Genomic DNA, 242,987 nt, shown 5'->3' with positions numbered 1-242,987 from the left:
TTCTGACCCTAGTGTCTGAATATCGCTGCAGAGATTGAGATTAATCAGCTCAGGCAACAGTTTTTCAGTCTTATATTGCTGATTTTTGATGAGCCTGTAAGAATTTTAGCCTCAGTTTTTAGTTCTAGTTTTGACATTCTGTGCATTCAGAGGTGCTCTTCTGGATACCTTGGTTTTACAAGTGGTTGTTTGAGATACTGCTGTCCTCCTATCAGCTAAGACCAGTCTGACCATTTTCCTAAGGCCTTTTTACCCAGAAAACTGCTGCTCACTGGATATTTTCTCTTTTGAACCATTCTCTGTAAACTCTTCAGAGGTTGTGTGGGGAAAATCCAAGTAGATCAGCAGTTTCTGAAATACTCAGACCAGCTTGTTTGGCACCAATATCCACGACCTTCAAAATCAACTTTCTTTGCAATTCTGGTGCTCCGTTTGAACTACAGGAGGTCTTCTTCACCAATGTACACATGCATAGAAAATGCTTAAAAAGTGCAATTTGTGTTAGATTTCATTGTGCATGTAACCATGTAGGATAAAAAACTAATGACAGCATATGAAAGGAAATACAGTGTGCAATACGCTGGAATTGTAAGGATGTTGAAAAAAATCTTCAGGATATAAAAGTGTTTCATCAATATGACTCCATTACAAAATGATTTTGACAGAGAAAGATTCCCGGTTAGAAGATTAGCCTGGTATAAAAATGTAAAAAGAAGAGAAAAAAAGGAGATATAAAAACCCCTTTCACAGTTACAGTTGTTGTACAAAGAAAACTATCTGATTCTGAGGGCGTCTGGTGGGAGGCACTGATTGATTTTTCAGACACATACACTGTTCAGAAAGGCTCTTTTCTAAAGCAGTTTGTTCAGCATCATCATTAGTCTACCTTTTCATTTTGGCTTCTCACAGTCACAATCAAAAGAGCACATAGACACAATTACCATGGCTTGCTGTCCCACTGAATCTGTAGCAGGCCACAGAAACGAGATTGCCTAAATGGACTGCAAAATATGTGTCTCAAAAAAAGAATTTTTAATTGAAAAAACACACAAGAAAAAGAGCAGGCACTGTCTAATATTTTCCACCTCCCTTACAAAGGTGTCGAGCAATCAGCAACAGATTGATCCACAAATTCATATCAGCTGGAGCGCACACATGCACACAGGTGCTGTACAGCTTCTCCCTGCTTAGTCCTTCATCTCCACTCCCTCCAGCTGTGCTTGTTAGACTTAGACTCTGCCTATCCTTTCTTTTTCCTTCTCTTTTTTTTTTGCCTTGTGTATAAGCAAGCAACTGTGGGAGAGTGTATCCTTGTGTGAGAGAGTGTGCGTGGTCGTGTCAGGAGCTCAAGGCTGCATTTTTCTTCCTGCTTTGGAATAAATTACAAGGAGCTCTTTTCCTCGACCACATCAAGTTCCCACAGTCCACACAAGCACACACACGTGCGCCTGTATGCACACACACACACACAAAAATGTATAAATGCAAAAGATGACCTGAATGGAGAGCAAAAGCCAAACATTAAAAAGAAGAAAATGTCAAAGGGAAAAAACTGTATGGTATTTTAAAAAAATTAACTCTGTGTGTGTGTGTGTGTGTGTGTGTGTGTGTGTGTGTGTGTGTGTGTGTGTGTGTGTGTGTGTGTGTGTGTACCTGAATCCTGAATGCAGAGTGTCCTTGCAAGCTGGCTGCATGTCCTGCTGACGTGTGAGGAGAGCGTGGTAGAAAAGAATATTATGTCCACTATTATCGAAGTGTGCTCATCATTTAACACAAATATGAGACAAGAGACAAAACAGCTTTACACCTGGTGCCTGTTCTAATTTTTACTGTTAGTTTTCTGGCACGACTTGATGCTTAAATGCTTTAAAAAAAAAAAGATATGTACATGTACTCCCTAAGGTCTAAAACAGTTCCTTACTTGGATGTGAAACTAAAGTCAAAAACAAAAAATAAAGGCATATGTAGATATCTAGATACCACAGAGAGAAAGGAATATGAAGGTTTTAGCTTAACCTCCAAGCATCAGCTACAAGCTTTATCTTTGCCGCATATCAGCTGACTGTCCTGCTTTGTTTTTGATTTTTATGTGTATCTATCTTTTGGTGTTGGCACCTGCCAGTACGGAGGAGATGAAGAAGACCATGGAGAAGATTCATTCATGTAGTGAGGGAAGAATTGCAGAGTTGGTGTGACAGAGGAGGATGCTAGGAATAGGATGAGATGGAGGCAGATGACCTGCTGTGGCAACCCCTAAAGGGAGCAGCTGAAATAAGAAGAAGAAGAACGACCAAGAGGACTGTGCAGCTCAAACCAACTAAAGAAGCTTTTAAGCCTACTTGTAACTAGTAATGATATTCATACACTAACAGACACTTTATTAGATACAACTGGCTGGTACTGCCTGAGAAGGGATATTTTACTGTTATTTTATCATTGCATCAGAATCATATAATAAGCATTGCATTAAAGCATTTATTGAAGCTATTGACATTACATTAACGTTTGTATTACAGTGATTGTTATGACCTCATGTTAATCTTCTATTTACAGGTGTTGGTATAATCATATAATCTTTCATTACAGGTGTAACCATGATCATCTTTATACATATTGCCGCTTGGTGCTTATTATGGAGTTGTGCTCATGTCAGTAAGGGTTAAAAGCTACAGTCAGCGGGATGTCTGGCTGATCTATTGAGGGAAGTGACGCAGAGCGTAGAAGGCCGCACATGCTTACAAGACACTTACATCATGTTATTTTATGATCCTTTATTTAGATATATCTTTTGTTAACCTTTAAGTAGTGTGTATTGGCAATAATTACTCATTAGTTCATTTATGTATCATCATTAATTGTTACTTCATTAGAGAATTTCTTTAGGCTGTCGGCCTTATGTTACAACTTGTATTACAGGTATTGTCATGATTCCATATTAACATTTTCTATTACAGGTGCAGTGATAATTCTTTTGTATACACATGCATTGTATTTTTTGTGCTTGCCAATGAGGGGGGGCTCGGTCAACTAGTGGAGGGTCGGAAACTTTGTTCGGTGCAAGGACTGAACAATCTATTGTGTTAAGGATCTTGAGCTATAGAAAGAACACGCTTACAAAACACATATATCATGTTATTCATCATTATCCTTTAGTCATTTATATTCTTTTATTAAGCTTTGAGTAGTGGCATTTGATTAGAACATTTATTCAACATATTACATGTATGGTTTCAGTTAGGTTATTGCACACATGCAGAGTTGGCCTCTGTCCTTATAGACAGAGTGAAGGCTGAGGTCGAGGCACACACGCACACACACAAGCAGTAGTTAAACTCATGTGTAGGGTAGAGTTCAAATATTTAAATAATAGTTTGCAAGGCCTTGTAGCTGTTCGATTATGCTTGCAGGAGAGACTGTTTGTTCCAGGGGATAAGCAGAGTTAGAAGATTACTGGGAAGGATCTGGCCACGGGAAGAAGAAGATGTTCTTTTAATGTGTTAAAAGTTGTCAACATTGATTGTATTGTACCTACTTTACGCATGAGGGGGCGTTCTAATACCCTGATTTTCATAAAAACTATTGTTGTGTGGTTTTCGGTTAGAGATCTGGTGCTGTCTGCGTACAGTGTCTCATCTCCCACACGTGTGCATTAAAATCATCGTTTGACTTGACCCGGCCGGACCAGTGTTGTTATTTTGGTTTTCCTCCTGTATCCATCCCCAATATTTTGAACTCGTGACATGCCTCAGTTCTTTGTTGCATAGATTCAACAATGAGTTGCTTCTATGTGATTGCATGATTACATATCTGCTTTACACAAACCTTCAAGCAGGTATACATAATAAAGTAGCCACTAATGATCAAATGCCGAAAGGCAAAATCAAGCAACCTGAGATTAGACTCCAACCGAAGGCTCTTTGCTGCATGTCTTTCACCACTCTTTCTATTTCTCACTACTTTACTGTCTCTTCTTTACTGCACTATATAACAACAAGTGAGTGTCTGACGAGTGTATAAGGTACTGCATATTTGGCAGCAACAGTGCTTTTAAGAAAAGCTGTCATAACGTGCACTGAAGTTTTTTAGGCAGGACCAGTCTAGTCAAAAGAAGACTGATATTTCCATCTGCAGTCATTAATATTTGTAGCACTCTTCTGTTCAGGAACCTGAACGCTTTTCCATGCGCATACATGAAAAGCCAGGAGCAGCAAGCGGCAATAGCTCAACAAGGTTGAGCGCAGGCACACAGGGAAACAGGGATAATAAGGAGACTGATTAAGTCAGATGTAGAAAATATACAATGAAGTGGTGTGGAGTTGGGTTGCACAGAGGCTTGCAGATGCACGACAGCCAACAGTGAGGTTAAATATTATTTTGTGATCTTAATAAAGGGTTCTTTACCTACATTTGATATAATAGGATAGGAAAAAGAAAATACACATTCACAAAAGGAAGAGGACTGCACAGTTTTTCACAGTGCATCACTACACTTTTATTCTTCTCTTGCATTAAAGTCTCAGCTCATAGAACACCAGTCATTTATATCTTATCAAGACGTACACAGTAGAAAAACACGCATAACTCCACCCAGCAGAGACCTCCTACATCCTCATACTCCCTTGAGCTTTTCACACGCCCCCAGCATTCACTACTGCATGACAGAAAACACCAAAACACCTCACATTTCTCTCTAGCTGACCTGGCGCCGAACCCTCGAGCGGACAGATGGGCAAAAGCGTTCATATCAAATGTGGAGTGTGGACCAGAGACAATATCAGAGTAAAATACACAAAAGAAGACAAACTAGAAAAGTGAAACCACTCTGTGGACCCAGGCAGACTGAAATGATGCTGGTAATGACACTAATGATGCTGCTGATCGTTACGATAAAGATGGCAGCAGCCTCGGCGCGCGGCTCTGAAATGGACATTAGACCTGGATTTCATCCCAGTTTGGCTAAACAAACCTCGTGCCTGTCTTACCAGGTGATGTTTGGAGTCACGGCGTTTCCCTCCAACATCTCCAACGCCCAATGCCTGTGAGTACACACAAACACGCAAGCGCACACAGACTCACAAACAAAAAGGACGTACTGGTTGCGTTGCAGATGTTTACTTTTTTGCCATCAGTGTTAGATTATATTAAACTACCACGCCTAATCGTCATCATTGTAACATTTTAATACAGCGCTGTGGGGAATGAAACTTTAATGTATGATACTGTCAGCTGTTTGTTTGCTGTTATTTTTCTTTGTATTTTCAAGAAGCAGACTATTCATTAAAATGCATTCAATTAATGTGATGAAATCTTTAAAGTGTAACACCGCTGGAGTGGTGAAAAATAAGATTGTTCAGACCATAGAAAGCCTTCAATCCAGTGTCACTCACGTTGATAGATTTGTAAATTTTTGTCGGTCTAAATTAAATTCAACTTTTCTGACAATTATGTAACTCAAATCGGATTTTATTGAAATAAAAAAATTGTTTGGTTTTTTCAGTGTAAGATTGGACCATAATCTAAGGAGCTTTAACTTGTAGTCAATATTTTGTTCCTCGGGGAGCATCTGTGTATACAGGACTGGCAGTACCTGGAAACAACTATGCAGGAATTTGAAGGAAGGGAAGCCAGTGATGCTTCTGCTAATGTCCTAATTATTTCGTATTCTGTTTTCTGTCAAGAAAAGTTTATAAGAAGATGTTTGTACCAGTTTTCCTCGGATTACATTATTCCCCTTCCCCTCTAAATGAAGTCTACCTGTCACCGTTCCATCACCATTCTTTTCTGGTAATTGTTTGAAGGCAGTATTTGATAGCATGCTTACACTTTTCTTTCTTTGAGACTCACAAGAGCTAGAAAAACTAAGGAATGATCAAGTCCAAAGCAACAGAGCCAAAAAGAAACCTTTTTGCCTTCATCATGGACCAAGCTTTACAAAATACATGATCCCAGATATTCAATAATGCAGCTTAACAGTTTTTCATTCCTTTTTGAATACCCACATCTCTCACACTCCACACATTAAGTTTAAAATAGACCCAGTGATGTAATTCAACTTTTTTCTTTCTGTAGCTTGAAAGTTTGCTTTCAAGAAAGCCTGAAACTTTAAACCTGAACATCCACAAAGTACATAAATTATAGCTTCTGCTGTCTTGTAGTCTGAGCAGATTTCTTTATGTGGAGCAACTTTAATTTGTATAATTGGCGACATCCCTCAAACTGACATGCGAGTGGAGCAGCAAATGTGTCTACAAATCCCACCACCCATTCACCATATTAAAGCTATACAGTAGCTTTGAAATGTTTACATATTTGAATCCCATCCGTGAACGTGCATAATCATCCGGACGTTCCTGTCTAATCCTCGCTCATCTGCCTGGACGAGTGGTTCAGTTTTGCTCTCAACTTGACTCGGTTGGTTTCATTAAACATTTACTGATTCGGGGAAATGCATGCAAAGCTTTTCTGCTCATCCTCGGCACCTTGCAGCGCAGCAGCAGCTACTTACTATTGTTGGCCACTGAGCAGGTAGCCACAGGTTAAAGACCCCCTGTGGGGTTTTCTTGTAAACAAACAAAATGAAGGGTTTAAAGTCAGAGTTTCCCACCAGGACAGTCTGGGTTATTAGCTTGTGAGGTGAAGATTAGAATCACCCTAAGCATTTAGGCAAACTTCTATCTAAACGTACACACGAGCAGTTTCGCCTTACACAATCTAACTTACCAAAAAACAGAACAAAAAAACATAGCCTATGAGTAAATACAGCTGACACACACTCAAGACAAGGACACACTTGTGGCAGAAGAAGCAAACATCCCTAGAGATGCGCCGCGATCTCCCAGGTGGCGATGTGTGTGTTCTCTTCTGCTCTATATTTTGCTCGAAGGTCAAGGCTCGGGAACAGTGGGGATATTTACAAGTATGCAGTAAGTATGCTGCAAGGACGCAAGACCACATGCACAGAGCTTGGAAACTCGTGTAGACTTTCGTCACGTATATTTTGTTTCACGCATGAAAAGGAAAAAAATCTCATCGTGACTGAGTAACTGACCTTCAGTGGTCAGTGTGCACACAAAGCCCCTGTGAGCCTTGTGATCAGTGTGAAGTGCTGAAACCTAATGTGAGTGACTATTTCTGCATCAACAGGGAAGTTAAGCAGATGCAGATCAGAGAGATTCAGCAGGGCGCCCTCTCCAGCCTCCAGCATCTAATGGAACTGTAAGTGTGCGCCTGTCGATTATGTTTGTTCTTTGATGCGGAGCATAATGTGCTGAGGAGGTCAAAACACACGAGATATGGATCATCCAAACAGACAGGGAATAATTCAGTGGCATTCCTGGTAACACAGCCAGGAATGCCACTGTATTCATTCAATAAAACAATTGATCCCCATATTGGGGGATCAATTTTTTTATTGAATGAATACAATCATCTTGGTCTACATTCATATTTAACAAGAGCTCGAGTTATAGATATTGATTTTGTACTCATGTGCCAATTTGTACACGGGGCCAATTAGGTTATCGCCTTGGTTTCTACATAAATATATTTCTACAGTAAACTTTTATAATTAGCAAACAATGATGTCAAATTAAATTGGTCTTTTTTCTGCTGCTATGAATCATTTTAATTAGTAGTGATTAAAATATTGATCAAGCAAGGATCAGTTGTTCAGCTTCAAAAGTGAAAATAGTTGCAGGTGCTGACTCTTACATGTTTAAGTGTAAAAGGAAGCAATCACAGGCTAAAAATAAACAAATCTTTGATAATAGATTGAACTTTTTAGTTGCTTTTGTGGTGATTCTCATTATTCATCTGCAGTGTTTGTTTAAGAGACTTATTGATTTTTAATAGAGATGGCACGATACCACTTTTTTATGTCCGATACCGATACCGATATCAGAAATTTGGATATCTGCCGATACCGATATGAATCCGATATAGTGTGTTTTAATCAATAAAACTGTTTTTTAATATCTTGCTGCATTTTGTATAAGTTCATACTCAAGTTTAAATAAACAACAACACTAAAGCTATTCTGTTATACCTGTATGTAAAAAATACACTGCGCCCAAAATATTTCATAGTTCAGCAACACTGATCAATCTAATAAACTTAAACCTACTCCATCCTTTCTATTCTGGTATTTTAAAGAGTACTTAGCAGAAATATTAAGCAACCTAACTAATAGGGTTGCAAACTCCCAGCAAAAGAAAATAGGGAACCACCCCCCACCCTCCACCTCATGATGCTTAATCGATGTAATCAACTTTAATTTGATGCAGGGTGAAAAAAAAATGCACAGAAATAAATTATTTTTCAAGAATAATTAAATAGATTCAACATCTTTCTTCAACAGAATTGCAGACTGCACAGATGGTACCTTCCCAAAGGAAAAAGTACTATAGCTTACTAGGGTATATTAGACTTAACAGTTATTATATACAGTAATGGACTTCTATACATTTTACATCAGATTAAAACTTTGGGTGTAAGATTCAGATAATTATTTATTAAAAGCTATATATTTTAAATGAGAATATGAAAGAAAAGTATGTCTTTGTGCCCCCTTTTCCCTGTTAATGCCCTATCGGCCCCCCTGGCTAAACTTTGCTAGATCCGCCCTTGCACAGTTACCAGCCGTCAGCTGCGTAGAAAAGGATCCTGGTCTAGAAAGTAATATTAAATAAATTCTAACAACAGCTTATCAAGGTTAAACGTGCTGCTGTTGTTCAGCCGCTGGTTTCCTCTTTCTGGTGCAAAGTGGGCCAAAAACAAAGAAGAGAGACGGACTCGCGCGACAGAAAAGCCGATCAGCTGATCATTAATCAGTTTCACGATTGAAGTAGCGCAGGAGAGGGAGGGAGAGAGAGGCAGTTGCTCCATATATCGGTTGTTAAGCTTAACGTGGTAATGCTTTACAAACATTCAGAGATGAACTTACACACTTGCTTTACTTCTCTCTGGGATAACTTCCTCGGAGATGAAATGCTGGTTTGCTAGCGAGGCTACAAATACACACAGCCGCTCTATCACGTGAGCACACTGCTCCTACGTGCTACGGTTATGAGCCGAGTTTTGTGAGGTGCTTTTTTGATATTTAATGGATCGGATTACATTTTTTATTTCTCGCCGATATCCGATCCAGTAATTTAGGTCAGTATCGGACTGATACCGATACGTAATATCAGATCGGTCCATCTCTAATTTTTAAACCATTGGAATTGCAAATAGAAACTGTGTTTTACACATATATTTAACCAGGGTGTGTCCTTGGTGTTCATCTGAACAACAAACTGGACTGGACTCATAACTCAGACGCCCTCTACAGGAAAAGGCAGAGCAGGCTGTACCTGCTGCGGAGACTCAGGTCGTTTGGAGTGGAGGGCCCACTCCTGAAGACCTTCTATGACTCTGTGGTGGCCTCAGCCATCTTTTATGGTGTGGTCTGCTGGGGCGGCAGCATCTCTGCTGGGGACAGGAAGAGACTGAACAGGCTGATCAGAAGGGCCAGCTCTGTTCTAGGATGCCCTCTGGACCCAGTGGAGGTGGTGAGTGACAGGAGAATGGCGGTTAAGCTTTCATCCCTGTTGGACAACATCTCCCACCCCATGCAGGACACTCTGACAGCACTGAGCAGCTCCTTCAGTGGCAGGCTGCGGCACCCACGGTGTGGGACGGAGAGATTTCGCAGGTCTTTCCTCCCCACTGCTGTCAGACTCCACAACAAAGACTTTAACTGATCAAACACACACATCCACAAATGTGCAATAACACTAAGTGCAATAATCTTTTCTGGCATCGTTGTATTTTTACTCAGTTGTATATAGCATTTGTATTCTATTTTTATCTTATTGTATATTTTATTCTACTGTATATAGTATTTTATTTTATTCTATTCTGTACAGTTGTGTACTGTATTTATTCTTATTGTATTCTAATTTTTGCTTCATAACTTTTGCACTGTCCACTTCCTGCTGTGACAAAACAAATTTCCCACGTGTGGGACTAATGAAGGTTATCTTATCTTATCTTATCCTACACCCAAAGTTTGTTTTTATTTTTTAATAACTTTACAGGAAAAATCAGAGGATTCTGTCTGATTTTAGACATCGATTACATAAAACCCTCCTATAATAATTTTTATAATCTTTACTTTTTCTTTTACTCGTCATTACTGCCAACTATAGGACCATTTCTGAGAACGACCTGCTGGAGAGTATCGGCGCTTTTGCCTTTTCTGGCCTCCCTCACCTCACCAAAATGTGAGTATGCTGATTTCTAAAAGCCACTGACTGCATAAAGCAGTTTTTATCCAACATGGTTGTGTGTTTAGTCTTTGTAATGGAACATGAAGAGCTCCGGCCTCTGAGGAAGATCACCCAAATAGTTGAGAAGTTAAGCATCCGAGGGTGGCGGAGACTAAAAAAGACTCCAAAGAATGAACGTGAATGAATAATAGGCCGCATGATTTTTTTAAAATATATTTAATATTCTTGTGTTTCCTTCAGCTTAATATCTAAAAATGCTGCTCTGAGGAATATCGGGGCTTTTGTTTTCTCCAACCTCCCTGAACTCAGTGAGATGTAAGTATAACTGGCAGGATAATGGCACCTGTGAAACCCCGTAATTACAAACCAGTCATTTATATTAATGAGAATCTGACTAAACGTGTTTCTTTCAGAATCATAACAAAGTCAAAACACCTGAGTTTCATCCACCCCGATGCATTCAGGAACATGGCAAGACTACGGTTCTTGTGAGTACTCAGTGAGAGTTCAGATTTCTACCACAGTTTGTCTCTCAAACTGATTGTGAGTCCAAAATAGGTCACGGGTGACAGCCCTACTTCTGATGGCCCGCACGATCAAAGACATTATTTTTTAATGAGCTTGGCTCCCCGGTGTCACCCTTCATCCCCCAAATGGAAAAAAATGTCTTTTTTCCACAAAATGACTTAAAGGCCATTTCATGCATGCTACTTTAATTTGTTGCAAACAAAAAAAGTATTATTTTATGTCTTTTGAAACAATCTCAGAGTAGCAGTTTATAAAGAACACTGCAGCGCTCAAATCCCTTACAGACATTCTTAACTGTTACTGTTTGTCCCAATTTGTGAAAACTGGGACACATAAACAAAAATCTGTGATGGAAAAAAATAAAGCGATTACTTTTTTAAAGAGGGGCACCTTAGCGCAAGTTTAGTTTGTTTTCAAAAAGTTTACTTGGGGGTCATGGAGGTGGGGTGGGGGCAGTTATTATGCTCTTTTCCAGCTCCATATTGTTATTCCAGCTTTGCAAAATTTGTAGTTCAAAATACTCCTTATTCATCTTATGCTGGGCCTTTATGCAGCCCCTGGAAATAAGCCATTTCATCTTCTATCAGCAGGTGGGTGAGGCTTTAGACTTAGAGCCAGACCTGTGTATGAGGATCATAATAGGAATTCCGGCCCTCTTTAACATCACACAGAGCCAAAAGTAGAAAAAAAACTGTCTGAGCAGCCTGAGGCCTGAGCTTTTGGCTCACAGGTATTAGTTGACCATATGAAAGTAATTCTTGCCTCACAGTGAGAAGGTCCTGGGACTGAAATTGTACACCGGTTAATGGGTGAATTTAAAACATTTTAAATAGGCTGTATTGGCACCTACACCTGATTTAGAATCTTTTAAACGGCTGATCCTGTTTCCTGATCCACTAAAGGAAACACGAGAAATCAAATGTGATCTTACTGGCAATCAAAGTCCGGAGGAAACTCAAGACTACATATATACACAGACAGGGGTAACAGCTGGTTTCCGGTTGGTTATGAAACACAGTTGAAAACAATCAGGCAGTCTGATGATGGAATGGGAAACAATCACAATAAGGAGGAAAAGTAGGAAGTAAAACCAAACATAAAACAGGATGTAACCAAGAGACAATTAGACATGAGGGCTACGACTAAACGTGATAACAGTAACAGGAGAACACGGAAAGCAGGGGAAACTACACGCACAAAGAAACATAATAAAACCCAAAAATATAGCAGGGACCGAAACACAACAAATGGGCTACATTACAAAAACACGTTGGACCTCATTCGTAAACGAAGCCTATGCACCAATCTGTGCATAAACCATGAATATAAATATTTCATGCACAAATCTGTGATTCATCGTAGCCCGAACCCTAACCTTTAATCCAGGAGTTCTCAAACTTTTAAGGGCCTTCATAATGTTGACATCCAATTAGCTGCTTCAGACTTAAAATCACTAATCAACATAGAGTGAATCAAAAGATATATTTAGTATAATTAGCTACCTGGCTGGCTAATAAGCCAAGCTACTCAGCAGTAGTAGCTCAGCACACCCTGATAGATGCAAATGTTTTCATGACAGACTGATATGAAGTGAGTTTCTGCAGACTGAGTGAAAATGTGGGAGGAAGCAATGGATACATTACACTTTTGTTATTAGTAGAAAGTTTCTCCGTTAGTATACATGTTGCTTTCAAGGAGCCAGACTTTATTGTAATTCTTTAAAGTTGTCTTGAGCAATAGTTCTCCAGGCTTTCTGAAGTTTTTCTTTAGACACTGTTTGCATTTTTTAGTTTTTTTATTCCAACTGACCATTTTCAGAAGAATGGGGGTTCTTTTGTTTGTTTGTTTTGTAAGTCACTTGATGCTAAACTATGAATGATGAGCATTACAAATTCACCTAACTCGGGGGATAAACTAGAGTTCTATTCTTAGGCAGTTTGTTACTAGCTGCCTGTCACAACAACACATAATTTGTCCCCATTTTTATAACTCAATCTAAAAAAAAATGCCAAAGATAGCGCACAGAGCAATGAACATAAAATGGCATTTTTGCACCAACAATGTGATTCCCAAGAAGCGTCTTTAAGTTATGTTAGGATGGCAGACGCCTACTGAACATCAGCATGTGTTTGTTATTTTTGTAATCTAATTTATTACAATGAATGAGACAGTGTATGTGATTTTATCACTGCTACTCCCTGCTTAGTGTCTGCTTTTCAGAGGTTACAATTTAGCAACATGTTGTGGTTAAACCTTTACTTTTACATCACAGGACTATCTCCAACACCGGGCTGAGGATTTTTCCAGACTTCTCCAAGATCCATTCCACCGCCTGCTTTCTGCTGTAGGTCTCAGTACAATTACAAAAAACAATCTCATATACACGCCTCCACACGTGAATTTATAGGCTATTATATGCATACAGAATTAAATACTCCCATAAGAAATCACACCACTAATCATATAATACTGCAGTCAGAATTCAGCAGTTCTTACCAAACAGACTATCAGGAACACACACCATCTGTCCCTAGCCGTCATCCTTTAAAAATCCATATTCAAACTGTCTCCCATCTGACATCCGTCATCTTCAAAAAGAGAGTGGATTAGACAGGCACTGCTGAAGGCTTCCTAATGTTTTACACCTTCTGCTGTTTTGGGGGTTTTTCCACTCAAAAATGTATTTCTACCACTTACTTAGCAATAGTGGTCATTTATCTTAAAGTTTTTGGTCTTTGCACTGCTTAGGGATCTTCAGGACAACAGCCACATAAAGAGAGTCCCTGCCAATGCCTTCAGAGGCCTCTGCACTCAAACCTTCGCAGAGATGTAAGCGATTCATCTTTCTTTTTTAGAAACACATCACCCTCACAGATCCGAGTGGGCATTATATGCACAGTGATGAATGTTCCACGAAATGCTCTTTGCCCTCTTCACTGAGTTTCTCCTTTTTTCTATGTTTCATACTCATACTTTTATGTATTGCCTTTTATACATTTTTTGTGCTTTCCTTTTCAGCTGCAGATCATTAATCTAACAAAAAATTAAAATTGTTTTGCATATGTCACAGATTGTTTTCTTTGAAAAAAAAATGAAAGCATAAGTGTAATTTTGAGGTAGCGGTACCTAACTACCTCTATTTTAGGCTTCTTGATGCTTTCACTCAATCATTTTCATCTGTAAAAAAAACTGCTGCTAGTTTAAAAAAGATTTTAAATCAAACCACATACTTCCCTACTAGATGTAAAAACATGTCTTATTACAAACTAAACATGCAGTTTCAAGCCAAATGGCCTCTGAACACTTACAATGAAAGCTTTGTCTGATTAATATAAATAGGTACCAAAACATGTTTTGTCTTGTCTCTCCACTATCAATGATTGACTACTCAGAGTTATTTTATGACACTTTGCAGGGAATCAATCCTTATGATGGGAAACACCAGACAAAGTAAATGCATTAAAGGAGTTCAAACCCTACTTCAGTAAAACAATTTAATAATGTATTTATATAACAACACAGGGGTCCTCCTATGTTTTAGCTAAGTAAGACTTACCTCAACTTTTGTGTGTTTTAACATTGTGTTATTGAGACAACAAAGTGTGAGCAAAAATTAGATATTGGTAATGTTTCTGTAAAAAATTAATGACAGTAACTGCAGCTGATACTACCGGTACTGTCCATCTTCTCATTATTTACCTCTACTTCATTTGTACCAAATAGCAATAGTGCTGAATACACAGACGTGATGTTTAGGTGGTGGTGTTCAGGACTCTTAGCCAAAATGCACAGCGCTGTGTTTGGTAAAACCAAAAAAGAACATTTTGGTTTTTGGTTTTTGGTAAAACCAAACACAGCATAAAAGCACAAAAACCTCAATGTAGCTATCAGACAATTTTGTTTAGAGGTGATGATTTGAGCTTGTTAGAACCTGAGCACCTTGTAATCACTGAGACATCCATGAATTCTACTATATACCAAAGTATTCTAGAGTCAAACGTGAGGCCATCTGTCCTGCCGCTAATGCTTGGCACAGCAGCAAATCTGCAACCGACTGGATGAAAAAGGAAAAGAATCAAGGTACTGCGACAGCCCAGTCAAAGTCCAGACGTCATCCTGATTGAAATGCGGTGGTGGTGCCTTACAAGAGCTGGGCATAACAAAATGCCCACAAACCTCAATGAAATAGAGCAATGTTGTGCAGAAGAGTGAGCCAAAAGTTCTCCACAATGATGTAAGAGACCGATAAAGTCATACAGAAACAAGTAACGAAAGTTATTGCTACTCAAGGTGATTCTACAAGCCATTAAATTCTGGGATGTTTAGTTTTAGTGTTTAGTTTTTAACGGGACTTCAGAGGGCTACGAAAACTTTGTTAGCAGTCATTTGGTAGGTAGAGATGGAAAATTGGAGTTAGCATTAGTTCAACCATGACAGGTTCCAGTAGTGAAGATGCAGCTTAACTGCTAATGAATTATTGATATCAATCCCATATTACTAAAGCCAATGTGACCTTTTTGATTTTGAAAACTTTTGTTGACAGCACTACTTTACTCGTAGCAGTAGTTTAGCTGTTTGTTTAATGTGCCTAGATAACCAGGAGCTTTAGCCAGCAATAGGTTAGCTTAAAAGTTAGCTTAACATAGGAGCCAGCAGTAGAGCCACATTTCTGTATAATTTACTGTATAACTTAATTTATAATTTATCTACTAATAAAAATTGTATTTGTTCAGCTCTTGTGGTTTTACAGGGATGATATGTCTGACTATTTCTTGGCTTTAAGTTGCTTATCAGGCAGTCAGGAAGTTACTGCACCTATCCAACAAATAGTCTGGCACATAACCTCGTGTAAAACTGTTTTGATTTGTTTTTTTGGTTTTACACTTTCAAAAAAACAATATAATGTGTTAACTAATGAGTTTTACAGGAGGGAGTAGGTGGATTTTTTAAACCTTTGAATTGTGCCAGGCTAGTTTTCATTATTATTACTATTTCCTTCCAGGCTTTGTACTAAGCTAATTCAGAAGGGGTGGTACCAGTTGAAGGAAATAAATGTCAAATTTGCTTTTACACGTAAAATATGTAAGTATGTATCACTAAATGCCACTCACTCATCATTCCTGCAGCAAGAAATGCACTCTGCAGTCCCAATTACCTCTTATGAACTCTGATAACTGGGAATCAAACTGCATAGCCTTCAGCTTATGAAGAGCAAAAAGTCTACTTTAAATTCTGTGTCTGATAAATAAATATTCGTTCAAATTCAAAGCTTCAGGGCCATCATTGGTAGACTGTGACTCTCTGCACCCAGACTTCAAAGCGAGTTTATTATTCTGTGACTGCGTGGTAAAAAATCGAACAAAACCGTCTTTGTTTGTGCAGCTTTTATCTACAGAACTCGATGTTCTCCAGTTCAGTCAGCAGTGCCGGGCTAGTTGTTATTATTATCTTTTTTTTCCTACCAGACTTTGTGCTATAGTAATCCAGAAGGCTGCTGGCTGTAAATTAATAGAGATGGATAAAAGGATGCAATCAACACTCAGCAAGAAGAAGCTGGATGTTTTTTCCATAAATACAGGATCCTTCCAACAAAACATTTTGATGGCAGCGTCTGAGATCCATACTGTTAAACAGCAGAAAAGTAGGAAGCAGAAGAGGCAGTAGAAGGCGACACAATCAAATCAACGTTTTACTCAGTGTTGCAGTAAAACCCTTTGTATTTGTACAGCTTTAGTCAGTGAGAACAAAAGAAGTGCAAACACTAAAATTGGCATTGATAGTTAAGTAAGTTTACTGTTGGAAATGTTCTGTGTTGGAGCCACATGACTGTAATTTGGCTTCCCTTTCTAATGACAGACGGCTCACCAGAAATGGCATCAAGGAGGTGGCAAGTGACGCCTTCAACGGAACAAAGATGCACAGATTGTGAGTCACAGGCAGAGACACAATTACAAACAGAAGATTTAAAAAAAAACATACATATTTAACTCCACTCTCTCTTTCTCCCTTGCTCTCAGGTTCCTAAGAGGCAACCGACAGCTTACTCACATCAGTCCCAATGCCTTTGTGGGTTCCAGTGAGTTGGTGGTACTGTAAGCATGACATCCAACAGTAACTCATGCCTAAATGATTCACCCTGCTTATCATTGCTTATTAAAGTCAGAATGTTGGAGAAAACAGGGGGTGGGGGATGATATCTGCACGGACTTGGAAAAACTTTACAGATCTAAGGTTAAAAATAGTTTAGGGTCAGGTGAACCTGATGGACTCTACCTGGAAATAGAGATTTCGGTTTATTCCCCTAACAAAGGGACACCGATGTCTACTGAAGTAAGAATCAGACAAATTATTTGTTTTTCTTTTGGACTGTCATCACTGTGATGTTTTTTTTTCCTTCACTCCCTGGCAGTCACTTGGCAATCAAACAGTAGCTTCTCTTCAGCTTCTTTCTTTTTTTTTATTCAGCTGGCACTTCTCTTAAATCCAAGTGCATTTCATGAAAATTTATATTTTATGAACTGATCAAATCTCTATTACAGACAGCACACTAAGGGGAGGAGAAGAATCTGTTAAAAAGGCAGTTCACCCCGAAATTAAATTAATGCATTTTTCCTCTGGGCTGTGGTGACATTTATCCATCTAGATTGTTTTGGTGTGAGTTTCCCAGCTTTGGAGATATTAGCTGTATTGCCTTTGCTTACATATGACAGAACTGAAAGACACTTGCCTTGAGGTGCTTAAACAATAAAAAAATATTATAGTACTGTGCAGAAATCTTATATTTTAGAGTGAAAATTGTAAATGGATGCAGCAATTCTTTAAAACAGTGTAGAAAGCAAGAGAGAGAGAGTCGATTTGCACCAGAAATTTCACCTTTAGATTCATCACTCCATAAGACCCATCCACACTGATTTTCAGTCCAGTTCTTGTGTAATTTGGCATACCTCAGCCTTTTCTTCAGGTTTCCCTTCCTTAAGAATGGCTTCTTGACAGCCATCCTTTCACTGAGAACATTTCTCATGAGCCTTCAGTGAACAGCAGATGGATCAGCTGAAGGGCCTGATGCGTCTCTCAGGCCCTGTGTCACATCTTTGCTAGATTTTTTTCCTCCCATTTCTTATGGACAGGCCGTTCAAATGTTGTTGTTCATCTGCTGTAGATAGTTTTTAGGGCTGCTACTTCTTCTTTTCTCCTCCACTTATCCAGTTTCCCTCCTTTTTCAACACATTGAACACAATAACATGATTTGCCAGGTTTTCGGCTAGGGAATCACCTTGGCTAAAAAATGGTATTTTATGCCTGTCAAACTGTGGTATCAATTTAATATTTCTGGTATATTCAGTTGAAGAAATTGGAACAAATGATGTGTTTCTGTGACAGGCTGCTCGTAACAAAGTGCCTAAAGATACAATTTAGAATTGGTTCTTTGCCAAGATGTTTGTTATGTATAGACACAGCACTGGTTCATCGCTTGAGTTAGGTGCCATTTTTATGCTTGAATGATTCATCGCTGAGTGTTCAGTAGTTAAACAAAGAAAAACAACTTTCCTGTGAAAATGGTAACTTTTAGGGATGGAGGATTGGAAACTGAGTGAAAAAGCAGCCAAGGTCCAAAGAAAGTCCTTCTGAAAGCCTGGAAACTCATTGCTGATGACCACTTTTTAAAAATTATAAAGCAGGGCACCAGGAATGAAATTGTAAATGCAGCAGCACGAGTTCAAATCCAACTCAAGGCCCTTTGTTGCATGTTTTCTCCTACTCTCTCTCCTAGCTTTGGTGTCCAATAAAGGCAAAAAAGCTTAAAAAAATACCAAGGAAAAATGTCTCTTTCCCAAAACGTGGCCAGGTTACTGAACAACAAAAAAATATTGACAAAGCTTCCTGTGAGCAGGAGGAACTGTTTTCTTTCTGCTGCTTCCATTACAGCTCAATTGTGAATGGAGGCCATTAAGGTTTATCATTATGTCTTATAATGAGAACATGCCCCTCATTACAGGGAAATCCCATCTTCCACCAGGTGATAAGGCCTTTATGTAAGTTCCCAAAAGAAGGCCCACTCTCTTATGTTATCTGTCTTATTTCTTCTTGGTTATTTGTGCCAGTACCTAGTCTTTAATGTCCTTGTGATATGTTAGTTTCCCTTTCAGGCCATGTCAACCTTGTGTAGGTTATCTAGGGAGCTCCATCTCATCCACCACCAACCTTTGAACTCTTGGGGAGGAGGGGGTCACTATTTTCTATGTTCCTCTTGGTTTGGATTCTGTTTCTCACTCCACTCTCACCATGAAAAATATCTCATTTTAAGATTTTCATAGTAAAATATTGCCCTTTTCTTTCAGTTGAGCTCTGGTTTTTGAGATGTGGTCGATGAGTAAAGTTGAGTAGAAAGAAAACAAGGTTTGTTGAGTTTTTTTAAATTTTGTTTTTAGACACTATCTCAAAGAAAGACTTTATTACTTTCGAAAAATGACAGAAATTTTGACCAGAAATGTCCTCAAAACCGAACAGCGCTCACCAAAAGAATTACATCAATAAATGCCACTAGAACCCAGAGGAAAAGTATGTCTGTTTGCTTCGTGGAGGTGAACTCTCCGTTTAAGCATAATATTGATTCTGAAATAAAAATTTAAACTCACTTTTTTTTCTCCGCTTGCTTCTGCAGAGACGTCTCCGAAACAGCCCTCACCTCTTTGCCAGACTCGATCCTTGATGGCCTCAAGAGGCTGATCGCCGAGTCAGCCTTCAACCTGAAAGAACTTCCTCCTATTCAGCTCTTTACCAAACTGCACCAGGCAAAGCTGACATACCCATCACACTGCTGCGCTTTCCTGAACATGCACAGAAACAGGTACACGGGCTCTACCAGTCGAAAGACACCTGAAGACGTTTTTTTGGAAATTGTATGAGATTTGGGGGAAGGTGCTTCTTCACTTTGTTGCAAAGAGTCACCTGGTAGGATTGAAACCACTCTTACTGTTTATTAAATGTGGCACTACAATGTGAACTGTCTGTGAAGCTTATATTCAGTCACTTCAATCCAGTGGCTCTCTCACTGTGGGGTATAAAGACTCTGCAAAAAGGCTTGGAGAAAACTATGGAGTGAAACTAAATTGAATGAATTTGATTTTCTTTTGTAAGCGAAAATATAACAAACAAGATTTTTGATGCTGTTTTGGATCCTAAATAATAATGTGGGCTGTTAGGCATGAAGTATTTTTCCCTTTTGAAGTGAGGCATGCCAGGAAAATGTTGGGAGACACTGGGATGAACCCTTACATGGATGTACACAAATGTGGAGGTTGATTTGTTTTATGGTCTTTTTAATATCCTATCTGTCCATTGCTGGTTAAATGCCACTGAGTCAACAGTTGCTGAAACAAAACTCATTTACTTTGTTCACCCCCTGTGTTGTCCACTTTGTGTGTATTGTTGTGTACTAGATCGAGATGGCACCCACTATGTGACAACCCCGAGGCTAAAAATAACCTGCACTTCTTCAGGGAACACTGCTCCAATTCCACCAACATCACCTGCAGCCCGGCCCCTGATGACTTTAACCCCTGTGAAGATATCATGTCTGCTACCCCCTTACGCATCCTCATCTGGATCATCTCTGTCCTCGCCCTGCTGGGCAACGCAGTAGTTCTCCTTGTATTGTTAGGTATGTTATGTAATTTTAAAAAGTATTTGGATACTTATATCTGGAACAGATCACTGGAACTGACAGATCTTTAGGCCTTTCTGGTTTAAAGTAAACCCAGTAAAACTTTTTAACACATTGTTTACATTGTCAGTTAATCTATTTTATCAGAGACCATTTCCCGAAACCTGACCGAGGACTTTTCCCCCTAAACTTAACCAAAATGTATAAAAGCTTGTTTCTGCCACTAAAAAACAACTTTTTTTGGCTATAATTTACCATTTTTGGTTATTAACTCAATTTTTTGAGTTAGGTATCTCAAAAGTTCAACTTACTCAGAAGTTTTAGTTAGTAAGTCAAAACCTTGAGATGCCTACTTTAAATATTTGAGACAATAACCTTACATTTTGAGATATTTTGAATTTGGGTACTGTCAGCAGAGAAGGCAGGTGGAACCCAAGCTGTGGCTCTGCTGCTCTGATCAGTCTGCAGTTACACATATCTGTGTGAAATAAGCTTGGATGCCCTGTGGGTTCTGAAACCTTTTCTTTCATGTGCAGCACATAGGTTTTGGGGAAACTGTAGCCATTCTGAGGGATTAGACACATGGAATAACCATCCTTTGCCATGGGCTTCGAAAAGCCTCAGGCGCACCTCACAAGACATGCAGTTTCAGAAATGCTCTAACCCAGCTGTTTAGCCATCACCGTTTACTCCAAATTGTCTGGAAACTTCCTTTCACTTGCCCACATTTCACATTTCCAAAGCAGCGAAATAAAGAAGTGACTGCCCATTTGCTGCTTAACATATCCTACAACCCCGTTAGAGGTGCTAATGCCATTGCTACCATGTTATTCACCCATTTAATATTTATTGTTATGGCTCATTGGTACTTTGGATCTGCTAAGTGGATTTTATTGCTCATATTTATTTATTTGTTTTCTTTATCTGTGATCAGGCAGCCGCTATAAGCTGACTGTTCCTCGATTCCTCATGTGCCACCTGGCCTTTGCTGACCTCTGCATGGGCATCTACCTGGTAGTCATAGCAACCGTGGATATGCTCACACGTGGACGGTACTACAACTATGCTATAGACTGGCAGATGGGCTTGGGCTGCAATGCTGCAGGCTTCTTCACGGTGTGTATTCATCACATCACATCACATAGTGACAACGGTCATTCAAGCATGTGTTTGAATTATAAAGTAGTGTGTCTGTGTGACATTTACAGGTGTTCGCCAGTGAGCTGTCAGTGTTTACCTTAACAGCAATCACCGTGGAGCGCTGGCACACCATCACGCATGCTCTGCGACTTGACCGCAAACTTCGCCTGAGACACGCCTGCATCATCATGACAATAGGCTGGATCTTCTCCTTGCTGGCTGCACTGCTGCCCACAGTTGGGATCAGCAGCTATGGCAAAGTGAGTGCTAAATTTAGCCACTACACGCTGATACAATTACTACAGGGGGGTACTTCACTCCTTGTTAGGAATCCCTTTCTTAAGCCAACCATCACTCTACTTTTATTGCTCTACTACTTTTACTACTTTTACTACTACTCCTAATACTGTAGGTGTCTGCTAATTTAGCCTGCCAGTCCATAGTTTATATTGTTGATGTGTCAAGACCCCTGAATACTGTTTTTTTTTTAATTTCTTCATGCAGGTGAGCATCTGCCTCCCCATGGATGTTGAGTCCCTAGTCTCCCAGTTCTACGTGGTCTGTCTTCTCCTCCTCAACATCTTGGCGTTCTTCTGTGTGTGCGGCTGCTACCTCAGCATCTACCTCACCTTTCGCAAGCCTTCATCAGCGGCAGCCCACGCCGACACCCGTGTGGCTCAACGCATGGCCGTCCTCATCTTCACAGACTTCATCTGCATGGCTCCGATCTCCTTCTTCGCCATCTCAGCTGCCCTCAAGCTCCCTCTCATCACCGTCTCAGACTCCAAGCTACTGTTGGTGCTATTCTACCCCATCAACTCGTGCTCCAACCCCTTCTTATATGCCTTTTTCACCCGTAACTTCAGAAGGGATTTCTTTCTCCTCGCAGCTCGCTTCGGGCTGTTTAAGACTCGAGCACAGATTTACCGGACAGAGAGTTCCTCGTGTCAGCAGCCAACATGGACCTCTCCAAAGAACAGCCGTGTTATCTTGTATTCCTTGGTCAATACGTTAAGTCTAGATGGAAAACAAGAGTGCTGACTTTTACGCACATTTACAGGTACGGACTTTTTGCCTTGATTGCATATTATATCCATACAAACAGGCTGCTAATTCCTTAAAATGATGCCTCAGATCATGTCTTTTGATCACTACCTGGGAAAATTTTTCTATCTACTTAGACTGGAAAGAAAAAAAACACAAAAGGCAACCAAGTGAAAGGCAAAAGAGCTGAGAACTCTTTTTTGACAATTCGACCCAGGAGTCTGCAAAACACAGTGATTGTTAAAATAAACAATGCTCTTGCTCTTGCTTCTGTTTGTGCTCCTAATCTGATGCTGTGTTTTTTGGGCTTGAGCCAGTGAAGGCTTCCACTGAAGACTGCTCTTCAGTCAATAAATAGCATCCAGAGACCCAGCTCTCAACAGAGGTGATGATCCTCTATATAAAGATGTTGGTCAGTTCAACAAAGAAGTTGATGCTTGTCTCTGTGCAAGTCTGAGATCTCTGTTAGGGATGTACATGTACAAGTGGTCAAGATTGGACTTCCAGGCCATGAGACCAGAGGTCTGCAAGTCACAAAACCTTTTAAAGCTTTTTATAAAATTATATATATCTATGTCGCCACAATCTGAGCAGTTCAGACACTGATGATTCCAGACTGATCACTGACCCAAGAGAAAGCATGCATACATGTTCCCACCTGTCTTTTAAGGTTACACATAAATCAACATGTTTCAATCACAATAGTATCAGTTGACTATTCAGCACAAAGTACACACAGCGTTCAGTGGCGTGTCTAAACCTGGTTACCTGAGCTATGCTCTGCAGCAATCCATGCAAACATGACCACAAAAGAACTAATTATACACTCACTGGCCACTTTATTAGGTATACTTGTTTGGCTGCTTGGTAATGCAAATAGTTAATGAGCCAATCGCATGGTAGCAGCTCAGTGCATTTAGACATGTAATCTGGGGCATTTTTAAGATTTTTTAAATGTGGTGGCACGGCAGAGACCAAGAACACAGTATAGGGGGATATTTGATTAGCGACCTGCCAGGTGTGTGTTAAATGTCTGCAGCTGGGCAAGGACAGTGATTCCTTTTTCTTTTTTTTCCAATCTATTAAATGGCATGACTTAATGTTCTTGTAGTGAAGCGATTCTCATAAATCTTACCTTATGATTGCATGTGTGTGTGTGTGTGTGTGTGTGTGTGTGTGTGTGTGTGTGTGTGTGTGTGTGTGTGTGTGTGTGTGTGTGTGTGTGTGTGTTCTGTATATTTTTAGCAGCACCAGCAGAGCAATATCTGCAGCAGAAGCTTCCAGATGAGGTCGTTTTGAAGATTTTCTCCTACTTACTGGAACAGGACCTTTGTCAGGCAGCTTGCGTCTGCAAACGATTCAGCCAGCTAGCAAACGATTAAATATTAAATATTTGATTAGCAAAAAGATCAGAAAACTGACAGAAATTATTGGGTATGATTTTTGGTGTGCAACCTTATGTTTTATTACAAGTTTATTGTGTGAAAAGTGGTGCTGCAGAATGCTCTACATAGAATTTTGTGTTGGACAATTGTTTTGCAACGTGGAAAAAAAGTATTTAGACTTAACCTAAGTAAAAGTTGTAACTGCACTTAAATAGCTTAATAGTTCACAAGTTATATAATCAAAATGTATTCAAAGTGCCTAAAGTAAACACACTCTTTATATAGAATGGCCCTTTTTTTCTCGTCTCTTTAATGAGGCAGCTGTTGATGAGTTTGATTCCTGATATATTGTTCAATGGGTTCATTTATTAAAAAAAACAATTAATGTACAAAATAAGAAGAAGCTAAAATAATTTTGGGTGGGCTAATGCCACTCCAAGCTCCTCCCCCTCCAAACATGCCTCTATGTAGACATAATCAAGACAACTTGCTAAAGTTCAAAATGAGCATCAGAATGGGAAAAAGGTGACTGAAGTGACTTTGAAAGTTTAATTGTTGTTGGTGCCAGATGGTCCCACATGTTGCCACAATCTGCTGGCCGGACTGCAAACTGATAGGAAAGCAACAGTAACTTAAATAACTTCTATACAATCAAGGTGTACAAGTTACATAAGAAAACTGGGCATCACTTAGTCTGATAACTCTTGATTTCTATTCTGACATTCTTATAGTAGGTTCAGAGTTTGATTTAACTGAGCAAACTGAGTCACAAAGCTCAGATCATCTAAAACTGATTTCTTGAAAATGAAAAGGAGTTCACCACGGTCACCACATTTCAATCCAGCAGAGCACATTTGGGATTTAGTCAAATGGGAGATTGCCATCACAGATGTGCAGCTGACAAACTTGCAGCACCTGTGTGATGCTATCACATCAATATGGACCACAATCTCTGAGGAATGTTTCCTCCACTCAATTCCAGTTGAATATATTTTAAAAATTAAGACAGTGTGAAGACAAAGGGGTGTTTAACCTAGCAAAATGTACCCAATAAAGTAGCTAGTGAGTGTAGTTTGACTAAATCTGGGTCAGACAGCTCTTTTAGATACCCATGGGTTTCTTTTAACTCAATGAAGTGCCAGATGGGTGGAGTTCTCGGCAACATAATTTAGAGGTAAAAGAAGAAAAGAATGGAGGGGGGAGAAAACTAATGACTTCATCTACTATGTAACAAACACCATCCGTCTGGCATCCCAAGATAATCTAACAAACTAAAATGCCTCAGAATGGTTTTTAAGCAGGTTGGATGCTTGGGATTTCAGCATATGCACACTGCAAAAGAAACATGTTCATTCAACATTCAGTGCTGTGATTGAATGATATTCATTAAGAAGAACACTGCAGGGACCTGCTGATTAACAATCTCCTCATACACCCAGTCTGCTGAACCTCTCAATGTCTACAATTTGCCACCAACTCCGTCTATTTTGTAAGCCACAGACCTGTAATTATCTTTGAAATGTAATTATGTTTACGTTTTCAAACAAACATCCCATTAAGTGTCACTTTTGAATCTGTTTTTCTGAAGAATATTTCGATGTGCTGTTTTTTACACTATTTTATAAAGTGTTTTATTATATCCTCTCAGCTTGAATAGATTTTGTATGATGAATGTGAGCGTTTGAAGAGGCGTGACAAACAGAAAAACTCTCTCACACACACACATACGCAATAATTGAGCTGTCTTTATCTAGCAATGCTGTCCTTCAGAGCATCCAAAGCTTTCAAGGACAAAGTGACCCTCCCAACCTCTGCTCTGTGCAGCAAAGTGGGTGGGTGGGCGTAGGAGGAGAGGTACGCAGCTGCTCTTTCTGCTTATTACGGGGGGATGGATATGGCAGCTAGATAAGCTGTGTGTGCGCGCGCACACACACACACACACACACAATAGCAACCCACACTCTCAAGGCTGCAGCTGCAAGAAGGAATCCAAGACCATCTCATTGATATGGATACACTGCCTCCTACATGCCAACATTCAAAGTTAGGGTGCAATTATACACTTTCACCACCAGGTGATACTACTGGGGCTAGATTTCTGGTGAGTTTACCTCCATCTGTGTGCACAAAAGTCCAAACAAATTCACCAGTCTCAGTAGATCCTACAAATTTTGCTCAATGTTGTCTTATGAGAAAAATAAATAAATAAATATTTTTTTCCTAAATTTGCTTTTTTTTTAAATAACTTTTTATTTCTACATAATTTTCATAAAAGATTATATCAATTCCTGCATGAGGATTAATGCTCATCAGACAGTTACCTGTCCCCTACATACACTGTATTTCTTCTTCATTTTTATATCATATCATATAGTTTTCCAAGTAAAAGATAAATCACTCTAATGCATTTGCACTCAAATTTATGTGCACAAAAAAAAGTGAGTGTTGCAATACAGAAAGACATGCCGTTATGCTCTCTGACATCTTCTCTAGACAGCACTGGAGATGGTATAACAAAACACCCTCAGTATAAAGCCTTCAAGTTCATGACTAATCGTTGGCAGCTAAACAATGCCCTCTGGTGGTCGTCGTGCATAATAAATATACAAGTTAAAGTGTTAAAGTTGTATTCCACTCAAAATCTGTAATTTGGTTTGGGGTCAGTGTCCATTCACTCAATTCCAGTGGGCTTAGAAATGTGGCTGCAATGTAAATTGACTGTAACTGTACTTGAATTTATGGATGCAAAAGAAAAAAGTGCAGTCAATCAGTCTGCCTTTAAATTTACACCATAAGAATGCGCCAATAAATAAGTAAATAAAACTAATGACGCATTGGTTTAAAACTTTTAATTCATAACCATTTTTTCAAAAAAGCTAATTTACTAATGGGTTTTTTGTGTGTAGTGACATTAAAAAAATAATGAATTCCTAAAGTTCGACTTTTATTTAGAAAAACTCCTAATTGATCATAATTTCCATGTAAATACAAACACATCTCTCAGCTGACTCATATTTTCCACCAGAACACCAGCCCTTATCAGATATTGTTACACAAATTCCTTTTTAATAGCTTTTCTTTTTGTATTGTGTGTTTGGTTTACAATTAACCCGTAAAATACACTTACGCGACGCTTGTACAGCCCCCTTGATGTGTCCTGCAATGATCAAATCGCCGCTTGACCGACTCCGAACCCCAACAGAAAGGTTTTGGCAAGTCGTTTGATATGGTGCTTCTGATTGGTCGCTGCAGGGTGAGATTATGAGATGGCAAATATTATTGGTCCACCGGACCTTGTGTTCTTTTTTTTTTTCTCGCGATTGTTTCCCGTGTGGGTTAATGGCTCCTCCTGCTACAGACTGAGACGGAGCTGGCACCGAGCGGTGAAACGGGGGGAGCTGTGACACCGACGGAGGAAGAGAAAAACGCGATTACACCCCAAATACTAGCGGGTTTTTGATCGCAGTTGTTTGGGTGTAACCGGGAATAACTGCTGTCCGGGTGGCTGTTTGGGTTGCGGGCTAAATTTGGTAGCGGGCGGTCGAGGATAGCAGTGTATTTTTTCCAACAACCAACTCCCCAGATGAACTCCGTCAGAGCCACCAACAGGAGACCCAGGCGAGTGTCGAGGCCGCGCCCGGTGCAGCCCGAGCGGAACAACGGGGACAGAGGTACGCTACTCCACGGTCAAGCTAAAGGTTTCACACGAAGTAATGTCAGGCGTAACAGCCTTTACATAACCCCTCCTTTTTTGGCTAATGGTACGTTTAGCGCTCCTACAGGCGTCGGATTCGGCAGGAAACACCGAGGCTTCTCGCTCTATGGCTCAGGCCAGGCCTCGCTTTGTTTGGCTTGAGTGATTGGGGCTAGCTAACGCCGCTAGCTAGCTCACCAGGTTAGGTGGTGGTTGAGGGGGTTGTCTTCGCTTAACGTAATGCGTATGTAGCTACAACATTAATAGCTCAGATTCAGGTAACCTCAGCGGGAGGCAAAGGGATCGACTCCAGTCGCTCACACCACAGTCTCCGCGTCTGCTCGAGCGGTGCATTCCCAGCTGTCACTACCGTTTCTGACGGTGTAAATCTGCGGCGTCTTTGGACTGCCATTTTTGGGGTGTAACGTTAACAAAAACATTAGCAGCGAATGAGGGCAAAGCTAACTAGCTGCCCCCCCTCCCCTCCCCTGCAGCTTGAAGAGGCCACACAGATCAGCTGTGATAGATGATACGGTGGAAATTGGATAAATTCACCGAGTCCATTTTGTGCTCTTTGCGCTGCAGTTTGAAGCTAATGCAGGCAGCAGATTTAAGCACTATTCCTCTTCCCTACTCTCGGTGACTGCTAGCCGTGGTATGATTTGTTTACACGGCGGATTTACCAGCTACGCAGTTCAGTTTTTAGCCATTAGCCGCACGTCTGATCGACATCATAGGCGGCCCTTAATTTGACAGCACCATAAAAGATGTGTCTGATTCTGCACGCATAGGACCGCCTTACAGACCAATGCACGCCGACTGATATCTGTTGGGAATAACTAAACATATAAGACTGGTAATGTGGCTGCAGCGGGTGCATCTGTCATTATCAATCACCAACCTTTGTCTGCCTTGCCAGCTATTACCCAGCCTGTTAGCCTGCGCAGTTGGCATACAGTATGGGATTTAAATGTGCACCATTGTGTCAATAATGATCTGGATAATAAAAGTGTTGCCATTTCTGGAAATATTATAGGTGTGTAAAATTGGTAAAAAGAGATGAGACTTCTTTAGAAAATGTTGATTTTTTTTTTTTGTCTTCCTTTTTTTTTTTTCTAATGTAATTTTTTTTTTTTTTAAATACATGACTCACCCTGCTTTATAAACCAGCTTTGTTCACCGAGGTGCCTTTCTTGAAAGTGGTGTGTATATGAAGAATATGTTTCTGCTTTTCTACTTAGATGAGGAGGCGCCTGCAGCAGCTGCAGCAGAAATGGCTATTGAGGAGTCCGGTCCAGGTGCCCAGAACAGTCCCTACCAGCTTCGACGCAAGACCCTGCTTCCCAAGAGAACCGCCGCCGCCGCTGCCACCGCCTCAGCCTGCCCTAGCAAGGGCCCAATGGAGGTTAGACAGAAGCACTTTTTGAGTAATTCACTGCAATGTTGTGTATGACTGAGTGGGAGAGAATGGCTGATTAGTTGTCCTCCACTAAAGAAGCAATAATTTTGTGACACAGCAGTAAATTTCCCCCGTTGATTGCTCAGTACTTGGATCTTGGCATTGAAGTTTATATCCTACTCATCCCCTTTTACAGGGAGCTTCAACTTCATCAACAGAGGCCTTTGGCCATCGAGCCAAGCGGGCACGTGTGTCCGGTAAGAGCCACGACCTGCCAGGTGTGTGTTAAATGTCTGCAGCTGGGCAAGGACAGTGATTCCTTTTTTTTTTTTTTTCCAATCTATTAAATGGCATGACTTAATGTTCTTGTAGTGAAGCGATTCTCATAAATCTTACCTTATGATTGTGTGTGTGTGTGTGTGTGTGTGTGTGTGTGTGTGTGTGTGTGTGTGTGTGTGTTCTGTATATTTTTAGCAGCACCAGCAGAGCAATATCTGCAGCAGAAGCTTCCAGATGAGGTCGTTTTGAAGATTTTCTCCTACTTACTGGAACAGGACCTTTGTCAGGCAGCTTGCGTCTGCAAACGATTCAGCCAGCTAGCAAACGATCCAATCTTATGGTCAGTGTGTTCCCATTTTGCATATTGTAGTCATTAAACAAACAGACATCCAAAGTATGTTTTGAATGTGGAATTTAATTATCTAGGAAGCGCCTGTACATGGAGGTGTTTGAGTACACGCGTCCAATGATGCATCCTGAGCCAGGAAGGTTCTATCAAGTTAGCCCAGAAGAGCATGAACACCCAAACCCCTGGAAGGAGAGCTTCCAGCAGCTGGTGAGTTATTCATCATCATCACTGTGATCAGTAGTAGTAGTGACTGTTGTCCTTCTTTGTTTTTCTTTTTACACATCAAAGTAAACACTGTAGAGTTTTGTACATTGTGTATGGATTTGCAGTACAATTTTGCGACTCGGTGTAGTTAAAAACTGTGTCACTCTGTGAGAATAGTGCAGCTTCATGTTGCACATATAGTAAAACACATTTAAGAATCAAATCAATATCTCTGTATTTTAGAAGTGTTATAATTTGTATATGAAGCTATAGAAGCATAAATATCATTTGACTCATAACAACAATGAGCAGTGACAAATGTTCCTTGCAAGCACAGAAATGGGTCGTAGATAATTAATCAGATTTTTGTCATATGTGGTGGTCTGCCCTGTGACCACTGAATCCCTTTTGTGCAGTATCTTTACTTTTAAAGTCAAGTAAGATTGAGTTGTTAAAGGTTTAATCTGGTGTCATTACTTTCTGGAAACAAGCTGCACTGTCAGAATTTCACAGAAGTGATTGCCTAGTGCCTTTTATCAACAGGAAACTGGTCAAACTTAATGATAGATAGCTTTTTCGCTGCTTATACACGGCCTGTCAGAACTTCTGTGCAGTGAATTCTTGCAGTTTACCTGTAAAAAGAAATGCCTGTCAAATGTATGATTTGGTTTTTAAGTTGCGTTGAATTTAGTTTGCTTTATATAGTCACTCAGGTTTTTGCAAATGCCTTAGTCCTTGCAGTGAGCTGCTTGTTATAACATTAACCACTACAGTATCTTGTTGTTGCATCTATTGCAAATAACTCTTTGTTTTGACACCGCCTATGTTGTCATTCTCTTGTGGTTGGTTTTTTGGTTGCATGGGGTATTCAGATTAATTTGAGTACATGATGATTTACAGAACAGGGATCAAGAAATAAAAGCATCCCCTCTCACTTTTTCTCGTTATTAATAAGATGATTATGCCTCTTACAATTAAACAAGGATTGCTAACCAAAAACGTCAGGAAAACACTGAGTAGCGCCGTTATTGTTTGACACCTAGAAAGTTTGGTTTTTTGCTCTGCCGTTTGATGCTGAGGTCCAAGGATCAAGAGCAATATGTACTGACCTTGTTCTTATTCTGTGCTACAGTACAAAGGTGCACATGTAAAACCAGGCTTTGCTGAACATTTCTACAGTAACCCTGGCAGATACAAAGGCAGAGAGAATATGTTGGTAAGTTAAAAGTGTAGATGGAGTGTACAGCACAAATATTTCTGAGTTGCACAGCTAATTTAAACATCTGCATGTGTTCCAAACTGACCTGTAATGAATGAATTCTTTGTGTCTTTCTCCTGCAGTATTATGACACCATTGAGGATGCACTGGGTGGGGTACAAGAGGCCCATTTCGATGGTCTCATCTTTGTTCACTCTGGAATCTATACCGATGAGTGGATTTACATCGAGTCCCCGATCACCATGATTGGTGCAGGTGAGCAAGTTGCCCTCACTGAAAGATAGTTAAAACATTATCTTGATGCCTCTGCTGCATGCACTCAGTAACTCTCTGAAGAAGATGATACACTTCAGTTGTGTAAACTGTCTACATTGCTTCTGTAATTTTGCATCTACAAGAGGAGTCGAAGCACTTAGAATTTACAACATTTTTCATTTTTACACAGAACCTAATTTTTTTTTGCATGCTGAAAAAATAAAAATGGACAGTGGACTGATATTTGAGTGATACTTTTGTGGGCAGATGTAGCCTGTTTGTTTGTTTTTTTTTTTATTATGTTGCTTGATGCATTTTGTAGCAGTATGCATTTCAAAGTGGTGTCAGTAAAAGTAAAGGAGGCCATCATTAGGCTGCTGTGAGGGAGAGAAAGAAGACTACAGAGCTCATTATACCCACTACTGTCACCCTCTGAAACAGCATCTCACACTAAAAGTGACATTACATCCACTGGTGCGAGCCACTCTTTGGTGTTGTTTCGGCTGGTCGGGTTATCTTTCTATTTTTGTAACCGGGCTTAGCTGGCCAGTCGAAGACACAAATGTACGATCATGTCAGTTTTTACCGCCATTTCAATATCAGCACAGAAACTCAGATTTCCAGATTAAACAGGGAGAGATGTTGCAACTGCTTGAAAGGATGAGACTTTCTGAAGAAGACTTTTAAAAGAGGAGGAGAAAAACCCTTCCCCAATCACTTTGGTTTTTATTTGGACTTCTACTTGTATCCCAGCACTGATGGGGAGGTTCTGTCTGAGGGGTCAGTATAAATGGCAACAGGCTTTGGTGACATCACTGTTTGGGCCACACAACCAGGGTGGTTTTTAGTTAAAAAGAAACAATGTACATTAATTAACATTAGCACTCAGATGCACCATGTGAAATGTGCCAGACTTTGCTGTATAGGTGCTTTTTTTTTTTTTTTTTTTTTTGTTAAATCTGCAATTCCTAGCAGCTTCATTTCTATAGACTAAATTAAAAAAAACAAAAACAAACACATGCATCTATGCACTGATCATAGCCAGATGCATCTGAGTGATAAGACAAAGAAACCATGTGACATTAAACAAAGATTAGAAAGCTCTCACCTAAAGATGAAAGTACATTAGTCCAATTGCAAAGATCTAGATGGCTAATAACTCATTTGATTATCGAGTAACTGCTGACTTGTTGGGGTTTTGTATTTTGATTTGTTTTTTAAGTACCTTCATACAAATAAGAATTACACTGCTGACCTCAGCAATACAACAGGGGCCAAAAAAACCACTTAAGTGGATGATAGAAACATGAAACAGAATTGTCTCAGTCAGGTTTCAGAATTCATTATAGTAAAGAAACGGTGCTAGTGAAAGCTAAGTATGTTGTGGTCTCTGACAGTGGATGGGTCTCCGTGCATGTCTTGTTAGACCTCAAATACCACTGATAAGTATATTTTGCTACAAAGACTATGCACTATATTGTTATTAAAGGAATAGAACGATTTGAATCGCATCCGAGAGTTTTTGTTGTTGTTTTTGTTTTTTTATAGATGGGGAGTGTTTCTCACACATTACAGTTAAATATGGAGTTCCTGGTTCACAGAACCCTTATGCAGTAATATTAGAATGCAGAGCATTCATTTTCATTGCTGTGCAAACAATACACAGCTTCATCTATCCATAAAGCCAGAAGACACACATCATAGTCTGTTTTGTCCCATCTTGTTTCTCTTCTCTTATCCTCAAACCTCCAACTGAGTGTAGCAGATGGTTGCCCTTCTCTGAAGCTGGTTCTGCTGGAGGTTTCTTCTCGTTAAAAGGGAGTTTTTCCAACGCACAATCAGAGGGTGCTTGCTCATCAGCAGTTGTTTGATTGTTGCCATTTTCTTCAAAATACTGTAGCGTCTTTTAACTTGCAATTTTAAGAGCCTTGAGATGACTATTGTTGAGTTTTGGCGCTATATCAGTAACACTATTGAGGAAGTAGTTTGCTTTTAATCAAGCAACATCTTCCTGTGAATGGAAAACCACAAGATTTAACTGAAGATGTAAATATTTTGCTGCTTTAAAGCAGTGTTCAGACTAAAATGCCAGAGCAAAGCTTTGCCTTGTTACCTGTGTGAATACGGCTGCTTGGAGTGCTAGTCGGAGGAGTACAGCCGCTAACTCGAGCAAAAATTAGATATTTTCAGAACCTATACATGCTATGTTTTCACTCAGTCTTCCCTAACCCATCTTTTTCTTTTTATTGGTTCTGTTTCTATAGAAGAGTTGTTGAATCAAATCATTCTTTGAACCAAAATTACTTGCCAAAAATTTGAGATGGGATGGAGAAGGAATTGCTAATGCTCCAAAGCAAATGTCATTTAATCTTTTAAACATAAAGAAGGCAATGTTACAGCATTGATCTGTGTGACTTCCTATAGAACCAGGTCACTGGTGTTTATTATGTTACTGCTGACAGAAATAGCAGAATGCATGCTGATGTGTGCAGAGTAGTATTTTCTGCTCATGTTCACTCAGTGCTGTAAAACTGATAAGGTGAGCCAACAATACTGTGAAAGCAATCCGTGATCGGCATAAAGCAAAGAAATGTAATGTTCTTAAATGTCAGTCAGTCACATGACCTCAGCTCAACTGAGCATGCTTTTCACCTGTTAATGGCAGAAGGATCCTCACGGTGCTATCATTTAAAGGTGGCTGCAGGAAAGGAGTGGCAAAATATTTCAACATTTGGTGACGTTTGGTTTACAGACTTTAGGAAGCCATTGATTTCACTTCCAAGTATTAAAAATAATGCATGTATTTGTAGTAGTTACAGTTGCTTTTGAGGCTGTGGGGAGAAAAACAAAATGTAATTGCTTAAATGAACTTCAAAATCTACGCTTCAATTGTAAACGACTTGCTGTGCATGAACTGGACCTGGCTGAATGAGGGTGTTAATCATTGTTCTATGCTTTCCCCTCAGCTCCTAATAAAGTAGCGGACAAGGTGATAATAGAGAACACAAGAGACTCAACGTTCGTCTTCATGGAGGGCTCAGAGGATGCGTATGTGGGATACATGACCATCAAGGTAACTGTATGTCTCAGCTTTTACACTTAAAGAGTGATTGGGTATCCAAGACTGTCCTTTAGTGCCATCACAATGCTCTGTTGTTAGGTTATGTAGTCTCAGTGCTTGAGAGTCCTGCTTAGTCTCTGATCTGTTCATTCATACTTAAGGACAAAATTACGTCCTTAGTTGAAACTCTTGGGAGTCTCTGTGACTCAGATAGAACATGTACTTGAGCAAAAATCACATTAGTTTAATAACAAACAACATGGACCTTGTAATGATAATTATGAGAGCCTCACAGTCATCTACAGCTTGGTGAATTGGGAAAGAGATCATGAGAAATGCTTTACAATGTGGAAAGTTATGGCCTTGTGTGTGACTGATGTCTTTTCGTTGATTAGCTAATTAACTGATGTTTTTTAGAAAGATGGTGGGAGAACAATATGATTTCCTGAGGCCCTCTCTACTTCTCTAGTTTCTATAACCCTGACTTATGCACCTGAGATGGTGGAAGTGTGTAATTTGAGGCACAGCATCTTTGTGTATTTGGTGATTTTAGTATTAAAGGTTAAATTGACTACAAGAAATTGTAAATCTTGAGAAAAATATGGGAGATGTATTTTGTCATTTTACGTTAAAAGAGCGCAAATATTGTGTTATAACAGGATGTTTTAAGGTGGCTTGAAATATCCTGTTATGAGCTTCAAGTATTACTTGCACTAATGCCTCCAGTAGGAGGAGTCCAGTGTCGATGTTGTGGGAGGACAGAAGCTCAATGTGTTGTCAGTAATCGTGGCTTCGTTCTAAATTCCGCTGCTTTTCTCTCCTCAGTTTAATCCTGATGACAAGTCAGCGCAGCACCATAACGCCCACCACTGTCTGGAGATCACGGTGAACTGCAGCCCCAACATCGACCACTGCGTTATCCGCTCCACGTGTACAGGTATTTCACACAATTAAACCTCCTTGTTACAGGTTATAGGGACGTCCTCCTGACCCTGGACAACCTAGTGAAAGCAGGACTCAGCAGGCACCTTGTTGGCATGTGAATATTCAGCTTCACAAATGTAGTGTTTGCTGCAGGACTGAACTATTTTTACATGATGTTGTAGAACCTGTTGTTTTTGTGTGCGTTTTGGTCTGAGCCGAGATTTTCTTTGATTTGAAACCACAGATGTATCCCTAAAAAATTTTTTTTTTTTGTGTGTTTTGTTTTTTGTTTTTTTTTCTGTATTTCACTTAACTGATCAGTCCCCGGGTTAGCCTAGATTTGGCATTGGAGGGCTTGGAGATAAGAGAGTGAAATTATCAGGCTTCACAGAAATCTCTGAAAATGTTTCTCTTACTTGATTCCAGTTTCTGTTGTACTTCTTTCTCTAGTTGACTATTGGGGGCAAATATTTGTGGGTTTCCAAAGACACTACAGCTACTGTGTTTGTGAGAGTAACGTGAGGTGTGATACTTCAGTCTGTGTTGATGTGAATGCAAAGACTTTTTTTTTCCTGGCACAAACTGCATTCTCAATTAAAGGAGCTGTCTACCAGTCAGTTCAAAGCAGAGTCAGGAATTTGAAAGTAACACTACAGCATTAAAATCCTGGTTAAAATTGCATTTGTTCCATTTACTGGTTCATAGACACTAGTTGTGCATATGAACTCCATATGAAATGGTTCTGCATAGTTGTATTTTAGTTGCATGTGTTATTGCCTTTCAAGGTACTGGTGTGCTGTAAACACTTGTGTAGTTCCAAAGATCAAGTCTTTTCTGGATTTCTTATAAATAAAATTGAATTGATTACTGTCAGTCTATTTTAAAACTGATCATTCTTTAAAGAATAACGGTCATGTGACCTTTCTCTTTTCCTCTTGTGTTTAGTGGGTTCAGCTGTGTGTGTGAGTGGACAGGGAGCGTGTCCAACCATCAAACACTGCAACATCAGTGACTGTGAGAATGTAGGCCTGTATATTACAGACCATGCACAGGTAAAACAAAAATAAATCTCTCTATATATACACAAAAATACACACACGTGCGTACAAATGTTTGACAAGATTATGCTTCTGACTTACATGTACTATTTTTTTTTTTTTGTTCCAGGGCATTTATGAAGACAATGAAATCAGTAACAATGCGCTAGCAGGAATTTGGGTGAAAAACCACGGTAATCCCATCATTAGACGTAACCACATCCACCACGGAAGAGATGTTGGGGTGTTCACTTTTGACCATGGCATGGTAACTACTGTGAATTACGTTTTCTTACATTTTTCTGTGGAAACATCACAGATGAACTCACTTGTCGTCTTTTCTGGCTTTCAGGGCTACTTTGAGAACTGTAACATCCATAGAAATCGCATAGCAGGCTTTGAGGTGAAAGCTTATGCCAACCCCACAGTGGTCCGTTGTGAGATCCACCACGGCCAGACGGGAGGCATCTATGTCCACGAGAAGGGGCGGGGCCAGTTTATAGAGAACAAAATCTATGCGAATAACTTTGCCGGTGTGTGGATCACGTCCAACAGTGACCCGACGATACGGTAAGATAACAAACTTCAAAAAAGGCAGTGGAAGATACTGAATCTGTTTAGTTCAAGACTGTTTAATATAATTTGATTTATTCATTTCAGGGGAAATGCTATATTCAATGGTAACCAAGGAGGGGTGTACATATTTGGAGATGGGCGGGGTTTGATAGAAAGTAACGACATCTACGGTAACGCCTTGGCGGGGATCCAGATTCGAACCAACAGCTGCCCCATTGTACGGCATAACAAGATCCATGATGGACAGCATGGAGGCATTTACGTGGTAGATATGATATCTGATATCTGGTTGATTGAGATCATTTCCCCAGCGTTTAGCCACAGCCACAAGTTTGTAACAACCTGTTTTTGTTTTAGCATGAGAAAGGCCAGGGGGTGATTGAGGAGAACGAGGTCTATAGCAACACACTTGCAGGAGTGTGGGTGACGACAGGCAGCACTCCGGTCCTCCGCAAGAACCGCATTCACAGTGGCAAACAGGTAAAACTGAGAGCTGACCTTAATTATCTGATTCTCTCTCGGCTTATTTGTTTTAATATCAGCTAAGCATCAGCATGTTAAAACCAAACGTGTTAATTTAAATGTTAGCAATACATTTAATATTAAAATGCTGCATTGTAAAAGTTCAACTAAAGTGGGTCTTATTTAAGCTTGCAGTATCTGAGTATTTATGAGTCTGTACATTTCATTTTTGTATTAAACTGTTCAGGGAAAAGTCGTTGACATTTTCTGCTTTCCTACCTATATGTAGACGTCCAAAGCAATGATGTCTTATTCTTCTCAACTGAGAATATAAACATTTGTTTGTAAACCTGTAAAACAAAGAAAGGGATCACATTGGAGAAGATAAAACAATGTATTTTTGGTCTTTGTTTTATTGTCAATGATTTGATGCATGATATTTTGAAGAAATTCTTCTGAGGAGTTTTGTGTGAACAGGAATATTCTTGTTAAAGGACTTATTTTGGGGAACTGAGACTAGATGGTGATTATCATTAACTTCTAGGCCTTGCACTATGAATCGAGTTCAGCTTACCCAGGATATCTTTTCTGTATTTGCCTTCTCTTACCCTAACATCAGCAATCAAGCTAAGTAGGCACACAGAGGTGGTTATCAACTAGATATGTCAACTCAGTTTCCCAAATTTAGCTACAAGCATGTTAAATGGAAGAGGTTACACTGTTACCATCTGACCAATCACAGGCATTAAAATGTGTACAGGCAGCAGAGCAGATAATTTTATAAAAGAACAAACGATAAAGGTACGAGTGAGGAAAAATCTGAAGAAGCTGTCGCTTTATCAGTTAAAAGCTCAGTCATTATGACATGGGAGGATTTGATGGAATATAATTGATGTGCATAGTTTCAGTTTTTATTCTTTCAGCCGCAGTCCGAATCTCAAACATGACCTCTGCTAGGAAGTGAACTACCTTCGTATTACAGAAAATCCAAGTTTAACCCTAAAGCTACCAGGATAAGGCCACTGCTCCTTAGTTTCTAGAGTGTTTGTGTTTCACGTTTGTTTTCAAATGACTGCAGTGTTGTTGCCAGTAATCCGAAACGACACTTTTTGGTGTGTTCTGCTCCTGTATCCAGTCTATAATCTAGGTTATTTTTACCTGTAACTTATTTTTTTATTTATTTTTTCATCCTTTTGCTTCAGGTTGGTGTGTATTTCTATGACAATGGGCACGGTGTGTTGGAAGATAACGACATCTACAATCACATGTACTCTGGTGTCCAAATACGGTAAAGCATATCCCCCTTTTTTCTAAATTAATGTATATTTTCTTTTTATTTGACTGAAAAGTTTTCTAATCAGGAGCAGAAATACTCATTAATACTTATCTTTCACCAACATTAGAACATCATTTCCCAATAAAGGAGCAATGTTTGACCAAACACATCTATATGAAGCCGCAAAATGTATTTGAGGCGTTAAGATGCGACTTCACTGCAGTGGGTGTTGCATAGTATTCTTAGTACTAAGTACTTTTGCATTCTCATTCACAGTAACACCACATTTTTGTTACATTTGAAATTATAGATGGAGGTTCCAGTGTAATTTTGGCAGGTTAAGACATTGTTGGTGAAAGGGAACAAATTTGTCTCACTGTTAAATTTGTTACTTAAAACGGAAGTTATATAGTTCATAACTAGGGAGACTTGGAACTAATCTGTACTAGCCACTGCAAAATTAAGCGGATGATGTGGCAGGTGACTGATGTAGCAGGAGAAAAGAAAAAGCTGTGCAGGCTACACATTTTTCTAATTGGAGGAAGTAAAGAATTACTTAAAAAAATGGTGGCTAAAAACTTGAATGTTTAATCAGTTGCCAGGAACATTTCCTGTATTCACCAAACACTGAATATAAGACACTTTGTTTATATTAATAGTTTGATATTTACAGCTTTGTTGATATGGTAAATGAGTTACAATCATTATTACATCTTTAAAGGACGGGGAGCAACCCAAAGATCAGGCGCAACAAAATCTGGGGAGGCCAGAATGGAGGGATTTTAGTCTACAACTCAGGTCTGTATGTCACTCATTCATTGCACTAGGTCTGCCAAATAATGTGCAAATACTTTTTACTGTAATCGTGCTGTTAAATTCAACAGGTCTGGGCTTCATTGAGGACAACGAGATCTTTGATAATGCCATGGCAGGAGTGTGGATCAAGACAGACAGCAACCCCACACTGAGAAGAAATAAGATCCACGATGGCAGAGATGGAGGCATCTGCATCTTTAACGGAGGCAGAGGTAATACAGCATGATGCGGGTGGCCACAGGGTAGCTTCTGACATGTTTTTCCTGTTTTCTTATTTAGCTGCTATTTATGTTTCAGAGCCTCCCAGAACAAATCCATCGCCTCTGTTACTATGTGATTTTTGCTCCTGTGTATATTTAGCTTATTGTGAAATCTAACCACCTTTAGGTCTGCTGGAAGAGAACGACATCTTCAGGAACGCTCAGGCCGGTGTGTTGATCAGCACAAACAGTCATCCAGTACTACGCAAGAACCGCATTTTTGATGGCTTCGCAGCAGGTTAGATTTATGGGCGCAGATATCATCTTTATTTGTACCCTTCCTTTAGCTCATGGAAGATTTCTCATTTCCAGGTATTGAAATCACCAACCATGCCACCGCGACACTGGAGGGCAACCAGATTTTCAACAATCGTTTTGGAGGCCTCTTTCTGGCCTCAGGGGTCAATGTCACCATGAAAGGTAACGGGCTGCTCTATGTGCATTAAAGAGTACCTCGGTCAGGTCATGACCTGGTCAGTAACCACCTTTTCCTCCTCCAGATAATAAAATTCTGAATAATCAGGATGCCATTGAGAAGGCAGTAAGCAGAGGACAGTGTCTCTACAAGATTTCCAGCTACACCAGTTACCCCATGCACGATTTCTACAGGTAAAGCACGTCAGAGACACGCCAGTATGTTTTCTGTCATGTGTATATACACAAACCCATACAATGAGGATGCTCAAATAATGGGACCCAACAACTTTGCATCCTTTAGTGAAGGCTTAAGGACCATCCACACACAAAACGGTTGACTCCAAGAAAATGGCTTTTTAGCTGGTAGCTGAATGCTAGTTGACATTCCAGACCCTGGTTACTTGGGCAACCCTCTAATGTGTAATACTCTGCAGAAGTTTTGAGCTGCTTCTCATTTATTCTTCTTCCAAGGAGCCAAACTTTCTGTTAATGTTTGCCTTATGTATACTTGTCCATCTATAGTCTTTTTTTGCTAAGACACTTAACACTGACTTGTGACTCATTCAATCATAAAAGGGCACTTAGCTAAAGGGATGAACCAGTGTTCTCTAAATGTAACCGATAACTTGGCAAAGAACCACTTTTAAATTGTATTTTAGGCACAAAAATACATTTGTCCACCTTTCTTTAGCTATGTCAGTGCTTTAATGAATCACTGCACTCATTTTCCTAACAGTGGCAAGAAATGAGTGGCTCAAGGCTTTTGAACAGTACTGTGTTTGGCATCCTGTCATGCCCATTTGAAGGCACTTTGTTATTTCATGCTCTCTGGTCGCTGATGGTCTTTGCCGGTGTGGATACCTTTAATTCCTCCCCAGACCTTTCATTGACCCTCTCATTACCCTGCTTGTCATTTTCTGTAGTTACTACTTGCGTACATGTGTGAGTAACCTACTAAGCCAAACGCTCAGGCTTCAGATTGAACTACTCCTTTTTTTTTTTTTCCTTTCAATTTTTGAATCTGTGTGATGCCAATAAAGTGCCATTAAGGCATAGAGATGTAGCCGTGAGCACACTAGCCCCACCCACCTGCTGCTGTGGTAGGGACAGCCAATTAGAAGAAAGTTGGCTTAAAAGGAGAGGAGCTAAAATGCCTTATTTTAAGCAGAGAGAAAGTGCTTTGAGCATGTGAATCATGCAAAGAATAAATGAGTATAATAGGCCTGCTTTATTTAGAGCTGAAATGATTGGGCACTTGATTGAAAGCTGATTAGTCCATTTAATTTGACTATAGACGGATTCCTCTTGAGCTGCTGTTCTAGTCCCCAGATTTCTCCTTAAAGCACGCTCCTGTATTTGACTGATATGTTTGCCAATTTTGTTACTGACTGATTTTTATGCCTGGTGCAAAGATGGAATTGTACAGTGAAGCTGAGGCAGAAATGATCCTCCAGCTGTGAGGATTGCCAGAAGTGTCTTGAATTTAAAGATCAAATGGTTGAGCTAGAAATTAATAAGCAGGTCGCTAAACAATAATAATAATAATAATAATTAGTGCAGGGGTTTGAGATTACTTTATTTGACCTTACTGTTATGAAAAGGAATCTGATTTGAGTTTTTCCCCTTTGTCTCTCCAGATGTCACACCTGTAATACAACAGATAGGAATGCCATCTGTGTTAACTGTATCAAAAAATGCCACCAAGGACATGATGTAGAGTTTATACGGCACGATCGGTGAGGATTTAGTTTTTTCTTTTTTCACTGTTTTAATATTTAATAACTTTTATTAAATATTGACAAAAAATGCATCTGTTTCAGGCAAAGCAAGTAGTTCTTGTACCTGAATGTCTCTGAGGTTTATGCTTAAATCCCTGGTTATGTTGTCTTCAGGTTTTTCTGTGACTGTGGAGCGGGGACGTTGTCCAACCCGTGCACGCTGGCGGGAGAGCCAACACACGACACGGACACTCTGTATGACTCGGCACCGCCCATCGAGTCCAACACGCTGCAACATAACTGAAAGCCTCTGGTCGAGTTATTTTCTCCCATAAGCGTACAGACACATGACATTACACACGGCCATACACACATAAACGCACACAGTTACACACACGCATCCACTCGCAGCCATAAGGACCCAGAGAGACTCTGATTGCGGCGCTCTCGGACGGGATCGAGGTAAAAGAGGCTGCAGAGGAAGCGGCTTTCTGCTGCCTGCAGGGAGATGAGCTGCAGTGGAGGCAGACTTCACTAGAGGGAGCTGTGGAGCTGAGGGAAGACTCCGAAAGGCCACAAGAGATTCCTTATTGGAGCGTTTCCTATTGCAGTCTATAAACAAACACGGGAGGAAGAGAAAAGTTATGCAGAGAGGTTCGAGTATTGACGATCTCACAGTTCTTTAACCTCAGCTCCTACCCCTCTTCACCAACACCACCATCATCACCATCGTCGTCATCATAAGAACTGCTGTCAAAGACTTCCTGCTTCCTCGTAGCTGCCATCTCTATTGGCTGCCCAGGCAGTTGTACCTAGGCAACGGATGGGTGGATGTTGCTCTGTTGTGTGCGTGTGTGTGGGTAAAAGCAAGATGGTGCGTGTGTGTGTGCGCGCGTGTGATGGAGCACTTAAGCTTTTTTTTCTTTTTTCTTTTTTTAATATATGTTCAGATCAGTGGATTTTATTTCAATGCTTTCTCATGTAGTTTTGTATTTTTGAGCAAAAAGCTGACTGTATTTGAATGTCTTTTATTTTATTATATATTATTATAATTATTATTTTTCTTTGGTTAGCGTCCCTTCTCCCGCCCAAACAGCCTGTCAGGCTGCAGAAACTCAGACGTTCCAGTTGTGAAGTTCTTTCTGTGAAAGAGAAACTTGTTTAAACACTAAAAAAAAAGGAAATAGGAAAAAAAGAAACCCCTCTCTAGTATATTAGACTCAATGGCATGTGGAGCAGCTCCACAGTTGTATAAAAAGTATGAGTGTAAATGTGTGTCGTGTACAGTGAAAGTTGTGTGCGCGTGATTATATGTTTATAAATTGATGCAGTCAGTGTTTTTTGTGGAGAGGGTTTCAATAGGAGGTGTCAAGACTCCTCTAAAACTGGAACTAAAGAGACAATCTGCAGTCACACCCCACCCCACCCCCCAAAAAAATCCTCCCGTCTCACCCCCACCCCTGTGTATCGTGGTGACTGTGGCTCCTCATGCAGCCTGAATCGTATGCATGTACCATAACATCTAGACTTAATATATTGTGAAGTATTCAATAACCATTATGTAGATGCTAGTTGGAATCCAAAAAGGGTATACTTTCTTAGAAAGACAAAAAAAGAAAACAGGAAACTGGCCATTTCTAAGAAAATAAAACTTTATTAGATCAGAGGTGTCTGTCTTTAAATTCACTTGCAATAAATGTCCGTTTTTATAAAAACAAAATGCAACTCGAGAACCCGAGGAGATTGTGTTATGATGGTGAAAAACTGCCCTGATATAATTTGACTGCTCGCAGCTGCTCTGAGTCTTCTGTTGCCCGTCAGGGGTTTCGGATTGTCATGGAACAACTGCGTCAATCATCAGAAACGGCTGCTGATATTTCAGATTGATGTTTGCTATGTGTAATTCATGTAAATGGAAGATTTATGGCTGGATTGTTTCCAGTGGCCGTTTGGAGACGTGGTGCACTTGCCTACAATGACTGATGGACTTAATATTGCAGCTGTACGCAGATCAAAGCCTGAAAGCCAGAAGGAAGAAAGAGACGAGTTTCTGTGAACGACTGAATCAGGTTTTCTGTCTAAAGGCTGTGTGCGTTCAAAGATTGAGGATTGCACAATTTTGTTATCAAAATTATGGCTATATTAATCATTTGGTGTACAAAATAGCTGTGGGTTCCCTCTAGGCTGAGGTGGTACTTGTGCTATGATGCTTTTGCAGCGTGGGTGCATTGGTATTCACATTACGAGCTTAAGATATTTAAAGAATTTGGGGTTTCTCACAATTTAACAGCATTTTCAGCATTTACTATAAACGTAATTGGAGCAGAGAAGGATTACTTACTTTAGCTTACAGGCTTCCAAATTTAAGGAGCATGACTGAATTCTGGTGAAATGTATAAGATGATAAATATCTAGCAGAACATTTCAAAGGAGACTCAATGTGGCAGTATGAGAAAGATTATAAAAATACATAGTATTCAGTTTTGGCTTTACTTATGTATTACTCCTTTTCTACTGACACAATGTCTGGGCCCAGTGTAGAAACAGTTCCATCATCAATGAGGATAAAGTCCTTTTTTCACAAGGTGGCACCACAGCAGGTAGTTCCACATGTTTATTTGCTAGATTTTTTTTTTTGCACCAGATTCACTTCCTGTCACAACCCCAAAGGGATATGTGCATCCTCCTGGGATCAAACCAGGTAGCTGTCACTTGTTTGGAAAATGTGTAAACCAATAGATTGACAAAGTCTGCAATCAGTTGGGACTGAATGGGGTTAAGTAGTCAACTGCATGATATCTGTTTGCGATATGCTTATTCAATGTGATAAACTAGTGAAAATTGCTGCTACCGCTTACATACAAATACATATTTACTCAGAACCTCAGATCTGAAACAAACTCCACAAATAGTGATGTATTTGCTGCAGGATAGACAATTTAACTAAGATGAGATACTTGGTAACAATGCTTTTATGTAGGAATATAACAAGACTACAACCAGTTTGCTACCAGCTGAGACCATTTCTCTTTGGCACAGATGTGTCATAGGTGAGTAGTACTCATTGGCAGCCTGACTGTTTGCAGTATGTTGGCGATCTGAAGAGCAATTATTTCCAAACCTGGAATTACACCAGGATTAGTTTGAAGGAAAAGAGGTGTATAAGTTCAGGTACACGGGTCTTAAAGGACTGTCCCACATATGGAAAGGTGTACACTCAGTCGGGACAAGTTAATATAAGTGCAAAGGAGTCCACTGTCCACAATAAGGTTGTTAAATAAGGTGAGAACTACTTTTCAGCTACTTCCTTGCCACAGCATTAGTGCTACATTTGACAGTTTTATGCCAGATGCCCTTCCTGACCAGTGACCTTTCACTTGCTAAGTGAATAACAAATGAAATTATTTTTTTTCAGTGCCCTCAAAATTGAAAGAAGATTTTGGCACTACTAGGACTCCTGAAGTTGTGCGTCCAGCCAAGTTCAGCAATTTTAAATTATTCCAACAAGAAAAAAAAGACGTAATTGTAGTTTTGTTTTTTTAAAGAAATCTGATCCAAAATAAAGGAGATGTGATACTATACAAGTTTTACATTGATGTGCCAAGACTTGGACAAATCATCAGTATCAATCCTACAACTCTAACCTGGATAAGCAGATAAGGAAATTGACGAGTACTGTTAGTCAGCTATCATATGGTAATGTATTTAGACCTCAATGTGATTTACCAGCAGAACTAACTTCATTATCCATACTGCATCGAGTCATCAGAGCTCTTTAAGCAATTAGTCTCAATTATACACACAGTATTACCCGAGGTGAGCTTTCTAACCTCCTGACCAACAGTAGAAACACTGTAGAAATTACTGGTGTCACCGATCTGCATTAAGGCCAATAACATGAACTTAGAGGCTAAGCGACAGAGCAATCTCGTGAAATAACTGGGACAAAAACGTGTCTGCATATTGGCAAAAATTCTTTATTGGAAAACTACAGTATAAGCGGTCTAGTGTTCTTCGCTACAGTGATGAACTTTAACTTTGCAGAGCAGACAGCGGGTAGGGGTTTAAAAATCAAGCAGTTTTAACAGGAACGCAGTGTGCAAGGATCTCGCTGATGTACGTGTTATTTTTGGCGACCAGCTTCCGCTTCATTTTCCTGAGCTCTGCCTTCACTTCCTCCTCAGCCATGGTGGCAAGAGGAAGAGACTTCACCTTCTGCAGAAATTTCTGGATCAGGTTTTCCCCCACCTGAAAAATAAGCAGGGCATGGGGTGTTACAAGATATTCAAACTCCCACATCTGGTTGCTTGAAGCAACTTAAAGAAGACGCTTTTCTTTCCATGCTCCTTAGACTACGATGACCTGGATGACTGAGAACCTTCACAGACATACTCCCTCATCTGGTTTCTGAATGGACCTCAGCTCTACTCTCTTAAACCAGGCGCTTTTGCTGCCTTTAAGTCAGCTTTCATCTGATTGGCTGCCGCAATGAGCTCATCTATAAGAACACAGCAACAAGTGTATTTTTTTACTCTTCTTTATACTGCAATGCTTGTTACATTCCTTTACCGTGGAGAATAAAATACTCATCTTTTTACAGTGTTAAAATATCAAAAGAGAAAAAGGGCTCAAAGCGACAGTTCTGTTATCCTTCACGGTCAGTAATTACTAACACTGGGAACTATCAGAGCGGTTTGTAGCAGCGAGGAGTCTTTTGGGGTGGTGACTTTTCCTAGAAAAGGATTTCTAGTTCTGAGATTCTTGCCTCAAGTTAACTTATATGTCTAACCGCAGACTTTCAACAGAAGTTTTATTTACTGAAGGACTGAGCACCTGAGCTCGCACCTTCTGAGGAAGTCCGATGTGGATCTTGACTTGTGTTGTTCATTATCCTGCTGTGGACACCATCCTGTTTTCGTCTTCAGCTTTTTAAAAGATCCAGAGCTTCTGCTCCTCCAAAATTCAACTAATATTTCCCCTGTTACGGGGGAATTCAAGTTTGTGCTACTGGATCTTGCTTAGGAAAATTTCTTATCACATCTGGCTCTGCAGTGAAACAGCTGAGATAAAACTGAACTGCACATAAAGTCTTTTGAGTAACTAAATTGTCAGAAATTACGGTTGTTTCAGTGCCACTGAGCAATCATTTTGCTTGCAATCAGGCAAACTGGTGCAAAAAAAGAATTAATAAATGTAGGAATCAATAGGCTGAAGTCTGATGACTTCTCCTCTGGAGGAGGGGGCCAGTATTTCAGACTTTCAGAGCCAGTGGATATCTAGGTCAAGACTTCTTTAATGCATCCAGAGACTAAGCTCAACAGAAATGGGGCAACATGGTGGTGCTGTGATTATTCTCACAGCAAGAAGGTCATGGGTTCAACTCCACCATCTGGCCAGGGCCTTTCATTGTGGAGTTTACCCCTTGTCCTCAGGGGTTCTCTCTGGGGTCTCCAGCTTCCTCCCACAGTCCAAAGACATGCAGTTAGTGGTGTGAGTGCAAATGCTTGTCGACTGCCTCTGTATTAGCCCTACAACAGACTCTCACTCCCTTAACGGCTTCAAGTGTGTTCTTATTTTTGCCCCCTGCCCTGACTTTTGTCGCTACACTTCTTTTTATAAAAATCAGCTATTATCAGGAAGACCAGTAGTTTCTGTTTGCAGCACAAACGCACACTTATGCCTCCTTTCCATTAGTACCAACTCAGCTCGGCTCAACTGTGTTTTTATGGTTTTTCCATTAGGCGGCAGACCCTGTTACCAGGTACTTTTTTTAAGCGAATGCTCGGCAGGGGTATCAACCGACATCAACAGACTCCACCAATTGGCCGGTCAGCTGCGTCACTCAACCAGCCATGAGAGTATCTCCTTCACAAAATTCAAAATCACCATTTATGGTTCAGTGAAAAAACATCCCTATATTGCCTAGCATCGCATCTAAATCACGAATGCCTGCTTCTGGTCCAGTGGCAAAGAAGACGATTTGTTGACAAATACATCAATTGTAACAACAATGTAGCGTGTTTATTAAATGCTAAATAAATGTCACTATGGACACCGACCTATCTAGATTATGGTGATGGTATATTAGTGGAAATCTGAGCCTTACCTGCTTGTCTGTCCTTCGCCTCTTAGCCTCGGGCTCCTCCTCCTGTTCCGACATATCTCCTGCAGGTTCTTGGAATTCCTCCAGCTCCTCCGCCTTCTCCTTTGCAGCGGCCAGCACTGACGGCGGGAAGCAAGCCAACTCGGCCACGTGGATTCCAAAACTCTGGTCACACACGCCTGAAGACAGAGACGGATCACTCTGAAGCCGCTATGGCTGATTTTTATCATTTGTTGAGATTAATATTTTTAAAAGCACAAAGCTGCGTTAACCCCGAGCGAAACCACGTGCTGCGTGCTGACCTGGCTTGACTCTGTACAGCATTGTGAGCGTGTTGTGCGACGTCAGGGCTGTGACGTGCAGGTTGTGGACGGTGGGCTGCTGAGCTGCCAACGCCGTCAGCTCGTGGAAGTGGGTGGCGAACAGGCAGAAGCAGCCGATTTTGGAGGAGATGTGCTCGCTGATGGCCCAGGCCAGACCAAAGCCGTCGTAGGTGGACGTGCCTCTGCCGAGCTCGTCGATTATGATGAGCGACTTCTCTGTGGCCGAACTGTAACGACAACACAGACGATCAGAAAATCCGCTCATCAGTTATTTGTATAACTATTAACAAAGATCGTCTGTTCTTACCGCAGAATGGCGGCCGTCTCTAGCATCTCGGACATAAAGGTGGAAACCCCTTTCACCTGGCTGTCTCCTGCACCCACCCTTGCCAGGATGCTGTCAATCACGCTAAGCTCCGCCTTCTCACATGGCACAAAGCAACCAATCTGAGCCATCAGGGCGATCACACCCACCTGCCGGATAAAGGTGGACTTGCCACCCATATTTGGTCCTGCAAAGGTTTGGAAAATGTATAATGATTATCGAGGTACTTCCAACACTTAATAAAAGCTGCATTTATTACAACATAGGGCTGATTTTTACAGTGATGGGTCTCATCATCAATGAGAGCCAGATAGCCCACATGGGAGAATTTGCCTTTAATTCCACCCTTGACTTAATCTGTGCTTATTTTTTTTACCTGTTATGATATAGAAGCTCTTTTCTCCCTGGACAAAGCTGATGTCATTAGGTATGAATGCAGTGTCTGCATCCATCTCCATGCAGGGATGTCTGGCCTGCAGCAGCTCCATGCGCCTACAGCCATGGTCTAAGAGCCGGAATCGAGGCCGAACGAACGGCACAGGAGCAGACACCGATGCGACGGCAAAACTCGCCACGGCGTCCAGCTGCGCTATCACATCACTGAGCGTCTGGAGGGGATCCACGTAACCTGACGGTTTAAAACATTTAGAGCCTTGAATGAACAGTCGCAGGCAGGAGACCGCATCATGTGCAGTCTCCAAAATGATTTTGTATTTGATAAAAGAAAGACCGCAACATCACCAGTTCTTCAACATCTATGCAAAAATTCAAAGCGCTGTAGATTTTACTGACCTTTACAGAAAATGTGAACGAAATCAATTAAACGGAAGGTCTCACAAAGCAACTTTCATGCAATAAAGAAATTTCCAGTTTTCACGTAACCCGGATACAATCGTTTCCTCTGCTGTTCAAATCGATGCCATGCTGAGAAGACAGTGAGCAGCATGTGATGAGATTCCTCACCTGAGGCAATGTTGATGATCTCTTTGACGATGGCGTTCTGGGCTTCCTCATACTCCTCCCTGCTTTTGGTGTACTCCACGTTCAGAGAGCTCAGCTTACTGCAAGCGAACATTCATCGGCGTGAATCATCAGATGGCAACAAAAAAAAAAGAGCAGCGTTATGTGATGTGGGTCTGCTGACATTAGAGGCGCGGTGAGGCACACCTGTTGGTAAAGCGCACGCCGTTCTTCTGCACATCCAGCGTGGTGAAATTCTTGTTGTTCCTCAGACTCTTTTCCTCCTTGCATGTGACTCTCAGGTAAAATCCCAGCACGGCGTTTGACTCCAGCTTCACGGTTTTACCCGCCTCCAGACCTGAAACACAAAGTTTCGCCGATCTGTTCAAGCATAAAAGCCAAAGTGGAAACCTTCCTTTAGATGGCCGTCATCTGCCTTTCACATGGATTGCTGCGGCACCAGGTTAGTTAGGACACACAGTCATTAGCCACTATATTAGGTACACCTGTTCAAGAGCTCATTAACATTAATTACCAGAGAACCTATTTAGTAAACTACCTGTTTTTGTTTTCTTGTAGGCCAACACACAGTTTAAATTACAATTAAAAGAAAAAAATTATTAAGTTATTTATCACTATATTCATGCGATACTTTCATTGCAGCGATCCACATAGTGAAGAATTATATTATAATCTGTCACAAGTTATTCCTCTAAGAACAGATTCTTTGTATATACTAATTAATAATGTCCAGGTTATTGTTTCATGTTATGTATATACTGTTTATACTGTAATCACCTAGTTGTCTTGCTGCACTGTTCAGCACGGCCTGCATGCTTTTTTCCAGCACATCCATCTTTTCTCTCAGCTCACTCAGCACCGGATCAAATGACGCCTTCACCAGGTACTCGTGGTGGTCAATCTACACGAATCAAGAAATAAGTCAAATGCACAACAGACTGTGTGCAAACTGAGGACAAAATACTTTGAAGCAAATGAAAAGACCTGGTTCATGTCCAGTGTGGTTTCAATCATCTCTTGGTACTTGGTGAAGTCAGTCTGCAGGTCTCTGAGAGGCGAGAGGAACACTGCATTCAGCAGAACCTTGTAGCTACCTGCAACAAAAACAAAGTATTAGCCTAAATTTTAGCTAAAAATGATTTGAAGCAGACCACATCTCAGTTTTGAATTCATCTGATTCAATACATAAATAGTTCCATGAAAAACAGCATCCTTTGTTTACACACAGTCAGCACGACAAAGCAACAACGATCTTTGGACTCCAAATAACAACAATTAAGAAACTGTCAAATCAGCCGTATGAAGCAAACAAGACAGCATTCCTGCAGCCTGCAAAACAGATTGTAGAGTGAGGTAAACAGTGTATCAGCTGCAGCTTACCTGAGTATCTCTCCAGAGCAGTGATAAGAGTCGGTATTTGGCTCACAGCCTGATAGACGCGATAACAGTCCTGCAGCGTTGCCGTGTGACGGTGAAACTTCTTGGCCAGTCGATGAAGATCGGGAAACCGCCTCAGCAAATCGTCCTGACAGGTCTGCCTCAGCACAGAGTCGCACACAAAGCTTTCCACCAGGTCAAGCCTGCACAAAAATGTCAAGATCCTCAGTAATTGTAAGTCCTGTAGACTGGCCTCCCCCAGAGCCCGGACCTCAGCATTATTGAAGCAGTATGAGATCATCTTTGACTGAGAACAGAACAAAAGGCAGCCAACATCCAAAGAAAACCTCTGAATGTCCTCGAGGAGGTCTGGAGAAATATTCCTGAAGACTACTCAAAGAAATTACAAGAAAACTTGCCTAAAAAAAGTTCACTACAGAATTTCCATGTATGTGGACATATCAGTAAATTTCTGCATCCATTTCGACTTTTCCTGTCAAATTATAAAAACACGAGGGCTGATTCATAATACCATACTTCTATTCCCTTAAATGCCTCCTTTAAATGTATAATGACTGTTATGCTGAACTGGGACTAGGAGGTCTTATCGCCTACAGATCTGGCATATTGCTAAGTTTGATTTGTTGAAGGTACAGAAACCCTCCATCCCTCATCACTGTATTACCTCTCCTCTATTTTAGTTTTGTCCATGAGGGGCTGTTTGATCCACTGGTTGACCAACCGCTGACCCTGCGGCGTACGGCACTTGTTCAACAAACCGGCCAACGAGTGAGCTCCGGTGGTGTCGTCAGGTGAACCCTGAAGTATACAATTTGCATGTTAGTCCTGAGAATAACAGTGATGCACGGACATATTGGGAATATTTTTATCATAGTCATACGTATTTTCTACATAACAGAAAAAAAACAGGCTCAGTCAATAAAATTCAACATGTCGCAGCTACTAGAACTCTAAAGGGTTGCTGGTTTTCTAAATTTCTTGCTGGTTATTCCCAAATGTGTGCTTTTGAATTCTCCAAATCACATCTTTTTGTTTTTCTAGCACAACAAGAAACATCTGAAAATCTCAAGAACCACAGTTCCTACAGAGCCTGCAACCACAAAGAGCCAAGAAAAGAACACTTCTGTTATTCTGGTGCTTTTATCAAGGTGAAAACTTTGAGGTGTTGACACGGGTCACTTACCTGGAAGAGATTAAGAGCCCTGACGGCGGCGTTGTCCAGCCTCATGTACTGACCCAGGTCCAGAGTGGTCAGGCTGAAGGAGTTGAAGTTCGACTCATCAGAGAGCAGTTCAAGGAAACGCACCACTGCAGCCAGACATGACATTGCCACCTGAAAGTGACACCACACAAGGGACGCTATGGTCAAACTTCCCACATAATGACCTCTTCATATACACGGCCTTCAGCCTGAGTGTGTTGTTTAGTTAGGAGGAGCTGTTATGACTGGGATTTTATCAATACATAAATTATCCCAATAATGCTTAATTCAAAATGTTGTTGTAAAATAAAGACAAAAGTTTTTTCAAACCACCACCTTTTATCAAAATGTTTGTTTTTTCCTGTTGTTCACCTGTTTGTCCAGCTCAGGTAGGGTGTTGCTCGCCACAGTCTCCCCTCTCTTTGCTCTCAGCAGCCGGTTGAGATCCTGGACCATGTTCTTGCTGTTGAACTCCGCTCTCTTCCTATCAGAGACTAGCATGCCGCCACGCTGCACCACCTACACAGACATACAGAAACAACAACATACTCGCATCAAAATCTCTGCTTATGCTGCCAGATTATTAAAAAAAAAAAAAAAAGTCCAGCCTGGTTTAAAGAACAGAAAGACTCGTTTAAAGATTTCCCATTAGGCAAGACTGATGTTTATACTGATTTATTTAACATAAGTTTAGTAATTACCGTGCCCACATACCTCACGCAGTTTACTTCCATCAGCGTTGGCTTCCCCCTGGGCTAAGAGACACTCTTTGGGACTGATTTGGACAAGCAGGGATTCCAAGTTGGAGAATATCTCATTGTCTGGAAACTCGCACACTCCCATCGTCCTCTGGGCTGCATCCACATACCCGACCCCGACAACACGCTGTCCATCAGCTCCAGTTGCAAGCCGCACGGCTACGACACCTGCACAGCCCTCTGCGCCGCTTCCCCCACCAAAAAGGATCTCCTCAAACTGAGTCAAGTTTCCTGGAGAGGCCTGCATTTAGACACAGTAGGTAAGATCCAGAGTCGTTTTTTTAAACAAGCAAAAACCACCCTGATATGTCTCAATAGCCAGCACAGTACCTTGTACTCAATCTTCCAGTCGTGCTCCTTGCTGCTCTTGCTGTGGTTCCTGTACACCTCCACTCTGTACTGCCTCACCAACAGCAAATCTTTTGCAAAGGCCTCAAAGTTCAGCTTGCTCAGGACCACACTCTCCAGCTTGCGACTCCCTGTTGACCAACAAGAACATGTCAAATTCTTTGTAATGTCTCCTTCTGATGGCACAGAGTGCTGGTGGTTTCAGTGCACAAGTATCTCATGTGACCAGGTGGCATTTTTTATTTAGCAGATCATCTGTCTCCATCTCAGCCTGTCCCCAGCATCCTGCTTTGTATGTCCTCCTTCACTATGTCCATAAACCTCCTGTGTGGGCTTCCTCTTTTCCTTCTCCCTGGCAGTTCCAATTAGGGATCTTCTGTCTAATACATCCACTATTCCTCCTCTGTAGATGTCCAAATCCTTGCCCCTCCAACTTTGTATCCAAAATGCTCAACCTGAGCTGTCGCTCTAATATAACCATTTCTAATCCTGTCCATCCTCCTTCATCTTCAGTTCTCCCTCTTGCCTTTTTCTCAATGCCACTGTCTCTAAACCATACATCACAACAGGTTTCACCTTCCCTTTCACTCTTGCTGCTACCCTCCTGTCACAAATTACCCCTGAAACTCATCCCCACCTGCTCCACCCTCCCGGTACTCTCTTCTTCACTTCTGTTGTGCACTATCCACTGCTCTCCATGGTTGACCCAAGGTATTTAAACTCCATCAATTGTCCTAGTGTTAAATTTAGAGTCAACACAAAGTTGCAAGTCATGCAGGTTTTTGTGTTGTGTGCTGAAAACTACCACAGAAGAAAGGAAATGCAGCTAGCTATAGAGACTAAAACATCTAATATCTGGGTGAAGCAGTTTTTGTTCTCCATGTTTTTCTGTCAGTGACCTCACAGGAAATTTGTAGCTCATGGAGTTATCTCAATTAAAACAAATAAAAAGAAGCAGTTAACAGCTTAAAAGTCCCTGAGACAATAAATGAAAACACTCAACTGTAAGAGGACCCCTCACAAAAACATACTCTGTCCAACATTGAATTAGCCATGGCAATGCTTCTGAACGTACAGGACCTGCTAGGGCTGCAGCTAATAGTAGCCACCTTAGCTACAACCTGTGAAACCCTACCTCTGACTACACGTTGTTCACACAAACTAGGTTAGCTTAATAGTAAAGGCACCGACAGACCCCTCGTCCCCTTACTTGTTTAAAAGCGCTAGCTGAAGTTAGCTCAGTGCACAGCTAAGCTAGTTACCTGAACCCAAATACTTGATGACCCCGTTCGTCTTGAAAACCTCCTTCGCCGCGAATATGGCGTCCTTCCCGTGAACCGTATAGTAATCGTTACGGTCAAATATCCGGAATGTGGTGTCCGGCTTCTCCGGCATGGAGAAAATGAAGTTAAGAAAGCCGTGCTCGGCTGCGCTGTCCATGGACAGGTTCTGTTTCGGCTGCACCGCCATGCTGGAATCTCCCGCCACTCAGCAGGACCAAACAGGAAGTTACGTTGACGAGATGTTCCCATATAAACAAGAACGCAACCGGGGCCGCCGCTTACTGGGAACATTTTTTATTCACAAATGCAGACATTTCAAAGCTAAACCATGTATAAACAGATGGTTGAATGATCTTAAACTCTTGAGTAAGTCGCTGAAACATGTAAATGACAAGAACCCCGCTCGCTTCTTCTTCTACTTCTACAGTAGCTCGGAACACTAATGTTATGTAAACATTTTCTAACCTGACTTAAAACTTCAATAATCACCGGAACATAACCAGTGTTGGGGAGTAACGGAATACATGTACCGCCGTTACGTATTTAGAATACAAAATATGAGTAACTGTATTCCGTTACAGTTACCGTTTAAAAAGGTGGTATTCAGAATACAGTTACTTTGTTGAAATAAATGGATTACACTGCGGTACTTTCCTGTTTCATATTGTCGCGGGTCAGGATTGTTTGGGTTTGTTTGACAGCTACGTTCTGTTGTTCCAGGCGGCAGCGTTACGGTTGCCATGGTTACAGGGTGACGCGCGCTCTCTCTCTGCGTGTTTCCTGGGTGAGAGAGCGCTTTTTTGTTGTTGTTGTTGTGCTAAGCTAAAAGGCAGAATGCTACAGGCATGGCCCTAAAGAATGTAGCCTCCTGGGCAGTGTAGTCCGTGCTGCAGGGAGAATGGACTACCATACACGTTATGTGTCTGTGAGCGAGGGAGGGAGAGAAAGGAAAAGTCCGAGCTGTCACGGAGCAAAAACGGGAGCTGGAAGCATGTAAATATAATAATAACCACTGCAGCCAAGAAGAGTGCCTGACGAGCCCATTTGTAAGTAAGCTATTAAGACTCAACTGTACACTGTGTTCGTGTTTTCCTCCGGAAAAAATAAGTTCCGTTGGAGCAGCCTTTCAACGCCTCTCTCTGTCTCTGGCAAGCAAAGTTGACCCAGACAACAAAGTAAAGCTAGTTTTCGGCTACCAGCCCGACACGGAACCCACCGTATTAGCCAGAGGTCCCTTTACTACGGTTCGGAGCCGCGGACCTTCAGTATCAGTAATAAATCACAGCAATAGTACATTCACGTAGTTGTAAACAGCATGATAATATATTAAGTAATCCAAAGTATTCAGAATACGTTACTCTCATTGAGTAACGTAACGGAATACGTTACAGAATACATTTTGGGGCATGTATTCGGTATTTTGTAGTGGAATACATTTTAAAAGTAACCTTCCCAACACTGAACATAACAAATATCGACTTTCTAACTCACATTTCTCAGTAAATAACTCAAAACTGATGAAATCGTTTAAAATGTATTAAAATTAAAAGTTATTAGTCGAAATTTTGAAATGATAACCCAAATTTTCGACTTCCATCCATCCATTCTCTTCCGCTTATCCTTATCAGGGTCGCCTGGGTGGTGCTGGGGCCTATCCCAGCTAGCATAGAGCGAGAGGCAAGGTACACCCTGTAAATATATATATATATAATTATAATTAACCTCTTATAGATCAGAGTTGACAGATTTTCATCAAACAAACTCAACATGGAGTTTATAGATCAGTAGATGCTTTTCAGTTACTGGAAACAAATTTCAGGAGAAACCGCCTCATGACCACATCCATGGGTTCTATACTTCAGGCAGTCATTAAATGCAAAGGATTTCATTCAAGAAAATGAAGCAATCCTTTCATTTAAACTTATGCTAGTTTGTCTAATTGATTTTGAGCATCTGAAGCTTCTTTCAGCTGCTACCTTACAAGGGGTCAACACAGCAGATAGCTCTGCACAGTTGATTTGATAGATTTGTATGGATTTTGGTCTTGAGCCAGGGATCTGTCACGTAGTAGGCAAATGTGTAAAACACAACACTATGGAGCCCTGTGTAAACCCAGAAACAGTTAATGCAATTAAAACAAAAACAAAAAATAGCCCCATTGAATTAAAACCTTATCGACCTAACAGCACATGCTCTCTATACTTTATATTAGACCCTGAAGTGTAGACTGAACTTACTGAACTTACTAGCGTGAACTTAACTGGAACTAACATTTTTAAACTTATCTAAAATAATTTTAGAAGTTAAAGAAAGTTATACTGATGTTTGTAACTTTTGAACCTTGTATAAATGGAATACACATCTACCAAACAAAAAATGAAATGTATGGATATCTGAATGTTTGCATGCCAATATCATTATTTAGTAGCTGCAGTGAATGAGTTTTGTGAATGACTGCAGCTGAGACGAAACAGTAAGCAGAAACAAGCAACGCCTTTTCTTAAAACGATAAGCCCATCTGGATGGATGGCTACGTCGCTTTAATACTTTATATATCAAGTGGTGCCTTCACACATGTACAAGTTACCCATGGCATGTGCCCTTTTGCACATCCATGTAATCACAGAGGCATAACAAGCCAGATGCTCTTTAGCCTGAAGCATGTGTATTTCCATGAAAAATGTCTAAATGTAATTGATCAGATAAAAGAAGTTTTCCACTTTTCCTCAGTCCTTTGGAAATGAGCTTGACAAACCAGAAATATTTATGAATTATATATTAATTCCATGCTTAACTTGCTTTAGGGAACATGGCAGCAATTTTTTTTCTGTGATATGTGCTGTCGATGAATAAATACCCAATACTTACCTAATGTGTCGCTGTTTCTTGCTGTCATATTGCTTATAGTGAACAGAACAATTCAGTGATAAATAAACCAATTTGCACTGCTGATTGTTCCATTCTTTCTGTCTCACACCCAAACTATACAAACTTATCACAATCTGCACACTGACCTAAAGTGACCTTTGACCTACAGCAAGAAAAAGTAAATAAATGTAATAACTGTTATCTGATGATTATCTCACATGTCTTAATTCTATGCCTTTTAGTTTTTAAATTCTTACTGTTTTTAACTTTTATTGTGTTTTTACTTGTACTGCTATTTATCGCTTTTATTTATTCTTTTTTTTAGTTTCAAATAGCTGTACAGCACTTTGAAAGTGCTTTAAAAATAAAGTTATTATTGTTATTGTTAAGAGATTTTTACATTTACTTACTTTGATAACTTTTATTTTGCTTAAGTATAATTTCTTGTGAGAATATGATGTGCCTGCAACCTACAGATTAAGGAACAGAAGCATGCGTGAGGAAGTTACAAAGTAACACACTCTCAGGCAGAGACAGTTCCAACCTGAAGCTGATATGACAAAAGATACTAGTTCCTCTTGTCTTATGGATAACAGCCACTCATGCAATAACCATATCTAGAGATGTTTTTCTATTACGTATGCTCCACCTAGAGATGCTGTGTAATCTATTCTCTGCTATAAAATAAAGAACGGACTGAGGCTCTGCGCGACTTGCCTGTGTCTTGCCACGCAGTAAGCCTCGCCCATGTACATGCCATAAATTGAGTTTGTGTTTCTTGCTTCTCTAAGGTTTTTTCCTTTGACATATTTCTTGGTCCTTCGAGCTGGATGGGAAATAACAGCTGATTGGCTGTGACTCCTAACCAGAGACCCTCAGTGCATCCTGACGCCGTGAGAAGCCGACCCTGAAGTCTGTCGACAGCCCTCTCTAGGTAGAGGTGAGAGCCCTAGAACGTGAATTCGGGTCTAGGCCAGGGTGATTTAGAACGGTCCACGGCGCTGGGGTGCAGTGAGGAGATCTCCGTCCTAACTACAGATCCTTTGGAGAGGTGAGAAACAAACTCTTTGTTTTAAAAAAAAGCGCATAGGTCTTATCCGCCGCAAGGATTAATAGCGCATTAGGCTGACCCACTGCACGGGTGCACAAAGAGAGTAATCCGCTGTAAGGATTTAAGACGTCTAAAACTTAACTTGAAAAAGTTAAAACTGGCCTGGTCCTCCGCAAGGACCCGCGCGCATAAAGAAACAAGAGTGAATATATGTGTTTTGTGTATGTCATTTTTCTGTCTGTTGGAAGTAAACTAATTTTACAGCACAATACGCTGCTGAGTTGCTTCCAGTTGTTAGTGTTATTTTATTTGCTGTAAGACGCTGAAGTACTGGTGACAAAGGAGAAGTAGGTTGGGCTCCGTCCCATAAAACTGACACCGCTCCGCGAGTAGCTCGGAGTTGGAGGCCGTGTCAGCAACCACTCCTGAGTCTCATACCAGAGAAAGCTCTGCAGTTGTGTTGTAACAATGGGTAATCAGCCCACCAAAACTCACTGCTGACGAGCAGTGGTTAGAAAAAAAATGTCCAGGCGCCGGACAAATTAGTGCTTGTAGATGGAGAAAGCCTAAGAAAACAAAACGTCCCACTATACATTCACCCATATCAGGAAGAACATAGTAATCCCTCATCAAGTAAAAGATTAGAGATCAAAGTTTAAAAAGGGCTGGATACAGACCCAACTGAATACACATAAATACAAGAGGAATGCATAGTGGAATAAACAAAGGGTTAAATTAAATTAGAGCTTATGTATTCAAACTAATAATAGGAAAGATAACAACCTGTAAATTGGTACTAACAAATGAAACAAAATTGGGAAGACAACCAAGCTGAACGAATAGAATAAATGAAAGCAGATAATTCACACAAAACATATGAAATAAAATCGAGAAATGCATAAGGTATATTAAGGCTGTGTCATTGTTCAGCCAGGGAAAGAGTGTGGAAAAGCAAATGTCTCCAGCTTGGGAAGGTGTGAAGCTGCAGGTCACATCAGCCTTTGATGGATACATAATGAAATATAAAATAATAAACTATTGTATATTAGTAGTAAAGTAGTGTATTGTGATATACTATTGCTGTTATAAAAAAGGAAAAACAAAACAATAATAACATTAATAGTGACATAATATTAATAAGAAGAGGCACCTCAGTCAGTTATGATGTGAGGTGGATAATTGTTAAAAGTACTCTGATTCAAGCTTAAGGTTTGCTCAAACTCAGTATAATAATAATATATGAGATGAAGAAAATAAGGAAAATACCTAAACTAATCAAGTGCATAGAGACACTTGACCTGGTTGTAAACCTGTCATCCTAGATGAGACTTTGTTGAGATGAAGAGCAAACCTATACTAACAACTAATAAGCCAAACCCTGTATACAACAGCTAAAGCTACAGGTTTGAGAAGCTGAATAAAATGAATTAAATATGTGGACACTACCAAGCTGATGAGCAAGTTACACATTTTTTATTTTTATTTGTTTTTTAGAGCAGAAGCTGCATATTAAAGGTCACACATGCAGCTGTTTGTGAGCTCAGTTTTTTTTTCCCCTCACACTTCTGCTTTGTTTCTGGCAGCAGCTTTTTCTTTTTGTGTCCTGACTCGTGTGTAAAGCCTTCATGCCATCGGCAATTTGTTTTTTGTTTGTTTGTTCTGTTGGTTTGAAAAACAAATTTGTGATCATACTTGTGGATCACAGTGACACATAATGATTAGGCATATGATTTATTAATGCTTAGTTTTAGAGCTGTGAGCTATGAGCTGTAAGCAATGCAAAGTTTTTTCCTAACTTAAAAGTTTGAAATATGTAAGATGTGTGAGTTCTTTGAAAAAAGGAATTGTGTCACGGCGAGTGAGATGAGCCGTGTGGGAATTAGAGGATCCAAACGCAGGCACTTGTAAAGGTGTGAGGGTGGTTTATTAAACACAACAAAAGAGATGGACAAAATGGTAAACGGAGAACTAAACTATACTGGGATAACTAAACTACTGAGCCTGAACAAGAACAAACCTGAACACGAATAACAGCGAGCAGAAAACAGATGACGGTTGGCAGCAGGGAAACACACAGATGAGACATGGTGGATACACAGATGGACCAGCAACTACAATGACTAAAGACGCGACTTAAATACACACAGAGAAACACAGGGAGATTACACACAGGTGGGGAACACAGCTGGGAATAATCAACAAGACGAGACGGGTAAAACTGAACACACTCACATGAGACGCGGACCTTCACAATAAAACAGGAAACGAGAACACTACACCAAGACGCAGACCTGACACAGAGACAGACAGAAAATGACACATGGAACTAAACCCACACAAAACATGAGAACGCAAATCCTAAATACCAATAAACAGAAACATGGAACTCAATAACAATAATCATCATCACCATCACCACAAAATGAGAAAATCCAAAACACCAAGATAACTGAAACACAAAGTGCCAGAGAACATAAGGAACAATCCATAATGCAAAAGTAAACCAAAATATAATAAACTCAAAATACTGGGTCCAAACTGACCCAGAACCGTGACAAATTGCCTAAAATGCCCTAAGTCAAAATATAGTGTTGCATCTACAAAGAAGAAAGCAGAAGAAGCATTCAGTAACTTGAAACTGGCATTACAGACAAATACAGTTTTGGCTTTGCCTGATTATGATAAGCCTTTCTACTCGCATGTAGATGGAGGTGCAGGTTATATGAAGGCTGTTCTAACACAGGCCTTTGGGGAAAAACAACGCCCACTTGCATTTTATTCGTGTAAATTAGACTCCGTTGCATTGGGTCTGCCTACGTGCGTGAAGGCTTGTGCAGCCGCAGCAGAGGCAGTTAAAAAGTCCGCTGATATTGTTTTAGGACACACATTGATCATTAAAGTCCCACATGCTGTGACCTCCATCTTACTGCAAGCAAATCTATCATACCTCACACATGCACGACAACTTTCCTATGTAGACATTTTACTCTCACAGTCACACATCAGAATTCCGAAGTGTGGACAGCTAAACCCTAGCACACTTCTTCCCACTCTGGAAGATGGCGACGCACATTGCTGCATAAGAAAGCTAGATGAAGAAACCAAACCACGAGTTGACATTTACAGTACACCATTTTGCAAAAATCTGGCAAAATAGAGGCATGGTTACCTCCACAGGACATCCAGTACAACACAGAAATCTTCTAAAAACACTTTTAGAAGTAATAACTGCCAAGACAGCTAGCAATATGTAAATGTGCAGCACACCAAAGAAACAACTCAAGCATAACAAAAGGCAATAACTTCGCAGATCAAGCTGCAAAATCAGCGGCACAACAAACTGTAGACACACTAATGTCAACATCACCCTCACAAATACCACTTGATGTTTTAAAGGATGAACAAAAAGCAGCTCCCACAGCTGAGCAAAGGAAATGGCTGAAATGCGGAGCGCAACTAAAAGATGACTTGATGGTTTGTGAAGGAAAACCAATACTTCCAAAATCTCTACACAAAACAGCAGCCTTAGTGACACATGGAGTTACTCTCCATGTGTCAGTAGATATAATCTCCAAAACACTTACACTCTAAATTTCGAAACTTCAGCAAAAGAATTTGTCAGAACATGCATGATTTGCCAAAAAAACACAATGCACAAGGGAATCTCAGACCAAAAAGAGGTCATTTTCCCACACCACCTCATCCTTTCCACACAATCCACATGGATTTTATTGAACTAAATGAATGCCAAGGCTCAAAATACGCTCTAGTGATCATAGACGTGATCTCAAAATGGCCAGAAATCTACCCAGTAAAGAAAGCAGATGCCATTTCAGTAGCAAAATGCTTATGTAACCATTTTATTCCAACATATGGCATCCCCACTCTGATAAGATCAGATAATGGGACACACTTTGTCAATGAGGTAATCAGCAAAGTCTCTGAAGCACTAGGATTCAGCATCAAAAATCACTGTGCTTATCACCCGCAAAGTGCAGGATTAGCGGAAAGAACTAACGGCACAATAAAACAGAGACTTAGAAAATGTATGGAAGAAACAGGGAGACCATGGCCTGAGTGTATAGGCCTAGTAAAAATGTGGATGAGACTAACACAGGGTTCTCAGAAACTCACACCTTTTGAAATCATTCATGACAGACCATTTCCACTGCCAATCACAAGTGAACCTTTAGATAAATCAATCAGAGAGACCACACTAGCAGAATGGATGTCGAAGCTACTAGAAAACAAAGATATTGTTTTGAACAATAAACTGCCTTCTGAATCTTCTCCAGTATCTTGCAGGTTGAAGCCAGGTGATTGGGTCCTGATTCGAGTTCTCCATAGAAAGAATTGGAGCTCGCCCCGCTGGGAAGGTCCCTACCAAGTGCTCATCACCACACCAACCGCCTGTAAGATAGCAGAGAGACCATCTTGGATTCACCAAAGCCACTGCAAGAAAGTGAGTGACAGCCCAGACTCATAGACTCCAGCACCCCTACCTTCTGGTGATCTACCTGGTGAAGAGAGGGCTGATTGGGTATATCCCGCCCTCTACTTCTCGCCAGTAGTCTACTCACCCGAGGATCTAGGTGTGTTTGGCTGTCATGAAGACACTCGCCGTCCTAGCGGCTGTCCTCCTGCTCCTAGCAGGACTCCTCGCACTTTTCGAGGACAATAAAGAACAAAACACAAGCCAAACGTGCCGCCAGCTTTTCGGGCGTTGGCTATCAGCATAATAAAATCATCATCAACGAGACAAGTTCATCTACCATCTACTCGCTTAACTTCCTTAGTATCTTTCAGGGACCACCCCAACACGAGATAATCACCATTGAAGACGCTGGACTTGACAATGGAACGTGTGACCAACTTTTCTGGATCAACTTCAACGTGACAAACCGGAACACATCCATTCACTTCCCAGTGTTCTTGGACCAAACCCCAGGGAAGAACCACTCCATGTGCTACCAGCAAAACAACGGTAACAGACCGCTTGGAAACACCACTAACTGTAATCAGACCGCTGGAAGTGGAGAAGGTGCCCCTGTGAACATGACCGGCCCCTCAAATGGCACTTACTGGGTCCAAGGAATGGCCTGGCTATGTGGACAACGTGCTTATTTCATACTACCCCCAGGCTGGACCGGAGTTTGTGCCCCCATCTTCATATCAGACCACACCTTCAGGATGACCGCTGTAAACACCACCCCAACCACACGACGGAAAGGAAGATCAACATCTCCAGGTATCCAACCACACGACCCGTGTGCACGGCAGTGATGTGCCCGAGGAATTCAAACTATGGACCACTGGACTGAAGGTCCTCCACTCACTGTTTCCGTGGGTTGGAACCGGAAAAAAACATGTTAAGGATTGAAACATTGGATTATCGATTTGGACTCTTTCTGAACGCATCATGTAAAATCAACGATTTAACAAAACCAAGAAATCGACGCTCTGCGCATTGCAGTAATGCAACACAGAGTAGCATTGGATATGATTCTCGCCGAGAAAGGAGGACTATGTGTCCTCTTCGACAACACCTGCTGTACCTACATCCCGGACAATGTGCATTCCTCAAACATGACTGATGCTCTGAATGCCTTGAGGCAACTGAAGGAAGCCCAAAGTCAGGACTATGTGAAAAACACCACTGATTGGTTCACCTGGCTTTTCAACGGCTCATGGCTACAAGTACTGAAGAGACTACTCATTGGAGTTGGAGTGTTTTTAATTTTGTTCTGCTTCTTTGACACATGTGTTATCCCATGTCTAAAAGCCATAATCAAACGAATGATTAACACCTCACTTGCAGCATACGTCAGTATTCCACTTGATTTAGAACCTAATGATGAGAGTGAAGATGAAAATGATGAAAATGCCACTGTTTAAAATTATAATGTGAATATAACCATGTTTGATTAAAATCACATACACAATGACGAGCTACTTGAAAATGCAGACAGCAAGAAAGTAGACTTTGATGTTTTAAGCATGTCTTATGAAGAAATTAAATCAGCAAAAACAGGAGGGAATGTTAAGAGATTTTTACATTTACTTACTTTGATAACTTTTATTTTGCTTAAGTATAATTTCTTGTGAGAACATGATGTGCCTGCAACCTACAGATTAAGGAACAGAAGCATGTGTGAGGAAGTTACAAAGTAACACACTCTCAGGCAGAGACAGTTCCAACCTGAAGCTGATATGACAAAAGATACTAGTTCCTCTTGTCTTATGGATAACAGCCACTCATGCGATAACCATATCTAGAGATGTTTTTCTATTATGTATGCTCCACCTAGAGATGCTGTGTAATCTATTCTCTGCTATAAAATAAAGAACGGACTGAGGCTCTGCGCGACTTGCCTGTGTCTTGCCACGCAGTAAGCCTCGCCCATGTACATGCTATAAATTGAGTTTGTGTTTCTTGCTTCTCTAAGGTTTTTTCCTTTGACAGTTATCATTATGATTAAAATACTATATCACCATGCAAACAACATTTAATCAGATGTCGGATCCCACATGGCTTGTTTGTATGAAAAATTGTATTCATGAAAATAATATTACAAAATTAATGTCAAACCATGCACATTTTTCATAATTAAGACATAAAGTTAAACAGACTGGTTGTATGAATCTTTAATGCAGATATGCACCTTTGAAGCCCTCTGACATTTTGGGCTGTGTATTCCCAGCAGAAAAAAAAAATTGTGCTTTTGATTGTGGCTTATCAAGACAGTTCACTTGATTACACAATTTCTTGAGCAATTTGATTTCCATAAACTTAAAAAAAAAAAGCATGTGAAGTCATGAGCCTCACGAGCTTACTAAGCTTTTTTGTATCAGAGCAACATAACTGGAACAAATTAACTCAGATGATTTAAAAATTAGCTTAAAAAGGTCTCAAGTGATGTAAGATATCTTGCGTAGGGTTTTTTTTTTTTTCTTCTTTGCAGGGGGGCGAGGGTGGTCAGTGTTTAACCCCTCTGACGATGCTTCCTTTTTTGACGTACGCACGACTCCGACGAATAGAAGCCTGATGCGCATCCCAGGCAGGCTCTATAAACAGGATAACTACCGGCACCCGAATCAGCCAGCCAGACCCGCAGGGCAACGGAACTTCATCCTCGTTTAATTCTCGGTCCTCAGCAGAGTCCAAGCGCGCCTTCACCATGAGCACAAAAGTCGGCGACATCGTGGAGGACTTTCACAGCAACAACGGCGACCGCATCACAGACAAGATGTCCACGGTCCACCGCCACCACGAGACATCCCGCAAAGAGTCCGAGGACGAGTCCCGGTTACCGGCGCTGGAAGCCGCCTACACCGACATCCTGAGGCATCTTGGGGAGGACACCGACCGGGAGGGACTGTTGCGCACCCCGTTACGCGCAGCCAAAGCCATCCAGTTCCTCACCAAGGGCTACCACGAGACCATCGATGGTGAGTCACCTGGGAAAAAGTTGAGAGAGGATGAGAGACTGAGTTAGCAAAATGACTTAACTCAGGATTCAGCTTCTTTTTACTTATGGACGTTTGGTTGGTCAAATCATGATATTTCAAATCTTCATAGACGTTAAAATTAAAAGATCAAGGCACAAAATAACGGGTAGATCAAGTATTATTAGTATTAAGCATTATTATTATGATTCCAGGATATTGAAAAGATTTCAGATGAATGTTTCCTTAACTGAAGTGAAGTAAAGATAATGGAATAATTTAAATGCATATGTTTGCCTTTGTATCACCAGACATCTTAAACAATGCCATATTTGATGAAGACCACGATGAGATGGTGATTGTGAAAGACATAGACATGTTTTCACTATGTGAACACCACATGGTGCCCTTTTTTGGCAAGGTAGGTCTATGTGGGTCTATGTGTGTGTGGACTGAAAGAAATGTTACATTTAAAAAAGCTTTTTTACCCATTAAGCATTGTTCAGTAAATTAATTTCAGCATTCAACCGCTAATATTGACCTCCTGTATTTCTCTGATTATGTGCTCTCGCTGGCTGTCGTCCCTCTCCAGGTTCACATCGGGTATATTCCCAACAAAAAAGTGGTGGGACTGAGCAAGCTGGCAAGGTAACAGAGTACGCATGCGCCCACACACACACACACATGCGCTGTACCCTCCAGCTGCCACTGTGTCTGTATGTTTCTCGTGTTAGTGTCAGCTGACTGCGTTCTTCTGTTATTCCAGTGCATTGACCTGGAGGCTTAGAGCCTAAACACACTGGCCATCATCTAGGCCTCTCATCAGACACAAGTCTAAACTCTGCTCGCTCTCGAGCCATGAGAAAATCCTTTTGGACCTGTGGGAATCCCAGATTATTATCACAGCCTCTCTGCCTGTCTCCTTCTCCTCCTGTCCTAAAATATACCTTTAAATCTGAATATAGTGATGCAGAGTTACAGTAGCTGCAGATGAACTTGAGACAGTGTCACTAACGTTGAACTGTGAATGACAAATTCACAGAACGTGACTGATTCCCAGATGACAAGTTATACAGTCTGCTGGCCGGAGAAGAGGCCGGCAGTCAGGGACTGATGCCAGGCTGTGTTTATCAAAAATGGAATCATTATTAATGAATCTCCTTTGCTTTGCTTGTGTTCTGATTTCTGCAGGATCGTGGAGATCTTCAGCCGTAGGCTTCAAGGTAAGCAACCGGGAAACGTGTGCACACAGTAACAGCATGGAACTGGCATCATCTAGTGTACCGTATAAGCTGAATTTCTTTGTTTTGTTTTTTTTCAGTTCAAGAGCGACTGACTAAGCAGATTGCCACTGGAATATCTGAGGCTCTGCAGCCAAAAGGTGTAGCTGTGGTTATTGAAGCGGCGTAAGTACAAACATACACACACAAGCTACCTTCAGCATTATTATCTGTACAGCTTAAAGCTGCTGTTATATTGCACAGATAAACATATAGCTTTATATGACACAAAATACTGGCCTTAAGCAGAGCTTAGGAGCCGGTAAGCTTAGGAGCTGCAGAGGTTTGATAAGCTCACTTGTGTGTTTTGCAGGCACATGTGCATGGTGATGCGTGGTGTCCAGAAGATGAACAGCCGCACAGTGACAAGTGCCATGCTGGGAGTCTACCTCGAGGACCCCAAAACCCGGGAGGAGTTCCTGTATCTTTCACGGCGCACTTAACAGACATCACGTGCCATCCACTCCCGAGCCTCTGTCTACAGTTGCACGTGGAAAGCTCTAGAGTTACAGGGGATCTGCATCTGACTGCTGCAGATCCAAGACCTTCACCTCTCAATCTAACCTCAATACACTGAAGCCGTGAAGATTTCAGTCTTACTGCTGATCATCTATTGTTGGAATCACTGTGAACACAACATACTTACTTTCATGGTGCCTTTAGAAGATATTGTACAGTCTTTAATGGCAGTATAGTATATTATTATTGCCAAGTATACAACTTCAGTGCAATATTGTAATGTGACAATACTTAAGATTTTAATCTTTTTTTTTCTGATGGGACATTCACAGGTGCTCTTGCAAAGTTATTGCATTTGTTATTCACTGGTTTTACTAATTTAACAAAACTTGTGTCCTTTATAAATACATTTATAAAGTCTTTGCATTATGTGGTATTTTAAGATGCAAATCCAACGGTTATAGCTATAAAATGATTCAAATGAGTAGAGCTGATAGCAGTACTGAGTAGATGTTTGTTTGATCAGTGGCCACTGTGAGGGTCAAAAGCAGCATTCTGAAAGTTTTCAGTCCAATTTTGTTCATGTCGAAAGAAATAAAACCTCAAGGGCAACTACTGTTGTGTGTTTGAACTATTTTATTTACGTTATATAGGATTGTAAGTATGTAGAGTGTTCATACTATGGAACAAATAAGATATGATATGAAATAATACCCACAAATCACAAGATGTTTCAAGAATCTTCAGAAGAAAACACCCAACACACTAGACAAATGGGAAAATGAAGCCAAATGAGTTATATCTGCTAGAGAATGGAAAAATATTTGCAGGTCCTTGCAAAAAGTCCTTTATAAGACTGTGGGGGAATTTTTGACCACTCTTCTTTGTGAATTGCTTTAATTCAGCCACACTGGAAGGCTTTCCAGCATCAACAGCAACATATTTTATGAAACCTGAACTCAGCACTGAGTACAAACACCACAACCCAACGCACGTTTATGGAGGGCTGATAATTTGGGCTTCTTTTGCAGTCAAGAGGATCTGGGCATCTTGGAGTCACTGAATCAGCCATGAACTCTACATACCAAAGTATTCTAGTGTCTGACAGCCAAAGCTTGGCTGAAACTGGACAATTATCTTAAGCACAACTGTGAAGTGCTGAAATATGAAAGAAATATGAATATGAAAGCTGTTGCAATGGCCCAGTCAAAGTCCAGACCTCAACTTGATTGAAATGTTGAGGTAGGACATTAAAACAAGAGTTCATAAATAGGCAAACCTCAATGAACTAAGTAACAATTCATTCATTCATTAGAGCAATGGAGCTAAACAACTTTGTGGCTAAAGAACTTTACTCTATCTGTAGTTCTGTTTCTACAATTTATTTCCATCACAGATTTGACCCTTACACCAAGTTCTGTGCTATCTGCAGGATCTGCAAGCACTCAGTTCATCAGGCCGGATCACACTACATCCAAGGCTGTGCATACATTGTACATAAATTCTACTGGGGGTCCAAAACTTTTGTCTGAATGCAGATCTTCACAAAAATGTGTTTCTACACAAGATTCTACACAGATTTTCTTTGCAAGCATTATAGTTGTAGCCTTGCAGTCTTTCAGCAATGCTGCGAGCTCGCTTTGTGCTGCAGAGCTTTTAAAAACAGTTAAGCACCCGAGTCTGTGACAGCTACTTATTTTAATGGTCAAGCCTGTTTTATGTCTCTAAATTGAGGCAAAAAACTAAAAAGTCACACAGAAAAAACAATTATTTCAAGTTAATGTTACTTGTGGGTTTACTTAAGTTTTTCACAGGGCTGCACACTGTCCGGTGAATAACTTTCTATTTTGACTGACTGTATGAATGCAGACTCATTCTAAATCATTATAAAGAGCACTGTAACAGAGACTTTGATATGCCAAGGCAGTGAGTAAATTGATCCACTTCCTATATCTGGGCAATTTACACAATTCAAATAATACACAATGTATTTTTTTTACACAAACATTTTACTAGTCACAGTGCAAAGGTTTCAACTGATACCTGACATCCTGAAGTTGTGTTGTATGCTTCAAACAATAGCTCATTTTTCCCCCATTCCCTGCAACCCAACCGGAAAATGAAAAGTAACCATCAAAGTAGAACTTTAACCTCAAGATATCCAATATAAAATAAGAGATGAAACAGCCATAACAATTGTAGCATTCTCAAGTGAAAACTCTGGGGACCATGGCTCTAACCCACATATGGCAAAATACATCCCAAAGACCATTTCAATCCAGCCACCTACATCATATAAGGAAAACTAAAAGCCCCTCAATAATGCAACAAACCCCATTATAATATGAATAAATAACTTATATAGTATCTGCAAACACATTTCTTTTGACTCTATCAGGTTTGACTCTAATTAGAGGCTAGTTGCTGCATGTGCGCATGTCTTCCCCCACTCTCCTCTCAAATCCACCACCACTTTGCCTCTGCCCAAAAAATACACAGTAAGATCCCGTCTGTGTGGCTTTCAACACAGCCCTTACTTACCTAGACAAACACAACATTTATGTCAGGATGCTCTTTGTTGACTACAGCTCAGCATCCAGTGCTATCATTCCAAATAAGCTGGTGGTCAAACTTCTCACACTACAGCTGATCCCCTACATATGTCACTGGATATTAGATTTTGTTAACAACCACCTAACAACAGCCTGTCAGGCCGGGCAAGCACACATCCTCCACCCTCACTCTAAGTACTCAAGTCCTCTAAAGCTCTCTGTTGAGCCCTTTTCTCCGTGCTCTGTTCACACAACTGTAAACCCATCCACAACTCAGACCATTGTTTGACACTGATTGGATTCATAACTGACAATGTATATATGTCTGATGTATACAGGAGGTTCACAACTTGACATCAATAACCAGTTCTTAAATATCACAAATACCAAAGAGATCATTATTGACTTCAGGACCACAAAGAAAAACCACACACTCTAATACACATTAATAAAGAGATTATAGAAAGAGTCTCTAGCTTCTGGTTCCTCAGACTCAGCATTACAGAGCATCCTTCCTGGGATGATAACACTTGAGCAGCTGTGGGTAAGGAACAACAGCACCTTTACTTCCTAAAGAGGATAAAGAGAGCCAAACTCCCCAAATGCTGCTCATCACCTTCTACAGATACATAACAGAGAGCATCTTCACAACCTGCATGACTGGTTATGTGTGCACATATCATTCTGAATCTGTCTAATAAAAGCAAAAAGTAAAAAATTAGCCTGTATAGCTAGAGTCAGAGATATTATATTTAGGGGTTTTTTTTACTAATTCATTTTTATTTTTATTTAGTTTGGCTTTTTTTTAAGTGCAGAGCAGGTTTTTTGTTCCAATTTAGTTTTTATTGTTTGAAAATATTAACTTTTAGTTTCACATTTTGTTTGATTAGTCTCTTTTGATTTAATCTTTTGAAATTATTACTATATGGAGGGTGCAAGTCAGAAATAGGATTTATTAAAATACTGGTTTTTCAATAAAAACACACTTTTTTGAAAGCAGTTGTCACACAGTTTTGTAGATATTCAGATTCTCAATAAACATATCCCTCAAAACTTCATCAGGGAAGTTGTGGTAAAATTTTACCAAACTAACAAATTCTAAAACTTTGTCTACATTTTTTTTTACTATATTTTATTTTTCCAAGTTCACAAAACTGTTTCAGTTATTTTTATTATTTTCAAGGGTCTAGTTTTACTGCAGATATTTTTATATACAGTCATATTCACCCAAAAAGCTACAAGCTATGCAACAAGCTTGTGTATTGTAAGGAAAACTAAAAGAACTAAAAGAAAATAGCAGTGCAGTAAAGATAGAGAAACTCCTACTAAATGGGTAAAACTTTGGGAAGACAGTTTTCCTTTATTCATCAGCTTGTGAGTGGTATAAGAAACCTGTGGATCAGAACGAGTTGCACCAGCTAACAGATGTATCCTCAAATATTCTTAAAGTTACTGTGGATAAAATAATAACTTATAGGACTGAGGAGATGATTGTACAGAGCTAAAATGTAGCCATTTTAGCGTTGCATTCACTGTTTTTGTTTAGGGAGAGGGCTAAGAATGTCAGATTATAAAAAAATTAATTTATCGTTCACATGCTAAATGCATGTGAACACTTTGCTGCACTGTCCCACACATATAATGCTCCCTACATTTCATTCGTTTAGATATATCACTCCATGTGTAATCCTTCATGCACTATATCTATATCTTTACAAATATCTATCAAATTAAAATAAAAAATTTGGGGTTACTCTGTTCTCGATTGCACGTTTGGAGGGACTCTTCATGGGTACTGTGGTGGGAATTTTCAGCATTGGCGGCAGCCTTGGCATTATGGGCGGGCCTCGTGGCTTCAGACACATCTGTAATGGTCACTGTGCGACTTTAGCTGGATTCTCCTCACATTCTTTCACAGTTAGAAGTAAAATTAAGTCAAGTGATTTAGTAATGAAAGATTTAAATAGCTACATCAGCAGTAAGTCTTTGCAGTAACAGCCAAGCAGAAGCTAAAGGTTCGCTAACAGTAGCAGGAACAGAGTTTAACAGCTGACCGTGGAAGACTCGGACCCACAGGGGGCAAAGCGCACCTCTAACAGGGCTACTTGGAGCAGATGGGACAAAGAAAAAAATTTCTGTAGAACTAAAAGATGTAACTAAGAAGTGGTGCACAGCTAGCTTTAGCACTGGCTCTCACTGGAAAACTACAAAAACACAAAGAACCCTGGCAAGGAGATTCTGTGCTCACAATCTACACCATCCCAGTGCGCAGAGTTGTTAATCCACCGTTTGTCCTCTACTTTTTATTGTAGGTTTGCCATCTCTAAGCTACCACTGCTAACACTAACACTACTTTATGCTGGGGAAATAAATCTCAGGGACAAAATAGAAGCTAGTACTTATTTAGTCTTAACAATAGCCTTGACCCTGTTTCTGCACCAACACAGGTCTAAACACCAGAGAAAGAAAAAGAAAGTTTTAAGTGCCCAGAAATCTGTCTATAAGAAGAAGTACAGGTAGACTCACCAGTGAATCCGGCCTTCAACAGGAGCCCAAGTCGTGTCCGTTGCTTCCAGCTGCTCGCCCATATTAAATAGCTGCAGCTTCAGGATCAATAGTGCGAGTCTCCAACAGGAAAAGGGTGCGTAATTACGCACAAGGTAGAACATTGGCTGCTTCATTAATATGTAGAGAGGATTGGTCAGGGCCTATATCTCAGTTTTATTTGCTTTTTTCTAACCTTAGATAGGTGGCTTGTCAGAATTTGATCCTGTTGCTAAGCTAAAGCTAACGCTGAATTTAAAGTCAGCACATTTATTGTATTTTTTATCAATATTATTGTAGATGGATGTTAATTATCATGGCCTATGTCATCATTAGTAGTTAAAGTTAAAGTTTTTTATTAGCATGAAACAATATTGCCAGGATAACATAGGCGGCTTTAAGGTTGGTATATATTAAATGCAGTATTTGCAGCATATACCAAATTTATTTGCATGTTCCCAAGTAAAGAAATGGCAATAAGTAGCCGAGAAACACTGAAAATATTTTTAGTTGTGCTATAAGTTGCCAAAGTTAAATAAATTATCATCTAGTATGAACATATTTTCTCATTAATATATGAATGAGATATATTTGTGAGCAACTCAGCTGATTTGGACTTACAAACAATAATCAATTATTACTGTGTTATGAAGCTTTTTTCCCTTTCTTAAATACACAGTAGCACCTGTGGAAGAGAGTTCATTAGCCATGGTCTTAACCACAGTCTGCCTCAAACTCATAGCTCATAGGCTTGTCTGTGATCATTGCCATTCCCCACGCTGGTTCCTGATGTAGTTTAAAGCAGGCTTTTTGGCTTCGATTGTATTGTATAGACTCTAAACTTGGGCCTGTTTATAGGTATGGCTGATATATATTATATAGTTTAACAGGTTTCTGACTGCGGATCCTAGTTCATAATCTCTGTTTTGTGGACATCATATGTACTAGTGTAAGTGAATCGGTGCACATAAGTGACTTTGTGATTGTGCTACTCTCCCTGAGACAGTAAAGTGAGGTGAACCAGATGTCCTCGGTTCTGCTGTGACGGTGACCCACTGACTGATGCTCTGCCACTACAGCCATGCTGCTAAAGTCCCTAACAGTTGGTATGTTTCCATATTCTCTCTTGTTTTCTCTTTGAATATCAACATACGATAAGTGATAATGAGCCACATCCAGCAAGGCCTCGAACACAATAAAACAAGGGAAATCTTCTCTTTTTAAAGTGTAATTGGCAGTTCCAGTTTGTTCATATATTTTAAAAATATGTGCATGGACAGGACACTGTTTTTTCATTTTGGAGTAGTAAATAGCATGTACTGTATGTGGGTCCTGTGTGTAGTGGTTAATGGATTCATCTTACACATTGAAAGCTCCCTGGTTTGAGAGTAGGATTGGATACAAATCCACCCTCAGGGTGTCACAAGCCCAGATAAATGGGAACGTTGTGCCAGGAGGAGCAGCAGTCTTGCTCATTCACATATTCTCCTTTTTAGCATTTTTTTTTTTTCTGGTAATCACCTCTGGGTTACAATACGAATGCATCCAGACTTTTTAAAGCTAGAGCCACTTTATGTCTCAGTATGGAGACATAAAGTGGCACACGAAATCACTTAGGTACGAGTATGTGACTCAGATTTCCTGTTAGTGGGAATAATGGGAACAGAGATAATATAGTTTTGTAGTTTTAATTAGTTTGTATTTTATTTCATGACTGATTGTTTTTCAGCTCAATTTAGTTTAGGGTCATTTTATTTCAGTTTTCAATATTTAGGTTTAGTTATTAGGTTCAGTTTTCCATTTTTAAATATTTCTTTTGTCATGGGCATGATTTACTAATATTAATGTCTTATTTAACTTACATCTTATTAACATATACATTTAGCCTGGGTTTAGTTCAATGAATAACATGGATTTGTTAGAACATTTCCCTTGTCCAGAATTATATAACTGTCTCTTGATAATGTTTTTTGTATTTTAAAGCTCTGCTAAACAGAGCCATGAACAGCTGACTCATTTACATCAGTCATATCTAAGAGTTACCTGCTGTAGATTACCCAGAAACTAAGGCCGTTTGTATCTTTTTGACCGGCAGTATAAATCAATAAGGACACGTTAAAAAAAGTGCGCACATGTTGCTGAAGGCCTGGGGGAGAGCGAGCCCTTTAAATATCAACTGAGGAGCTTGTGAACTCTAACCTCTTTTTCTGAAAGCAATTGAGGGGATGGGGGGGTGGCAGAGGGGTCACACCTGACCGTTTCCAAATATGATTATGTCAGAATAAACTGATTATTTCAGGCATATGAGACAAATGTGCGTCACAGGCTAAATTTAAACTCTGTATGTCTGAAGGCAAGGAGACAAAACGACCCGGTCAGATGTCCTCATAGTGGAAGCTTTATTTCACATAACAAAAGCAGCACGCCATAAATTACATACAGAAATTAACATTTTGAAAAGGAAACGACTGAATTTAAAATACAGGAAAGGTCTGAGAGTGTTGACCGCAGAAACAGGCGATAACAGGTGGTGTATTTAGAGATGGCCTGCGCATGGCCACTGTAACAGCTCCAGCAAACAAAGCCATCTTTTTTTCGGTCCGTTTTTCACGTGTGGAGCCTCTCTCTGATCAGCATGCAGTTACACAGATGTCTGTTTGTAGTTCTTGGTGTCCAAAACCTTCTTTCCACACATTGCACAGATTCCTGGACACAACAGAGAGAGAAAAGAACAACGCAAAAATGGTGTAAGCAAGCATCATTATTTTATCAGAGTTTTTTGGCTTCTTTGGGGCAGCAGAACTGAACTGTGAACAGAAAACAGCAGCATCAGCTCTGTCTATCAAACTAATGAGTGTAAGTTAAATATTAACTCTCCTGTAACTGTGCTTTTTGATCACATCAATTCCTGAGGAAGACCAGAGGTCCTTTTATCTGCAATATGCCCCAGCTCAGGGTTCCAGACTCCAAAAACAATCTGGTGGAAAATCTGGGGACATTATTGTTTCTCCAGGGAGTTCTTACTGTCCTGCTGAAAGCATGTTTTTCTCTCATTTTCCCTGTTCAATGACAGAAAAAGCACAAAGGGCAGGCAAATAAGAAATGACAGTAGAGACCTAAAATTTTGCATAATTCTGATGAAGAAGTGCATATTTCCTTAAAGTTTTTTCCCCAGGAAAATGTGAGGCATCTGATGAAATGACCGATAGTCAAAACAGAAGGTCAAAAGCACAACTTCTCCAAGGCATTATAATGAGCCTATTCAAATGGCGGCCCGCGGGCCACATGCGGCCCAGAAGCAACGTGCGAGTGGCCCTGCCTGTACGTCCTGGCGGAAACACAGAGAAAACGCAAAAAATTAATTAATTAATTAATTTAAAAAAAATAGGAAAAATTAAAAATTCCTACAGCGTAGTGTAGACTGTGAATGCAACACTCGTAGTAGCCTAGCAATGTTTAACCCACAATGCACCGTGATGTAAACATATTAAACTATCATCGTAATATCTGATGCGACAACAGCATGTCTTTCTCAGTCCACAAGCGTAAAATTGACAATGAAAACCGTCGGTTTAACCCTGCCTGGCCTGACAAATACTTATTCATTTTACCGCCAAATCCAAATGCCAAACCTATGTGTTTAATTTGCAGTGAGTGTGTTGCGGTACTTACGAAGGCACCACAATGACAAACACCAGACTTTCTACACAAACTTTCCAGAGCAATCTCATGAGAGGGCTGCAAAAGTACAGTTTAATTGCGAGTTTAATAATCTTACAACCGGAGTTGTACTACCATGGTGAGGGTCCTGTACAGCCCAAGAGAGAGCTGCAGCAGCTTCCCTTTGTGTTTGCTTCTTGGAAAAGAAGAAAAGGTCTTTCACAGATTCTGAAACAGTGAAATACTGCATGCTGGCCGTGGTGGATGCGGTGATAAGTGACGAAAAAATTAAAGTGTGACATCTGCTATTAAAAACGTACCCCTGTCAGACAGTTCAAATATTCGTAGAGTTGAAGTTCTGGCGTCAGACAAGTTTGAAATGCTGTTAGATGACCTGAAGAAAACTGATGTAATGTCTATAGCAGGAGATGGGTTCACAGACAGAACTGATAATGCACAGTTGGGCATATATGTCCGTTTTTTGGATGCAAAATTGCTCGGCTTACTACCGTTAGAGGGCCACACAGCTGGCGAAATAATGTTTGAGAAGATTTCAGCTCTTTTTGAGGAAAATGGTCTGGATATGAAGCGTGTCTGTATACTTGTGATGGATAGGGCTCTATCCATGGCAGGAAAAGTGAGTGGTCAGTAAAATATTTATTTTAATTTGAAAGGGAATTATCAAAATGGTTTTTTTTATTATTTCAAATGTGCAAAAAAATAGTTTAGTTATAGCTCCCTTTTTTTTTTTAAATGGACCTTTTGGTGTGCATTTGTGAGAGGTCACCAGATTTACAGGGGAAAAAGGAATAAAAAATTACTTGTTTTTCAATACAGTTGTGTAGGTTTGAAACTGATCATGATCTGCTGCTTACTGGCTGCAAAAAAATATCTGACCCAGATAAATTCCTCGGTTTGAAAATCTGGCCCAACTAACTTCTTAGTTAAATAACCATGCATTATAAGAATACATAGCTGATTTGACCTCACTTTCATGTTAAAGTTTCCAAAAACATCCAAGCCTCAAGCAGGCTGTTCTTTTGTAACCCTGTTGTTGAATTCGTATTTGCCGAACCACGTGGGAATGAGGCTGTCATCCACTGTACTTTGCCCTACTCATCCTTTGTATTTGTTATTATATTTGCTCCTTGCTTCTTTATCTGGCCTGATAACCTGTAGCCACACAGGACCATGTAAGTAACATGAAGATCGACATATCTATACCTTTTGAGACGTTATGTCTTTTGTATTATCTACTGTAAACAGCTAGCACTGTCAGCCATGCTACCTTTAACTAATCTTCTTGAAAGATAAAATCTTAGACCACTCAGTGTAATGGCAAATGCTGACTTCAGCACTACGGAAGAGGGACAGTTCATGGATCTGACTGACTCAACAACAAAGATCTAGTCTAAGACCTTTAGTAGATATAAAATAGATTAAAGAGGGGGAAAAGCCCACCGGCAGGTCAGAGTCCTCTAACATTCCCAGCTTTTGCCACATCCTAATCTGAGTTGCTTAATGGTTTTCACAGCTTAAAGCTGTGAAGAAAAGCAGGACTACAAGTATAATGTTTACAAAGAAGATCTGTGTATTGATCTGTGTATCATGCAGAGAGGCAGTTTTGTTAGAATCTGCTGAAAGCAATAAATGCATCCCAACAATCAAAGTTTTGGACCCGCAGTAGGATTCCTGCATGATAAGCAGTGCGACTTTGTACCTTTCTTGTATGCACAGCCCTGGCAGTAGTGTGATCCAGCCTGATGAACTGAGCTCTTGCAGATCCTGCAGATAGCAAAGCCGGACTTGCTGTAAGGGTCGAACCTGTGATGGGAAAGAATTATAGACGCATAACTACAGATGCAGTAAAGTTGATTAGCCATGTTAGTGGCATGGCTGTAATGAATAAGCAAGTTAAAATTGTGATTTTCATGCAAGAAAGTATGTAGCTCTTGTATGTGAAAATAGAGACCCTGATGGCGCTCACCTGGCTTTCTTAGAAGTCAACATCTTATTCTCATTTAGTTTGCGCCCACCACTCTCTGATTGGAAAAAGCAGAAAGGATCCAATTAAGCATCATCATTAAAGTAACATCACATTAAAACCACAAAGCTTCTGTGCAGGCCGGTGGTCCTGTATCACCACTCAGCCTACACTTGTGAAAAGAAAGTGCCCCTTCTGTCAGTTCTAAGCTTTTTCAGATCAGGACATCAATAAAAACTTCAAACACAACATTAGATGAACAACAACACATCTTACACCGTGTGATTGTTTCCTTGAACAAAAACTAAGCAAAAATGCATAAATGGTGTGTAAAAACAACATGATTCAGGCATGCGTTTATGCATAGTGACATTCCCATTAGGTAGAGGTCTGGACTTTGACTGGGCCATTGCAAAACCTTGATTGTTTTACTTTTCAGACATTCAGCTGTAGATTCACTGCTGCACTTGGGATCATTGTCCTGTTGCATCAGCCAGATTTTAGCTGTTGGACAGAGGGCCTCACAGATAAGTCTATGATCAACTCAATGACTGCAAGGTGACCAGGCCCTGTGGCTGCAAAACAACCCCAGATCATCACTCCTTCCCCATCGTGTTTGTGCTGATATGTTGTGTTTGGTTTTCTCCATGCACAGTGTTATGCATTATGGCTATTCTTTTTCTTTTTCTTTTTTTTTTTTGTCTGTCCCATTTGGTTCTTTAGCCGTCAGAATTGTTGTCTGAAGACCAACAAGGATACCAAATGGATTTATTTTGCCAAATGGATCATCATGGCATTGCCGTATTGGTCCATTTGATCAAACTTTGTTGTTATTATTTACTTTATTTTCAGTTGTTACAGATGGGACAGACATGACTGGGGGATAGGAAAGGGAGAAAGAAAGAGAGGAAGGAAAAGAAAAACAGAAGGGAAAAGGGACAGTGAGAAAGGGCACTTACAAAGACAAAGAGAAAAAAAAAATCTCCTGGATCACCTGTTGAGAGAAAAAGAAGAGAAAACAAGCAAAAAAAACAAAAAACAAAGCAACATACTAAACACAACACCATCACGTTAATCTAGCTAAGTGTGAACAGCAGTAAATACTAAATATTGAAAGTTGTTGTGCAGCACGCCTTAGGACAGACAGCGCACAATGTGCTTTGAAGTAGCAGCTAAGAAAGGTGTAGTTTATGTCTACGAACAGTGAACACCCGTGTGCACACCTGTGTGGATCAGCGCGCTTGTATACAAAAGGTTTCCCCATGTAACGGTCTGCTAGAGGGTGTGGAGGGCCATAGCCCCGTCCCCCAGGGCATGAAGCAGGCATGGAGGAGATCCAGGCTCCAGACATCCAGAGGCCCCAGAGTGCGAGAGCCCAAGGAGGACCACCGGAGGGGCATCCGTGCCACCCTCCTGGGAAGGGCTGAGGAGATCCCCAGACGAGGGGTCACCCAGTAGCCACGGAGCAGAAGCCAGAGGGGGCTGCACCAGCGTGCCCGCAGGCTCTGCCGGCAGCCAGCTGTGCCAGAGTGAACCCAGTTGCAGGCCCGAGGCCGAGGCCGAGGCCCCTTTGCCCCGGAAGAGGCCTGACCGAGCGACAGGCACCAGGCCCCGCCAAGTAGCCACCGGGAGTGAGCTGGTGCATACCTGAGCGCCCAGCCCCGGACACCAAGAACCACCAACGCACCAACCCCTGAGGGCATCAGTTACCGGCAGGGAGTGTGGTGAGGGAGATAGCCTCCACACTTTGGAGGGCCTGGGAGTTCCCAGGAGGTGGAGTCTAAGACCCGACCTGACATATAGACACAGACAAACAGGCAAACACAGACACAAACATGCTTTCCCACCCTCATGCACACATATACAAACACTCAGCACTCACCCAACGTAGGGATAGACATACATGGACATGTACACACAATCATACTCCCCAAACATACTCTATACCCCGGGTCCAGGTACCCTCGCCCCCAGAGAGGCAAACGGCACCCAGACCCTTTATGGCTATTCTGATCTCTTCTATGCAAAGGACCTTGCTCCAGAAGTCTTTTGGTTTGTTCAGATGCAACTTGGCAAACCTAAGCTGTGCTGCCATGTTTGTGTTAGAGAAAAGAGGCTTTCTTCTGGTCTTGTGTGAATTTGCAGGCACATTCATTCCTGGGAAGATTGAATGTTTTCCACTTTATAATAATTTTTAATCACTGTAGAATGATCAAACCATAAACAGACTGATGAACAGCAACAAATGCTTCTCTAAGGTCATTGCTGACGTCTTTCTTCCTTGGCATCATGTTAAAATACACCTGAATGCTCCAGACAGGCAAACTGCTAAAACCTATGCTTTTATAGAGATGCTCACACTTGTTGATGATCAAACCAAAACTAAATGGATTTGATTATCAGTCCCTGAATGCTACCTACCCTCTTAATTCCTTAATTTTTTACAGGATTGCAGGATTGTAGTAAAGGAATAAATTATGCAGAACTGACATTTTTCTTTGTGCTTCTGTGCTTTTGCACAGGAAAGATGAGCGAGGTTATTGGTAATGTCAGCCATGTGCTAACTGTCTAATTTTACTTATACAGCACGGTGTTTGGCCAAAAAAAGTTGTTTAGCCCATGCAACAGGGACAGTGATTGATTAATGTACTGTGATCCACTCTCAGATACTGTTTAGATAGCTGTTTGGGGAGTTTATTTCCCACTTCCAATATGAAGAGAAAGGTTATACAAGCCAGGAAGCACTGGATCTCAGTTAACCGTTCTCATAGAGCAATGATTGATATCAGCTAAGTGGGTAAAAATCTTTATTCTTTCCTTTCATGTTTTTTTCTGTAATTACTAGTAATGGATGCTAATAAGATGCTTTCTTGAGAGTAGCTTTACATTAAAAGTTATAGCCTTATAGTTATAGCCTTCATCAAGTCCTCAGTGCTTAGGCTCAGTGGAGTTCACCTTACAATAACAACACATTTGCTCTGTGTGATTAGCACATCATAGCTGCAGATCTCAGGCCATCTAGCAGTGTTTTCCTAACCACTTATCCAACTGTCATAGCGTGAGAGACACGGTACAGCAAACACAGCCAACACAGAGAGACAACTTTTCACTCTCAAATCCACATCTACAACTGATTTATAGTCAACCTAACAAGCATGTTATCATACTGTGGAAGACACATCAACTCCCAGAAGAAGTTTGAACCCAGAACCTTCTTGTAGTGTGGTGACAGTGCTAACCACTGTACCACACTAATCTCAGGGCAAACCCGGTATTTCCTTGTTTCTCACTTCAGCAGCACTTATATAAACAATTAATGGTTAAAGAGTGTCATCTAGTGGTAAGAATTTAGTTGAAGTTTACTTTAAGAGTTAAATTCTAAAAATTGGACTAAAATGAGAACTTTTAAAGTTCATAGAGTCACATTATAACATGTATAAATGTTTAAAACATATTCAACCATTTAAAAAAGTTTACTTGCTAATCTCATGATACATCAGTGCAGTTCTTTATATGTCTGCTATGCCCTCCGATTGTTTGGCCACTTCATGAAAGACAGCTGCTCTCGCCTGTCTTTGTTGCAGTTCTCCCACACCTGACTGCCAGAGCCGTATGGGATTATGCTTGTTTATAAAATCCATGTAATTAGCTCCAGCAGCAAGTGCCCCTTTGCATTTAGTCACCAAGCTAAGAGATGCATGTTGATTCAGGATTACTTATAGTGATTTTGGGAGTTGAACTGTGGCAAACCTGTGGGACCTGCTCTGTTCTGTTGTGTTTGGTTAAACTTGTCTGTATGTTAGCAGAAGCTTTTGTGGCCAGGCAGGGAGCGTAGGCTTTGTATTTGTGCTTTGACATGTAACTTGGTGCTTCTTTTCTTTTTTAGCAATAAAAATAAGTAGTTTTTTTTCTGTTTACTTTATTATTGTAAATTGATTGTAAATAAATGCCTTGTTTGTTCGACAATCTTGTATGAATGTTTGTGATTTGGTCTGCTGGTATGTTATGTTGTACTCCATGCCCTCCATAAACTGCAGATAAAAGCCCTTTAGATATGCAAGTCAGAGATGATTGTAGGCTTATATTCTTGAGTTACTATCACTGGTTTTAAAGAAAAGAAAAGAAAAGAAAAGAAAATTGGATATCAGGTCATCTCCAAAGTACATGTATGTACATTGTGAATAATAGTAATAGTAATTTTGGACTTTAAATTATTTCTTTCAACTGTTCCTTTTCCAAGGGAATAATTGTACAGAACACATCTTGAATGACTTTAAAAAAACAAACAAACAAAAAAACAAGAACTGGGTGCACAGGTTTGGATTTTCTATAATCCACACAGGGTCAAAAGTATACATACAGGATCAAAAATATACACACACTATCATAAGTTTTTCATTAAATGTTGCTGAATGTTCTACAATGTATTTTAACCTGACAAGGCCAAAACTTCTTAACTCCTCCTCAGTGATCATGATTGACTACAACTGGTAGTTTCGCTTTGCTAACACAAAAATAATTTGTTTTACAACACTCATTGGAGTCATCAATACTCAGAACAATAGGAAAGTCAAAAGAACTCGGTGAAGATCTAAAAAGCAGAACTGTAGATTTACAAAATTAGGTACTTTTCTTGGAGCAATTTTAAACAACTGTGGACTCCAAAATCGTCAGTTCAAACAACTGTAGGTAAATACAAACTACTTACATGTGCTACCACTTTGCCAAGGTTTGAATGAGGACGGAAACGAGGAATCACCAAGGCACAAGATTGGTCATGAACTAGAAACTTTTCGAACACCATCGTTCATTTGAAGTGACTTTTATACTGCAAAGGACTGGTGGTAGCATAATGCTGCCAGTGATACTGGTAGACTGCATAAGGTGGATGGAATCAAATAAGGAGCCAGAACTATGCCACAAACCATATTCTTATTTTTCTTTTGTTTGTTTTAAGTCATTCAAGATATGTGCTGTACTATTATTCCACCCTATAAAAGCAACAAGGTTAAAGAAATCATTAAAAGCCCCAACTTCATGTTCATGAACGTATTTAAACTACTTTCCTTGAGTCACTTAGTATATAATGATTTATTTTTAATATTTTAAGTCAATGCTCCTAAGAATGTACATAAAGCCAAGAGAAATCACACACTAACTGAACGCTATTTCAGGTTTTGGTTTAAAAGCTTAATCCCCCCCCCCCGTTGTATTATCTGTATCTTTTCTGTTGTTTTTAATTGTGATCTTTCTATTTAATCTTCCAAAACTTCCAGCAGCCCTTGCACACTGGTGACATTATGCCATTGAACTGAAAGAAATCCAGATTTTACTCTGTTCACCTGTTGTATTCCGGGCTCCATCCTTCCAGGTGTCAGGAGTGATGACCTTACCGAGCTTCTTCTCACCTGGAGATAAAAAGCAACGCAGCATATGTAACAAAAGCAACGCAGTGGATTTAAAGGAAATAAGCCTAGAAGGTGAAGGTATGTTTTCCTGAACCAAAACAACAGTGAGGACAGTAATAACAACAGTTAGCATCACATAGCGTTAGCCAGCTTTCTAAGGATCATCGAGCTTCTCTTAACGGGAAAAAAGACATTAGAATTGAAGATCTAAAATAAATTAAGTGATAGGAGAATGGCGAGATACCTACACTTTTCACAAACCATTGTCCTTCTTTGTTTGTTAAAATAGAAGCAGAAGCGTTAGCTGCGTTTAGCTTTCTCTGTTAATGTAAACTTCCGGTCGTTACTTCCGTTTCCTTGCAGCTCGCAAGCGATTGATTGGTTAAAGCCTAGATTTCAAATCTCAGATGCCATTGGTTAGCTTTACTGCGCTTCGGCGAGGGTCCAAGTAACCCGTTCTGTGATTGGTTGCAGTTTCCCCTGTAAAGTGTAAAGTGGAGGAAAACCTGTAAGTTTTCTTTAAAAATTAAAAGTTTGCAGCTGCATTATTTCACACGTGTGAATATAACGTGTGAAATATAACGTATGAAATACGTGTGAAATAATTAAATCCAATAAATAATAATAAAAAACGTTTAAAGCTTACAAACAGTAGGCGACTATAGCAGTCAGGCAGAGATAGTTTAAAGAACACTGAAGAATCTCATTTTTCTATTTCCCGTCAGAATAACGTTATAGCAGTGAAAGTAGAAAAAGAATGGCCCTCACTGATAAATAGTGGTTCACATCTAGCTACATGTGACAGTGTTCACATGTTCTGATTAAATAGGGAAACTGATTAAATAAAGGATTATGTTCAAACAAGTATACCACAAACATACAATTTGTTTTCAACAAAAAAAATCTGTGGTAAAAGGGGCTTAAAACAAAATCCACAATAATAATAAAATGAACGATGGTTTATGGATGTAGTAAAGGAGGACAGGGTGGAGAGGGTTGGTGTGACAGATGAGCAGGGTAGTGGTAGGATGAGATGGAGGCAGATGATCCACAGACCCATAAAGGGAGCAGCTGAGAGATCTGAAAATGGATTAGAAAATGTTCTACACAAATATAAAAACACAAAAGTCTCAATGACTACTTTGTCACTTTGGATTGAATTACACTGGACCGATTGCTTTGGCCCAGGTCTCACATGTGAAAGATGAGAAAAGTCCATCTCCCACCAACCATTCTCACCACCTACTACAGAGGGAGTATCAAGAGCATCCTGAGCAGCTGCATGACTGTCTGGTATGGAAACTGCACCGTGTTAGATCGCAAGACCATACAGCGTAAAGTGAGAACAGCTGAGAAGATCACTGGAGCCTGTCTTCCCTCCAACACAGACACTTATTGAATCAACTGCATCCACAAACCCACCAGCATTGTGGAGGACCCCACACACCCCTCACACACACTCTTCACCCTCCTGCTTTCTGGTAAGACATACCGAAGCACTCACGCCCTCAGTGCCAGACTACAAAACAGTTTCTTCCTCCAAGCTGTCAGACTCCTGAATACTCAGAGACAAGACTGTCACACCCACACACCTTTATACATTCCATTACCTCAAGTACTTATTGCACAATGCTAAAGTCTTTTTGTAAAACACAATGTCATTATTGCACCATCTTGTGTCTGTATGGTTCTGCTCTATCTGGTGTCGCACTGTTTTTTTGCCATTTTTGCACACTTGCACTTTAATTAGTCCTGTGTTGATTTACTGTTATATGTAGCACCATGGTCTTGGATGAAAGCTTTTTCGTTTCACTGTGGCAGCAACAAATGTATACTAAATGCATGGCTGTCTGTAATATATTTAAAGTTGTTAAAACTATAACGTACTTTTATTGAACTTTGTCTTGCCTCATCTACAAGGAGTAAGTATTGTACTTTTATTTTGAAGTGAAAGCGGAAGTGAGCATGGTTCCATGTTTACGGAAACAAGGTCAAGCGATTCATCTATGGATGCTACCTGTGCTACAAATCCAGCGTTACGTTGAGGTTTAAAGTGTTTTGTGTTCAATTTGTCGGCGTCCTGTTGTAGTTCGCTACAGCCTTCACAATGTGGGACCATGAAATCAGAGCCATGGCGTCCACTCACGCTATAATCGCCGCTTCGGTGTTCATGGCGACGGTGCTACCTGCTGTGCTCGTACCGGGCTTCTCGGTGTACGGCGCACACCTGCTGTGGCTCTACTCGGTGTCCGCTGCGGTCACCGCGGTCAGCGTGGCCGTGTTCTGGCTGCTCGGGATCACACCGCCCGCCAAGAAGCACACGCTGGGATACAAGGTGCTGATAACACTTTAATAATGATGGAGTGGTGTGTGCAGTGCCACATGGGCTGTTTAATTTTTTTTTTTAAAGTACAATCAATGCAGTTTTTAAAAGATGGTTTCATTTGTTAAGGGGGAAAAGCGATCCAAACCGACCTGGCCCTATGTGAAACACTAATTGCCCCATTCAGATTTTGTCTTGCTAGTCCACAGAATATTTTCCCAAAATTCTAAGGGGATCAATAAGATGCTGTTTGGCAAATATGAGACAAGCCTTTGTTTTAAATTTGGTCAGCAGTGGTTTTGTCCTTGGATCTCGTCCATGGATGCCATTTTTGCCCAGTCTTTGTGTGTGGTTTGTGGATTGTGGTGTAATGTGTTGCTCTTAGACTACTCCACTTTGTCAGACAGACTCTGTTCAAGTGATATTTTAATTCAACACGTCTGGCAGTAATCAGGCCAGGGTATGGCAAGTAAAATTAAAGTTGCCTTTCCAAAAAAAGAAAAACATCTTGACTTATTTGTATATAAATTAATGTGAGTACTTGACTCTTGCATGTTCATCAAACCAAGATCTTTTTTTTCCCAGGAAGTGATCTTTTTATATCTGGATCTTAAAGGTTTGACTGTTTTCTCGCTGTTTTTTTTCTGCAGCTGTCGAGGTTGCTTCGCTCCTGCCTGTACTTCTTCCTGTCGTGCCTGTTCTTCCACACTGTTGTTGTCTTATACGGAGCTCCACTGATCGAGTGAGTTGTTGTTTTGGCTCGTGTTTACATGTATGTGTTTAACAGAGGTTGATAAAGAGAGACGCAGAGAGCAGAGATCGCCACAGTAATACACAATAAACTAAGGATCCATGGAAGGATCACACATAAAAGAATGAAAACAGCAGGCAACTACAGAAATCTTCAAACCCTGAAATGATTCTGTCACTTATAAAAAGTCAAGTGAACTGAATTTCCCAGAGGAACCCACCCGAGGGATTAATAAAGTTTCATCTAATCTAATCTAAAGTGTTTTACTTTGTCTCTGCTTGCTTTTTTATGTGCTTTTTTTTTAAAACAAAAAACAAAACTGTCAATAACGCTCTTATTGTAGTTGTCGTTGATACCGTGAACCTATCATTTCTTACAGATCTGCCTTAGAAACATTCTCCCTTGCTGTGCTGCTGACTTCGTTAACCACGCTGAGGTGTCTCTGTGTCCTCGGCCCCAACGTCCAGGCCTGGATACGAGTCTTCAGTCGCCACGGGTAAGGCTGAAATCATTTTCCTTCTTTTTTTTTCCTCCTGGCTTTTCACATGACTCTGTGTTGAAGATAGTAACTGTTCTTGCTTTTTCTTTGTCTCTGGCTCCAGAGCTATGTCTGTGTGGGACACCTGTCTGCAGATCACTGTGGCCTGCACACTTGTTGGAGCCTGGGTCGGAGCATTCCCCATACCTCTGGACTGGGATAGGCCCTGGCAGGTAATTCTATGCATGGACAAAGCGTATACTCTTGGATTTGTATCCTCACATTAGGTCTTATACAATCTGTGACCTAACCCAGCAAACATTTTGACTTTGAGTAATGGATCGGCTTACAGTCCACGTTTAAACCTGGTTCAAAAATTCTTCAGCAATTCAAAGTTGTGCTGACATCGCCTTCTGATGGACGTGTAGTTCTTGAACACTGCTTGAACAACCTCTTTCGATTTTATAGCAAAGGCACGTTTGTGTACTTTTAAAACTTTTATGAAAGATACTCCGAAGAGTATTTTATATCTCACTGGTCTAACTAATCAATAACGAATTCCTTTGTCAGTTTGTGTGTTCTTGTCTCTCCAACCAGAGATATAATTGTAGGAAACAAAGAAGAGGCACTAAGAGAAAGGAGTCAAGGCATTTTGCCATTTTGCCATAATCAGACATCATTGCTTGGACGCCTCAGTCAGCACCCATATCAATTCAATATGACATGTAGCATGTGACTTTTTTATGTTTAGGCTCCTTTTTCATTAAATTACATGCTACAGTTTAATAAACGGGTTCCTGATATTTCCTCTACACACATTCATTTCATTTAGATAAAAATAACCCAAGAACTGGCTCAGTCAGTAGTCTGGCTGTGGCACTTTGTAAGCAAATTAGCTGGCAATGAAGGTACATTCAGTACTTTTTCTTTCCCCAAGTGTCGACGCAGCAGATGGATCTACGTGTTTAATTTGGCACAGATTTTGTGCCAGATGCCCTTCCTGACACAACCTTCACATTTATCTGAGCTTGTGACCCCGAGGCTGGGTTTGTGTCTTCTGGTCTGAAACCAGGGATCTTTTCCATCCCTGGTTTCATTTGTTAACCACTAAAGCACGGAGAATCAAATATCAATTTTAAATTTTTTTGCAAATAAAATGAATATTTCTTGCTTTGGAAGAGAGAGTCTGACTAAATCTCTAATCCACTGTATGTAGAAATGTTCTCTATCCACAGTGGAGTTTTTGCTCTTAAGACAGGGAACTAACACGACCATTTAAACCATATTACCCGCGAAGCCTCTCTTAGATTTTTCTGAGGTTTTCTCAAATGACTGCTGGATTCACAAAGGCCTCTTAACTGCATGGACTTGTAAATTACTGGTTTCATTTTGATGAATGGAGGAGGTGGATGTCCTTGTGTTTTCATTATTCCATTAAAAATACCTTTAAAGTGACCTTAAATGGGTACTTATCTGCTTTGTTAGTTGGTGAGTAGCAAAAGTGTTGTAGAAGGGAAAAAAGGAAGAGAAAACAACAGTAAAAAAATTGGAATACACATGTATTAATAGCAGCAACATCAGGCTGATGCTCTGTAGTGACAGAAGTAAAGATTGTCTTTCAAAAGCAGGAATGAAATGATAGGTTGCTATGGTGATATATAACACAAGTGTGCCAGAGGATGATACTGGGCACTAACCTGCATGAAGCCGGTGTGGTAGCTGTCAGAGTGAAAAAGCTGGTGTAAATTACACATTTTTTTTTTTTTTTTTTTTTTTGTAGCTGATTTAAGTTGTTAACTTCCAAATTCTCCATCACGATGATTTTTTTTTTTAAGCACTGGACAGAATAATCAGCCAATGAATAATGAATTAGATTGTTTTTTTTAATGGAAAATGGAACACATTAAAGTTATAATTGCACAGGGAATTCTGTGTAAAATGACTGAAGGAAAATGCAGAGGTAATTGGGGTGTAACTCAAATTGACAGGGAGTTCAGCTTCTCTTTGATGTATCGGACCAGTGTCAGGCTTTTAGTGAACAATCATGCTCACTTTTCTACTACTTCTGTTTTTGTAGGTCTGGCCTGTTTCCTGCAGTTTTGGCTCTTTGTTCGGCTACTTGACCGGGCTTGTTGCCGCTCCAGCGTGGATCCATTATAACCGCAAACAGCTCACATACAAGTGCAAGTGATAGTCAGACACACGTGTATTATGCCTGTGCTTGTGCGAATGTATCCACGATGGTGTGACTCCTCATCCTGCTGAATTTCTCTCACTTTTTATTATTTATTTGGGAGCATTCACCCCCTTTGCAGCCTGTAGGGTTGTGAGGCAGTTTTGTAACAGCTCAGAGGTATTATTTTGTACACGTGATGGCTGAAACTGAATATTTTTAAACGTAATAAAATATTTTCTTCGGTAACAATGTGTATTTACTTGTGAAATTGGGCGATTAAAGCTATTCGACGTCAGTGATGTGTCGCTGAAAAACCTGCAGGTGGTGCTGTTGGTTCGCCACCTGTGTGTGTTTATGTGAAGGTGAGTAGAGTTTTAATGAAAACAAGAGACTGAGGCTCATTTGCAGTGAAATACAAAGTAATCAGTATTGTGGTTGGGCGGCCATTTATTGAGTCATGAGAGGAAGTTAGAAAATTAAAGAGAAAATGTAAACCTGCTGCAGAGTTGGCTTCCATTCTCACTCACACACACTGACGCTATTCTGCACCTGAAGCCGACTGCTGATGAATACTGTTCCTTTTTAAACGACCATTAATCTCGCTCCAACTCTATTTCAACACCCTCCCCGCCGCCCCAGCTCCCATTCCACCTTTTTCACATCCTTGGGCAACCATATTGATTCACTTTCATTTCGAGGACATTAATTTTCCTCCTTTCACGCCGCACCACATCTCTTAGTCCTCCCTTGCACCCAGTCACCGCAATGAAACTCACATTTTCCAGACCGGAATGTCAAATTGAAAAGTAAATGAGTGATGTTGCTTGCAGATTGTCTGAACGCTTGGTATACATAAATAATCATGGCTATGATTTAAAAAAAAAAAAAAAGAGGAAGAAATTGTCGGTTATCTTTGCTGTTTGAGCATTTTGTGCTGGAAAGTTTCAGTACAAAATCAGAGGCAAAGCTGCCCAATCGCCCTGTGCTTGAACTCCTTCCTTGTTGCCAGGGAAAAAACAGCCTGAAGGAAACAGATGAAAGATGGAGCAGAGGAAAGTCTTTGAAAGTCTACATATGCTTGCAGCATCAATCAATGGCCTAATCTTTCCCTTCCTCTCTTTGATGAAACCCAATCCGACCTCATGCTGTTAACTCTATTACCCTTGTGCTCCATGCTTTTCTTTTTCTTGTCTTTTTTTTTTTTTTAATTTTACACTTCACTTCTGATGCGTCATTACATGTGGAGAGCAGGGGAGCTGGAGAGGAGGGCTCGGGAAGAGCATAAGGTATGATCAAACAGGTATTACACTGACCTTGTGCTTTGTATTAAAAAGCTAAGTCTTAAAAAAAGCTAAGATTAGATATGTTTTTGAGTCCTTTGAGGGTTCTTTTGCAGGTGTAGTCTATTTACTCTGATGACTGAAATCTGGTTGAAGTTGCTTTGCTTGTGTGCTCAGTCACCTGTGGTTTTTTCAATCTGTGAGACAAGCACAAGGCCCTTCATTCACGCGCGCACACACAAAAGCTGCTGCTTCACAAATTGTTCCCCACATTCGATCTCAGAGAACTTTATTTATTCATTATTTGTTCTCAGGCAGCTCTATTGTAGTGGGGCATTGTGAGGAGAGGTAATTTGTCACTCCCTGCCCGTCCTCTCTCCTCAGCCTTTTTCTGCAGGGCAGCTGTGGTATGCATGTATTTGCAGAACTGTTATGTTTCTGCTTTGTTGAAAGAGAGTAGCAGACTGAAACAAGCCGGGTCCTCTGCTCTCTCTCTGGTGGATAGTGCTACCCCAAATCCAGCCTGCCAGAATGAGTATTTTTAAGATTCCTCATGCTGCTGACAGCACACTGAATTAAAACACATCTCTACATGCCGTTCTGTGCAGCCTTTGTGTCTCATAACTCTTGCTTCTCTGCCAAGCTAGGAGCTGAGATGACTCTTGCAGAGGTAGAGCACAGGCTAAGGAAGAATACATTAAATTTGGGTGCTGATCTGGATCACCGTGTTTAAAATTGTGAAGTAAGCCATTGGCCTTTAAAGAGGAGATTGCTCTTAAAGTGCCCCTCAATTTGTCTCTTTTTCACCTGCTTCAGCAAGAAAGTCAAACATCTTATTAATGAAAGGGAGATTTTTCTCTGGAGATGGTGGATACCACTCAAACACCAGTATTCACAGCTGAGTGAATATTGGATTCATAAATTATACCAAATTTATGAATTTGTATTAACTTCTCATTATTACAAATATTTAATAAACTGGTCGCATGACAGAAACTCACTGCATTTAGGCATTTAGACAAGACGTGATTTAAGTGTTTGAATGTAGTATGGTTGTTAGTGACATGTTACTGGCTGTTTACCAGGATTTTCCCACACAACCATCTCTCGATTTTACAGAAAATAGTCCAAAAAGAGCAAATATCCAGCGAGTGGCAGGTATCTGGGTAAAATGCCTTGTTGAGAGATCAGAGGAGAATGCCCAGACTACTTCAACCTGACAGGAAGGCCACAGTAACTCAAATAACAACCACTTGTTACAAAATAAGGTACACAGAAGAGCATCTCTGAATGCATAACACATTGAAACTAGAAGCAGATTTACTAACACGTTAGTAAGACAAGTAATGCAATTTAATAAAAAGGCTAGTGTTTTCTTTCTCATGCGGTAGAAATTATTTACCTTTATTTAAAAGAAAATGGATTTTATCCATCCTGGCTATGCAGCTCTTGAGAGATAATAAAGGATCAATTCTAGACTGGATTGGCCGCAGGGATGCTGTGCTGTGATTGATGGCTTGGTTTAGAGTAGGCTGGCGGATTGATGTTTTGAAATATACCCAATCAGAAGAAAAAAAGGCTTAATAATCACAGAGAATTTTATGCCTACTTAACTCCTGATAAAAACAAAAAGATAGCATGACATGATAGTCAAGTTCCACATGTAAACAGCTCCTTCAAAGGCGGATTCAGATTTCAATTTTCTCCCGATGAGTCACATCCACCCATCATTTAACACCCTTCTTCTTACACTCAGCCTCCTGCTCCTCACGTCCCACTTTCTTCCTGCGTTTTGTCTCTCGTTTTGCCCCAATTTCCTCTATTCACACTCCCTCCGGTGTGCTCTTCATTAACAGTTAGAGCGGTGTGTCGCACATATGTTACTGCAGAGCTCTTGTGTCTCTTCTATCTGCTCCATGAGCGACAACAAAGGGTCTGTTGTTACTGAGGAGAGTTCAAGTGGGCTATCGTGATGCAAGAGGGATGGGTGAGGCAGCATTGAAGGGGATGCTGAAGGGTTCCTTGATAAAAAGCAGGTACAAATCAAAACAAGACGTTAGATGACTCCCTTAAAAAGAGCTCCACATGATGAATATGCTTTTAGAGAAACAAGGGGATGATAGTGACTAAAAGAAAGTGCCCGGAAAGAGGATGCCTGAGCAGGAGATTTATTTTTATTAGATTTGTTAGCCATGCTGGGCTCTCTGCTGACTTAATGGTTAGTCCACTGTTTCAGTTTAGATTTGATCTCAACAGCTATTCGATGCGTTTCCATGAAATTTAGTTTGAGATACTTTTTGGTACCCCGAGGATGTATCCTAATGACCTCATCTAATTTTCATCTAATTTCAGTGTTTAAATTTGGCATTTATAACCAGTGAAAAACTTTTTTTCTCATTTGTTTTTATTGGGACTCTCACTCATACACCCACTTCAGGTCTCTAATTGCTTTAAATGGTGGCAAGCCAAAAAAATAGGCAGCGTCGTTTTTGGAGAGACTTCCTGTGAAAGATCACCCAGTCTGAAGCCAGCCATCCAGAAGATTGCGTAGTATAATTAAATGGGGGATAAATCATCCTTTTCCTTATTTTCTAACATGCAGGGTGCTTAACAAACTTATTTGACCACCTGTTAACAGAAATATTTTAGAAATCTGCCAAAAACTACTTTAGAACTAAAAATTATATCCATCCATCCATCTTCTTCCACTAATCCGGGGCTGGGTCGCAGGGGTAGCAGCCTAAGCAAAGCAGCCCAGACCTCCCGCTCCCCAGTCACCTCTTCCAGCTTGTTTGGAGGAACACCAAGGGGTTCCCAGGCCAACCGAGAGATATAATCTCTCCAGCGTGTCCTGGGTCTGCCCCGGGGCCTCCTCCTGGTGGTGCATGCCCTGAACATCTCACACAGGAGAATAAAAATTATACTGTTATTGGTATTTTTGAGAATTTACCTTTTTGCTTTTCAATAGTCTCCTTTGTTAAAATTGTTGAAATGCCAAATCTATTGAATAGGATTCAAGTCTGGACTTTGACTTGGCCGCTCCATTAGTTCCAGTACTCCAGAATCCTTTTTCTTGGTCAGAGTCTCTGCACAGCTCTGAAGGATGTTCGGCATCATTGTCAACTGGTTCGGAACTGGTTTTATCATCTAAGAAACATTTCTAAACTCAGACTACTGGTTTTAAAAGTAGAACTTGAGATGATTATTCAAGCTTTTATTTCTTCTCGTTTGGATGATTGTAATGGTCTTTTTACTTGTTTCAACAAATCAGCTTTGGATTGCCTTCAGACTGAATGCTGCGGCAAGACTTTTAACTGGCACTAACAAGACGTCACTTATTACTCCAGTTTTGGCTTGTCTTCATTGGTTTCATTTTAAAATTTTAGTTTTAACTTTTAGAGCTCTACATGGTGAAGCTTCCAGTATAACTCTGACCTGTTGAAACCTCAGGCTTCTTCCCGAGCACTTAGGTCTTCAGGTCAGGAGTTACTGTTGGCCCCATGTACTATGTTCAAAACACGTGGGGATCGGGCTTCTCAGGCACTGGCACCAAGGCTGTGGAATTCTTTTCCATCATCTTCACGCTGTGTAGACTACATTGACTCTTTTAAAAAGCAGCTGAAGACATTTCTATACAAATGACCTTTTAATACATGTTTTCATTGTTTTATATTATTATTTTATTTACATTTCTGGTTTTATTGTGAAGCACTTTGTGATTTTTATCTATGAAAAATGATATATAAATAAATTTACTTATTGTTTTATGAGCACATAACCAGTCAGTGTCAGTCCTGATTGTTCTGGTACGCCTTCCTGTTCATCATACTGTTGATTTTCACTTGCCCACACCATCTCCACAAATGGAACTCCATGCCATAATGGGATCTCCACTTTGTTGCGTTGTGGGTGTAATGGATGTAGCATCAAATCGGTCTCCAGCTTTTCTGCTGACATAAGCGCAACAATGCTGAGTGAAGAGTTCAATCTTGGACTCATTTGACCTTTTTCCAGTTCAGTGTTTGCACTCCCTGGATTTTTGCAGTCCTCGATAAGGGCTTTTTAGCAGCTTGTTTCCCTTTAAGTCTTGCTCGTTCGATCGTCTCCTTGTTTTCATTCTGGATAACTTCTCAGACAGATCCAGAAGCATGTTATCTCTGCATGACAGTCATCAGCAGCCTTCTGTTTCTAGTATCTAAAATCTTGAGATGCCTCACATCTGTTACGGTCAGCTTTTATTTTCTGCCTCTTCTTCGGCACATTTTGTAACTACCCGTCTCGGCGGATGACTACAAGGCATACTTGATCACACTGTGAGAACACTTTGTGTCTTAGGGATTCTTTCCTTTTTAGCGAGTTCCATTTTGAACAGGAGTGAGGAATTTTTAAATTGAATTCACATTTTTATACACAAATTTGAGCCAGCACACTGGACTTCCATGAGAAGCCAGAAATTAATCAAGCATAACATTCAACCGCTATAACAATTTTTCTGTCCAGGATTGCAAGTAAATAACTGTAATTTGGCATCTTAATCACTAAAATAATAACATGCTTTACAATTTTATTTCTACTTTTTTGCCAAACAGTGAATTTGAAAACTCATGGAAAACAACAATAACTATATTTGACATTAAAACTATCATTCTGATTAAAGAGCTTGTGCATTATGGTAACTTGAACCTCAAAGAAACATAAAAATGTTTAATTTACTCTTAAATTAATGCTCCTGTGTACATGATGATGACGTATTTACACAATATTAGACTACTACACAACCTTACATTGAGTGCTGGTCTAATAAATTTGTCAAGCACTGTATATAAACTGCTACAATACTGGGTGCTCGTATTAAACATGTGTGAGGTATAAAGAAAAACAAAAAAGAGCTCATGTACAAGTGCATGGGAGCTAACAAGTCAGACTATCAATGGCTATAAATGCTGTTTCAGAATGTTTTTTTAAGTCCTTGGCTCTTGATGAGGTCAGTGAGAACTGTTAAAACCTTCGGTTTGTGAGGAGCTGCCTGCCAGAAGAAATTTGGCTTAAAGTGAAGGTGGCATTAAAAGGAAGAGAGCAGAGCATGAACTGAGGACCTTCACTAAAGCACGTTTAATGCTGTAAATTATGCAAAGCTGCTGGGTCCAAAAATTAAAAATTTGAAGCTGGAAATGAGCCAATTAAGTCGACTTTAATCACTAGTTGCAATCAGACATTAGCTTACACTTGGTATCTCGTTATCTTCGACGATGGTCTGGATATCAGATATATTCACTTCAATCTGATTCTGCTTTTCTCTTCGGCAGTGACAAACCACAAAAACTGAACAGACTGAGGTCAGGTGCCCTTGATCACTCAGCTCGTTGATGTCTGGTGAGGACCTGGTTGTCCTGCTGCTCTGGGCTGAAATAGCCACGTTTTCTTTAAAAGCACAGGGAAAAAAAATCTGGAGGAGGCTACAAGTTGTGGGAGTTCAGCCTCACAAGCATAATGTGAACCCCAACTCTTGCTACACCATCAGAGGAAAAAGGCTCTTGGTACATCAAGTCATAACAGCTTACTGCACTGTAGCGGATGATAATGGCTTGTGGTTTTTAAACACTTTTACTGCACTTACATTCTTGGAAGAGAAAGACCTCCTCTGATATCTCAGGGATTACATCATTGAGACTGGAAAGGAATACAATTCTGATGGAAATTTTCGTTTGGTATAAAATATATAAAAACAGACAGGCTAATAATGCCAAATGATATTGGTTTTCAGAAACAAGACACAAAAGTCTGCTGGAATCAAAAAGGATGGAGGATTTTTTTCCCAAATTTTTGGCTTGATTTTATTTCTTGATCTTATTCACAATGACAAAGACTGCTAGAGAAATAAGCTTCGATAAACTTTAAATTGCTTTTGCCTGCCAGTGGGAAAAGCCATCACATGGAAATGGCTGCAGACAAGCCCTCCTAAAAACTACTGAACTGCAACTTCAATTATAAAAAAAATATAATGGACAAACTGTATTCATCTCAAGAGCAAAACAGGATCCGTATATAAAATCTTATATGCACAGTAACTGAGCACCTTATTAGGAACATACCATGCCTTCCATTGCATTTCGAGCTGCTTCACTTCTTGGTGGCATGGATTAAGATGAGATATTGCTTCACTTTACCACATCATTTCTCTGAGGTGTCTAATGCTTTGGTTACCACACTTCAAGCAGCCATTAGAAAAATTTTAGCCATAAAAAGGGGTGCAGACGGTAAGGAGGAATAGTCAGTTCGATTCATATTAGGAGGCTTAATCCGTGCCAAGAAAACTATCCCCACCCCACAGCTAGTTTAAACCGTTGACATGAGGCAGGTTGGGTCTGTGGATTCATACAGCCAGTGCCAAATTCTGGCCTCACCATCTGCGTGCCTCAGCAGAAGTTGAGCTTCATCGGACCAGACTACATTTTCCCAGTCTTCAGCTGGCCAGTTTTGGTGAGCCTGTGCCCACTGCAGCCTCACATTTGTCTTTGTGGCCGACAGGAGGGGAGCCCAGCACGGCCTTCTGCCGCTGAACACATTTTTTATTCTGGGATGCTTTTCTGCTCACCAAAGTTAGCATTGACTTTCTGTCAGCTCCAATTGGTCATCAAGGGACAGCATTTAACAAAAAAAAGAAGTAAAACCAATGCCAGAAAATCCTGGGAGATTGGTAGTTTCAGAGAAACTCAAACCATCTGGCACTACCAGCACATTCACCGTCAGTGACAACTCATTTCCTCTCATTCTGGTGTTTGGGATAATTAACCAGCTTGTGCACACACAAGCGTACGAGCTTGTGTGTGCACACCTGTACAGAAATCCAATACATTTATTGAAGCACTGTAGTAGACACAATTTTGATTGTTTAAAAGGAAACAAATTTGCAGACTCTGGTAGAATAGCTTTTCATGAGTTACAATACAAAATAATCCTCATTTTTCTTATACTTGATGCAGCCCTTCAGTTCATCCTGTCTGAGACAAACCCTCTCTCTCTGTTTAAGGCAGCTTTCTTCTGATTGGCTGTCCTTTGTAAACACAAAGTTTGAATAACAGATGGGTGGGGCTTCTATGCTGGCATCCAGAGAGGCATCCATGGCCTGAAATGACCATGCTAGTTCTGTTTTTTTCCACATTTAAAAAAAAAAAAAAAAAAAAAAAAAAATCACCAATATTTTTAAAATACAGTACTGTGCAAAAGTCCTGAGCCACCCGTTGTTTTATTCAAGTTTTTGCTAGGAAAATGGGAAATAGTTGCTGTTTTAACTTTTCTGGCCTCCTCTATTCATACTGATAATTTGAACCAAAAATGTCAAGTGGATTTATCACTCCATAAGAGCTGCTTCCACTGAGTTTCAGTTCAGTTCTTGTGTAATTTAGCATGCCTCAGCCCTTTCTCCCCATTTCTCATCCTTAAGACCATTTCAGACAAGGACTCAGTGAACAGTAGATGGATAAACTGAAGGGCCAGATACATTTCTCAGGTCCTGTGTCACCTCTTTGCAGGATTTTTTGTTCTTCAATTTTTTTAAGGTCTTCACCTCCACTTGTTCAGCTTCTTCAGTTTTTTTTTTTTTTAATGACACATTGCACACCAGGCTCATACCGCTTTTAACTCATTGATGCAAGCATACCATTTTATGCTGGATTCAACTAAAAACATGGGAATAAATGTGTTTTTGCAAGAGGATGCTAATAAAGTATCTAAGGACAATTTAAAATTGGTTATTTGCCAAACAAAACATGTTTCATTCCTTGAGTCAGGTGACTTTTCTTTTTAAAATTCTTTAACAATTCTTAGGTCAGTGTTTAGGCTGGTAATGTGAGATATACTAAGAAAATAACTTCAGTACCCAAGCAGCAAATAGTTTTTTTGTCAGATCAACATATGATAACCAGAGTCAAGAAAGAAAGCGCGATAAAACGGAGGTGGGCCCTAAGATGCCATGTCACATTGCTGTCAAAAATCAGACCTTTTCCTCTCTTTGATTCTGAAAACTTGAATAAAAGTATCTGTAAAAGAAACCAGACATACGCTACACATCAAGACAAGAGAGAAAAGGCAGACACTGAGATGATTGTCAGATGAGCTGGCGAGGAGCATCTGACATCACACCAGGGCCCACACATACAAATTCTGTATGAGACAGAACTTAAGCCAAGTGAGCAGCAGCTATGCTCCACACGGGGTGTCTCCATCATGCTCACTCGCTCTCGCACATACATCGCCGCACTACGGCAAGCCATTTGAAAGCTGTGAGAAAGATCTTTGCTTTTTCTCTGAAAGAGAAGACAGACCTTTTAGCCTATAGATGGCTTTATGTTCCAGTGAGACAGCAGCTGATATATGATTAATGAAAACAAAGACTTCAAGTAAGGCATCTTTTAACTTCTTTCTTCCTGAAATTTTATTAAATCAGACATCTTTTTTTCCTTTCAAAGAAGAAAGACATTAAAATAGTTTTCAGTGGCTTGATAAAGATCATCTAAAAAGAGTCCCAAGAGGTGGTATAGCGAGGGCCGATAAATGAATGCTGTGAATGGTAGTTAAATGGAGCAGCAGCAGGAAGATGGCAGTTGTGTTGGTCACTTTCTGTTGGGCTGGGCTGCGATGTAGAGTGCCACCAGACAGTAGGCAACACCTCCTATAGTGAGAGCCATAGTGGTGCGGTACAGTAGCCTGTCGGGATAACCGCGCTTCAAATGAACGGGGATACCGTCTGACGTCTGAAATAAGAGGAAACAGGGGAGGGGCAAGAAAAGAAGAAAATCAAAATTAATATTTATGATATTAATCTCAGCAAATACAGAGCATTGACAGCATCTTCACAGTCACATGACTCAATTACATCAGAGTAAAAGTAGTACATAACCTCCCTATGACTTGGGTAGTTCGGGGGTGGGGGGGTTATTGGTGCACAAGGTACAGGTCACCTGGGCAGAGGCAACCTGTCTCCAAATAATTGCAGTCAGACTGCAATTACTCACAGACAGATTTGGGGTTTTTTTTGCAAACCTTTGCCAAACTGCTATTTAATTTATATAGACTGCCAACGAGCTGCCAACGCGTCAGAATCAGCCTGCTCTGATGAACACAGCTTGTCTAATGTGTCTCTTAGCGATAGGGGACTTAACTCTTGACACCACTTGTGAAGGAAATTTCTGTTTAAGTCTATAAGAGTCGGTCTGGACTCCAAATGTAAATACTTAACGTGAATGTCTGTGCATGTAAACAGCAGAAGATTGAAAATTGATTGCAGTTCATCACTGCAGTATCACAAACAGATTGCATGTAACTGCAAGCACATCACCTCAATCACGGTCCAGCCCAGACTAGAGATGGCACGATACCACTTTTTTATGTCCGATACCGATATCATAAATTTGGATATCTGCCGATACCGATATGAAAGTGGGCCAAAAACAAAGAAGAGAGACGGACTCGCGACAGAAAAGCCGATCAGCTGATCATTGATTGAAGTAGCAGCAGGAGAGGAAGGGGGAGAGAGAGAGGCAGTCGCTCCATATATCGGTTGTTAAGCTTAACATGGGAACGCTTTACAAACATTCAGAGATGAACTTACACACTTGCTTTACTTCTCTCTGGGATAACTTCCTCGGAGATGAAATGCTGGTTTGCTAGCGAGGCTACAAATACACACAGCCGCTCTATCACGTGATGCGTACTGCTCCAACGTGCTACAGTTATGAGCCGAGTTAAGCCGCGCCGCAAGTTTTGTGAGGTGCTTTTTTGATATTTAATGGATCGATTACATTTTTTATTTCTCGCCGATATCCGATCCAATAATTTAGGTCAGTATCGGACAGATACCGATACGTAATATCGGATCGGTCCATCTCTAGCCCAGACAATGCAGTGCATCGGGTTTGGGTGCTTTGGGTTGGGAACAGAAATGAATGGTGAACTGCAAATGGACTGGTATTTAAATAGCACTTTTCTATGCTTGTTGAGCACTCAAAGCGCTTTACACTATAAGCCGCTTTAAACCAATCATCCATACAGCAGTTTATTCTATGCATTACTGTAACACAGTTGCAATCTGGGATTTGAGGACACTTTGGACAGAGGAGATGTATATCAAATATCAATCGACCTGCTCTTCCTCCTGAGCTACAGCCACCATCGCAGCCTGACATTTGATTTGATCATGCGTGCCATTGATGAAAAATGGAGCTGCATCTGAAAGATGAGCCTGTTAGACTTGGATTTAATGCCTCTGTGAGCTTGATGAAAATGAGCCCAGCTATTTTAGCCATGTACGATTGTAAAGAAGGCCTGATGCTGATGGTGTAGTTAGGTGGAGCTTATAAACTAAGTAACAAGACAGCCATTGTGATCCGTTGCTTCCTTTGCCATTAGCCGTTTACAGCCTTTTCCTGAAGACTATGGGAGTTTACATCCCAATAACATTTTTCATGTTTGATTGTTGTGAAACGGGTTCTTTTGAGACTCTAATATGACATACAAACAAATATATATTATATATACACGCTGTGCAGTCTGAACCTAGCTTAGAATATCAAGTTAACTGAATGTATTTTTGTATAAACTTTGAAAATTCACCCCGAAGACTTTTGACTGCAAAAGTAATGTTTTTAAAGCTTAAATTAAAATGCTTGTTTTAGTTCCAATCAATCTTTAATCAGCTTCCTTTGAAAGGTGATTTATTTTTTTATTCTTCTCTTTTGTACTAGTGCCTCTCTTAAACAATTTCGCTAATTAATTTAAAAGACAAAACATGTTCAGCAGCTGATACTGTGATTTCCACTTATTTGCGTGATTGCTCTGTTCAGAGTTCGCCTCTCTTATTCCTATTAATGAAACTTGTGTGGTTGCTACTGGTGGTGGTGGGGTTGGAAGTGGCAGAGGGCCATTAAGAACTGTGAAATAAATATCACTTATCAACTTCTACTAATCAGCCTTCACTGCTTCGACTGATGAAGCTAGCAGGTTGTGAACCCTCACTGCTTCTTGGCGCCTTATTCAGTCTGAGCTCTGCATTACCTGGAATACTTTCTGGAGGTCGGGAACCTTGTTTGCTCCCATGTACTCTGCTGTGGCCCCTGCTTCTGACACCACCTTTGTGGGTGTAGCAAAGATCATGGTTGGAGACTCAGCTGGCAAACCGGATCTCAGTCCCTGAAAAGATGAAGAGAAACAACACGCTGGTCACAATAATGCCCGAAATAAAAATCTAATGACAGTGTCAGAATGAATGTAACATCCTCTCTCCTGCCTCCGATTTTGCAAACCCACACTTGTATTCACAGCCGATATATATATATGTATATATACACACACACCAACTAAGATTTTAAACAGAAACTTCATTTTTAACATTTACCGTTTACATAACCCTCTCTACTTCCCCGCCCACCCAATCCAGTCCTGTGGGTACGAGACCTTGACAGACTTCAACAAAAAACACAAAAACAAGAACGGAATGTAAAAAAATAAATAAAAAAATATACAAATAAATAAATTAAAAGGGAAATCACCAGGGAGAGAAAGGGATGAGAGGCAATCAGCCAACCTCAGCATCATCAGGCACCAGAGGCAATTTTATTTTTTATGTGAGAGAACAATCTTGTTTCCTCCAGTTTGATGCAGTCCAGCACTCTTCGATCCAATTTCTGAACTTACAGTCTCAAGACATTAGTGTCTTTGCATCCTGCAAAAGCTTATTTATTGTTATTTTTTACATGTGCATACGCACATACACACATACACATATTTTATTTTATACGTTTGGCCCAGGTAGCATGAATGTTAAATGGCATTTGAACACTGCTTAATGTAGAAGAAACTAACTTGGTATAAATCAGAAGGTTTTCTGAACTGTGTTCAAATATTAGGGGACTGGATAGCTACAAGACTGTAATGACACACTGGGATGTCTTTTAATATTAACAACAATAAACAAGGACACCTCTTCATATCGATCTTCTGTATATTAAGTAAAAATAGTCCACAGTCTTTTGTAGACACTTGACTGAGCAGAGTGTTCCTGCATAAATACAGCAGATTAAATGAGTGCATGATTGATTTCATCCTGCAAATTGTATCTCCTCATGTGAGACGCTTTAAGTGCCCGTTTAGATTAATACAGATCATCTCCAGCAGCAGTTCAGCTTTATAAACAAAAGACATTTAAGCTCATTTCTGTATAAAACAGTTCATTGTTACAGCTTCAAATAATAACAGCCTTATCATTTATGGACATTTTGTAACTAGAGATAATAAACTGTCTCATAAAAGAAAATGAAAAGAACAAGACCGTACTTTCTTATACATATTTTTTCCAAGTCTTCAACTATACTCAAGTAGCTTTGGATCATTCAGAGTTCAAAACCATCCTTGATCTAAACCCCGAGTTTAAAAAACAAAAAACAAAAAACAAAACAAACAAACAAAAAAACAAAAAACAAACAAACAAACAAACAAACAACGGGAAGCTACAGCAATGCATAAAAACTTTTGATTAGCCAAGATTTTAAAAACACTGAACCTGGAAGCTCAGATGAAACACACCTTTTACCTCATTATTATAAACAAAGTGTCAATATTCAATTATCTTTCTTATTTAAAGAGCAATCAATATGCAAAAAAAGAATATGAATAACCTGAGATGTCCCTCAATTATCATTGCATGTTTGCTATAATTAACAGATCACAGTGGAAAGAAAACAAAACCTAGAAATATGGTGCGTGTCATCAATTTCCAGCTATTCTGGGGGTCAAAGGGGACACTTTGGACTTTGGTGGTCCAGCTCTGACCCCCAGCCCACATGTTTATCTGCCCTGAACTAAAATAATCTGTTTGACTCTTTTCTCCTTATCTTTAAGTCAGCTACCCTCTGAAATAATCAGAGCCGTTTACCTCAGATGACCATATTTTGTTATCAACTGTCACACCGACCTAGAGCAGGAAAAAAAACCTGCTATAAACAGCATGTTTAGAGCAGTTTAAAGGTCGAGCGTTTCACAGCTAGAGAACCAGTCGCACTTACATTTCAAAACAAATCTTAAAATTCTTAGTCTCAAACCTCACGCTGTCCCATTTTTCCAGACAGTACACACTGTAAATAAATAAACCACAGGAACATTGCTGTGCACATCTATATTTTAAAATACACCTCAGTATCCTCTCATTTGGAAGAAGCTCCGCTTGGTTGTTCAAAGTTAGTGGGACACCCATTAGCTTGTTAAGAGTGTGTGGAGGCAGATGGTGTGGGAGTGGGTAAATTAAATCTGACATATAAAAATGCAGAGGCAGTGAAAGATGATTATTTTTACTTTAACTTTTAGACAGAGGTCATTACTAAATGTGTTCACAGCAGGAAGTCATGTTTATGGATTAGACCAGAAATACAGAGTCTTCATATGCTGGTAATATCACAATGCTTTACTACAACACTTAAGGGACTTACAGGAGTACAAATACTTGTCATCAGTTTTGTTTTAGTAAAAGTACATATTACTAAACATTTGTGTAAGACACATGAATTTAAAATTTTAAATGTTAACATTTGCTAACCAACATAAGAGGCTGGGAAATTAAGACTCGGTAAACATAAAAAGCAGGGAAACGCAGTGGAGCCAAATGTTCTTGAACACTTATTGCTGTGTTTAAACACGATTTAGTTTACTTACGATTTGTGTGAAGGAAAAACTTTTATACTGCTGTCAACCGAACTCTACAACACAACACATCTCTAACAGAGGGATCTGTACTCCACAATTTACGTTTTTATGCTGTCGACTAACCTTTACACTGCTATGCTGAAGGACTTTAATGTTATATGACCTCTTTTTAGGGCTTGTTTATTACAACATTAAGTAGTCTAAACCTTTTTCTGTTTGAGTTATTCTAGTTTAGAGTTTTCTCATTAGTAAAGGCTAAGATTTGACTAGAAAAAGGACATTGTATAGTATTGTGGCACCTTTTTTTTTTTTTTTTTTTTTTTAAAAACACCATTTTTCTTGTGATTTTTCTAATAGATCTCCAGTTTACTTCTGCTTCCTGTGCTGCTGTAAATTCTCCAGTGTACAATTAAAGAAAGTATATAAAACGCCTGGATTTAGTAAGAAACAACCAATAAGCTCCTTAGAAAATCGTTAAATAATCTCCAACTATTTTGTATTCACCAATCTTTTGACACTACAGGTATCTGGATAAAGAAGAAAAAAAAAAATATGATGATGCTAGCAACACCATTAATGAGACAAACAGAATGAACATAGAAGAACACCTTCAATTAAATGTGTGGATTCGCTTCATCGGGTCGAACAACACACTGACAAAGGCTTGATAAGGGATTAGAAAGGCTTTCTATCTGATAAAACGATAATCAACCCTATGCTCACTATGGTTTGCAGTCGTTTGAGGGAAACAAAATGGATGAGACTGAAAGCGAAACTGACTCGTTGCCTTTTAAAATTTTAATCATCACTGCTAAACTAATTCGAAGCACATCCAGGAGATATTGACGTGTTCCCAGGTTAGCCAAGAGAAACAGAGATATAGAGAATATGAGATGGATTTTTGTTGTTCTGTGAAGAGCTGTTTGAGCTTTAAGTGGATTGTTATTGTTGTAACCACCTCTTTCATTTGTAATTGAAAACAGAAATCAATTTGGCTCAAATTAGCTAATAAAAAACATTTTGATTTGATTTTAACAGTGAAAGAGGGAGCTAAGCTTTTGCTAGAAGTCAAGACAATTTACTTTTGGTCCAGATTTGAAGAACAAGCCAGTGTATGCTGCTGTATGTGGCTTTTTTTGGATTTAAAAAAAAAGAAAACTTGTGCAATATTCTCTGACATTCTGGATATGTGCAGAAGAGGGTTAATGAATATGTTGGACAATTCTAAATGCACTTTTCTTAACATATAAAAATACACTTATGGTACACTAAGAGTGAAGCTAAACTAACTCTTCAGTGAGAAGTAATAAAAATTAATTATAGAAACACTTTCCTTTAGGAAAAATAAAACCAGATCTTCATGCGCCCGTTTTCCTTGAGTGTAATTTATGATCCTGCAAATGTATCAGACTGTGTACACACAGGGGAGGGGCGTTTCAACGCACCACAGACCTGCTTATTTGCAGCTTTTCCAAAATCAGAACAGGAGAACCACTAAAAAGAAAATTTCTAAGATTCAAATTATACAGAATAACGAGCACAGACAATGGCTGCTGTGGACATTTGATTGTTTTTAACAGCGTTTCACTTCAGCTCTTTGTAGGTTTTAACTTTGCTTCTCTCTGTGGCTGGTTGACTAATAACAACAGTGGCTCACACACACTATTTGTGCCACACACTTTGTACACCGTCTCCATCTGACAACAGAGTCTGCTGCAGGCAGACAGACTGCGAACGTGCCACCCCCGCTGAACCATAAATTGCGTTTCAGGTGCACCCCAGACACTCCTTTTCTTAGAAAGGAAAAACTCCTGAGATTAACCTAGAACGAAAATGACTGTTAGTTGTAAGTGTGCATTTGATCCATATGAACAAAGCAGAAGTAATTTATTACAGAAGTGATTTAAGGTATTCAAGAAATGTACAGGCTTATTAATACTGATGCAATAAAAAGTGACAGCACTTTTATGAGCACACTCCATACTGAAGGCTGTAATACTCTGTGCTTGAAAGGTGTTGATTCAGCTGTAATGTCATTTTTGGACGTAGGATACGATGTGCATTATTTAACAGATGTGTTTTTATTATTTAGCCTCACAAATCGGTGGGACATAATAGAAACACCCATCAGCAGCACAACTGTGCCTGCGTGTGAATACTGGGTGTAAAAACAACACTGGCAAACATATTTTTTTTAATATCACATTTGGCTGTATGAAAATGGAAAACCCACTGTAATATTTGGTGTCTGCAAATACAATTAAGCTGTAAAAAGATGAAATTAAAGTTCATCAGAAAATCTCTACCACCTGCTGCTGTTGATTATCAGCTCATGGAAAGCGAGTGTTGTATCTGACGCCTCGTATGCTCCCTGCGCTCTGCAGGGTTCGGTGCCCTTGCTGGCACATAATAGGTGGCATGCTGGGATGGCCAAATGGAGCTTTGCGTGAATGTACTTTCTTGTTGTAATGTAGCGAACTCGGTGTGGCATTTGTTTTGAAACTAACTATTTCCTATATTGCTGGGTTATTTTTAAGCATCATCTAAATTAAAATTCATTTGAATGGTCACTGGGATGCAAAAACTGAATTTATAGGGAGGACGTGTGTGCGTGATAAGAGGGAGGTAAGTGTAACCCCGATTTAGACTTCTGCTTTGTAAAACATAGCCCACACGAGTGGTCAGTGTCACTGCCAGCATTTAAGCTTGTGCCGGTTAATTATGTGTTAATTACCAAGTGGTCCTGTACCAGTGTTTTATATCAGATCCCAGCCTCTTTGTTATTTCCCACCAGGAATTTGCTGAAATTTGTGGGTCCTTATATTGATGCTATAATTATTACTCCCTATAATGAGATAATGATTGCTATTGTCTTGATAAATTAAAAAACTGAAGCCAAAAAAAAAAAAGAAGTAGCAAACGTGCACATTGGAGTATGACGTAGGTTAGGGCTTAAACTTCCCACTAAAGCATAAATCCCCAGTAATAGTAAACATGTAAGCAGAGGAGGTGGTGGTAGATGAGTTTAAACACATGGGGTCAACCATTCAAAGAAACAGACCGCGCACAAGAGAGCTAAATAAGAGGCTGCAGGCAGGGAAGAGTGGGTGGAGAGGAGTATCGGGACAGAAAGACAGGCAGCAAGAGTGAAAAGGGAAGGTCTACGAGATTGTAACGTGACCTTCTGTGATGTAGGGGTTGGAGACTGTGGCACTGACAAAAAGACAGGGGGCACTGCTGGAAATACTAAGATATTCACTGGTTGTGACCAGCACGGACGGGATTAGAAATGCTCAGGTTTGAAGAAAGTTGGAGAGGCAAGGCTGAAGTGGTTTGGAGATGTGTAGAGACAATATAGAGCCAATATATTGGACCAAGGATGTTGAAGGTGGAGCTGTCAGGCTATCAGAGGGGAAGACCACAAATGATTCATGGATATAGTGAAGGTGGTAAAATAAGATTTTAAGCTCTTTTTGGAACATATAAAACTACACCAAGTTTTACAAGCACCTGTGATGGTGACAGTGATAATAACACACTGGTGGACTGGAGGTAAACAAGCTTTTCAGTAAGTACATATTTAAATTAAAGCTCAATTTTCTCCTAACAAATGCAAACGAACACATGACTTTTAAACAGAGACACAAAGGAGCTTCGAGGTAATTTAACCCCCTATCAGAGCACCACAACCGTGTAAGGGACCCACGGGGGAGCCATAATAAAGGTCACATCAAGCACACCTGCCACCCAGGCCATTCAATTTCGAAATTGCCTGTAGAGTCACACCAAGGCCAGATCCACAGATTGGAAATGACCGTTCAGGCTAAAGGTTAAATAAAGGTTCCGTGATAAGGACGTGATGAGAGGGGAAAGCGAATTACATTGTGCAAAGAAATGAAAAAGAAAGGCCACAACCTTTTTAATGTCTGTCTAAAGCGCTTCCAAGACCTTTAAAATAAAATCCAGATCAAGACTACGTGTCCAACTATCGTGTGATCAAACGAAACCGGTGTTTAGGCTTTAAAGCGGGCATATGTTTGACTTCACTGACTCTAAACCTCTCCAGCTGAGCTTTAAGCCCTCGTTACTACAGTCCGGTGCTACATCAAGGTCAACCCCGGCGGTTATCCACGCGCTCTCTCACAGCCACCCCGCTTCCGGCACTCACCTGAGGGTTGTAGGCGGTTGCGGGAGCAGAGCCCGTTAGTTTCTGGGTGAAACCACTGAACTTGTAGTACATTTTTCTTCTGAAAGAGGACCGGGACGAGGTGTTATGCACTAAAGAAATCAACCGGTAAGGACCTTCCTGTTGGGACCTTCGAGGAAAAGTGACGCAACAGTTAGCTGACCCAACGCTGCCTGTTTAAAAGTCGAACGGAGGGCGACCGGAAGCGTACGCGGACAGTTAAATACAAAGAGTGGACAACAAATGTCACAGGAAGTTCACGCAAAACAACTGAGAAAAAAAAAAAAAAGAATAAAAATGAAAATGGGAAAATAGTACACGAAAGGAGAGGGGGGAGCCAATCTCAATTTCTATTTCGACTTACTGATTCAAACTTCACATGAAATAACAAAATTATGAAGTTAAGTACCTTTTCTGATAATAACCTCTTTAAACTTCTGTCATGCTTTTCAAAGTAAACTAAAATAATATGACAGAATAAAAATCAGCTGAATCAGATTTACACAGACTCACACATAAATAAACGTACATTTAAAGAGTTTGTTGAAAAGCTAATCTGAGTTGCGTAAAGTATTTACTCAAACAGTGAACTTCTTTGGAGTTAATTTGTTTTGTGAGACATCTTATTTAATAGAGACAAATATCACAATAATACAATGAACAGTGTTAAATGGGAATGGCAATACATAAACATTGCTAACGTCACGGATTTGGCTATATATACCCTATATTTAGGTTCAAATTATTCAGTGTGGAAAGTGAAAAACGGGACGGGTTTGAGATTAACTGACTGAACACGGGTGTGACTGATTAAAGAAATGTAATGAGGGCGGGTAAATAATTACAAACACTGAAAACTAACAAGAAAAGGAAGTCAAAATGGTAAAGAGCCTGGGAATTACAAAATAAAAAATTACAAACAGCCAAAAACCATAGAAGCTACATTTAAGTAATGCAACTTCTCCAAAGTATATAGGGCTTTGTCCCTTGGGTTTTTAGGACATAGCAGTCAAATAAAAATTGTGTGTGTGTGTGTGTGTGTGTGTGTGTGTGTGTGTGTGTGTGTGAGAGAGAGAGAGAGAGAGAGAGAGAAATTGAAAAATCTGTGACTAAAGTAAACTGGATAACCAGCAGTGCCTGAGAACAAGAGTAGGAACAAAAGACTCCTTTCAGTGGTGCCTTTATTTAGTGATAATTCTTCTTTGCCATTAAAAGTTTTAAAGTCATAATTTTTTTGTTTTTAATTTCTGTTGGCAGGGTGTCTCTGATCTGTGGACTTGGCTGGCTGCTCGATATGTGATGTATTTTAAAATGTCTAACTATGAGAACCACACATTGATAAGTCTGCTGGGTCCTCCCTTGTATCAAAAGGCTCCTTCAGTCACACAGTTAGGGTAGCCTTGGCAATATACTTTGGATAGTTACACTTGTGATTCATTCAAGTTTTCGATTAATTCGAGTTTGAAATAGCTGAGAATCATTGTTCTCGTAAAAAAAAACCCCTACATGTTTTACAAATCTACAATTTCTGAATGTTCAAGTAGCAAAAATGTGTTAAAACAAAGAAACAAACAAATTAAAAATGTAAAGTGACATGCATAGTCCCCAGAGAATGAATCCTATGAGTCCCAAAATATTTCTTCTGTGCCACCAGCAGGTCAAAGTTTCACAAAATTTTTGTGGTTTTGAGTGAAATAACTCAAAAATGTCTGATCATTTTATACTTATTAAGCACTCACACTGCCATAATAATAAAGTTCAGTAACTTTGGTGATTTGAGAATCTTTCCTCTGGTGTCATCAAGGTCTAAAGGGCTTTTTTTTGTATTGTTTGTGGGCATGGCATAAAGCTGTTGGAAATAACTCTAAAATAGAACATTTTCTGATTGCTCACACATTATTCAAATGGACTGCTATAAAGAAATACTCCATGAGGATGCATTTATAACAAGCCTTCTTACGTAATTGTTAAAAAATGTCTTGAATATTTTTTAATTGTTGATAATTCTTTTAAGAGAATTGCAGTTCTTATGGGTGGTTGTGCAATTGTTCAGCACAAAACTATTGTAGAAAAGTAGTACTAGTTGTAACATTATGTGTATGTAACCCCAAAAGCCCTGCAGTTACATAATATGTTCACCCCACCGGCTTCATATGTGTGTGCTTTGTCTTCTGTGTCATGTGTTTTAATTCCTTCTTCCAGGAGCTGTTTTTGTAGCTTAAAACACAGAAAGGCCCATTATAACAAAGTGACACATGGGGCCTCTTTAATGGTTTCCAGAGGTGTATAGAGCACCTGCATGCATGAAGGTCACATAACATTATGGTTTTTGTTTGCAAGTCGACATTAGTAATAAAAGAAACACGAGCCTTTCATGATTTGTGCCAGTTTCTCCTGAGATTGCAATTAAAATTGTCCCTGAAGAAGATTTCTGAGTTTGCCGTCTTACTTTGACTGAAAGCAGAATTTCTCTTTTTACTCTTCAAAGTTTCTTTTTTTTTTTTTCAGTGTAAGCAGCCAAACGCTGCTGAGTGCGGCTTGGTTCCCAGGTTCTGCCTGCTTGCATTTTGACCTTTTGTCTGTTTATTGGACATTGGATGCCTGCCTGTGAATTTCCATTTTAGTTTGTCTGGTTGGATTGCCCTTTCTGGTTTTGGACCCTAGCCTGCTTCAACCTTTATTTCTGCTATATTAGCTCTGCCTCAGGTGTCTGTATGTGGGTCTTATTCTCTGTGGACCTTTAACCCTGTTAGCACCAGTTGTGACTTATCATTGTAAGTCCACCTTTTGCCTTCACAACTACCTTAATTTTTTTGTGGCATAGATTCAATACAGTGTTGGAAACATTCTTTAGAGATTTTGGTCTGTATAGACATGATAGCATCACACGGTTCCTACAGATTTATCAGGTAATAATAAGCAGTTATCTGAGCTGCTGTTTCCTTCCAGTCAACTCAAAGAAGTCTAGCCATTCTCCCCTGACCTCTGGCATCAACAAGAAATTTACACCCAGAGAACCGAGCTCACTGGACATTTTCCCTTTTTTTTTTCTTTTTTTTTAAGACAATTCTCTGTAAACCCTAGAGATGGCTGTAAATCCCAGTAGATCAATGGTCTTCTGCAACACTCAGACCAGCCTATCTGGCATCAACAACCGTGTCACATTCAAACTCACTTAAATCACCTTTCCTCTAAATTCTGATGCTCGGTTTAAACCCCAGCAGGTCATCTTGACCATATCTACATGCCTAAATGCACTGGGTTGCTGCCATGTGATTGGCTGATTAGATATTTGTGTTAACAAGCAGTTGAACAGGTGTGCCTACTAAACATCAGCAGCACTCTTGTGAGCTTCTCGGAGTGTGCCAATTAGAATTTAGCAAAATGAACAGCTGTGCTTTAATACAGCACCACAGAGCTGCTTGCTTCACCGATCTCGGTAGTTAATGGCAAGAATAAGGGGTTATAAAAACAAAATGAGGAGAAACAAAATTTTGGGTACAATTAAATTAATAAACACTAACTCTATCAGTAAAAACAGGCAGCGTGATGGTGCATTAGTTAGCACTTTCACCTCAGGGCAAGAAATTTCAGGGATTCAAGATTCTCTGGTCTACTGGGGCATTGATTTTGAGTTTGCATGTTCTCCCTGTTCTTCCAAGTCCTCTGGCTTCCTCCCACGTGCGTGTTAGGTTAATTGTCGGTTCTAAATTGGCTGCAGGTGTGACATAAATAAAGCACTGTATGAACATGTGAATGTTGTTTTTTTATAGCACCCTGAATTTTTAGAAAAAACAACAGTTTGGACAATTTATTGGAAGAAAAAATGTCCAAACAATTTATCACACTGAATAATGGATACTTGTTTTTTTGAGCCCACATGTATTTTGTTCTATTTTTTTTAACCTCAGGTGCTTATGACACTAGAATAGTTGAGTGAGTAAACACACAACTATCAGAGCTCATTGACAGATGTGCAACATGTTGAAAAGGCTTGAGAGCAGAGAACAGTGCGTCAGCACGGCTTTTTTTGGTTTAGTGTCAATTTACCCTCATGGCAGTACTTTGTGAACCAGACTGCAGTGCAATGCTCGCTCCAGTGCGAATCCAATGAGTGCACTAAATGACCTTGCCAACAGGCTCAGGTGTTCCTCGGGTTAAATGTTACATTCCCACTGCCTCCACAAAGTAATGGGAGAAGGGTTTAAATGGTATTGCGGTCATTGCATGAATATTTGTAAATCGCACCTTCACTGATCACATCCTGAGGTCATTTAGTGCAATTTTTAGTTCTGCTAATTTAATTAAGAATATCATGAGTTTGAATATTGTCAGAGCTGATGATTGAGCCTGATAATTTTCAGAACATGACACTGAGATCAGACTATTTTTCTGGCTCAACCTGATTTGTAATATATGGAGGACCACAAGAGCCACGCGCATCGAAATAAAAATTTCTGTGCTTTAATAATGAATTGTAGAATAAATTCTGCAATTGTAAATTCATTTTTGAATTCCAATTTAATAAACTGCATTTCAAAATCCTTTTTCCAATTGCATTTCAAAATCCTTTTTCCAATTGCACTTTAATAAACTGCATTTTAAAATCCTTTTTTCAGTTGCAATTTAATAAACTGCAGTTCAAAATCCTTTTTCCACTTGCAATTTAATAAACTGCAGTTCAAAATCCTTTTTCCACCTGCAATTTAATAAACTGCAGTTCTAAATCCTTTTTCCACTTGCAATTTAATAAACTGCAGTTCAAAATCCTTTTTCCACCTGCAATTTAATAAACTGCAGTTCAAAATCCTTTTTCCACTTGCACTTTAATAAACTGCAGTTCAAAATCCTTTTTCCACCTGCAATTTAATAAACTGCAGTTCAAAATCCTTTTTCCACTTGCAATTTAATAAACTGCAGTTCAAAATCCCTTTTCCACCTGCAATTTAATAAACTGCAGTTCAAAATCCATTTCCCTTTCCTGTTCGCTCCGGGATTAGCTGCTGGATTAGCTCCTGGATTAGCTGCTGGATTAGCTCTTCGATTAACAACTTGCTGGAGGCTATTCAAATTAGCCACACCGTGGGATGTAAGGAGCTCTCTGATTGGTTGGTCAGACACAGGCTGTCTGCCAGCCTGGATTTTTCTAGCTCATAGCTTCTCCCTGCTAAGAAGCCTGTGTGCTTGTACAAAGGCCGTTCAGCCTCGGGATTTACACTCGGCTCGACACGGATATGTGAAGAATGAAGGGACCCTGCAGCGAAACGGAGAGCCAACCTCTGGCTGAGTACTTGTTTACGCAGTCTGACCACCTGTTGAAGGTAAGGTGCTAACGTGGCTAACGCTAGCATCACCGCACGTAGCCCCATTATTTTAAGGTCATCTTAGCTAATGAAAGTTTTACGTCGCAGCTGTACGAGCTCGCTACGTGTTTTGTAAGCTGCTGTGCTCTTCACAAATAAAGCTGGAAGCAGCTCAGACTGTTAGAACCAGCACTGAGGCCTGTTACATTTATACAGTGTTAGAGCAATGGCTGCAACCTACAGCCTTTAAACTAGCGATTACAATGCTGACAGTAAACTCGTCAGTCCAGATGTTACCACATTACTTTGTGATACTTGGAGTTAAAACAACTGAGACAGGCTGATTAAAATAACAGCTGTCAGTTCTCTCATTCCTTATATCAAGACTGGAGATCACACTACTGATTTCAGTTCATTTAATATGTGAGTGCACAGATTCATTCTCAACTGGACATAAATGATGATCAAAGGTTGTATATATGATGAATTCATCCAATCCCAGCCTCTAACACAGTGCGCTGAATCTTAGCTTTGAATGTCCAGTATATTCTAATCAGTGCAATGTAAGCATTCACTGAACCTACAGTATCTACACCTGTGTGGCAAATGTGTGGTAAAGATACAGATAATGAAATTTTATTATTAATACAATATACATCATGAAAAATGAAAGCTGAAATTGATTCAGTTTAGTACTTTTCTCTGTATGCTCTGTGATTATAAAGGCCTTAAATTCTGTGATATATACTGTAAATGATTTTCACAGAGGTCTTAAAGTAGTTAAATCACTGCTGATAGTCTGGTTGTTTGTATTTTCACGTTTTTGTGTCTATAGGGCTATTTGATGACGATATGAACTCCTCTGGGAGATGAGGACACACCCACATCTGTTCCATACTGCAGCCATTGATGGTGTTACAGCTCTGAGGCAGCTTTGGGCCATCAGACGCACACACTGGAAAACCAGCACCTGGACTTCATGCAGGAGAGACGGCCTCAGTGATGATGGACTCTGCATCCTCTACTTTACCTCTAATCTCTTTCTTCTTTAACACACCATTAAAATCACTCCAAAAGAGTGTAAACTTACTGAGGAAGTCTCTAACTTGTACACATTTGTACTTTTACTTGTTTTATGAGTTATTTTTAAGAAGAGTAAAGTTATTCACATAAAGTTGTTATTCTTCTGTATTTATTCTTTTGTATCATGTACCACAGTCATACTGAACTTTACAGACCTGGTGAATTGGAGAAAACAAAGCTCTCTCTCGCTCTCTCTCTCTCTCTCTCTCTCGCTCTCTCTCTCTCTCACACACACACACACACACACACACACACACACACACACACACACACACACACACACACACACACACACACACACACATCATCATTCAGCTTCAGCAGTATTTCTATTCATCTTATGAATTCCAGTCTAATGTCATTTCACTGAGTTCAGTTTTGGTCTTAAACTCCAGAGAATACCACCTGGTTCAACAATCTTTTTATCTGATTATTGGCAAAATGTTTTCTTCTGAGAGATGCTCCTAGAGCTGAAATTGAGCCCAGAGAAACAACAAAGTTTAGTTCCTCTGGATTTTCCATGGGAAATTGTTTTATCACTCATCCAGGTGACTTCTCCAGTGTCACGGATGAGTGATGAATGTATCTCCCACTGGAAACCATTGTGTCCAGTTAAAGTCATTCGTTTTCTTTTAAGGAGAGTTGTTAGATGCTGTGCTCATGAGGACAATAGGTTTTAACTTGCAGCACAATACAAAGCTGCCATACTGGATCAACGATCAAAACACTTAATTGAGCAGAATTAAGGCAAAATGTAATATCCTCATATGATGACACATCACACATGACCCAGCATTGTTCTAAGAATGCAAACTTTCTTATTGGAAGTTTCCACAGCTGCCAGAAAGGGACAGATTTCTGGCTGGTCTTAATGAGTGGTCGTTGCTCTCTCGTTTTCTCTGGAATCGCGGCACAGAGGATGTAACACCCATGATAAGCGCTGAGGTGTGTGTCCCTGTCAGAAATCAGCCATCCTCAGCTTCCAGGTTAGGAAAAGTGGAACCAGAAGGTATTCAAATGCATCTCTCCACAGCTGCTGATTAATTCTACAAAAAACAAAGTTTGTTAAAAACATTTGCAGGTGAATCACCACTGATTTATCAGTGACATCCATTTACTCAAAAATTACTGACAAGTGGACAACTAGAATATATAGTTTATAATTTCAAAAATGTCCTGTACAAAATGAACTATATATGACAAATGTGGTGCTTGTGGAATTTTTAACAAGGACCCTACAAAACTTTACTCATGCTGCCAAACTTTTGACAGCTAGGTGTGCAGTTCCTGCTTTAAATGCATTCACTTTTGAGATTAAAAAACCTAAGTGATAAGAGGCCAGAAATGTTTGAACTTGCTTATGAACCTAAATCACTGAGGCCGTCTCTCCTGCATGAAGTCCAGGTGCTGGTTTTCCAGTGTGTGCGTCTGATGGCCCAAAGCTGCCTCAGAGCTGTAACACCATCAATGGCTGCAGTATGGAACAGATGTGGGTGTGTCCTCATCTCCCAGAGGAGTTCATATCGTCATCAAATAGCCCTATAGACACAAAAACGTGAAAATACAAACAACCAGACTATCAGCAGTGATTTAACTACTTTAAGACCTCTGTGAAAATCATTTACAGTATATATCACAGAATTTAAGGCCTTTATAATCACAGAGCATACAGAGAAAAGTACTAAACTGAATCAATTTCAGCTTTCATTTTTCATGATGTATATTGTATTAATAATAAAATTTCATTATCTGTATCTTTACCACACATTTGCCACACAGGTGTAGATACTGTAGGTTCAGTGAATGCTTACATTGCACTGATTAGAATATACTGGACATTCAAAGCTAAGATTCAGCGCACTGTGTTAGAGGCTGGGATTTGATGAATTCATCATATATACAACCTTTGATCATCATTTATGTCCAGTTGAGAATGAATCTGTGCACTCACATATTAAATGAACTGAAATCAGTAGTGTGATCTCCAGTCTTGATATAAGGAATGAGAGAACTGACAGCTGTTATTTTAATCAGCCTGTCTCAGTTGTTTTAACTCCAAGTATCACAAAGTAATGTGGTAACATCTGGACTGACGAGTTTACTGTCAGCATTGTAATCGCTAGTTTAAAGGCTGTAGGTTGCAGCCATTGCTCTAACACTGTATAAATGTAACAGGCCTCAGTGCTGGTTCTAACAGTCTGAGCTGCTTCCAGCTTTATTTGTGAAGAGCACAGCAGCTTACAAAACACGTAGCGAGCTCGTACAGCTGCGACGTAAAACTTTCATTAGCTAAGATGACCTTAAAATAATGGGGCTACGTGCGGTGATGCTAGCGTTAGCCACGTTAGCACCTTACCTTCAACAGGTGGTCAGACTGCGTAAACAAGTACTCAGTCAGAGGTTGGGCTCTCCGTTTCGCTGCAGGGTCCCTTCATTCTTCACATATCCGTGTCGAGCCGAGTGTAAATCCCGAGGCTGAACGGCCTTTGTACAAGCACACACGCTTCTTAGCAGGGAGAAGCTATGAGCCAAAAAAATCCAGGCTGGCAGACAGCCTGTGTCTGACCAACCAATCAGAGAGCTCCTTACATCCCACGGTGTGGCTAATTTGAATAGCCTCCAGCAAGTTGCTAATCGAAGAGCTAATCCAGCAGCTAATCCAGGAGCTAATCCAGCAGCTAATCCCGGAGCGAACAGGAAAGGGAAATGGATTTTGAACTGCAGTTTATTAAATTGCAGGTGGAAAAGGGATTTTGAACTGCAGTTTATTAAATTGCAAGTGGAAAAAGGATTTTGAACTGCAGTTTATTAAATTGCAGGTGGAAAAAGGATTTTGAACTGCAGTTTATTAAAGTGCAAGTGGAAAAAGGATTTTGAACTGCAGTTTATTAAATTGCAGGTGGAAAAGGATTTTGAACTGCAGTTTATTAAATTGCAAGTGGAAAAAGGATTTAGAACTGCAGTTTATTAAATTGCAGGTGGAAAAAGGATTTTGAACTGCAGTTTATTAAATTGCAAGTGGAAAAAGGATTTTGAACTGCAGTTTATTAAATTGCAACTGAAAAAAGGATTTTAAAATGCAGTTTATTAAAGTGCAATTGGAAAAAGGATTTTGAAATGCAATTGGAAAAAGGATTTTGAAATGCAGTTTATTAAATTGGAATTCAAAAATGAATTTACAATTGCAGAATTTATTCTACAATTCATTATTAAAGCACAGAAATTTTTATTTCGATGCGCGTGGCTCTTGTGGTCCTCCATAGTAATACGCTATTAGACATTCAGAGGCATTTTGCAAAGAGTAATTTTATTATAAAAGCTCGTACATTGATCACATTAATTACAACTCCAGAGTGTACTGATGAAAATGTTTTGATTGATGGTTTCAATCAGGCCTGGCCAAACTTCACTGGTAAAAAGCTATGCTACATGAATAATGCATTGTAAGGTAGGTAATAAAATATTGATTGTGTTTAATTCAATTGTGCGACTACTTAAAAAGCACATCAATAGCAGCTACGAGGATACGGAGGTGTCTACAGTATACATTAAATACATACAGGGCTGCACAGATTATGAGGATTTAACATATGTAGACTACTATCAGTACAAAGACACAGTGAACAGACTCATTGTTTAAATTTCCTTTGCAAGAAGAAGAGCAGGATTTTGATGTGTGTGTGTAAAAAGAGGATTGTTGATGGCAACAGGAGGAAGAGGAGAGGAGATGCAGAGAAAGACTGTTGTGTGGGAGAGGTGTTGACTTGTTTGTTTGGATCATGTGTCTCTTCAACAAATCGTATCATCTTGGCAAACCGTGCAAACATGTCTGAATCATGAGTGTCAGAACCATGACATTGACAGCCTCTATTGTTCTTTTTATTTTTTTCCCTCTACACTTGATTTTTTTTCCCCTGTACGTTTGTTTTTGGTAATTTTAAATAATCGCTCTGATGCTGTGATATTCCAGATAATCGTAGGACAAAAAAGCTGCGTGCCAGCCAGGAGGTGTGCGTGGATGTAGCCTATTTGTGTGCACACAAATCAACCACAATTATGATTGACATGCTGGAGGATGATGTTGCCTTGGAGACGCAGAAATACAAAATGCCTTACATTCACTGGGAAACAGAGAAGCGATGCACGCTGCATCTATTCATTCTTTGTGCTCGGGCTTGAACCACATTCCAACATTTTTGCCCATAATCTTTTATGCTCACTTTCACACTCCATCTGCCCTGTCATATCTATCTCAGTGTTATTGTCTGCCACCTTGCAGTCCTCGGTGACCTGTCTCCATATTTCATTATCATCGGCTTAACCCCCTCCCCACAGTCCCCCAAACTAAGCCCTCTGTGTAACTCCTCCATCCCCACTTTGCAGTCCCATGTTCACTCCTTCTCTTTATTTCACAGGTTTAACAGGATGCATCTAGGTCACACATCAATCTTGTGTAACTTGTACCATCTGTGTGCAAAGCTTAGACAAAGTGAAAGGCTGATGGCCAGACAAACAAACACAAACATACACACACGTTGCACTTGACGCAGCCGTCTCTGCCAGCGTTGTAACCAGGGGAATATGAGTAAACAGCAGCCGCTGTCAGATCTGGATTGACTGCACCTGTCTGCGTTTAATAAATAAATAAATATCTGTGTATTCCTATTGTTACGTTTAAATTGTGCAGTTAAGAAGAGAGTCGCACAGCATGTTGGTTCAAGACAATGAAAACAAAAGCTTCTATTCTACACATACAAAAGGCTCTGCGATCAGACTTTAATAACCTACAAACTTGGCTGTCAGATAACAAATTACTGCTCAATAAAAACCTGCTTTATGCTCTTTGGCCTGAGACAGAACATCAACTTAAATCTAATTTGCTGCCTTTAACCCATAATGATGCCGGAGCTCTTCAGAAAATAGGAAAAAAAAATGAAATATTTATGTGTGTGGGTTGACTCTGAAGTTACCTTCCAACCACACATCGATCATTTCGTGAAGGTAAGCTTTGGTGCTGGTGCTCTGCATTGTTCCACATGAGAGACTTTTTTTTTACAACCTATTCTACCAATGTTTATTGAAGTGCTTTAACCCTGATCTTCTTCATCTCAATGGTACATACTATGACTTACAATTGGCTGCTCTTTCTTTTTCTTTTTTTTTTTTTTTAACATAATGTGACTTAGTAAATACATGCTATAATTTTCATTTGTAGCATTTTTAATTTGATTAAAAAAAAAAATCAAATTCTTTGTGATTATAGTCCGTGTCCAAAACACTTTTTTAATCTAAACCTGTTTTAAAATAGATTTTATTCTTTTACTTATGTTCTGTCATATATAATGTTGCACTGGTGATATCTCATATTAAACAAGGCAAAAGTTTAAAAAATAATGATATGTATGTATATATGTACAAGTAGCCTTGTCTGAAATCTGAGCCTTCAGTCTGCTCTGATGCTCACACTTAGACCTGTGTGATATCAAAAACAGCAGATATACTTAACATGATCATCTCAACCACACAGGTTTGTCTATGAGTGCAAAATCCCCAGCCATCAGCCTTTTAGAGCTTCTGTCTGCAAGGGACAGCGAATCAGAAGAAAGTTGGATTAAAGGGAGGGTGCCTTTAAAGGGAGAAAGCTATAACAGCTTATTTCAGACAGTGGGTGAACTGAGGGGTTGCACAAGGCCCTATTGAACAATAATTCATGCAAAGCTACTCTAATAGTGTTAAGGAAGTAAAACAACAGCATTTATGTTTCATTTTGTGTTTGACTAAAATAAGCTTAGTACCTTTAAATATCAACTCTGTGTAATTTTTTCACTGACTTGAAAATATCTTGTTTTGTCATCTCAGAATAGAATAAATTATTGAAAACATAAGCAAACATATTAATTTATTGTTTTACTATTAAGCTAATATATTTGTATAGTCCAGCTTTGTATGTCTGGTTTATGTTATTTTCTACTTTTTTTTTTTGTAGGTATACTCCAACATATCTGCCTGCTGTCTGTATCAGCCTTGTTGACTGATGTTGTTATACTGGTAAACAAGATGCCATTTACCAATGTCATTCACTGACATTTATATATTTTGCACTAACTAAATTTTCACAGACAGTTGTTTTTATAATGATAATTTGTTTTCCTGATGCAAAGGGGAAATAAAAAAAAATCAAAACAAAATAAAGTGAAACACATGACGATACTGCAGAATTTCACAATTGTTAAATGTTATGTTTTCTTGTTCTATGTTTTCTGCTTGATATATGAATGTTTAAAGGGTTTTTCTAGGAAATTTATTGTACCTGGATCTAGACAGGACAAATAAACTCTGGAAGGAAAAAGGGGCACATCAAACATTTGATGGTCTTCTTGTGATTACAGTTTCTTTTTGTTGTAGGCAGGATGGCAGGCAGGATAGGACATGTTCACCGCAGCATTTCTGCCGACAGGTTGCGTGCATATCTGGCAGAGCGCAGTTTGAGTTCATGGTAGCACTGAACAAAACTGTGGTAGATGAATGTGATGGGCAGTGCCAGGAGCACAATGCCGCTCACTACACACATTCCCCCAAGCACCCGTCCTCCGATTGTCACCGGGTACACATCCCCGTAACCCACTGTTGTCATTGAAATAATAACCCACCAGGCAGCAGCAGGGATGCTGGCATAATCACTGTTCTGGGTCTCCAGATCCAAGCCGTGTTCCAGTAGCTGGGCCAGGGCACTGTATATAGCCATGGCAACGCAGACAAACACCATCAACATGACCATCTCTCGGTAGCAGCGCCTGAGAGTCAGCCCCAGAGTCTGCAGTCCCAGGAAGTGTCTGGCCAGCTTCATGAGCCAGAACACTCTCATCATCCTCAGGACCCGCAGTATGACTCCAGCAACCCCGAGCCCAGCACCTGGCATCCCTGCCCGGGCCATCGCCATAGTGACATAGTAGGGGGTGATGGCAATCACGTCGATGATGTTGAGTGGCCTGCGGAGGAAGTCCCACTTGTCTTTGGCCACCAGAAAGCGCACTATGCACTCTGCCGTGAACCAGCCAATACACACTGCCTCCACTATCCTACAGAGAAGATAGAAGAAAAATTAGTTGCACACACTGTAAACAGGAAATGACAGAGGAGGTACAGTGAGATATGGATGGCATGAAATATGAAATACTGCCTGGCAGTCAGTAAATGTGAGGAAGAAGGAAGCAAAGCAAGGGGAGTTAAATGATGGGAAATAAGGAACAAAGCTGTCGCAGTTCAGGCCTGGCACAAGTAAACAAAGACAGCAGGACAGATACACGGGCTAGTAAATTGCCGGGAAACTGCACAGAGGGAGGGTTTAAACCCTTCAAAGAAAGACTGTGTCAAAGACGGTCACGCAATTACCCCATTGACAAGCAGAGCAAGGCCAGTCAAAATGAATTAGAGAATGATGATTCTTGCATTAGATATAAATGCAGCGAAGCCCAGAAATTACTAAAATACCTGCAAAGCAACTATCAGAATAGTTACACCAACCCAAATTATGTAGCAACTGAGAGAACTGCATCATCTAATGACATGAAACTACATTGGAATCCTTTTGACCTCAGAGTATACAAGCCACTTGTAGTTGATTACTTAACCACTGTAGCTGATCCAAAACTCAAAACTATGTCCAGCCTGAGGGAGCATAACCTAACCTTATATAGAGAATGGCCAGCTCAGGCTTCCAGGAAAGTACAGGGCAAAATCACACAGACATAGAGATACACGTTTTCACCTTGCGCCTACATGCTTAAGTTAAAAAAACAAAACAAAACTCTGACTTATGATGATTCCTGTAAGTGGCCTAATTTCTTTGTTTGCCTGCACTATTATATAATCCCCTCAGTACACATTCTACTTTTATCTCATTGCCCACTCAAATATTATGAATCTATGATTACCTGATGTTTGCCCTTCATGTGCGCAATGCAGTGTAAACTAAGCAGGGCAGTAAACATATTCAGACTAACTGTGAAGAGGGTGGGAGAAATAAGAGGGGAAAGCTATGGATTGGTTATTGATTTGCTTCCTTGGGGGCCTGTCCGGCACAGGTGTAATGTGTCCGGCTAAGGTGTAATGTGCTGCCTGAAACTTGTCAGCGGGCATACTGACTTCAGGGGCATCAATTCACGAAAGCACAAGAACAAATCCCCAGCAGCCAATGTAATACATGGATGTTTTAAATATCTTGCTTTTACGTTATTATAGCAAACATCCTAGAAAACACTCAAAAAGCTGAGGTAGAAAACATCTCAATGCATCCACCTCCTGATTAATATTAGTGCGCAATGACTTTGGCCGTTGCCTTGAACGCATGCATGATCAAATGTTAAGAGGTATATTTATTTATTTATGCTACTTATGATGACAGAATCAAATATTTGACACGATTCCATCTGTTCAGTTCACTTTTACGCAAGACAGTCTCAGTTGTAGGATATCCGCACACATTGCGCCTAAACATTTGGCAGCATTTTCATGAGGGGGCTTCTATTCCTTCAAGTTAACTGACCCTTGACTATCGCCTACCTGTGCTCCTCCACAGTAGTTCTCTTGGCTGTATCCCAATCCGGCAGGGTGCTAGCGCACAGCATAATCATAGAAACGATAACAAAGATCACGGACACTGAAGCCAAAAGCTGCGCTACAAGGGAAGAGTTGGGCTCCTCAAAAGCCTTGCGCATTTTCTCGAGCCACCTAGCGCGACATGTGAGCTCAGCCTCTTGCACTGACTCCCCTGGGCTCTGGGGCTCATCCTCGATGTCCCCCTCAGAGAGTGTGTCCAGTCCGATGTCGGACATCCTATCGTCCAGGCGTTTCTGGCAGCAGGAGTCCAAGTGCGCGCTCTCCAGTCCCCAGTAGAGCATCTCTGTGTAGAAGGACAGCTCACACACTCCGGGAACAAATCGGAGTTTGCCGGAGCGCACGTACAACATAATAAACACGAAAGCCTGAGCGTGGCGGTCGAAGAAAAACTCATTCCGGTCCCGATCGTAGTCATCGCAGAGTTCGAGGACCTCTTTCTCGGTTGCGCAGGCAATCAGGCGGCTGACGCGTCGAAGAGGGAAATCCCTGATCACCTCACGGGTGAAGGCGTACCGGGTTCCCCCGACGTTAAGCACGCAGATGCTCTTCCCGAACTTCATTTTGACAACTTAAATCCTCAAAGCCTAAGAGAACTCCTCTTCACAGTCCATTTTTCCTTCCATCGCAGGAGTTTGGGCACTTGGGGAACTCGTCTCCCCTGCCCCGGGGCGTGGTTCGCTTTGAGTGAAGGTGGCCCTGCGTTGAGGTCCGTGCTTGCTAAGTGGAAACTCTTCCCTCTGTCCCTGACTCTATTCTCCGTCTCCCTCTGTAGCCTGAAGAAGAGACTCATCCCCCCCAGTCAGCTCCAGCCAATCCCATCAGTGATGTCACAAGCGCGCGCGCGCGGACGCACGCAGAGAAAAATCCATAAGCAACAGGAGTATAGAGCGTAATATGTGATTTAAGTCCACAGTGGAGACTGCTTCTTCCTATAAAATACTGTTTAGATTATTCTGGAAGCAGATTGATGAGAAATTATCGTCAAACTTGATGAAAACCGGGGAGGAAAAGTCTTGTTTAAGAAAGCTTAATTACGTCTCACTGTAATATTCCCTGTTACACTGACAAAAAATAGATGTGAAGCTTGTGATTAATATGCCCGCACCATTATTAAAATGTAGACCATTTTATATCATTTAATTAAGATAGATAGAGATACCTATATACACCAGCTCTGACTTGTGCAACAAAAGGTACATTATGTTAAGATAAGTATAATGGAAAAAAAAATAAATAGCAAGAGAAATATATGCACACACGTATAATTTATTAATGTTATTATTGTTAGTATTATCATTATACAAATAAAGCTTTTTTAGTATTATTTTTATTTTTTGTGCAGCTTTATTTATTTATCTATTTGTTTCGAACAAACATAAAGAACATAGTAATTATTTTAACTTAGCAATGCAAATATTCTATACCAGCTCATTTGATAGCAATATATATATATATATATATATATATATATATATATATATATATATATATATATATAAAATATCTACATCAATGTGTTAGCCGTGCGACAGACTGACGAACCAGGGTGTACCCTGCCTCTGCCTGCCTGATAAGGATAAGCGAAAGGGAATGGACGGATGGATGGATGGATGGATGTCTACATCAAGTATACAAAACATAATCATATACTGAATCTTCTTCTTCTTTCGGATATCGCCACAGCATTATCTGCCATCATCTCACTATGTCACTATTACACCAACCCTCTGCATATCTTTCTTCACTACAGCCATAAATCTTCTCTGAACTCTTTTTCTTTTACTACTGCCTGCCAGGTACATCTTTAACATCCTTTTCCTAATATATCACAGTATATCCCTCCAAGCTATCTAAGCCTTGCTTCTCTTACTTTAAAGTTATTAGAATTAGAAATGACGCCTTCTGTCCACTCTGGTCAAGGTGGATCATGTAACGATGCATAAAAGAAAATAATAATAACACTGAGACTTCTTCATGTTCCTTTTAAGTTTTAGAGCCCTTTCTGATTTGTTAGGAATTTTAGAGAGACTCAGTTTCAATGATTAGATTAAAGTTTAAACTTTTGGCTTTACAGATATAAAAATTTCAAAAAAAAAAAAAAAAAATTTACAAACTGCTTTCTTGGGTGTTTTCTGAGGTGGGCTGTAAGTGTCTGCGCGTGTGGGCCGCGTGTGGCTGTGCTGCGCGTGCGCGGGCCCCCTCCAGCGTCAGCAGTGGTTTTTCGGGTTGATCCGACTTCTTTTGGCTGCCGTGAGTTAACTGTATCATAAAGGGTGCTGTGACTCGAAGGAGGAGGGGGGGGGTTGAATTGCCACAATTCTCCCGATAGGTTACACATCCGGAGTCCCGACGATCTTAATTTGTCGCTCCTTTTCCCTTCAAAGAGAGTGACTTTTATTGTTTTTATTAATTTATTCCATTTCTCTTAGTTTATGGTTTGCACACTGGGAGGGCAGAAATGGCGGCCAACATGTACCGGGTCGGAGGTATGTATGTCAATGTGGATCTTTTTATCAAAGAGAAACCGTTACAGTTTTGCAGCTCCTGGGCGTTATTTTGTGGTATTTTGAGACGTTTGCATTTAATGGTGGAGATGCGGATGTGATACAGCAACGTGGACGCGTTAAGTTGAAGCAGGAAGGTGAGAGTTGGTGTATATTTGAGATTCAAAATGGGTCAGGCCTCGCGTCTGTCGTGGCCACAGCAGCTAGCAGACAGCTTGCTAAATGGTTAGCTGGCAATGTAAACATTTTTCACTTGTTTGCTGCTCTCCGGGTTTCTGAATTCTTAGACCAGGGGATACAGGGGGCTTCTACACGGATAGACCTCACGACTAGACGTGTGTTTCAAAGGTTGTTAACATGCTACCACGGGCAGTCTGAGGCTGCCTTTGTATTTGCCACTCCTGGCATGCAGCCATTAGTACGAGACCTTATTTAGCTAACGTTAGCACCAGCGATGGCTTCACTGATTACCATTAATGCCGTCTCAGCGTTCGTTTGCTGCATTTAAGGATCGTATTTAACCGTCTCGGTAACATCAGGTGCCAAAGTGTTTTGCCAAAGTGACCACCTACAGTAACCACAAGTGCAATTAATTATCAAATAGGGATGCAGGCTGGCTGATTTGCTAGCTAGCTCGTTAGCAGTCTACTGGAATTCAACATCAAATTATTGTCTCCGCGCATGGCGTCGCTGCGTCTGCTTTTACACCTTTATTCACGCATACTTGAGCTTTAAATCCATACACAGACGGCCATGTAGCCTAATTGCATTAATGCTTGACATGCCACGCAAACTATAGGCGTCTAATGACATGTCTTGCAACACTTTATAACCGGTATTTTCGAGGTGCATCAGCTTATTGTCCCCTCACGTCACCTTTAGTGCAACTTCTCCTGCCGCTTTCAGGTGCTCATTGTAAACTCCATGAACTTGTAGGACACACACACTTCCAGGTGCATTCAAGTACAGTTTTCTCCCGCGATGGAACAATTCTTGTTTTGCTGCTACATTGCAAACAAAATAGATGGGATATGTAGTTTATTAATTAATTTATTTTTCTTAAAAATTGATATATTTATTTTATAACAGCATTGCAAGACTGAGGTGCAGCACATTCCCGTCCCAGAGGCTAAGGGCTGTCATACACATTAGCATGATGATACATAGACTCTAATGACATGCATGAAGTCATATATATTTTGACAACCCTGACAAATATGCTGCTGCACCGTTTAAAAGTCTGGAACATGTGAATTGAAATATTACAGACTCTGTGTGAATGCAGCATTTGCCATGGACTGAAGTTGTGCAAAGTTGGTGGGCAAGCTTCTAATTTAAAAAAAAAAATTAGGGATATTGTTACATTTATTTTATTTGTCCCATTTGTTGGAACCTTGCAGTGTCGAGAAGACGCATAAGCTGGAGGAGAGACAGGGGGATTCAAACCAGTGCTTCTGCATTAGCCTTACGGCATATAGGTCATCTGCTCAAACCCAGAAAGCTATACTGGCATCTGGTGATGTTATTTATATGCATGGGGAATCTTTCTTTTAGAAAATGCTATATTGAAGTTTTTATTGTCTTTAATTTATTTTTTCATACAAACTGAAACAGTATGGTAACATATGGCTACAGTTTGAAAGACTATAATAATTTTGCACTTTTATTCGTCTATAACTTGGTTGTTGTTGACTAGAGATTTTTCCTTTTAACTTTTCTTGTGCAACACTTTCTGAAAGTCACAAGTTTCCACATTTATTGATTACAGGATATGCATATGTATTGATTTGACCTACTGTAGTGCCAATGTATTAGTTCATGCGGTGTATATATTTAAATATAAGATGTGCGTGTTTCCTGTTGCAGATTATGTATTCTTTGAGAACTCCTCCAGTAACCCTTACCTGATCCGTCGGATAGAAGAACTCAATAAGGTACTGATGTGTGCGTTTTTCATTTTCATGTGTGGTTATGTTAGAGAATTCCTTGAATTCCTCTCTGCTCCTGTCCCCACCCCATCGCTTTCCCATTGTTTGTGTGGATTTTGTGACCTTGTTTGTAATATGGCTTGAAAAGACAGGTGTTCCCTGATCTACCAACTGTCATTAGTATGACTTGACACACCTGTGTGTGTGTGTGTGTGTGTGTGTGTGTGTGTGTGTGTGTGTGTGGGTGTGTGTGTGTGTGTGTGGGTGGAGTGATTATTATCAACATTTCACAAGCTCATGTAGCTTTGGGCTAAAGATGCAGATTTATTTTAATTATAAGCTGATACCAACCTTCAACAGCAGTGTTGTTGGTCTCTCTTTTTTCTCTCAGCATTTTACCGTAATTCCCATTTTATTTTGTTCGAAATCCTTCACAAGCATCGTTAATAGGTGTGTAAAAGCTTTTCCTGTGTCATGCTTGCACTGAGATATTCTGATAAATGCAGGTCATTATCAGATTGTGTGGGTGGAATAATGCCAGATCACATCATTATCATCCTGAAAGAGCGTACTGAGGCTCAATGTTATAATCTAAAGACAGGAGACATCGTAATTATCATAAATGATGAAGTAACAGGAAGTCCCTGCAGCATGATACCATTTAATAAAGCTGTGCTTCTGCAAATACAAGCTGTATGAAGCTCATCATGTTGGTAAAGGTGAAATGGAGTGCTTGATCAAGCACGATGGACATTTTTGTGGCTTTTGCTAGTGCATCAATATGCATGTCGTCGTTCCTGTTATTTTCTCCAGATCCCTTTTTATTTAGATACATTTGCTTTTGCGCACAAACTTGGAAGCAGGTAGGTGGGGAGTATAAGTTGTTTCTTTTTCTTCTTCTTCAAACCTTTTACCCCCACATCTAGTCATCAGTCACGACATTTAATACTGGCTGAGTTTGAGCACAGCTTGATAGGTACACAAAGGAGCCAGGTCTCTTGGGAAATTACAGGGTTGTACAGGTACGTGTTGCCACTTATTTGAGTCAACCTGGATGTCTCTCCTCTCTTTTAGACTGCCAGTGGGAACGTGGAGGCCAAGGTAGTTTGTTTCTACAGAAGGAGAGACATCTCCCACAGCCTCATCCAGCTCGCAGATAAACATGCAAGTGAGTAGCAGTTGTGACGCATCATATGTGAATAATTCCCTTCAAACATCTGTGTAAAACAGTAGAGTTTCTTTAGATTGTTTTTGCATTAATGCATATTAAACTATTGTATTTAGAGGATTCATTTTGTGTTCTAATTCATCATCTGGTTCTATGTGGAGTTTGCATATTCTCTACGGGTACTCCGGCTTCCTTCCACAGCCCAAAGGCATGCAATTAGTGGGGTTAGGCTAATTTGTGAGTCTAAACTGCCTGTATGTCAAAATGTAAGTGTAAATGTCTTGATGGATGCTCAGTCATCCAGGTAAGGAAAACCAAAAAAGTTGGAGACTGAAGAAGTCACTTGGATTAGTGATGAAACATTTCTCCCACTGAAAATGCTACGTTCAGATGAACAGAATAAACCTTTTGGGTAAGTGTGAATGGTTTCTGTCTCTCTGTGTTGGCCCGGTGACAGACTGGCGACCTGTCCTGGGTGTACCTCACCTTTTGCTTTATGGCAGTGGGGATGGCTCCAGCTCAACTGTGACCATCAACTAAAAAAGCAGAAGAAAATGGATGGATGGGTTCTTTCTGTTTTGCCAAACTTAGAGTGACTGTCTTAGCTGGTTGGACAAATCAAGCAGTTTTGAATGTGTCACCTGTCTCTAGGAATTAAAAATTGTATTTTTTCCTTTAAAGAGAGTTGTGATACTTTAGACTAGTCAGTTATCTGGCAGAAGTGTAAACAGTGGTGAAGATTAATCCATCCATACATCCATCCATTTTCTTTCACTTATACAGTTTAAGATCACAAGTGGCTGGAGCTGATTCCAGCTGTCATAGGCTGAGAGGCAGACCCTGGACTGGATTGGTCATCAGTCTGTCACAGGGCTGACACAGAGAGACAGGAAACCATTCACACTTGGGGCCAGTTTAGTATTACCAATCAACCCAGCCCACGCATGGTTTTAGATGGTGGGAGGAGGCTGGAGTACTGGGAAAGGACAAGAAAGCACCACAGAAAAGGGCCTGAGTCTTGATTTGAACCCAGAACCTTCTTGTTTTGAGGAGTCATTGCTAATCACTGAGATGGCAAATTCTTTAATTTCGACATGACAGATGATATCAGGATGACTTAATAATTATCAAAATTTTTGAAAGACTTTAAACGAGAGACGTGTAATTAAGCTTTTGGTCATTCAGAATGACATCGCCATTGGTGACTCCTCTTGGCAACTTTGTAAATTACGCATTTACCTAGAAATAAGATGCTTTTAATGCCAGAGAGGGAGAAGTTGAAACTTAAATTTGTACTCCAGCGCAACTTGGGAGGATTCATGTTTGTATTTCACAGTAATTTCTCAATTGCTTGTTACTGCATTTTACAGAATTTGAGTGTGGATGTGTGAAGTGAAAAGGAAAAGAAAGTGTCATCACAGCAACACCTATTCAGTGTGGGAATGAGAGTACCTGATTCCAGAAGGCTATTGGCCAGAATAAAACACATTAATAGTTAGTTTCTCAAAGTTAAAAACATGCTTTCCACCAAAGCAGATTTCCAGTTTAGATGTGGGTGATTGCAATGAAGAGCAGCAGGAGACCCAGTGAACAACATGTTTACTGCATTCACGTCATTCAGCACTGACTGGAAAAATACTGTTCGCTGTGTATGTGTCATTGAACTGCTGGTAAAAACCAGTTATAAACATAAAGCGAGAACAAAAAGATACAACTTGCAGTATGCACAGAGCATTGATCAAAGTGCTGTGCCAGTTCTGCAAGGTGTTTGGTGTCCTTCATCTGCCAGCTGGTCAGAAGAAAATCGAGAAACAACAATAAAATTTATGGCAGCCTAGTGCAGTGTAAAAAAAAAAAAAAAAAAAAAGTTAATTTATGTTTGACATTATTTCAGAAGGAAAACAAAAGAACGCCAACTAAATTTGATTTACAGGACGAAAACTGACTGCAGAGTTTATGTAAGAGTCACAGCTGAAAACTTATTACTTATTACCTAACTATCGGTGTGTGGGTTGAAGGTAGAAAGATACAGATGTGTGGCTCTGTCTTTTTGTCTGAAGCTGGGTGTATGCTGTGCAATTTTGGGCTGCCCCAGATAAAAGATAACCAACACAGGGAGGAACTCGGTCTCCAGAGCAGTGATCACACAGTGAGAGATGGTTAGAGGTGTCTCAAATGCTCTTCCAACCTAAGATTCTTATAAATTTAAGATGTCCATTTCTCAGTACCTGCTGTTATAACTGTCTACTAACCAGCCAGGAGTCAGGAGTGCAGGTAGAAATGATCTTCTGATCAATATGACATCAGAACATGTGGGGGGACAAAAACAAACTCAGACAAAATAGAAGAAAAACATTGTGTTTAGTCTAGTTGAGTAATGGTTTGTATGAAGTGTCCTACAGCTGTTAAGACTGAGCCAAGGGGGATGTTGAATTGAAAGAAGCGAAAGAGAAATAACAGCTGTACATTTTGGCCTCAATTCAGCAGGCACTGTACAGTCTGCGTGTATCAAACTTGATATTTTATTAAGCCTGTGGACCACTGAAATCACACAGTATTTAGATCCTTTAACATCTCAGCAGACAGCATTCCTACTCTTTTGTACTGGATAGGGTACAATCAGACACATTTGTTTTAATATTAACTAAGCTTATGACATCGTAATGAGATGTTTCTGGGTTTAAAAAAAAAAAAAATCCTACCATTGGCTGGAATGAAAGACAGTACAGAGACACTAATCATGGTAGCACAAGATCAATGGGGGGTTAAGACCCCAGGTAGAGGCTGTGTATAGATGGCCCTGAGTAAATCCAGCACATAACAGCAGGGTGCAAGATGCTAACAGGCAGGGCATACAGGCAACACCATAACAAAGTGCCTGGCATAGTATACAGGAACACAGGTATGGCCTTGAGGTCGAAACGGGACACGACTCCAAAGATGACCGAGCTAAGATCCTGTGGGATAACGATGGTTAACCAACTAGACAGAGTAGTGGTGGAAAAGCAGAGGAAAAAGGCCATAGTGATGGCACCATCAGTAAAGAGAAACACAAAGCCGGAGAAAAACCAAGGGCTGAGACAGCAGCTAGAGAAGATGGAGAGTGAAGTCAAGTTTGGTCCCCATGGTAACACTCGGAGCAGTGACGACCTCCCAAAAAAAAAAAAAAAAAAAAAAAAAGAATCTGGGAGAGCAGCTCCAGCAAATTCCACCAACGACATCTGAGATCTGTGCTCAGGAGAGCGCAGTCCTAGGAACAGCTAAGATACTGCACAGGACCCTCAAGCTCCCAGGCCTCTGGTAGAGGACCTGAGCTGGAAGAACAAATAAAGACCGCCCACAGGGTGAGAGGGGGATTATATATATAATAGTATTTTACAAAAACCTGAGCCTTTGCAAATGTTGTGCAGAGTAATTTCTGCAACAAATGCTAGCTGTTGCAGTTTATAAATTGTAACAGTAACTCTACAGGATATTACATTTTCACGATTTCTCAATGTAACATTAACTGAAATGCCAACAATTTACAGACTCTAATGTTGGTGTATTTTTCTTTTTCCCTGCTGCTGCTGTTCCACCCACATGTTGTCTTCAGCAAACAATACTGTCATGTTTTCAAAGTTTAGCTATTGATGCGTGATTGGCAGTCTGGGTTTTAATCAATCGAGCAAAACAATTGTTGCTGTTTCCTTAGCACACTGCAGGTGAATAGAATAATGTTTGTGGCAGTTGAGAAATTTCACTTTCAAATTGAACACCACTTTTTCCTGCTTCCTTTTTCAGCATTACTTGGGATCTTTCACTGTATACAGTGTGAAAGCTGCTGAAGTCATTCCCCTGTAAATGTCAAACCTATTAATTAAGATCTTGTCTTACCTCACTGACTGTGTCCAAAATAATTCTATTTCTCTCTGAAACTGACAAATGCATGCATTTTCCTCATATAGATGTGACATTATATAAGGTCTAGTATATTGAAAGTCCACTTATGGAATTATATTTATTTAAAGTGTGTGCAGTGCCTGCAATGTTTTACAGTGATTTATTACAGTCTGAGGGATAAATGGAAGAATCTGTGTGTTGTTGTTTTTTTTTGTTTGTTTGTCTGTTTGTTTGTTTGTTTTTAATGTTGGTTTTTTTTTTTTTTTTTGTTTTTTTTTTACATTTATCAGTCACTGTCTTTTTTTTGTTTCTGGGATATATTGATGACAAAAGTGTCTCATAAAATGGATTTGTTTGTTTTGTGTTTTCCTTTGCAGAGGAGCTCGAGGAGGAGAAGGAGAACCCAACAGACACAGAGCTAACAGAAAAACAGAAACACCAGCTCCGCCACAGAGAGCTCTTCCTCTCCCGGCAGTATGAGAGTCTACCTGCCACACACATCAGGTACAGTGCACAGAGGCATACAAATACATACACAAAATGGACCATACAGCTCGTCAACTAAAGGCAGTGCCCATGGATAGTCACTCGTTCAGCCATGAACGCATCCATCACACAGTGCACACTTCCCTTGTTTGTGTTTTTATATGGTGTGTGCTTCCTCCCCCCTCTCTCTCTCCATTAGGGGGAAGTGCAGTGTCGCATTATTGAATGAGACTGAAGCCGTTCTTTCATACCTTGACAAAGAGGTAAGCCTGAGAGGGGGGGGAAACAAATTGATGTCTCTTTCTGGTTTTTGTTACCTCAAGCTGCATCATAGAAAGTCCGGTCATAATTTACATGCTTTTTCTTTCTTTTTCAGTTTTTTTTTTTTTTTTTTTTTTTTTTTTTTAAATTCTGTTGCTTCAGAAAGTATTCAGGCTTTTCAGCTGTTTCCCTGCCAGTTATTAAACTCCTGAAAAAGACTCGCACATTAGAAATCTGCTTCAATACAAATAATCCATTTGTGTCTTAAATGGTTTAGATGCAACTGTCGATCATTTACTATGAGCAAATCTATGAATATCCAAATTAGTGCCCGCACCTTGGCCCACTCTCTTTCTGCATTTGTAACATCATGTGCACAAGTTTCTCTGGTGCATGGAGGCAGACTCAGCATTGGTTCACACTGCTATAAAATAGGTTTTGTAAACCAAGAGAGGAAAATGTTGTTTAATTTCTTTCATCAGGAAAATACAGGGTGCTGTTGGGGTAGACATAAACTTGACAATATTATCAAAAAGCTGAGGTAAAGCAAGCCTTGACCTGTCAGCAAACACCAGTTGCTAGGAAATGTGTATTCCCCACTTTTTCGCTGAGTGATTGCTGGAGGTTGCCAGCAGTTGGTAGGTGAAATTAGTAACACAGGTATACAGTGCTGCACCAAAAAAACTTCACAAACAGTCACACTCTTTGCACCCAATTTCACCTAGCAACAACCGGTTGGGAAATAAACATTTTTCTCTAGGAACTACAGGGTCCTTCTCAGTTGACTGATTATATTATATTTTTACTGAAACTCTTTATTATATTTTGGCATGTTGTCTGTCACATAAGTATCATTATATCTGTTATAACACCTGGAGATCACAGGAATCCCAGCCCTGCCAAAATCTGGGAAGCTCCACATTAATGGATGTGATGTTTTCCTTAGGATACCTTCTTCTATTCGCTGGTGTATGACCCAACACAGAAAACCCTGTTGGCTGACAAAGGAGAGATCAGAGTGGGACCGCGTTTTCAGGCAGATGTACCTGAAATGCTACAAGAAGGTGAATCGCAGATTTCACCTTTTATATTTGTTTCTCAGCCCATTTTCTAAAGCATAAACAAAATGTAATTAGTTTATAATTAAAACCATCACTAATAAGGAAATAAGCGTTATAAGGCAAATCCATTGTTATCCTGCTGTGTGTGAGCTGTTGTCTCTGGGTTTTGCAGGTGAGGCAGATGAGCGAGATCAGGCCAAACTAGAAGAGAAACTGTGGGATCCAGAGTGCCCACTCACCAACAAACAGATAGACCAATTCTTAGTGGTGGCACGGTAGGTCGCCCTCACATCGACATCAACAACTTCTTGATCGCATGCACTGGATAGGCAGTTTCACAGATGTAATAATTCTGGGTTTTGGCACTTTAATAGCCCGTGGTGCTGTGAAGGATTGGCTGAAATATTTAGTGTGTGAGATAATATAAATGCACACAGTTATGAGCCATGGCTCATAAGTTTGGCTCATTATTTTCATTTTTATTCATTCAATATGTGAATTTGTCATGGGTTTTTGTTTATAAGGGAGGATGAAAATGAATTAAAAATGAATCATGCAGAGATTTAAATCGCTTTTTGGTTAATAAACGACTGTTTACTGTTTCTGATGAACGACTCATCTGTGTTTGCCATTTGTTTTTGCTACATACCACCCAGTGCATATTTTGAGCTGCGAGGCTGTTTGTGTTTACTTTGCAGACAAGTCCTGCACATTAATATGTCAGACCATGCAGTAAGCTGTGCATATATGTATCATGTATTGACTGACTGTGGGTAATTTTCAGGGCGGTCGGGACCTTTGCCCGAGCGCTGGACTGCAGCAGCTCTGTTAGACAGCCAAGCTTACACATGAGTGCAGCTGCAGCCTCTCGAGATATCACACTGGTCAGTGGGACACACACAGTCGAACCCTGCAGCACCTCGCTGGGATTTAATTGATGGTTTTGTAAGCCTTTTTTCTGCATGCATTGATTACAGTTCCATGCGATGGACACACTGCACCGCCATAATTACGATTTGTCCAGTGCGCTGAGCGTGCTGGTCCCAGCGGGGGGCCCGGTGCTTTGTAGGGATGAGATGGAGGAGTGGAGCGCCTCGGAAGCTGCCATGTTTGAAGAGGCTTTAGAGAAATATGGAAAAGACTTCAATGACATCCGACAAGACTTTGTAAGTGTTTTGCAATCATTCTGCCTGGTAATCCTGTTAACGTAGAAGTTATTCAAAAGAATATTACATTATTTATGGTGCTATTAAGATGTTTTGTTTTTATGTAGCATTTGATTGGTTGTTACCCATTACTGTGAGAGACTGCTCACTGTGCAGTTAGTCTTCATGTGGTGAAATGTATTCACAGCATGCCGATGGACAGTTGAGAGGTTCGACTTTGGGGCTTTGAGAAGTTTCCAAAGAGTCGTCCCTCCTCATCAGTGAAAATCTGTCACAATGGAAATCCATTGTAATCTGCATAAATTGAAGCTGCTGTTCTGTGAAGCACAAAATTACCAATTTTAGCACTCGCCTTTCAAGCCTGTGGGGGTGAGGGATGACTGTTTGGTTCTTTTGAACTCTCCTTCCCACCATCTACCTCTACTGTACAATAAAGCCAGGGTATGGGTGTATGCGGTGGCACCAGGTGCTCATGAATACTTATTAAATGTGTGAATTTCTCTGTGTTTCCATCTGAGGCCCAGAACCAAGCAAAGCCAGTAACTCTGAGCCTCTGTGGTCACGATGCCTCTAGCTCATGAATATACATGAAGGCTTCGCACCCAGATGGCAAGAACATGAGATATTAATATCATTAATTTGCTCTGTGTCTGTCTCTCTTTCTCTCCCCGTGCTCGACCGTTTCTTCTTGTGAAGCTGCCGTGGAAGTCTCTGACCAGTATCATAGAGTATTACTACATGTGGAAGACTACAGACAGATATGTGCAACAGGTGAGAAAATCATGTAGCTGCTCTTTACATGCATCTTTTTTTGTGTAATTTGTGTGTATTCTTACATTTACACAAGATTAAACTAAACAATGCCACCACTAACAACTGCATTGCACTTCTAGTGGGTAAAAACTCCTCCTGCATAAATAAGACAACTTTGTCCTAGCTTTATGTTTGTTTACTTTTGTTTTTTTTATTGACTACTACAAGGGACTTTAATCTGAAAAGGATACTCCAGTTTTTATGTTTATTTGAAGCTGCAAGAGTAAAAAAAGAAGGAAAACAGCATCAGGCAGTCAACATCTTCAAAAAAGACTTCTCAAAGGGGCTGAATAGCTTAAGCACAAGATTTTGTTTCCTTTTAAAAATGCACAAAAACCCACAACATTTTAAAATAAAAGGGACAAAAATGCTTTTACCCTCTTAAAAAGTGACGTTTTCATGCTTGTTCAGTTTTAAAATTATAACCTTGTCCCTAGGGATACAAAATAAGTAGAAGTGGCTAGAAACAGGCTTTTTATTGAAATAAAGTTCTCACCCACAGCTCTGACCACTTTTGAAATGTCCTTTTTTTTTTTTTTTTGTTACTTTTTTTCTCTGAGCTGCCAGACATAGTAAAATGGTGCTCGTTATGTTTTTATTATAACGATATAAAGGTATTTGCAGTGATTAATTCTGAAGTGGCAGTCTGTATGAGTGCAGCTTCAAAACTGTAGGATACTTTTACTTCTAATTCAATTGCACCGTTCCTTAGACCTCCATTGCTTAATAAATTTGAAAAATGTTTGCTGCATGGCCTACTAAACTTTTTTCCCCCCCAGAGTTGTTGAATACTTTATATAGCTATTCACAGACTAAGTGGTACGTCTTATGATAAAACTGCCCTCTGTGTAGAAACAGGGTAGTGCCCCTTAAGATAGGCGTGGTGGTGCAGAACATGTTTACAACAAAGAAGCAAAAAGTCGGGTTAAAAAGGTCCTTCTGTTTGAGAAGAGCAACCAAATGTATAGCATGCACAAAGGGATAGCCTTTGCTCTCCAAGGATTTCATGTGCTCAGATATAAATAGTGTTTATGTGCCCCTAAAAAGCATAGAGGAAGAAAACAACTCCTTTGAATTACAACGACAGATTTAATCATTATCACTGTAATTCCACACTCCAACTTTCAGGATGCAGGGCTGAGTTTTATTTGAAGCAATGCTTGTTAAAGGCAACAGTTGTTTTTATTTGTGGATTAATGAAGAAATCCCCTTTTTTGAACAGAAGAGACTGAAGGCTGCAGAGGCAGAAAGCAAGCTGAAGCAGGTTTATATCCCCACATAGTAAGTTTCTTTATTTCATATTTCAGTGTTTGCAGATGACATTGGATGTCTTTTGTCTGTTACTCTGCTTGTGGTGGACAGATGATGATTTTATGCAGTATAGCTGCTGTCATTCTGCTTCCTAAATCACTTTGTCTGTCCTCTGACAGTAACAAGCCCAACCCCAACCAGATCTCGATGACCAATGGCAAGATGGCGACAGTGAACGGAGCGGGCCCCGGGGCCTACCACGCAGCAGGGGGGGGCAGAGCCTGCGAAAGCTGCTACAGTGAGTTAGTGTGTGCGTGTGAGAGTGAGTGAGTGTGTGATTAGCCATGGCAAGTGTGAAATTAAGTGGTGAAGGCAGTGAACATAAGTCAATTAGAAATCAAATGGAAACAAATGAAGCCTTAGACAGCTGTCGCTTCTCTTACTTAAAGAAGAAATGCTTTCCTTTTATTTTCAGTCACTGCTTATCTGCTTATTATTAACAGCTTCACAGACTAAAAGGGGAAATCATTGTCCCACAGTATGTAACCCAGAGTGTTAACAGAGTGCCTCTAGCTGCCTAAAAATATTAGATTTCACTTTGTCAGAGGATTAGCAAGCAGGGCGGTTAGCCACAGCCCAAGTCACACATGTCTAGAGCGAAACCAAGATAATTTTAACTACTTTGCTTTCTTTTCTTATCTCTTCTATTATTACTTTTACTTTCACCCTTACAAGGAGAGCCATTTTTAAGCATGGGTGCAATAATTTTGATAAATAACCTGGAACAAAGGCCCAGAGAGCGTTTGATGACCCCCGGCAACCACCGATCACAAAGAAGGGGGGAAAAGTATTTCCCAAACAGACTGAAGGTGGACAGCCTCTGCTTCTGGTTGTGTAGTGCCGTGCAGTTTTGCTGCTGCTCAGGGAAGGGCTGGCATATATTTGTAGGTAAATCTAAATGTTACGTGCAAACTGCAGGCAACTGTGGCAGTCTGCTAGCAACCAAAACAAACCCATCACCCCAAGGCTTTTGGTGCAGCAGTGTTTAACTCTTTATGACCAGTTTCACCTTAAATCAACCTATTGGAGGAAACACATTTTTTGCCCCTTGCAACTGGTGGTTGTCAACAAAAATCTAAGGAGCATAAAGTGCCTTCAACATAATTGTTTCTGAATTATAACAATCCACTATAACACAAGTTGCAAGATTCTCTGGATATTTGACTTTTCAGTAGTAATAATTCTGCTGGACACAGAAATCTGTCTGCTGCAGAATTCTGCTGTCATGTTTTATTGATGATATTCATTTTTGTGTCCCTTGGTGGGACTCAATTGCACTGAGAACTGGGAGAATTGTAAAAATTATAACCGGAGTTCTGCTTGGTAGTTCTTGAACACATCCTAACGTTCCCCTTAAAATCTACTGTAAAAGGTAGAATATCTTTTCTTTTTTTTTAAATGCTGACAACTAAAATTATTTGATGGAAATGATAAATCTAAATGACTAATATCTGCTCACTTTGCAGTACAATGGCCTCGTGCACTGTTTCATGTTTGTAAGCACTGAAAGTCAGTAGCAGACATATAGAGTGACGTCTTGTGTAGTATGAATATTGATGAAGTCACACAGCGAAAGATGGAGATCAATATTCTTAGTGTCTTGAGACCAGTTTTTTTTCTGCCAGCTCTCTAACAAGTGTTAATGGATTTCGTACATTAACAGCCATGCAGTCAGCCCAGTGGTATTCATGGGGGCCTCCAAACATGCAGTGCCGTCTGTGCGTCTCCTGCTGGATGTACTGGAAGAAGTACGGTGGTCTGAAGATGCCAAGCAGAGCTGAGGGTCCAGAGGAGAGGACCTCACCCACTCCAGCAAGCAATGTAAGCTCAGTGGAGGGTACAGGGAAGGGTTTCTGCAGGTCCTTAAAACATGTTCATATATTTAGTCACTTATACTCAGGGTTTTTGAAGAGTTCGACAAAAACAAAGCCTTTGAAACAAACTTGTAAAAATCTGTACCTCCTGTGTGATGCAGCGTTCCTGACACTTTAAATTTGGTGACACATTTTAAGCTGTTCTTTTGGCCACAGTTCGCCTTTATTTTAAGTTCAGACACTAGAAACCAGCTAGCTCCTGGCCCTTTCACATCACTGATGAGGCAATCCCAAAAAGATAATCTTAAGCTGTGGTAAAAATGTTCCTCAACTGGAATGCAGCTGGTGATGGTAGTGTGGGTTATTCTGGTGATCCGCTGCTAGCTGAAGGTTACCATAACCAGAAGCTTGGAGCAGATGGAGAACTGGTTCATGTGCCTCTGTTTCAGAGGTGGGCAATCGGTTTTCTCAAGGAGAAACTGAGAACATGAGAAACTTGGACTGTTGTGGAGGGCTGTACCGATAAGCTGATCTCCATTCTGCTCAGTATTAATTTTTATCTCTTTATAAGCTATTGGTGCAGCCCTTCATAGCAGTCCCAGTTTCTCGTGGCCTCTTGGGAAGATTAATTACCCAGCCGTGCTCTATGCTAAGCCCCTCGTTGGTGCAGAGCAGAACGAGGGTTACCATTGCTAGCTGCAGTGTAAGACGAAGGAGTTGGAGTTGAGCTGCATGATGACTCACCGGAGAGATTGCTGATTGTGCTGCAGTACAAATCTTTTTAAGGGATCATCAGGCACCCAGTAGTTTAACCCGTTTACCATCTTGATGTAAATTTTATGGATGCAGTGACCAAATATCAAAATATCCAGACGTAAAAATAATAGTAGTCAGAGAAAGTGGCTGATGGAAACCATAATAGAAGCTTTTACTAATATCAGTCTTCATGTGAAAACAGTGGCTTTGCTTCTGTATCACAAAACAAGCTCGATTGCCAGTTATCTAATGCAGTCTAATGCAGCGGCCCTGCAATAAATCCTCCCCTCAGGAAGGTTGTAATGCTCGATTTTTATCTAAACTGTTTTCAGAAGGGTGCTGATTCAACTTTATGGCCGTTTTGGAGGCTGTAATTATCCGCTGGCATAAGCGGGGCGGGCAAATGATTAGATTCGCCTCACTGTATTACACAATACAGTTCAACAGCATCACAAACAGTAGCCTCCACAGTGACGACAGAGTGAATTAGACTCCCCTCTAAAACAGTTTGAACCACAAAACAGTTTTGTGATTAATATACATGTTTTTAATAATAACAGTAAAATCTCATTTGTTTGTCAGATTTTTGTTAAAGCCTTCAAACCAGCCAATGTGAATCTTTTGATAATGGTTTTTCAAAATAAAATCCAATGATACAGAAGCTAGTGCAGTGGTTATCAAACCTTTTCTGGCATGCCCCCTTCCAAGAAAGCCTCCACCCTACATTTTAAATTAATAGCCATTGTTAATAAAACCAAATCAAAGTTAAATTTTGGTTACATAAAGGTCAGCATGATATATATACCCAACCCTTTCTCCCTTTTTTATTGGAATTTTTAACATGATACACTTTTGGGGGTTTTTTTGAACAAAATCGTCTATTTTTGAGTTTTTATGCTCAGTGCAGCTCTTTGATGCTCACATATGGACTAAGGCTGCATTTAAATGAAGTTGAGTTTTTTCCCCCTGCAAAAATATAATCATTCAACTGAAGTTCCCGTTATTCCCCCTGGTTATCCCAGTTTACCGAGAGCAGGGGGGCCAGCCCAAGAGTTTGAAAACCAGTGAATTTGTTGAACCATCTCTGACTTTTACATTTTTCTGCCAGATGTCAAACTGATTTAATTTTCTTTTCTGTGTTTTTTTTGTTTTGTTTGTTTGTTTGTTTTTTCCTTCCTTTCTGTCCCTCCCTTGATTTCAGGAGTCTCGCTCAAGGAGTCACGCTCCCCGCCAGTCCAACCACATGGTGCCGATGCGAAACAGCAACAGCCCCAAATCCTCCATGAAGACCAAGCAGGCTTTCCTGCTGCAGGCCACCCGCCTCACCAAGCTGGCCCGGCACATGTGCCGTGACATCATCAGGCTGCGCCGTGCTGCGCGCCGGCCCTTTGTCCCCATTAACTGTGGGGCCATAAAGGCAGAGTGTAAGAGCTCTTTCAATTCCTCCTAACTTCTGCCACATGGATACACACATACACATCTCCAGACAGAACACAGCATACAGAGACACACACCAACACACAGACACCTCCCCTCACCCCGACTGCCCCACCATCAACCCCTGACATCTCTGCCCGCCTCTGCCCCACCCACCCCCTCCGTCTGTCTCTTTCTGTTTTTATTATAATTATTGTTATTATTATTTTGTTTTTTGTATTCTCCCACCCCGTTTCCAATAAAGACTGCCTGTCCTCATAACTATGAGTTTTGATCATCTTTTCATTCGTGTTTTTTCTTTATTTTTATTTTTTTATTCTTTTGCCTGTTGTTATGTTTCTGAGTCACTTTGAACTGAAAGCCATTGTTCGAGTGGTTAAACAGGGCTACACACACCCACACACACACACACACTCTGACTGAAGTCGCTCCTGTCATAATAAATAGATTGTAACAGCATCCAGTAGAAGTCTAGTCTGAGCCGTATATATTTGCTGAAGTTGCTGGTAGAGGAAATGTATTTTATTAAGAAAAGCTCTATTTTGCACGGCGCTCCTGGTAAAGGTGCGTCCAGTCTGTGCTGTTATGACTGAGCGAGTTGTCTCAGCCACATATGTTCATTGTAAATACTGAACCTCAGCTTCACTGTCTTTGCCATCACCATTTTCAAAGAATCTTTTAATTTAAACTTTTCTTTTTTGCACATGCGTTTTTCCCTCCTATTGATCATGTGTGTATCTGTGTACAAGACAAAGTGAACTGTTTGGATTGATTGTCAGCTTCAGACAGATTTGGAACCCTGAAGGAAGGAAGGTGAAGAGAAGACTTGGGTATAGCTGCTGGCTGAATTGCCCTTAGTAGATCAGGCCCACTCATAAGCAGTCCAGATCCCATTTGGGGATGGACCTTTTGCCGTATTATTCACTCAGCTAATTTCCTGTGTTTCAAATCATGCAATATTCATATGAATCCACCCTGTCTCGTATATCCTGTGGACAGGATTTGCCACTCAGACTCATTTCTCGCCTTCGATTTCCCCTCCCTCATCTTTCATTCTCTAACGATTGTTGCAATATTCTCATCTCATCTTCTACCTCTACTTTTTTTTTTTTTTTTGCTCTTTTCTTTCATTGCTGTGTGAATGTGAGAGTAGACCTGCAATAAAGTCACACCTGAAAGCATCTCTTCCGAGTCCTTGTGCTTCATGTGTCCGTGTTCTCTGTCCATCAACTCCACCACACTCAGAGGAAGCACAGCGGCACCCCCGCCTCCCCCACTCCTCAGCATGGACTCAACCTCCAGTGCCTGCTGTCATGCCGTCTTCATAATTGAATGTATGTGTGTCTACGATATGTTTTCATGCATGTAAGCATGTGCTGACATCTGTATGCGCATGTGAGAGGCGGGGAGATTTCTCCTCCCTTAGAGCAAGTCGCTGCAAAATACCTCAGTCATTTGCTCCTTTGCATCAAATCCTGCATCTTGTGGTCTTTATCCATAATCATGTACCTGAGAAGAGACCATTTTCATCTGCATGAGATGTTCATGTTGATAAACGGATAAATAGGGTTGTTTTTTATTATTTAAATACAGGGAGAAGAGGGGATTGACACAAATTTCTGTGTATGTGTGTTTGGTTTAGACATGTTAAGGGTGTCGGAAGGGCAGGGGACTCGCCTACCTAAAACCAGAGCCGCCCAAAGGAGCACTCTGACCAGTGTTCTGCAGTTTCTAGGTAAATGAACACACACGGTGTTTGAGCAGTAGGAGTCTAACCCATTAAGCCAATAAAACATGAGCAGAAATGACTCGGATGGTCTATAGGAGCCACTTCATGCACCTCCGGTGTGTCTTTTCCAGAGTCGCGTCCAGCAACCCACGCCCCTCGCTCCCACCGCACCCCGGGCCTTCAGACGCCTCCCCCTCGACGCCTCCTCTCCTCTCTACCACACGGGCCTCACGGCATGCTGGGAAAACGCAGCTATCATCACCACAGCAGGGCTGACCCAGACAGGCGCACAGGTACATCACAGACTCTTATTAATCAGTAAAAAGAAAAAGATCTGATTTAATCCCACAAAGGTAATTATTTTCAGATTTGCTTAACTTAATCCTGCTCAAAAGCAGAAAGTCCATTCTGTTTAAAGCCCCCCACATTCAAAAGAAAAAAGAAAATGCATCTTTTTTTTTTTTTTTTTTTTTAAAGTTACTCATAATGTGAATTAAGTCTGGGGAATAAATAGTGTTGATATCCAATGTTTTGTTATCCTTATGCTTAATAAAAAATCCAATTAGTAGGAATACATCTGGAGTTGATAACCTTTTCTGCCATTTCTTATCTAAACTAGCTCGTTGGAGAGAATGACAACTAATTCTAATGAAAACGAATCAGCAGATGGGGGTCATTTGGATAATTTGGATGGTTCAACTTCAGTTTGACACTTTGTTTTTTATTGGTAACTTCACTTTTTTTTACTGAAATTGAAACACAGTCATTTGTTGCACAACTTGTAACTAGGACAAGAAATAAAACCAATCAATACTACTCGCAACTGGCAGATTCCCTCATGTGTACTTTGCCTCTTTCTCTCACTGCTGTGGGTTTGTTTTTGCAGAGAACCCAGGTACAACAGGTGGCCCTCTCATGGTAGGCTTATTTTCTATTTGCCTGACACTTTGTCTACAGCTGCATCGGCTGCTCTTTGTAACGTTCGGATGTATGTTTTGCAGCATAACGGCCGCAACAGCAGCGGTGGAAATACCAGGGGAGGAGTGATGATTCGCAAGAGGCGCCCCAATTGGATTGACGCTCCCGATGACAGCTTCTTCCTTGTCACACGGGAGACCAGGTAAGCAAAGGTGACCCTTTCTTGAATTCTGATAGGCTCGTTGTGTGTGTGTGTGTGTGTGTGTCTGAAGGAAGATGCTGAGAGCTGAGCGAAAGCAGATGAGAGGAAATAGGCTGGGACAGAAATGGACAGCGAGTTATTTTTGTCTCATGGTGACCTTGAGACAGATGCACAATGCACATCAGCTCAAAAGGATACAACACAATGCCCTAAGAGTGCAAACACATCAGCGCATCATTCAACACTGTTTTGACCAACTGGATGGAAAATTTTCTCCTGGAAGAAACTGATTTACACACTCATGTCATATTGTACTATTTTTGGGGGGATTTAAGGGGTTTTGACAACTTTAAAGGATTTTAAATCAGTAAGAAGCTTGGGCAGCACAGTGGTGTGATTGTTAGCACTGTTGCCTCACAGCATGAAGGTCCTGGATTTGAAGGTCCTTTCTGTGCAGATGTTCTCCCTGTGTCTGCGTGGTTTCTCTCGGGGTACTGTGGCTTCCTCCCACAGTCCAAAGGCTTTAGGTTAATTAGTGATTCTGTCCAGGGTCTACCCCGCTTCTTTCCCTATGGCCACTGAGATAGACTCAACACCCTTCCTTCAAATTAGATACGTGGAAGAAAATTAACGGATCTATAAATAGTACAAATTTCATACTTGGTTTGTGGTTTTAGGCTTACTATATCTAAATTTGGCCCCTTTCACAGTTTGTTAAAATTTGCAGACTGTGGGGAGTGTGCAGTACATAACAACCAAAGTGCAACAGACCAATTAACAACAAGCTGTATATTCACTGATAAAAGCCCAAATGTTAAACAGATGTTATCCAGACACCACAAGAGAACATGCAGTTAAGTAAACAGAGACTATGGAGAAGAATTGGACTATTTTATATACACATGGGCTAATCAGGGGATTACCCCATGAACACAGTGTGGTAATGAAACACAAGTGAAGGTGAATCGCACAGCAGAGGACAATCACTGACAATGAGGAAGGGAAGTAGAGCTAAAGAGCAAAGATGGACGACATAATAGCCTGATAACTAAAAAAAATTAAATAGTTTTTAACTGGAAACAGTGAAACGCAGACACAAACAAACTAGAGCTAACATTTATCTGGAACTGAAGACACTGAAAATCAAAACTAACAGTAAAGAGAACAAAGAAGCAAACAGAGAACAACAATTCCAGTTCAAACCCTTGACACTAGTTCCATACTTGGATTCAGTCAAGGATGTGGATGCATTTTTTCCGATATAGACATTAATCTTGTGCTTCACTGTGAATTCAATTAAATTTTATTTATATAGAGCCAAGTCACAACAATAGTTGCCTCAAGGCGCTTAAGGATTTGTCTCAGTCAGATTTCTGGTTATTTATTTACTGCTGTCTGATTCAGTTCAGTTACCTTTTAGCTACATTAGCCCTGTGGGTCTGAGGGTTAGGTGGTGCTGACATTCAGGTTCCCAAGGGGAACCTGAATATTATATCTCACTTATGATGAATCTTCTCATAAGCACAAGCATGTCTTTGAAGGCACGGGTGAAAAGATGGTATACCTTCTGAAGATTTAATCAAAGTCCAGCTGAAATGTAAGATTTCATGGTGCATTCAGGTAATTTAATAAAAATTTAATAAATGCGATTAACTGTGCCATAAACAGCTGTTCAAAACATGCTGTTTCATCATCCTCCAGCTTTTCAGCTGGAACAGCCTGCCATTGATTTTGTTGCTGTTGGTTTTTTTGCATTATAAACAAATGTTTTTAAAGCTTTGAATACAGGTATACATTTTTAACAAAAAGCCTCTTCATTCGAGTGTATTCACCTTCATGGTCTGTTTCTTTTTGCTTTAGCCATTAATATACTTTTTTATGTGACTGAATATACATCCATTTACTTTTTCTTTAAATGTACACATGCACATTCCCGCATGGACTCATGCACGTATGTGTGTGTGTTCCCATGTGCAAGAGAAAGATGTTCCTCCATTAAGCCTGTGTCTAAATGAGCCATAGCGCTCGGCTCTCACAGCCGCCCTCGGACCGCTGGGGCTAAAATTAGAGGAGGCTAACTGGTGCAGATGGAGCCTGGCACCGTTGTGCCCTGAGTGGAAATATCATTACCACATTAACCATGGCTGCACTTGCATGAATCACTCAGTTACCACCAAGATCAACATGGCCGTGTCAGTGCGACAGCATCGATCTGAATTCTGCACCCTTTGTTTAATTGTCTCCTAGTAGAGACAATTAATGCCTTTCTGAACAAAATGCATTAATACATGTGCCCTGAAAGGTTGGTGCTAATGAGAAATGATCAGAGATTTCATCAACTCCCTTTCTTTGCTTCTCCTTCTCTCTGAGTATGATGAAAACACAGAGTATAGACAAGTTGGAGATGTCTCCCACTCATTCGGGGATGGGAGAGAGAGAAATAGAAATGAAAGTAGAGATGACAAATTAATGTGTTTCATTTTAGGTGACGCAGTGGAGCGTCATTAAAACAATTCTACTAGTTAGGCAATAAAAAATGTGAAACTATGAACAGGAAAATGCAAGAGATATGATTTTTTTTTTAAACTTTAAAAAATATTGTGTATTGTTCAATAGTCTTTAGCCACTCTTCTCTTCTCCTTTTTTGTTTTTTTGTTTTGAGGAAACTTGACAAGTGACAGGCCTAAAAAGCCCCCAAAACAAACTATCTGCAACAGATGAATAGCATCTTAAGGCTAAATCCTTAATAGGAAAAAAAAAGTCCAGTTAAGACCTGTCACAGGACCTGAGAGATGTATCTGATCCTTTACTTGATCCATCTGAAGCCTCATCAGAAATGGTCTCATGAGAATGGGGGCTGTCAAGAAGTCGTTCTTAAGGAAGTGAAAGTGAAAAGGCTGAGGTTTGCCAAATCACACAAGAACTGGACTGAAAATCAGTGGCAGCAGGTCTTACAGAGTGATCAATCCATATTAAAGACTTTTTATTTGAATTGCCATCATTATGTTTAGAGGAGGTCAGGAGAAAAGTAAAAGATGGAGTGTCTACAGCTATTTGTAAAACATGCTGGAGGCTTTGTCATGGTTTAGGGCTGCATTTCTGCCAGTGGTGTTGGGCATCTTGTCAAACTTGATGGCATTGTACCGTCGGATTTTCATCCACCGTGCAATACCATCTGGAAAGGATCTGCTTGGCATGGCTTAATTTTTCAGCAGGACAATGATTCCAAAATCACTGCCAGTGCAATAAAAACATACCTGGATAGAAAAACAGAGAATGGAACACCATCAGTCAAAGACTGGCGCCCCCAGGGCCTGGACCTCAGCATTATTGAGGCAGAGGTGCATGAAATCAACAGTAAATGGAACAAAAGGCAGCCAACATCCAAAGAGTGTCGTTCATGTAGCCCGGAGAACTATTCCTGAAGTCTACTTAAAGAAAGTTAAAGAAAGTAAGCGAGAACATCCTCTGGGAACTATAATAATCTTTAGCAATCTTTCATGGCTTTCATGTAAAGACTGTATGTTAAAGTATTTTGTTCACATGTAGATTACGATTTACACTCAAAGTACAAACCAGGTATAAAGAACATATTCAGTGGTTCCTGCCCACTTTTACTACCTTTTAATGTTTTCCTCCCTTGAGGTGACTACATTCCATAAATAACCAGTAAATACGAAACTATTACACCACTGTTCCTCATTTCTTTCATTGCTGATAAAAAATAGCACTCCAGTGCCTTTTTTTCCTTATTTAATTGGAAAAAAAACCCCATTGCATTTTGGTGAGTAAATGAATGGCAGTTGGTTTAATTCCTGAAATTGTAAGACAATCCCAAGATATCACAAAAATCAGATGTTTGCAAAAAGAAATTGCTATAAATTAGACCTAATATGTTTTCCTTATTTTCTCTCATATATCCTTACCAAATACTTTTTTAGATACACCCGTTTAACCGCTTGTAAATCTCTAATCAGCCAGTCGCATGACAGTAACTTCAGGCACACGCTGCACAACTTTCTGAAGTTCAAATCGAGCATGAGAATTAGGAAGAAATGGGATTCAAGTGACTTTGAATGTGGTCCGGCTCTTGTGCCAGATCGGCTGATCTGGATTTTTCCAAAACTTCAGTTTCACAGAGATTTTCCCACACAACCATATCTAGGGTTTACATAGAATGTAACTTGGATAAACACTCAACAACCAAGTTATACTACAATGGTGGAGCTCTACATTAGCATGGCTAATGTTTTAAATAATAAGTGTATGTAAAGGTAATCCTTGAGAACCAAAGGCTAGGGCTTTGGTCTTCATGATGTCTTAGATAAATTGGTTATCCCTAGATTGGTCATCCGAGGCAAGGAAGCCCCACCCAACTGGTGATTAAATCTTTTGCAGCCAGTCAGAAGAAAACTGGATTAAGGATAGAAAAGCTAAAACTAAGGGGCTTACTTTGAACTGTGAATCATGATGAGCTACTATAGTAGAATCCATGATTAAAAATAAGTGGCAAATGGTAAATGGACTGATTCTTATATTGCGCTTTTCTACTCTTCCGGAGCACTCAAAGCACTAAATATGGAGCTGGAAAATGAGCGCGTCTCATTTCTCCCCCAAATTTGTCACATTATCCTTCAGATTTTATGGCTTTGCCTTTGGAGAGGCTCTGAACTTCTGAACTAAGCAATCAAACTGCAAATAAAATGGATACACAAGCTTCACAGCTAAAACAGCGAAATGGTGCTTAAAGTGCTTAACAATGCCTGAGTATTAACAGTGTTATAATATCATATATCGAATGACTGTCTATAGCAAAGCGTCAGAAATGGGGAACATTAGGATACAGAAGCAGAGCAAAACAGAATATAAATGAGACAGGCTGATATGTTTGAGGATAGATTTACATGTTTGCTTTCTTCCTCCCAACAACCAGATGAACAGACAACCAGCAGAGATAAATCCGTTCTGTTTTCCTCCCGTGTTTTAACTGCGTGTCCTCTAACTTTGAGCCATAGCACATGCATGCGATGCTCAGTGTCAGGGAATACGGTACTTGAGAGATTTGTGTGGAGACTCTTACATGCACATTCAGACACATTTCGTGTTGTTGGATGTACTGGCACATAATGTACTGTAATCCGCTCGGCAGGAGATCCCTGTGGTTCGGCACATTATAGTTGTGCAGCGCAGCGGGGATTTGGAGGCAGCCGGTGTGTTTTGCGTTCACAATACGAGAAACAACATTTACAGCAATAGGAAAGGGGAAGAAAATGAGATTGCACAAAGAGCTTTGCTGTGCATTAAGTCTCAGTCTGCTCTAAGGGAACCATGAATAATCACCTATACATTGTGGTTATGCACCTTGCATTTGTCTCCATTTGAATTCAATTAGCGCTCCGTCCAAGACTTGTGAGTGTGTCCCAAGAATCTGGGATTCTTTAGTGCCTGTGGGTTGTAAAAAGTGCTTTCCTGTCACGCCGCAAAGCCCACTGCAGTCTGGAAATTACCCACAAAGCCCTCTACGTGCCAGAAAATCCTGCAAAAATGTTCTCCTCTATTACTTCATAACAGACACATGTATTTGTTCTGGTGCTCGGAACACGCTGCACTCTCCTATAGTAAATCTCTCGAGATGAGAAGAATCTAGTTGTATCTAATTACCTTCTCAACAGCCTGGATCCGCAATGTATTGCCCTCCAGCTGAACTGTGCTCATATTAAATCATTCAAACTACCCTAAACTTCACAGCTTTCTTTCTTTATGAGATTTTTCATCTTCTTGTCTTGAACTGGCCGTTCTCTGGCTGTTTGCACTTTTCTACTTAAGTTGCGCTGATCAGAGAAATCAGAAGCCATTTTCTTGGTCATATTTAAGAGACACTGCTAAAACCAGAATCAGATGTTGACTGATGATTACATTTTTTCCAACCAAACAACCAGATGATTAACAACCAGTAGCCCAGTATGTCAAGCTGCATATAAACCCACGGTGATAAATAAGCTGTCTCATGAAGTCAGTTTCATCATTTGTATATTTGGGCTCTATGTGTTGATGCAGTCAACATGAGTAATGGTCTCAGACAAGCATTATTTGCAGGCTAAGAAATACATTCAGAAGCCACTTTATTAAGTACACCTACTCATCTGCTTGTTAACATACAATCAGTCAGTCCGTGCTAAAGTATTAGTAAAAACATTTTTGTTGTTGTTGTTTGTTTTGTTCAGTTTATTTAAGGACTTTTGACTCATGTTGAGTTGAGTGAATTATCGTTTCCCTGACCCTCGAGGCAATAGTTGGATTAGCTGCTGATATTTGCATTTTTAAGCAGTGAAATACAGTTACAGTACCAAAGGTACATTTACTTATAATACCATTTCCGAATCATGTATACTAATGGGTTATAACTGCTGACATTGCAGCTGCGAGGCTTGCTAGGGAATTTCCTAGGGGATCGATAAAGTCTTACCTATAAAATTTACCAAATCTTTGTATTATTAATCTGAATTTGCAAAGTCAGTAGTGCCGATTGTTAGAAAAGGTTGTAAAAATAAAAGATGAATATATAGTATGGACATAGCCAGCCTGATGTTGAGCACAAACTGCACTGTATGCCATTTTTTCAGATTACTGCATTAAAAAATTGTCAAAATCCTACAAGCATAGTTGAACTACTGCCCTGGTGTAAACATGTTAATTTCAGCTGCAAAGTTGTGCATTTTAACACATGAGTTTATGGTAACCAGACTAACCAGACTAACCAACTATGAAGTCAGTTTTTTGTAGAACTGAGGCGCCAACAAGTTGGCTTCAGACCTGGAGTTGAATGAAAAGCATAATATAAGCCCCTGAAATATGGCAGAGAAGAAGCATAAAACAAGGACCAAACGCCTAAGATCAGGAACATCCTTTTAGTTTTATTAATGCTATTTATCTCTGCATCCGTGTTTCTTCTTCACTCATCTTGTCCCATGTTGTCTCCATCCATCTAGGCGGGCTCGACGGATGCTGTCGCGCTCCCAGCTGAGGCACGCTTGCCGGCAACCTTGTGAGCAAATCACCCTGCGCAGGGCGTCCCAGGGTCCACCGCAGGGGCTTGTCCTCGCCCCTCCACACCCTCACCCCAGCCTGAGAATGCGAGGCCCCATTGTTATCCACGATTGATCGGATATGGACTCTCCGACCTCCACTCCACCTGCACTTCTGCGTACACACTAATGAATTCTCACCACCTGTTCTGCCATTAAATCCTCAACCCCCCCCCTTTACTTTTAGTCCTAAAAATACCATTGTACCCCTGACAACACTTAAACAAGCTGTCTAACTGTTTGGCAACAGAAGGATGCGATGAGCTGCGATGCAATAGAAACATAAGCCTGACCTGACTGCAAGTGCTGCCTGTCTTTACTCCCCTGGGGATTACATTTGTATATATATATACTGTATCTGGGTGCACGTAGAGAGCGTGCGTGTATGTATGTGACCCTATCAACCAACACATGAGGGAGTGGTCCGAGCGGATGTTGATGTCCGCTGTTCTTAGTTTTTACAGGATGGACGTAACCACAGGACTTTGTGTGACCTTTGTGTTGATGGTGAATTTTCGTGAAGTTTTATCAGTTTGTATAAAGTTATGGGTGGGGGCATGGGGGCTTGAATTAGTATGGGGAAGGGGTAGCGCTGCATTTAAGGGGGAATGGCGTTCTTTTAATATGGGTATCAAGACACAAGTCCACTGTTAACATTAAAAAAGAAAATGCACTACACTGAGATTGGTCATTTAAGACACGACTGCTACAAACTGTGTTTTAGTTTCAGTCATTCACACACCTCTTGAAATCTAAATAAATGAGCTGGAATCAGTGTTGAAGAGAGATGAGGTATTTAAGTGGGGTCTGTTTCTGGCTCCATATTTCTATTCTTGGACTATACTGAAGTGGTTTTGCCTCATTCACTCAGGCTCAAAATAAGCCTTGTATATCTTATGCTGGGGTTTGGTGCAGATTATCACAAGCAAAGTAAAGCATTTTTATCTCCTCTCCTGCTCAAGCCAACTTCTAACTGATTGGCTGCTTCTTGCAAACAGAGCATCCTAAAAGGAATTCAGAGTTAAGAATGGAAAAAAACTGTCTCAAGCATAAGCTTTTGTTTCATACACACACACTTTTGGCATGTTTATGATCAGTGTTGCTGATATTAAACATGGCCAAAGTTTAATAAGTAACACCTGTGAGCCAAATGCTCAGTTTCACACAGTTTTTCCTACTCTTACTGTGACAACAGAAGTCCCGCCCACCTGTAGTTCAAACCTTCTGTTTACGAGGGGTGTCCAATTAGAATAAGATAGCTTACATGGAGTGGCGACACAGTTAAAACAACTTGTTTCACTCAGAGGATGGAGCAAGGGCTGCGGAAAGGATCAAATAAATATAAATAAGGATTATTTTGAGCTGTTTTCATTAAAAGGTACTTTAGTAGTGCCCAGGAATAGAAATACAGACTACAAATGAATAGAACAGATCCTCTTTAATATGGTCATGAAAGTTGTAATCTCTCTCTCTCTCTCTCTATATATATATATATATATATGTCAGAACATAAGAAAATGCATAACAGGCCCTCTTAAAAACAACAATAAAAACAAGAAATGTGTATAATTCTACCCAAGAAACTATGTTGCTCATGATGAATCTCCTTGAAGTATAACAAGGCAGAGAGCCAGCTTACATCAAACATAAACCTCCCACATTAACCGCTGTATAATATATTGTATATCTCATTACATCACTGTAAATTGAACTCATCTTCTTTCTATGGCCAGTTCTACCTACCTATCCCAAACATGGGTACTAAAGCACTTCCTTTGCAGCAGAAAAGGGCATGGATCCGTCACATTTCCCTCAAGGCTGTGATGTCCCGGCAACTTTTTGAGGCATAAAAATACATGCGGCTTTGCCAGCAGCTGTTTGCTATGTGCTAACATCCTCTGCTTTTTGTTCTTTAAAGCTAACGCTTGCGTTTTTACTGATTTCAAACCTCTCTCCCCCTGCTGTACCGCCAAATTGCCTCAAAAAGCTGCCCACCAGCGCATCCGGCCTCAAGGTGTGTTTATTCTGAGTTTTAGAACTGGCATTGCCGCCGCATGTCTTTGAGGTGAGAGCCTCAGCTGACCGATGGGTCACTTGATTTCTTCTTTCATTCAGAATGTTTATGTTAGTGTTTCCTGTATGTCATGTGTTGAATTATGAATATGCTGAGACCAATAAAAGAGAAAAACAACGCAGTGCCAGATAATGGTGTCCATTGTCAGAGAGAGTCATTTGGTGGTGTTATACACTCACATTCCGCCTTGTCTACCAGCCGCCTACTCCATCTCTCTGCTTCTATGTGTCTGTTTGTGTTGTTCTCGAGAGGGGGGGTTGTATGTGATAGATGGGGCCTCATGCACACTGTGGCCTGCGTGAGGTTGCCATAATATACCCCCACAAAATATGGCAATTTGACACAGTGGTGAAGAATGAGGAGTGTTTTCAGAATATAAATCATGTTAGTGGGAGCATGCAGCTTTCTTTGAGTGACTTCACTGTGTGTACATGTGCACGCTTTGTTGCACCCCCGTTGTTCTGTTTGAAAAGGTTTTTAACCTGCAGCTTATGCTCCCGCCACAGCCTGCAGCTAGAGAAGAATGACCACAGTTAACTGTTGCGATTGTCTTGATGGTTTCTCAACCTATGTTTTCTATGCGATCTGTAGCAGATTGAACTTGACATGTTATAATTTGCTTTTCCAGCTACAGGCATGAAGGATTTAGTAATAATATTTCACGGCTGCTTTCATATTATCTGTAATAGCTACACACTTTTATCTTGGTGCTAATTTTGCAAAAGTATATAGATAATTAAAGATCATTCCCATGTTTAATTGCTTAGCTCCTCGTTTCAACATCTAATGGAATTAATTAACCCTTAGATAACAGTCATGTCATGGTGACGACATCAGTTTCTCTGAAAGATGATTAATTTTCATGTCTTTTAAATGACAGACATTGAAAAACTAATTTTAATCATCTTGTAAGAGAGACGCATGCTTGGTGTCCATGCAGTTAAAAGACAAAAAGATCTGAAGATGACAGGCCTTAGAGAAAATCCCCACTTCCAGCTGGCAGAGTGATGACTCTGATTGCTGATTGACTGCACCTGGTTGAAGCAGAGCCCACTGGGTGTATAAAACCTGGATTCTGAGCTTTGCGCCAGTAGCAGCTTTTCCCATCGGAGTACTAGTGATTTGTGAGCATCATCAGTTACAGCGGAGCACTTGTGTCAGAATGTGTAAGTATTTTTGATGGGTGTTTCTATTTTGAATGCTTTAATGAACTGTTTCTGATCTAATGGTCACTTTGTCTTGTCTATTCTTCTTGGCTTTGCAGCCAAGAAGGTGCTGATTGTGTATGCCCATGAGAGCCCTGCCTCTTTCAATGCTGCTGCCAAAGATGCTGCTGTGGCAGCTCTGACTGCTCAAGGCTGCACTGTAGAGGTGTCTGACCTGTACGCCATGAAGTTCAAAGCTGCTGCTACTACTGAGGATGTCACTGGTATACAAATATCCTGCAGGTATTAAAACATCTTTACTTTGTTCATCAGATACAAACACTAGATTTTTCTTACAGGTGGAGTGAAGGATGCTGAGAACTTCTGCTATGCGAAGGAGCTCAAACTGGCATCAGAGGAGGGCAGACTTGCAGATGACATCAAAAAAGAGCAGGAGAAGCTCAAGGAGGCAGACCTTGTCATCTTTCAGGTAGTGTCTGACTGGAAATGTCTTTGTGGTCAGCTGAAGGCTGTCCACATCAAAATGACCATTAAACCTGTGTTCCCAGTTCCCCATGTACTGGGCATCTGTTCCTGCAATCATGAAGGGGTGGATGGATCGGGTGTTGGGCTCTGCCTACGCACAGGAGAAGCGGTACAGTGAGGGGATCTTCAAGGTGAGAGCTCCACCAACATGTGTGTGTGTTCAGGCTGTGTCCTCTCCCTCTTTGCTCACTCCTTGCTCTCTGTCCAGGACAAGAAAGCCATGCTGTCCTTCACCACTGACTGTCCTGAATCTGTGTACAGTGACACTGGCATCAATGGTGACATCAATGTCACACTGTGGCCACTGCAGGTGAGGTCTCACTATAAACAGAGCCAAGCATTAAATGATCTGTCATGTGGTAACAGCTGCTCCTCTCTGTGTGCAGAACGGGATCCTGAACTACTGCGGCTTCCAGGTTTTTGCCCCTCAGATCTTCTGGGATCCTGCTACTGGTTCTCCTGAATCTCGCAGCTCCATGCTGGAGGGCTGGCGCACACGACTGCAAAACCTCTGTGGGGAAGCACCTGTGTACTTTGCTCCCTTGGACTACTTTGACAAGGAGAAGGGTTTCCTGCTGAAGCCTGAGGTCAAAGAGAAATATGCCAGCAAAGAATGTGGCCTCACAGTGGGGATCCACATGGGCAAGCCACTGCCGGCCAACAGCCAGACCAAGGCCGGGGTCTGAAGATGGAGTGGATCCATGTAATGTCTTAGTCTTAAAAATATGTGCTGCAATAAAGGCTGCTTTATTCTGATTTTTGAGCACAGAGTCTGTTAATGAATCACTGCTCTCAGGTTGTAACTGGATAATGTGTAAAGTGGTTTTGAGTTCAGTAATCTACTGCTCAAAGACTTAAAGTAACTTGCCACCTACAAGTACACTCTAAAGGCCCTGCATAGCAAGATTGTATAGAGACTATTACTATATTGGGATGCTTGGTCTTATTCAGGCTGAACTGATTAGTCTGATGCGTCATTGATTTATAGTCATGACTTGGCACAAGTTGCCACCAAACACTTGTAATTGTGATGACCGATCTGCGGGACTAAGCAGGTTGGCGCAATTGTATAGTGCAACCACCCAGGGGTTTCAAAGTGCAGTCAACCGACTCTTTCTGGCTTTGTCAAACGGACTTGATTAGTTTTCTACAATATGCTATTTGCAACAAAATCTGAATACCGGGTTATAGTTGGAGAGCTAATCACCATGCTGTGGTCAAGAAAATCCTAGAAACAGACTCCTCCACTGCACAGAATTAACTCTAATTGCTTGAATAACCTGGACACAGTCCCCAACTCAAACTACTAATGGGAGTAGACCCTTTTCCATAATGAGTATGCAATCCTAACCTTTGAACAGTGTTTATACAAGCCCACGCATATCTGAATCTAAAACTGGAAAAACCCCAGTGCTGTAAGTGGAAATGTTAAAAGCTCACTTAAATAGTTGAATAGATTCATGACAGGGACACGACTGAAACTTCATTTGTCTGAAGCTCCAGTGGCGCAATCGGTTAGAGCGCGGTACTTATATAACAGTATTCAGCAGAGCAATGCCGAGGTTGTGAGTTCGAGCCTCACCTGGAGCACTATCTTTAGTCTGACCCTCAACTGATGATAAAAGGTTAAAAGTTCATTATGATAAAAAATAAGCCTTTTTGGACTACTGCCACCCACATTAGCAGAGATTGTTACAGCAGTGTGCACTCCACAATCATCAAAATATGCAGAGTAATTAGACAATGTCGTTTCATACCATGAAAACCTTGTTACAGAACTATCAATATCCACTTTTTTATTTTAATTATCCTGTATTGTTAATACATCTGACTTTGTTTTTTACAACAACAAAAAAAGCCAGAATATATGTTGATCATTAAGAGTATTATGATGACTTTAGCTGTGTATAACTTAACCTCATTAATGTCTGGCATTCTCTGCCTACTGCTGGCATATGTTAAGATTCAATCTGTATTCCAGAGCCTACAGAAAAGTATACCAACTCCATTTACAAGTGGAGACACCCATGAGAGCTGCCAGAGGCCTCACAGGATTTTTAAGTCCTGCCACCTGTGCCAGTAATTTAGCACTTTTTTGTTTGACTTTTCTTTTAAAATATAAAACTAAACGTTGGCATATTTCTAACTCTCTGTCACTGCTAGCAGCTAACATGGCCATGCCAATATGCTACCTAGCTGAGTCACTCACTAATTACATGTGTCTACCAAACCAGACCTTAAACATTGGCATACAGTATATTTTCTCTTATATCTCATACATAATCCTCCAGTGTTTTTGTCAGTGCATTGACTCCACTGACTCTCAACCTACTTTAGTGACTAAAAAAGCAGAGTAACTTTGATTTAGTGGACTGATAACATTCAAAGTGTGCAATTTTATGCAGGAATACTTTTGTAAATGGCTTGATTTACGATAGCTAGAGCAGATATTTGAGTTTGGATGCAAAGTACTGTGCAAACATCTTGAACCACCCCTTTTTTATTTATATAAGGGGTGGTTATGAAAATAGGAAATCAGTGGAGCTACTTACTGAAATGTGTGCAAACATACATGGAAATACAGTACATGAGGCAAAAACAGAGCATGTACAATTTTAACAAACTTGGCAATATTTGTATGACCACCTTTATTCTGAACTCTCTTTGGAAAGCTTTCTTGTAATTTCTATAATAGTTTTTGGGTATAATTCTCCAGGTCACTTGAAGGTCACACCAAAGCTTTTCTTTGCATGTTTGCTGCCTGTTTTTTTCTTTTCTCTTTGCCGATGATCCCACACTGCTTCAGTAATGTTGAGTTTTGGGCTCCGGGGATGCCAATCAATGACTGATAGTGTTCCAGTGTGTGTTTTTCTATCCAGGTCTGCGTTACTTCATTGGCAATATGTTTGGGATCATTGTTATGGTGAAAAATGTTGCCAGTCTGAAGTTTCCAGATGTTATTGCATTGTGGATTCAAACATCACTGACAGAAAAGCAGCCCCAGACCATGACACTGACGTGGCATCCACCATGTTTTACAGGTGACCATAGATACTCACTGTTCACCATTCTCCTGACCTCATATTAACAATAACGTGAATAAAATTTTCACATTTGGATTCATCACTCCATGAGACCCAATACCACTGATGTTTCACTTCAGTTTCGGTGTAATTTGGCATACCTCAGCCTTTTCTCCCTGTTTCCCTTCCTTAAGAATGGCTTCTTGACAGCCAGCCATCCACTGAGAACATTTCTGATGAGCCCTCAGCGAACAGTAGATGGTTCAACTAAAGGGCCTGATGCATCTCTCAGGTTCTGTATCAGGTCTTTGCTTTTCCTCCTATTTCTTAGGGATTTCAGAAACTTTCCATCTGCTTTTCGCTACTTCTGCCACTTCTTCTTTTGTCCTCCACTTTTCCAGTTTCCCTCATTTTTAAGGACACTTACTAAGATATGACTAAGATAAATTCTTGGCTAGTAGCTATTTGAGAATCACCTTTTTGGTAAAAAATACAATTTTTAGCTGTCAAATTCTGTTATCTTTGACATTTTATATAGATTCAGATGAAGAAACTGGAACTAATTATGTGTTTGGGCAACAGGCTGCTACTAACAAAGTGCCTAAATATACAATTTAATGTTGTTTCTTTGCCAAGTTGTCCATTATGTGTAGACACAACACTGGTTCATCCTTTGAGTTAGGCATCCTTTATATGGAACCATTGAACTGAAGATAATGTCAAAAGAATTAGACACAGACAATTGACTTTAGGAAAAAGTCATTTTGCTAAAGACCACTTTGAAAAATTACAACAGAGTCTGGCTCCTTGGAAGCAAAATATATTGCTGTTGGTGGGTGTTGGTCAGTTACACTGTTTTCATCTCTCCTTTGAGGACTGAGGTTTGGCCTGAAGGTTTGTGCAGCAGCAGTTCTTGCTACTCCAAATTTGTTAGCCATTGTTCCCTACACATTATACTGTAGAGATCAGAAGTAGACAATTATAAGAAAATCACAGCTTATACTGTAAAGAACATAAATGTTTCAAGGATCATAAATGAGCACACAATGTTGACACGGTGAAGGTGAAAATATAACAGTGGCACATATAAATAAACTGACTTTATAAATGATAAATGTCGGACACTTAAAAGCCGTCTTATCTCCTATAACTTTCTTTTCACTGAGACAGTAACTGAGGGCGACCCTGTGAAAGAAAACAAATACATTGTGTTGAAGTAGATTATATACACGCTTAAGGCCACTTCTATGAGTTGTTCAGTGTGTTCAGTGGTCTGCTGCTTCTTCTTCTTCTTGCTTGGTGCTTTATCATAGCTGGCATCCAGGACAATGCAGTACTGCCTCCTGTAGGATTCTCCAGTCATTTAACATTACTAACCATTCTGCTTCTAGATGCTCTTATTTAGTCCGGTCACGTAAAGATAACTCCGTAGTGCTGCCCTTGATTCAGTCTACATAATTTTGTAACATTTCTTTCCCTAATGAATTTCCTACATCACAGAAGAACGTGCTTAACTGTCTCAGCCTAATGGCATTGTTCACAGAGACCAAATGAATGTTCTGTTATGAATAAAGTATTATTGAGGTTGCTGTGCCCACTCTGGATTCCACTTAACATGGCTTGGTCTCGTCTACTGGTCCTTTGATAGAGTATGGTGCCAGTTTTATTTAGTAATGAATACAAATGCCTTCCCCTTGTACTGTTTTCCCAATTAAGTTGCCACTGTGTTTTTATCTGTTTCCATACAATACTTTTCACTTTTGACTTTGATCATTTTACTTTGCATTTAACATGAGTTTTAAAAAATTGCACCTTTTGCCAATTTGCTTTAAACGAAGCACAATCCAGTTCCTGTGTTTTGCCAGGTAATTGTATATTTGCAGTATTTCTCAAGGTAAGATGCCTGTTGCAATACTAATACTAATAATACTATTAGCTGATATCAAGCCAATTCAGTGGTACTCAGAGCCAGCCATCAATCAGCCAACTGCCTGATTGATGACCCTGATTGCTGATGGACAGCACCTGAAGTAACGAGAGCTAGGAGGTATATAAAACTACCATGCCAAGCCTTCCACTAGTAGCAGCTTCCTCCAACAACGTACCTACCACTTGTAAAGTTGATCAGTCATAGTCAGGCACTTGCTTTGAAATGGGTAAGTATCTCTTTTTATCCCTCCCCATTCTTCTCTATTGTCATGATTGCTGTTATCATTACTTAAATTAAACATAGGTTGTAATAGTTTTTTCATAGAGTGTGATTAAAATATTCTTGACCTAGTAGGAATTTAATCTATTCTTCTTGGCTTTGCAGCCAAGAAGGTGCTGATCGTGTATGCCCATGAGAGCCCTGCCTCTTTCAATGCTGCTGCCAAAGATGCTGCTGTGGCAGCTCTGACTGCTCAAGGCTGCACTGTAGAGGTGTCTGACCTGTACGCCATGAAGTTCAAAGCTGCTGCTACTACTGAGGACATCACTGGTATACAAATATCCTGCAGGTATAGCAATGCTTTGTGCTTCAGATGCAAATGCTAGATTTTTGTCACAGGTGGCGTGAGGAATGCAGAGGGCTGCTATGCAGATGAGATCAAATTGGCATCAGAGGAGGGCAGACTTGCAGATGACATCAAAAAAGAGCAGGAGAAGCTCAAGGAGGCAGACCTTGTCATCTTTCAGGTAGTGTCTGACTGGAAATGTCTTTAATCGGCTAAAGGGTGTCCACATTAAAAATGACCATTAAACCTGTGTTCCCAGTTCCCCATGTACTGGTCATCTGTTCCTGCAATCATGAAGGGGTGGATGGATCGGGTGTTGGGCTCTGCCTATGCACAGGAGAAGCGGTACAGTGAGGGGATCTTCAAGGTGAGAGCTCCACCAACATGTCTGTGTTCAGGCTGTGTCCTCTCCCTCTTTGCTCACTCCTTGCTCTCTGTCCAGGACAAGAAAGCCATGCTGTCCTTCACCACTGACTGTCCTGAATCTGTGTACAGTGACACTGGCATCAATGGTGACATCAATGTCACACTGTGGCCACTGCAGGTGAGGTCTCACTATAAACAGAGCCAAGCATTAAATGATCTGTCATGTGGTAACAGCTGCTCCTCCCTGTGTGCAGAACGGGATCCTGAACTACTGCGGCTTCCAGGTTTTTGCCCCTCAGATCTTCTGGGATCCTGCTACTGGTTCTCCTGAATCTCGCAGCTCCATGCTGGAGGGCTGGCGCACACGACTGCAAAACCTCTGTGGGGAAGCACCTGTGTACTTTGCTCCCTTGGACTACTTTGACAAGGAGAAGGGTTTCCTGCTGAAGCCTGAGGTCAAAGAGAAATATGCCAGCAAAGAATGTGGCCTCACAGTGGGGATCCACATGGGCAAGCCACTGCCAGCCAACAACCAGACCAAGGCCGGGGTCTGAAGATGGAGTGGGTCCATGTAATGTCTTGGTCCTAAAATGTGTGCTGCAATAAAAAGGCTGCTTTATTGTAACTTCAGTTTGAGCAGTGAGTTTTAAATGCACCACTTGGTTTCATACAGTTCAACCATCTAGAAAATGGTACATATACTTCACAGGACACCAAGCTTTCTGTGTAGGCTTTCAAGACTGGTGTCTTTATCAACACTGATCAAATTGATGCTTGGGGCTTTGTTGCATACTGGAAATGTGAGCTGCCAATGGTAACTTGGAACTGTACACTGATGCAATGCATGGTCAATTCGGTTAGCTTCTCCACATTAGCATGCTGAGTGACAGCTTGAGCCATCCAGCTCACTACACCATATATAATGTGATGGTGTCGTCACCTTCATGGTTCACTTGGCACTACTTCGTCACGTCTTTCCTGTACAGCTACTGTCTCTCTACCAGTAGCACCACTGCAGGAATTGTGGGGCATGTTAGTGCTTTTTATCAAGGGGAGGGATGAGCTCAGACTTTTAAGTAAAAAGCTCAGCATGTGGGCAGAGAGGAAATGTGACACTTTAAAATATAAGGGTGTGGTCAGCCAGTACCACCATTGCCTTTCATATAAATACATTTTAATTCATCAGCTACTTAGCATTTCATATGTACAAAATTCCAAGATAAGATGTCTGTGAGAGAATGAGAAATAGTTGTTCTTACCCATAGCTACTCCTTGGTCTCCCTGTTCTTTCTACAAGCCGGCAGCCTAAAAACACTGGGTCCAATTACATCAAGAATTTCATTTTTCTGCAATAAATTTTCTGGTTTTGTTCCATTCACCAATTGATACTGATTTGGGGCTGGAACCTATCCCAACTCCCATAGGGCAAGAGACAGGGTAAATCCTAAATTTGCAGTGTGAGCTTTCTCATTTCTCCTTGATTTTGTAAACAGGTACATGAATGCTCCTGTTTTGAATGTAGCTCCAGTGGCGCAATCGGTTAGCGCGCGGTACTTATATGACAGTATGTGGCTGAGCAATGCCGAGGGTGTGAGTTCAAGCCTCACCTGGAGCAGTGGCTTTTTTCTTCTCCACATTTATGTTTCTGCTACGAAGGTTGTGTTGGGTAACACTCTAATATGAAATAAAAGAATATACAATATACACCACATAAACAGACTGTCGAATAATGCACACTATTTACATAAGGTGTGCTCACTCTAAGCACTGTTATATAGGCATCTTTTCATTTGTTTATTACCTAAAAACTTTCTTTATTAAAACCCACTGCTGTGTTTTTAGTATGCCGAGTTATAAACAACTGTCTTGCACTTTAAGCGTTAAGATGAGGCGGGGTACACCCTTTCTTGTGGTGCTCCAATCAGTGCATGTATATAGTATTAGACAGAGCAATGTTGTGGCTCTATGTCCATGGTCCTTGAATTACAAAAATACAAAACAAAAAGAGGCGGGACACACCCTAGAACGGCTGCCAGCCTTTCTCAAGCCTAGTACTCATTTGTTCATTAATTTTGTGCTTTAGTCAGAGCTCCAGTGGCGCAATCGGTTAGCGCACGGTACTTATATGACAGTATTGGCACGAGCAATGCCGAGGTTGTGAGTTCAAGCCTCACCTGGAGCAGAATCTTCAAGCTAACTTTTTACCTAATGCCAATAGATAAATGCTCAGGGGAAAAAAACGTGTCCTTATTTCTTGAGAAAATAACAAATCTCATGTAGGCAAATGCTACCGACAGCACTACTGTTTACTTTCTTCAAAAAGAGAACCGCTTGACTCACCTTGAAAGAGGAGTTGAGGAAGCCATTGAAGGGAAAAGCTACTGCCAGGTTGAAAGGGTGGTGCTCTCTTTGTGGTAGAGTATCACTTCCTGTTCTTGTTGCAACATACGGTGGTGTTTTTGTGTAGCTTGTCAGACAATTTAATTAAAAACTTACAGATATATCCCATACAGCATAATGACATACTTGGTTACATCAATAGGAAGTCACTAAAATCAATACTGAATCGGTGTGCAACTTTGCCAAAACAATGTTGGATTCTGTAGTTTTCTCTGGTCCCCCAACCAGGAGTGACATGTTTAGCCACATGTTCTCCTTAAATTGCTGTCTGTCTGAGTGGTGTCCCAGAAACGATGTGGGCTTTATAGATAACTGGGAAACTTTCTGGGGGAAACCTGGTCTTGTTAGGAAAGACGGCATCCATCCCACTTTGGATGGAGCAGCTCTCATTTCTAGAAATCTGGCCAAATTGATTAAACCCCCAAAATGTGACTATCCAGAACTGGGACCAGGAAGCAGAGTTGCAGTCTTACATGCCTCTCTGCTGCTTCCCTTTTCCAGTTATCCTCCAAACCCCATCCCCTTAGAGACTGTGTCAGCTCCTAAACAAGAAACTAAAAATCTCTTGATGCATGCTCAGTGATCCAGGTAAGTAAATCCCAAAAGGTTGATTCTGTTCGTCTGAACGTAATGTTTTCAATGGGAGAAACGTTTTGTCACTCTTCCAAGTGACTTCTTCAGTCTCAGCTGACTGCAGGTTTCCCAACTTATAAACAGTACATTTGCACAGAGGTCAGTTCCTTGATCATTAATATGCAAATTGTCTTGACTATTGATCAGCAACCACTGATCAAAGCTTACTGATCAAAGCCCACTGATTAATAGCAATAAGTACCATTCACAGAGAGTTGGGGAATGGCTGCAATCACAGCATTGTAAGATGGCAAAAGATGTACCCTTAGGGCCCCTCCTCGATTCAGAGATGGTCTTTCCCTTTTCACGTAAATGGCCTCCTTGACTCCCCGCTCAAACCAGGGGCCTAAAGAAAGCTCCAACCAATCCAGGAGAGAAGGACAACTGCGCCTAAGCAAAAACCCTTAGTGATCCCGTATGTGTCAGGAGTATCGGAACAGTTGAGACACATTTTCTCTAAACGCCGTGTCTCGTTACTTTTGAACCCCAAAACACGCTGCACCAAAAATTGGTCCACCCTAAGAATCGGGTCCCCCGACACAAACAGAGTAATATACTGTACGCTGTTAAGTGCCAGGAGGATTGCCATGATTTAAACATCGGAGAAACCAAGCACTGTAGCCAGACTGACAAAAATTCAGAGCTCTGTCAAGCCAACCATTCCTTTAATGAAATGATTTCATGAATTTCTTTACAAACAAAATTTTAATCATCTCACAGACGTAATATTATATCCATCTAATTTCAGTACAATTTGTATTCATTTAGTCTTTTTCTCCAATTAACTTCCATAATTATTTCCTCCAAACCATCAATGTGTCTTTTAGACCCCATTCCTACAAAACTGCTCAAAGAATCCTGCCATTAATTTATGCTTCAATCTTAAATTTGATCAACCCATCTCTAATAATTGGCTCTGTACCGCAGGCCTTCAAGCTAGCAGTAGTTAAACTATTACCTAAAAAGTAATCTCTTGACCCAGCTGTCTTAGCTAGTTACAGTTCAATCTCCAACCTTCCTTTTATCTCAAGAATTCTTGAAAGAGTAGTTGTCAAACAGCTAACAGATCATCTGCAGAGGAATGGCTTATTTGAAGAGTTTCAGTCAGGTTTCAGAGCTCATCACAGCACAGAAACAGTGAAGGTTACAAATGATCTTCTTATGACCTCTGACAGTGGACTCATCTCTGTGCTTGTCCTGCTAGACCTCAGTGCAGCGTTCGATACTGTTGACCATAATATTCTATTTGAATGATTAGAGCATGCTGTGGGTATTACAGGTACTGTGCTGCAGTGGTTTGTATCATATCTATCTAATAGACTCCGATTTGTTCACGTAAATGGAGAGTCCTCTTCACACACTAAGGTTAATTATGGAGTTCCACAGGTATCCGTGCTAAGATCATATTCATTACATTACGCATACTTCCTGTAGGCAGCATCACTAGAAGACATAGGATACATGTTCACTGCTGTGCAGATGACACCTAAATTTATGTATCCATGAAGCCATATAACACACAGTAATTACTATAACTACAGGAATGTCTGAAAGATATAAAGATCTGAATGACCTCTAATAAAGATCTGAATAACCTTCAGATAAACTGAGGTTATTGTACTCGGCCCTAAAAATCTTAGAAATATTGTATCTAACCAGATTCTTACTCTGGATGGCATTACCTTGGGCTCCAGTAACACTGTGAGGAACCTTTGAGTCATTTTTGACCAGGATATGTCGTGGATATATCGTTGGGCGATCGTGGCTCAAGAGTTGGGAGTTCGCCTTGTAATCGGAAGGTTGCCGGTTCGAGCCCCAGCTTGGACAGTCTCGGTCGTTGTGTCCTTGGGCAAGACACTTCACCCGTTGCCTACTGGTGGTGGTCAGAGGCCCGGTGGCGCCAGTGTCCGCAGCCTCGCCTCTGTCAGTGCGCCCCAGGGTGGCTGTGGCTACTATGTAGCTTGCCATCACCAGTGTGTGAATGGGTGGATGTCTGGATATGTAAAGCGCTTTGGGGTCCTTAGGGACTAGTAAGGCGCTATATAAATACAGGCCATTTACCATTTCAATGCATACATTAAACAAATATGTAAGACTGCTTTCTTCCATTTGCAGAATATCTTTAAAATTAGAAAGATCCTCTCTCAGTGTGATGCTGAAAAACTATCCATCCATTCGCTTATCCTTTCCAGGGTCACGGGGGGGGGCACTGGAGGCTATCCCAGCTGTCATAGGACAAGAGGCAGGGTACACCCTGGACAGGTTGCCAGTCTGTCGCAGGGCTAACACATAGAGACACAGACAACCATTCGCACTCACAGATTCACACCTATGGGTAATTTAGATTAATCAATTAACCTATCCCCACTAACTGCATGTCTTTGGACTGTGGGAGGAAGCCAGAGCACCTAGGGAGACACAAACACGGGGAGAACATGCAAACTCCACACAGAAAGACCCTGGCCTGATGGTGGAACTGAACTCAGGACCTTCTTGCTGTGCAGCAATTGTGCTAACCACCGTGCCACCGTGCTGAAAAACTAGTTCATTAATTAATACTTTTAGGCTGGCCGACTGTAATTCATTATTATCAGGATGTCCTAAAAATGCCCTGAAAAGCCTTCAGCTGATCCAAAATGCTGCAGCAAGAGGACTGACAGGGAGTAGACAGAGAGAGCATATTTCTCCTATATTGGCTTCCCTTCACTGGCTACCTGTTAAATCCAGAACCAAATTCAAAATCTGGCTCCTCACATACAAGGTCTTCAATAATCAGGCCCCATCTTAACTCAGTGACTTTATAGTACCATATCACCCCATTAGAGCTCTTTGCTCTGAGACTGCAGGCTTACTTGTGTCTCCTAGAGTATTTAAAACTGCACTGTATAAATACAATTGAATTGAACTGAACTGAATTGATCTGAAATGGGAATCGAGGAGGGGTGCTGTGGTTGCAGATACTCACTATCTCACTGTGAAATATACTCTTGGTCTATGGTCATGACAATTTGCATATTCATACATACTGACTGACCTCATGGCCAGTTGCAAGTAAGTGATGGTACGTTGAGACATTGTGAAAAGGTGCGTTTCTAATGTTGGAAAAACCTCAAATCAGCCGATTCTCACTAATGAGCTCACATGGATGATTGACAAAATGCTTCTTCCACTATAAACAAACCATCCAGATGAACAGAATCAACTTTCTACAAGAAGGTACGTTATGGTGACTTAAACCATGTACCATAGCTTCTACACCGAAAGGACACTTTGACCACATGATGGTACTGAACGAGTGAAACTAAGATGACTATGGCTTATAAATTCATCTTGTGTTTGAACTGGGCTGAAGGTTTAGGTTAATCTCAGAGTTATGCCCACAAGTTTCCATACAAAATGGGAAACCTGAGAGAAATTACCCCAGTACCAGCTGGCTGACTCATGAGGCTGATTGCTGATTGACAGCACCTGTGTGAAGTAGTGCTCGAAGTGTGTATAAAAGCAGCAGGCTGTGTTTTTGCTTCAGTATGGGCAGCTTTTTCTCTTATTATAACAGCTAGACAGAAAACTCATCATTTACTGTTGTGCACCAGTTTTGAGAATGGGTAAGAAATTTTTCTTCCTGGTAATTGCTGAAACTTGTTTGGTCTCTTATTTTGAACAATGTGAAATGTTTGTGATGTGACTGGAGCTCTATCAATATTTTTTTTTTTTTGGCTTTTCAGCCAAGAAGGTGCTGATTGTGTATGCCCATGAGAGCCCTGCCTCCTTCAATGCTGCTGCCAAAGATGCTGCTGTGGCAGCTCTGACTGCTCAAGGCTGCACTGTAGAGGTGTCTGACCTGTACGCCATGAAGTTCAAAGCTGCTGCTACTACTGAGGACATCACTGGTATACAAATATCCTGCAGGTATAGCAATGCTTTGGTTTGGGTTGTTCTTCAAATGTAAACATTAGCTTTTGTCACAGGTGGAGTGAAGGATGCTGAGAACTTCTGCTATGCAAAGGAGATCAAACTGGCATCAGAGGAGGGCAGACTTGCAGATGACATCAAAAAAGAGCAGGAGAAGCTCAAGGAGGCAGACCTTGTCATCTTTCAGGTAGTGTCTGACTGGAAATGTCTTTGCTGTCAGCTGAAGGCTGTCCACATCAAAATGGCCATTAAACCTGTGTTCCCAGTTCCCCATGTACTGGTCATCTGTTCCTGCCATCATGAAGGGGTGGATGGATCGGGTGTTGGGCTCAGCCTACGCACAGGAGAAGCGGTACAGTGAGGGGATGTTCAAGGTGAGAGCTCCACCAACATGTCTGTGTTCAGGCTGTGTCCTCTCCCTCTTTGCTCACTCCTTGCTCTCTGTACAGGACAAGAAAGCCATGCTGTCCTTCACCACTGACTGTCCTGAATCTGTGTACAGTGACACTGGCATCAGTGGTGACATCAATGTCACACTGTGGCCACTGCAGGTGAGGTCTCACTATAAACAGAGCCAAGCATTAAATGATCTGTCATGTGGTAACAGCTGCTCCTCCCTGTGTGCAGAACGGGATCCTGAACTACTGCGGCTTCCAGGTTTTTGCCCCTCAGATCTTCTGGGATCCTGCTACTGGTTCTCCTGAATCTCGCAGCTCCATGCTGGAGGGCTGGCGCACACGACTGCAAAACCTCTGTGGGGAAGCACCTGTGTACTTTGCTCCCTTGGACTACTTTGACAAGGAGAAGGGTTTCCTGCTGAAGCCTGAGGTCAAAGAGAAATATGCCAGCAAAGAATGTGGCCTCACAGTGGGGATCCACATGGGCAAGCCACTGCCAGCCAACAGCCAGACCAAGGCCGGGGTCTGAAGATGGAGTGGGTCCATGTAATGTCTTGGTCCTAAAATGTGTGCTGCAATAAAAAGGCTGCTTTATTGTAACTTCAGTTTGAGCAGTGAGTTTTAAATGCACCACTTGGTTTCATACAGTTCAACCATCTAGAAAATGGTACATATACTTCACAGGACATCAATTTTTCTGTGTAGGCTTTCAAGACTGGTGTCTATAAGATAAGATAACTCTTTATTGTCATTGCACAGTCATACATAGTACACTAGTACAATGAAATTGGAAAACTGTCCTACGTCGGCACTACATGTAACACATGACACGATACGACACATCACAACGCAACACAAACAACACAACACAGTATAATAACTTAGTTAAAAAAAGAAGAAGTGTATTTGTATTACTGTTATTATTGCACATTAATTATTATTGCACCTTGTTATAAATATTATTATTACTGTTTTTACCGTTGTTAACAGTAAGTCCAGGTAGGTAGCCAGTCAAGTTTAGCTATTTGCATTGATAAGGGCTATTGCCCTGTTGTAAAAGCTGTCCTTGAGTCTATTCGTTCGGGACCTCAGCAGCCTGAACCTCCTGCCAGACGGCAGCAGCTTAAACACCCGGTGTCCTGGGTGTGTGCAGTCCCGTAGGATGCTGCGTGCCCTCTTGAGACAGCGAGTGCTGTACAGGTCCTTCAGGGAGGGAAGAGGATGTCCAATGATTTTTTGGGCCATGTTGATGACCCTCTGGAGTGCCTTTCTGTGTGCTGTGGTGCAGCTGGAGAACCACACACTGATGCAATATGTCAGCACACTTTCAATGGAGCAGCGGTAGAAGACGGTCAGCAGCTCCTTCTTCAGGTCCATTTTTCTGAGGATTCTCAGAAAGTGGAGACGCTGTTGGGCCTTCTTTAAAACCGCAGAGGTGTTAGAGCTCCAATCAACAGCTTATCAACACTGATCAAATTGATGTCCGGGGCTTTGTTGCCTACTGGAAATGTGAGCTGGCAATGGTAACTTGGAACTGTACACAAACTGATGGAATACATGGCAAATACAGTGAGCTTCTCCACATTAGTATGCTTGAGCCCTCTAGCTCACTACACCATCCTGTAACGTATGGTGTAATTGCTTTCATGGTTCAATTGGCACTACTTCATCACCTTTTTCCTGTACAGGTACTGTCCTCTCTGCCAGTAGCACCACTGCTGGCGTTGTGGGAAATTTCAGGGCTTTTATCACGGGGAAGGATGAGCTTGATTACCATGTTTAAAAAGCTCAGCATGTGAGAGTACAGGAAATATGACTGTTTCTAACATGAGGGTGTGGTCACTCACTACCACCTATACTTTTAGTAGTGGTCAAAAAGGCAGATCCCTGTATTGAATGGAATAGTCATTAAACAAATGACCAGTGTTGGGTAAGTTACTTTAAATTAGTAACTTAGTTACATTACTAGTTACTTCTCTAAAAAAGTAACTCAGTTACTTCAAGTTACTCGTTACTTTCAAAGTAACTAGTTACTAGGGAAAGTAACTTTGGTTTTACTCAGAATTCTCTTGTTAATGTGTTGCTTCCGTAACTGGATACCCAGCAAGATTGCCAGTCTTCTATCTTGCTTACTTGCCACAAGTGCACTGTGCCACCTACCAACAGAAAGGAAAAAATAATGCGCACTGTAACGGCGGATATGTAAAGCTAGCTCATGTACACGTAATATAACGTTTGTGCTTTTATTGTGGTAACTTCCTGTGTGACCGGAAGTGAACGATGTGACGGTAACTAGCTTGATGCACAAAAAAGACGGAAGAAAGCGGAAAACTAATGCTAACGGAGAAAAGGGAGAGAAGGACACGGTTAAACTATAAAAATCAATGGTTCTAGCTACAGTCGACAGGGGAACAAGGTTTGTAATGTACATGATTTAATTTGAGTAATGTGAAACGCATGACATGTATAGTTTAATAGAAAACGGTTAGACCAGCGTAATGAGCGGTTAAAATGGTGTTACATTAATAACATGGCAATTGTTTTATTTGTTTGTCTAGTTCTTACGTTGGTTCGTTGTCTGATACACGGCAAGGAACAATAAAGGTCATTCAACAACCATCAGTTCTGGCCTTCTCAGTTCGACTGGATGCTACAGTAAGAACTTGACCGCCGCCATTTTGCTACACCACAAAGGCTCAAGGTTTAACGACAATTCCCACGACGTCCAGCGGATGGCAGATGCAGGTCAGAGAATAAAACGGTGAAAGGCATAAGGAAAATAAAGTTAAAATGGAGGATTCAGAAGAAGACATTAACGAACAGTTTGCAAACAAAGAAAAAATATTAAATGAGCTGCAAGATAAAGCTCAAAGCGACTCCGCGATTCCAAGGCGTTCAGAAAGAGCCAAGGTGCCAACAGAAAAAATGCTAACTTATCAGAGAGAAGAGATAAGTAAAAAAGAAAAAAGACTATTAACTCTTTATGAACAATGGAAAATACGAGTGCGAGAAACAAGAGAAAGATTAAAGTTGGACATTTCAGAGAAAGAAATGGCAGATCTTGCAGATGATGTAGAGCAAAGAAAAGATGAACTGCTAAAGTTGTACACTGAAATGAGAAGTCACATTGCACCTTCATCAGACATACGAAGAAAAACCGATGCATGTGAAGCAGTTACTCATGACATTGTGAAAGTCATCCTGGAAAGAATAAGTGGTGTAGATGGAGACTTTGATGCAGAATATGAAAGAAAACGTCTACGCAGACTATTAGAACATGATTATGCCCAATCCATCTATGGTTCAACTGCAGCATCGAAACGTAGCCAACTGTCTTCAGCCTCACATCTTGCTTCAAAACGAGCAGATGCAGCAGCAAAACTAGCAGCGAAAGAAGCAGAGTACAAGATTGTACAAGAGGAACAAAGACAAAAGGAAAAGATAAAGGCTCTAGAAGAGGAGCATAAGAAACAAATGGCAGTTCAAACATCAGAGTTGGAACGCCTGAAAGCCGAAAGGGAGGTGGAAGCCGCTCGCGCCAGGTTGGACGTCTACAACAGAGAGTTATCGCAACTTGATGATGCATATTCAGTAAAGACGGAAAGGGTGAACCCAGAGCATACACCCAAACACACTGTACCATCATGCACCATACCGGCGCCAACAGCCCCTCCTAGCGTCAGCCAGCTTGCGCAGGCGGTACAAGACAGCATAAGAATAAATAGACTCCCCACGCCAGAACCAACAATGTTTAGTGGTGAGCCAATAAAATTTATTGAATGGAAATCCACTTTCATGTCACTTATTGAACAAACTGGCATGTCAGCAGCAGATAAACTGTACTATCTAAAAAGGTATGTAACTGGCTCAGCTCGCAAGTGCCTTGAAGGGACTTTCTTCAGAAATGATGAAGAAGCATATAACGACGCTTGGACAAAGTTAAACCAAAGGTATGGCCAGCCATTTGTGCTACAAAGGGCATTTAGAGAGAAGTTATCTGGTTGGCCTAAAATACAGTCGAGAGATGCTGATGGGCTAAGGAACTTTGCTGATTTTGTGAATGCATGCACACTTGCCATGCCTCATGTGAAAGGACTACAAATACTCAATGACTGTGAAGAAAATCAGAAACTGTTGCATAAACTGCCAGACTGGATAAACACAAGATGGAACAGGCATGTAACAAAGATACTCATGGACGGTGGTGAATTCCCCAGCTTCAGTGAATTTGCCTCCTTTCTCTCACTTGAAGCAGAAGTAGCATGCAACCCAGTCACTTCCATACATGCACTTCGCTCTCACGGAAACGAATGATGACAAAAGAAACACAAGAGAAGTCAAAAGAAACAAGGCAAGTGTATTCAACATTAACACAACTGAACGAGATGCAAAGACTAAAATACACAACAGTTCTTCATGCACACTGTGCCCAGAGTCGCATCCACTTATAAAATGCCCAAACTTCCTGCAAATGACCCTGGAAATGAAAAGGAAACATGTAAAGGATAATAAACATTGTTATGGTTGTTTAAAGCAAGGTCATAGTGCTAAGGACTGCAAACGGCGCCTCACTTGTGAAACATGCACCAAGAGACACCCGACCTGTCTTCACGATGAGAACTACAGCATTAGTCTGCAAAGAGAAAGGCAAGATCAAGTGAGTATGGACAACGCAACACAAGGGAACTCACCCGAAAGTGCAACAGCCATGGCGTTAAATGTCGCTAGAGCAGAACACACAGTCAGTACCTCCATGATAGTCCCAGTATGGGTCTCAACGGCTGCTAATCCACAAAGGGAAAAACTAGTCTATGCGCTACTAGACACACAGAGTGACACTGTTTTTATAGATCAGGATGTAACGCAGAAACTGCAAGCAAATGTGTGCCCTGTAAAACTCAGACTAACCACAATGATGGGTAAAAATGCAGTAGTAAGCAGCGGAAAGGTGTGTGATCTTCTAGTGAGAGGTTACAATTCAGCAACAGTGCTAAGGCTCCCAACTGCTTACACAAAGGAGTACATACCCGCAAATAGAGAACACATACCTACATGTGACACGGCAAAACTGTGGAGTCATTTGTCGCCCATTGTAGAGGAGATCCCACCACTCCTCAGTTGTGAGGTGAGTCTCCTGATTGGTTATACTTGTCCCCAAGCTCTGGCACCCAGACAAGTACTCTTAGGTAAAGACAATGAGCCATATGCCATCCAAACTGATTTAGGATGGAGCATAGTTGGCAACTCAGTGCCATGCAATGCATTAGAGACAACAAGGAGTCTCTGTCACAGAATAACTGTTAAAGAAATGCCTCCATGTACTCCCGCAGATGCAATACGTGCACTAGAAAAGGACTTTAAAGAAAACGAAATAAACGAAAAGATGGTGTCTCAAGACGACCTTAGGTTTCTTGAGAAACTTGAACAAGGCATAACACAAACAGAGAAGGGACATTATGAAATGCCATTGCCATTTAAAGAAAGGCCACAAATGCCAGATAACAGACAACTTGCCGAGAGCAGACTCAATCAGCTCAAACGCAAACTAATGCGCGATGAAAAATACAAGAGGGACTATGTCACATATATGAATGACATTATACAAAGGGGTGATGCCGAAGAGACTGATGATAATGGACCTGAAGGTGAGACATGGTACATACCGCACCACGGCATCTATCACCCAAAGAAACCAGAACGGCTACGCGTGGTGTTCGATTGTTCAGCCAGACACAAGGGCACATGCCTTAATGACCATTTACTAAATGGCCCTGACATGATAAACAACTTGACTGGCGTGCTTGTCCGTTTCCGACAACATCAGGTGGCGCTAATGTGTGACATTGAAAAATGTTCCACCAATTCAAAGTCAATACAAACGATCGCGACTACTTGGCGCTTTTTATGGTGGAAAGGAGGAGACATGAGCAAACCACCTCAAGCTTATCGAATGACTGTACATCTCTTTGGCGCTGTTTCGTCACCTGGTTGTGCAAATTACGGATTTAAACGTTTAGCCAAAGAGAACAGCTCCAAGTACCCCGTAGCGGCACAGTTTATAACCAGAGACTTCTATGTCGATGACGGGTAACAAGCGTTGAGACAGTGAAGGACGCTGTACAACTCACAAGAGAAGCACGTGAGCTATGTGCCAAGGGTGGACTAAGGTTACATAAGTTTGTGTCTAACAACAGTGTTGCACTCAAAGACATTCCTACTTCAGAACATGCAACAGACACAAAAGCAAAGGACTTGACATTCAGTGAATCACAAACAGAAAGAGCACTCGGTATGTATTGGAACATAGAAAAGGATTGTTTTACATTCAACATAGCTGTAAAGGACCAACCCCCGACCAGACGCAGCATCCTGTCCACAGTCGCAGCAATATTTGACCCCTGGGTTTCATTGTCCGCACGTTCTCAACGGCAAAAGAATCCTACAGGAAATGTGCCGCCAAGGTACAGACTGGGATGATCCACTCCCTGAACATCTCAACCCGCAATGGCAGTGCTGGAAAGAAGATCTGCACAACTTGAAAGGGTTACAAATAAACAGATGTTATGTTCCTGCATCGTTTGGAGATGTGGTACAAAGAGAACTGCACCACTTTTCTGATGCAAGTACGACAGGATATGGACAATGCACTTACCTGAGACTGATAAACAAAAACAAAGAGGTACACTGTAGTTTTGTAATGGGCAAAGCTCGAGTCTCTCCAACAAAGGTTACCACGATTCCGAGGCTAGAGTTGTCCGCAGCTGCAGTATCAATCACAGTAAGCAGCATGCTAAAGGAAGAGCTACTCTATGACAATGTGAAGGAGTTCTTTTGGACAGATTCAAAGGTCACACTGGGGTACATTGGCAATGAAGCAAGACGCTTCCACACATTCGTTGCCAATAGAGTGCAAAAAATACGTAACAATACTGCACCACAGCAATGGTTCTATGTACCGACGAGTGAAAACCCCGCTGACATAGCATCAAGGGGCACATCAGTAGCGGAACTGCTATCATCAAACTGGCTCACAGGCCCTCAATTCTTATGGGAAAAGAAGTTAAATCTTCCAACTAAAGAGTCTATTGAACTTTCGGTGGGAGATCCAGAGGTGAGAAAAGTGCAAACACTCAACAGCCAAGCTACAGAACACAGAAGTCTCTGTGATCGTCTCACAAGGTTTTCATCCTGGTCACACGCCGTCAGTGCCATAGCACGTCTCAAACGGTTCCTACTCAGAGACAAATCAAAGTCACTCAGCACTGTAACTGAAAGGCAAAACGCTGAAACGGTGATTATCAAAGACTTACAAGGACTAACATTTTCAGACGAGATAAAAACATTAAGCAAAGGAAAGGCATTACCTGGGAGCAACAAAATGTACAACTTGGATCCTTTCTTGGATGAAGACAGTGTGCTCAAGGTGGGAGGAAGGCTACAACACTCATCGCTTCCTAACACATTCAAACATCCAACTATCATTCCAAGAAACCATCATATTACAAAACTCATAATCGCTCACTGTCACGAAAAAACAAATCATCAAGGAAAGAGCTTCACAATGAACGAAATACGGTCCAGCGGTTATTGGATTCCCAAGCTAAGTCAAACAGTATCAGACTACATCCGTCAGTGTGTGACATGTCGGAGACTAAGGAGAGCTGTGGAAGGACAAAGGATGAAAGATCTCCCCACAGAAAGAGTCGAACACTCTCCGCCTTTCACATACTGTGGTATGGATGTTTTCGGCCCATTCCTAACCAAACAAGCAAGAAAAGAAAACAAAAGGTACGCTCTCCTTTTCACTTGTTTCTATTTACGAGCGGTACATGTAGAAATGTTAGAAGACCTGACTACGGACGCTTTCATTAATGGACTAAGGTGCTTTATAGCTCTGAGAGGCTCTGTCAGACAAATAAAATGTGATCGAGGTACTAACTTTGTAGGTGCCAAAATGAACTGTGTGCAGCACTGAATGAAATAGACACTGAAAAACTGACAACCTTTCTATCTGAAAACAATGTGATTTTGTGTTTAACACACCCCATGCTAGTCACGCAGGTGGAGTATGGGAACGACAAATTCGGACTGTGAGAAACGTCCTCAACGCCACACTTGCTCTCGCAAAGAGACGACTCACTGATTCATCGCTCAGAACCTTTCTCTATGAAGCAGCTGCAATAGTAAACAGCCGCTCGTTGACGACAGACAATCTCAATGATCCAAACAGTTTGAAACCAATAACTCCAAATCATCTCCTAACTATGAAAACCACAACAGCTTTGCCTCCTCCAGGACAGTTTGTTAAAGAGGATCTGTATGCTCGAAAGCAGTGGCGCCAGGTACAATACCTAACAGAGCAATTTTGGAGCAGATGGAAGAGAGAATATCTTCACAACATCAGGATTCGGCAGAGATGGCATGCTGCTAAAAGGAATATGCAAGTAGGTGACATAGTGATGGACAAGGATGAAATACTGCCACGATCCCAATGGAGACTTGGTAGAGTTGTGGACACCATAACAGATGAAGATGGACTTGTGAGAAAGGTCAAAGTAACCTTTGCAGACAGAAACCTTAGTAAAAGGGTGAACGTTTACATAAGATGTCTACAGTAGAACGCCCAGTTCATAAGTTGGTTCTGCTGTTGTGAAGTTGTGAAGAGCAAAATGTTGTAAGAAGTTAAAGTGCAATGAAAAGTAGTTGTTGCATATAAAAAGGTATTATCATTGTTAAGTTACCTGTTTAGAAATTATTTGTTTTATTTTGTTTGTAACAGCAAATAATTTGGTGGGAGTGTAACTACGGATATGTAAAGCTAGCTCATGTACACGTAATATAACGTTTGTGCTTTTATTGTGGTAACTTCCTGTGTGACCGGAAGTGAACGATGTGACGGTAACTAGCTTGATGCACAAAAAGACGGAAGAAAGCGGAAAACTAATGCTAACGGAGAAAGGGAGAGAAGGACACGGTTAAACTATAAAAATCAATGGTTCTAGCTACAGTCGACAGGGGAACAAGGTTTGTAATGTACATGATTTAATTTGAGTAATGTGAAACGCATGACATGTATAGTTTAATAGAAAACGGTTAGACCAGCGTAATGAGCGGTTAAAATGGTGTTACATTAATAACATGGCAATTGTTTTATTTGTTTGTCTAGTTCTTACGTTGGTTCGTTGTCTGATACACGGCAAGGAACAATAAAGGTCATTCAACAACCATCAGTTCTGGCCTTCTCAGTTCGACTGGATGCTACACGCACATTTCCACGAGAGAAATCCACGCCTGGACCGTCGTTGACCGCCGCCATGATTCTAGCCTGCTTTTTACATCCAACACAAAAACTGCAGTCGTGGTGCTTTTGATTGTACTCAGAACTTGGAAATTATGCCTTCTGAATAGGAAGATGTATAGGTAACACCAGACTGCAGATGAGCTGCATACAGGGCTGGACTGGGACAAAAAAATCGTCCCGGGCATTTTGACTAGAGACCGGCCCATCATTATAGGAAAAATCATAAAGCCTTTGAATGAAAATAAACACTGTTGTGACAGTGATGTACACTGTTCTGATGGTATATATGTATCAATCTATCAATTGTTTGTTGTAAGACTCAGATAATTATTTTTTTTAAAAGCGAGACATTTTAAATGAGAATAATAAAGAAAACTATTTCCTTGTCCCCCCCCCTTTCCCTGTTAATGCCCCACATTGGACCCCTGGCAAAAATTTGCTAGACCCGCCCCTGCACAGTTACCAGCTGTCAGCTACATAGAAAAGGATCCTGGTGTTATTTGTCTCTCAGAAACAGTTCATAACTTCCCTTCAACTCATTCATGTCACCTAAAAGGTAAACCTGTTTCTCCATCACCTGTTCAGCTCTGATGATTCAGTAAGAACATCTCCTGGTTTCATCTGCATGTTTCCCTCTCACCAGATAACCAAACCGATATCATGACCAGCAGCTTTACAGCTGTGGCTCCAATAAACATCAGCTGATACTAGAAATTAATATTAAATAAATTCTAACAACAGCTGATCAAGCTTAAACGTGCTGCTGTTGTTTAACGCGACATCCGCTGGTTTCCTCTTTCTGGCGCAAAGTGAGCGATAAATAAACAAGAGAGAAAAGCCGATCAGCTGATCATTGATCAGTTTCATGATTGAAGTAGAAACGGGAGAGGAGAGAATGAGAGAAGAAGAGGCAGCTGTGCAGCTTCAGCTTTGTGTCTTTTTCATTGTAGCTGAAGTCCGGGACAAACTGTGTTCCTTTTCACCTCAGTACGAACGCAGCGTAATATTTTCTCTGAATACCAGACGATTCTGTTTTTTACAGGACGGTTGGCAACTCTAATAATTAACCGTATGAACAAAATAAAGTTCAACATCAGTAACATAGCACCCACACAGCAGAAACTCCGTCATGCTAACTAGCACGCAGTACGAAAAAGTCAGCATACCGAAAATAAACTCCACCTAAACTTGGTTTATATCTGACTCAGATAGACTGCAGGTCATAACTTCTTACCTGAAGTTCAGTTCACCTGACACGCGGACCGCGGCCGCTTCGGTCTCTCCTCTTGCCTCCCTTTTCCTTCATCCACCTGCTGGCTTCCACCACTTGCTAATGTTATTGAATCTGTGGAAGCTCCGCGATATCCACCACACGAAGTAACGAGTAACGAGCCTATCTAAATCCCAGTAACGAGTAACGCGTTCCTGGTTTTGGCATAATAACTAGTTACCGTGCTCGTTACCACAATAATAACGTAGTTACTGTAACGCGTTACTTAATAACGCGTTAGTCCCAACACTGCAAATGACACATCTAAAGTTTCTAATTGTGAGCATTACATATGTACAAAATTCATGCAACGCAGGAGAGATGCATGTGACAGGAGTAGAAATGGCTGTCCTCAGCTATTGCTTACTTCGGTCTCCCTGTTTTTTCTACAAGTCGTCAGCCTACGAGCATTATCTGCAATGCTATTTGAATCTTTTGGTATGGAAACAGAATTGTTCTGCAGTTCGTTTTCTGGTTTTATTTTCCATCCATGCATTGATTTGATGAGTCAAATCTGCATGGGGACTTGAACCTTTCCCAACACCCACAGGACAAGAAGCAGGGTACGCCCAATGTATTAAGATGCAAACTTTGACTGAAATAGTCTTTATTCACATTTACTGGTATTAATATAATACATACAGCACAGTGTTCACTTAGCTTTGCACAAAAATAGCTGCTGGTAATGTTCTCCAAAGAGCTTTGACTTTTGATTTTGAGTATATTTCAGAGGCTAATTTTTCTTTTGGTTGGTTAGCACTGTTGCCTTACAGGAAGGAGGACCTGAGTTCAATTCCACCATCATCCTTCGGTCTTTCTGTGTGGAGTTTGCATATTCTCCCCATGTTTGAGGGTCTGGCACTAGTATCTGTGCCTCTTGCTAAGTACAGAACGATTATACTTTTGCCACCTCCAGTGGCGGTCCTAGCCTGTTTGGCGCCCTGGGCGAACACTCCCTCTGGCGCCCCCCCTCCACCACACACACACACACACACACACACGCACACACACACACACACACACACACACACACAAAACATATTAAGGATCGTACATTAACATAAAACTGTTGTCCACATACACATATGAAGACAGAGTGAGTATGCATAGTATGCAAACGGCTACCAAACAGCCATCATAATTCTTCATACAATGAGAACAGGACAAATCAACAACTGACAATGACTAATTAATATTAAAATCTGTAACATAATGTATTGTTTGGAGTTTAATTTGTTAGTGTTACTATTTTTACCATTTCTTCTTGGAGCAGCTGTAACACACGTAATTTCCTTAGGAATTAATAAAGTATTCTGATTCTGACTGTTTCAGGATGACCTGCCATTATCCAATGACACATCTGCTTACCTGTATCTTTTGCTCGTTTCTCCTCCTCTTCTTTTCTATTTTTCTAAACTGAGCACCTGATGGCTTTGAACTTTTCTTGTCCATCTTCCATTGGTTTTAATTTTGCACTCCAGAATGAACACCCATCCTTCAACCCGAGGATCACCACAACATATCCTAACAGACCTACACCTTAGTTCACAGATTCACTTTGCCTAGGGTGCATTTCTGAGATTTCACACAACCCAGGATTCAAATCATGAATACATAACAGACTTGGATTTACAACATTAGGAATGAAATGTGCTCGATTTGGAAGCAGCCGGGGCTCCTCCCCTTTCGACTGGTTGTGTGTGAGACTTTAAATCATCAGACTGTAAATTTTGAATTGTCATTGATCCCTTTACCCCGAGTCCTAAAGTGTATATTTATTTTCTTACTCTTCTTATATTTATTGTTTGTTTACTTGCACTGCTGTAACTGGAGCCTCGTCGTCTCGTCTCTCTATATACTGGACTGTATGTAGCGGAGATGACAATAAAGTTTACTTTGACTTCAGCAGCGAGCAGGCGCACCGAGGGCTCTCGCGCTCACTTTTCGTGTATAGAATTTTGAAAAAACATCGGTGCAAATTATAAGTCTGTATCATGATGTCTGGTGTTTTCGTGTTTGTTATTTTGTTTTATTTTGCTAGTTGGTTATTAGATGCCGCTCCAGTCAGCCAGAGAATCCCCCACCGCCCCGCCCTCTCCTCTCTGCGCCGCAAGCAGCAGGCGCACCACGCAAACGGAGGGCGCCCTTACTTCCAGCAAATGGGCGATAGAAAACCGATCGATGCCTGTGCCATTCCCAATATGCACTGGCTGCCGTAGGGGCAGCATGAGTACGAGCGTTTTTTTTCTTTTTTTGCCGATGCCCGTGATGCCGCCCCCCATCACGATGCCGCCCCGGGCAACCGCCCGTGTCGCCCGTATCTAAAACCGCTACTGGCCACCTCTGTAGGTAACCAGCCTGTTGCAGAGGCAATTTTATATCTTAAATGGGCTGAAGTTTATTTCCCCGTAATTTATTATAGGTTCATAAATGGAACTCTTTTGGCGCGACAGTGCTGCGATCTTGCAGTCACTGCTACAAAGGTTGTGTTAGGTAGCACTCTAATGTGAAATAGGAAAAACATATACAGAATATAAATAGACTATCAAATAATAGAGACTAATTACATCAAGTATACTCAATATAAGTACTATAAAATAGACATTTTGCCATTCACTTATTACCTAAAATCTTTCTTTATTAAAACTCACTTATGTGTTTGTAGTATACTGAGTTATAAACAACTATCTGACGTTTTGATTGTGATGACTCAAACAAGACGAAAAAAAGAGGCGGGGTACACCCTTTCTTCTCGTGCTCCAAACCGTTAGTTCACGGTGTATAATGGTATTCGGCAGAGCAATGTTGTAGCTGTATGTCCTTACTGCTTACAAAAATACAAACAAACAAAAAGAGGTGGGATACACCCCAGACAGGGCGCAAACCTATCTCAAGCGTCGGTCATTCATTCATTTTTCCTTGATTTATTATAGGTCCATGAATGCGCTTTATTCAGAGCTCCAGTGGCGCAATCGGTTAGCGCGCGGTACTTATATGACAGTATTAGGATGAGCAATGCCGAGGTTGTGAGTTCAAGCCTCACCTGGAGCACGATCTTCAAGTTAATGTTTACCCTAAAGGAGGGAGGGATCTCCTTTACCTGTTTTCCTTAAGAGACAACAAATGTCATGTATGCAAATGCCTATTATAAAGTAAAGTTGTGTAGTTTCTTCAAAGAAAGAATCTTTTTCTTGCCTAACCTAACCTTCAGTGAGGAGTCAAGGAGGCCACTGAAGACAAAAGTAACCAAGGGGGATCCTGTGGTTGCAGATATTCACTATCTCCTGTGAAATATACTCTTGACTATGGCCATGACAATTTGCATATTCATAGTTAAACTGATTGAGCTCTTGGCTAGTTGCTAGTAAGTAGTGGTGTTTTCTGTCATTGTGCAAAGGTGCGTTCATAAAGTTGGAAAATCAGCCGACACTTGCTGATGAACTCACATGGATGATTGACAAAATGCTTCTCCAAATAAAAACGCAACATCCAGATGAACAGAATCAACTTTCTGGGGAGAAAGTGAAATAGAAATAACAAATGATTCCATCCGTAACCATGCAATGCAAATGGATGACAATTCATAAATAACAAGTAATATGTAAAATGTCATTTTAAAAGCAAAATACTTACTGTCCTTTTTCATTTAGCTTTTCTTCTCAGTTTCTTTCTTTGGTTCTTTGGTATATTTATAACATTTCAGTGTCACCTCTGGACTGTCATATTTACCTGCTGAAGCATTGAAACTGCACCCATTACAAAATTAACTGGGAAATTGTATAATTAAATGTTGATTCTCAGTGTAATGGAAGGCATGCTCCTTAAATATACAACGAGAATCCAATAAAACAGACTAATTACACAGAGTATGCCTATTTTTACACAGAGTATATATTTTCAGAATAAGATATAAAACACTGTCTGGTTTCGTAAGCATTATGATGACTTAAACCATGACCACATGATGGCACTGTAGAACACCTTTAGAAATTATTATAAACGTTCCTAATAATGATTTAAAAAATAAAGCATTAGTGTGTGTGTGTTTGTGTCCTCTTGTATAGTTTATATCAGTGGTTCTAAGACTGCAGGACTTGGTCAAACATCCAACATTGGTCCAAGTTTAATACCAATCATCACAGTAATTGATGGAGAGAAACTGAGGTGAATATTATTTATAAGAGGAAATTGAAAAACAGAATGAATATAATGAACTGTTATACATTTATGCTGTGTTTCAACTGGGATGAACATTCAGTTTAGTCTGACTGTTACTCCCACTAAAATATTTTCCAGTTTTAGTAATAAATAGGAAACCTGAGTGAAAATCCCTCGGCACCAGCTGGCTGACTCATGAGCCTGATTGCTGATTGACAGCACCTGTGTGAAGTAGTGCTCGAAGCGTGTATAAAAGCAGCAGGCTGTGTTTTGCTTCAATATGAGGATTTTTTTTTTTTTTTTCTGTTCCTACATCGGCTAGACAGAAAACTCTTCAGTTACAGTTGTGCACCAGTTTTGAGAATGGGTAAGAGGTTTTCTTCCTGGTAACTGCTGAAACTTGTTTGGTCTCTGATTGTGAAAGTATTTGGTTTCTGTTTTGGCTGTTTCCTTTGAGAGTCAATGGGAAATGTTTGTGATGTGACTGGAGCTCTATCAAATCCAAGAAGGTGCTGATTGTGTATGCCCATGAGAGCCCTGCCTCCTTCAATGCTGCTGCCAAAGATGCTGCTGTGGCAGCCCTGACTGCTCAAGGCTGCACTGTAGAGGTGTCTGACCTGTACGCCATGAAGTTCAAAGCTGCTGCTACTACTGAAGACATCACTGGTATACAAATATCCTGCAGGTATAGCAATGCTTTGTGCTTCAGGTGTAAACATCAGCTTTATTTGCAGGTGGAGTGAAGGATGCTGAGAACTTCTGCTATGCAAAGGAGATCAAACTGGCATCAGAGGAGGGCAGACTTGCAGATGACATCAAAAAAGAGCAGGAGAAGCTCAAGGAGGCAGACCTTGTCATCTTTCAGGTAGTATCTGACTGGAAATGTCTTTGCTGTCAGCTGAAGGCTGTCCACATCAAAATGACCATTAAACCTGTGTTCCCAGTTCCCCATGTACTGGTCATCTGTTCCTGCAATCATGAAGGGGTGGATGGATCGGGTGTTGGGCTTTGCCTACGCACAGGAGAAGCGGTACAGTGAGGGGATCTTCAAGGTGAGAGCTCCACCAACATGTGTGTGTTCAGGCTGTGTCCTCTCCCTCTTTGCTCACTCCTTGCTCTCTGTCCAGGACAAGAAAGCCATGCTGTCCTTCACCACTGACTGTCCTGAATCTGTGTACAGTGACACTGGCATCAATGGTGACATCAATGTCACACTGTGGCCACTGCAGGTGAGGTCTCACTATAAACAGAGCCAAGCATTAAATGATCTGTCATGTGGTAACAGCTGCTCCTCCCTGTGTGCAGAACGGGATCCTGAACTACTGCGGCTTCCAGGTTTTTGCCCCTCAGATCTTCTGGGATCCTGCTACTGATTCTCCTGAATCTCGCAGCTCCATGCTGGAGGGCTGGCGCACACGACTGCAAAACCTCTGTGGGGAAGCACCTGTGTACTTTGCTCCCTTGGACTACTTTGACAAGGAGAAGGGTTTCCTGCTGAAGCCTGAGGTCAAAGAGAAATTTGCCAGCAAAGAATGTGGCCTCACAGTGGGGATCCACATGGGCAAGCCACTGCCGGCCAACAGCCAGACCAAGGCCGGGGTCTGAAGATGGAGTGGGCCCATGTAATGTCTTGGTCCTAAACTGTATGCTGCAATAAAAATGCTGCTTTATTGTAACTTCAGTTTGAGCAGTGAGTTTTAAATGTACCACTTGGTTTCATACAGTTCAACCATCTAGAAAATGGTACATATACTTCACAGGACACCAAGCTTTCTGTGTAGGCTTTCAAGACTGGTGTCTTCATCCAACACTGACCAAATTGATGCTTGGGGCTTTGTTGCCTACCGGAAATGTGAGCTGGAGGTGATAACATGGAACTGTACACTGATGCAATGCATGGTCAATTTGGTTAGCTTCTCCACATTAGCATGCTGAGTGACAGCTTGATCAACCCAGCTCACTACACAATCTATAACGTGATGGTGTCATCAGTTTCATGGTTTACTTGGGAACACTTGATTGCCTCTTTCCTGTACAGGTACTGTTTCTCTGCCAGTAGCACCGCTGCTGGAATTATCAGTATTTTATCAAGGGGAGGGATGAGCTCAATTTCCAAGTAAAAAGCTCAGCCCTACACTGTAATGTGAGGGTGTGGGAACCCAGTACCACAATTGCCTTGTAGTGGTCAAAAGGCAAATCCCTCTGCTAAACAGAATAGTCATATCAAAAACGACACATTTAAATGAGTTTTTTTTTTCTTTAAAAACCTCATAAGCTACTCACCATTACATAGGTACAAACGAGGACAAGACTAGAAATGGGTGCAGTCAATCAGTTGGTGTTCTTAACCTATGAGCCTTAACTCACATTCTTTGCCTTTGTTGTTCCTACAAGCTGTCAGCCTAAAAGTCTTAATTTCTAAAAGAAATTAAATGCCAGTTTACATTTAGTTCTTTAGTTTGACTAAGGAGCTTGGAAGGAAAGTAAAAACTAATTTTCATGAAGGTGTTTCACCTCTCATCTGAGAGGCTTTTTCTAGTTAAATCAAATGGTGGAAAATCGCAGCTATTTAAACCATAATGGGAGTTGACAGCTCTTTAGTTCTTTACCTCACAAGAAATGCTCATGACAAAGAAAATCATGTAGGCAGCTGCAACCAACATCAAAGGATATCAAAGGTATTTACTTTTTTTTCGAAGATAACCACAATTCATTCAGGAGAGAAGATGTTTTCCTAAGTAAACCAGTTCATGTGTCCAACCTCTGAGCTTTTCCCTGCCACCTGTTAGTCCTGCAAATCCATCACATGAGAATCTACCAACATTTAGCCAATCATGTGCTCCTCCACTTTGAAGAATTGTAGAAGCCAATCACCTCCCACTGCACCTACTAGGATTTGACCAATCATTGTTATGGCTACCAAGAATGCCGCCAGGATTTGCTCCCCAAATACAGGTAGATCCTGATTGGCATCAATACTGTAATTAAGTCTGTTAAAGTTTATAGTATAAAAACATTGAGAAGTATTGAAATGATGGGCTTTTCCTGCAGTGGTAGCGAGCTAATCATACTGGAGGCTAATCAACATTTATATGTAGTTCACTTAGCTACTTTTTAAAAAGTAAGAGCCAAGGAAGTGAGAATAGTAATGAAATGTGTGCCTTTAAGTCCATTAGTATAGTTAATTGCTGCTCACACATTATTAGGAAATAGTATAACAGAAGCACATTTCATTTACTCATTTACATGAAAAGTACACTCAGACTTCAGTTTTCTTTAATCTACTTTAGTTTTGGAAAATAGGAGTTCAGGATACAGAGGTAAAATACAGAGATAAGCCTTTATTGCCACATGGTTAAATTCTTTATCCATTATTTCCATATCTATTAGTAAAATACACTAAAAACATCACAATTAAAGAATAAAAGTGAAATATGAAAAAAGGGAAACAGAAATGATCTAAAACAAATGTGTACAGACTGAAAAAAACAACATTTGTAACATAGATGTATAGAAAAAAGACTGATTTCCCACATATATTAATACAACGAACTTTCCATGAATCCTATATATAGTACGTAGACCATAAGCATGAGATTTGTGGCAATATAGTATAGTGTAAAGTATTCGTTCTATGAATGACTGAGTAAGTTGTTACTGTCTCCCTTTTTTCCATTAGACCAACTGAATGAAGTGAGAAAGGAATAAAGGCTTTACCCATGTGCTCCAGTGGCGCAATCGGTTAGCGCACGGTACTTATATGACAGTATTGGGCTGAGCAATGCCGAGGTTGTGAGTTCAAGCCTCACCTGGAGCAGACACTTGAGCTAATATTTAACTTCTGAGAACAGATAAATACCAAGCCAACATTTGACGATACTTCGAAAGCATCATAAAAAATGAGCAACATTCAAAATAAAGGTTAACAAACTCAGAATTATATCTTTCTTCTGCTACTTTTTTGTCAACCAATGCGAGCTATTAACCATCAAGATATAGTTTTTCCTTCAAGGTCAAAGAATTTTGGCTGTATGTGTGTTTACCCTTTATGTCCTGATGTATAGTTTATACCAATGATTCCCACACTGCAGGGCGTAAGGAAAATCATTGGTTCGCCAAGTTGGGCAACAATCACCATGGGAAAATGATGTGTGTGAAACTGAGATGATTATGATTATATGAGGTATATATTCATCTTGTGTTTAAACTGGGCTGAAGGTTTAGGTTACTCTCATATTCTTCCACCAGTTTCCATACAAAATGAGAAACCAGAGAGATTTTACCTCAGTACCAGCTGGCTGACTCATGAGACTGATTGCTGATTGACAGCACCTGTGTGAAGTAGTGCTTGAAGTGTGTATAAAAGCAGCAGACTGTGTTTTTGCTTCAATATGAGTAGTTTTTTCTTTTACTACATCAGTTAGTCAGAAAACTCATCATTTACTATTGTGTGCCAGTTTTGAGAATGGGTAAGATTTTTTTTCTTCTTGGTAACTGCTGAAATCTGTTTGGCCAAAGCTGATAGTCTTTGACAAGAAGAGTGAAAGGTTTGTGTGCTGACTGGAACTTATCAAAACTTGTATTTTTTTAAATTTAATTTTTGATTTTGCAGCCAAGAAGGTGCTGATCGTGTATGCCCATGAGAGCCCTGCCTCTTTCAATGCTGCTGCCAAAGATGCTGCTGTGGCAGCTCTGACTGCTCAAGGCTGCACTGTAGAGGTGTCTGACCTGTACGCCATGAAGTTCAAAGCTGCTGCTACTACTGAGGACATCACTGGTATACAAATATCCTGCAGGTATAGCAATGCTTAGGTTTGGATTGTTTTTAAAATGTAAACATCAGCTTTATTTGCAGGTGGAGTGGAGGATGCTGAGAACTTCTGCTATGCAAAGGAGATCAAACTGGCATCAGAGGAGGGCAGACTTGCAGATGACATCAAAAAAGAGCAGGAGAAGCTCAAGGAGGCAGACCTTGTCATCTTTCAGGTAGTGTCTGACTGGAAATGTCTTTAATCGGCTAAAGGGTGTCCACATTAAAAATGACCATTAAACCTGTGTTCCCAGTTCCCCATGTACTGGTCATCTGTTCCTGCAATCATGAAAGGGTGGATGGATCGGGTGTTGGGCTCTGCCTATGCACAGGAGAAGCGGTACAGTGAGGGGATCTTCAAGGTGAGAGCTCCACCAACATGTCTGTGTTCAGGCTGTGTCCTCTCCCTCTTTGCTCACTCCTTGCTCTCTGTCCAGGACAAGAAAGCCATGCTGTCCTTCACCACTGACTGTCCTGAATCTGTGTACAGTGACACTGGCATCAGTGGTGACATCAATGTCACACTGTGGCCACTGCAGGTGAGGTCTCACTATAAACCGAGCCAAGCATTAAATGATCTGTCATGTGGTAACAGCTGCTCCTCCCTGTGTGCAGAACGGGATCCTGAACTACTGCGGCTTCCAGGTTTTTGCCCCTCAGATCTTCTGGGATCCTGCTACTGCTTCTCCTGAATCTCGCAGCTCCATGCTGGAGGGCTGGCGCACACGACTGCAAAACCTCTGTGGGGAAGCACCTGTGTACTTTGCTCCCTTGGACTACTTTGACAAGGAGAAGGGTTTCCTGCTGAAGCCTGAGGTCAAAGAGAAATATGCCAGCAAAGAATGTGGCCTCACAGTGGGGATCCACATGGGCAAGCCACTGCCAGCCAACAGCCAGACCAAGGCCGGGGTCTGAAGATGGAGTGGGTCCATGTAATGTCTTGGTCCTAAAATGTGTGCTGCAATAAAAAGGCTGCTTTATTGTAACTTCAGTTTGAGCAATGAGTTTTAAATGCACCACTTGGTTTCATACAGTTCAACCATCTAGAAAATGGTTGATTTGCATAACAGGATGCTCGGTAAGCTTTCAAGACAGGTGTCCTTATCCAACACTGACCAAATTGATGCTTGGCGCTTTGCCTACTAGAAATGTGAGCTGGCAATGGTAACTTGGCACTGCACAAAAACTGATGCAATGCATGGTCAATTCGGTTAGCTTCTCCACATTAGCATGCTGAGTGACAGCTTGATCAACCCAGCTCACTACACCATCTATAACGTGATGGTGTCATCAGTTTCATGGTTTACTTGGGAACACTTGATTGCCTCTTTCCTGTACAGGTACTGTTTCTCTGCCAGTAGCACCGCTGCTGGAATTCAGTATTTTATCAAGGGGAGGAATGAGCTTAATTTCCAAGTTAAAAACCTCAGCACTACACTGTAATGTGAGGGTGTGGGAACCCAGTACCACAGTTGCCTTGTAGTGGTCAAAAGGCAAATCCCTCTGCTAAACAGAATAGTCATATCAAAAACGACACATTTAAATGAGTGGTTTTTTTTTTTTTTTTTTTTTTTTTAAAACCTCATAAGCTACTCACCATTACATAGGTACAAACGAGGACAAGACTAGAAATGGGTGCAGTCAATCAGTTGGTGTCCTTAGCCTATAAGCCTTAGCTCACATCCTTTGTCTCTGTTATTCCTACAAGCTGTCAGCCTGAAAACATTAGATCCAATGTTTGTTTGGATATGGAAAGTAAGAGAAAACAGAAATTAAATGCCAGTTTACACTTAGTTCTTTAGTTTGACTAAGGAGCTTGGAAAGTAAATACTTTAATTTTCATGAAGGTGTTTCACCTCTCATCTGAGAGGCTTTTTCTGTTTTTAAATCAAATGGTGGAAAATCACAGCTATTTAAACCATAATGAGAGTTGACTCCTCTTTAGTTTGTTCTTTACCTCACGAGAAATGCTCATGACAAAGAAAATCATGTAGGCAGCTGCAACCGATATCAAAAGTATTTACTTCTTTTTTTTCAAAGATAACCACAATTCATTCAGGAGAGAAGATGTCAGTGGCAGGACTAGAAAATGTTTTCCGAAGTAAACCAGTTCATGTGTCCAACCTCTGAGCTTTTCCCTGCCACCTGTTAGTCCTGCAAATCCATCACATGAGAATCTAGCAAGATTTAGCCAATCATGTGCTCCTCCACTACCAAGAACTGTAAAAGCCAATCATCTAACGCTGCACCTACTAGGATTTGACCAATCATTGTTATGACTACCAACAATGCTGCCAGGATTTGCTCCCCAAATACAGGTAGATCCTGATTGGCATCAATACTGTAATTAAGTCTGTTAAAGTTTATAGTATAAAAACATTGAGAAGTATTGAAATGATTTTTTCCCATACACCTATTGAATGAAGGGAGAAAGGAATAAATGCTGTGTGCATGTGCTCCAGTGGCGCAATCGGTTAGCGCGCGGTACTTATATGACAGTATTGGGCTGAGCAATGCCGAGGTTGTGAGTTCAAGCCTCACCTGGAGCAGAAACTTTGAGCTAATGTTTATCTGGCAAGACCAGATAAATACTGAGTACACTAAAAATGCCAACCAATTTTCTAGCCTCTTTAAAAATGAGCAGCATGCAAAATAAACATTAAGCAACCCAGAATTATACCTCTGTATGTTTGTCCTGCTAGTTTTGTTTCTGTTTATTTTCAATGGGAGCTATTAACCATCAAGATAGGGACATTCTTCCAAAGTCAGAGAAATTTGGCTGTGTGTGTATGTGTGTGTACCTTTTATGTCCTGATGTATAGTTTATACCAATGATTCCCACACTGCAGGGCGTAAGGCAAGTCATTGGTTCGCCAAGTTGGGCAACAATCACCATGGGAAAATGATGTCTGTGAAACTGAGATGATTATGATTAGATGAGGTATATATTAATCTTGTGTTTAAACTGGGCTGAAGGTTTAGGTTAATCTCAAGAGTTTCCATACAAAATGAGAAACCTGAGAGAAATTCTTCTTCTACTTCTTTATAGGGTTTATTGGCAGTTGGCTATGTTGTTCTCATTGTAGGCCTACATGCTACCTTTGGTCTATATTTGACAAATATAACATTTCTTTTCATTTTTATGCTGATGGTATTCAAATCTATTTTTGTCTGACTGACGATACCACGTCTTCACTACGCTGTTTTCTTGATTGTATGAGGGAGATCAAAGGCTGGTTATCGAGTAACTCCCTTTTTCTAAATGAAAAGAAAACAGAAATTATTGTCTTTGATAGCCACATCCCTCGGGGACAATTAGCTGATATATTTGGGCCCTTCGCTACCTCCCTCTTTGATACAGTACGTAACTTAGGTGTGCTTTTGGACAGCTCCTTTAAACAAGTGTCTTCTGTAGTACAGTCTAGCTTTTACCAACTACGACAAATATCTAAGGCTAAGCATTAAATACCACGAATGGATCTTGAAAAACTTACACATACATTTATTACTTCAAGATTAGACTACTGCAACTCCCTTTACCTGGGCCTCCAATCTGCCCTTCTTCATAAACTACAACTTGTCCAAAATGCAGCGGCACGCCTTTTAACTGGTACTAGAAGGTTTGATTCTATTACCCCGATCCTTGCTGACCTACATTGGCTGCCCATGAAATATTGGATTGATTTTAAGATTTTATTGCTTTCATTCAAAATCGTAAATAATATTGCGCCTTGCTATTTAACTGAACTTCTCAGCCTGTAAACTCATAGGAGAGCACTTCGATCATCGAGTCAAATGCTCTTGGTGCAACCTAGGTCCCGGCTGAAAACCAGAGGTGATCGTGCCTTTGCCATTGCTGCACCTAACCTCTGGAACAGTCTTCCAGCTGATATTCGCGCGTCGGAATCTATTCAATCTTTTAAAACAAGATTGAAAACTTATTTATTTGAGCTTGCATTTTAGATTAGTTAGTGATTTATTGGATGTACACTTTGTACTTTTATTGCATTTTTTTGTAATTTTAACCTATTGTGTTAGTGGGTTTTTCCAGTTGATATTTCTGTGTTGATTTTACCTAACTTTTACACGAGGTGTGAAATATTTCTTTTAACATAGTACTCACGGGTTAAGTGGTGCTTTTTTTTTGTCTGGAAATGTATTTCTACTTTACTATAGTACCCATATGTAATTAATTTTATTTCATATTTTACTACTGAGAAGCACTTTGGTGTACCTCTGGTCTTTAAATGTGCTATATAAATAAAGTATTCATTGATACTTATTGATTGGCAAACAGCAAAATGGTGCATTACTGCCACCAGCTGGCTGACTCATGAGGTTTATTGCTGATTGACAGCACCTGTGTGAAGTAGTGCTTGAAGTGTGTATAAAAGCAGCAGACTGTGTTTTGCTCCAGTATAGACATATTTTTCTGTTGTTATACCGGCTAGACAGAAAACTCACAGTTTACTGTTGTGCACCAGTTTTGAGAATGGGTAAGAATTTTTCTTCCTAGTAATTGCTAAAACTTGTTTGGTCAAAGCTGATAATCTTTGACAAGAAGAGTGAAAGGTTTCTGTGCTGACTGGAACTTTATCAAAACTTGTATTTTTTTTTTTTAATTTATTTTTTGGCTTTTCAGCCAAGAAGGTGCTGATTGTGTATGCCCATGAGAGCCCTGCCTCTTTCAATGCTGCTGCCAAAGATGCTGCTGTGGCAGCTCTGACTGCTCAAGGCTGCACTGTAGAGGTGTCTGACCTGTACGCCATGAAGTTCAAAGCTGCTGCTACTACTGAGGACATCACTGGTATACAAATATCCTGCAGGTATAGCAATGCTTTGGCTTTGATTGTTCTTCAGATACAAAGACTGGATTTTTGTCACAGGTGGAGTGAAGAATGCTGAGAACTTCTGCTACGCAAAGGAGATCAAACTGGCATCAGAGGAGGGCAGACTTGCAGATGACATCAAAAAAGAGCAGGAGAAGCTCAAGGAGGCAGACCTTGTCATCTTTCAGGTAGTGTCTGACTAGAAATGTCTTTGTGATCGGCTGACAGGTGTCCACATTAAAAATGACCATTAAACCTGTGTTCCCAGTTCCCCATGTATTGGTCATCTGTTCCTGCCATCATGAAGGGGTGGATGGATCGGGTGTTGGGCTTTGCCTACGCACAGGAGAAGCGGTACAGTGAGGGGATCTTCAAGGTGAGAGCTCCACCAACGTGTGTTCAGGCTGTGTCCTCTCCCTCTTTGCTCACTCCTTGCTCTCTGTCCAGGACAAGAAAGCCATGCTGTCCTTCACCACTGACTGTCCTGAATCTGTGTACAGTGACACTGGCATCAATGGTGACATCGGCATCAATGGTGACATCAATGTCACACTGTGGCCACTGCAGGTGAGGTCTCACTATAAACAGAGCCAAGCATTAAATGATCTGTCATGTGGTAACAGCTGCTCCTCCCTGTGTGCAGAACGGGATCCTGAACTACTGCGGCTTCCAGGTTTTTGACCCTCAGATCTTCTGGGATCCTGCTACTGGTTCACCTGAATCTCGCAGCTCCATGCTGGAGGGCTGGCGCACACGACTGCAAAGCCTCGGTGGGGAAGTACCTATGTACTTTGCTCCCTTGGACTACTTTGACAAGGAGAAGGGTTTCCTGCTGAAGCCTGAGGTCAAAGAGAAATATGCCACAGCAGGAAGGCTATGTTCTATATGCTAATGCAAATCCCTATTCTGATTAAAAACATGTGTGTGTGTTTGGGGGGGGGGGGCGACCGTACACCAAGGTTGAAAGCAAGCCCAAAAAGACTTACAACGGACTGCTACTGCAGATCAGGTGACTGCAAGCCTCATTGCTCCTCACTGCCTATGCTACAGGCTTTGGCTCGGTTTGGCATGAACGCAGCTTTAAGATCTCGCTTTTAGCAGTATGTGTTCTTTCCGTCCTAGTGCGGTTTACACTTTACCGTTGCCTTTTTGTGAGGTAAAAATGTGTATCGCCACTGTGGGCTGATCCACGATTTTCCTCCTACACTAACTTAAATCAGCTGACTGTGGTGCGAGTGCACAGGGAGAGTAAAGCATGTGTAATATTTAAAGATTTTGTTTTTCCTTTTCCAATATTTGTTCTGAAGGCTTTTCAGCATTTCTATTCACCTGGCATGCAAATAACTGAAAATCCTTTATGATTTAATGACACAACTGTTTATTTAATTTAGTACAACAGTGTTATTTTTTTTTTTTTTTCTTCATCACTGCACAAACTAAGATCATTACAGGAACATGTTGCATTGTTAAGCGTTACACCTAATGCTGAACATCTGTAAGTCATATATTACTGAGCACTGGTTAAATAAAAACATTTGCAACACAATAGAAAACATGTCCTAAGTACGTCAGTTCATGGTTCTAACCTCTGAGCTGCTCCCTGCCACCGGTTAGTCAAGCAAATCCATCATGTGGGAGCCAATGGCTTTACTTATCTACCAAATTCAACCAAGAGTTATCCAATCATGTGCTCCTCCACTACCAAGAACTGTAGAAGCCAATCACCTCTCGCTGCACCTACCAGGATTTGACCAATCATTGTTATGGCTACCAAGTATGCTGCAAGGATTTGCTCCCCAAATATAGTGAGATCCAGATTGGCATCACTACTGTAATTAAGTCTGTCAAACTTTATAGTCTAAAAACATTGAGAAGTATTGAAACGATGGGCTTTTCCTGCAGTGGCAGCAAGCTAACTATACTGAAGGCTAATCAACATTTATGTGTCGTTAACTTAGCTACTTTTTAAAAAGTAGGAGCCAAGGAAGTCAGAATAGCAAATTTAAATGCATGAAAGTTGATCAAATAGTACAGTTAACTGCTTCTAATACATTACTGGGAAATAGTATAACAGAGAGGCAAATTTTATTTGAGGCAAAGCACATTTATATGAAAAGAAGTAGACACAGACTTCAGTTTTCATTCATTTAATTTAGTTTTGCTAAATGGAAGTTCATGATATTGCGGTAGAATACAGGGATACAGAGTCTTTATTGCCACATGGTTAAATTCTTTATCCATTAGTTCCATATCTATTAGGTAAAATACACTAAGAACTACGAAAATTAAAGAATAAAAGTGAAATATGAAAAAAGGGAAACAGAAATGATCTGAAACAAATGTGTACTGACTGAAAAAAAAACATTTGTAACATAGATGTATAGAAAAAAAGACTGATTTCCCGCATATATTAATGGATGCTGTAACAACCCTTATTGTATTATAGTACCACTAGGAGGGGGGTTGCCCTACTATTGTAGTAGTTGGGTGAGTCTCCTAGTGGGTGTGGGAGTATAGCGGTGGCCAGTAGCGGTTTTAGATACGGGCGACACGGGCGGTTGCCCGGGGCGGCATCATGGGCATCGGAAAAAAAAAAGAAAAAAATTGCTCGTACTCATGCTGCCCCGACGGCAGCCAGCGCATATTGGGAATGTCATAGGCACCGATGGGTTTTCTATCGCCCATTTGTTGGGAGTAAGGGCGCCCTTCGTTTGCGAGGTGCGCCTGCTGCTTGCGGCACAGGGAGGAGAGGGCGGGGGATTCTCTGGCTGGCTGGAGCAGCATCTAATAACCAACTCCCAAAATAAAACAAAATAAAAACAAACCAACAAACACGAGACATCATGATACAGACTTATAATTTGCACCGATGTTTTTTCGAAATTCTATACACGAAAAGTGAGCGCGAGAGCCCTCGGTGCGCCTGCTGCTGAAGTCAAAGTAAACTTTATTGTCATCTGCGCTACATACAGTCCAGTATATAGAGAGACGAGACGACGAGGCTCCAGTTACAGCAGTGCAAGTAAACAAACAATAAATATAAGAAGAGTAAGAAAATAAATATACACTTTAGGACTCGGGGTAAAGGGATCAATTTACAGTTTGATGATTTAAAGTCTCACACACAACAAAGGGGAGGGGGCCGGCTGCTTCCAAATAGAGCACATTTCATTTATAATGTTGTAAATCCAAGCCCGTTATGTATTCATGATTTGAATCCTGGGTTGTGTGAAATCTCAGAAATGCACCTTAGACAAAGTGAATCTGTGAACTAAGGTGTAGGTCTATTAGATCATGTTGTGGTGATCCTCAGGTTGGGGGATGGGTGTTCATACTGGAGTGCAAAATTAAAACCAATGGAAGATGGACAAGAAAAGTTCAAAGCCATCAGGTGCTCAGTTTAGAAAAAAGAGAAAAGAAGAGGAGGAGAAACGAGCAAAATATACAGGTAAGCAGATGTGTCATTGGATAATGGCAGGTCATCCTGAAACAATCAGAATCAGAATACTTTATTAATCCCTAAGGAAATAATGTGGGTTACAGTTGCTCCAAGAAGAAATGGTAAAAATAGCAACAGTAACAGACTAAACTCCAAACAATACATTGTTACAGATTTTAATATTAATTATTCATTGTCAATTGTTGATTTGTCCTGTTCTCATCGTATGCCGAATTATGATGGCTGTTTGGTAGCCGTTTGCATACTATGCATACTCTCTCTCTCTCTCTTCATATGTGTGTGTGTGTACAACAGCTTTATGTTAATGTACAATCCTTAATAAGTTTTGTCTGTGTGTGTGTGTGTGTGTGTGTGGGGGGGGGGGCGCCAGAGGGAGTGTTCGCCCAGGGCGCCAAACAGGCTAGGACCGCCACTGGCGGTGGCCGTTACATGCTGCTCGCGTCGCTGTTCAGAGAAACCTTGTAACGGGCTGGCGCCAGCGACTACTGATCCCGCACGTGTATGTATAGACAGAGTAGAGACGTGGAGACCTGGCTTGTATGGTCTTATGTTCAAATAAAGGTCTGTTGTTCGATTTAACTGACTGGCTCCGAGTTGTCCGGCTAACCTCCACACCACATGCCCGCTGGACCTGCTAGCCGCTACTTCTTCGCCAGACTGCGGTTACAATGCATCTATCGATTAATCCTATATGTAGTCATAGACTACAAGCATGAGATTTGTTGAAATATAATAGAGTGTAAAGCGTTTGTTCTATAAGTGACTGACCCCCCCTCCCCCTTAGATCAGTTGAGTGAAGTGAGAAAGGAATAAAAGCTTTACCCATGTGCTCCAGTGGCGCAATTGGTTAGCGCGCGGTACTTATATGACAGTATCGGGCTGAGCAATGCCGAGGTTGTGAGTTCAAGCCTCACCTGGAGCAGACACTTGAGCTAATATTTAACTTCTGAGAACAGATAAATGCCAAGCCAACATTTGAAGATACTTTGAAAGCATCATAAAAAATGAGCAACATTCAAAATAAAGGTTAACAAACTCAGAATTATATCTTTCTTCTGCTACTTTTTTGTCAACCAATAGTTTTCCCTTCAAGGTCAAAGAATTTTGGCTGTTTGTGTGTGTATGTGTGTTTACCCTTTATGTCCTTATGTATAGTTTATACCAATGGTTCCCACACTGCAGGGCGTAAGGAAAATCATTGGTTCGCCAAGTTGGGCAACAGTCACCATGGGAAAATGATGTGTGTGAAACTGAGATGATTATGATTATATGAGGTATATATTCATCTTGTGTTTAAACTGGGCTGAAGGTTTAGGTTAATCTCATATTCTTCCACCAGTTTCCATACAAACTGGGAAACCTGAGAGATTTTACCTCAGTACCAGCTGGCTGACTCATGAGACTGATTGCTGATTGACAGCACCTGTGTGAAGTAGTGCTTGAAGTGAGTATAAAAGCAGCAGACTGTGTTTTTGCTTCAATATGAGTAGTTTTTTCTTTTACTACATCAGTTAGTCAGAAAACTCATCATTTACTATTGTGTGCCAGTTTTGAGAATGGGTAAGATTTTTTTTCTTCTTGGTAACTGCTGAAATCTGTTTGGCCAAAGCTGATAATCTTTGACAAGAAGAGTGAAAGGTTTGTACGATGACTGGAACTTTATCAAAACTTCTATTTTTTTTTAATTTAATTTTTGATTTTGCAGCCAAGAAGGTGCTGATTGTGTATGCCCATGAGAGCCCTGCCTCTTTCAATGCTGCTGCCAAAGATGCTGCTGTGGCAGCTCTGACTGCTCAAGGCTGCACTGTAGAGGTGTCTGACCTGTATGCCATGAAGTTCAAAGCTGCTGCTACTACTGAGGACATCACTGGTATACAAATATCCTGCAGGTATAGCAATGCTTTGATTGTGCTTCAGGTGTAAACATTAGCTTTATTTGCAGGTGGAGTGAAGGATGCTGAGAACTTCTGCTATGCAAAGGAGATCAAACTGGCATCAGAGGAGGGCAGACTTGCAGATGACATCAAAAAAGAGCAGGAGAAGCTCAAGGAGGCAGACCTTGTCATCTTTCAGGTAGTGTCTGACTGGAAATGTCTTTGTGGTCAGCTGACAAGTGTCCACATTAAAAATGGCCATTAAACCTGTGTTCCCAGTTCCCCATGTACTGGTCATCTGTTCCTGCAATCATGAAGGGGTGGATGGATCGGGTGTTGGGCTTTGCCTACGCACAGGAGAAATGGTACAGTGAGGGGATCTTCAAGGTGAGAGCTCCACCAACATGTCTGTGTTCAGGCTGTGTCCTCTCCCTCTTTGCTCACTCCTTGCTCTCTGTCCAGGACAAGAAAGCCATGCTGTCCTTCACCACTGACTGTCCTGAATCTGTGTACAGTGACACTGGCATCAATGGTGACATCAATGTCACACTGTGGCCACTGCAGGTGAGGTCTCACTATAAACCGAGCCAAGCATTAAATGATCTGTCATGTGGTAACAGCTGCTCCTCCCTGTGTGCAGAACGGGATCCTGAACTACTGCGGCTTCCAGGTTTTTGCCCCTCAGATCTTCTGGGATCCTGCTACTGGTTCTCCTGAATCTCGCAGCTCCATGCTGGAGGGCTGGCGCACACGACTGCAAAACCTCTGTGGGGAAGCACCTGTGTACTTTGCTCCCTTGGACTACTTTGACAAGGAGAAGGGTTTCCTGCTGAAGCCTGAGGTCAAAGAGAAATATGCCAGCAAAGAATGTGGCCTCACAGTGGGGATCCACATGGGCAAGCCACTGCCAGCCAACAGCCAGACCAAGGCTGGGGTCTGATGGAGTGGGTCCATGTAATGTCTTAAAATAAAGCCTGCTTTATTCAACCTTTGAGCAATGAGTTTTAAATGCACCACTTGGTTTCATACATGTTATTCCTCTAGAACATGATGTATACTACCAGAATGTAATGATTGTTCTAAGTCTCTGTAGGATGCAGTCAGTATGGCTTTAAAATTGACGGAACAGAGTTCAGGGGGGAAAGGCTATGTTCTACATGCTAATGCAAATCCCTATTCTGATTAAAAACGTGTGTGTGTGTGTGTTTGGGGGGGGGGGCGACCGTACACCAAGGTTGAAAGCAAGCCCAAAAAGACTTACAACGGACTGCTACTGCAGATCAGGTGACTGCAAGCCTCATTGCTCCTCACTGCCTATGCTACAGGCTTTGGCTCGGTTTGGCATGAACGCAGCTTTAAGATCTCGCTTTTAGCAGTATGTGTTCTTTCCGTCCTAGTGCGGTTTACACTTTACCGTTGCCTTTTTGTGAGGTAAAAATGTGTATCGCCACTGTGGGCTCATCCACGATTTTCCTCCTACACTAACTTAAATCAGCTGACTGTGGTGCGAGTGCACAGGGAGAGTAAAGCATGTGTAATATTTAAAGATTTTGTTTTTCCTTTTCCAATATTTGTTCTGAAGGCTTTTCAGCATTTCTATTCACCTGGCATGCAAATAACTGAAAATCCTTTATGATTTAATGACACAACTGTTTATTTAATTTAGTACAACAGTGTTATTTTTTTTTTTTTCTTCATCACTGCACAAACTAAGATCATTACAGGAACATGTTGCATTGTTAAGCGTTACACCTAATGCTGAACATCTGTAAGTCATATATTACTGAGCACTGGTTAAATAAAAACATTTGCAACACAATAGAAAACATGTCCTAAGTACGTCAGTTCATGGTTCTAACCTCTGAGCTGCTCCCTGCCACCGGTTAGTCAAGCAAATCCATCATGTGGGAGCCAATAGCTTTACTTATCTACCAAATTCAACCAAGAGTTATCCAATCATGTGCTCCTCCACTACCAAGAACTGTAGAAGCCAATCACCTCTCGCTGCACCTACCAGGATTTGACCAATCATTGTTATGGCTACCAAGTATGCTGCAAGGATTTGCTCCCCAAATATAGTGAGATCCAGATTGGCATCACTACTGTAATTAAGTCTGTCAAACTTTATAGTCTAAAAACATTGAGAAGTATTGAAACGATGGGCTTTTCCTGCAGTGGCAGCAAGCTAACTATACTGAAGGCTAATCAACATTTATGTGTCGTTAACTTAGCTACTTTTTAAAAAGTAGGAGCCTGGTTGCCATAGAGGGGTGGGTAGTCAAATGTGGAAGGAATTCGACTGGAAGGTTAAATTAAGATTTTTTAGAACTCCACTGAAAGCCTTTTTATCCAAAAGTAGTGTCAGTGATAAGTGTTGGAGAGGGTGTGGGTTTGTCGGGGACCAGACGCATATCTTTTGGGACTGTGTTTACATACAACAGTACTGGATGGATGTTAAGAACACTATACAAAACATATTGTCAGTCAACCTCCCAATGGATCCTCTGATCTTTTTGTTGGATATCTTTCCTGATGGTTTCTCCTATGAGCAGCACTTTCTCCTACATCTCCTCCTCATGACTGCAAGAAAAATGATAACAATCCACTGGCTCAAACCAGAAACACCCACAGTTGCCCAGTGGCTTCTGAAATGCAGAATTATTAGGCAAGTTGTATTTTTGAGGAATAATTTTATTATTGAACAACAACCATGTTCTCAATGAACCCAAAAAACTCATTAATATCAAAGCTGAATGTTTTTGGAAGTAGTTTTAGTTTGTTTTTAGTTTTAGCTATTTTAGGGGATATCTGTGTGTGCAGGTGACTATTACTGTGCATAATTATTAGGCAACTTAACAAAAAACAAATATATACACATTTCAATTATTTATTTTTACCAGTGAAACCAATATAACATCTCCACATTCACAAATATACATTTCTGACATTCAAAAACAAAACAAAAACAAATCAGCGACCAATATAGCCACCTTTGTTTGCAAGGACACTCAAAAGCCTGCCATCCATGGATTCTGTCAGTGTTTTGATCTGTTCACCATCAACATTGCGTGCAGCAGCAACCACAGCCTCCCAGACACTGTTCAGAGAGGTGTACTGTTTTCCCTCCTTGTAAATCTCACATTTGATGATGGACCACAGGTTCTCAATGGGGTTCAGATCAGGTGAACAAGGAGGCCATGTCATTAGTTTTTCTTCTTTTATACCCTTTCTTGCCAGCCACGCTGTGGAGTACTTGGACGCGTGTGATGGAGCATTGTCCTGCATGAAAATCATGTTTTTTCTTGAAGGATGCAGACTTCTTCCTGTACCACTGCTTGAAGAAGGTGTCTTCCAGAAACTGGCAGTAGGACTGGGAGTTGAGCTTGACTCCATCCTCAACCCGAAAAGGCCCCACAAGCTCATCTTTGATGATACCAGCCCAAACCAGTACTCCACCTCCACCTTGCTGGCGCCTGAGTCGGACTGGAGCTCTCTGCCCTTTACCAATCCAGCCACGGGCCCATCCATCTGGCCCATCAAGACTCACTCTCATTTCATCAGTCCATAAAACCTTAGAAAAATCAGTCATGAGATATTTCTTGGCCCAGTCTTGACGTTTCAGCTTGTGTGTCTTGTTCAGTGGTGGTCGTCTTTCAGCCTTTCTTACCTTGGCCATGTCTCTGAGTATTGCACACCTTGTGCTTTTGGGCACTCCAGTGATGTTGCAGCTCTGAAATATGGCCAAACTGGTGGCAAGTGGCATCTTGGCAGCTGCACGCTTGACTTTTCTCAGTTCATGGGCAGTTATTTTGCGCCTTGGTTTTTCCACACGCTTCTTGCGACCCTGTTGACTATTTTGAATGAAACGCTTGATTGTTCGATGATCACGCTTCAGAAGCTTTGCAATTTTAAGACTGCTGCATCCCTCTGCAAGATATCTCACTATTTTTGACTTTTCTGAGCCTGTCAAGTCCTTCTTTTGACCCATTTTGCCAAAGGAAAGGAAGTTGCCTAATAATTATGCACACCTGATATAGGGTGTTGATGTCATTAGACCACACCCCTTCTCATTACAGAGATGCACATCACCTAATATGCTTAATTGGTAGTAGGCTTTCGAGCCTATACAGCTTGGAGTAAGACAACATGCATGAAGAGGATGATGTGGACAAAATACTCATTTGCCTAATAATTCTGCACTCCCTGTATGAAAAGAAGTAGACACAGACTTCAGTTTTCATTCATTTAATTTAGTTTTGCTAAATGGAAGTTCATGATATTGCGGTAGAATACAGGGATACAAAGATTTTGTTGCCATATGGTTAAATTCTTTATCCATTAGTTCCATATCTATTAGGTCAAATACATTAAAAACTACGACAATTAAAGAATAAAAGTGAAATATGAAAAAGGGAAACAGAAATGATCTGAAACAAATGTGTACTGACTGAAAAAAAAAACATTTGTAACATAGATGTATAGAAAAATAGGCTGATTTCCCACATATATTAATGGATGCTGTAACAACCCTTATTGTATTATAGTACCACTAGGAGGGGGGTTGCCCTACTATTGTAGTAGTTGGGTGAGTCTCCTAGTGGGTGTGGGAGTATAGCGGTGGCCGTTACATGCTGCTCGCGTTGCTGTTCAGAGAAACCTTACCGTTGTAACGGGCTGGCGCCGGCGACTACCGATCCCGCATGTATGTATAGACAGAGTAGAGACGTGGAGACCTGGTTTCTATGGTCTTATGTTGCTAACGTCAAATAAAGGTCTGTTGTTCGATTTAACTGACTGGCTCCGAGTTGTCCGGCTAACCTCCACACCACATGCCCGCTGGACCTGCTAGCCGCTCCTTCCTCGCCAGACTGTTGTTACAATGCATCTATCGATTAATCCTATATAGAGTCATAGACTACAAGCGTGAGTTTTGTGGAAATATAATAGAGTGTAAAGGGCTTGTTCTATACGTGACTGACCCCCTTCCCCCTTAGATCAGTTGAGTGAAGTGAGAAAGGAATAAAGGCTTTGCACATGTGCTCCAGTGGCGCAATCGGTTAGCGCGCGGTACTTATATGACAGTATCGGGCTGAGCAATGCCGAGGTTGTGAGTTCAAGCCTCACCTGGAGCAGAATCTTTGAGCTAATGTTTATCTGGCAAGAACAGATAAATGCTTGCTGAGCACACTAAAAATGCCAACCAGCTTTCTACCATCTTTAAAAATGAGCAACGTTCAACATAAAGATTAAGCAACCCAGACTTATACCTCTGTATGTTTGTTCTGCTAGTTTTGTTTCTGTTTATTTTCAATGCCAGCTATTAACCATCGAGATATAGCCATTTGTCCAAAGTTAGAGAATTTTGGCTGTGTGTGTACCTCTTATGTCCTGTTGTATAGTTTATACCAATGGTTCTCAGACCGCAGGGCGTAAGGCAAATCATTGGTTCGCCAACAATCACCAAGGGAAAATGATGTGTGTGAAACTAAGATGATTATGATTATATGAGGTATATATTCATCTTGTTTTTAAACTGGGCTGAAGGTTTAGGTTAATCTCAGAGTTACTCCCACCAGTTTCCATACAAAATGGGAAACCTGAGAAATTTTTCCCCAGTACCTGCTGGCTGAGTCATGAGACTGATTGCTGATTGACAGCACCTGTGTGAAGTAGTGCTCGAAGTGTGTATAAAAGCAGCAGGCTGTGTTTTGCTTCAGTGTGGGCATATTTTTCTGTTATTTTACCGGCTAAACAGAAAACTCATCATTTACTGTTGTGCACCAGTTTTGAGAATGGGTAAGCTTTTTTCCTTCCTGGTGACTGCTAAAACTTGTTTGGCCAAAGCTGAGAATCTTAGACAAGAAGAGTGAAAGATTTCTGTGCTGACTGGAACTCTATCAAAACTTGTATTTTTTGGGGGGGGTTGCAGCCAAGAAGGTGCTGATTGTGTATGCCCATGAGAGCCCTGCCTCTTTCAATGCTGCTGCCAAAGATGCTGCTGTGGCAGCTCTGACTGCTCAAGGCTGCACTGTAGAGGTGTCTGACCTGTACGCCATGAAGTTCAAAGCTGCTGCTACTACTGAGGACATCACTGGTATACATATATCCTGCAGGTATAGCAATGCTTTGATTGTGCTTCAGGTGTAAACATTAGCTTTATTTGCAGGTGGAGTGAAGGATGCTGAGAACTTCTGCTACGCAAAGGAGATCAAACTGGCATCAGAGGAGGGCAGACTTGCAGATGACATCAAAAAAGAGCAGGAGAAGCTCAAGGAGGCAGACCTTGTCATCTTTCAGGTAGTGTCTGACTGGAAATGTCTTTGTGATCGGCTAAAGGGTGCCCACATCAAAATGACCATTAAACCTGTGTTCCCAGTTCCCCATGTACTGGTCATCTGTTCCTGCAATCATGAAGGGGTGGATGGATCGGGTGTTGGGCTCTGCCTACGCACAGGAGAAATGGTACAGTGAGGGGATCTTCAAGGTGAGAGCTCCACCAACATGTGTGTGTTCAGGCTGTGTCCTCTCCCTCTTTGCTCACTCCTTGCTCTCTGTCCAGGACAAGAAAGCCATGCTGTCCTTCACCACTGACTGTCCTGAATCTGTGTACAGTGACACTGGCATCAATGGTGACATCAATGTCACACTGTGGCCACTGCAGGTGAGGTCTCACTATAAACAGAGCCAAGCATTAAATGATCTGTCATGTGGTAACAGCTGCTCCTCCCTGTGTGCAGAACGGGATCCTGAACTACTGCGGCTTCCAGGTTTTGCCCTCAGATCTTCTGGGATCCTGCTACTGGTTCTCCTGAATCTCGCAGCTCCATGCTGGAGGGCTGGCGCACACGACTGCAAAACCTCTGTGGGGAAGCACCTGTGTACTTTGCTCCCTTGGACTACTTTGACAAGGAGAAGGGTTTCCTGCTGAAGCCTGAGGTCAAAGAGAAATATGCCAGCAAAGAATGTGGCCTCACAGTGGGGATCCACATGGGCAAGCCACTGCCGGCCAACAGCCAGACCAAGGCCGGGGTCTGACGATGGAGTGGGTCCATGTGGTCTTAATGTATGCTTTGCTTGAGGCAATATGCCCAAATGTTACTAGCACTTACACATGCAGGCTGCAGATTCATAGAATGAGAGAAACAAAACCAACAAATTTGGTTAAGTATTAGTGTTCTGATTATCGTGGAGTCGGCAAAAAAATAAAAGATTTATACTCATTTGTGGTGGTTGAATTTTATTTATCACCTGAAATTAGGATTTTGATAACAATACTTGTAGCTCTTTATCCTACAGAGAGAAGACTGCTGTCACATTAAAAGATTCAGTTTCCTTGTGGATGATCTACTATCCAGAAGCTGTTGTTTTCGTGAATTTACCTTCACGCTGTTTAATTTTAGTTTCATCTGTTTTAGTGCAGCAATCAACAACTTTAACTTGTCTAGGCATCGACTCCTTGAGCAAAGATGACTATCGCTTCTCTTCACTCTAGTATTAACCGAAGTAGAACTATTATATAGTGTGCCTTATTAAACTACAATATGCACTCTCACAACCGTAGGGAATTATTTACACAGTGAGCTCATTTTAAAATGCATCAAGTAGGCAGAGTACTCTTACACATTGCTGTGAAGATTTTCTTTTCCTCATTATTCATATTTCTTAAATCGCTCCTGGTTTTCTCCAAATTTCTTTTTTTTTTTTTTTTTTTTTTTTTTTTCAACCTCACCTTTTCATAGTGCTGCAGCTTATTGTTATCTGGTATAATTATAAGATAGGAATGATTTCCTTTATGCTGCTCAAGACTATAATGAAATTGCAGATTTCCCTTTTCACTAATTAAAATACAGCATGCTAATTAAAAATGTATTTATGGTTTGCTGTTTAAGCATGTAAGTGCAACTGTGCTTTCAAAATCTTGCAAGCACATTGATTAAAACAATTATCGGTGTTTTTACTTTCAAAGAATAAAGTGTCAAGCTTTTAGGTGTTAAGAGAGCCTACTTCTGGTTTTCTAAAACACTAACATGCAGCAAGACAGGCAGTGCTTGCCTTGTCAAGTCTAAAAATAGATGAAACCGTAACAAAGTAAAGCTTTCATCTCAGAGATTGTCATAAAGAGTCATCCTTTGTATTACTGTCATCTTGTGGCCAAAGTTCGCTATTGTCACTGAAAGCCCTGCTTGTTTCTTACTCATAGGAAATGACAGCTGTCTTCATTCTACAGATGTGCCTGTCTCCCGTTAACAATTACTTGAGCTACGCTGAGAGGGCGAGCAGATTTGTTTTGTGGTGTGAATACGTGCACTGTGGCCAGCATGCGAAGCAGTGTCATATTTATATATTAGTATCAAACCAGTGTATACTTTAACATTAACTAATGCTGAAGAACCGACATGAGTCCTGACTGAAACATTCCTTTTATCACTATTTGGGCTACTTGGCATTCTTTGCCTCTTTGAAAAGGCTGTGACAGCATGCTGTGGTCTTGATCTGTCTGAGGGATCTCGATCCTCCTCTCCATTTCCTTTGCAGTTTGTTCCAGAAAGAAGCTTTTTCTTTTCTTGGTCTTTCATGTATTTATATAAGTTGTTGGTGCTGTTAAAGGAGAGCTTTTCCTTCCAGCATGTTTTCTTTTATTGCTTTGTTTTGTTTTAATAGATATGTGGCCCTCGCAGCACATCCACTACAAACGTGATTTAAAGAATATGATGCTGGATATTAAACAGAACATAAAGCATTTAATATGAGCTCAACATTAAACATATGGAGCAGTATTATGATATGGAACATTTTTCTACACAAAATTTAATTTGACTTTTTGTGCTGTACAACAGTTGTTGTACTGTAATGCGCAACTTTCCATTGATACGGTTTTATGTGTAGTGAGGTGTTTTCATAGTTCATACTGTAGATATTTATTCAACTATAGAAGTAAAAATGTTTGCAGTTCCTCAGAAAAGATAGGGGGTCATAAAAGTGTAAACATCCATGCTGTGTAGGGCGCAGTATGGGCATTTGCTTGTTAAACTGTTAAATAGTGCAGGAAGGTAGGGGTGTGTGTGTGTGTGTGTGTGTGTGTGTGTCTCTCTGCTTACCTTTCCGTAAAAGTCACCGCATGCCTGCGTGCCACTCCTCACGTGTTGTTGCCAGTCTTATTTTTAGGTTTACCGCAGGTTTTTCGAGCTTTGTGTCAGGTCCTTGAACGCAGCACGTGAGTCGGCTATTTGGGATCTTTTCGCTTCTAGACTCGCACAACCGGTGTCCCATGAACTTTTAATACAGTCTGCATACATTCTGTGTTTGCACTATTTGATAAACAAAACGTAATTAAGTAAAAGTTATGTTTCTTCCTTTCTTCCGGGCAGGTGTGCCTTCTTAAACCGATTTCCTGGCGGCCTTCCGCCGAAGCTCCAGTGGCGCAATCGGTTAGCGCGCGGTACTTATATGACAGTATGCAGCAGAGCAATGCCGAGGTTGTGAGTTCGAGCCTCACCTGGAGCAGAGTTTTTAGTCTCAGCCTCACCTGTAGACGGCAGTTACAGCCTCATATTTGGAGATTATCTGGGGACCCTCCAGCTGTTCTTTACACTTTTATCTTCACTTTCTTTGCTTTAGAAGTGCAGCTTTAATACTTCCCGTCTTGCGATTAAATGCAACTCCTGCGATCTTAACTATGGAAGACCACCAGTGTCATTAATGTGATTAAGAAGTGTATTTTTTAACTGGAACCCAGTATGAGCATAACATTTAGCATTTCAATTTCCTGCTAGGAATAGCTAGAATTTAGCATATTCTAGCTATTTCCATATCATATACTTGCTGTATAGATTAAACAGCGCGCAATACAAAACTGAACTGGAAGCTTACATAAATAAATAATTAAAACATGAGCGGACATCCATCTTTTCTATTTAGAGTCTCTAATAATAATAAAAGTGTTGCACAAACATAAAGCAAAGCAGATTATATAACTAGGCAATTCAAAGTGATTTACATAACACAAAAAGACATGAAAAAATGAAAAGGCACAGTTATTATGCATGCTTCAGATGCTTTTCTCCATGTTAACTAGTTTCTGTTTTGTTTTGTTTGATTTCTTTATGAAAGCTGCGAATATGTTGCAACACAACCACACCAAAATAAGCACTGGCTATCACTGTTAAAAGTTCAAAATATGTATATGCTGTTACTGCATACAGAAACCCCCTATTTAAAAAACAGCAAATTCAACCCAATAATAATTCACATGAAATATCTGAATGCAGCAGAAAACAACCACAACAAAGTAAAACATGTTTTTGACCAGGGAGCTAAAAACAACTTCAGCCTACCATTCCAGCAATATTGTTCAACACTGCCTCCTGTCGATTATCACGTGGAAGTGCTGTTTGCTGTGAAACCATTGCCCACCGGTAGAGGGCGATATTGCTGCACTAAACCGTCCTCCAATGTGCCTCTAAACATAATTTTTTTTTAAAAAGTGAAATAAATAAATAAATGAAACTACTAAAGACTGCCCCAGGATCTTGTGTTAATTCTTCTCATAATTTGTATTTACAAACATATTGACTGACACATATTTATGACATTTTCTACGCAGCTGCTTGAGAAAATGTCTCTAAGCTTTGATCTGCAGCAAATGTGTGCTGATCAATCTTTTCACCGCATCCTGAAATCTGCGTGTTACCAAACACAACCCCAATCACCTTAATCCCTTTTAAGACGTTGTTTTATTTCACTGTTCACAACTGCCACACGCTGTGCACACGTCTCCATCCTTGTGTGTTTACGTGCATGTGTTTCTCAGCAGGTCTGCCGCTCTAAGCCCCCGTAAAGCTGGGAATGAACAAGCAGAAGATTGCAGTAATGATGTGACCCAGATGTCCCGGGTGTAGATCCCCTGGCTGAAAATGAGAGTGGAGATCGGGACCTTGGACCTCCTCTCCCTCGCTCCCTCCCTCCCTCGCTCCCTCCCTCTTGCCTGGGACACAATCACAGAGCATTTGCATGTGTGTGTGTATTATTTGGGGAGGGGCATGTGTATGTTGCGTGTGTTTAAGCTCATGCAGATCCATGTAAACATGAAGGATCAGACTTAGGAGTGTGTGCCACTTGTTCTCAGCACTCCGGATTAAATGTAACAGTTTTTTTAATTTACTCTCCTTAGCCGCCTCCATAAGATACTAAAGCCTGGCTTCAAAACCCTCCTTCCCTCTCTGCCTCCCTCATTCCCTCCCTCCCCTTGACTCACCCATTCCCTGAGGTCAGCAGGTGGCTGAACAATCACATAACCCGCACCATCCTGACAGTAGGCTCAGTGGGCCACTTTACTCAATGAGAGGCTTGGCAGTTGGGGTGGTGCAAGCATGTGTGTGTGTGTGTGTGTGTGTGTGTGTGTGTGTGTGTGTGTGTGTGTGTGTGTGTGTGTGTGTGTGTGTGTGTGTGTGGCAGGGATTGAGAGGAAAGGGGACAAAAGACAGAGTTTAATATTTGGGATAAGCTGTGATTGAATATCCTGAGATCAGAGCAGAATGATCAAATTCTGCCAGTGATAATCCTTCATCTTGGAAAATTAAATACCACTCTGCAGTCTCTCCTCTTGACTCACACTCTCTCACACACACACACACTTGCGGTATTTAAACGAGGTCTGACATGTGTCTCATAACCGTGCTCGGTTCCTTGGGGAGCTGTTCTGATATCTGATGAGTTTTTCATTAATAAGACACAAGTCTGATCCTGAGGGAGAAACACAAAATGACAACAGATAAGCCCTGCTTTCCCCAGCTTGCCACCGCACACACACATAACACAGATTCACTGATACACCATAACTAAACATCTTTATACATGCACTTATATTAAAGTCTTTGCCTTAATCACCTCAGCCCTGTTTTATTCACTCCAGCCTACATTTCATTTCCTTGCACATCCTTGTTCAAATAAATTAAATCTCATCTCTATTTACAGTCTTACCAGTATAAGCCCCGATACAACGGAACAAAAACATTGTCAGACTGCATCAGAGACCCTGTTCCTCCTCACCTTTTTGTAAACGGCATCTAGGATCTGTCCAAAATCTCAATCCCGCATACACCCACACATCAGGTTGTGACTGCCCAGCTGTGTGGATTAGAGCGTTTTTGTCACTTTGTGACTGTGTTCAAAAAAGCGTGCACAGCTATATTCGTCAATATTCTAGCAGAAAGAACAGATAACCCAATAAAAGCAAGTTAGTAGCAATAAAGTCACAGGCAATCAGTTTAATTACATATAGACCATGAACAGCGTTAAAGATGGGTATAGCACCCAGTGGGTTTGGGGCTGCATTTTCAAGCTTTAGAATTAGGACTTGGCCACCATGTTGTTTTTGTTTGTTTGTTTGTTTTTTGCTTTTGTTCGTTTGAAGACAAAATTATTTTATGCAGATGAAATGGTGAAGTGCTAATTTATCAACTAATACTAGCTATCTTGGTTAGCAATCTCCAGGGATAAATTGTACCAGTGCAATGCAGAGCCACACATATCAGCTAATTATGGCTAAACAGGAGACTAATAACGCACTAGACCTGCGTTCATAGAATCTGAAGCACAAACTTCTGTCATGGTCTGTTGCACACAGCAAGCCATAATATTGGTCAGGTAACCTATTAAATGTGCTCCCAAGAGTCCCAAAGCGCTCACACAGGAAGGTCCAGTAGCAGACTGATAAGGGCACTTTTGTAGGGGAAACTATTTTTTTTTTAACTATGTTGCATAAATGCTTTGTGATGGCTGTAAAGCTAGCCATAGGTAGTGGTTTTGGTTGCTTAACAAGCAAAATATTCCTAGTTTGATCCTGAGAGGAGTAACAAATGCCTTTAAGGGTGTGTCAGTAAGGTTGAGATGATGTGGACATGTACGGATGAGGGATAATGGATACATTAGACAAATGATACTGAATATGGAGATGTCAATCAGGAGGAAAAGAGGAAGCCTACAGAGGAGATTCCTAGTGAAGAAGGACTTGCAGTCCTGGAGAGACTTGAAAGTAAGAAGCAGAATCTTAAAATGAATGTGGTATTTTACAGGAAGCCAGTGAAGCTGTTGGAAGACAGGAGTAACATGTTCTGTGGAAGGGGTTCTGGTAATGACACAAGCAGTCATGTTTTGAACCAGGTGAAGTCTATGGAGAAGTTTGTGTGGTAAGCCAAAGAGGACACAATCTGAAAAATCTATACTAGATGTAATCATTGCACATACAAGAACAGCAATATTTTTAGCTGAGATGGGAGTAGCTTACTAATATTGCATAAGCAGGAATATGTCAGTTTAATTTCATGTAAGCAGTTAATGAAAGAAGAAGAAATGGAATTAGACTTAATGCAGCGATAGAGCTGGGTGTCATCAGCATAAGAATGAAGGTCTATGCCAGATTTCCTAAACATGTGACCAAAACATAAAAAGATAAATAACAAATATAAAGGGGCCTAGGAAAGAGCCCTGTGGAACACCTAAGACAACTGGGCAAGCTTGTGATCTGAAAATCTTTTTAGCTTTACATGCTGATTATGATTTTAGAAATAAGATTTAAACCAGGCATATAACATGCCAACAGTACAAACATATTCTAATCTCTTAAAAATAATATTATGAGAGAGTGTATCAAAAATCATTTGTAATTTTGACAGCACTCTGTGGCCAAAAACCTGACTTAAATTATTCAAACAGATGATTGTTAAGGTGAGAGTAAACCTGCACGTTAGCAGTGTTTTTCAAGATTTTTTGGAAGAAATGGGAAATTAGCAATTGCACAGTAATTATTTAGGTTGAAAAACTCTGCTCTGAGTTTCTTAAGAAATGGAATTACCACAGCTAGAGGAACAAACCCAAAGATTATGGAAGAATGCATAATACTGATTATTAAAGGATAGCGAAAAGACATGCAAGGTTTAATCACGAGTGGGAAGTGGGTCAAAGTAACAGGTAGAAGGTTTGGAGTTCTTAATAAATCTGGCTATTTCATCTACAGTCAGGAATCAGAAAACTAAAAACTAGAAAGTAAAGAACAGGCTCATACACTGTCCTAAGTAGAGTTACTGAGAGCCAGCTGCTGATGAATATTACTAATTTTAGTTTTACAAAGGACATAAAAATATTACTCTGTTCAGTGCGGTCCAACTGAGGTCGAACGTTTTAAGGTGGTCGAAGGAGCTTGGTTACACTGGAAATAGGTGCCCTTGTATTTCCTTTACCACACCTGATTAGTGTTGCATTATATTCAGATGTAGCTGCATACAGGGAAATCAACTATACAGTACACCTATATACGGTACTCTCTATATTTGATTAGATTTTCTCCTGATTGAAGATGCGTGGTATAATTTAGATCGTGCGTGTGTTTGTGTGTGTATGAATATACTAGCGACTCCTGGAACCTCTTCAATCATCCATGTTGCGCTTCATTTACGTCGCGCTTCTTAATGACTCCGGGGCACTCGGGCTTATGTGTGGTAACTTTCAACCATGAAAGGCAAGCAAATAGAATAATTTCAATTGCGCTGTGTTTTGTTTTATATATATTATATTTATATATTTATAGTATTAGTGGGCAGCTTTGGACGCGGAGTTGAAAGTTTCTATTTTAAGACTGACACCGCCTATTTAAAGTACTGTCGGCATAAGCCGGTAACGGTTAGTAGTGCATCTCAAAGGTCTGGCATATCGCAGAACTTCGCAACGCACCAATGAGAATGTAGAATCGCACAGGGGCAGCGCTAATTGATGGAGGAAGTAGCCAATTAACCGACGTTTTGCCTCGTCGTTGTAACCAATCATCGAGCAGATGCCAAAAATAACACCTCCTCTTGTTCAGCACCCAAAGTCGAAGGATAGCTCTGGCCTTTCAATGGAAGAAAGTGCTAGATTTGTCAGTGTTGTATAATATAACCAATTCTCAGTGTCCATGTTTGTTTGGGAACGATCGGAATTGTCTACATTTACTGTGAGGGACACAATTGGCGTCAAACATGCGTAAAAACCAACGCTATCCAAGCAGGGAACCACCGAGAAAGGAATTATCGCCGCTCATCTGAGGCCAATCTCCATTATTTTTGTCAAATAAGGAAACATAACACAGCTAGCAAGCTAACGTTAGCTCCGCAGGTAGCTAGACGAGTCTTCACACAAAAAGCTGAGATTTTAGCAGATAATCAGGATTGGATCTACAATCGCACAGCAGCAGGAAAACGTAAGTAGCACGCTTGTATCTGCGCTAACGTCATTAGCATTAGTTTGACAGTTCCAGCGACAGCTAACTGTGAAGCTAATGGCTAACGTTAGCTCACATCAACATACTAGTAAACGGGCCTTTCGTGGAGGGAACAGTGTTAAGTGGTAGGGATTTCTGCATGTGGTATTTCCAGAGCCAGCCGGTTGGTTCATGCTACACAGGTAGATCAAAATAAAACATGAAACAATGAGCTGAAGTTTTAAAGTAACTTGGTTACCTTAAGCGTTAGCTTGGCTACCTCATGGTAGTTGTACTAATGTTATACATTTAAAGAAAGTGCCAAAGGGTTTCCTTATTTCAGTAATGTAATGTTTGCTGTGTAGCTCTAGCAATCTTCATCGATATGCTCCAAGCAGACGTGCACTGGAGTGTCTCTGGGTACTCCATGTTCTCATGTGTATGCAGGGCGGTTATAAGGGCAGGGTTCCCCCTATTAGTGTGCAGTGTCTTTAGTCAAACCAAAAAGGCATTCAGATGGCATTTAATTTAATGTAAACAGGCAAGATTTACTGATATTTTGCAGTAATGTTTCACTGCGACAACTGTACGGCTCCTCCCCACACTTCACTGATTTCCCACTGCTCATTATTTACAACAGCACTACTGATACTGGATTTTGGGACGTTTTTAGTGAGTACCTACAGTAGAATCTTTGCAACTCTAAGCATTTTTAATTTTGACAAACTACCGAGCTACTTGCTAGACCTACGATAAGTGAGTAAAGCGTGTCATAACATCGTTCATAATTGCAATGATGACATGATTTGGAATAAATAAACAGACACTGAACTGCGAATGTGACTTATACAGTTCAGCTCAGGGTTGTCCTTAAGTTTCTGCCTAGGCTCTAGGCGCTCAGGTTGAAGTAGGGAGGTGGTGGAGGTCCATCTCTCCATACAGAGGTGTGGCTACTCGCCTGTGGTACTGTGATATCAGTCTGTTTATTACTAACTATGGCGCAAAAATAATAATATTTTGTATTTATCTTATCAATACATCATATCCCATTCTTAACTTTTACTATTTTCTTTCTTTTCATTTTATGTAAATAAAATTCTAATCCTTTAAACAACAAAAAATAGGACATAAGTATAGTCTGATTATAACTAAGTTAATTTGCTGGTGAATCAGGAGTAAATATTTGAATAAATGTAAAATGTCACTAAAGTGCATAATATTTCTAATATAAAATCCAGTATGGCGAACATTAACAGTATACACATCAGCGATCTTTATCTTTCTCGTCCTGTTACTAATGTGGATTCACTTCTTGTCAAGGCTCGAGAGAGAGAGCGCTATTAAAAATACTTGGCAAACTAACCTGGGAGTTGTGATACATGGGCTGGGTTGTAATGATTCATATTTAAACACACTCACCATGGTTGTGTAAAACAAATGGTGGTTTGTTAAGATCGTTTTTCTCTACGTTTAAGCTTGGGGATCAGGTGGCTTACTATTTTGGTTTTACTTACAGAGACTTTGGACGGTGTATACAGCAATACTGATATAGCCATGATAATATTAGTAAATGAAAATATCAGTCTTGGATTTTTTTTTGAGTTACTATTTTAAGGGACGGGGTTAAGTATATATGAGGTTGTTCGAATATAATGTGTATTGTAGCAATGAGGCCTGTCAAAAATATGTGAAATCATCTGTGATAACACAATATTACAATTCCCCCTTAAAGAGTACTAGTCAAGCTATTTATCTTGCACATTAAAAAAAACAAGATTGGGCTCAGAGTGCATTACAGTCAAGGTAAAATTTACAAAAGTTTGTGAGTAAGACTCTGCAAGTATGGAGGTGATAGATACAGAGGGCTTTTAAAATGAGTAACATTTAAAAATCAGTCATGCGTTTCAAAGGTTGGCATTGCAACTGAGCTGTCTTCATTTGTACCAGCTTGAAGACAGATCAGCAGTCGACTAACTAGTGAGTAATATAAACTTTAGTTGTCTTCTAGCACTTGGAAAGTTTCTGTAGTTTTGTGTTTGTCCTTCACGCTTCGTTGATTTGTGGAACAGCAAAGTCAGAGAGCTACATTCTAAGAAATATTTTACAGGCGTTGCACATGTTCCAGGCTTTGTAAGGACATTGTGGGTCCGTTGTCATAAGACAGTTGTATTGAATGTACAGGGGGTTGCTCTGATATAGACAAAGGTTAGTTGTTAAGCATTGCTGTAGATATACAGGAGGAACTTGTGACCATCCCTTAATCATGCTGTTTTTCGCTGATGTGGTAATAAAATGGCACAATGACTTTGAGTTTGTGGTAGTTACAGTTACCAATGCATGGTGTTATTCTTTTGCTACCATCAGTTAGACGCTTACCTCTTAAGCTTTGCTTACTGTTTTCTTGCAAAATGTATTGTTCAGAAAACGGAGTCAAGTAAATATTGCTAGATATTATGTGCTAGATATTTGTCTGCCTGTTTATTTCTTTGTAGTCATACTTGCACCACATACTATATAGAAAGAGTTCCTGTTTTTTTGTGTCTTGTGTTTTTTTTTGTTTTTTTGAGGGGGGTTGTTTTGTTGTTTGGTTTATACTAGCGTGTCAGCTTTTCGCAACAACTCAGATCTTCAGTTAAACCTGAACATACTCTGAGGATTTTCTTAGCATCCTGATTTATTCTCGTATTATTCACTCCAAACAAAATTATCCCTTTACGTTGCTAACATAAATAAATAAGTGTTTCATGGCAAAAATCATTTTTTTATTAACCTTAGCAAACATTAGGCCATTACTGAACTTTAAAAATGTATTTTTTAAAAGCTATTTTCTTTAGCTTGAAAATTAACAAATGAAAAGCAAATAAGTGAATGAAAAAAAGAGGTTGAGATGGTGGAGCACACAGGGTTGTACGGTAGAGAGTTGAGGCCATTTTGTACCCGCCGCTGTTGCCTTCATGAACGGTGTATATCTAAAGTGATGTCTCAACTATTGGCGCGAGCCGTGCTTTGGTGTCGTTACACCTTGTCATGCATGTTTGCGTTTTTTGTAACCCTGTGTGGCTGCGTTGAAAACCTCAATATACAGTCGGGTTGGTTTCTATCGCCGTTTCAGTGATATCGGTATTAGAGCTCAGAGGTTTGCAGATCATGCAGAGGGAGATGCTGCAACAGCTTGAAAAGATTAGACTTTCTGAGAAAAAGTTTTTGGTGAAAAAAAAAAATCTAAACTTTTCCGGCATTGGCACTAATGGCGAGTATTTGTTTGAAGGGTGGCACCTTTGTTCAGGAGAATACTGCAGTGAATCCGGCACGTCAAGTATATATGTTTGATGTGGCTGTTGTGACATTGAAACCAGAAATAGGTCATTAGGGTTTGACCATAGGGTCTTCTTTTTTTAACTGTAAAGACTAGGCTGATGTCCATATGTCAAGCGGGACTGTCTGCACCATGGAACGAATAAAAACTGACAGTCAAATGTCTCCTAGTACTGTAAACAGACTGGGCGAGCAACATGTGTAATATGAACTTTACTGGTGGATCAACACATTTTTAGCTTGCAGCATTCATCGTAATATTCAGAGATGAAAGGAGCTCAAAGCAACTGATAATCCCCTCACAGTTTCAATAATGAAACCTTAAGAGTTTTACTTCCTCTAGATAGGTCTCGTTAACCAAAGTCTCTCCTTTAGTCATCTTGGAGGCAAGTGAGTTTCAGATTTTAAGTAGCGGACAGAAACCTTTGCGGTGAAAACGAAAGCAAAAGAGTACGTTTTTCATGCTGATATTTTTATTTTATAATTGGTGAAAGACAAAAATCAATTGATTAATCTGATTAATCAAACTAAGGATTAACCTGACGAGTTCTTCTGTGACTTTGTTCTTTGCCTTTTCTTTCCATGACAAACAAAAAGACGGCTACGGTTTGCATTCACAGTGAAGATCTGGACACAAGTGTATCAGCAGCTTCTTGTGAATTTTATACACTGCTTTTTTGCAGAGGTGTGTCAAAGTTAAAACTGATGATAAATTAAAAAATAATTATCAGTTATGTACCGTGTGGTGTTGAAATTTAGCCACCCTGCCCACCTTCTCTATTATATCAGATGGCCATAAGGTATTCAGGTGACCAGTAAATGACATCACTTGGTTGGGCTTGTGCTCCGCTCATCAGATGTGAGATGAGTTCAGTTTATTTTACCTGAGTCAGCACTCATTGTGTAAACTCATAAGCAGCAGATGAAACCCAGTGTCAGTGAAAGACTGAAGATAGTTAACAAGATTATTTTAGAGTTTAACAGATCTTATCGGCCTTAGCTGTGCACTGATAGAAACTGTAGGCGGCAAGTTGACCGCATTGATCCTCCATTGTAGAGAGCAGTTTGCACTGCTTTAGTGGCTTTCTGATTATTCACTAACTGCTAAATGTGTGGTGGCTTACAGCACAGCAGAGCTGCATATGTGCAGATTTGCACATAGAAGGAGAAGAGGAAGGCAGACGGAGTGACGGTTAGAAGAGAAAGCAATGTGCATCTGTACCAGCAGGAGAGAGCTGAGTCATGTATAACCTCAGTCACATACAGCAATGAATGAATGATTTACCTCCAATAGTGGACATTTGAACATTTCCATGATTTTTTTTTTTTTTTAAATTTCATTGTTAACAGTTAACAGGAAAACGGTTCCTTATAAAATGCATAAGCAAAATTATTAATGATGTTTGTCTGAGAAAGTAGATAAATTATTAAACATCCCCAGTGCATAAGCCTCGTTAGGTTAGGACATTGGGTGCACAGTGAAAGCAGGTGTTTTGCTGTTAATATTGCTGCATTGATGTTTGTGCTTTATATACTCTTCTGATATTAATCAAAATTACAGAAAGTAAATTCTAATTGGAGTTTTAATCAGAATTATAGAAATCACTATGGTTTCGTTATGAAGGCTGGAATTTTTTAAAGCTTTATTTACACTGGACACAACATTGGACACAATGTTGAGACCAGCAGAGTTTGAAAGAGTTGGATGTTCTTGGCTTGTAAAGTCATGCTTAAGCTTGGTCTTAATGTGGACCTGCCCAGATCTCAACAACTGTGATAGGCATGATACGTCCATAAAACAAAATGTTACAGGCTGTATTTGTTTCTAGCTTGCTCATTATGATTCTATGAGCCTGAGTAATAATATGGTGTTTTCTTCGTTTTCATAGCTTGTGTGTGCATGCGCGTGCATGTGTGTGGTTTTCTTTGTTACGTTTCTCTTCTTCCTTCTAGTTTATGTTCCATTTCCTGCACTTTGAGACTTGACTTGGTAGCATCTTTGAAGGTAGATAATCTCTGTGTTGGTTTGTAGGTCATCCATCATGCTTTAAGGAGTCTGCAGTCAAGACTGTAGATGAAGGCAATATCTTGGGCACAATTTTGTTTGCTGCCATCTCAAGTCTAAATATTCATTTAGTTACCGAATAAAAATGGTATTTTTGACTTGGTGTAAAATTGCATTGGCCTGCAGTTTTTAATGGAGCTTAGATATTTTACTTTATTATACTTACTTAAATTTCAGAGTGGATTTTTTAGATTATTGAGATATGTTTTGTTTTAGTGTATTAATTTAGGTGGATGCAATTCTGCATATTTATGCAATTTGTTTTTTAGTTTTTAAGATACTACATTAAAAAAAAAAAAAACATTTAAGCGCTATAACCAAATTTCTCCAGTCTGGGACATTTTTATCTTAACTTATCTTTCATCCATGTGTAAGGAACCATCAGGTCAATTTAAAACAGATTGCCCAGATTTGTAAATTAAGATGTAATTTGGATATAAATGCATCCAAGAATAAAACATTTTACTGATAACTTGATAACAATTTGCAGTTAAAAAAAACAAAACAAAAAACCCCAAACCTTGCCAACATACAAATAGAAGCAAATTTAAAATATCTATAATTCTGCCATCTTGCTACATTAGATCTGCTGCTAGCTGATATTGTCCTGTGGGGATGTAAAGAGAACTAGACCCAGCTGACTGGACCATAGATCGACTCATTGTCATGATATCAAATATAGCATTTTGCCTCAGGATGAGATTGATATCTAATCTAATAGTCCTTTTGCACTAGTTTCTTCTCGGGTTGGCTTGGTCGTTTTTGGTTTTTTTCCTTTTTTACTACTTTTTGTACTTTTTTTTTAAAACTACCTACTTGGCAAGCATTCTGATGCAAAAATGTGCCGAATCATGAGAGTGTCTCCTTCACTAAAATCAAAAATGCCATTTTTGAAACTCGGCAATGAGGGTAATAGCTACACAAAAAACAACACCATGGTCCCAGAGTCTGACAAAAAGCCATACATCATGCAGTAGGTATTCCATCGACTCGACGTCCTCCTTTGTTGTGGCATTCATATGGCATACAAATGACATCACAGGACCTTCTGCCATGTTGCTATGATGACTCCACACACATTAGGTGGTAGTCAGTTCCAATGGAAAACAACGGAAACGTTCGAGTCTAGCCGGATCGGTACTATTGAAAAAGGGCTATAAGTACTGGATTGGTGCTTTCCTTTTAGTTTTATTCTTTCTGTGGTTCCTTCCTCAGATTTTATGAGTCTTGTTAACTATTAGGCTGTGATTTTGTGGTGTGCGGTGGTAGACTGCCCTTGGCCCATTTCCATGCTCTTGTCTTGAAGGATTGCAGAAACCTGTTAGTTTGACTATAGTTTTTTGTAACACCTGCTTTCTTTGAAAGCACTTTGACAGTGTAAAATGTTACCTGTGAGCTTTGTACGCCAAAGTTATTTTTGCTGTCATTCAGGAGGCATAAAGCCCCTCTCTGAAGCAATCTGCTGCAGATTAGTGCACAAAGGGCAGATGAACAAAAGTTGGATATGTGAACCTTTTGTTCTGTGTGTAATAAAAGAAATTTAAAGCTTAAAAATGCCTTCAGCACAGGCCTTTGGTAAGAGTATCAGATAAGATAAACAAGACTGATATAAACATGTAACCTTATGTTCAGGGGTGTGAGTAGATATAACGTAAAGGTGTGGCCAGTACTGTTGCCCCGGACCACTTAGACAACAGGAGCTGTTTCCCTATTCGGGGTATGCTTGCTTCAAAGTCCGTAACTCAAGACTGAATACGTCCCAGCAGTTTGACGAGGCTGTCCCGTACCAGAGGCTCCTCCAAATGCAGCTGTGAAATTTGACCCGCCGTATCCTCCGCAGTCCTCACTTACTATCCCACAGTCCTCCCTGAACTGTTAGTTTAATGGTGCTTTCACATGGCTCCCTTTCACTATGTAAATATGGAGGAATATCACAAGATCGAGTTATATTTATCAGTAATTTTCCTTTTGGTGGTCATCAGTTCAACATGTGGATTGAAAGAGACATGAAAGTGTAAATGCTGTAAGATAAACATATTATTCTTGCTAGCTCCTTTTATGCTAATTATCAGAGAGGTGTAAAAACTCAGTACTCTACTATTGTGTTTGCTGATCCTTCATTAGCTTAATATTTTTTGAATAAGGTAAATATATTTAACATATTTAAATGAATGCACAGTTTGCGTAAGACTCTCTGGCGGCCATATATGCTCACAAGACAAGCCAGGTAAAGCCCAAATGGACCCCTTCTTCCCCTCATAGCCAGTGACGCTCTTCACAACTTCAGTGAGAGAATAAAGTAAGATGACCCTTAGGAGGGCAGTACTGTGAAGCAGAATTAGAGATTGGTTTGGTTCGTTTGTTACCACCCATCTTATGTTGCAGAATTAACCTGCTTTGAAGCAATTTACACTACAGATGAGAGGTCAGCATGCAGGAAATCACCGCCTGCTGACTTTTCTGGAAAATAGTGTCACTATTCCTGGAAGATCACGTGGACCTCAGTTGGCAGATATTTTTTTTTTCTTTTTCTAACTGAGCATCCATATGAAATAGATTCATTATGTCTTTTTATTTTTTCTCCTTCTGCCTGCTAGCAGTTTGAAAACAATTTTCTTGTTCTGAGCCTTAACATCAGTAGCTAAAACCTTGATATAAATTTGAAATTATTTATTTGTTCTTTATTTGTTCTCACACTGTTTAACACCATCAGGATTGCAGCTGAACAACTATAGTTGAAACTGTCTTGCATATGATAACAAAACATTGACGTCAGGGATGTTAAATGATAAATGTAACAACATATTCAATCAATGAGTTATCTTAATATAAAAAAACCAAGCGCAAATTTAACAGTATGTCTCGCTTTTTCTACGGGATACACTGCTGTAGTACATGAAGGAAATCTGTCAGCATGACCTTTGGGCTTAAGTCGTAAGAAGTAAATGTGTAAAATACAGAAATCTGTTACTTAATTACTTTGGAGTATAAATGGCCATTGAGAAGGTCTTGCTGTACAAGTTGTACAACAAGCTGAAAATACATTTGAAAGTCCCAAATTAATGTCGTCCTTCACATTATCCTAAACCATTCAATGGGGCAGATTGGAGTCTCTGTTGGGGTAATTCTGGCCCCTGGGCCTTAGGTTTGACACCCCTGATCAAAGTCTATGTAGGTTCTCAGTCATCAAGGTCGTGGTAGTCCAAGGAGTTTGGAAAAGAAAGCAACTGGACTTTTTGTGAACTTTTAGTAAGTTTGTTTGAACTTAAAAATGTATAGATGGATTTAAAAACTAAAAGAAAATTTGTAATAGTAGTTACATCTTCACATTAGAAGCATGTCAGTGATAATTCTGTAAACTTTTACTGTTGGTACTTTTCGCTGCTTTGATTCCAGGGTTTGGATAGACTTTATTAGAACCCATAGGTAATGTCGTGTGTGTGATAAGAAAAACACTATCTTACCGTTCTTCCTTTGCTGTCAGAACCTGTATACTCCCAGCACTGGCTCTTTCACGTGAAACTGTGCGTTAAATTATGAAGTGAGTAACTTTTGTTTGACAGCTTGGTGGGGCTGTAAGTGAACTCCGATAAGGAAAAGGTATTCAGAGTATGCTGAACTTGTATAATAGTACAGGCACCAAGAAAAAACAGGGAAGTTATTTGTGGGAATACCAATCATTTAAATGTATGTTTGTTTTTTCAAAGTTGATGTTAGCAAATAATAGTAATGTTAAGATAATGCGCTAGCTTGAATTTAGTCTCTCTTAGTGGTACTATTGCATTTGCGCTGAGGCTTGTGCATGTGCATACATGCAAACTGAGGCTTACACATGCTAATTTAAATAAATGAGGAAGTAATGCAAATATGACAATCAGTTTGTTAAGTATCCAGCAAAGCGACTTCAACTCCACCATCTTGGACCTCACAGCGGGTAATGATTGTTCCTGTTCTGCTCATCAACTTCAGGATAGCAGCATCATGTCTTCAACTGCACTAGATTCTGGCTAAAGTGAGTGCTCACAGTGGATTTTGAGAGCAATTGAGATGGTGGAGTTGAAGTCTAAGTGCTGGATCAGAGATTCAAGACAGCTAAATGATACAGAAGACTGCCACAACAGCAAACTGACCTACCTGGCAGTAAGGAAATGCTATACTTTAAGAACCGTCAGTGGAAAGATTGAACTTTCAAAACTATATCGGTTTTAAGGCCATTGTGTAAATAAAATAAAATAAAAATATACTTGGGTGGCCATCAATATACCTGAGTGGTAAGTGTATATTTGGAAAAGACTGCTCGCTGCCTCCTTCAGTCTGTGTCCTGTTTGTTTGCTAGGCAGCCACTTTGTTCTGTGGCTTTGCTCTTCACAGAAGTTAAATATAACGGTTTGTTATATTTTGTAAATGTCAAGAAAGTTTATAAACAGCACCTTGGAAAAACTTGTCAATGAAACAAAGCTTATGCTTTCCAGCCGCAGTATAAAGCCCCAAGGCCTGGGCTATTGGTAATCCCCAGGCAACTGACTAACTGGCTGTGTCCTCTTTAACCATCTTAAAAGTAATCCATTATTGTGCTCTCTATAAAAAAACACTGTTATTTATCAAGGCGGGAACACATGTCAATTTGTATTACTCAACAAAAATTGGATATTGGAAATACTGAGTTTTTCTTTACAAAACAAAAAGAATTAAAAAAAACAAACCCACCAGGACTGATTTTAAACAGCCATTTTTGAAGTGGGGTTGAAGTTATTCAAGTTTAAAATGCGTAGACTTCTGTTAAGTCAGGTAACACAGGTTTCTTAACCTTGAGAGTCACTCCCAAAAGACCGGTTTTGAGCCAAGGTAAACCTTTTATAGACGAGAAGCAGTGTAAAGGTCTTAAAGTTTCTGGAGCAAATGAAATGTCTTAAATCTTCTTCTTATTAACATGTAAAGTTGTAAACAACCTTCACACACATTTATATAAATCAGTCAAATTAGGCGAAATCCAGTGAGTTATAGTGTATATATGGATAATGCTGAAACCTGTGAGCGACTCTTACTGAACAGGATAGCTGTTTAGTATGAATGTGGCTGCTCTGAGCGCAGCATTTGGACTCTCTGCAGCATTATGTAATCCCGACCTTCCACTTCCCTTTTCAAAGCCAGTGGTTTTTGGCAGGCGTGTGTTTCAGCATCGGGGGTGACTGTTTCGACCTGTGGTTACTGTATGGGCGATAGCAGTTTTAAGGGGGGGTTAAGTGGTTGAGAGTTCCTAGTTTCAGTCTGATTTCATAGTCCAGATATTTCCCAGCTTTTCTCTCCTCTGTGTACGTGTTTTTTGCCAGCAGTTTATTAACAGCCATCGTCAGCCAGAGATACCTCATCATATCTGCATGTGTTCTTGCAGTCTGCATGTCTCCTTTCAGGGCTGGCTGCTGCAACTGCTTTAATGGATGGATGATGCAACTCCCCTCTCTTCTCTCTACCAAGCAGCTGAGAGTGTGTGTGTGTTTCTTTTAGACAGAGAAAGACATAGAGAGGGGGATGTCGCTGAATGAAGCCTAGGCTGGATGTTTGCACTGCAGGGTGGGTGGTTGCTAGGCAATAGCAGTGTGTTTGTTTTATTTTTAGAGAGAATCACTGTGGGTGAACATAACACGTTTGTCCCTTTCTCATAGCACGTCTAAGTGCTTTTTCTTAACATACAATACATTAAAATACAGGCTACACAAGAGTGGAAAACATGAGCTTAATTTAGAAAATCTAGTTGTCATAATCACGTAGCAAGAAAGCAGTTTAAAAAATGTCAATGGCATGGTTCAACTCCTCACCCTGGTCATGAAATCTAAACCATCCTGGCGTATTTATAGAGCATCTTTTTCTCGCACATAGACTATGACACTGCACGCATGCGCAGAGCAGACACACACACACATACGTGAAACCAGCTGTAGTCACTCCTTGCACGTATCAACCTTTTTTGGGCACATGGCCGTCACGCCGTGTGTCTTTGTGTGTGTGTGTGTGCGAGTGTGCGAACTCATGTGGGAAGTAACACCCAGTGAAAAGTCAATATGTAGTCAAGGCTCTTTTGATTTTTATAGCTTTTCATTGATTTCGAGATCTCATGAGTTTAACACCAACCATGCGTTTTGTGAATCACCCCATACTGTAGCAGTTGCTCACATTTAGGTCTGAATTGATTCATGTGTAGAGAAAATACCAGAGAAAAGTAAAAGGGAGGTTTTGGAGACTGTAGTGGGTATCATGATCTAGCCAAATAATATATGTAATATTAAGATTAGTGTCAGGTCAGGCTGCTTAAAGTGTCAGACTTTAAAGGGCTGATACTTAAGCACCAATTTTCATATTGGTATCCCAGCTACCATAGGGCGAGAGGCAGGGTACACCCTGGACAGGTCACCAATCTGATGATTTTTGAGTATGTTTTTATTTTTAGACTAGTCCTGGTCGCGGAACACTGGACCAGCTCTTTATCCTCTCAAGGATACTTGAGGGTGCATGGGAGTTTGCCCAACCAGTCTACATGTGTTTTGTGGACCTGGAGAAGGCATTCGACCGTGTCCCTCGGGTGTCCTGTGGGAGGTGTTATGGAGTATGGGGTGTCTGGCCCATTGCTACGGGCCATTCAATCCCTATACAACCGTTGCAAGAGTTTGGTTCGCATTGCCGGCAATAAGTCGGACTCGTTCCTGGTGGGTGATGGGCTCCGCCAGGGCTGCCCTTTGTCACCGGTTCTGTTCATAATTTTTATGGACAGGATTTCTAGGCGCAGCCAAGTGGCGGAGGGCTTTCGCTTCGGTGACCTCAGAATCTCATCTCTGCTTTTTGCGGATGATGTGGTTCTGTTGGCTTCATCGGGTGAGGGCCTCCAGCTCGCACTGGAACGGTTCGCAGCCGAGTGTGAAGCAGCGGGAATGAGGATCAGCACCTCCAAATCTGAGGCCATGGTTCTCAGCTGGAAAAGGGTGGAGTGCCCACTCCGGGTCGGGGATGAGTTCCTGCCCCAAGTGGAGGAGTTCAAGTATCTCGGGGTCTTGTTCGCGAGTGATGGGAGAAGGGAGCCGGAGATCGACAGACGGATTGGTGCTGCGGCTGCAGTGATGCGGACGCTGCACCGGTCCGTCGTGGTGAAGAGGGAGCTGAGTGTAAAAGCGAAGCTCTCAATTTACCGGTCGATCTACATCCCTACCTCACCTATGGCCACGAGCTGTGGGTAGTGACCGAAAAAGAACGAGATCGCGGATACAAGCGGCAGAAATGAGCTTCCTCCGAAGGGTGGCTGGCCTCTCCCTTAGAGATAGGGTGAGAAGTTCGGCCATCCGGGAGGGGCTCAGAGTAGAGCCGCTGCTCCTCCACATCGAAAGGAGCCAGTTGAGGTGGTTCGGGCATCTGACAAGGATGCCTCCTGGGCGCCTCCTGGATGAGGTGTTCGGGCATGTCCCACCGGGAGGAGGCCCAGGGCAGACCCAGGACACGCTGGAGAGATTATATCTCTTGGCTGGCCTGGGAACGCCTTGGTGTTCCCCCGGATAAGCTGGAGGAGGTGGCTGGGGAGAGGGAGGTCTGGGTTTCTCTGCTTAGGCTGCTGCCCCCGCGACCCGGCCTCGGATAAAGCGGATGAAGATGGATGGATGGATGGATGGATGGATGGACTAGTCAGCTATTGTTTCCTTGTCTGCATTAAATAATTTGTAAATTAGTTGCTAGAAACATTCCTAATTTCAACATTAGAGGTCAAAACTTATCCAGCTTTTTTAGTCTCAATAGCAATGCTTTTACCTTGGATTTGGCCTTTGGCCAGTACTGAGTGCTGCGTCAGTAGTTAATTGGCTTTATTCCTAGTTATGATGACGACATGGGGATCATTAGGAAGGCTTTACCTAAATATTGTTTAGTAAATGGACAGAAGAACAAAAATAGTGTTTATTTAACAACTTTATTTGCACTTTCAGCTTAATGTGAGAGTCTCTCTTGGGTCTTGCTGTCATTTGCAGTTATGCAAGTTTTTCTTCCCTTCCTTTTGCCCTTTAGGTAAGTGTGTAAGTGTGTGTACTTATTTGACCTTCCCACACACAAACAGTGAACAGTTATGTCAGTTATGTTGACATTTCACTACATTACTAGAGATTTGGGGTGTATTAATTCTTCACAACTGTCTTTTGGGTCATGCTTATTTTTTTTTTAACAGTCAGCAAAAAATAAAACAAAATAAGAAGAAAAAAATAAGCTTTTTACCAGAGTTAGGTCTGATGACTTTTTCGTGAACATGGACATTTAAGTAGGGACAAACAGCTGTTTGTCTGGTGATTTGCATCTTGGTTTCAGAAGGGTTACAGCCCTACTCTAAGTGCAGTAAAATCTTTGAAAGACATGTCTTCAGCATAACATTATAATGCGGCTTTCCCATTATTTCCAACTCACTTAATCATTCTTTGCCATTAAATCACCATTAAGATAGAAGTACTGCAATGTAGCAAACCTCAAATAACTGCTGACCCTTTGTGGTGGCTTCTCTTGTGCTCTGTCATTTACCTTTATAGGTAGTAAACTAGTAAAAGATAGATTAGCAAAATATAGACATCAAATGAATCTGCTGTTTTCACAGCTGGTGTGCTAACAGTATAGGGTTTTCCATCAGATAAGTTGAGCCTGACTCAGCTGTTGCAAAAAACCACCACACAATGTCCTTGGCAAGGTACAGAGATGACAAAAGCTTGTACATTCCCAGTAAATTTCTTTCTAATGAGCATTCCTACAGTTTTCCTGCATTTGTTGCATCAAAAGATAGCATTATTGCTAACTTTCCACAGCAGTAAAATCCCTCCTGATGACATAAACGTCTTTCCTATCTTGGCATCCAAGACATCGTGGATACACAGGGCCTTGAAATGTTAAGAACTAATGACGTCTGCCTGCCTGACGCCACTGGCTTTAATAATTAAAAGGCTGATTGTGATTAACTCATGGACAAAGAGGTTCTGCGGTTCTTTTTAAGTGAACAAAGTTTATGTTGAGGAAAAGACCAAACAAGACTCAAAGTGAGATTTAATTCAGCTCTTGGCAGCAGAGAATCTATGCCCTACTGATTCAGTAATGCCACTCCATTTCCCGACAACAAGTTAACTAATGGTATTAGTTACTGTGTGTTCAGAGTGAAAGAGGCTCTGTGTGCTGGGTGAAGCTTCCACAGTATAATCCTCGACTCTGTGGTTCCTCCTCAGCTATCTTTGTCTTGTCAGGATCTCTGGCTCTCACCCTCCATTGAGTAATTAAAAGCTCTCAGTACTCACGGCATGATGCAGCCTACTGAACTACTGACATCAAAAACCGGTGATTTAGAGAGATTTATAGTACAAAGCACGTTATTATGCACTTTAGAATGTTGTGTATTTTTTCTTATAGATCTGCCAAAGTTGTGATCTGTAAACTGAAAATGGCTTTTTATCAAACGTGTACAATAAGGTTTATAAATGCAGTCATTAATTGTTTATTTCAGTATTGCTGTTTTTTAAGCATAGTCTGAATAATTCTGGATTATTACATTTTACAACGTGGGAGTTCAAGTTTAGAATTTGAAGGTCTTCATGTCAGTTCTAATGTATAGTTTTTTGGTCAGTATGTGCAGTTATTCATATATGATAACATGCATCAAGTTCATGAGTTTATCAGTGCAGAGGGTTTCCCACTCAACTGGATTACAGTTAGTTCCATATATCTTTGAACACTGACTCAAGTTTTTCTTTTTGTTGTTACCCGTTTACTGAAACATGTTCCAGTTATGTACACGGACACAATGTTTAGACTCTCAGCTTTCATTTGAGGGTAGGGTATCTACATTCAAATTGGATTATGGGTTTAGGAGTTTCAGCCAGCAAATGGTTTACTTTTAAACCCCCAAAATAAATGGATTGTGTTAAATAAAAAAAAATGCTTTAGTTCCTCACATTTTTATGCAATCTTTTTCTTCAACCCTCTGAATTAAAACTGAAAGTCTGCACTCGACTGCATCTGAGTTGTTTTATTTAAAATTCATTGTGGTAATGCACAGAACCAAAATTAGACAGAAGTTGTCTCTGTCAAAATAATTATTTTCACAGGGTGCACACGTGTGCCAGTGCTTTCTTAAGTTAATTATCTATAACAACAATTCATCATCTTATTCTTCTTTTAGCTTGCTATAGTGTTCACCACAGCTGATCATCTGCCTCCATCTGGGCAGGTATGGTTATTTTGATTCACGTGTTAATTTGGAGAAGGTCTTAGCGTCCTGGCTGATGTAGCCATCTTGATTTATTCAAGCTACCTCGTGAGATCGAGGTAGATGATCCGCTAAACAGCCAAATGAAGATGAAATGGTCTATCCAATCAATAAACATTATGGAGAAGACATTCACTGATATTGAGAACTACCACAATAGTAGCCTGGTCAGTCTGTCATTAGGGAAACAGAAAACTGGAAGGATGAGTGGAATGTTCACTATACAGAAAAATGATAGAATTACTTGGAATAACATACCTTGGTGGTTGCCTATAGTAAAGTCTATGTGTGGAACCACTGGCTATAGGTCTAACTCAAAAACTTAGAAAGTTGGTGTTTATGTTGTGGTTACTGACTTTGCGCATGAGATGCTAGTTTCTTTGTCTTTGCTGTTTATAGTGTCATGTTTCTTTACTGAGTTGCCTTCTTCTCTTCCACTCTCTAGCTATAGGCAGCAATGGGTGCATTCCTGGACAAGCCGAAGACGGAGAAACACAGTGCCCACGGTGAGGGCAATGGGCTGCGTTACGGCCTGAGCTCCATGCAAGGCTGGAGGGTGGAAATGGAGGACGCCCACACAGCTGTGGTGGGCCTTCCCCATGGACTCACCGACTGGTCTTTCTTTGCTGTCTACGATGGCCACGCTGGCTCCCGGGTGGCCAACTACTGTTCTGGTCACCTGCTGGAGCACATCTTGTCAGGAGGGGCTGAATTTGCTTCAGGACCCAGCTCCGTGGAAGGCGTGAAAGACGGCATCCGCTCTGGCTTCCTGAACATTGACGAGTATATGCGCAGCTTCTCTGACCTGCGGCAGGGCCTGGACCGCAGCGGATCAACAGCAGTATGCGTGTTGCTCAGCCCGACCCACCTCTACTTCATTAACTGCGGTGACTCACGGGCTGTGCTTAGTCGAGACAGCAAGGTGGGCTTCTCCACCCAAGACCACAAGCCCTGCAACCCACGTGAAAAAGAGCGCATCCAGAATGCTGGCGGCTCAGTCATGATCCAGAGGGTAAACGGTTCCCTGGCTGTGTCCCGGGCTCTGGGGGACTACGACTACAAATGTGTGGATGGTAAGGGCCCCACGGAGCAGCTGGTGAGCCCCGAGCCAGAGGTATGTGTGTTGGAGCGGGTAGCCGAAGGAGACGAGTTTATAGTCCTGGCGTGCGATGGGATCTGGGATGTCATGTCCAACGAGGAGCTGTGTGAGTTTGTCCACTCACGACTTCTGGTGTGTGACGACCTTGAAAAGGTCTGTAACTCAGTGGTGGACACCTGCTTGCATAAGGTGAGCTGTTTCTCATATACAGTGTACATTTAAGGTGAAACTCTGCAGAAACAGAGCTGTTTTGACTAGTTTTACTGATAGGATTATGATTTTAAATGCAAAATTTAACTTAACATATTTCCATGGGGCAGAGCTGTATCGCAGTTACAAATGTCTGAAAGATTACTTGTTGCATGCAAACCAAAGATAGCTTGGTAAATTTGTAGGTTATAATCTGTTTAGAAGACTGATTTGCTCTGGTGGGAAAGTATTTGAAGACTATTTACTCTAGTATACCAAATGTCAGACCAGATCTGGTTATTAGAGTTAATCCAAAAGCAGATTTTAATTCTATTTCTGGTGGTGTCAGACAGACACGCATCTTAAACAATACTGTTTGAAAAATGGAGACTGAATCCAACTGCAGCTGGTTGTCCTTGTTTAACTCTGAAGACTCAGTGAGCTCAGTGTAGCAGCACATGAAGGAGTTTCCACTAGCTGTAGACTCCAGTTAAAGTGGCCCTCCGGCTTATGCTGGATCTCCAGAGCAGAAAAAGGACTACTGTTGGAATCTCATCTTGCAATCTTAGACAATCTGATAAGGGATTATACAATAATAATGACATTGATGATATAAAAAACTTCTGACTGATTGGGAAACAGAAGACCAGGTCTGGGTTAGCAGCGACTGAACTTTCAAAATATGAGTGAACGATTGTCCAGTAGTATATGGATGGTGTTGTGCCCCTGATGGATTTTTTGCTAAATTAGTTGTCAGAAACACTTGGACAGCAGTTCGTATGCCTGGGCACCTCGCCCAAGTGAAGTGTATTTGTGGGAAATGGCTGCCACTTTTCTAAATCGAAATCTGATGCCATGTAGAATTACCAAATATAGTATATTAAAGTAAAACATGGACAACGGCAGCCGAGTGTAACAAAAATATTACAAATCTAAATATTTAAAATGCTTTACGTCTCACAGTGAAAGACAAGGTGATGAATAATGCACTGGTGCTTTAAATTCTCTCATTATCCATTGGCCCTCTCAGCTATCGATTGAAGATAAAGCAGGAATGGCTTTAGCAGAATCTATTAGACTATTACACTATGTGCATCACTTATTTTGTGTCTTGGGTACTCCAAGAACCAGTGAGTGCACAGAGCCTTGGTTATTTTTACCTTGCTGTACGAGTTATCTCAAGTAACAGCCACACGCTGCTATAAATTTCCTCCACTGCCACGGCTTTTTGTGATGTATGATACATTGTACACTTACAGAACGTTACTGTGACCAATTGGAGTTTTACAAGGTAATCACAAGGTGCCTACCCATTTGGTTAAAGGCCAAGGAACTGTGTGTGTCCTATAAATGCCAATTAATATAGTGTTTTACACTGGCCCTCCAGCTAAAGAAACGCATTCTTCATTCTCTCTCTCCAATCTTCGCTCTCCAGGGGAGCAGGGACAATATGAGTGTGGTGCTGGTGTGTTTCTCCGCGGCTCCCAAGATCTCAGAGGAGGCTGTGAAGAAGGAAGAGGAATTGGATAAATACTTGGAAACCCGTGTTGAGGGTCAGCATTCTGAACACACACAAACACACCTGCAAACTATGACTGTATGATTTTGGATTTGCAATCATTCTTATTTTGCCTTTAAGTACATCCCTTTTCTTTACTTTTATCTTTCAATAAAAGCCAAAATTCACTCACCACCAGGCTGTGAAAAGTTTAGTTTGCTTATTCAGTTTTCCCCCCAATTTCTAATTAAAGTTCAAGGTTATGCACTAAAACAAAAAACAATTTGCTAAGTTTGCAAGCTCAGTAAAACAACTTTCTCTAAAACAAACATAACACAATTTAGAATATGTACTGTATTTATTATTGTGTTCAACAGCACAGTCTTTATACTGTGGTTAAAAAAAGAAACATTACTATTTATCCGTCAGCATCTTTCTTGTTTTGCAAATACACTAAGTATTTAAAATGTCACGTCTGATATGTTGCGGTTGAAACTTGTGGTTGGCTTTTGTGAAGTGTTTAGTCATAGTTCAGCCTGTTTCTAAAGGTTAGGTGAAACACACAAGGCCGCATTCAGTGCTTAGGTGCTGTCTATATAACTTCGACATAATAAGTCTTTTTTAGGTAGTACAAATATTTGAAGTCTTCTACTGTTCCGCAGCAGAAGGCAAGCAGGGGTTTATCTGATTTACTATGCGTTAATTCTCAGCCTTTGTAGAGAAAGATGGTGGTTAAATTCTAAAAATGGTGTATTTCTGTATTATAGCTTTTGTCATCTTTCCATTTGTCTGTAGAGCTTATGGGAAACTGTGGAGAGGCTGGAGTCCCTGACCTGGTATCTGTCCTAAGGAGCATTGCCTCAGAGAACATCCCCAACCTTCCCCCTGGTGGAGGCCTGGCCAGCAAGTAAATATACAACAAAATCTACTTTTTATACACTTAAAACTTGTATATAGTTATTGTTATGAGGCTTGAAAATTTGAATAGATTCATTCCATAGAAATTTATCGTCAGAATGTTAACACTGTGCGATGAACTACAAGTTGAATCCTTCACTCACAAGTCACCAAAACCAGCTTTGTTTGCATAGCACATTTCTTATCGCAGTTATGAAGGGCATTAAGTAAAGGGTTATGCTTTGGAGTGCCATTGGTGAAATGTTATCAGAACGAGTGTATAGCTGGCATGGATGGATTGCCAAAGCTTTTCCGATCCTCTGTCTTCTCATTGAATTCTTATCCTGAATGGTTAGATCTGATCTCTGCATATTTCTGGTACTTTGTGATTACTGGTATTTTGATGTAAAATCAAAACCTAACCACGTATAACTGAATTTAACAGAGACCTGTTCACAGAACTTGTGAGCAGTCCTATGACAGCTTTTTTACCTTCTCGCTAGTATATAGCTAAGGCATGCAGCTTAAAATGTCTGTTGACGTACAGCTATTAAATATAGCTATTAAAGTGCATCAGATTAACTCTTAAATCAAAGTAATGATATATTCGAATACCTGCACCATCACACATCATGCAGGTAAAAACAAAACAAACAAGTTTTTATATACATGGCACAGTAACAGAAACTTTATTAACACAAGAGTCAGACAGCTCTGACAGAAAATAAGGTTTTGTATTCTTATTTTGCACATTCTACTGGTTAATGTTAAACACAGGTTTAGAAGGTGGAATAGTTTTTACCCTTCAGCCAAAAAGGCTCATGAGGTATTGTCGTCACCTCGACAGGCGGAGTGAACACCCAAGCTTGTGAATGCAATAACTTGGGAATGAGGAGTGTAAGATTTTCAAATTATTACCATTAAAAATCTCTCTTGGAGTTCGAATCTCGGTGACCTCAACCTCAAGCCAGAGGTCAGGTTGTCTGAAAATGTTGTAAATGCGATAATAACTCAAGAACGAGGCAGCGTAGGATTTCTAATTCATCCAATAGGTGCAGCTACAAGAAATTTCAGACAAGTTAAATTCCCAGTAACCTTGACCTCAAGGTTAGAGGTCAGTCCCCTAGGATTTTCAAATATATACCATAAGTGGCAGTAGTTTTTATAATGCAGCGCTTCACAGAATCACGCCACCTGATATATTCAAAGATGCCATTTATCCACACAAAATTCCCAACAATTTGTAACTGAAGACTCCGCCTTTACGTCAAAAACGCAACAATTCTTATTTAACTGCTCATTGGTCTAAACTGACGCTCGATTTGTGTCGTTAAACACAGAGATAAAACCTGTGCTTACATTGTATTACTTTAGTAGGTTGAATACGCACTCCCTCATCACGCCTGCTCATTTCTGACCCACTAATTCGCGCTGTCGATGGATGGTGTTAGTCATTATTGAAATAAATTGGCTGCGTCTTTGCTTATGAACTAGCACCTTGTTAGCAGAGCATCTCATGCTAATTTGCCCCATCTTGCAAATCTGGCCCTTTGGGTTTATAAGCAGTCAATCTGTTTGATGTGTTTTTAGCAACATGTCTTACTAGGAGAGCATTAGATGTATATTATGACCCATAAGTTAAAATAGTCTGGGTTGATTAAAGATGTGAAAAGTTTAGATTTTTTTTCATCAAATTCAAAAGTGTATATGTTGTTTATGTTTGGGATTTATCCAGTTATACAAGAAAAGCCTTTCAGGATTTGATGATGATAAAACACTGAGAAACGCAAGTGTCTGCATCCTTTAGTTGCATGCACAACAAACTGGGATAAACATGTTTAAAACGCCAACACATCCAGAAAACACTCACAACATTAACTGACTGCACACATGAATGAAGAGATTACAGAGTGTCATATGCATGAATGGTGGATTCTCGAAAATTGACAAAGTCGCTTTTAGCTCCATTAAGTCCTCAATCAATATACATTTACTGAGACCGAACAGAAGCTGCATTATGTCAGGGCTGTTTGTCTCCTCTAAGCAGGAAACTATGTGTTGTTTGTGTGTTTGCAGGCGGAGTGTGATCGAGGCGGTGTACAATAGGCTGAACCCTCACAGAGAAGAAGAAGGGGTGAGTTAACCTCTCTCTGAACTCTTCCCCGCCCTTCACCTCTTCAGCCTTTCACCCTGCCTCAACATAACCTCATAAACAAACACCAGCCCAGACAAGGACACTCTTTCTGTGTGCCGCTGTATGTATGTGTGAGAGCGAGAGAAAATGAATGTGATATAAGTGTGAAAGAGGGCGGAGGATAGAATAAACGGAATAACCTTGACAGGTTCAGGGAGCCTCAGTTGACTGCATTCCACGTTGAAAAGCACTGAAGCTCCAAGCGTCTGTTTCTATTTCACATTTATCATCGAAACGGAATGTATAGTAAGACCTCAATAAACCTGTTGAACCCCTCAGCAGTGAGCGCATATTATTTAAACCATTGACTTCATATAGTTAATCCTTGAAATGCTTGAAAAATGCATCTGTTTTTTTGTGTTTGGAAACCTAGCAGCAGAAAATCATTCAAAAGAACATGCTAGCTTTATTTGTTACATTAAATATTTACTTTGTATTACTGATAAACTCGGTAGTCACAGCTTATTTAAGGTGGATTCTCGTTCATCTGTTTCATATACTCGGTGTGTGCACTTAAATAAATGCTTGGAGGACATTTAAAAAAAGTTTTATTCACCTCATCGGGAAGCCATACTTCTGCAAAGCACTGAGTGATTGCTCTAGAAAGATATTTGAACCCAGATTTGTTTTTGATACTTTCTTAAACTTCAAGATGTCTTCAATCGGATATTTATTTGTGAACATACTGCCTGAAATGTGCAGTTTTTGATCTTTCTCACAATGTTAATAAATCCCTGCAATAAATTCATAGATCAAAATCCAAAATTCTAATTTCTTTTAAGCTAGGCCCAGCCTCACATCTTGTAAAAATATAATTCAAATCTGTGTGTAAATTTTGCAGAAATCCTCCCAACAGACGTATCGATCCCAGAGAGGCCTTTGGCTTCCTTACTGTTTTCTGTCTCATATCTTTTTGACTATGTGGAAATCAATGTAAATAAAAAATAAGATTAGAGATATTATTCTTCTGTTACATAGAACGGGTATGCACACTGCTTACGAAAACAATGTCAGGATCATCTGTGCTTTAATTACCCAATAATTAAAGTACCCATGCTGCATTGTGTTCGCTGTGATTTGTCTAAGAAATCTCAAGCCAAAGATTATGTAAATTAAGTTGAATTAGATGTTAACACTCCCCTGGTATCATGATTCTGCTCAAAAATACTGATTTGTGTATTCAAACACATTTATATGGATGTGATCCAAAGGTTCTTTAAAAAAAAGTAAAACCCACTTCAGATTTAAGTTGTCATTTTTTAAGTTTGGTTCATTTTGCACCTTTGACCACAATGATTTGGTCAGATAGGGACTCCCACAAGGCCATCTAATCAGGACAGCACAAACTTTTTTTGTTTTGGTTTGTTTGTTTGTTTTTGTTAAGGGCAGAGTCACAGATTTTTTTTCTTAGCACCTTCTATAAATAAATGTTTAAATGTTGTCGCACACAATCAAATTAAATCATACAAGTGGGATGTTTTCAGTGTAGTTTAAAATGTGTAACACCGCACCGTCACTATTAAGAGATAAATAAAAAGAAATGGTATGAAGTATTTACAGCTGCAAATAATATAACAGCAACCGGAAAAAGACATGAGTTTTAAACTTCAGCACTCTGTTTATACTGCAGGAAATGGATATGTTAGAGCAGAGAATCCCACATCCAGCGTCTTTAAAGGAAGGCTGCAGGCGTTTTTACAAACATCTTCATTCTGAAGACGAGATCAGTGTCAGGTCTTGAACGGCCCACCAGGGTGAATGTGAAGAAGTGTGTGCATAAATGCATGGGTGTATTTGTTGTATTAATGTCAGTGGAGTCTAGCCTTGCAGGCTCTTTTCTTTGGGCTTGTGGGTACTGATGAATTCCCCCTCCCCTTGTTACACTACACAGCAAATATCACAAAGGACTGTTGGTCAGAGGGTCAGAGGTAGCGTTTGCATGGGCCTGTTCGTCTGGTGCAAGTATGTCTCTTGATGCTGCGATGCTGATGTGTGGTAGATGTCTGTGTGTGTGATGTGCCGCTGATTGTAAGGTGATGTGTGTGTGTATATATAAATACATATGTGTGCTGGTGTGTGTTTGACAATGGAGCGTGCCTGCAGAGTCTGACCCTGGCGTGTCACCTCAGGCCTGTGCGGGGGGAGAGGAGGAGGAGGAGAGTGAGGAGGGAGGTGGCAGCACGGCAGCTCATCTGCTGGAGGCTCTTCGGCAGTTCCGCATGCACCACCGGGGGCAGTACCGCTCGGTGTTGGAGGAGTCCCTGGCTACCTACCATCTGCGGGGGGAGAGCGCTATTGAGAGAGCAGGGGAGAGAAGGAGGACGACCGACGACTGTGACAACCAGGACGAACCTGCCTCCCCTCCCTCTCCCCCTTCGCCCCCGCCCTCACCCGCCATTGCAGAGCTGGAGGCCAGCCAAGACGAGCCCATCCCAAAGTCTGATCCCTCTTCTGACTGACCACCTGCCTGTATACCCACCCACCCTCTCATCCATCCTATCCCAGAGCTCTAGTGAGATGTGCTATGACCTCTCCTCCTCTGTCCTTCATCGCAGAACTTGAATGGCCACATCGGCCACGTCCAGCTTTGTATTTGAATAATTCATTAGGAACAACAAAAGGGCTTTTCTGTCCATTCAAGTTCTGTATCTGAGACATACATATATATATATATATATATTTACCTTAGACGTGGACTCTTTGATTTTTCTTCCTTTTTGTTTCTTCTGACCACTTTGGCTTGGATTCCCAAACTTAAACTTGATCACAGAAGCAGATTGTTTCCAATGAAAATTAGTTAATAAAAATATAACAAGCAAAAGTGGCTAGTGAAGCCAAAGTGAACATTGCACTCTATGGCCGACATTTATCAGTATTTGCTTCTGGCTGACCCCACCCTCAACCCCACCCTTAAGCCTCATCCCCACACTCAAGCCTCACCCCCCACACCTTCATACAGTGGAGGAACTGACAAAGAAAACACGAGGAGACATTCTGAACTGCAGCTGTGCAACGTTTTGCACTGTCTCCAGGCCTACTCCATCTACAGACTCAGAACACACTCTTCTTGTGTTTTTGTATGTGTGTTATGTGTGCGTGTCTGCATGAGTTTGACTGACCGAGCAAAAGCCCAGTAATCACTACTGAAATGTGTGTTTCTGATTGCTTGCATTACTTGACAGTTACACAGTCCATCAGCTGCTCAGCGATGGTAGGTTGTTCAAACCAGTCTGGGTGCAAATTAAGTCTTTGCAGCTTCCACATGATTACATAAAAAAATAATAAATTGCTTGATACTGTTATTGGTGGGGTAGAGTGCGGTGGGGGTGTAAATGTTCAGGCTCAGGCTCTTTGAATACTAGAAAGCAAAGCTATATAGTGGATAAAATTTTGATGCCAGAGCGACAATTATAGTTCTCCCTAAAAATCTTTAGTCATGCACTGAGGTTTTTTTGTTTTTGTTTGTTTTGTTTTGTTTTCACAGCAACATGCGCATAGCTACATTATCTTAAAATGCTAAGCACTACATTGTACGATGGTGACCTACATTTGTACTAACAGCTGTTTGATTGGATGGCGTGTTCACAGCTTAGCACTAGTATTTCAAACTGGAAACATGGGCCTTACTAACAGAACGTTAGCATTAATTAGTATAACCTGTGGACCCATAGACTGTATATAAAAGATGGACGTAGTTCCAGGTCTGGAAAGTAAAGTATGTAGAAGTGCCATAAACCTGGATTCCTTCTAATTCCCAGCAGGGGAGAGCATTCCAAAAAAATTCCTGTTCTATACATTTGAAAATGCACTCCTGCTTATTGCTATATGACTCCGTGGAGGCTTTATGGTCTCAGTTTGTAGTTTCAAATTATATGTAAAACAAAATTATGCTCATTTTGTAAGTTTTGGTCCCAATTAGGGTAAAAAATGTGGATAAACCAGCCTATGCTTTAGGGTGGGTCTAGCTTCTCGCTGCTGTAATCCAGTTTGAATACAAAAAAAGTAAAAATTCTCACTAACCAACGGGCGAGATAATGGTGGCTGCCGCTATCTTTTGTTTACAGTCTATGTTGCAAACCTATTGTTGGCAGTTTTACCAAAGCTGCTATTCTGACAAAGTGCATCGATCAGTGAAAGGCAAACTGTAAAAACTGGTAACTGCTGATAAGATTAGGACGTGGGGGACATTGGGACTCCTCTGCTTTGATTACATCAGTTCTGTCAGTCTAAAGGTAGCACTCCATGTGGGATGGCGACCACAAGTATTCCTGCCTTCTCGATCTTACCTTACAAAAGTGATACGTATACATATCGGTGGGACGGCTGATGTTGTACTGTTAACCTTAAATGACACGTGTGGTGAATTACATTCGGACTACATTTGATATGTTTCATGTGCGATGGCTCTCTGTGTAATCAGTTCAAGGTATTATTAATAATCAAGGTTTCCAAGAGTCCTTTGTAGCTTTTGTTTAAAAACCCCACATTGCAGCATATTATATTCCTCACAGGTTGTGCCATTGCCTATACAGAACGACTCAATCTTAAACACTTACCTCGATGTAAAAGATTTATTGAAACTGACTGCTTGACCTGCAGAGTTTATTCTTATTCAGGTAGATGGAGGTTATTGTGAGTCTGTACAAGCCCTGTATTCTGGTAATGCATGCGCTGCACTTACCTTTTCAATATCTAAAGCACTTAACTATCAGAGGGGGGGTAATGCTAAACGGCGTACGTGCGTGTGTGTGCGCGCGCGCGCGTGTGCTCGCGCCTGTATGTATGAGCTGTATTTCTATGATTTCTATGTGGTTGTGTGGAACAGGTTAGTTCTGCAAATGAACAAATAAAAAGGATTTGAGGTATAATGCAATGATTTGTGTCAAGTGTGTCTCACTGTAAACTAACTGTATGTATTTATGTCTTGGGGTTTTGTTTTTTTTTTCTATTTTTCGTTTAGGACCTGTACCAAATCAGTCATCTTGCAGATCAGGGGTTGTCATAAGGAGTTCAAAGTTCACATTTTTCCATTCAGAAGTGATTGTTTGTCATGATTCAGCATTCCAATCCCAATGCAACATGGTGACATTTGATACAGGACTGTTCCCTGACACTTTTAGTAGACCTTTGCTCCGTTTATTGTGTTGTGTATGTGTCTGTGTAGGCTGTGAAGTATTCGGAAACTGCTGAAGCTTCCTTGCTCTCCTCTGTCAGCTGTTAGCTCGAGCCTTGACCTCGTCTCGGCTGCTTGAAGACATTTTAAAGAGTCGTCTCCTTTAAAACAAAAGCAGCTCTCAGGTTTGAAAACTCAAACTGAGCGAGGAGCGAGAGGAAGCCATGTAGACTATAGGGACTCCATTCTCTCCATTCCTCCCCTGTTTTTCAGTCTGACAGCTGGCCTCGTGATTCTCCGCAAGGTGAGTCATCAGAGGTTCTGGTTGTGCAGGGGAATATAACGGCTTTCCACCATTAGCCATTTAATTTGAATATATTAAAAAAAGGGGGGGGGGACAGTGAGGGTGAAAGTTTGCCATTATTTAAGGCTTCTGGAGCAGTTTAATTACTACATACAATGATAGACTTGGCAATAACGATTCTGGCACACCTCTCTTCCTTTTCTTTCCTCACCCAGAGTGCCGGTGACCTGGATGACCCTTGGTAGCTGCGGCAAGAAACCCCGTCTCCTCCTGGTGATCCGTGCGTCCACTCGGGGAGGAGGAGTGTCTCTCCATTGCGCCATGTCTTTCTCCACTAAAAGAGGACACATGGTGTGTGCTGGAGCGCGTGAGTGTGCGTATGTTGGTTGTGTGTGTGCGCGCGTGTCTGTGTCTGTGTGTGTGTGTTTGCAGCAGTGGGACAAAGACGATGACGAAGACAACTACTACACACACGCATACTGCTTTAAACCTGGAGGAAAAACCTGAATCACTTCTCTGAAAAAAATATTTTATGAACTGAAGCATTGTGATGGTAGAGATGATTTTTACCATTGAGGTGTTTTTGTTTTTCTTTTCTTTTCTTGAATGTTGATGCCTGACTTCACAATGACATGAGGACCTATCGTGTGTGTGTGTGTGTGGTGTGTATGCGAGAGAGTTTGTGTGTGAGAGTGTTTCAAGGAGGGCCAAGAGGAGACAAATGGTGGATAAAGACTTTGTATGTAATTCTTCGTCTCCTGGACTTTTTTTTGTGCTCCTAGGTCTGATAAACACCTAACACATTTGCTTCTTCCCTCTTAAAACACACACACACACACACACACACACACACACACACACACACACACACACACACACACACACTCTCTATCTCACACAGACACTCTAAACCATAAACCCCCCCACACCCCCTCCCCACTTCCACCTGTGCACGTATGTGATGTGCCACCTTCGCAGGGCACTGCATGAGGACTTTGGTTCTACATGTACAGCTACGTGGTTTTTCTAATCGACCAGGATGGACAGCCATTGGTTGAGACGGACTAAACCTGAGGGACCTCTGGACACTGATAGGCTCCTGAGGTTTGAAAAGCAGAGATGATTTGGATTTTATTTTTCTTGTTGCTGTTAGGTTGATGACAATGATAATCATGATGGGAAAATGGGAGGTTATCACTGAAGAGCCGCGGGCAAGTTGGACTCATGGCGTCGCGGTTGGTGGTTTGGATTGGGTGGGGGAGAAGGGGTGGAGGCAGTTCAGTAGTCTCCTCGGTCTTCCTCCCCACCATGACGGTTGGAGGTGCACATGACAGCAGACTGTCCTTTTTTTTTTTTTCTTTTTTTTTTTTTCCTTTGTTTTGGATGTTGTCCATGAGGTTACTAGCTGCTCGCTGTGTAGAGTGAGTGAACTCCCTGTTTTAACCCTGTTCTTGGTTCTCAGACTGCATTGGTAATGTTTGTATTGCTGTTGTTTGATTGCACTCACATTTGATTACAGAAAGCGTCTATATATGAAATAAAATACCTGCCAAGGATCCTGTGGTGGCTGCGTGAATCACTAACTGAAGTCACTTCACTTTGAGTCTTGAGTTGTGTGTAGAAATAACATTTGTGTAGCGCCAGAGTAAAGCTAGTATGTAGGAAGTGGTTTGAGAGAAAATGCTGAATTTGTCAGAGCTGGACATTCGTGCTTAAAACTGTAAAATTAGAGAAATGGGGAAGCTAAAGAAAGCATTGCAC

At 40.7% G+C, this 242,987-nt stretch overlaps 19 protein-coding genes, 9 non-coding genes and 1 pseudogene across 40 annotated transcripts; 25 read left to right on the top strand and 4 right to left on the bottom strand.

Annotated features, from left to right (window-relative positions):
* Positions 1-4,649: 4,649 nt before the first annotated feature.
* Positions 4,650-26,211, top strand: fshr (follicle stimulating hormone receptor). 6 transcript variants are annotated; one of them, XM_031750696.2, is made up of 15 exons: positions 4,650-5,038; positions 7,144-7,215; positions 10,188-10,262; positions 10,509-10,583; positions 10,682-10,756; positions 13,069-13,140; positions 13,545-13,625; positions 16,653-16,721; positions 16,814-16,888; positions 19,459-19,644; positions 20,237-20,457; positions 21,395-21,576; positions 21,669-21,860; positions 22,105-22,660; positions 23,893-26,211. In XM_031750696.2, the coding sequence occupies exons 1-14, from the start codon at positions 4,749-4,751 to the stop codon at positions 22,639-22,641; spliced, it is 2,202 nt and encodes a 733-aa protein (XP_031606556.1). In that variant the 5' UTR covers positions 4,650-4,748; the 3' UTR covers positions 22,642-22,660; positions 23,893-26,211. The 6 variants fall into 6 exon arrangements, with proteins under 6 accessions (XP_031606556.1, XP_031606554.1, XP_039472392.1 ...); XM_031750694.2 differs by having other exon boundaries at positions 23,890-26,211; XM_039616458.1 differs by lacking the exon at positions 23,893-26,211 and having other exon boundaries at positions 4,650-4,853; positions 4,986-5,038; positions 22,105-23,744.
* Positions 26,212-27,343: 1,132 nt separating this feature from the next.
* On the top strand, positions 27,344-43,695 carry fbxo11b (F-box protein 11b). Of its 4 annotated transcripts, none has more exons than XM_031750663.2 (22): positions 27,344-27,700; positions 28,965-29,128; positions 29,319-29,379; positions 29,600-29,741; positions 29,828-29,957; positions 31,087-31,170; positions 31,296-31,428; positions 34,395-34,501; positions 35,315-35,426; positions 36,359-36,465; positions 36,581-36,718; positions 36,803-37,020; positions 37,111-37,291; positions 37,384-37,506; positions 38,691-38,776; positions 39,486-39,562; positions 39,649-39,792; positions 39,968-40,078; positions 40,153-40,260; positions 40,341-40,449; positions 41,895-41,993; positions 42,150-43,695. In XM_031750663.2, the coding sequence occupies exons 1-22, from the start codon at positions 27,613-27,615 to the stop codon at positions 42,277-42,279; spliced, it is 2,652 nt and encodes an 883-aa protein (XP_031606523.1). In that variant the 5' UTR covers positions 27,344-27,612; the 3' UTR covers positions 42,280-43,695. The 4 variants fall into 4 exon arrangements, with proteins under 4 accessions (XP_031606523.1, XP_031606522.1, XP_039472389.1 ...); XM_031750662.2 differs by having other exon boundaries at positions 29,597-29,741; XM_039616455.1 differs by having other exon boundaries at positions 29,319-29,400.
* A 2,237-nt stretch (positions 43,696-45,932) lies between these two features.
* msh2 (mutS homolog 2 (E. coli)) lies at positions 45,933-54,925 on the bottom strand. Its single transcript, XM_031750699.2, has 16 exons — positions 54,675-54,925; positions 53,395-53,543; positions 53,021-53,305; positions 52,679-52,825; positions 52,289-52,438; positions 51,770-51,903; positions 51,088-51,287; positions 50,692-50,801; positions 50,485-50,608; positions 49,894-50,044; positions 49,690-49,787; positions 49,103-49,354; positions 48,709-48,913; positions 48,381-48,628; positions 48,082-48,257; positions 45,933-46,223 (listed from the first exon to the last, which is right to left on the bottom strand). The coding sequence occupies exons 1-16, from the start codon at positions 54,880-54,882 to the stop codon at positions 46,047-46,049; spliced, it is 2,814 nt and encodes a 937-aa protein (XP_031606559.1). The 5' UTR covers positions 54,883-54,925; the 3' UTR covers positions 45,933-46,046.
* A 9,132-nt stretch (positions 54,926-64,057) lies between these two features.
* Positions 64,058-68,408, top strand: gch2 (GTP cyclohydrolase 2). Its single transcript, XM_031750739.2, has 6 exons — positions 64,058-66,063; positions 66,372-66,481; positions 66,653-66,708; positions 67,252-67,283; positions 67,382-67,466; positions 67,654-68,408. The coding sequence occupies exons 1-6, from the start codon at positions 65,793-65,795 to the stop codon at positions 67,781-67,783; spliced, it is 684 nt and encodes a 227-aa protein (XP_031606599.1). The 5' UTR covers positions 64,058-65,792; the 3' UTR covers positions 67,784-68,408.
* Positions 68,409-75,270: 6,862 nt separating this feature from the next.
* Positions 75,271-84,329, bottom strand: cript (cysteine-rich PDZ-binding protein). The gene is made up of 5 exons (XM_031750730.2): positions 84,196-84,329; positions 83,882-83,947; positions 78,543-78,597; positions 78,276-78,379; positions 75,271-75,601 (listed from the first exon to the last, which is right to left on the bottom strand). The coding sequence occupies exons 1-5, from the start codon at positions 84,209-84,211 to the stop codon at positions 75,537-75,539; spliced, it is 306 nt and encodes a 101-aa protein (XP_031606590.1). The 5' UTR covers positions 84,212-84,329; the 3' UTR covers positions 75,271-75,536.
* Positions 84,330-85,898: 1,569 nt separating this feature from the next.
* pigf (phosphatidylinositol glycan anchor biosynthesis, class F) lies at positions 85,899-89,921 on the top strand. Its single transcript, XM_031750692.2, has 5 exons — positions 85,899-86,282; positions 86,921-87,012; positions 87,401-87,517; positions 87,624-87,732; positions 89,577-89,921. The coding sequence occupies exons 1-5, from the start codon at positions 86,055-86,057 to the stop codon at positions 89,688-89,690; spliced, it is 660 nt and encodes a 219-aa protein (XP_031606552.1). The 5' UTR covers positions 85,899-86,054; the 3' UTR covers positions 89,691-89,921.
* A 9,443-nt stretch (positions 89,922-99,364) lies between these two features.
* LOC116328811 (cytochrome c oxidase subunit 7A-related protein, mitochondrial) lies at positions 99,365-108,992 on the bottom strand. Its single transcript, XM_031750691.2, has 3 exons — positions 108,816-108,992; positions 102,008-102,142; positions 99,365-99,708 (listed from the first exon to the last, which is right to left on the bottom strand). Exons 1-3 carry the CDS (start codon positions 108,885-108,887, stop codon positions 99,568-99,570), a joined length of 348 nt encoding a protein of 115 aa, XP_031606551.1. The 5' UTR covers positions 108,888-108,992; the 3' UTR covers positions 99,365-99,567.
* A 9,513-nt stretch (positions 108,993-118,505) lies between these two features.
* On the bottom strand, positions 118,506-124,561 carry kcng3 (potassium voltage-gated channel, subfamily G, member 3). Its single transcript, XM_031750734.2, has 2 exons — positions 123,782-124,561; positions 118,506-122,298 (listed from the first exon to the last, which is right to left on the bottom strand). Exons 1-2 carry the CDS (start codon positions 124,396-124,398, stop codon positions 121,653-121,655), a joined length of 1,263 nt encoding a protein of 420 aa, XP_031606594.1. The 5' UTR covers positions 124,399-124,561; the 3' UTR covers positions 118,506-121,652.
* Positions 124,562-126,059: 1,498 nt separating this feature from the next.
* Positions 126,060-143,606, top strand: mta3 (metastasis associated 1 family, member 3). The gene is made up of 14 exons (XM_031750674.2): positions 126,060-126,324; positions 128,209-128,276; positions 129,345-129,438; positions 133,698-133,824; positions 134,006-134,069; positions 135,014-135,131; positions 135,301-135,403; positions 135,913-136,012; positions 136,106-136,294; positions 136,991-137,065; positions 138,330-138,388; positions 138,538-138,656; positions 140,082-140,239; positions 142,190-143,606. The coding sequence occupies exons 1-14, from the start codon at positions 126,297-126,299 to the stop codon at positions 142,436-142,438; spliced, it is 1,551 nt and encodes a 516-aa protein (XP_031606534.1). The 5' UTR covers positions 126,060-126,296; the 3' UTR covers positions 142,439-143,606.
* A 125-nt stretch (positions 143,607-143,731) lies between these two features.
* Positions 143,732-154,548, top strand: LOC116328795 (metastasis-associated protein MTA1-like). The gene is made up of 6 exons (XM_031750675.2): positions 143,732-143,759; positions 144,068-144,160; positions 144,286-144,447; positions 145,041-145,072; positions 145,156-145,274; positions 152,264-154,548. The coding sequence occupies exons 2-6, from the start codon at positions 144,070-144,072 to the stop codon at positions 152,433-152,435; spliced, it is 576 nt and encodes a 191-aa protein (XP_031606535.1). The 5' UTR covers positions 143,732-143,759; positions 144,068-144,069; the 3' UTR covers positions 152,436-154,548.
* A 900-nt stretch (positions 154,549-155,448) lies between these two features.
* On the top strand, positions 155,449-156,880 carry LOC116328822 (NAD(P)H dehydrogenase [quinone] 1-like). The gene is made up of 6 exons (XM_039616649.1): positions 155,449-155,599; positions 155,698-155,862; positions 155,938-156,068; positions 156,148-156,255; positions 156,333-156,434; positions 156,511-156,880. The coding sequence occupies exons 1-6, from the start codon at positions 155,596-155,598 to the stop codon at positions 156,808-156,810; spliced, it is 810 nt and encodes a 269-aa protein (XP_039472583.1). The 5' UTR covers positions 155,449-155,595; the 3' UTR covers positions 156,811-156,880.
* A 740-nt stretch (positions 156,881-157,620) lies between these two features.
* On the top strand, positions 157,621-157,714 carry trnai-uau. Its single transcript has 2 exons — positions 157,621-157,658; positions 157,679-157,714. It is a non-coding gene; the product is annotated as a tRNA-Ile (tRNA).
* Positions 157,715-161,182: 3,468 nt separating this feature from the next.
* Positions 161,183-162,638, top strand: LOC116328800 (NAD(P)H dehydrogenase [quinone] 1-like). Its single transcript, XM_039616481.1, has 6 exons — positions 161,183-161,303; positions 161,462-161,626; positions 161,696-161,823; positions 161,902-162,009; positions 162,085-162,186; positions 162,263-162,638. The coding sequence occupies exons 1-6, from the start codon at positions 161,300-161,302 to the stop codon at positions 162,560-162,562; spliced, it is 807 nt and encodes a 268-aa protein (XP_039472415.1). The 5' UTR covers positions 161,183-161,299; the 3' UTR covers positions 162,563-162,638.
* Positions 162,639-163,529: 891 nt separating this feature from the next.
* On the top strand, positions 163,530-163,623 carry trnai-uau. The gene is made up of 2 exons: positions 163,530-163,567; positions 163,588-163,623. It is a non-coding gene; the product is annotated as a tRNA-Ile (tRNA).
* Positions 163,624-164,096: 473 nt separating this feature from the next.
* trnai-uau lies at positions 164,097-164,190 on the top strand. Its single transcript has 2 exons — positions 164,097-164,134; positions 164,155-164,190. It is a non-coding gene; the product is annotated as a tRNA-Ile (tRNA).
* A 4,313-nt stretch (positions 164,191-168,503) lies between these two features.
* On the top strand, positions 168,504-169,956 carry LOC116328799 (NAD(P)H dehydrogenase [quinone] 1-like). Its single transcript, XM_039616480.1, has 6 exons — positions 168,504-168,646; positions 168,767-168,931; positions 169,010-169,140; positions 169,220-169,327; positions 169,403-169,504; positions 169,581-169,956. Exons 1-6 carry the CDS (start codon positions 168,643-168,645, stop codon positions 169,878-169,880), a joined length of 810 nt encoding a protein of 269 aa, XP_039472414.1. The 5' UTR covers positions 168,504-168,642; the 3' UTR covers positions 169,881-169,956.
* Positions 169,957-171,545: 1,589 nt separating this feature from the next.
* Positions 171,546-173,665, top strand: LOC120441508 (actin cytoskeleton-regulatory complex protein pan1-like). Its single transcript, XM_039616789.1, has 2 exons — positions 171,546-171,767; positions 171,910-173,665. Exon 2 carries the CDS (start codon positions 172,142-172,144, stop codon positions 173,663-173,665), a length of 1,524 nt encoding a protein of 507 aa, XP_039472723.1. The 5' UTR covers positions 171,546-171,767; positions 171,910-172,141.
* Positions 173,666-182,879: 9,214 nt separating this feature from the next.
* On the top strand, positions 182,880-182,973 carry trnai-uau. Its single transcript has 2 exons — positions 182,880-182,917; positions 182,938-182,973. It is a non-coding gene; the product is annotated as a tRNA-Ile (tRNA).
* A 1,331-nt stretch (positions 182,974-184,304) lies between these two features.
* Positions 184,305-185,761, top strand: LOC120441435 (NAD(P)H dehydrogenase [quinone] 1-like). Of its 3 annotated transcripts, none has more exons than XM_039616478.1 (6): positions 184,305-184,447; positions 184,587-184,746; positions 184,815-184,945; positions 185,025-185,132; positions 185,208-185,309; positions 185,386-185,761. In XM_039616478.1, exons 2-6 carry the CDS (start codon positions 184,707-184,709, stop codon positions 185,683-185,685), a joined length of 681 nt encoding a protein of 226 aa, XP_039472412.1. In that variant the 5' UTR covers positions 184,305-184,447; positions 184,587-184,706; the 3' UTR covers positions 185,686-185,761. The 3 variants fall into 3 exon arrangements, with proteins under 3 accessions (XP_039472412.1, XP_039472411.1, XP_039472413.1); XM_039616477.1 differs by having other exon boundaries at positions 184,421-184,447; positions 184,582-184,746; XM_039616479.1 differs by having other exon boundaries at positions 184,432-184,447; positions 184,590-184,746.
* A 2,042-nt stretch (positions 185,762-187,803) lies between these two features.
* On the top strand, positions 187,804-187,897 carry trnai-uau. Its single transcript has 2 exons — positions 187,804-187,841; positions 187,862-187,897. It is a non-coding gene; the product is annotated as a tRNA-Ile (tRNA).
* A 497-nt stretch (positions 187,898-188,394) lies between these two features.
* Positions 188,395-189,881, top strand: LOC116328788 (NAD(P)H dehydrogenase [quinone] 1-like). Of its 2 annotated transcripts, none has more exons than XM_039616476.1 (6): positions 188,395-188,549; positions 188,693-188,857; positions 188,936-189,066; positions 189,145-189,252; positions 189,328-189,429; positions 189,506-189,881. In XM_039616476.1, exons 1-6 carry the CDS (start codon positions 188,546-188,548, stop codon positions 189,803-189,805), a joined length of 810 nt encoding a protein of 269 aa, XP_039472410.1. In that variant the 5' UTR covers positions 188,395-188,545; the 3' UTR covers positions 189,806-189,881. The 2 variants fall into 2 exon arrangements, with proteins under 2 accessions (XP_039472410.1, XP_039472409.1); XM_039616475.1 differs by having other exon boundaries at positions 188,924-189,066.
* Positions 189,882-191,345: 1,464 nt separating this feature from the next.
* Positions 191,346-191,439, top strand: trnai-uau. Its single transcript has 2 exons — positions 191,346-191,383; positions 191,404-191,439. It is a non-coding gene; the product is annotated as a tRNA-Ile (tRNA).
* A 1,811-nt stretch (positions 191,440-193,250) lies between these two features.
* On the top strand, positions 193,251-195,265 carry LOC120432715 (ribosyldihydronicotinamide dehydrogenase [quinone]-like). The gene is made up of 6 exons (XM_039616482.1): positions 193,251-193,386; positions 193,533-193,697; positions 193,777-193,907; positions 193,988-194,095; positions 194,167-194,286; positions 194,363-195,265. The coding sequence occupies exons 1-6, from the start codon at positions 193,383-193,385 to the stop codon at positions 194,609-194,611; spliced, it is 777 nt and encodes a 258-aa protein (XP_039472416.1). The 5' UTR covers positions 193,251-193,382; the 3' UTR covers positions 194,612-195,265.
* Positions 195,266-198,007: 2,742 nt separating this feature from the next.
* On the top strand, positions 198,008-198,101 carry trnai-uau. The gene is made up of 2 exons: positions 198,008-198,045; positions 198,066-198,101. It is a non-coding gene; the product is annotated as a tRNA-Ile (tRNA).
* A 505-nt stretch (positions 198,102-198,606) lies between these two features.
* Positions 198,607-200,040, top strand: LOC116328820 (NAD(P)H dehydrogenase [quinone] 1-like). The gene is made up of 6 exons (XM_031750701.2): positions 198,607-198,739; positions 198,885-199,049; positions 199,122-199,252; positions 199,333-199,440; positions 199,516-199,617; positions 199,694-200,040. The coding sequence occupies exons 1-6, from the start codon at positions 198,736-198,738 to the stop codon at positions 199,991-199,993; spliced, it is 810 nt and encodes a 269-aa protein (XP_031606561.2). The 5' UTR covers positions 198,607-198,735; the 3' UTR covers positions 199,994-200,040.
* Positions 200,041-204,091: 4,051 nt separating this feature from the next.
* trnai-uau lies at positions 204,092-204,185 on the top strand. The gene is made up of 2 exons: positions 204,092-204,129; positions 204,150-204,185. It is a non-coding gene; the product is annotated as a tRNA-Ile (tRNA).
* A 505-nt stretch (positions 204,186-204,690) lies between these two features.
* Positions 204,691-206,273, top strand: LOC120441397 (annotated as a pseudogene).
* A 2,190-nt stretch (positions 206,274-208,463) lies between these two features.
* Positions 208,464-208,557, top strand: trnai-uau. Its single transcript has 2 exons — positions 208,464-208,501; positions 208,522-208,557. It is a non-coding gene; the product is annotated as a tRNA-Ile (tRNA).
* A 5,320-nt stretch (positions 208,558-213,877) lies between these two features.
* Positions 213,878-242,782, top strand: ppm1bb (protein phosphatase, Mg2+/Mn2+ dependent, 1Bb). Of its 2 annotated transcripts, none has more exons than XM_031750667.2 (6): positions 213,878-214,285; positions 230,378-231,220; positions 232,656-232,773; positions 233,514-233,625; positions 235,692-235,749; positions 237,939-240,682. In XM_031750667.2, exons 2-6 carry the CDS (start codon positions 230,390-230,392, stop codon positions 238,266-238,268), a joined length of 1,449 nt encoding a protein of 482 aa, XP_031606527.1. In that variant the 5' UTR covers positions 213,878-214,285; positions 230,378-230,389; the 3' UTR covers positions 238,269-240,682. The 2 variants fall into 2 exon arrangements, with proteins under 2 accessions (XP_031606527.1, XP_031606528.1); XM_031750668.2 differs by lacking the exon at positions 237,939-240,682 and adding an exon at positions 241,442-242,782 and having other exon boundaries at positions 213,882-214,285.
* Positions 242,783-242,987: the final 205 nt, after the last annotated feature.

The sequence above is a fragment of the Oreochromis aureus genome, linkage group 8 (assembly GCF_013358895.1).
Source record: "Oreochromis aureus strain Israel breed Guangdong linkage group 8, ZZ_aureus, whole genome shotgun sequence".
Lineage (NCBI taxonomy): Eukaryota > Metazoa > Chordata > Actinopteri > Cichliformes > Cichlidae > Oreochromis > Oreochromis aureus.
This window is presented reverse-complemented; position numbering and strand designations above follow the sequence as displayed.

Bases quoted from the DNA above. Each gene is read 5' to 3' on its own strand.
- LOC116328795 (XM_031750675.2), top strand. From the start codon at position 144,070: ATGTTAAGGGTGTCGGAAGGGCAGGGGACTCGCCTACCTAAAACCAGA. The intron at 144,161-144,285 runs GTAAATGAACAC...TGTCTTTTCCAG, and splicing joins CAGTGTTCTGCAGTTTCTAG to AGTCGCGTCCAGCAACCCAC. The intron at 145,073-145,155 runs GTAGGCTTATTT...TATGTTTTGCAG, and splicing joins CAACAGGTGGCCCTCTCATG to CATAACGGCCGCAACAGCAG.
- LOC116328811 (XM_031750691.2), bottom strand. From the start codon at position 108,887: ATGTACTACAAGTTCAGTGGTTTCACCCAGAAACTAACGGGCTCTGCT. The intron at 102,143-108,815 runs GTGAGTGCCGGA...TCATCTTTTCAG, and splicing joins CAACCGCCTACAACCCTCAG to GGACTGAGATCCGGTTTGCC. The intron at 99,709-102,007 runs GTAATGCAGAGC...CTCTTATTTCAG, and splicing joins ACCTCCAGAAAGTATTCCAG to ACGTCAGACGGTATCCCCGT.
- fshr (XM_031750696.2), top strand. From the start codon at position 4,749: ATGTGGAGTGTGGACCAGAGACAATATCAGAGTAAAATACACAAAAGA. The intron at 10,584-10,681 runs GTAAGTATAACT...TGTTTCTTTCAG, and splicing joins CTCCCTGAACTCAGTGAGAT to AATCATAACAAAGTCAAAAC. The intron at 21,861-22,104 runs GTGAGTGCTAAA...TTCTTCATGCAG, and splicing joins GGATCAGCAGCTATGGCAAA to GTGAGCATCTGCCTCCCCAT.
- LOC120432715 (XM_039616482.1), top strand. The intron at 193,698-193,776 runs GTATACAAATAT...TTTTTGTCACAG, and splicing joins TACTACTGAGGACATCACTG to GTGGAGTGAAGAATGCTGAG. The intron at 194,287-194,362 runs GTGAGGTCTCAC...CCCTGTGTGCAG, and splicing joins TCACACTGTGGCCACTGCAG to AACGGGATCCTGAACTACTG.
- LOC116328820 (XM_031750701.2), top strand. The intron at 199,441-199,515 runs GTGAGAGCTCCA...CTCTCTGTCCAG, and splicing joins ACAGTGAGGGGATCTTCAAG to GACAAGAAAGCCATGCTGTC. The intron at 199,618-199,693 runs GTGAGGTCTCAC...CCCTGTGTGCAG, and splicing joins TCACACTGTGGCCACTGCAG to AACGGGATCCTGAACTACTG.
- pigf (XM_031750692.2), top strand. From the start codon at position 86,055: ATGTGGGACCATGAAATCAGAGCCATGGCGTCCACTCACGCTATAATC. The intron at 87,518-87,623 runs GTAAGGCTGAAA...CTCTGGCTCCAG, and splicing joins CGAGTCTTCAGTCGCCACGG to AGCTATGTCTGTGTGGGACA. The intron at 87,733-89,576 runs GTAATTCTATGC...CTGTTTTTGTAG, and splicing joins ACTGGGATAGGCCCTGGCAG to GTCTGGCCTGTTTCCTGCAG.
- gch2 (XM_031750739.2), top strand. From the start codon at position 65,793: ATGAGCACAAAAGTCGGCGACATCGTGGAGGACTTTCACAGCAACAAC. The intron at 66,709-67,251 runs GTAACAGAGTAC...TGATTTCTGCAG, and splicing joins GGACTGAGCAAGCTGGCAAG to GATCGTGGAGATCTTCAGCC. The intron at 67,284-67,381 runs GTAAGCAACCGG...GTTTTTTTTCAG, and splicing joins CTTCAGCCGTAGGCTTCAAG to TTCAAGAGCGACTGACTAAG.
- LOC116328799 (XM_039616480.1), top strand. The intron at 169,328-169,402 runs GTGAGAGCTCCA...CTCTCTGTACAG, and splicing joins ACAGTGAGGGGATGTTCAAG to GACAAGAAAGCCATGCTGTC. The intron at 169,505-169,580 runs GTGAGGTCTCAC...CCCTGTGTGCAG, and splicing joins TCACACTGTGGCCACTGCAG to AACGGGATCCTGAACTACTG.
- LOC116328800 (XM_039616481.1), top strand. The intron at 161,627-161,695 runs GTATACAAATAT...TTTTTGTCACAG, and splicing joins TACTACTGAGGACATCACTG to GTGGCGTGAGGAATGCAGAG. The intron at 162,187-162,262 runs GTGAGGTCTCAC...CCCTGTGTGCAG, and splicing joins TCACACTGTGGCCACTGCAG to AACGGGATCCTGAACTACTG.
- msh2 (XM_031750699.2), bottom strand. From the start codon at position 54,882: ATGGCGGTGCAGCCGAAACAGAACCTGTCCATGGACAGCGCAGCCGAG. The intron at 48,914-49,102 runs GTAAAAAAAATA...AAACCTTTGCAG, and splicing joins GAGCTTCTATATCATAACAG to GACCAAATATGGGTGGCAAG. The intron at 46,224-48,081 runs GTAAGGCTCAGA...CTTATTTTTCAG, and splicing joins GGCGAAGGACAGACAAGCAG to GTGGGGGAAAACCTGATCCA.
- LOC120441435 (XM_039616477.1), top strand. The intron at 184,747-184,814 runs GTATACAAATAT...CTTTATTTGCAG, and splicing joins TACTACTGAAGACATCACTG to GTGGAGTGAAGGATGCTGAG. The intron at 185,310-185,385 runs GTGAGGTCTCAC...CCCTGTGTGCAG, and splicing joins TCACACTGTGGCCACTGCAG to AACGGGATCCTGAACTACTG.
- mta3 (XM_031750674.2), top strand. From the start codon at position 126,297: ATGGCGGCCAACATGTACCGGGTCGGAG. The intron at 126,325-128,208 runs GTATGTATGTCA...TTCCTGTTGCAG, and splicing joins CAACATGTACCGGGTCGGAG to ATTATGTATTCTTTGAGAAC. The intron at 136,295-136,990 runs GTAAGTGTTTTG...CTTCTTGTGAAG, and splicing joins ATGACATCCGACAAGACTTT to CTGCCGTGGAAGTCTCTGAC.
- LOC116328822 (XM_039616649.1), top strand. The intron at 156,069-156,147 runs GTAGTGTCTGAC...CTGTGTTCCCAG, and splicing joins CAGACCTTGTCATCTTTCAG to TTCCCCATGTACTGGGCATC. The intron at 156,435-156,510 runs GTGAGGTCTCAC...CTCTGTGTGCAG, and splicing joins TCACACTGTGGCCACTGCAG to AACGGGATCCTGAACTACTG.
- ppm1bb (XM_031750667.2), top strand. From the start codon at position 230,390: ATGGGTGCATTCCTGGACAAGCCGAAGACGGAGAAACACAGTGCCCAC. The intron at 231,221-232,655 runs GTGAGCTGTTTC...TTCGCTCTCCAG, and splicing joins TGGACACCTGCTTGCATAAG to GGGAGCAGGGACAATATGAG. The intron at 233,626-235,691 runs GTAAATATACAA...GTGTGTTTGCAG, and splicing joins GGTGGAGGCCTGGCCAGCAA to GCGGAGTGTGATCGAGGCGG.
- fbxo11b (XM_039616454.1), top strand. From the start codon at position 27,613: ATGAACTCCGTCAGAGCCACCAACAGGAGACCCAGGCGAGTGTCGAGG. The intron at 27,701-28,964 runs GTACGCTACTCC...TTTTCTACTTAG, and splicing joins GCGGAACAACGGGGACAGAG to ATGAGGAGGCGCCTGCAGCA. The intron at 29,129-29,318 runs GTTAGACAGAAG...CCCCTTTTACAG, and splicing joins CTAGCAAGGGCCCAATGGAG to GGAGCTTCAACTTCATCAAC.
- LOC116328788 (XM_039616475.1), top strand. The intron at 189,253-189,327 runs GTGAGAGCTCCA...CTCTCTGTCCAG, and splicing joins ACAGTGAGGGGATCTTCAAG to GACAAGAAAGCCATGCTGTC. The intron at 189,430-189,505 runs GTGAGGTCTCAC...CCCTGTGTGCAG, and splicing joins TCACACTGTGGCCACTGCAG to AACGGGATCCTGAACTACTG.
- LOC120441508 (XM_039616789.1), top strand. From the start codon at position 172,142: ATGGAGGATTCAGAAGAAGACATTAACGAACAGTTTGCAAACAAAGAA.
- kcng3 (XM_031750734.2), bottom strand. From the start codon at position 124,398: ATGAAGTTCGGGAAGAGCATCTGCGTGCTTAACGTCGGGGGAACCCGG. The intron at 122,299-123,781 runs GTAGGCGATAGT...TCTTCTCTGTAG, and splicing joins ACTACTGTGGAGGAGCACAG to GATAGTGGAGGCAGTGTGTA.
- cript (XM_031750730.2), bottom strand. The intron at 78,598-83,881 runs GTGAACAGAGTA...TTTTCCAATCAG, and splicing joins TGGAGCCCGGAATACAACAG to AGAGTGGTGGGCGCAAACTA. The intron at 75,602-78,275 runs GTACAAAGTCGC...TGTTGTGTCCAG, and splicing joins GGGCTGTGCATACAAGAAAG to GAATCTGTGCAATGTGTGGA.